The sequence below is a fragment of the Diachasmimorpha longicaudata genome, chromosome 7 (genome assembly GCF_034640455.1).
Source record: "Diachasmimorpha longicaudata isolate KC_UGA_2023 chromosome 7, iyDiaLong2, whole genome shotgun sequence".
In the NCBI taxonomy this organism is placed as follows: Eukaryota; Metazoa; Arthropoda; class Insecta; order Hymenoptera; family Braconidae; genus Diachasmimorpha; species Diachasmimorpha longicaudata.
The window spans coordinates 8,154,468-8,435,065 of NC_087231.1; the positions used below are offsets into that span (position 1 = coordinate 8,154,468).

Consider the following 280,598-nt stretch of genomic DNA (forward strand, 5'->3'; position numbering starts at 1 on the left):
GAATCGGGGTTTTTCCTTGATGGGGAAGAAAAATGTGATAACATTCGAATGTAGTCACATGAATTCCCGGGCAATGCTAGATCATCCATCGCAAGTCATCCACCTTTGGCCATGCCAAGGGTCCGATATCAATGTCAGTGCAAATGCAGGAGGTTGATGACGTAAATTAATCGGAGAGCCTGACCACTCACCATTCACGGAGCGACGGCTTGAGACATCTCCAACGAGGACTCTTTACATCGACCGATGCATCTTGCCTACAGAGGCCTTTGAATTCCAGGCTTGTATTATCAACCACCCTAGGCCCTATCACGGACTTTCGAAGACGGGTCAGCAGGTCAATTACAGGACCAGTTCAAATGCCATTATTTTTTTAGTGATTGTGAGTTGAAATATTTCTTTACGGTATAGTTCAAATATTCTTGACATTGAGGAAACCATCATATTCCCAGTTAGATGAATCTCTCATTTTATATTTATTTTGAAAACTCGAATCAATGGACCTGTTAACTTTATCAGGATCAAATTTATCAAAACATAACAAGCCAGATAACGCGAGGGCGAGGAAAATAGTAAAGAAGAGACCTTTTTCATTATTTAAAAATATTTTATATACACCTTGTTCTCTTTAGAAGTGATTTTTTTGTTTTTGTTTTCAGTTTCTTTTTTTTCGTTCGTTTCTCACACTCGAGTACACAGAAATCAGTGACACATACAATTTAATTGCTTTCAAATTGTGCAGTTTTCATTGTCCCCGTAACACAGTGCGTTTTCCACCACAATATTTCACTTGTCAACGTTTAATCTCATGTAAAAATTGCAGTTTATGGTTTTTTAGGTATACCGCTTTCCTAATGCATTGTACACTTTCAATAAATAAGTTCTTTTGGACAATTTTGTCTTAGCGGCATTAATTTCAATAGATTCGCGCATTTCCGTGCTCAGGCAATAACATTTCAATGAAACATTGTACAGTAAAAACTACATATTCATTTCTCAATTTTTTCTCCACAAATTTTTGTTCTATCCATTAACCACAACAAACAGAATTATTACGCTGTTTCTCACCGCACATTTCCACTAGACTCAAGGATTTGATGAATTTCATTGTTTCTGCATTAATTGAGGTTTTGTTTGAGAAACGCAATAACATTTGCACTAAATTCCAACTACAAATTGCACCCATTGCTCTTCTTTCACCTTCCAATAATTGGCATTCGATATAATTTTGCATTTCTCATGGTCAGTTTTTCGATCCAAATGAAAGCTTATCAATGAGGCTAATCAATGTTCAATATTCAGCATAAATAAAATTAACTAGATAACTATAAAACATGAGATCATGATGAATAAGGTGAAAAATTGTGGAGTTGCCAATTTCCATTAAAAATTGAGGTACAACAACTCTTAACAAACAAGAGTTGATTTATGCTCTCGAACATTGATCACACGACAAAGTACGTCCTAGGGCCGTCATAACACCGAGACAGCTAAAAATGTTGTTCTCGTTATATTTTTCATTTCCAATAATGAATTTATTTGCATCAACAATTATCCAACATAGTACGGCAGTATAGAATACCTCGGATGCAACAGCAATTGTCGTCTTTTGAAAAAATATATTGATTCATCAATTGTGTTTCCCTTCATTGCTTCGCAGAATTGATTGTAATTTTGCATGTTTTCCTGCAGTTACTTTACAAAAAAATACAATAATGAAAATTTAATCAAATTGATCCACAGCAATGACATATCCGCTACTCAGAGGTCAAATAGATATTGACTCTTGCATTGCTCAACCTAAAAATTTTCCCTTTCTCCCATCATCGACTTCAATAATCAAATCAAATAATCCTATTACTCATAATTATTCATTTACAATCGATAAAATAAGATGACAATAAATCATGCAGTAACCAATGATGAATGAGCAATTAATCAATATCCTGAAAGTCAATAGCCAAAGAACGTCCAATCTTCCTGTTCTGAAACTGGAATGTGTCAACACAAAACAAATATCAATTAACTAAATCCACCCAATAATAAAAAAAAGAAATTCTGCAAAACATTAATATCAAATTGAGGGCTTTGAAAAAATAAATAATGATTGAAAATTCCCCTGTCGTCCTCGACTTTCAGACGTTGAGTACAAAAAAAATGGCATCATGGGATATACAATATAAGTATCTCTATGTATATATGTACACAATATTAGCAATCTTAGTGATAAGCAGATAATGTATATGTTACAGTCTTTTCTTTGGTAACGAACCAAACGCCGATATGACAGTGGGTTTTTGTCCAGATGCTGATGACGTGAGTGTAGTTAAGGTCGGTTGTGACAACAACATTGTAGGTTTGACGGTTGTTGTTGTACCAGTGGCAACTTGATCCCACTTGCTTTTTCTCTTCTTGGCATCGTCTTCCGCGGTCGTTGTCGAACTATTGGGTCGTTTTGCTGTACCGGAGACTATTTCAATTTTCGTCTTCTCCTTTCTCGCCTTTTCGAGCTTGTCCATCTCCGTTTTCTGTACTTTGGCCAATTCCTCGTAGTAGGAGTCCTTACCCCACTTGAATGGATCAAATCTCTCAGGTGAATAGTTAGTACCTAATTCATTGATACTACAAAATTGTATAAGTTTTTCATAAATCGATGGATTTCTAAAATCCTTTCGGAGTTGTATTAATTTATTCATATCCAAACCACCGCTCTCCATTTTCCTAAAAAGTACAGTTATTTTATCCTGCAATTCAATTGGACACTGACCAGTTGGTTCCGGTGGTATTGTGATACCATCAATGTCACCATCATTATCACCAACCGCATCTGAAACTAATTCTCCCAGTATCGAGGGTGACGGCTCTAGTTTAATCGAGGTAAGGCCATTTTCCATGTGATGTACATTGACCACCTCGCTATTAACTGTCGCTGTACCCTCGTCATCGGAGACAAGACTGTCATCAAAATATGAAACTAAACGTTGGACCTTGGACGTTACATCGGTAACTAGGATGGGTGGATTTGACAACATTGATACTGTCTTGCTCCCAATACTGGTGTCAACGTTGGGGCTATTTGATGCTGATCTACCAGATTTGGGACTGCTGATACCCTGGGGCTGACCGACTTGGGAATTATGAGGACCAGCCCCGATGGGTGCCTTTGCATTCTCCTGCTGTTCTTCATCCACACCATCCTCACCCTCGGAGTCGGTGTAGGTGGCCGTTAGAGATGCCAGAGCAACACTTTGTACAGACATTGTTAGTTGGCTTTGAGTGTCCTTTGAGCTACCAATCAATATTTTGTGTTGGAACTCACCGGTGTACCGTTGTATCTTGATGATTTTTTTGGACTCTCAATTACGAACGAAACTAGTGGAAAGAATTGACTTGAGGAAGTAAAAAAAATTCATAAAAATCAAGGGGTCAGTGTTTTTTTTTGACATTAATTCTTTCCAGTTTGTGCTCGAATCGTAATTGAAGATGCCCCTCACTGGAATGTTTATCTATTGATCTGGAAGAAGGGGGTCCAAGTGTTAATGACAGCTTTTAGGTTAGGGGTGGAGGCGACCATAACACGTTGTCATTGCGGCAATTAACTTCTTACCTCTTATTCCAAGCACGTTAAATTGGTGCTGAGGCTTAATCCATAAGGTTCTTGAACATCACAGCTACTGGGCTAATCCATAGATTGTCTGGCACTAAATCGTCCGGATCGTTTGTTTTTACTCACTAGCACGGAATAACAATGATTTTTAGTCCACACTGTTTCGCTGGATTACGAAATCAAAACGTTACAGGAAAATGTCTAGGTATTTCATGTATTATTCACGAGTACTGAGGTTTCGGTTGGATATTAATGGTATGTTGGTTACTTGATGAAGCACTGAATTTATCCAGTGATGTTAATTTGTTACTTGACTCGTGGAAATAATTTTAGAAAATTAAAAACACACTAAGCGTACGATACTGATCAACGTTTCCGGACGCCATTTTGTGCTCCATAAAAATGTGACGAATTGGAGAAGTTCTGGCGCTGGTGAATCCTTAGCTTCTGTATGCAACGAACGAGCTAGTGTCATCATTCAAATTTTTCCGATTATCCATTACAAATTGAACAATTCAATATTATATGAAAAATATTATTATTTAAAAAATTCAACAAGCTTCCAGTAAATTTGGTTTTACACATTCTGTGAATTGAAAGAAAGTACTAATCAATGTCAATAAATGAAAAAAATCGTCAATTTTTAAACCAATTATTAATTTATTATAATCCTTCCTCCTTCCATTTCCTTTTCTACGCACTTCGCGTCATACAATTTAACAAAACTACGCACTAAATTCAATATTAAAATATATTTCCATATTTACAGAGGTATTGTCGTTGTACAAAAATTAAATTATTTGAAATATCCTACAGTATTTTACAATCGTCTTTTCTGCACCGAACCAAAAGCAACAATAACTTTACATTTTTTATCATTCGCAGCTGTACTTGATACTACAGTTGTCTTCGTCGAAGCGGTGGCCGTAGTCACTTGATCCCACTTTCCAACTTTCCTTCTACTCTCCTCAACAGCCGTAATAGCCACAGAAATGGGCCTTTTAACAGTGACAGGAGTCACCTCCGCCTTAGACTTTACTTTCTTCGCTAGTTTCTCCATGGCCGCATCTTGGACCTTTCCGAGCTCCTCGTAGTACGATTCCTGTTCCCACTTGAATGGATCAAAGTATTCCGGCGGATAATTTGTACCTAACTCATTAATCCTACAAAATGAAATAAGTTTTGAGTAAATTGACGGATTTTTAAAGTCTTTTCTCTGTTCGATGATGCGAGACAAGTCTAATCCCCCAGTCTCCATTTTTCTATGAAGTGTAGTGATTTTTTCCTGCAAATCTGCTGGGCACTCGCCCGGTGGCTCAGGCGGTATGAGATCATCTAGGTATATATCCTCCTGAAGCGATGCCGATGGTTTATCGGCAATTTCATCTGGAATTACACTCACTTCCTCTTGACGAACAACTGAATCGTCAACACCATACGAAACTAATTGGTGTAATTTTATCGGTGTAACATTTACATTTAAATTATTTGTCTGTGGAAATGTTGGGGAGTTTGTTGCGGACTTTGCAAATATGGGACTGACAATACCCTGGGGCTGACCAACCTGTTTATTATGGGGGGCAGCCGCCTGGGATGGTGCTGTATTAGCCTCATCATCGACATCAACATCATCCTCACCCTCCGAGTCGGAATAGGCGACTGCTAGAGATGCTAGAGCTATACTTTGTACAGACATTGATAGTTAGCTTTGAGATTCACCGTTTGCTACTGAACAATATGTTGGGATCGAACTCACCAGACTAACTTTTGATTTTTTATTTGATTACTTAATTAATGCGTGTTATTTATTTCGTGTAAGAGCTGTAGCCGTGCCTCTTGTGTTGACCAAAATTAGGAACTCCCTCTGCAACAAAAAAATTATACATACAGATGTACAAGGTGAAAAGAGGTTAGAAACTCGTTCAGATTTTACTAGTTTTGTACGTCACAAACACAATAACTCACCCTTTGATTCCGCTCCCAGGGTCACTTGTACGAGGTCGTTGATTTTTTTTAATGCGAATCAATAACGAAATTGTTATAAACAAATGAAACGGGGGAACTAAACGTTATGTTGTTTTCGAAGACACTCATTCGCAAATCGTACGAGCAATGTTCTTATTATTTTCCGGTGTCTTGGTAATTATTCTAACGGAAAAGTCGGTTTTTAATTATTGCGGAAAATATTTTAAAAAACAAGCTGAATAAACGTTCGAGAACGTTGAAGACACTGAAATTGAACTACACTGGGAGTGACTAACCATAGACTTTGATTAGTACGTAGACTGCGAGTTGGAGAGGTTAGGAGTGCCCACAAAAAGGAAAAGGTACCACCTTTTGTCGCTGCTGCTTGTCTTTGTCCAATAATTTATACACGAGGGTAAGAACTGTTCGTGGCGGTGCTGAACTACAGATTCAAATCACACGTACAAAAATCACTGTATATGTCCTAAGCCTTTAGGGTTATAGCGTCGCGGAGATGTTTGCACCTACGAAGTCGTAGCTGAAGTGCCTGACCGGTCTAATTGCTAAGTTCTCAGTACCTGCGAGAAATATTGGTCAGGTATCAACTATTGCTGGAGTGGAGGGGATTTAACTAATTAACTACGGGGCGGGGACGATCAGGGGTAGTAAAAGCAGTAGTGACTCGCCCATCAATGAGGATGGCTTAATTACATGTAATAAAATCCCGACATTTTGGCGCCTGGCGTCCACCAGTAAGTACTCAGGTAAATGGATTACACTAAGCGCGTTAGACACAAAAGGTGAACTTTGGTAATCTTCATAGGAAAGAACAGACAATTACCAAGCTTGGAAATTAAGGCAGGAAAGGAAAGGGAAAGCCCAGTGCTCCAAAAAAATATTTGAATATTTGTACATTTTATGATACTGGGGATTCCCCCAAAGGGCGTGGCCAAAACCCTCCTTTAAATAAATTTAAATTTACAAATTTAATTCTTATGAATCACCAGACGCCATCTCAAAAATGGCGGGCGTCTGGCCCTCTACTGAGAACTCGCTCAAGTCTGAGGCTTAAGGCTGCTCACCATTGAGCGACTTACGACTCACATCCGGGACGCATCCCATTGTTTCCTTCCACCCCATTCCTCCATTTCACGAAGTATCGTCGCCGGCACAGTACAACTCTGCTGACGATTTTTCAGTTTCACTCCTAAAAGTAATCTAGAAACATCGACGATTGTTTCTCTCCTGAGTTCATCCATGAGGTAAAATATTATCCATCGATATTATTTTTACATGCTCCAGTCAATATTACTACGAATAATTAATCCATAATTGAAAAAAAAATGATAATTCCGAGGAGAGTATTTCGCGACGATGCGTAGATAATTAATTGGGCGACTGTTCTTTTTCTTGAATTTTCGGAATAAACAGCTCTTTTATTTATCATTTATTTATTATTTTTTGATTGATTTACTTTTGTTTCTGTAGCATGAGGGACGCCATGCCAGTCTAGCGCACCCCAGCACGGGTGTGCGTGGCATTTGACCAATTTGATGAATTGAAGACGCCAATAGCCGTAGCTCAACATGTACCTGTACAATTTAACCCTCCAGCGTGCCACAGGCATAACCCATGCGGTCCACGGTAACTTCTCCGGCAGTAAAATGCAGGAGATTCTGGTCTCCAGGGGCAAATCCCTGGAGCTCCTGAGACCTGACCCTACGACTGGAAAAGTTCACACAGTCCTCACAGTCGAGGTCTTTGGAATAATCAGATCGTTGATGGCGTTCAGGTTGACTGGAGGCACCAAAGACTATATTGTAGTTGGCTCTGACTCCGGGAGGATCGTTATCCTGGAGTACATCCCTGCTAAGAATATCTTTGAGAAAGTGCACCAGGAGACATTCGGAAAGAGTGGATGCAGGAGGATTGTACCTGGACAATATCTCGCCATTGATCCTAAGGGACGAGCTGTTATGATTGGTACATATTTTTCTTTAATTTTTAATTTCAATTATTCCAGTAGAATAGCGGTAAAACGGTTCAAGTCAGCTCTGACTATAATTTTTTAATGAATATCTTGAGAATTAACATAAATGGCTAAATACTTGCTATTAAGTCAAGAGATTCAAGTCGACTTAAACCTTTTTTCCGCGTCAGCACCATTCCCCTGGTACATGGGATGTTCAGAAAGTTTTTCTCAAGACTTCGATACAACTTTTCTTGAAACTACTTCAGTCATTAAAAGTTGGAGTTGAAGGACCTTTGAACGAAGTGCCAGGCTAGGAATGAAAATTCTAATTGAGGTTTTGCGTGACACTGCGAGAAGTGAGAAAATTGAAAATATAATTTTTTTTTAATGTAATGAAGCTGCGATTTCTTAATTGATTCCACTATTTAGAAATAAAAATTATGCAATTGAGTCCATTTCACTATCCTCACTCATACTTGCCGCAACGAAATTTTATCCATAACCTCAATTAGTAAGAAAAATGACTTAATTATTTTATGATGATCTATTCTGTCCGTGTTTCACCTGAATTACATTGATTATACACATCAGATGCTGAAATCTTCCCTGAACAAGCCCAAAATTATCATTCAGTTCAGCAGTTAAACTAATCCATCGAAATTATTAAATTTCCTAGGTGCCATCGAGAAGCAGAAGCTCGTGTACATCCTTAACCGAGACCCAGAGGCTCGTCTAACCATCTCCTCACCCTTGGAAGCCCACAAAAGTAACACCCTAGTCTACCACACAGTTGGTGTGGACGTTGGATTCGAGAATCCAATGTTTGCCTGTCTAGAAATTGATTATGAGGAGGCAGACAGCGATCCCACTGGTGACGCTGCAGTCAAGACCCAACAGACATTGACTCTCTACGAGCTAGACCTTGGGCTGAACCACGTAGTCAGAAAATACAGTGAACCTCTGGAGGAACACGCTAACTTCTTGGTTTCAGTGCCTGGTGGCAATGATGGCCCCAGTGGTGTTCTCATTTGCTCCGAGAACTATCTGACCTATAAGAATCTTGGGGACCAGCACGACATTCGTTGTCCCATTCCAAGAAGACGGAACGATCTTGACGATCCAGAGAGGGGCATGATCTTCGTGTGTTCAGCCACTCACAAGACCAAGAGTATGTTCTTCTTCCTGGCTCAGACTGAACAAGGTGACATATTCAAGATCACTCTGGAGACTGACGAGGACATGGTCACTGAGATTAAACTCAAGTATTTCGATACTGTGCCAGTCGCCACCAGCATGTGCGTTCTGAAGACTGGATTTTTATTTGTGGCCTCAGAATTTGGCAATCATTATTTGTATCAGATAGCACATCTTGGAGATGACGATGACGAGCCAGAGTTCAGCTCTGCCATGCCTCTGGAGGAAGGTGACACGTTCTTTTTTGCTCCCAGACCGCTGAGAAATTTAGTTCTGGTGGATGAGATGGACAGTTTGTCTCCGATTCTAGCGTGTCAGGTAAAAAAAATATTTCATCTTTATTTTCATGGAAATGAGAGATAAACTAATGGATGTAGAGATAAATCAAAAGAGTTCTGTTGTCATTCGACGGAACTGTTTTTTTTTTTGAAAATGTTCTGGTGAAGAGGTTGCACCGACAAGTAGAGGCCCAATACTCTTAATTATTGTTCCTCTGTGAATTGGTGCAAGATAAAACAATTTTCGTCGCCTTTGATTTGTGTTCTCTCTTGCAAATCGAAGTGAACTCGAAAAATAACATGTCTCATCTTGCTCAATTTTATTTTTACACCCCTTTTGACCCATGGGAAATAGCAAAAGGAAATGGGAGATAAAAATGAATTTGCATATCTAGGTTGCAGATTTGGCAAACGAGGACACTCCACAGCTATATATTGCCTGTGGCAGAGGACCAAGATCAACGCTCCGAGTGTTGAGACACGGACTCGAAGTATCTGAAATGGCTGTGAGCGAACTTCCTGGTAATCCCAATGCTGTATGGACAGTGAAGAGGAGAGTTGATGGTTAGTTGTATTTTTTAAGACTCCACTTTTGTTTCATTCATTTTCTACTAGAATTCGTGTTTCTATGCGCCCCAATTCAAGATTAAATCGTGAGCCAAGAAACAAAGGACTGAATCCGCGCGTTGAAAGCTAAATACTACGAAATGCGAACTAAAAATTAACTATTCAGAGATAAAATTTAAGGAGTACTATGGACTCACAGAGGGTATAATGTTTTTATGACTTCCATTATTTGGGTGGCTATCCCTAGATTTTTAAGACCCGAAAACATCAAATGTCCAAATGAAAAGGTCGTTTAACTAGTACCTAAAATCTAAAAAAAAGGATAGTAACAAACCTGGTGGCTTGATACACTCTTATCAAACACCAGTTATCTCTTTCAGGCTGCCTGCGTGCTAAGGGTTGATGGCTCCAAGTCCAGACAGTCCAAGAGGTAAGAAACTCTCGAGGGACAGTCGACATGAAAAAAAATCTCTAAGACCCGAGAGAGAGAGAAAAGCAATTCTTTAAATCATGCTCATCAATCAACCGAGTGCGGATGAAACTTAAATACCAGGGCACTTAAGCCCGCAATGAACCACTCAAAATCCTTGTAATCTAGACAAATCGTGTGATTTCGGTTACAGAGGAGTATGATGCATACATCATAGTGTCTTTCGTCAATGCAACACTAGTGCTTAGCATTGGTGAGACTGTTGAGGAGGTGACGGACTCTGGATTTCTCGGCACAACGCCAACCCTCAGTTGTTCAGCACTCGGTGAAGATGCACTTGTACAGGTGAGTTAAACTTTAATGAATTTAATTAACTGTCGTTGCACTGCGGTATCTCCGGCACCTGGTATCATCCGCGTGTCGGTCGCTTTTATGTGCGAGATTAACTGGAGTTCACGCATCGTTGGAGCATTGTGGATATCATTGCAATACTCCTGGTAAAATGGCTCGTACACATCAATAATTCAGGATAATGAGATTTTCCATCCAGCAAATGGAGTGATATTATGGGATTATTATCTCTTACCCATTCAGAAAAATCCCTTTGTCAATACTACTGACAATTGTGAGAGGATTATAGCTATTTCGTTACGCAATCGTTCACGGTATAATGCGAGGAGTAATCGGCTGGATAAAAAAGATATTCGACAGCTTTTGGAAGTATTTTCTAAATTTTTTAAAATTTCTCTGGACAAGTATTTTTATTTTATATTGAGTAAGAAATAATGGCTTTTTAGTTGTACTATTCAATTATCACACAGAACATATTGAGTCATTTATTAAACAATTGTTAAAGCATTTTAAAAATTGATGAATAAAATATTCTTTGACAAACTGGCTTTTATAAGAGAAAATTCCAGCTTGGAAAAGCACGGTTTCGTTCATGTTTAAAACTTTCAAATTAAAATCAAATACTCATTTTATGCTTGCTATTCTTTTAGTTCAAACAAGACATGTTTGAGAAAGTTTTTTTTTACCTTTCAGTCTACATTACCAAAGGATATTTCATTTTCATATCTGCTGTACCGTTTTCGCGCAAAGGGTACTTCAATATGATATTAAGTAGAGATATTTGTCGAAAATGTATTAATTCCTCTTTGAAACCCCTTACTTGTTCATCAATAAACGAATAGATTGCCATATTTCTCAAATGATGAAAATTCTACATCTGAGTATTCGTAATTACTTTGGTTCCACCACAGAGACGTACCTAGTTTGACTTTCAAAAAGCCCCTATGTCTGTCGCAAACATTGACATTGATTTTTTTTGAGCTTGTCGTATGGTGATGCACCATATAGCGCTGATAGGATTGGATGTTCAACTATAGGAACGATCCTACCAGATCATTATCTCTTTTCCATTCAAAAGAATTCCTTTATGAATATTTCTGACAACTATGGGAGGAATATTATACTATTTGGTACTTTCGTTATGTACTCGTGTCGTTCCTATTGGGTATTTAGCCTTTGATTGTTCTGGATTTTCTGTTTTTATAATTCTCTGGGTTATGAATTTCCTTCGCCAAAAATCCCAATTTTTCCGTCAACGTTCATGTTTCTGCTATATTCCATATGAAAAAGTTTCCCTCCAACTTCAGACTAAATTCAGCCTCATGCTATCTGGAATAATGCCATTCACGGTATAAAAGGATTTCTCAATGTCGCACTGAAAAGCAAGCGTAACTAAATCGAAAAAAAACACTAGGCAACAATTCCTGTTCATGTCTCCAAAACTAACATGTATATTCAATTACCCTTTCAAGGTTTACCCTGACGGTATTCGTCACATTCGTGCCGACAAGCGTGTCAACGAGTGGAAAGCACCTGGCAAAAAGACGATTGTTAAATGCGCCGTGAATCAGCGACAAGTTGTAATCGCTCTGACAGGAGGAGAATTGGTCTACTTTGAAATGGATCCGGTAAGAAATTGTTCTCCATTGTATCTTTCGAATGAAACGTTTGTCAAAACAAAAATCTGAATAAGAAGAAAAAAAATACCGCATTTATTGTTCTCTCGGTGGCTTTCCCTCAGGGATGAATGGTCTACGAGACGTAAAGAATGCGAAGAGCCACTTTGGGCTCGATGAATTCAGTCAGCCACGAGAAAACCACTCGTGCTGTGATAATAGAGCTTACAATTACACCACTTTGATGCTCAAGAAGATGAGGTCATTACTCCCTCAAGTGAATAAGCCCCTTCTCTTTACATTACAGACGGGACAATTGAACGAGTATACGGAGCGCAAGAAGATGCCATCGGAGGTGATGTGCATGGCACTGGGGAATGTAGCAAGTGGTGAACAACGCTCGTGGTTTTTGGCGGTTGGTCTTCAGGACAACACGGTGAGAATAATCTCCCTCGATCCCTCGGACTGCCTAGCCCCAAGGAGTATGCAAGCACTTCCAGCAGCTGCTGAGAGCCTTTGCATCGTGGAAATGGGAGCGTCCAAGGACATGGGCAGCTCCGATGATGAATCCATCCAACAACAAACCAGTCTCTATCTTAATATCGGCCTTCAGAATGGTGTACTCTTGAGAACCATGCTCGATCCAATATCCGGTGACTTGGCTGACACGAGAACTAGATATCTCGGCTCAAGACCCGTTAAACTCTTTCGCATCCGTATGCAGGGTAATCAAGCGGTATTAGCTATGAGCAGCAGGTCATGGCTGAGTTATTATTATCAAAATCGTTTTCACTTGACTCCATTATCGTATGAGAGTCTTGAGTTTGCATCTGGCTTTAGTTCAGAGCAGTGTCCTGAGGGCATTGTTGCTATATCAACCAATACATTGAGAATTTTAGCACTAGAAAAGTTGGGGGCTGTGTTCAATCAAGTGAGCTTTCCACTTGAGTATACACCAAGAAAGTTTGCAATTCACAATGACTCTGCACATCTCATTGTCCTTGAGACTGAGCACAATGCTTATACTGAGGAGACCAAGCAGCAGAGACGTTTACAAATGGCTGAGGAGATGCAGGAAGCTGCTGGTACTGAGGAGGCAGCTGTTGCCAGAGAATTGGCTGAGGCATTTCTATCTGAAGAGCCCAATGAGGCAATTTTCGGTGCACCGAGAGCTGGCCCGGGACTCTGGGCTTCACTCATTAAAATTATGGCACCCACCACTGGGGACACATTCGAGGTGCATCGATTGGAGCAGAATTATGCAGCGCTGTGCTTAGCTATGGTTAAATTTGCCAATCAGGGAGATCAATTGTTCTTGATTGTTGGAGTTGCTAAGGAGTACCAGCTTAATCCGAGAATTAGTAATGGAGGATTTCTCTACACATACAAGTGAGTTTAATGAACTTTTGCTTTTTGTTTGAGCGCTTGGCTTCATAATAGTTTATAAGAGTTCTAGCGTTCAATGCCCGGCTTTTAATGAATACCTTTTTTTTGGGGCACAGTTTATTTTTAAAATTCCAATCAGGCTAGATGGAAAAGAGAAAGAGAGCGGTGAGGATTTGGAACAAAAATTTCTATAGATTGTTCAGCTTTGTTGTTGATAAATTTCGAATTCATTTCCAATAGTTGAATGTCTGGGCCAATTCTGATTAGTTTTGATTAACCAAAACTTCTATGATGACAATATCACACGAACTGTCGAAATTGATGATAAACCTGCAGTACTGAGTTCATTCCCCCTTTATTCGCACCGTTGAGTACAGTTTTTTTCAACAATTTCATTGAATGAAAAATCTATTGTTACAGAGTCAATCCTGAGGGCACAAGCATTGAACTGCTTCACAAAACCCCCGTGGACGAAGTTCCACTTGCAATATGCTCGTATCAGGGACGTGTGCTGGTGGGAGTTGGTAGAATGCTACGATTGTATGATATGGGAAAGAAGAAACTTTTACGTAAATGTGAAAATAAACACATACCAAATGCTGTAGTATCGATAAATGCCGTTGGACAGAGGATTTACGTCAGCGATGTACAGGAGTCCGTGTATGCAGTCAGGTACAAACGACAGGAGAATCAATTAATTGTATTTGCGGATGACACACATCCAAGATGGATAACTACCACTTGTGTATTGGATTACGATACAGTTGCAACAGCTGATAAATTTGGTAATATTGCTGTGGTCAGACTGGCCAGCGGTATAAATGATGATGTTGATGAGGATCCGACTGGTAACAAGGCACTATGGGATCGCGGTTTGCTCAATGGAGCCAGTCAAAAAGCCGATACTGTTGCTTGTTTTCACATCGGTGAGACTGTTATGTCATTGCAAAAAGCTACACTCATACCTGGGGGCTCAGAGAGTCTCGTATATACGACACTCAGTGGCACTGTTGGTGTACTAGTGCCATTCACTAGCCACGAGGATCACGATTTCTTTCAGCATCTCGAGATGCACATGAGATCTGAACATCCACCTTTATGTGGAAGGGATCATCTCTCTTTCCGTTCGTACTACTATCCAGTAAAGAATGTCATCGACGGTGATCTTTGCGAGCAATTCAATTCCATTGAGCCATCAAAGCAGAAGAGTATCGCTGGTGATCTTGAGAGAACGTCATCCGAAGTATCCAAGAAACTCGAAGATGTTAGAACACGATACGCATTCTAAGGGAGTGACACAAAATCCCTTTTATTATCAATTCATTTTTGGTTTTACTCATTCCTTTAGTTCGTGGATACATTATTTGAACGACAAGACTGAAGTTTTTATTTGCTATTTTATGGCTTCAGCTGACGCAAATTCAGTTGACGATGATACATTCTCTGCTTCTCATACCTTCTCTTTCATCCCATTCATTTTTTTCTGACCCACGGTGCATTGTAAATATTTGAACGAATGTGTTATCATCGGTGTTTGTATTCCCCCCTGGATTTCGAACCATTGTAGCGTGCTGCAACAGTATGCAGATGAAAAATTTGTATAAAATTAAAAACCTTCGCGTGTGCTGGAAGAAAAATATTTATTATGAATAGTATTGTAATGATTTAAGAATAAAGGAACCGTAACTACACATGAAAAACACATTTCTTGGCTTTTCTACACACCCTGCCGATTCTTCCATTTCTTTTTATTCTCATTTTTTTTTCGTCAACTCACCCTCGACCTGATTTCGTTGCGCAAACAAAACGCGCGGCTGTTGGAATGGTTTTCTTCAGCCCAAGCACAAGGGACACAAGTCGAAAAAAAAATACAAAACGAGGATAAGGTCGGAAAGGGAACTAAAAGAAGGGGGAGAACAGATTGAATCGTAGAAATCTTTTCCCATGGAGCATGAAGTGAGTCAGGCCTTTTGAGTGCTTGAAACGTCTGTGGAAGAGGGCAAAAGCTCGAGCACGACTGTGAAATTCCATCAAGTATCAGTACTTGGGGGGGAGGGGTTCAAATGGTTTTCAGATATATACAACGTGTTTTCGCATTATATACGCGATTGGTAAAAGCCCGAGAGCCCAAGAGAGAACGAGGAGAAGGACACACACGCCGGCGATCGATTCTATCGCGCCCAGAGGCAAGCTCGAGACACTCGGCCTAGCGCTCGACCACGAGGAACTCTGGCGCAACCATCTGCGTCTTCGTTGTATGGCAGCTACGGCAAAAAGATGCCTAAAAAAGGAACCCTGTAAAATAGAAGAAAAGCGAGAAAAATCAAGCGCGACAGCAATAAAAATTGACAGTACGTGGTGAGAATGCGGGGTAGTGAGTCGAGAGCAATGTTCCATTTCTACTGGACAGTGTCTGCAGTAGAAATGGACGAATGGTGGGACAAAGAAAAACCGGGAGAGATATCGAAATTGGCTGCACGCAGTAAACAAGTGTATATACACTGGAATTCCGCGCATGGGAACGGGTGCAAATACGCGCACACTGAGGGCGAGGGGGAGAATAGGTGGTGAATGTGGTGGGGGTTGAGGGTTGGAGAGACCAAGGATACATGGTGTGCTGTTCGAAAGGTGGTAGGAACGAATTTGTTCGAATCTGCATGATAGAGGGAGAGGGAGGTTTACTTGATGAGAATGTTGGCAAAGAAGGGGATAGATGGAAATTCGAAAGGAAGGGGGTGTACTTCTCTCATTCAGCCGGCGGTCAAGTTGGCTGAGGTCGTTCAGTGGTTCGGCGCAAAGGGAGTGCGAGAAAGAAGCGCCAAGAGGGATAGAGGCGGTTCGGGTTATCAGAGGGGTGGGAGAGTAGTGGGAATGGGATGGCTGAGGAAGAGGCATAAGGGAGGAAAACGCCAGAGAGTCAGCCGGGTAGTGACGAACTAGAGGTGGCTGGTGGTGGCTGCGTTAGTCTCTCACCCTTCTCACGATTTTAACGTATTTTTTTTCACCCTTCGTTTGGCTGTAGGTGTAGGTTTTTTTTTTTTAAACATTTTTCCTTTGCACTGCGTTTCCAGGGGGTGACAGACACAGTTGTACGGATGCTGCGCCCAGTGTGCACGAGCCGTGATAATTACTCGAGATACAGAAATAATGGGGATGATGATGATGACGATGGTAATGTTGAGAGTGAGACAAATGTGGTTGTGCATAAGTGACAGCGCCAGTGTCACCGTTTATAATCATATTACTACGGTGTGATGAGAATAACGCCCACCTCCAATCATGGTAAATCAAATGTGTTTAAATATCATACCCTTTTTATCATCCTTTTAACATTTCCAGCTGATCCCGAGAGGGTGGGAGGGGGTGAATGCGTTATTTCAGTGATGCCTTGTGAATCATTAGTCTCTTGGGGACCTGGTTCAATATTAAATGCACATATGTATGTGGGCTTTTGTCATCACAGATTTTGCTTACTATTGGCATTTCCATATTCTTTGGAGCAAAGTGCCGAGTGTCGAATCACGTCGCGTGTTAATTATTTATTCACGGGGATTTGCACCGTCGCGTGGCTTTACCCTTCGTTGCACGTGTATCGGTATTGGTGTATGTTTTGCTCCTTCGTGCACTTCACACGTGCATATGTACCAATCAATTCAATTACGAGTACCCCGCGTCCAATTCAATTTACTATTCGTCGATATGACGATAATCGAACGTTTTTTTTTAGTCTAAAGAATTGCACCGTTTTTTCGTGTCTGTGCAAAAATCAGAATGATTGTGTGACACAATTATTAATTATAACCAATGATCACTGGGTGTGATAATGCGACAGGATTAGCAACTGTTGACCTTCGAATAAATTCCTCTCCCTCCGTCATTTGCTAGAATGAGGATGAAAAAACTAGTCAAGGGCCGCTGTAATAACTCATGCATTTAATTTTGACAGGGGATGAAGAGGGACGATAGTCCGAGGCCAGAGTGGAGGCGTAGAAAACGCAGAAGGAGACGTCTCAATGATTTATTATTCGATCATTCTATATGGATAACAATCCTTGGAATTTGCTTACCAACTGTAATGAGCCACTGTGATCTGGCTGAATTAACGTGTCGCGATGGTAGATGCGTACCACAAGATGCATACTGCAATGGCTACGATGATTGCGGTGATGGGAGCGATGAGCCGGCACTCTGTACCCCATGTAATCGTACTTACCATGGCCGTGAGGGACGAACATACGAGTTAGAATTGCCACGTCCAACCGAGGGACGTTTACCATTTTTATGCCACTTGACATTCACCGCTGGTGGACAAAGTAGTGGTGAACTCGTACAACTCTTCTGGGATGCCTTCAGCATCGGTAGACTCGAAACAACAAACGGTGACGATGATGATGAGCCTGTGTACGCAAGTTGCCCGGAGGGTTCCCTCCAACTTTCCGATCTCGGTCGTCCTTTCACCGGTGGCTCATGGTGTGGTGCTAGTGAAGGACGTGCCACATACTACAGTGAGACAAGTACAGTAACAGCATCAATAAGACTCTTTCATGCGCCCTCATCAGTACCTTTTGAATTTCGCTTGAGGTATCGTTTTTTATCCCGTAATGAGGCTGTTGCAAGACTTGGACCACCTGGTTTAACAATTGAACGTGGCTCACCAGTACCCAGTACATACTGTTCACGTAATTTCTATGAATGCCATAAAAAACAGTGCCGCGTGCAGAGTCCAAATTATCCGGGTGAGTATCCGAGAAATGCCAGTTGCATCATTACAGTGAGGCAAAAATTTGTACCTACTTGCAAGCACGCGATGATATCGGTTAAGGCTGGCAGTGGTATAGGTAATATTGCCACTGGTGCACCAATACTAACTGGCCATGTCGGCTCATCCTCATTAGTCAATGGAACAGCTAATTCATCACTGCTAGTGGATAATAATGGGCACACCAATGGACAAAATCATACTAATAAATTGAGTGTCTGGCACGATTGTCCACCGGAAAAAGATCGTTTGGTTTTTCGAGATGGGCCACGATTGGAGGATTCCATACTATTGGTTTACTGTGGTGGACCCCTTCCCAGGATAACCGCACGTGGACCGGCCATGTTGATCGAATTTCGCTCATCACCCCTGCCAATTCCATTGGGCTCATCGCCGTTAAGACTGGAATTGGAGATACCAGTTGTTTACGTTGATTCAGATGGTTTGGATTATGCAAGGGGTGATCAGGGATGTAATTTTTATGTCAACGATACGAGTAAAAGAAGTGGTATACTTCGTGCACCACAGCACACATTACCACTGGGCTCGGTGTGCACTTGGAATCTCAGGGGTTCAGTAGGTGACCGTGTATGGCTCTATTTTTCATCCTACTCCCAGAAGGATTTAACGGGTGGTAGTATAGACAATGCATCTACATTACGGGAGAGTGAAATTGGTACGCCCCAGTGCTCCGTAAAAATGACACTGTGGGATGGTCCAGCAAATACTGGTACATTCATCACAACGCTGTGCGATGATACACCGAGATTGTGTGCACACGCTGCCTTGAGAAATTTGACAAGATCCACAAGACCCTGTACACCAGTGGAGAGTTATTTAACAGTGTCCCCTACGCTCACGATACGAGCTGAAATGCTACTGGGTACATCACTGCGAAATGTTAATTTTCAAGCGAGATATGAATTCATTTCAACCCTTCAAGGTGGTGAACAGTGGGGCGATGGTGTTTGCAATAGAATTTGGAGGAGAGTGAAGAGTGGTGAGATTACATCGCCCAGGGATGTTCGTTTATTTGGTCGTGGTGGGGTGAAAAATTTATCCTGTGCCTATAGAATTGAGGCCGGGCCTGGTGAACGTGTACGTTTAACAATTCACAATGTGTCAGTTGGTGATTCAACGAGCTGCATCAGCGAGCCTGATCCTCACTCTGGTCGACCCAGATGTCTCACCGAAACCAATTCTCGAGAAGGAAAATTGACCCTCTTCGAGGTGCCGTGGAGGGATGCTAAACTACAACGTGCATGCCTCTGTGATAATACATCACATCTACCTTTGACACATATATCTTCGGGCAAAGCACTTGAGATTACTTTTGTCGTTAATCAGCAAGCACCGCACGAGGACTTTGAGACACTATTCTTTTATGCGAGTTTTGAACTCATCCGTGTGCCTGAGTGCCCGAGGAAACAACGGCTGAGGGGTGAAGGTGAGAGTTTTCGTTGTTCAGTGTTTACCATCTTTGGGGTTTCTAAAAGATTGGGGAATTAGAGGAGAAACGTTTTCATTGTCTCTTACACGGACAAGAAAGTTGGAGAGAAATTGCCACGCAAGTTCACTAATCGTGAATTTTCAGTACCTTTTCACTTTGATGTACTTCCTCAAGGACTCGCACTCAGTGAATTTTTTTCGCACTACTCATGACGCGATGCATCCCATGAAAAACATTATCCCAAGCAATATTGAAAATTGATTTTTTTCGATTTTTTTTGTGAAAATCATTCTCTCAAAAATAACTGTATGAATTCTATTGACCATGAGCAACTGAAAGCCATCGGAATCTCATAAATTCCTACCTCCACCGGCAAATTTTCAGTGTCATTTTTGCTGTATTTCAGTTGAATGACGATCCGCAATCCAGCTCAATATATAAAACGATACGCTACTCGATACAAGGTGCTTATCAATAAGCCACTTTGGCAATGAACCAACGTACAATGCTCCCGCTGCCTATATATTCATTCGTACTCCCCGTAATCCGGGTTTCCTCCTCCCGAAGTACTTATAAATATGTATACAAATAATGCTTACTTAGAGTCTAGAGTGAATAGACGGCAGACGTTAGTTAAGAGAAATTCGATGGGAGCTAGTGCTAGAAGTGTGCCTTGAGTTTCTACGCCTGGTGGCATAATCAACTAACAAGTATAATTATGTAAATTTCATGGTTGGTAAAATTTATTCGTCACAGGTGGGGAATTGAGATTCGTGGTGCCTCCACTGTCTCGTCCAGATATTTATTGCGAGGGTATGCCGTGGCTTGTGGAAGCTAGAGACAATCGTTCACTTTTCGTGCTCACTTGGGGTTGGTTTTTACCCCTTGAGCCACCACCAACACCATCACCACCTGTGTCAACTACATCGTCATCATTTACGCAACATCAACAGCCATCAGACACCTCGGAGACAACACCAAAGTGTCCAACAGCAAATAGAATTCTCCTTTACTCTGGTTGGCCCGCAAAATTACTCAAGGTTGTTTGTCCAGCAGAGCCGGGTGCACGTGATTACACGGTGCACGTATTCTCTGAGGAGTGGCTGCTGACAGCTGGTAATTCTGATGAGAGATGGCTGTCACCGGCACGTCCGGCAGCACTTCTCATCGATTTTGTTGCCAGAGAGCCGGGACAAGCGGCAGCATCGTGGCTTGAGATATCAAAGACACGTTCAGCCCTTCGTAGACAGTTACGTCTTCCAGGACGTGTCAGTGAGAATGAAACTATTGGTACGGGTGATTGCCTGCATACGTGTCCTGAGATTGGAGCTTGTATTGCCCCGAGTCTCTGGTGTGATGGAAGAATTCACTGCCCCTCGGGATATGACGAGGCGAATTGTGGCAGTGGTGCAAGATTACTCGGTCTTCTACCCCCTGGCATGTGGCTCGTCGTAGCCGCTGGTGCCGGTATCCTCACCGCCTTCGCATGCCTTCTGAGTATCCTCATGTGCAAGTACGTATGAGAGCACTTATTTTTTTCCCCGAGGGCTTTATATGTACCGTATTGCATCTACATCGTCTGACTTTCCCTCAATCGTGTCATATTATTCTCCAGAAGACGTACGTGAAATAAGTACATGAAGAAAAATGACTCCGGAGCTCGACGAAAAGCTTTTTTGCGCCCAATTATGAAGTCTACTGAATATTACAATATACTATTTTGATTGAAGCGAGACATATTTCTGCAGTCGCCCTTTTTTCGTTGGCTAGAATGTGCGCATTAATATGCGAGGGACTTGGGCTTGATTCTCAATTTGGTCACTGAATTTTCTGATACTCGCAATTTTACGATTTCCCGGGCGTGAAGACATCTCGCATAAAATGGTTGAACATGTTGAGCAGGTGTCTCGTAAAAGAAACGGCTGTACCTGGGCAAGGTTTTTTCCGCAATTGAGGGTTTCCCTTGTTCTTCGGTGAATGCAGTACAAGAGGGCGAGGGTGGGATGGAAACAAGTCGTAAAAATTTGAAAGGGTAGAGTAATAAAGAAGAAATGTTTCAGAAACAAAGATGAATAAAATCATATATTCCGATGGGAGTGGAAAAAAAGCGTTGAAGGGTTAACTGACACCTTTCCCATGAGCATCTAGCGCTATTTATGGTGAATTGTTTCCTTCTTTTTTGCAATTTCTCTATATTTTGGAATACATTGATTGAGTCAAGTAACAAGCATCACCATAGTTAATGTAGCTTTCACGAGACAGGATTAAGGGCTACTGTTTCAAAACATTACATACATATGAAGAGAAGAAGCCAGTTTTCCAGAGACTTTACAGAGTGAAAAGCATGTTACCCCATAAAATTTGCACTACCCCCGAGTAGGTTGGGAGAGAGTATTCCCTTGAATTATTTAGACAGACTTCTTATAACTCAGCTGCCTCCCTATCTTTGCACAGTTGCGGAAGTGACGGAGTGTTTACACTTTCTGTTTGTTTTTCCATTCCGTAAAGTAATCAAATTGAAACTGGAAAACCATTTTCCATTATTGAAACAGACAAAAATTCTATTAACAACCACCATTCACTTTATCCCTTGGTAGACCTTAATGGAACATTTGAATAATGAAATGTTTACCTTTGATAAATTTTTAGATCAAAAGCGCGCGCTAAAAGGCTCTACAATGACGAGAGTCTCAGGAGATCAGGAGCTACACCGCGAAGAGCACCAACCGAGGAATCATTACTTGGCTCATCCTGACAAACGCCTCCCGGCTTCGTGGAGTACATTCACGTTGACCGGGAGACCACTGTTTAGCTTCCCACTTCACACATAACACACGTTCATTCTCGTGCTACTGCTGCTGGTTTCACCGTCCACTAATTTAAACTCCATCGTACTTTGTCGTAATTAATTCAAGGCAAATGAGGAAAGCGAAGGAGAAATGGAAGAGGGGGGGAACAACATTGGCATTCTTTAACGAGTGCCATTGACATACGTACACGAATTCTTAATGAAAGTTGCTGATTTTTTTTTTCATCCCCGAGAATTTTTTGCCTCCATTCATTGCCTCTTTTTTCGTTCTACGAACTTCGGACTAACACGAAGTGTCGATTCACTCTGCCTTGACCATTGAATTTTATTTTCTGCGGCTTCTCCCTCCCCCCCCCCGTCCTCCTCCTCTTCCTCCCCCTCTCTCTAACGTCATCGGGTTCGCTGTAATCGAATGAAGAGAGAAAAACAATTTCATTTCTCGTTTTTCGTTGAAAAAAATTCTTTTTCGCCAATGAAAAAAGCTTTAAAACAAACTGTTGTGGTACAAATGCCTCAACGTTACCCCTCAGGGGACGGCGTTTTACTGCTACGAGTAAAAAAAAAAAGAAGATGGAATAAAAGGGTGGTGCGACGGAGTTACACGTTAAAATAATTGTTCCTCTTTGATGACAGAGAGGGACGGGAAAGGGTTGAGATAGATAGGGAGGGAGTGGATGAGGAGACAGAGTAAAAACCAATTGGCAGGTGAAATTTACCCCTTGACTTCATACACACATACTAGGATATCGTAAAGTTAAACGAGAGCGAATGGAGACAAAGTCATAGAGCCACTGAGTCGTTATTCCATAACGTTGGAAAGTATAATGTAGATTTGTCATAGATGACATTTATGAAGTTATTATATAGTTCTTCTTTCTATCGTGCGATGATTATGGTACAACGTCGTCAAAACATAAGTAGATGATTAATCATGAGGGATTAACAATGCGTAACGTCGTAATGCCGACGTTGAGGGAATATTTAAAAATTTAGAAAAATTATGGAAGTGAAGCTTTTTGCAACTGTTAACTGGATTTGAGTGGGTAGATTATAATAAGTGATGGCAATATGTGATTGGGTCCAAAGCAGAGGTGAATAAACTTTGGAAATTTGTAATTAATTGAGTATTACTGCACACATATTCACCTTTGCCACAGGGAAATCCATCAACAACTTTGTGAAACTGGGGGAAATTTAATCGGTAATTCCATCAAATTACTTTCATCCTTTAATTACATCTATTGTTTGATACTGTATCTTACTCTGCACAACTTCAATCTCTATTCATCTCTGCATTCAACTCATTCACGGGAAATTGTAGACCACACGATTGTCAAGGAATTTTGGAGAAGAGTTCCTCTGTAAAACACTCTAGCCTCGCTACATGTACACTCATTAACACGTAATTTAGGAACAGAAGATGATAAATTCACAGTATAATCCTATAGAAATTTACTTAATACTCTGTAATCATGGAAGATGTTTAATGTGAAAGAAAAACCACGTTGTTGAAGTAATTAATGTGAGTTATAACCACCCGAGAATGTTTAATCGACCTTCGCCAACTATTCCCAACTTCATCGCTCATCAACAATGAAAATATAATGTCATTAATACACGGTTGGTAAATATGTATAAATGCATATTGTACGTGTGTGCCTACGCGTTACCATATGTACATAGATTTGGCTGTGATAAAAAAAATGAATAAAAAAATCTCTGAGCTACGAATGCAACTTTTAACGTGCGTCAGAAGCTAGAGAATCCATCATCGCTCTTCTCCTCACATTTCTCGTCGACCGAAAATTCATTAATTAGTGAATTAATAGATGATATTTTAGGGACTTACGAATACGATTGAGATTGGAAGAGGAAATATGCTGAGCAAGAGATCATTAGCAACGTAGGGCTCAATGCACTGTAAAAAAAATTACTGGAGATATCACAAAAGTAATTCCTTGAGCCAAATATATCAGCCCTGGTGCCAGTCTCTGCAAGTGTTTGTAATTTTAACATTAACATTTGGCGATGCAGCGAATTTTTTTTCACCGCACGACTGTTTATGTCAGGTAATAAAATGATGGAAAAGGCATTGAAAAAAGACATGAAAAATGTAGTAAAAATTACTCAACGGTTTACGATGAAAATTTACCGCGGATTTCATTAACAGCTCACAATTTTTTTTCACTCGTTTGTGAATACTTGCGATGTGAAAGGAAAAATAAATTCTTTATTTTACGGTCTTCCCTTGATTACAAATAAAAAATTCAGCCGTTAAACTTTACTTCGCAAATTACCTACATTGTGCAGTTATTTTTCGTTGATTTTTCATTCGTGTGAAAGCTTCACACTAGTGAATGAAGAATGAGAGTTTTGCATTGAATGAATACAAAATTCATGCAGAAGAGAACCTGCAGTCATTTCCAAGATAATCTCATTCCCTTCCTTCAGACTTTTCTCGCTCGTTCAACATTTCAAAAATACCATCGCATTAAAAAATCAAAGAACTCACCATCAGTTTCGATTCAGCTCAAGAAATTATTTTTGTAACAATATGTGCTTTTTCCATTCAAGGCATCAGATCATCGAATAAAATTGCAGTGACTAAAACCCTCAAAAAAAAAAACCAACGGTTGCGTTATTGCGAAATAGTCGCTAGTACTAAACCGCATGGGAAGAATTTGACACTGATTCGGCTCTAGTCACTAATGAATTAACATTACAGAGCTCATCTTTTACCATTTAACAATAAAATTTCCCAGAGATTATTAATAAAATGAAAAGCAAAGTACGAGGAAGAGAGTCGTAGTATATTAATAAATTAATAATGCAGATATATATAAAGATCATATTTAGTGATTAAGGGGCGATTTCGCAGTGGATGCAAGCTATGTAACCGAAGGGACAAATGGCGAGTTATAACGAGATCAAATGACAATGAAAAGTATTACAGGATCCATAAACGTGATGTTACGAAGTACTCATTAAACGAGGATGAATAAGAAACGACTATTAAACGAAAAGAGAAACATTAAAACTCAATTCAAGTGGAACAATAGTGACTTTTTCGAATGACCACTTCAGCATTTAATTTAAGCTATACCTCATCTTTTTGACATAATCAACAATATAAAAAATTTAAAATAAAGACACCACACTCTGAAAATTCATAACTGCCATAAAAACATCTAACGATAACTGCGCGTAAAATGAATCAATGGCAAAAAAAGCACCAGATTAATTGACTCAATAAACCAAACGCAGTGAATAAACGTTAAACCTCGAGATAAAAATAAAATTTATTTTAGTGAGAACGAACGAAAAACGAAAATGCAGAAAAAAATAGCGAAACAAATTTACTGGTATCCTAGAATTTTGTGAGCACTTTGTGTTACGTTTGTACCACATTTAAAGGACTAGGAAACAAAAAACTATTTTTATTTTAGTAGAAAATGTTGCACCTTACTGTAAGATAGAAGGACAAAACTCCGAAATCAACAATCGAAACTAAAATAACGTAATTGCATCTGTCATGTTATCTCCTGATGAAAGCAAACAAGATAATTAAAGAAACGAGAAATTATGATTAAAACCAACATCACCCTAACGTTTTTTTATTATTAATCCTGACTATTAACGTAATTAGCTTAATCGCTTTCAATATAACTTAATTGATTCATTCAAAAAAAGGATAAAAAAACATCAGCACAAGTCGGGAAGAAAATCCTACTATCAATTAATTTTCCTCGATCTTGCAAATTAGTTCCTGAATTCAATTAAAAAAAAAAAAAATATGCTCCAGGTGAGGCTCGAACTCACAACCCCGGCATTGCTCACGAACACTGTCATATAAGTACCGTGCGCTAACCAATTGCGCCACTGGAGCAGTTACGATGTGCATCTCAAGCACAGTTGATAACTGGAGCTTCCTATTTTTCTCAATCTGTTAATTGTCAACCATTTTAAAAAATCCTTCCAAAAATACCAAATCGATTTGCACTCATTAATCACTAAATTCTCAATATTTCGGACATTTTAGTGAATATATTCAAACTGATACCTAAGGTAACTACTGACGCAGTCGCAGGGAGGTGGTTCTCAGATCGCCCAATCGGTAACACAGGAATTTTGTGTACGTCAGTGAACCCATGTATTAAATCAACCTGGCCTTGTCAATTGCCACAGTTCCAATGTTTTTGTAGTAATAAGTGGAGTATTTAAGTGCCCTGAGGATGACCTCATCATGTCCCTTAACGAGGTGAGAAGATCTTCAATTCCATCAATTTTTTGTACCTCACATCACCTGACATTGAGTAATTGATTTACGTGTCATTTTCTGCCTTAAGTGATAACAACTGTACCATATTATCGTAACACAAAATACCCTAAATAACTAATTAACCTTAAGCAAATCCACAATTGAATCTTCGTAACCAGACAATTCCCTTCTGCCCCAGAGTATGTTGATGAGAAATTGATGGAACTAACCTCTTCGTGCAGTCCCTTACTCCTCCATAAATCATCCAATGCTTTAATCACTGCCGTCACGCACTCCAGGCAATGCTGACTCACCTGTTCTGCTCATCCCAGTGTTATCCTTTCGAGGAAATCATTCGCCAAGCGGCAAAATTAAGTAACGAAGTCTAGTATCGATTATTTCGTTTTGTTTACAGATGTAAAGAGCAATGAGTTGGTTCGACCCGTCAGGTTTTGCCAACCTGGCAAAATCAGCCCTGAAGGAGGCCCAAAAAACAATAGATAAGGCTCTGGACATTAAAGAAGAGGAACAAAGAGCTGCTGACGCAGCAGTGATAGACGAGTCGAATTTTTTCTCAGCATGGGGTATCAAAAGTGCAACAGAACTCCCTGCTAATGCAGAGATAGCCTCGACAAGCGCAAAAAACGATGGTAGCATCTGGGGGAGTTTCACAGGCTCTTTTTTCGAGACTCCTGGGAAAGATCGAGAAGGCAAAATTTCGAAACGTTCAGAGTCGTTTGACGATAAATCTGAATCCGTTTCTACGGCTATCACACCCTCAATATCACTGCCAGACAACCTAACTCGTATGCAGTCCAGATGTGCAAATAAAATTTCTGGCGAATCCGATACTCAGCAGTTAAATTCGGAAGTTCCTGTTGAGAATCATGAGAGGCTGGAGAAATCTTTCACAAGAGAAATCAACGAATTGGAATTGAAAACCTTATCTGACTCCTCCATGCTATCCGAAAAGAGGGACTCCCTGACTCAGAAGATAAATAGAATATCGATAATTTCATCAGGAAGTGACAAGAGAAGCTCAGACAGCGTTGAAATTCTGGGATCAAGATCAGAGACTAACACAGACTGCACAACAACTCCAGAATCCGATCTAATATCTCCCAGTGTATCACTGACTGCATCAGCAATAGAAACAAAAATAAACTCTGATTCTGTGGAGATTCTACCAGACAGCTCAGTAACATCCCCTAGCTCTGTTGAAATTCTGGAGGACAGATCAAAGTCGGAGAGTTGTTTTCTATCCATCAGTCATGATAAATCCCCAGATGGAGAAACTACGTCAATCGAGCCTGATTCTGATGTCACACAAGGATCGAACGTCTCCTCATCAGACATATCTCCATATGCATCACCCCTGGAGGAAACTAAAACTCCTAAAGTCGAGGACAACGAGATCCCTGGGTCTGTTCAACCTACGAGATTGATGTCCCTCAGTATTGAAAAAACATCTTCGCCTATAAATGTCGAAGTAACACAGAGTGTTGATGAGCTTGACGAAATCAGCCAGGCTGAAGATTCTTACACCTCTGCATCAGAGAGCACAACTGTGATGACGGTTCTGGAGACGATTCAACAGCAGATCGATCAGAATAAAGGAAAGATGTACGAGAACTTGGAGGGCAAGCCCATCTGCACGGCTCCAATTTCTTCTCAGTTGGAATCCAGTTTGGATTCGTTAAAGGATATCAAACAAAGTCTTCATCTGGCTCTAGAGCCCATCACAACTCAGCCAATCAGAAAATCTGAGTGTTTGGTGGAGAAGATGGAGTCTTATGATCCTGATATTGTTAAGAGCACTACTATTGAGCCTGCGGAGTTTGACGAGACTTGTTCGGAGTATGGGAGAGGCGGGTCTGAGACCGCTGGAACGCTGCTGACGGATTCCAGTTGCGAGGGTACGCTTATTGAAACCAGCTCCGAGGAAAATCCAACGCTCAGGAACACGCAGGAGGAGGAGGGTGAGGAGGCGCCTTTGACTTCAAGCTCTTATGTCAAGAATATGCTGGCTGACGCGATGGTGGAGAAAGGGGAGATCATTGGAGGGCTTGAGGATCGTAGGATAGAGGTGCCACCTAGGGAAAATTCTCCCATTTCGTCAGAGAGCCGATCGGATCTGGTGAAAATTGGCTCCGATCATGCCAGTGGACATACCAGTGGTGATGAGCTCGAAACTACGACTTCTAGTGATATTGAAATTATTTCAAGTCCAAATGGAGATTCAAGTTCAACACAATCCCGTCAGTCTCCGGCAAATCTCCACTGTAACAAAGCCAGTGATCTTCTCACGAAAACCCTAAAAATCCGAGGACACTCCCGCGAGTTAAGTGAAATAAGTATTGGCTCCGACGCAGCAAGTCTAGAGATCGAAAAACTCCTAAAAAGAATTCAAGAGATGAATGAAATTCTCGAAGTAAGAGAATCAAAATTGATCGACGTGAGCCGTATGAATATGGAGCTGCACGAACAGAACAATCATCTGAAAATTCAATTGGAATCCTGGGAGAAACGAGGCCAGCAGCACCAAGACTTGAACTTAATAACCGACGAATATACCCAACGAATGTCAGCACTAGAGAAGAAATTTCAGCAGACAATCAGGGAGCGTGATGTACTTAAGGACCAACTGGAAATCCTGAGGAAGGAGATGTCGAGTCAATCGTCGTCGGCAACTGCCGAGAAAGATGAGATAATAAACCAGTTGCGAGAAGAGGGTGAAAAACTGAGTAAACAGCAACTTCAGCACTCTAATATAATAAAGAAATTGCGAACAAAAGAAAAGGAGAACGAGGCAACACTGAAAACTCAGAAGGACCAGCTCGAGGAATTAACTTCTGAATTAGAACGACTTAAACGTTCTTTGCATGCTAAAGAGGAAGTTGAGCGTAGTCAAATTGAAGCTGTGCATACATTGACAGCGAGGGTCAAGAAGCAGGACAAGGACATAATGACGTTACAGGAGAAATTAGATACGACAGTGCATAAAATGAATGCGTACAAAACGAGTTTAGATGCTGCTAAGGCTGAATTGACAGAGACCAAAATCAATTTCACGACTGTTGAGGAGGAGTTGAAGCAAGCATTGGACAATGCTGGTGAATCCTGCCGACTGGGAGCACAGGTGGAGGATCTCAAGACAAAATTACGTCAGACTGAGGAGAATCATGTGAAGAAAATAGAATCGATTAAGTTGGAGAATAGTGAATTATTGAAGAGGCTGGAGTCTGCCGAAACACGGAGCGAAGAACTCTCTGAATCAGTGTCACTAGCTACTCAACCACTTCTCCGGCAACTTGAGCAACTTCAAACAAATCTCGCGCACAAGTCGTCGGCTTATTTGAAGCAGGAGAAGATAATGTCAGAGAAGATTGACGAGTTGCAGACCAAGTTAGACAGTATGGTTGCCACGGATCGTTCGCTCATGGAGGAGAATTTGAATTTGAAATGTAAAGTAACGAGTTTGGAGTCCCAGGGAAAGCGCAAGGATGTGGAAAACGCAAAATTAGAGGAGACGTATGAGGCATTGAAATTCGAGAGCGAAAACTTGACGGTTGAGATTGAAACCCTTCGTGGGCAGATTGGAAACATGGAAAAAACCCATCAGGAAGAGGTGAGGGAATTGAAGAGGGAGATTGAATCGTTGAGTGATAAATTGTCGGTGGAGAAGGCGGCGATTGACGCAGAAAAGAGGAAGAATATTGTATCGCTTGAGCAACAGCAGAGTGTGGGAGAGGAGGTGAGAATGAGCCCCACTTCTAGCCTCAGGAGGGATTCCATTAGTAGCACGAATAGCGTCTGGTTGGCGGTGAGTACTCCAATTAAATCAAGTATTTAATTACCGGGGGTAACAATATTTTCGAGAAAATTTGATTATTGCAAGGGGAGTAATTCCATAAAGCTTACTCGGTCACTTTGCTTTTACGAAAAATACATAGAAAGAACTTTAGGCAGAAACATTGGGGAAATCCAGTTGTAAATTTTTTTTTAATCTTCCAAATATAAACCCACCGAATTGCATAATTGAGATTCCTAATTTGTCGTTCAGTTCAATGATTCTGTGTTCGATTCGAGCTCCGGACGCTTTCCAAATGTTTACGAGGGTCTGAGAACAAATACAAACACAACATCGACTATTGAAACCTTGCAGGCACAGTTGAAAGCACGTGAAGGTATACATTGACAATTCAATCATGTTAATTATTAATCCAGTATTGAGCGCGTGACCTAGCCCACCCGGTTTGATTTTCAGGTGAAATACAAACGCTCCAGTGGGAGTTATCACGGAGAAACAAAGAGCGAGATGCATTGGAAATGGAGCTATCGAATTTATCGATGAAAGTCGACGACCTAACTGCCAAATTGACCGAAGTGGAGGCTTTGAATACCAATTTAAATGAAATTCAAACTAGGTATGACGCTCTATTGCAAATGTACGGGGAGAAAGTGGAGGAGACTGAGGAGTTACGATTGGACCTGGAGGACGTCAAGGACATGTATAAAAGCCAGATCGATCAGTTGCTAAAGAGAGATACGTCCACTTAGTCAACATCAATTGAAACAAAGTGTCGATAAATTTAACGATGGAATCGATTCATTAGAGATTTTCTCCTTCACCTTTTCGTGTGACTGAGTTATTGACATTTCGTATGAGTGCAATCGGTTAGAGGCGTTCATTCCTTTTTGTGAATATTTAATAAAATTGAATTTTTTCCAGTTTTTCATGTGAAATAGGCTTTTGCATCGAGATAGTGGACATAGAAAAAAGGCATTGTCTTTCTTCTTGAGACTGAAGTATATGAGGATATGATGGATATCCGGTGAAAAGGAGTCGCCGTGTGTGAACGTCTTTGTAAATATGTATGACATAATTGAAATATAAAATCCATCATGAGAGAAAAATCATTAATGGATAAATGCGACTCTTATATCAATGTGGGCAGATCAGTGCGTATTTTATTAGTTCAAATAAAAGAATTATGTAAAGTTTTGGGATAATTATACACAAAGATAATTATTCAAGTCATGTAAATTTTTTAGAATAATAATTTTATTGATAATTGCTCTTTCGGCGGCGCCCACACGACAATGGGGACGAAAGTTTTCGGGTGAAAAGTTAATTGAGCCTAGATTACTGTACTATTTTGTTCATTTTTTTCCAATCGGTTTATCAGAATTTTTATGGCATTAATAATCGTCGAGAGATAGTATTGAACTGTTTTTGTTTTTAGTTTTTGTTGATGAAAGATTATTATCAAAGATCAAGAGAAATGTTTTCTTGTACGAGAATAAATGATATTAAATAAAAGAGAAATTTGTTACATCATGATTTTGTTTTCCATCCGTTTTCACCTAAATAATTATTACAAAAATGAAAGACCTAGTTAGTGTCATCTCCAAGTTTGTTAGAAATTTGAATTTATAAAAAAAAAAAAATAACCAATTTTTCTTCTTTCCTCTTAGAGCTACCCTAAACGTGTCCATCTATTAAAAATTATGCTCATTTGTGATGAATATTAATAACAAGAAAGATTATAAACTTACACCTTTAAAGAATATTATCTCACGACTGATCAGTTTTTAACTTTAAAATTTCCGAAATGGATAAGATCAGAATGGCTTTTACATTTTTCATGAAATCAAAAAATGCAAGTGTTAATAAAATATTCATCACAAACTGAAAAGCATACGAAAAATTTATCATCTGTATTACTCTTAACTATTTCCAGCGCCGCCTGATGAAGTGACATAAAAACAGTTCTGTCTCATTGTTCTTTTTTTTTCATGTGAACCGAGAACTTGAACGGTTTTATCAATAGGTCCAAATGGAGAGAAAAAAAAGTTAATATTTCACTGCTATTGAGAGAAGTAGAAACATAGAAATCATTGAATCATGTTTTTCTTTTTTTTTTACTTCTTTGTTCATAAACAAACGCAGATTGTTGCGCGTTTGAAGATGTACAACGGAGGATACATGCTAGATTAACGGATGAGCATGAATGTAATCACTGCTCTTCAGCTGTGCAAAACGACTCATCGTAGCTCGCACAGGCATTGTACCCTCAGTACCTTGACGCATTTGACATTGTCAATTCTCCGTGATTCAATAAGTGCACATGTAGAATACACTGAATCCACGTGATCATGCGATAATTGCCCCAAAGCAACTGAAGCATTGGCTCATTATTGGTCAAGCCAATATCCCTTTTTCCTTTTGTATTGTTTTTTTTTTTTCATTTTTGTTTTACGTTGTTTGGTACAAAATTAGTTGGTACCAATGTGATTTTGAGTTGGATAAACGAGTCAAACCATACGACGCGGTAGCGCCGGCATCCGCGACGTTCACACCCACGGAGTCCAACCCTCGTACAGCAGTGCCAAGTTGTCAGAGCTCTGCGCCTCACGGATCACGTATTCCACTTGCTCAGCCGGTGTGTACTTCCGTGTTGCAATTGGATCGCGTCCCTCTAGCTTCATTCTCACTCGGTAGCAGACGTTTAGTCCGTATATATTTTTCTCTTGCACGGCTGTTCGAATAAAAGATAAATTATTAATTGTAGATTGCAATTAAAATAACTCCGCCTACGATAATTTTAATAATTTGGAAAAATTTGAAAAACCCATAGCCACTCTGTTGTCAGTGTATTATCTAAATTAAATCGCGGAAAATTTCTCTCTCCATTGAAATTCTTCCTTACCTTTGCCTGTGGTAGGATGTCTGGCCATTGGAATTCCCTTCCTCGGGCTGAGACACACGCTCGTATCTTGTCTCACAAGTTTGGCCCTCTTCTTCGCCGGAAGGCCCTCCTTCACCGGTCTAGCTCCAGCACTCGTTGATGGATTAGCAAACTCAAGGAGCTCATCATAAAGTCTCGACACCTTAGTCGTCAATGAATCAATCACCACCTTTGCCTCAATAATTCTCAACTGCTCCACATTGTGCGGTTCAAGTTCCTTCACAACAGCGGAAATGCTGTCCATGAAGGCCTTATACTCAGCGAGATACTCTTGAAGTCCCGGAATATTTTCCTGCTCCACTATAGTTTTCAGTAAGCCCCTGACATCCGTCATAAGGCGATGATGTTCTGTCAGCGTTTGCTGCAGTTTCTCCAGCTCCTCTTTCATGCGCATCCGCTCCATGTTATGAAACATTTGATTCTTCTGCCGAAAATTCTCATTCTCCACAATGGCATCTGATATTAATTTCTCTGCTCTCATTAACCCGTTAACATCAATATTATTCTCTAGCTGCAGCAATTCAACAAGACTTTCCTCAATTGTCGAAACACTAACCGACAAATTTGTCTCCAACAAACAACTCGCCTCCCACTGCTGAATGAGCTTCACAAAATGAGCATCAGTCGTTATGCTTTCAGAGGTTTTCGTTCTCAATGCCTCGTAATGAAGAATGGAATTGCAAGTATTAGCAACACTGATAGCGAGGCTCCTCTGATGACTTAATCTATCATTGGAAGACAGTACAGCATTCCCAAAGGCCGCCATCACCTCAGCCAAGGCTGGATTGGCACCAGCAGCCCATTTCAAACGTTGATCGACACAAGCCACTAGATTCTGCTGTTGCTCTCGTGCCTCACACAGTCTTGACTGCAAACTTGTTAGTGTAGTGGCAGTCTTCTGAAGTTCTAGCATGAAATTCGATCGATTGAGTGGATTCAATGTCGTTATATTAGGCCTGGTAAGGAAACAGTCCTCATGCAACCACTGATGAGCAGTAAATTCAATCTGAAGTCTTTGAAGAGAGGCTCTAGTGACCTCTACACTTTGTTGAGCAACTTTCGCTGATTGTTTGTGTCTCCAAACGCTCTTGAAGGTATTACAGAAGGCGCTCGCCTGTCCTAGGATAGAACTTGTAAAAATCCCGGACTTTAGGCAAATATCGATATTCTTCCTACAGAGTTCCTGCAAAGATACTTTACTCTCCGCTCCAATGTCTCTCTGCTCAATCTCCTCAGTAACATTTAAACCCGCTCGTTCTAGCAGGAAGCAGAGCAATATTGCCAATGTCTGGGATGTCACTCCCAGCAACTGCCGGGACACGTAGTCAGCAGTAAATGATTTAACTGGTTTATTGAGTCTCTCGTCGTCGTAGATGTTCATAGACCCATCATTTCCTTTGAAGGCGTTACCAATCTCCCTGCACATTGTGAAAAACTCTCGAATTGTTTGCAATCTTTTTATCAAGAAAATATCGTCTAGCACTCGTCTAGCCCCTTCGTGGAATATGGGAGCAGCTATTTCCTTGGCCTCTCTGATCTGATCAATCTTCTTCCAGCAGGTGGGGACATCCAGGGAGCCCAGGGTTGATATCAACGCGTTCGCTTCAATCTGAAGCTTCTCGAATAGCCCATTAAATCCCATCAATAACATTTGTCCAGGGGTCAGACTCTCAGTATCCTGATCCACCTCTCGCTGTTCTGGTTGTCTTGACAAAAGAGCCTCAAATCGAAGTCGAATATTTGCAACAAGGGTCTGAATCAACACATGAGGACTCTCCATATCCATTAATGTGAATCTCAAGTGCAGCTCCAGTTGAGTTAGTATCTCAGCCGGGGAAATACCACTTGACAGTACTATGTCATCCACTTCGTTTACCATTAGCATCACACTTGGCTCCTCAGTGATGATGGTCTTGAGTGCTTCTGGTAGAATGATCATTTGGAAATTGTAGTTGAGCTCCTGAAGTCCTTTATAAATTTCGTCTGCACTCTTGAGACACTCCAGAGATCTCGACATAGAGAAATCCTCTAGGGAACTTAATGGTAGAAGGCTGACAAGTTCAACAATCAGGGAAGACATCAGACGCATTTCATCCAGGAACCAGTCCCCCTCTCTCGAAGTTAAATCCGCTAAACATTCACCAGCACATTTAGCAGCACCCTCCATTATCAGGTAGCGTTTATTCAATGCACAGAGAGCTGTAATATTAACAGACTCTAGAGCTTTCTCAGCTCCATTCTCTCCTCGAAGAAAATTATTTATCTGGAGTTTAGAATCTGCATAAGTTTTCTCAATCCTCGTCTGTGCATCTGGAAGTCCTTCGTTCGTCACTATTCTCTCATAATATTTTTTGAATTTTTCATTCATTTCATTCATAATTCCTTGGATTTGAAATGAACAGCCGATGATTCTCTGCACCTTAGCTTCATTGGTGGATAAAGGATCAAAGGTCTTTTCGAATTGAGCCAAAACGTCCTGACAAATGTCAGTAGTTGCTCCTGCCAACATGTGGCTCAACCAGGCGTGATACATTACCCATCGATGCTGGCCCATTGTGCTCATTGGATAGAAACTACAAATAGTAGAGTATTGACTCAACAGATCCAGAGAAGAGCGAAGAAGTACAGCCTCCTGAGTAGCTAATTGAGTCAACTCATTCTCACACTGTTCACACTGAACAATCATTTGATTTTGTCCAGCATTCTGGAGAAACTCTTTCACAAGATCGAAGACCATGTGATCTTCAGAAGCTGTAGTTGAAGTTTCAAGTTCGGCCAACCATCTAGCAAGTTGTGGACCTCTAATGGCACTCAGAGCCATGGCATGCATGCTGATCTGTTTTTCACACTCCTCCATCTTTTCCTGCAGACATGCCTTTGCTTTCTCGTGAGCATCCTTTGTTCGTTTCACCGTATTGTATCTCTTTACCACTGAGTAAAGGTCATGACGTCTTCCAATAGCCTGAGCCTCCTTAATCAGTGCCATCTGCTGATGACGATCTTGTAATAAGTCTTGACTCTGTCGAATGGCTTCCTGGGTCTTCAGCCACTCGTCAAGTTGTTTAGACAGGGCTGAAAGATTTTTCAGCATGAATTCCTTGTTACTAAGCCACTCCCTCTTCATTTCAACAGTTCTCACCGCAAACATCGCCTTAGTGAGTTCCTTTTCAAGCTGTTTCCTCTCCACTCCCGTACACCTAGCCCTCGCCTGACAAGCCCCGTAAGTAGCTATCGGATTGTCAGCCCCATCTCGCCAACCCACGAGTGGATCGTAGACAAATGCCTCGAGCAATGTCAACAGTGGCTCTCTCCCTCTCTTCATAACTCTGAGAGTATGTTCACAAGCTGATCTGAAGATCCCCTCGACTCCGGTCACTCCCAGAGCTGTCCTGATATTGGGAGTCATTCTAAATGGAACCTTCTCAGGTACTCGCAGAATTTTTCCCTTCTCGAAGCACACGTTGTAATCAATGTGAACAATCTCTCCCGTATGTAGGTCAATGAGAACATTGTCAAGATGTCGATCTCCAAGTCCAATGATATATCCAATAATTGACATGACTGCTACTGAGTAGGTGTACCTCTTCGTTACTTGCCACCAGTTACCAGCATTAACACTGTTACACCATATCTCATTGGCTAGCAAGTCTTTGGGAGTCTCAGCCATAAGTTCAGATAGAACTTGTTTTAAAACAGGCAGTGGCCATTCTTTTCTGTTCTCCAGAGGAATTCCTCGTTCCTGCAGAAGGGGAGTTAGTTTATGGTAAAAAAGTTCTGAGGGCCTCATCACTGCTGAGGTTTTTGTTCGCCCTTTAGTCCCAGCTATTTCATTCGCTCGTTGCTGCCAACGTTTGTACAGTAGAAACAGAGGAGTCACACCGTCCACCCATTGAATCAATCCTGATCTTGGACCCAGTGGAATCACTGAGTAATGACGAGCTCTATATGTTTTACTTGTGTCGCTATTTTTTGACATCATCCTATTGCAAATATTCAAGAATTGCATAATTCTTTCATCCAAGTGGAGATCCTCCGTACCCTTGAAAAGATACGTATAGACGTTTCCATCAGAACCGTGGAATCTCAGTTTCTTGGGTTTAGTCTTCGTAGGGAGGATTTGAACATTGTTATCGACATATCTAATGGTCAAGATCTTATTTCGATCTACTGCAAACACCCCTGGCATTGCTATCTTTGTGTCCTTCATGCTGGCAAGTACAGGACTGATGTCTGCCATGGATAGGGAATAAGCATCTCGTCTGTTCACTCTCTGAGCAACCTTTTTCGCGAGTTGCTGGAGGGAATCTGCTGCTAACTGGAGTGTTTCAGGATTCTTCGGTTTCTTGAGTCTCCTAATGACTTCCTCAATAGCTGGACCAAATTTCTCCTGGAATTGTTTTTCGTGGGGAGTCTCCGCTGGCACTGATGTAATCGCTAATAAATTTTCAAGGATGAACACTATTGGCTCCAGAATTATCCTGTGCTTTTCTGCTGTAAGTTTGTCCTTCTCCTCGATTGTTAGCCAAAGGCTCTCCTGGACCTTTTGGATCTCGAGGTGCAGTTGGTCGAAGCGTTTTGTGATCTCCGAGCTGTGTCGAAAGAAAATAACTGCGCAGAGTTCGTCCCACAGTAATGTGATTCTCCTCAGTTCTTTCACGAGGATTTTTACATGTTTGACAGAGTCCTGGATGCTGTTGGAGAGACACTCTTGCAATTGAGCGAAACACGCGTCCATAAAAGTTTTCTGCTCCTCGTCGTTAGCATCGGCGTCTTCAGTATTTCCTGATTGACTTGCAAGGTCAACCTCCTCCACACCGAAATCAAAATCATTGGGAGAATCCGCAGGTTTTTCGTACCTCGTGGAAATATCTTCAAAGTCATTCTTGTGATCGGAAGATGCGCCAACCACAGCTGGGAAAGTAATCAAGTGGGGACTATTCTCAGCGATTCTGCATAAAAGTTCAGAGACTCTGGTTCTAACGTACGACTCGGGGTGGCTTAATCGCGAGAACAATTGTGGAATTATCTCCTTCCAGGGCTCAGTGGGAGTAGTTGACAATCCGGCTTCAAGGACATGCTGAAGCTCATGTCCGTGCTTGGCAAAAAGCCTTAAAAGCCTTAATGTTGCTGTTATCCTAGCACAATCATTCGACTCTCCATTCGCAAGCTCCAAATACTTGAAATATGCATTTGCAGAGAGTTCGTAGTACGCGTAAATCCTCTTCTGCGGCTGTTTCCAGATGTCCACCAATAATTTCAAGTCTTCATTGGTTGCGTGAGCTAATGTGGGAATCTGACGAAGCTCATTTTCAATCATATCAGAAGTTTTCACATCATTTGTTTCGATATTTCCCCCGTCCTCAGGATTACTATTATCTTGGCACACAATAGCGAAAATCGCGTCGTAATCAGCAGCGGGGGCGTCGAAAGGCAGTAAAAATAAAATTTTATGGACGTCAGTCTCAGTCAATTTTCCTGACCGAGAACCATCCATTATTCTCTTCCCCCACTTGTAGCACCACGCAGCAAACTCAGCCCACACCTCAGGCAACTCTGGACACTGGTTCACTCCAAGCTGCATCAACTTCCCAATTACCATGTCTGGATGGGGAATTAAGTCTGTTGTTGAACCGAACAATTTGTTTATCAATCCATCATTATGGAAAGCCTCAAATCTCAGTAATTCGTTCAGCTGAGGGTTCTCAGTCACGTTCTTCTCTTGATGTTGAATCCATTTGCCTAGAGTCAGCATTAGCTTTGTTCCAGTTTCCCTCAAATTGTCTGCTGTTTCATCACCACCGACAATAGCCCTTGAAATTCCTAGTGCTGTCACACTACAGACCTTTACAGCCTCTTCAACAGACTCCATACTGTACAATAACTTTGCCATTTCCTTGAACACTCTCATGTTGTTCTGCGTCCATTTGACTGAGATTTGACTATCCAAAATGCTAGCAGTCAGATCTGAGAACAGTGAATCTCCTGGAGATCCTGAAGTGTTCAATTCAAGATCTAATAAATGTTCCTTGGAGAAGTATTTCACTATTTCTCGTTTGGCAAGTTTGAAGTTGCCTTCTTTTCGGGCAGTTTTGATCAAATCCAGTCTCAGACTTGCAATGTTATTCGTGGAATCAGTTGAGCTTGTGGAAAAATAATCGGACCACCATAGAATCTGTCCCATCACATTGCAACCCAGATTTTTTACTCCCTGCGAATTTGAAAGGTCGAAGCCGTTGACACTCTTACCTTCCAGGAGATCAGCAAGACCTTGAGCTGAGTATTGTGCCAGTATCGAATCAGTCAAGTACTCCGAAGGCATATTCCTCAGTCCCTCTTCGATTGTTTTCATAGCAACTCGTTTGCAGAGTTCAACCTTTTCGGCACAGAACTCTTTGTTCTCATCCCCAGAACGAAGTCTCATAGCCACGTTGAACAGAGTGTTAGAGCATTCTTGCATCATTCTAGAGCAACTCCAATTGATACTGGCTTTCTCATCCAGTAGAGACCAATCAGATAATTCCTCAATTTTGCTAATTTTCCCAGAATTGAAATCGTTCAAGCATTTTGCCTGCTGAATAACAACATTCCCCAACATCTGCTTTTTGAGATTGTGATTGCTGTCCCTTTTGAGAATTTCAGACTCCCGCATCTTCCAGGCCTCCAGCTGTGTCCAATCTCCAACAGCAAAATAACAACGAGTCAAGCGCTGCATAGCAAAAGCAGCAATATGAATATCCCCATCGTTATTCGTCTCTTCAGAACTTTCCGCTTCTGAGTCTTGCACTTTGAAACAGGAATAGTCTTTTAAAATTGCTCTGTAACTCTCAGCTGCATTTTCGTAACGTCCAGCTGCTTCTTCCATAGCTGCCTTCAGCCATGGAAACTTCCTCTCCCTCTCCTTCGTGTAAAGATAAAGACCTTGAAGTGCTTCGGTTTCCCCTAACATAACTAGTGCTTGTGCAGTGCATAACGTAACTCTCTCAAATTCAGCCCTGTTGGTGACTTTAACATCAACCAAATCTTCCAACAATCTCTGGCCATTTCTCAGTGCGTTAGTGGCCAGACCCGCGTGAAGAGAAACAGCACAGAGTGCCAGGCGAATTCGAATGAGCCACTCTTTGCATGTGGATTTATTAGTATGGAAGAATGTTTTAATTGATTTTGAATATGGTACGAGAGCCAGAGCATATCCCTCTGCAGCATTGTGAATGAACCTCTCTAAATGTTCTAGGAATTCGATGAATAGTCTGACTCTAGTGTGCTCATGAAGAGAATGATCAAGACTTTTTCGATCTTTCCTCATGTTATCTGGTTTGCACGAGATCTCTCTAGCAAGAGCCTTCAAAGCTCCTTCAATACTCGTGAACGTCTCCTGAGGTTTTCCAAGCGGTGTTCTCAGTTTATTCAACACGCAGTGATTAGCAGCCTCAATTCCACCCCAGGAAAACAGAAACGAACTATTCGCCTGTCCAAATTCATACATTTTCGCCAGTGTTTCAGTTCCCGAAGCTATCGACCAGTCCAATGTAAAGATCTCCAATAATCCCATATCATTAAAATCATAATTCTGAAGTAGATACGCCAGGTAAGCCTTGAAATGTTGATCCTTCATTTTCGGAGAGGGACAGAAATCGTCGCCCACAGCGATTAAGCCTCCAAAATTTTCTCTCATGTGGAATTTTTGAGCAGCAGTGAGAGACTCCCTTGAGTAATTTTGAATAGTACGATGCTTCTTGGTTTCTGGCAGCAGATTCTGTCTTTTCATTCTTGGAATTACCACGTCGATAGGTACATTTATCAAGACAGCTCCATATTTCTTTCTTGTGGGGCCATCGAGTGACGTTAAATGGAGAATTGATAAATCAATCACTTTTAAATACATAGCCTCTGGCCAATTGACTTTTTTATCGTTCATCAAGATCTCGAGATTATTACCAATAGCCACAGCAACTTTGGAACTAGTCGTGGCTCCACGAGTCAGTAAACTCGAAACGATCATCTTGAAATCATCTTTGTCCTTGAGGATCCCCAAGTAAGTCTCGGCTTGTGTGAAAATTTCCTGGACCCAGTTGCACAGTAACAATATCGTTTGCTCGGGAATATTTTTCAATTCAAAGCATTTACAAATGAGATTGAGAATTGTGGAGAGGTGTCCACTGGTTGGTGAAGCTGTGGGGACCTCCACAGCTCCAGGAAAAATATCGATGGATCTGTTGGGACCAGTGATAAGACTGGAACTGGAGACAAAGTGATTATAGCGAGAACAATGAGCATACAGAAGGAACAGAATGCAATTCTGCAGGAGGGGGCTGTCTTTGGTGAGATTGGCGTCTTGAGGAGTCATCTTTACTGCGAGTAGCTCTAGAATACTCGGTTTTAGTGCCCACATGCCGATTATAGAGTTGCTGGCATTGGCGAGCTCAGAGAGGGCTCTCAAGAGGAAGAGAACTATAATTTCAGCGTCCTTCGAGTTGTATTGTACGTCTGTGAGTGGATTATTGGACACCAACCCTTCAAAGTGAGGCAGAATGAGTTTATAAGAAATTTCCAAGTCTCCCAGAATATATCTGTAAGCCTCCTGAAGTAGGGGAATGTTCTTCAACCCCAGAAAACTGTGATACACCACTAAACTTGCATTTTGAATTGATGTTGAATGACGAAATCGCAGCTTCAGGAGAACAGACTCACCCCCAAGAAGCTTGTGAACCAATTCCAATGGTAAATTCGCTGAAACTTCTTTTATTATCTTGGCGATGAGGTTCAGAATGGAGACAATCGTGTCATCCAAGAATATATCAATCTTTTCCAGCTGTATATCAAGAAATTTATACAATAATTCGTGATTTTTAGTCACACGGCTTTGAAGGAGACCGAGGAAGTGACAGATGCACTCGTTGGCTGCTACAATTAGATCTTCTTTCTCTTGGGAGAGGTCCAGAGGTACTTTGCCCCTCTCCTTGTTCTTCAGTTCAATAGATTTTAATAATTTCAGAAGAGTCCTCATCTTCTCCTCTTCTATCTCGTGGTCTCGATCTCCACTGACCTTCGAGTTTTTCTTATCATGTCGTCTTTTGCTGGAGTTCATTGATTTTATTATTCTGAAGAAGTGCTTTTGATCATTGATACCGTCTTCATTCACTTTTTTCACCAGAGTGTCGATGTTCTTTTGAGAGAGAGTTACACCTTTTATAGAGTCTGTTAAGTGCTTTATCGCATCAGGATTGTCGTTAGGATCCTGGCTGTTGTCTACTGTAACATTCTCGTGATCCTTCGCCTCCAATTTCTCCAAGGTTTCTTCGTCCAACTCAATTGCCTTGACAACAGTTTGAAGCATTTTAGAGAGACACTCAGTGAGGAAGGACCATTGTACAGTAGGTGTCACCGTTGGATTTAAACTGTCGGAGACACTTTTCGTGACTGTATTGAAGACTGATATCAGTGATGTGATTCGTAAGATGCATTCTCTGGGTCCAGGTGCAGGCTCCTCACCAGGTGAACTTCTTCCAGAATTCGGTATTGTTAATTCCTCATCGTAACTCTCCATATCCTCTAAAAATTGACTGAGCAGCATCAAGGTAAATTGAAGATCAGCAATCCAAAAGTTATGTAAACGTTGAAGGCTTCGACTCGCGTAGGTAACTACTGATTTGGGTTGAGTGAAATCGATATGCCAACCTACGAGAATGTCAACAGCATCTCGAAAGTGATCTGAGAAAGTCTCCGGATACAAATCAGTCACAATTAGAATTGCATCGACTGTCGCCATCAGCAGATCTGGTCGGTCTACGTTTTCCAGGGTTGATTGCAGACGTGACATTATGGCCATGGAATAATCCTTCAGTTTCTGAGTTTCAATATCCATTTTGAGCACGTCGCCAAGGGACTCCATAAGTAAATACTTAATATCATCTTTTCTTTCAGCAACGTACTTCCCAAACATCCAGTCTAAGAACCTCTTAAAATCTGGACAGATGGTGTATCCAACCAGCGTCAAACATTTAGAAATCTGCTCTTTAACTTCACTCCCCAATTCACGATGTACAATATTGTAGAGTGTCTCACAAATTACTTCCAAGTTACGTTTGATGATTCGATAGTTTTCAGGCGTTACAATAGCCTCCTGCACCTGCTTCGCAAGGGGCAAAAAATGGTCGTAGTCATCCTCTCGACACATTCGCCTCAAGAGTTTCGTAATTCTCGATTCCTCGTTTAGTCTCTTGTCATCGTAATATTTGTTGGAACAATTATCCTGATTCTTCAGCGATTCTTGAAATTTTTGTCGGGTCGTTGGGTGGTAGCTTTCTGTACTTCCATCCCGATCCTGTCCCTTCTTAAATGCTCTCCCACCCCGCCCTCGACCTCGTTCACTACTGTTAGTTCCACGAGCCATACGCACTTCATTACGGTTAGAGCCGCAACTGTTTCTTTGCTTTATACGGCTGAAACTGTGTTCGCTAATGCCCGCCGAGTTCTTCTGGCAAATCACCAGAGTTCCCTTTGGTACCCCAAAATCGTTGATTGACGATTCTGTCTCAGTTATTTCGTTTTTTACCTTTTTATCCGTTTTATCCGCTTCCTCAGTTTTATCAGTACTGCTTGATGATTCCTCTCGAAGCTCCGAGCTCTTGGATCCCCGTAGCTTCGTACCGGTATTACAGTTCGCACAGCTATTCATTACATTACTCTACAGGTGGTCCGCATGACCCAACACTATGAGAGTAATCACTCAGTATTTCAATATTTCACTGTGAATAAAAGAGAATAAAAAAATTTACATCTCATGAATTCATTAAAATTGACTAAAATTACAATTTAATGCTGAAGCAACGTAGGCGTTATTCCGAATGGTATTCACAAATGTTTATTGAGGTTTTTATGACCTCTTGACAATCGAAATATGAAATCAATCAAAAATGAATTAATTAAAATCGAATCGCAACTTTTTTTTCAACTTTCGTTGGACTACGCTTAATGGCAAACGAATTATGCTATTGATAATGGAGTGAAACTACAATGTATGATGTTCCAATTCGAAACAGTGACATGCATGGATGTTGAATAATTTAAGAGTAAGAATGGAGACAAGTACGAAATATTTTTAGAATCTAAAACAATGGAATTAAGATTGTTTCAGTGCAATCAGCTCTTTCGGGATAAGCCAATAACCTTGAATAATAAATGTTGCAGAAAATAGTACGGATGGTGAATAAATACTGACTTCCCGCTTATTTCAGTCTATGGAGGTTAGTAATGTGTTAGCCAACACCATGAGGAACACTTCCCTCAAATTCAACGCAAATTATTAGCAATTTTTTTTCACTTTACTCCATTGTATTCCATTTTGACAGATAGATTGAATTAATTCAGATGGCATATCCCGAAAAATAATGAAATGACGCAGATTGGAAAGATGCATGAACACAGACGCTGGAATGAGGACTGCAACGAATGTTTTGGCAGAGAGCACTGTAATGGGGTTAACGTTCTAGTATAATTGGAGTCAATTCAAAAATAATTTTATCTCGCTGGCTATTTATTTTTCGCGAGTTGTATTTTCATGTACTACAGCAACTTGATCAATTCCGCACAGTGACCTCGACCAACAAACGATACATTTATTATTCCCATTTTTTTCCAACAGATGTAAATAGACCCCCATATACACAAGAGCATGAACACGAGATGCTAGAGTTAATGGAACTGTACCAACGAGTGAGAAAATGCCCGAGTGAAGCGATAATTTAATTTAATATTAATCTCATCAAATAATGTTACCAAATTTATTTGACAAAGTTCTGCAATCGATGAATCAAAAATGAAAGTATACACGAGCTCATTCTCCTCTTTTCTCCCGGTTGAACATAAACCGTCGCACGTACGATATTTTTCTGACTGTTTGTCATTGCCCTCTATGGGCGGAACATGTGGCTGAAAACAAGATCGCCCCCACCCCCGCCACGTCCAGTGGACAAAGCAATAAACCACGAGTATAGAAATAAGAATAAGACTCACCTATGCGAGAAATAAACTTTATAGCATTGAAATTGTGACATTGGATGCCACTAGATGGTGCGATGATAGCGACAAAGGGGGGGCTCCGTTTGTACTTTTTCAACTGTACAAATGATGAACAGTAGAGAGAATTTTCAAACGTTGAGGGCACCGGTGTGCAGGGATCCAACTGTCGAGACAAAAATGTGGCTGTACATGTGGACCCAGCGCCATATGTACAGCTTAGCTTTTTGTCTCGACACACCTGCACACCGGTGCTCTCAACGTTTGAAAATTCTCTCTACTGTTCATCATTTGTACAGTTGAAAAAGTACAAACGGAGCCCCCCCTACGTAGTGATCTCCGTACGAAACAGGTCACACGCTCATTAAGTGCTCGCTAGATGGAGAAGTAATGAAGTTCCATGACATTTCGTTTGTTTGAAAATGGCTACGGAAAAAGACTTGGTGAACGGTGAGATATGAATTCAATAAGTACCAGTATTGTGGAGTAAACAGATTATTATTTTTTATGGTCTTTGCAGCGGTGAGGGACTCCTTGGAGGCGGGGGGTGAACTTGGGCGAATTAAAGCGGGGATGCGCAGTGAAGTAATGAAATTATTGGATGGGTCTTCAACATCAAATCGAGTGAAGACGCCCGAGTCCCCGCGGGATGTAGTTATTTTAAATGAGTTGATACGAGAGTATTTCGATTGGATTGGATACAAATACACGTTAAATGTTTTCATATCAGGTAAATATTCAATTGTTTAACGTTACATTTATTAGTGCTTAGTTTGCATAAAAAAAAAAACAAAAAAATCCTTTCAAACCGGATTAAAAAATTTCGTGCAGAATGTGAATTTGGAAAGCAACCGCTCGATCGCACATTTCTGGCCCAGGACTTGGGAGTAAAAGAGAGTGAGACTACGAAAAAACTACCTTTGCTCTTTAGCCTCGTGGAAACGTTCAGAAGTCTCAACACTTCTCAAGAATAATCCAATTATTCCAATGACATCTCCAAACGTGCCTCTGGTTCCACTCCAAATGTATTTTATAGTTGGTTAATTTTAAGGTACAACTCGATTAAAGATTCGACAATTCGTTATAAGAATGTTCGTACCCCGTATTTATTTTTTAAAGAACTACTCTGTTTATTTTCTCTTTATAATATCGGCAGAACATTATGAAAGTACAATATAATTATAATAATATCGACTCTATTGGATTTTTACTCACTTTATTTATTATAATTATGTTCAACTTATATGCAACAATCAAACCGATGTATTTGCACAGCATCCACTCACGACTCAATGTTCAGTTCACAAAAGAGTAAGAATAATTTAAATAAAGTCAAAAATGTTTCCTTGGAAAAAGTAAGTTATTAAATTACACATTAGACCACTAGCATTCAAACTCCCTCGAGTGGTCAGCCTGTCATCATTCATTGGAAACCGAGTCGAGTAAGATTCATTAAAAATTTATCAATCATACCGGACTTCAACGCACCAATGCGTTGATATTAATGACGTCATTTGTGTTTGGATTTCTTCTTCTTCTTGGATTGTTTGCTCTTGCTCTTCGATTTCTTGGATTTTTTCTTGTGCCTCTCCTCCTCCGAGCTCGACTCAGAAGAGTCTGAGTAACTGTCACTGTCACTGCTGCTCTCCTTCTTTATTTTTCTCTTCCTATGTTTTTTATGCTTCTTCTTGCGCTTCCTGTGAGAGTCCTCCGAACTGTCAGTCTCCGAGGAGGAGCTCTCCGTTGAGCTTGAGTCGTCGTCCGAACTAGATTTGACCCTTCGTTTAGCAATTTTACCGTCAGAATCTTTCTCACTTACCTCTGGGACTTCCTCAAGCTTCGGTTTCTTCAGAGTTTTGCTCTCTTCTCCATCGGACTCGGAGTCTGATGCTGAGTAATCTGGCTCGAAGCTCGCCTCGTCCAGAATGGAGCGCTTACGGTCAGAAACAAGTCTGGGATTTTTCCGCTGTTTCTTTACAAGAGAATCACCCTCAGGGTTACCCTCTGGGGCAGTCTTTTCGTCGCTAGTCTGTGCCTTCTCATCCCTGTGTTTCTGCTTCTTCTCCATCGATTTGTCCTTATCCTTTTTGTGCTTTTTATCCTTCTTTCGCTTACGTTCACGAGACTTGCTACGACTCCTGTGCTCCTTCTTACGTTTTTTCTCGTCCCGAAGTTTCTTCTCCCTTTTTTTCTCGGGTTCCAAATCCTCAGACTTTCGTTTCACGGGATTCGCCTTTGAGTCGTCTCTCCTGTGAGAAGGAGGCGTCCTAAGCCTCCGATCTTTATCACCCCGTGATTCTGACCGGTAGTCATTCCTTCCCTGTCTAAATTCAAGTTTTCCGTCGGATTTTGAATCTCTGAAATCGAATTTTTCAGATCTACATCCACTTCCATCCCGTGAATGTACAGACCTGTGCTTTCGTTCCTCTAAGAAGACTTTTCGATCACTGTTCAGAGAAATTGGTGGCTCCACTCGTCTCTCCAACAACGGTGATATTTTTCTCTCCCTGAGCTTTGGCGATTTCGATCTATTTGAATCCTCGGTCTTTATCAATTCTCTTTTGTCGATAAACTGCCTGACCGTCGGCTTCTTTTCCTTATCATCGTCAATTTTCTCCCCCAATCTCTCTTTCGCCGATAATCTCGTAGGTGAGTGTGACTCATTTTTGAACTTTGATCTGTCTAATTTTGCCTTTTTAATAGGCTCGGTAATCTCAACATTCCTCTCATTCCTCCCAACATTAATAGTAACATTAACGCTCTTTCTTTCGCGATTAACCTCTGGCTCTACGATCTTTGGCTCGGGATTCTGATAAAGTATTTTTCTACTTTCGCTTATCTTTTTTATTTCAATCGGCCTAATAGCATTAATGGCTTTCTGGAATATCGCATTCTCAGCGCGTTTGAGCACCTCCGATGTAACAACTTTCGTTGATTTTGATTCATCACTGGGAACTTCCGTTGGTTGAGGTGATACTAGAATAATTTCATCGGATTTTTCAATCGTATCGTCACGCTCCCATTTCGATAATTCCGGTAATGGTGCAAGAAATTCGTCTCGCTTGGGGGATTTTTCTTCTCGTGAAGGACTTGCTTTGGCTATCAAAGTTGAGCATGTGCTATCATCCGGATGCTGGGAGGATTCTGTTAAATCATCGATCTTATCTTCTTTCTCAGTTTCAGAAAGGAGAGTGTACTTCTCTGTTATCACAGCCTTGATCTCAGTGTCATCTAATCCACCGTAGAGACTCTCAATGGGTTTGAGGTCTGCCTTTAGCTCTGGAATTGGTTTGAAATTGGGATTGGGAGGATTTTGACTTAGTTCGGAGTCTATCTGGTGAAGGGAATTGTTTTCAGGAAACTCGGGAGGCTCTGGATTCATGGTCAAGGATTTATCGTCAAAGTCAGTTGTAAGTGAAGACTCCAGTGGTAGATTTGTTTCAACAGATTCCATGGGTTCTTCGCCGCTCTCAGTGGGTTTGAGATCTAACGGAGTATCTGCTTGTTTTGGCTCGACAGCGAAATTGTCAGAGTCCGCAGCAAGTTTGGCGTGTTCATTTTTTGCAAGTTCCCTGAGAGTTTTCTTCTCTTTTTTCTTCTTCTTTTTCTTCTCCTTCTCCTCGCTATCTTTCTTCTTTTTCTTATCTTTGATCTTCTTCTCCTTCTTCTTCTCATCTTGCCTCTCCTCCTGATCTTTTTCTTTCTTTTTGCTTCTCTCCGGAGAAGAGTCCTTGTTCTCGGATCGGGATTTTGGTGGGTGGGGACTAGAGCTCTTCTTAGATTTCTTGTGATCGGCTGAATGTCTCTCATACCGATCTCGATCCTTCTCAATCTCGTAGTCACGATCTTTTCGATCTTTCTCTCGACCTCGGAATTTCTCCTCTCCTCTGTGACGGTCTCGATCATCTCTGTAACGACTCGTGTCGTACTCCCTTCTATCCATCTGGCGGTCTTCTTCTCGGCGATCCCTGGAGTATCGGTCATCACGCTCTCTGTCCTTCTCCTTTCTGTCGTCTTTCTCACGCAAGGTACATTTATCTCGATCCTCTTTCTCCCGTTCACGTTCACGATCTCTGTCTCTTTCCAAGGGACGACGATCTCTGTCCTCTCTGTCTCGTTCCCGATCTCGAATTCTGGAAAATGAATGAGCATTATGGAATTTATGAAGCTATTCAAGAACATGTTTATGTGCTCATGAGAATTCAAAAACAAAGATCGTTCGTAGCGGATGCATAACCGAACTTGGATGAGAAACACCAGCTGTCTGTTATGCACCTAAAATAATTATTTACTTTCAATTATCCCCTAATTATAAAACAACATATACCTATCATCACGTAGTCTCTCCTCCCCATCTCCATCCTTCCCATGTTCCTCAACATCCTTGATTCCACGTGATCTATCACGATCATCCCTCGATGTCTCCGGATGATCAGCTCCTGGTGGTGGTAAATCATAATATCCCTCTGTCCCCGGTGGAGCAACATCATCAGAACGCTTGTGATCACGCGCAGGACTGTTGAATCTCTGAGTTTGTCCCCCATACCTGCTGAAACAGATCCATACACTGTTAATTAAAATTTCCCCTAATCCCCTGATTATTGAAGACTCTCACACCATTTTCTAAATTCAAACTATCCATTCATCTAGCCCATTTATTCATCATTCACTTAATGAATTAATACTTTATTCAACTCCCGGATTAAATTACTCCAGGAAAACTAACTTTCCATTACCTCCAGCCAAAGATTTGAAAATATATATTTTAATAATTTTTAAATGAATGTCTTTGCATGTAACGGCAAAACCTATGCTCTATTATCGTTTTGTCAAGCATTTGGCGTGTCTCTCGGTATAATTTTCATGAACCGCTGCCGCAGGAGGCACCTACTGCCCAGGCTGAAAATTCGAAAAACTGGAATTAACTATTGATAAATTTATTTTGCTGTAAATTTTCCTCCACCTGTGGACACTCACTGGAATATAATCTGTATAAATATAAATTAGTTTCTTAAATCAACATTTATAACCCATAGGAATAGACGTTAATAGCATATAATCAATATTGAACGTTCAATTGCCAAGGATAAGGATTATAAGTGAGTTATAAGTATTGATTTGGTCCTGAATTCACCTGAATCAAGAACCAAGTCGTTGTGTCGAGTTGGTTACGTGTCCTTAGCTTCATCTCTCGTCCATCGCCCAGAACTCCAGACTAATCTCGCAGTCCTCTTCATTCATCATGGGACTTTATATCTCTTTTGCTTTTCTTTATTTCATACAATTATCACAGTTTTTCGTACAGTATTTCAATTCAAAATTATCAATAATTCACTCGAGATTAGTGCTTTTACAAAATTTGTTGGTTTTCCGAATGACCAGACTCGTGAAAAATAATTAAATACCGCTAACTCTTTCGCTTCAAGCTATCATTAAAAATTAAATTTCAATCTATGACATTAGTTTTGAATTACTCATACCTCCAGGGAGTAATTTCAATTATCTGTTACGTAAGTACGATAGGATAATTCGTGTCACTCGTTTCTATGGCTTACAATTTACCTTAAACTAGTTTACAGGTACATTCGCAGTGTTCATGTTGATAAGTTAAGTTCAATAATATCCTTCATCCATTAATACTAGGGAACATCACTCTCACTCTCAGTCCAGTAATATCATGTCAATTGATTCATTTATACCCAACATTACATGTCAATATATGATGCAATAGTTCATTAAAAGACACTATCGTAGAGACTAGTTGGACATACATGCATTAATTAACAACTATATTAAAAATTGTTTCAATAAATATTCAGAATTATTTTTAAGCATTCAATGAACTAATTCCACAATCATTCATGTACGTAGTTCAAAATTTTTCTTAAAATTACTTTGTACTTCCAGATATTCAAGTGTTTCATTAATTTTTCTCAGTATTTCATATGTTTTCCGTTGCTGATGGATTCACTCATTGAAAAATGAGTTATTTCTATTATAACTGAATTCATCTAACAAACATTTTCAATTATTATCACAGTTTATCATTAGTGTCAATGATTTCTTGATATATATCAATTGAATAACGAGAATAATGAGAAATGAAACGAGTATTTGATACTCGTACGTTATATTCAGTGCGCACTTAATAAATACACGAAACAAAATACAATTGATGCGAAAATACCTGTTGTAGGAATCATAATAGTCTTTCCTTTCCGGTTGTTGTGGTGTACCCATTGACATTGGTGGTATTGCGTGCGATAGCAATGGTGGTATATTGTGGGGAGTCGTTTGATTCCGTGGTAGATAACGTGGTCCTCTTTCACGATTTGATATGTCACGTTCACGCTCACGAAAACCATACTCATTTGCTGGTGAATCGTTGTAATAACTGGTGTATTGCTCACGAGAGTCTCGGGGAGGCTCGCGAGATCTGCCGCGATCTCGGTCGCGTTCACGATCTCTTTGGAATCTGCACACAAATATATGTTGAAGCATTACTTTTTGGATTTATTAGATCAAAATAAATTGTTTACTAATTGTCTATCCTCATTGAGAGTTGATGATTTTGGCAAAAGATATTGACTAATATCCACTAATATTTGACAATGGGGACAAATTAGACATGACAGGATTTCAGTCATTTTCCCATTAGTTCGAAATATATAATCTTTATATTTTTTAAATAATATCTTTGATTGTCAAGTCAAATGAATCGTCACTGGATGCGAATTATGCTTAATAATGGTTTTTATGGAAATATAATCCTACGTAATGAGCAAAAGAATTACCTTGGAGGTGATCTGACGGGTGACCTGTAGCGTGCAGGTAAATCCCGGTCCCTTTCACGTTCTCTGTCCCTCTCCCTCTCTCGATCCCTAGGGATCGAACCTCTTGGGGACTGGCTGCGAGAGTATGATCTTGACCTGAAGCAAACAATCAATGGATTAAAGCCTCAATACGTGACTAACTCATAACATAACTGTGTACGAATTTTTTTGAGGAAAAAATAAATAAATATATAAATGAATCAATAATATTAATAAACGATGAGTTGAATGCTTACCGACTAATAGAGAAGCTTCCACTACGAGACCTCCTCTTCGGTGTCCTGCTCCGACGAGATGGTGGAGATCTCGATGATCTTCTCTTGAGCGGAGGACTTCTAGACCTACTAATGCGCGATGGAGGCGGTGAACGTCGGCTGAATGAACGAGAACGTGACCGCGTGTAGCTTCGTGATCGTGAACGACTTCTAGAGCGTCTGCGATGTTTACCCATCCTTCTATCTCGTTCGTCTTTTTCTCGCAGCATACGGTTAAATGCCTCCAGCGGATCATCTATAACTCTATAACAAATACTGAAACAAGAACTTCTTCCATTTATCTGAAAATCTCTCTTAATTTCGCGATATTAACTGAACAAAGGGTGATAAGTATTTGAAGAATAAACTCTCATTTTGTTTGATCATAAGTGCTTAATATGACTTGATATTGTTAGCCAAAAATATTCGAAGATTTGTAAAAAAGGTTTCGACAACATACCCAGGTTGATTTCCGTTATGCATTATGCGGCCAAGTCCAGGTGGTGGCGGTTGCATCCCTCGGTAACCCCCTGCAACAAAAAAAAAATATATTAACTATTTGTAGACTAAATAAGCATTTGCAAATCAGCAGAGGTGAAATTTATGTAGATAAATAGAACTTACGATGATGCATTCCTCTCATTGGCCTCGGGGGACCATTGTAATTCCTCGGCGGTTGAGAGGATCGGTAGCCAGACTGCTGACAAGGCGGTCTGCTGGCAAGGGACAACACCATGGCCCTCGGTGGGCCGTAGTGTGGCCCCTGCTGATGAGAATACATGGGCATTCTGTGGCCCATACATGGATGGGGTAATAATGGAGTATTGTGAGGCGCCATTCTTGGGGGTGGCTGATTGTAATTCTCCTGTGGTGGAGGTGGTATACATTCTTCACCAGGGGGATATGGCAGCAAGGGGGCTTGATTTACTGCCGATTGTGAATGCAAATGGGGTTCATCAACCTGAAATATCAAAATTAGTAATATGTGAATACGCTGAATTGATTAATTGATTGAAAGGACTGTTAATAACGATTAATTGTTTATATGTCATGATGTTAATTATTCATATGTTCAAACTTACAGTAGGTGTACCAGGCCGATCCTCAGTCGATCTCCTCAATTGAGAATCATAATGCATACTCGGATACCTCTGTTGATTACTAGGTGGAATATTCTGATACCCCTTCGACTGATTCATCATATGGGGGAGTGATGAGCCATGAGCCTGATAATCTTGTCTCTGTCTGGGGGACAAAGATCTTCTCCTATTCATCGATCTTATATTTTCAATTCGTCTACCTCCATCTCCAGTCCTGTAAAAAATAGTTTCAATCATTGCAACAAAATGAATAATCGGAAAAATAACCAAAATACTTGAATGTCTTTATATAAATTTAAATAAAAACCAACCTATCACGATGACCCTCTTTACTGTAACTCCTGTGACGCTCCCTGGATCTTCGATCTTTTTCATAATCATCGTAATCACCTCCATAATCACCTCCATAGCCATCATCGTGGTCCCTCCTGTCAGTAATGTGAGCCTCTGTGGAATCACTCTCTTTCGGAGGCGATTTATGCACTGATGGGATTGGTAGCAATGGCTCAGTGCCAGGTGGGGGTGGTGGAATTACTTCAGACTCTTCATCAGCAACTGGTGGCGCAAAATGCTCGGGTATTTCTGGCACAGGTGTTGATTCTTTCGTATCTAAAAATAATTAATTCGATCAATATTCTAATTATTCTGGGGAGTCTCCTCAATTCAGATTATTTGTTCAATTCACCGTGAATTAATGTGCGCATAAAGCATGAAGGACACTATCAAACAGCAAAGCTATCACTCCTCTTCAATTAAATTCCTTTTAATTTACGATTACGAAATTACGTTTAACTTTACTGAATGAAAAGATTGATATAAGGTTAAGCCCAGCAGTATATCAGTTGTGATGAAGGTAAACTTTGCACTGGCGCATGCGCTTGGATATTTGGAAGAATCGAGTGATTATTATTGCAATTTTTGCAATTCTTTACCTGAAGCTGTAATACCTGGTACTGATGTATCCTCAATGGGGGAGTTAACCTTCGATAATAGTTGAAACGATTCCCCCTGGTTCCCTTCAGTTTTCTCATTTTCGACCACTGGAGGTTGGGGCTTAACGGCTGGTCGATACGGTGCCTTTTTTGCATATCCAGTTTTGTTATTGAATTGCAAGACGTTGCCACGAAGATAACGATTTGGAATGAGAGTCTCGGGAGACACGTCTTTCTCATTGCAACCTGGACATTCGTGTTCTTCAGATTCTAGGAGGGATGATCGAATACCTAAAAACATAATTTATTAACGAGGAGAATCAAAACAGGAGGATTGATTCATCCCACCTAAATTCTAGATTTGAAAGATACGTACACTCATCACAGTAAGAATTGCCACAGCATGGAACCATGACAGCATCGGTCAACAAATCCTTGCAAATACTGCAGATCAAATCCTCTGGAATCTCAGGTTTTTCAGCGGCTGGCTCAGGATCTTGAAAAAACGGGGGTCTCTCCTTCTTTCCCTCTTTGTAAGCTTGATGATCAATAGCCGGAACCGCATAATGTCCAGTGGGGGTCATCATGGCACCAGGCACCAATGGCCCCTCCACAGGCACCATAAAACTCCTGGGTATTCCTGTGCTCTTCTTGATCTCGATAGGTTCTTGGGTCGCACCCAACGGACAATTCTTGATCCAATGCCCTGGTTGATGACACTTGTAGCATCTGTAGTTTGGCGGGACTTCACCAGTCTGATTGGCACCGCGAATTTTCATGTAATTCGAGGGATCATAGTCTTGAGTGGATTGGGTCATCATGGCACGGATCTTATCCTCCTCGGATCCATCCAATCTGGTGAGGTCCACTGTGTGCCCCATGCCAGATTCATCTTTGGGGTTTGAGAAGGACTGGGGCTCATTGCGATCCCACGACCTTTTTTGTTGAACTGTTAGGGGAATTCGAGCTATTATCAAGCTCGTGTTTTTCGCTATCAGGGCATTATCATCTGTGTAATCTGAATGAGAAGAATGAAGACAACGAATTAATATTATTTACGAATTGCAATTAATGAACAAGAACTTGAAAAATCATTATGCAATCGTGTGAAAAACCTATAACTCCTTCGCCCAAAAAGATCAATAATCAATAACCTACATTCGTACCTTCTTTAGTTTGTGCATTGGTTATTTGTAGATCGAAATCCGTGTTTTTACCAAGTCGTTTCTGATGAAATATTGCCTTCTTGAGATCAGCAACGGAAATGTGAAGTCCATCGAAGGACACCGTGTCGAAATCCTTGGTGGACTTGAATTTGTAGTGCACGGACATGATCAATAGATGGTGTTCTGGGAAAAGCACAATGAAATTTCACTAATGAACGAGAATACAACTTTTTGAAGATGAAGGGACCCGAAAAAAAAATGTTGTCAATGTGTGTACATTCTGGAAGCCGCTGGAAAGAATAGGTAAAAACGGTAGTTTAACCTTCAATATTGTTATCATGTCGGGTTAGTTGGCATAGTTTCGTAGCAATAGTGATGGTGATCAACTCATGACGCGTAATAAATTATAGTCTGAAGGTGGGATAATGCATTAAAATCGAATCAAAGTCTAAAATTGTTATACTTGATGAAGCCGGGATGGTGATCAATGACGGCATTTCAGCTTCATGCCTCTCTACTCCGCCATAACATCCCAATTACATGATTAGACGACTGAGAAATTTGAAATCAATGCTACTTACCAGTACGGTTCACATTACGGCAGTCCAATTTGCTTAATTGATAACAGCGACTAATTATGACTGGAACCACTTCCAAACGAACAATTTCGGTTTATGTACGGAACTAACAAAAAATTGTACAGCAATGGCTGCCAAGAAAAAAATTCTACCACGCGCACCCTCTAGTGGAAGACCGACATTAAGGCCGACTCGCACTTGACGCCGGATATCCGGCAATCTGCGCGGGCTTTTCAATTTTCATTATTATAGTCTATTGCTGTTGTGACAGGTCTCGAGCTTACCGACCGTCGAGATGCCACATCTTAAAAATCGCGCAAAAACTTGAATCGTTGTTTTTTCTGACCTCCAAAGACTAATCAATCATTTTTCATCTGTCGCATTTGATGGATAACGACGGTCCAATTATTACTCCCATCACGGTTAATCTAATTTCCCGGTATAATCAATATATCAGTATATCCGATCGAGGGAATCACTAATCAACAAAATAAGTGAATTACAAATGAAAAAATTATGAAGAAATTTCATTTCGACCCAGTCCTCCACCAATTTAATTTGCATTCTTCCCCTTTTAAGAGGTTATAGCCCCACATAACTTGGTTCGTACATACAGAATTTATAAAGAGTATATTGAAGCTAGAGGACAGTAGAATTGTCGCGGGCGCGTGCGCGAAAATTATTCTCAAGTGCTTTGAATTTTCCGAGAGCACCCTCAGTCGCTCTAAGATGGACGGCGGTGGAGCGTACGGCGGTGGTAAGGCTGGTGCCCCATTCGACCCAATTTCATTTGTACAAAGGCCTCAGGTTATTCTAAAAGCAGTATGTCTGGTGAGTAGAACAATGAATAATCAACTAACGCTATTACTCGTCCTTCCTCAATTCAGTAAAATGATGATACACGGGAGCATTGAATACATCGATTTCAACAGCCCTTGTCCCCACCCCTCGGACTACCCTTCGCGCTCGCTACGATGGGGATGTTCTATTGATTTTTATGAGAATTAACCCAATAGAATCACCATCACGGTGAGAGCATGAGATTCTCTCATGATTTGATGCTTTCAAATTTTTTCATTTCAATTTTTATCATTTATGGCCCAAGGGGGGTGGTTGGGGGTTGATCTACCGATCGATACTCGACGCTACAGGGGTTTCAAAGGCGGGGGTGAGGGACACAAGGGAGATTTTAATCTCCAATGTATGCACTAAAACTGTGGCAGCTCACGTACATTCTTAATGCACCTGAGGCTCTGCTACCTGAATTGAATAATATTTTCCTTGTCATCTCTTTTGTTAATTATGAATAATCTGAAGGGATGATTATTTCTTTTTCAAATCCCACCAGCTCTTCTCGATAATTATCTTCGGTTGTATAAGCAGCAAAGGATATAGGAGTGATGAGAATGGAAAAGAGTACTGCCTGTATAATGGAGACGCAAATGCATGTAACTATGGTGTTGGCATTGGAGTCCTGGCATTCCTCGCCTGCATCGGTTTTCTCGTTGGTGAATATCTGTTTGAACAAATGTCATCGGTGAAGACACGGAAACATTACGTTCTTGCTGATCTTGGGTATGAATTTTCAGTTATGAAACGAATTATGTAATGAATACGGAAAATAATAATTTGCGAACTGAGGATGGTAGGAGTATTTGTGTCAAGGATTTAGCTTCCGGCTCTTGTTGTCTCTGAGAATCGTTGAAGTGTTGGAATGTTGGAGGGTAGAAACTTTGGGGGTTGAAGGCATTTTTAGACCGCAAATGATCATTTTCTTGGGGGAGTGGGGAGTGAGGAAATATTAGTGGAGAGTTGGAGAGAAATTTTTGGTAAACATGAAATGTCGAATAGTGTAAATTTGGAGAGTTTTCAAGGGGGGGGGGTAAAGTGAAATGGATGAAGGGCAATTCCAGAGGGCTAGGTTTGTGAGGGAAATTGAAGCGCGGAGGGGTGAAATTTTGAATAGAGCTTTACGGTGGTTTCGGAGATATCGATGATCAGCGATGCTCCATTTTTTACCGCTTTTATGTGTCCTAAGATTTCGTATTCGATAAGTCCAAGTTGCTATTAATATCTGGTTGAATGTGGATAAGAAATTTCAGTAAATAAACGCCTCAGTATTCGGAATTTTTATTACACTGAGTAACTTGAAGATTGAGGAAATTTTTGAACCGTAAAGTTGGCGAAAGTTATGGTGTTGAAAGAAAAAATAGAGCATCGAGTGGGGAAAAATTGCATCGATCTGTGCCGTTGCATTCGGAGATATCACCGATAGATACGCTGTTTTGCTTCGCTCAGATCCATGTTAGTCAATGGTATGAAATTTCAGTTGATATTAAAGTAAATGTAGATGAAAAATTTCAATCACACCATTTAACGTTTTTGTATGAATTTTCCTTTGCTAATTGAGAAAATTTTTATCGCACTACGATTTCTCTGGAAATTCAAGGAGTCTTGGCCTTGAAAATTTAGATTTCTCTGAATAAACGAAATGAAATTATCAATGACCATACACATTTCCCTTGAGAATTGAATACAATAGCCTCAACGTGTTCAGTGGAAAAATGAAATTTAATTTTTTCACTGACAGTGCAATATCCGAATCAATGATTCGAAAGATATTGAATTTTCAGCATAAATTTATCATGAGGGTTCCAGGGAACGTGACTTTCCACCGATTCTTGGTATTGATATTTCATTACGCTTATTTCGAGAGGCTAATCGACAATTCAAACGAAAATGGGGAACTTTAAACATAAGAGTTCGTACTCATCAGGATATGGAAATGCTATTGACGCTTTTCATTTAATTTTAATTACAGATTCTCCGGTCTTTGGGCATTTTTGTGTTTCATTGGATTTTGTTATTTAACTAATGCATGGAATAAATCAGTGGCACCGATTGACAGATATGGCGTTAATAATGTTCAAGGAGCAATTGCATTCTTGTTTTTCTCTATATTTTCGTGGGTAAGTAATCAAACAATTGCATTCGTTGATTTTTTTTATTATTCAAGTACATAATTAATCACAGAACACAATGGTGTTTATATCCATTTGATATTCCAGGCGGGGAGTGCTTGGTTTGCATTCCAAAGATTCAAACAAGGTACAGATGCTGCATTTGCCCCGAGTTACGAGGCTGATCCTGTCGGTGGGGCTGGCTACACAAGTTATCCAGACGCATCGGATGCTGCATACCAGGAGCAGCCCTTCCCTCAGCAGCAGCAGCAGCAGCAACGAGGTATGACTGATTTCCAGGCACCAGCGTATTGAGACGATTGGTGTGATTTGAAAAAAAAAACAGAGAGAAGAGAAAAAAATATTCATTGATAGGGAATAAAACAAAAAAATTCAATGTTTACGATAATTCAAACGTTATTGCACAGCGGCAAAGCCACTTAACTTAAAAACAACAAGTAAAGTAATGGCATGAGATTATTAATTATAATAACAATAGGAGGGGACAACAGAAATTGAATATGCTGGGCGAGGCCCTGACTCTCCATGATAATTTTCTGAACTTTCCTTACATCATTTATTGATGATAGCTCTTTTTTCGAGCATTGCCATGTTATTGCTAACGTTATTGAGTAACAATCCATCTCGATAGAATTTCATTCCTGCTTTTTGTATGATATAAAAAAAATTTCAATGAATATAAGCATTTCGTTTTTCGGTGTACCTATATTTCAACAAAACCATGGGGATGATTAAATGGAGAACGTATACATGAACAGTGAATTGAAACGGGCCTCAAATGACCGTACAATATCGTCGAGTTCGTTGAATAATTTACCTAGAATTGTAATGACAAGGAATCACCGATTTACCAGTTATTATATCAATGTGACGAGGAATCGAACAACCAAACGTTGTATAGTTTGTTGAGGTGCAATTGTACCGAATGCTTGATTCATTTGAATTATAAAAATACTCATACAGTAGAGTTAATAAAAACAAGAGGTAAAATTTCAACATCGTGATTGTGCAGTTTGTAGGTTGAATAGTATATGATTATCAGATTATTTATTGAGTAAGTAAATGCTGAAAAATGTCTAGTGGAAGGTTTCACGCCGTAAGGAATGAGAGAAGAAAAATCTATATTTATTGAATATGAGTACTTGGGAGAAAGAACCAAATGAGGAGGTGATTGCTTTTGAAATATCTTTCTGCCGAATTTCTTTGCTTTGATTATCTGTTTTTATCTAGAGCCTTCCGATCGATTTCTCACGGCTCCCGTAGGCAAAACAAGGGTTTCAATTTCACACACCGACGGTGCACATTTTTCAGATATTTAATAACGTCTGAATGACATGAAAATTTGTCTGGATTCCAGACAGATGCCTAATCATATTAATTCATATTTTAATTTGGTTGAGAGGTGTTGCAGTCTGAAAAATGACTACGTAAGGAGTGTAAAGTTCAGACCTTCGTTTTTGTTGTATCCGGATGGTGTTCTCGATTCAGTTTTATCTAACATGGAGAACAGTCTTGACATTGTGTGAAAAATTGTTCAGCTGTACGGCGAGCGAAGAAGTTTATTTATTTTCATGTTTGAAGATAACTGATGTATTATTTTTGATTCGAGAATCATTTCTTTTTCTGCGTATGGAGCATGTGTACTAATTAGTACATTTGGCAATGCAGTAGGAAGGTAGCTGACGATATCCACATGAGAGACTTTAAGTGTTCCAGAGGAAAACCGAAAGAAAAGCGTCTAATGTAGTGGAACATTAATTGCAATCTTGGTAGCAATACGAGACGAATTTGTATAATTTTTTAATTTACGCGTGATGAATGGTCAATTGACGTCTGACCATCCGCCAAAAACTCTTCATTTCGCGTTGATCATTAGCCATTAATCAATTGCTGAACTATCACTACCACTGATTACTGAATGACTGATAATTATTTAAACGTCGAATTTTGTGGTTTTGACTCCCTCAATTGTCGTTGGATGAATTTAAACTGCAAAAGTTTGAGTTCAATTCATTGATATGATAATATTCGATCGAACCACATGTACCTGGTTTTTATTTATTTAATTTTTACAACCTCAAGTTATTAAATTGGTATAGTCGGGTAATTATTGCGAGTCTTGGACTGTTCCATGTATTGATTGAGCAGAATCTAATTAGCATTAATTCGATGTGTATAATCCCAGTGTGAGTGAAGACTTGGTAGACAGTTCCAAACTTCAATGCGACTGTATGAATGTTATTCATGTGTAATCCGATAGTATTATTGAACTTGCAAATTATCTGTAGACTGGGAAAACAATGAAAATCCAAAAAAATGATAAAATAAATTAAAGTAACGAATGTAATGAACAAAATAAATATATTAAACAATATAGCTGTATTATAAAACAAACGTGAAAAAATGAGAGGTGATGTGATTATTGACACCTGGGCATAAATGCACGTAGAATGTTAACATCCATTGTGCGCTCCTATTAATTTTCTTCCTTAAAACAGAGAAAAATATGACAACTTACTCTGGATTTCATTGTGAAAAAAACTGGTATCTTGTTTTTGTTGTGTTTTGACCAATATGTTTCATAATATAAAATAAATAGAGTTATAATTAAAGCGTATTAAGTAATGGTCATTTTTTTATCAGCCTTTTAAAGATTTCCTGTTCCATCGCAGAACCATTAATTTCCAAGATAATTGCTAGCTTGAGGAGATGACTATTTATCACGCTTGACCACTCCAATTTTGAATTCATCAATCAATCAGGTGATTGGTTCATTCATTTGTCTATTCATTTACGAACATCAAAAGTAGGAATGTGGTGGATTTCACTGAATCGTTGAATCCAAAATTTACTTTTTTGTTATATTATTTTTAAACTTTGCCAAAATGCACTTACCTCGTTTTATCACTTCATTCCTGATGCTAATGATTTATTAATCTTAAAATTTAAAAAACGACGGAAGACGCTCTAATGGTAACGGAAATTGTCACGAGCTCCAACCGATATAGCAGATAATTTCTTTAACAACTATCCAACGAAGTCGCCCGCCTTGAGAAAATCCCAGAATCAGTGGCCAGTGTTTTGAGAGCGCATTGGAGCGCATTGCCAGATTTTCTCCTAAAAATTTTTCCTCTTATCTCGATAACCTTGTTTTCACCTAAAAGGGATACCTATTCCGATTATACCATCTGTTAACTAATTTCACCTAATATAATACACCATTGCTGTTGATTTGACGATCACCACGTGAAAATTATGTTCCCCCAACGTTTCATTGGCGCATAATCCAGGTGAGTTTACCAAAAGTAGATCAATTGGCAAGTTACATTTGTCCAAGTTTTTTTATAGCAACAAATGTGATTAAATAACCGACATTTTCACTTTTGTCATTGACATATAGACGCAACCGTTGGCATTTAAAATCCCTTGTTACCTGACTCACGCATTTGAAAATTGTTTAAATAATTTATTATTCATGTTTCAGGCTGATTTATTGTCATTTTAGGAATCGGAATAACGAGAAACTACTCTAGGCTAAACAGGTTACAAAGAAAAATCCAGATCTCCAATTTTTTATTGCAAAATAATTCTCAATACTAAAACCAACTGAGTTTTCAAGGAACAATATTGTTCTTAAAAAGATCTCAGACAGAAGTGCAATAATGAACACTTCGGCAAATACCAACAATGGTGCCTGTGTTGTTTGCTACAAGAATGTGGACATCTACAGCATTGGAATGTGCGAGCATCCAGTGTGCTACGAGTGCAGCACCCGAATGCGGGTCTTGTGCAAACAAAACGAGTGCCCCATATGTCGTCAAGATCTACCCAAAGTTGTCTTCACGAGGGAGATCCAACCATTCCGTCATATCCGCAGGAGTAGTCTCTTAGATAGTCGTTATAACATCTATTTCGAGAATCTCGAGGTCCAGGAGAAATTTACAAAGCTGTTGGCTCATTCTTGCCCTATCTGTGAGGACAGGCAGGTTTTTAGCAGTTTTTCCAGTCTCAAAGAGCACATGAGGAGGAAACACGAGCTGCATTACTGTGATCTCTGTGTGGAAAATTTGAAGGTAATTCGAGTACCATTTAATTATTACATGAATGGGACTTTCAGATATTTTCTTAAAGGAAGGATGAATTTTCATAGTGGTTTTTACATGTAATAATTTCAGTCGTTTTATAATTTTCATTCATAGGATATTTATTAATATTTCATTGAGAGCATAGAATATGTTGTAAAAAATCCCTACAACCTAATTCTAGATATTCTCTTGCGAACGTCGTTGTTACACTCGTGCTGATCTCGCTCACCACCGTCGAAAGGGTGACACAGATGACAAGAGCCACAAGGGCCATCCACTCTGCGAATTCTGTGATCGTAGATACATGGACAATGACGAGTTATTCCGTCATTTACGACGCGACCACTTATACTGCCATTTCTGTGACGCCGATGGTCTTCATCAGTACTACAGCTCCTACGACTATCTTCGTGATCACTTCCGCCAAGAACACTACCTCTGCGAGGAAGGAGCCTGTACCGACGAGAAATTCACTCCAGTCTTTCGAACAGACATAGATTTAAAAGCCCATAAGGCCTCTGTCCACGGTAAGCACTTGGGTAAGGCAGCAGCGAAGCAAGCAAGAACTCTCGAGTTAGAATTCACATTGGCACCACGTGGAGACCCCAGGAACTCTCGACGGGGCCCGCCGATGGGTCCTAGTACGTCTCACAGAGACTACCCCCCAAGAAATCGAGACTACGTGGACCAGAGAGACTTCCACGACCCTGAGCCACCCTTTCTCGATCCCGAGGCATCCTTCATTCGTCAGCCAGATGTCCAGAGTACCGAAGAGTTCCCCTCCCTAGGGAACACTCCTCTCCCTCCAAACCATTTGCAAACGAAATCAAAAGGCCGGGGAAACCTCACAATCAGGAACTCCTTCGGCTCTCGGCCTCTTGCGGTGACTGATGAGAACTTCCCAGCTCTGGGGCCAGAGTCCACCTCCAACAATGTCTCCAAAACTGTCAACCTGAGTGTCTACTCCTCCAACCGAGCCCAGCCCTCCAGCTCCGCTGGTCCCAAGCGCCCCCAAAGTTCAGCTCCAAACGTGTCCATCCAGGTGAATCACAAAACCGATGGAAGTATAACCACCCGAGTGTCTGGACCCACCGTGAGAATCAGGCCATCCACCTTCAGCAGAGACTCTGACTTCCCAGCTCTAGGGCGTAACGAACCCACCAGCAGTTCTAATTCCTCTCAGTGGACAAAGGTCACCTGTGTGAAGCCCTCGTCCTCAAGTTCCAAGAAAAAAGTCGCTCCAGCGCCCCTTCTAGATCCACCACCAGCCTCACCCTCCCCAGTCTCCTGCGTCGAGGCCTTCCCTAGCCTTCCCAAGTCTTCGAAAGCGAAGAAGTCGTCAATATCAGTAGTAACGAACGACTCGTCCTCGTACGCCTCTACTTGGAACCGATCCTCCGGTGTCAACGATAGCGAGTCCAACTTGTCAGACGCCAACAAAGTTAATACGAAAAAGAAAAAAAAGAAGAAAGTTAAACAGACATCAAGTGGCAACAACTCCAGTGGTAACGAATCAACAGCGTCAAAGTCCAATGCTCAAAGTTCCCAATCAGTACGGGATAAACCGTCCGAAGCTGTCAATAATCGTTCATCAGCGTTAATCAGTGCTAGAAATCCCCAAGATCAGGAGAACGAAAAATTAACGAAAAAGAGTGATTCCTCTCCCGAGCCCTCATCCAATCCTAATTCTCCCGAAAATAAAGCAAAAACGTCGGCGAATGGGATAAGAAAGAGATCGGAATTGAAGATAGACAATTTAAACAATACGAACAATGTACGGAGGACAGTGGAGGATTTCCCAGCGCTGGGTAAAACATCAAAGACGAGAGCTGGAAACCCTCCCCCTGGATTTAACAGAACTACTCCACCACCACCGGGCTTTGCGGTTAAACTCAACAGCACTGAACGACCGTGCACAGACAATAGTTTAACATTCACCAACAGCTCTGGAGAGAGTTTCTCCATTCTACCCGATAATGTTCATAAATCTTATAGCTATGTCGCTCCCTTGGACTTTCCCAGGAGGAATAAAAACTTAGTCGCGAAAATTGGGGAGGTTCTCGACAGGAAAAAGGAATCCATGGAGGAATTTCGATATTTCAGTGGACTCTTTAGACAGGGAATACTCAGTGCTGATCATTATTACAAGAGATGCAACAGTGCAATGGGTGCTAATGCATTTCGCGATGTTTTTCCGGAAATGCTTGTTCTACTGCCAGACATTGGTAAACAAAGGGAACTCTTTGATTTGCATAAAAAGGAAGTGGCTAATGTTAAGACACTAGATGTATGCAGCACTTGTGGGCAGGTTGTTAAAACTGGAAGTGATTTCAAGGCACACGCGTCGAGTCATACTTTGGACAGCCACTTCCCGAGTCTCGGGGAGGCCACCAGTGTCGTGGGTGGTAACACATGGGTTAGGAGAGGTGCATGATGCATTATTGTTGATTGTTGAAGCATGATTGACCACTGAAGCGATATGGCGTTAAAATTGAACAATTCTCTGGGCCTTGGGACAAATGGCACAATTTGCGGTATATAAGAATATGGGATTATTTCGAGTAAATAGCGTGTCGGATGGTTTTCCCCGTATAAGTAGGATATTATTTTTTTTATAGTTTCTCCACTCAAACAAATAAAGTTACCTATCCGTCTCACTTTATTATTTAATTTTTTATTTCATAATTTTGTCACGGCTCTAAATTCATTACCATTGCGTTCAAACTGCCATTTTTTAAACATGAAAACGGTGTTGCGTATGATGACAATTCGAGTTATAAAAACAATGAATTTTTCGTTGTAGTCGAGAGATATGAATAAATAATTGCTTAATGAAGATGAAGGTCCTGTGATGGTTTTCAATTCTTCTGCCGTACCGCTTTCGTGGGGATAGACCATAATTTTTAGATGGGGAGGATCGATGAGATGAGCCAATTTATAAAGATTGAGATTTTAGGACATCGAGGGGAGTTGAAGATGAAAATATCCCTTTTCACAGTTTATCTCCTCAGATTCGAAAATATTTTTTGAAGACTCACCTAACAACATTGTTGTTTTAGCTAGTTGTCTGACTTTATCGTAGCAGTGAGCAGACAATTTTGTTATTTCGATCTGAAAACGAATCTTTTCCTTCAAAACACGACGACGTTGTCACTTCATGTACAAGCTGCCTCTCTCATTTACAGGGAAATCATAACTGAGAATGTAGTCTATTTTTTTCTCCACCGGGTTGTATGTAAATATTTACGTTTAAGAACTAACGATTGATTATATTTTTGTTGTAATATTGCAGAGAAAAGTTTTCAATATTATAGTCGCGTTATCTATGAGTTGATACGTAGGAGAAAAGTTTAGATGAATGTAATCAATCGCCGATGTACCATTTTATACAATAATAAAGTTAACACAAGGATTTATATCAAAATTGTCATTGAAATTATTACAGAAAGAAATTTTTTTTCACGTGATTTATTTGCAAGATATCGGATACTTTCTTTACAAATGATATGTACATGTTGGATATCTGATGAAGGACACACTTTGAAATTCTGATCATTTGTAAAAAAAACCGAAATAGTATAGAATCAAACAGAGGTTTTCAATTGAAATCGATATTAATATTGAATTTTTTCACCTGTTATAATACTCGTATATGTACTTTACGTTAGAAACAACAAGTCGATTTTTGGATGTCTATTTTCCCTGAATATTCGACCTGATGCTTAATTAAAATATTCCTTGTTTTATTATTTATACTTTAAAGTATTTTTTTCTATCATTTCAAATTCTTTTGAATTTTTGAAGGCTTTACATCCCATCCAAAAAATTCGACTCTTCCCTAACCGTCCAGAAATCGGCCTGTTCACTCTACATCGAATTCAGAGAATCCTTTCTCTCTTTTCAACGCATAAAATATAAATCCATGATTAATAATTCAAAAGTTTAAGCAATGGTGAGAGCAGAATAAATGATAAACGTAATTGATAAACGGAACAAGTGTCTCTTAAACATTATATTTAAAAAAAAACTACAGTATTCAGTACCAAAACGCCATTGGATTGGTTTCTACCACCATCACAAAATTAAACTCATGAAGAAAAAAATATTTAGTCGACAGTAATAAACCAATGAAATAATAGTATTGGATTTTTCATTCAGAAGATATCCACGGTACATGAATATTGGGCGATAATGACACCTCGTTCATTGGTACAATGGAAATAAAAACTCTTAGTCGATGGTACTTAATCACTTTTTAGCGAGTTCGTTACTCAACCAATCGAGTCCCTCGTAGAGTCCCTCTCCTTGAGTTGCACAGGTGCTCTGAATGTACCAATGACGTCCACGTAGTGCGTTAAGGCCCAGTTTGTCGGTTAATTCAGCTGCAGTCATAGCATTTGGAAGATCTTGCTTATTGGCAAAAACAAGTAGTACAGCATCTCTCAATTCATCCTCCTTCAGCATGTTGGCAAGCTCCCTCTCAGCTTCAGCAATTCTCTCTCTGTCATTGCTATCAACAACGTAGATCAATCCCTGTGTATTTTGGAAATAGTGCCTCCATAATGGACGTATTTTGTCCTGGCCACCAACGTCCCAAACCGTGAAACATATGTTCTTGTATTCAACAGTTTCAACGTTAAATCCAATGGTCGGTATTGTTGTTACAATTTCTCCCAATTTTAATTTGTACAAAATTGTCGTTTTACCGGCTGCATCCAGACCAACCATCAATATTCTCATCTGCTTCTTTCCAAATAGACGTGTTAACAAACTACTCACAGTCAGCCCCATCTTGTTGTGCTTCAACTACAGCCTGAGAATTCAATGGTATTTATTTGGTGTGTCTTGAACTTGGAGGCCTTAATTTTTCGACGAGATACTGCACTCCCTAACCCACGTAGCCTTTGTATGGCGTTTATCCTCTTTCTTTTGTGGACAATGGACACACGTACAGTCTTTCTGTCACTGGCTTCAACACCCCTCTTACGGTATTTACTTACTGCGCCGCTGATTGACGAGATTATTTTTGTTCACAATTTTTTCTCGATATATTTATTCAGTATAAAATGACGATTATTGCTCGGGGACTGAATAACTGCTCAATCGGTGCGGCGTAAACGTCACGTCTTTGGTCGTCACTCATCCATTCGTCACCAACATCACCACGTATTGCACAAGGGGGGAATAATGCCCATACAATCGTCGATATGTGGGTGCTGGTTCATGAGGGCTGTGCTTTGGAGATAGCTTCAAGTTACTTGTATGAATGGACATTGGTGACGTGCGGAAGTGAATCACGTAGTTTGAGTATTGGCGGGCGCTTTGAATGGAGGAGCTGATTTCAACTTCCAATTTGGAAACTCATCGCGGTTAAAAATTTTAATTGACGGTATTTTTTTACTTGGATCGATTGAAATATTCCTGCTATGGCTAGCAAGTCAGTTTACCCAATTGTTTATATTTTTATTCTCCTTTGCATTTATACTGCAAACTATTCTATCTAGAAAAAATTTGTTTCAATTCCATTTCGCCAGGACTTTCTATTAATTAGTGATATTCTAATAACTATTGTGCTGTGCGCACTGCTGGTGTGTGGCTATCGTTCGATAACGTAGACCCCCATCAAACCATTTACCAGCGCAGTTAAACGCCTCGTTTCCGCGGGAATGCGCCACTGATTCGAACTCCGTCAATGAACCTCTAACTTGTTGCGTGCGCACGCAAAATGAGTTGGTTCAATCCACCTTTACTCTTTCTTACTCGGGATAACGATTATGTCGATAGCATCTGTGACACACTGGTATGGGGTAAAATGAGGTTTATAGCGGATGATGAATAGATTAACCACAGCCGGTGGGTGACAAAAGGACAAGAAATTCTTAATCAATCACGAGAGATTTCTCATAAATTTTCAGAGAGATAGGAATCAGCTTGATCTAATTATAGTCACGAATAAAGGCTAATCAGTCCACTCGTTTTGATGAGATTTTTTTTTTCGGACGTTAAGAAATGATTCTTGTGCATGGGGCTGAGGTGTGGATGATCGCGTGTTTGTGATGTGGCCTGAGATAACGAAATACCAAAAACTTATCCAAAATCCATTTCACTTCAGCGATAGATGTCTAAATATTTATAGCAACGTCTGCACAGTGTTTCATCGCGCTTGGGACGAATACTTGAGTATCTTTTTTTGTGGATTACATAGCGTGACTGGTAGTGAGATAGACCATTTAAAATAGTCCATGGATAGTTGAATTGTACGACTAAATCCACTCCACAAATTAATACTTCAAATGTTCCTTTTTTTTTCGCTAATCCGGGGATAATACGAAGGCAGTGAGGTGAATGGATAATTTTGAGCTCCATTTAGCACGCAATAATGCCTCACCAGAGGGGAACAGAATAAAATAAACAGCATGAGTAGATTGCTGCTGAGATTTTTTTTTTACCACCCCTCTTCCCTCCCTCCCATTGCTAATAGAAAAATAATTGGAGTAACACGGCCAATGGACATTAATAATTAAGATCAATGCATTATGATTAATGCAGTGTATACGGAAACTACAGTGCATGGGATTGGCCACAGCAAACTGGAAATAGACGCATTGACTTCGATACACCCCACGCACAATGAATATCTCAGGAGCCGATTGCGCTGTATCTGCCTACCCTCGATGTATCGAGTGCACGAGCCACGAGACTCTGCATGGGATATTACCGGGAGGCTCGGGGAGAGCACGCGCCCTCCAAAATCACACAAATCCTCCTATCCACCTCCTCACCCCTTTTCAGCCACCCTCTCTCTCCCCCCTCGACGAGTGGTGCTCTTCGCCATTTGGCTTTTATTTTTTTCTCCCTCATGTTTTTCATCCGTCGTAAAGGCATGAAACGCGATAAGAGCCCAGGGTGCGAGCTGAGCCACTCGTGTGCCGCAAACATTTCTCTCGTGAAATTGCGATACCTAGTGATTTTACATTCAACGCTCCTCCGTCGACGGAGGGAAAGAGAGAGGGAAAAAACAAAGAAGAAGAAGAGGAGGCAACAGTTTTTCCTTTTGTTTTTTATTCTGCAGGAATGAAGTGAACACACGGGGCTGGCCTCGACGCTTGGTACTCCGGAGATGGAAGTCGCCTCGGGACGCCTGGAGTTTCGGAGTAGTCGGTTACTAGCGGGGGTGGATGATAAAAGGGGGATAGTTGATAGTGGGGGTAGCGCATGCGTTTCAACGTCTGTCACGGAGTTCGACGTTTTTTTCCAGTCGCCGGTAGACGCTTTACCGAGCACCGTCGACGCTCGTCCCCGGGGCTAGTGCGGCCGGAGTTAACGGAGGATTGTTGGGTTGCGGGTCATCCACGGGATACAAGAATAAAGGGAAAAATAAAGGGGGGGGGGACGACTGAAGAAGTGAGGGAGGCAAGAGGTGACAGTGGATTGCGAGCTGAGAGAATAACGGCGAAGGAAGGGGGGGGATTTAACTAGAAGGGGAGAAACACGGGATTTAACGTTATAAAGTTCATCGCGATGTGGTGGGGTGGGGGGATCTGGGGGATGAATTAAAAAAAATATATTAGATTGAAATAATTAACAACGACAATTGAGTCGAGGTGTCGGCTGAGGTGGACTACCGCTTCGAAAGGAGCAGTGGTACACGTTAAATTGAAAATATGTACATCAAAATTTGTCGACCTTACGGATAGCAATGGGTGGCTGAATAAATTCATCCCATTAGCATGTCACCCTTTGATTTATCCACGTTGTGACGTTTCATCGTACTCGGGTGGTTGGATAATATCAGGGCCACCGTGATAATTAAGAAGTTTAATACGCCCAATGTCCGACAAGTCACTCGAGCGTCGGATTACTCGTGACCCAAACTTGATGTAATTATTTTGGCATAAAAAATTCCTAAACACATAAAGTTGAAACAAAACAATACCATTAAACTGAAATAACATGACGTGAATAAAATCCTAAATTTGAATAAAGAAGAATCCAAAATTACAGCGGGGAAATGTATAAGTAAATGATTCTCAAAAACGTAAAAACAGGAAATAATAAAATATAAAATATAATTTGAAAAAATTAAAAGAATGTCGATGCACTACTACAGACCAGGCTATCGTTATCGCTCGGCAAGCGCCAGGACGAGTGCCAATGGCGAGACACAGGGCTCGGACAGCGATGTTGCTGAACTCAGTGACCTCGAGGACGATGAGGATGAGGATGACGGGCGTGATGCCATGAATGACTTGCCATTCGACGGTATTAACGAGATGGATGAGAATAATAGCGACGAGACAAATGACCAGACGAATGATGATGATACTGACGACGAGGATGACGATGATGATGACGACGAGGACGACGATGATGATGGTGAAGATGCCGAAGAGTTGCCCTATCCAGGCTTCGCCCCAGTGGCACTGCGCTATCTCGATCAGACCACACGACCGCGCAACTGGTGTCTTTGCCTCATCACTAATCCATATCCTTTTACGTACATAAAGTCCGGCTGATAAGTCTCTTGATTTTAATTTATTCTGATCAATGAAACAGTGGGTGGGGTGGGGGTACATCAGGATAAGTTTGATGATGAGAAAAACAACGACGATGGATGATAATTCATTCTGCGTTACGCCCTAGTGAATCAATGACCATATCGTGTCAAGCGGATATTTCATGATTTTTATTACCCGATGTCATTCCTAGAATATTCTCCTCCCCCCATCAATCTCGTAACAGGTGGGGAATGATAGAGATATAGCGGTAAGAGAAAGAATGAATTCACTTGCTCGGGGATTAGTTGAACATTCTCTTATCACTTGTTGTTATCGTCCCAAAGATATCCCCTCAATTTCACCTGATTTCATAGGGATGTCGATAAACGGTGGCATATGGGTCTGAGTGAATTTCCTTGTCGATTACGTTCGCATATCTCGGATATATAACGCTTTCCCCGTACCTATTCTCCAGTCAATCTATTGAGTCTCAAGATCGGCGTGCCGACGACACTGTGAATAGTGATAATAGAGAATGAGAAAATGCAGTTGGTGGTGTGGGGGGGTACAGTGGGTGGTTTTGTAGATGCGCCGTTGATTCCGGGATTTCGTTTGGCATAGGCACCTCCCGTCCCCTCCCCTTCCGCCACCGGCCCCCTTTTTCAACCCCACGGGAGGAAAGGGTAAATGGGTCATCGATCGACCTGTCCTTGGAGCTATTTCGTAGGGGGGCCCGTAGGAAGCGCGGGAATTGCATGCAACCAGGCATTCACTGACTTCGTTTCCGCGAGAGATTTGGAAACGAGGAACGATAGAGACAAGAGATAGCTAAACAACTGGCCGTGAAGGAGAAAAAAAAATGCGAAGAAATGAAGAATAGAAACCTGGGGGAAGAGCAGTCGGATACAAAGTGGAGGATAATGGGGTATAGGAGGCAAAACAAAGGAGGGAAATAGCGGGGGGAAATGGCTAGAGTGAGTACAGAGGATGTATTTGAGTACCGCCAAATGAGGGACACACGTGTGCACTCACTTCTCAATTCTCGTGTTTTTTTTTTACCTCACAATTGTACCTAACTAGCACTAACCTATCCACCCCCTGCCATATGTGTCCCGTTCACCCATCTCTGTCTTTCTCGTGACAATGTGTATCCCGATAAAATCGATTTTCACCGTTTAACTACTAATAAACGAGAAAAATAATTGGTACAAACTGAAAGAAGAGAGATGAATGTACGAGGTATGGCAGTGGTATGGGGAGGGGCGGTTAACGTGTCACGTCGGTTGCTCGTTAACTCAGCGGGGATAAGTTAATCTCGTTGGGTTGGATTGGCGGAAGTACGAGTAGATCGAACAATTTGCTCGAGCGTCGATTGTCAATTACCCTCAACGTTTTACCAACCATAAATGAGCCCCATCAGGGTGTTGTGCAGGTATTAGGGATATTTCGTTGGCTGAGGGACAAAAATTATGACGGCTCAGTAAATATTTATTCGAGAGGGGCAAATGATTTTTTTTAAGGGGAACTCTTCGGCTTTGGTGTGACCAACTGAATTGAGTCAACTTATCTTCAGTACCGATTTTTAGGAAATATGTAAACCCTAGAAGAAATTGAGGAATTTTCATGGGAACTTGCGGATTTGATTGTTCCCTAGAGATATGGTATTATGGAAAGTCAGCCATTCCCCGTAATTCTTCAGATATTCATTAGAGGATAAGGTTGAAGATAAGTTGACTTACCTCGTTTCACCACTTCATTACAGACTTGACAATTTTTCGAGTTGATTATATACAGACTACAAAAGTTTTTATGGATAAGTCAATTTCGTCTTATGGTGCAATTCTCTTGGCTAACATTTGGATGGGAAAATTATCTCCAGAATAGCACTTGAGCGCCAAAATTAATGGGGTATTTCCCTCAAGGTAGCCCGCATATAAACGAACTTGTCAAGTTTTCCCGTAAAACCGATAAAGCTTCACTCGTTCGTTTGTTTACAACGAACCTATAGAGAAATACTCGTTAATTTTGGTGCACTTGTGATATTGCTCCGGAAAATTAATAATATTTTCAATGTTTAAACATAAAGCTAAATTAGCTAAATTTCTGAACAAAATATGAAGAATATATTCAACACTCAAATCTCACTAAATAATATCGGAATAAAAAATTCCTAAATATATTCACCCAAAAATATTTATCGATTTTCCCCTCAAATCGTGACTTTTCAGTCACGTCATTTCTTGGATTTGCACTGGATCTATCATCTGATAAAAATTTCAAAGAAGTGCGCCGCAAATTTCCGCCGCAAGCTAACATAATCGATCAAACAACAGGGTATTCAATATTCACGTTACAAAAGTCTATGAATAAACTTCTTATCAACTATTATCATGAGAAACTATTGCAAATGATCTCACAGTAGGAAATCACCCAATGGGATTATCCACGAGGAAATTTATTTAACCTTATACGCACTTAATTTGCCACATCTGGAAATAACTGAATTGCATCGAGGAAAAATAGCATATCCCTGAAACAAACATTCATTTATCACAAATAATTATGTTCCCCAGTGTCCTGTGGTCCGACGTTACCAATAGCATTTGAAAATGGAGCTCTATTATTCCCTGCCTTCAATTCCACTCTCTTTCATTCTTTATTTTTCGATTTTCTGACGAGATGAAAGATATTTCATCCGCCTCACCCCTACCGCCCCCCACCCCCACCACATCTTCGGCGCCAGTTTTATGGCCACCAAACGGTCCTGTTACAAGGTTTCTCGAGACGCAAATAAAAAAAAAGCCCTCGAAGGAGATATAATCGACTAGTCAAGAGATCTCTAACTCCAACAGTAGTGCAACTTCCGTTTTAGTCAGCCATCCTCATTCTCATGGGCGACTAAAAATCCGAGTCTTTTTTTATGATTCTGAGAATCAATTCGACTGTTACTTTCAAGTATTTCAATAATAATGAGAATAAAAAACATGCATGCCGGTTTGAAACACATTAGCAACCTTCTCGTTTCGTTATATATCGACATGCCTAAACGCCCACATCGTGATTTCTATTTTTGAATGGATAACCCCTCTTCCTCTCACTATTTCTACTCTCGATGCATTACAGCGGTTAGACTCCATATGCGTATCTGTGAACATTTTTCACTATGCAAAAGTGAGAGATGATGATTTTTGTAGATGTGGCAATGGTGCATGGAATAATGCACGAATTAACTGGGCCAAAGTTGTGAGCTGGAGTTTTCTAAACTCAAACAGAATATGAGATTGGTATTTTCAGGGCTTGTTGGAAAGAAGAGAATGGGATTGAAGGGGCGGCGGGGGGAGGGAGGTGGTGGAGGAGGAAAGGGGGAGGGAGAGGGTTGGGTTTGTTTGTACGCTGGGTCGAGACCTGAATGTTTGGGTGGGACATTAGCCATTTGCGAGGTGGGATGGAGTGGGTTAGAGAGCAATAGAGAGAGTAAAAAAGCCTCAGAGGCCATCAACTTAGCACTTTCCCCAACTAGCTGGGTTAGACTTTTGGCTTTTGAAGGCCTGCTTTAACCCAACGTCCCTGATGGCGGCCGACCGGTCTGTATCGATCACCCTCTCCCGATATCGTGATATCTGCACGGCTCCATGGATATGCCGAGCTAGACCTTCCTCTGTGCGTGTTTCTAGTGCTTTGCAAGGCGATATTTTGGCAATAATTAATTTTGGAAAAATAAAATAGGGGAGTGGAGGACGAGGACGTAAGTGAGTGCGGTGGGTGATGTTCGATTATATGGAGAGAGAAAATTATTTCCGCGGAATGAATCGGTGTTTGGGAGGAGATAATTATTTTGGTGAAATTTATGAATATATTAAACTTTTGATATACTTTGCCTGATAGTACACTCGAAACGAGCAATTTCCAGGTGATCCAAATTTAGTTAGGGGCGTTAAAGTTATGAGTCATCAATGAATAAACCCCTCACTAATTATAAAGTCTTGAAATTATGGTACACAGTTATAGTGAACATCGAAATGTGATGCTCTTTGAAATTATTTTATTTACTCCAAGCATACTTATACGGAAATAATTAAACTCATATTTTGATTTAAATGAGAATATTTTAATGAAAAGAAAAAAATACCGTATCATTAATGAGCCATAGAGAACAATGTAATGAAGTTATTTATTTTTAGTCTCATTCTATTAATAATACAGTTGGAATAAAAGTTTGGGTACTGTACGCTGTTTGAATAGACCTATTCATGCACGGAAAAAAAAGTTGTGGCAAAGTACCACGGAAATCTCGTAAAAACGACGTTATAAGAAGTAATTGTGATGAATAAATAATTCTCCGCAGAAATCACTGCTCCCTGTGTGAGTTCTTATGGAGTGTCACGTAAAAATTATGGTTCGATCCATAAAGTATCCAGAGCACAAGCGGAAAAATTAATTTTTCGCTTCACCGCGTAATTTTTCCTGACGTTTTTCCCTCCCTGGGAGATTGAAACGATCAATTTCTCTGGGTGCACTCTCCATAAAGAGATATTTAATATTTTTCCTGAGAACTAATTTTTCACTTGGCAATATAAACTGAAAGAGAAAATGAATAAAGTCTCAAACAGATCGTGGTCGGAAAAAAGTACTGGGTTACGTCTTAAGAGTTAAAAATCATAAATATGTCCCGACGTATGAAAATCCCGAAAAAATACGTGATACCTTTCATTATGAACCACAAACATATCCGAACTCTCATGAGCTTTTTGTTTCCATGCCTTACATTCGCGGAAACTGCAAACATTTTGCAACAATAAGTGCGCGATTTTTTAATGGCAGCTATTTAAATAGTGAATGACGGAATTCCTTGCGAATTCCATCGAACTATAATCAGCCAAATATTTCCAAGAAATGTACCGGAAAGTTTATCCACAAATTTGTCAATAGTGTAGTTGGCCACGTGATTACACGGAAAGAAATAACAATCAACGACTGTTTAGGTCCAGTTTTGTTGGAAAGAAACTTCGTCCCTCGTTTAGTTCCCTGGACTTCTAATTTTTCCCAAAAATTTTTTCCCCTGTAGCTGTCAAAAACCTGATTTTCTCCTCTCGAAGGAATCTTCACTCGGCGGAGATAATTTCGTCTCTCATTCGTAATAACGCTTCTCCCTAAATTAAAGCACGATAGATTTGGGGCTTAATATGTGTCACTGGTGGGTGACGAGGAGCCGGATGTGGAAGGAGATTTCAACTTGTTACTTACCAGGAGGTGTCGTCAAGTGTTATCGATCGCAAGAGGGCTCATAGCATCTGTATAATACTGCCCGAGAAGCAGAACGAGGGCAACTCCAATCCCTTCTTTCTTGGTTTCTCTCTTTCATACATCGAGACATTTTTTTCTCTCTTTCTTTCTCTCTGGTTTACACCGGACTGTTCTCAGTCATCTGAATTTTTCCACGATCTTCGATGGTTGTCCTTCGACTTGGACCAATGTATTCCCCTTGGAAAATGACGGGGGAGGGATGAGGGATGTGAAGGGAGGCTGAGAGGCGCCTCGGGGTGTTTCGGAAGCGTTGGTAAATAGACCGGAAAGTAACTCCTCGAGGAGCTCTGGGTCTCTCTTACAATCGTCCGGGGGTATGTACAACGAGAAGGACATTGCTGCTTGTTGTTACGCCGTTCTAAACCGGAATACCATTGTTTTTACTCCACTACCTCAAGGACAGATGACAGTGTGACAGTATTACTCACACATAACTGTGGTTTGTGAGGTTTTGCGCTGTCATTGTCGTGGTGTATTCACTTGTGGCCCATTCTTCGTCAGATAAATTCACTTTCTGGGTGAGATACAGAGAGAAAATTGATTTTTTTATGGAACGATCTTTATTGAGCAGAAATCATGTTTTCAATCAGTGAGGAACAATTTTTTTTTGTCACGAGACCGTAGAGTTTCACGGAGCCACGATGGTCGAGGGAATTTATGGGGTCGATTTGCAATTGACCGTAGGACGCGGTTAGAAAAAATATCTGTATTTTAAACGATCTGAAGTAAACGGAGGAAAATTGTATTTATTCCGGATAAAATGGTACTTATTATTCTAGTAAAAATGGAAACTTGAGTTTTTTGATGAATGAAAAGTTTCTCATTAACAGATCCGAAACTACAGAACAAAAAAGTTTTCGTTGAAAGCTCGGCCAACACTTCTCAAGCTTTGAAGTGAGAATCCTTCAAATATTCAGTAACTGCTCATCTGTAGGAAACACAGATAAATTGTATTCTTGAAAAAAAACTTTGTGAGTCTGGATGAAAGTACTGAGAAAACGTGGAAATTCGAGTGTTGAATTCATTAGAAAATCCATTGAATCCTCTTGTTAATCTTTACAATGAGTTTGGACAATTTACGTAATTATTGAAATTTCCAGAAACTCACAAACAGCAAGGTATCAATTAAATTTTCATACATTTTCCCTGATGCCCTTAAAACTTCCAATCTCATCAACTTCCGACGCGCAACAAATTGTTCTTACCGGGATAATCTTAATTCTAGAATTTTCTTTTCTCTAATAAGGGGCAGGAGAATCGAAATTTTTTTTGATTAAAAGAAATGAAATTGGTTTGCTTCTATCTCTATGGAGAATAGTTTTGAAAGTTTTATAATAGAGTCAGCAACTCTGTGCTATGAATGAGAAAAATTACCAAGTAAACAAACCCGAGTTTTAGACTTGGAAATTGGTGTAATTTTTTTTCAGTTCTTGAGTTGTGTTTTATTCGCTGGTTTTTACGTTGAGAAAGTGGAAGATTGTTCTGGGGCGTTGCAGATAGAAAAATGAATGTAGCGTGAAATAAAAAGGGACATTTGGTGGAAGGCAGGTTATTGGGGTAGTAGACAGTAGACGTCATACTGCGTTGTGTACCCTCAGGGGAGGTGTTGCTCTGGCTTGAAGAAAAATACCGCGACCTCCCGTGACGGATCAACGATTTTTCCCTTAACTCAGTACATAAAATGTCTTTTTATCACAACACGTGGTTCGAAAGGATAAGCATGATGGTCATCCTACTCAACTGCATCACCCTCGGAATGTATCAGCCCTGCGTAGACGACAAGTGCGTCACTAACCGCTGCAAGATTTTACAGGTGACCTAAAACGTAAAATGTAGCATGCTGCAGGAGAATATAAAAATACAACGATGAAAATGAATTGTGATGTGATAAAATGTAACAAGCCGATTTTTCATATTTTGTTGCTTCATTCTACTCAGAACAACCTGAACATTCATTACGTTTAACAAGTCTTTTTTACCCTCTGAAGCCGGTTTTACGCATGAAGTTAAAGCCCAAATTAGTCGTAAAATCGCCAGCAATTACGATTGCGTGAACGTCATTTACGGTTTCTCATTCATAAATTATGATGATTTTTGGCGTATTTTACGGCTATACTGTCGTAATTAATGGGGAAGAAATAAAATATTTTAAACGTAAAATACAATGTTTTCTTTCGTAATTTACGATTTCCTAAGCGTGCAATACGCTTAATGAAATGTGAAACCATCTGTTGGGCGTAATTTCCGTTTTTATACGGGGGTAAAATGCGCCTTTCCGAAACGTAAATTCGAATTTTTATGACAAAAAAAATCTGCCCGACATCCTATTGGCATTACACGCGAAATAAAATTTAACAAAGCGTAAATTATGGTGGGGAGACTGTCATTTGAGTTGGTGATTTTCTATGTATATTTTTTCCTGTGTGCTGCTTTCCGGGGCTAATTTAGAAATGCAGAGGCTCTAGAATAATTGTCGCAGACATTTTTTATCTCTCTGGGATTGCGAAATATTTTTTACTAATTTATTTAGCATGTTTCTTTGTAAATAATACGATAGACGATAGATTTTACTAAAAATTCTCTCACCACTGACAGACCGTCAGGACACGTCTTTTTTCCGATGTGTCACTGTCCCAGTAAATCAACAATAATACGAAAATTGACTGATTACGTTGAAACGACTCCGCATGAAGTTGTAGTAGAAGAAAAGCAGTCCTTAATTCTATAACAAAATCTATTAACGAATTCTTTTCTGTTCACGTGTTTGTTATCATGATTGAATTATTTCTCAATGGTTATAAAAATAGGAAATCATTATAAAGCTATCAGATCATGTCTCTGATAACCATTTGAGATATTGTGAAAAATTATCGTTCAAGCCTGATAAAATGGGTTTATTTTGCTGGACTGGGAGCACTTCGCGTGTCAGTACCAGAATTTTTTCTGACGGTTGCGGAACTACTCCTTGAATTTACTAGGACGCATTCTTATTTTAGCACCACCTTTTTCGGTGTGGGCCTGTGAATTTTTTAAGATCCGTTAAAATCAAGCCATTTCAGATCACGACGCAGATCAAATGAACAATTTTTTTTTGGCACAACCAATGTGACCTCTGCCTTCTCTAGGTTTCCACTCAGTTAGCCCTTTCCCTGTGTAATTTTCAGAAAAAATAGTGAACTTAGGGCCTCGAATTGACTGCTAGCCTTGACGACTGACCTGTTTTCGGTTGTATCACTGTATATCTTTGTGGAACCACAATGTCTGCCAGCTCCTCCCCTCTCCTCTTCACGCAATCATCACCCGTTTGCTTCTTTTATTCATTTTCCATCGTAATTGTCTGAACTGCCCCTGCAAAGTGAATGTCACCATACGCCTGACAAATCAATACAACATTACCGAAAATACGAATGAAAATAATTCTCAATTTCATGATAAATGTCTCAACGATCCTCATTGAGCCAATAATTTTTCTCAAATGACAAAATCATGTCAATGAAATATAAAATGACTCTGAAATGATCGTATAATTTGCCGCAAATATCCGGCTTTAACCGTCAATCCGACAAAACTAATACGTCTACTTACCTATCTATAAAGTGTAATTCCAATATCATTAGTGATTCCATCACGCAGCGGTGCAATTCCATATCCACTATTGCCTATCATATCAACATTATTAACTGCATCACTCCGAAATAGGTCGACGAGAGACCCAGTAATTCCTGTAAAATGTTCTCCCATGTCTTTAGAACTCGAAATTTCACTGCAGTAGATTTTTTCCTCGTAGCTTTTAGACTTCTTTCATCTCTCGAAAGCTCTTTTATCTGACGCAAGAAAAATACAGGGACACGTGGCAATTATTTCTTACGCAAAAGTGTCGTTTCTGGCTATGAGAGTTATTATTTTTGTGAATCACATTCATTCATGAAACGTTCAACACCAGCATGGGGCAGTTCATGTACAATATTTGTTCAATTTGCTCAAGACCATTCTGTCGGCCTTGAGATTTTTCCTGCCAACCAAATGTAATTGTAATTTTTCATTGCAGATGTTCGACGACATAATCTTCATGTTTTTCTCCCTCGAGATGACGATAAAAATGGTGGCAATGGGGGTTTACGGGAAGGGAACATATCTCGCTGATTCGTGGAACAGATTAGACTTCTTTATAGTCGTTGCTGGGTAAGTTTCAATAGGACAATTTTAACGGATCCCTAATACGTATATCTTACCCTCGCTTCTCTACCATTGTTACCTGCGATGAGCTATATAGATTTACCCGAAACTTTCCCAACCTTTCTGGGCTGACCTTATTGATTTCCCCTCAGTGTTTGGAACAATTCGGAATTGCTCGGAATGAGATCTAAACTTTTTCGTACAATTGCGAAACTCGAGGATTGAATCGCAATTCTCGGGAACTCACAGGTGGTCCTGTAATTAATTTGACACGGATTCATCAGGAGAACTTAATTTATTAACTCATTAATCTATTGAGGGTTCTGTATTTATCATGAACATTTGTTGATTATTCAATTATCGATGGAATGAACGATTTTAGAACGTAATTTCGTGAGAGATCTTTCTGTTGCTGAAGGAATGCAGTTGTTTAATTTTGTTGTATATCCACACTCCTAAAATGTAATCTCATCATTGATGAAAATGTAACAGTCGATTTATTCATGGCCGCGTGTAGAGAAAAATGTAGTTGAGATTACAATGACGTGAAGGATAAACGTGTACTGAAATACGTGTGCTAGCATTTTTTAATCGGGGATGGAGGAAAAATGTTTTCCAGAAGATGGATTTTTCTCTCATTCCGTTTTTTTTTCAAACAATGAAGATAATCCTCACTGAAATAGGAATAACGATATATGAAAATTCAATATGGGATTTTATTACCAGTGGGTGAGATTTTCTGCAAGCTCTCCGGAAAAGTGCCCCTCCCACACTTGAGTGGAAAATAATTATTGACTGGTGGGAATTCAACACTGGTCTTTGGCACGTGTTATAATTTCCTGAGGTGTCAAAAAACACTTTTCTGCACTCGTTACGAAAGATACTATTAGATTATATTTTTTGCAGTGAAAATTATTCAAATTATTTCAATGTGGACTGTACACATTGAAACATGTCGGCGCTAACGAATGCAATTAGCGAAATCTGATTCGCCTTTGACGCGACCTGCAAACCTCACATTCCTCCAAATTACGCTTTCCCACCTGCAACCTTCGTCTTAGCGATAGAGTTGTAGCGAAATCGTTGAAAATTTCGAGTTAAACGTTCTTAACGTACAACTTCAACTCTAGAAGTTCGAAAGTTGAATGAAATCCTCAAAACATACTTTCCCCAAAAAATAAAATATAAATTGTTTCGATTCCACCAGCAATTCCAGTATGTAATTAAATATTGGGCATCTTATTTCGAAATATTCAAATGAATTCTAGATTTTCGAGTAATTAAAAGGCGAAACCCTCCAAGTTTCATTCATTCAATGTGTGCAGCACATTTAAAAAAATTAACAAGAGCAGAAGCTCGCAATGCCATGACATAAATTGAAAAAAAAAATGTTTAAAATATTTTTCAGAGCCTTGGAATACTGTCTAAACGTAGAGAACATGAACTTGTCAGCAATAAGAACAATAAGAGTCCTACGACCGCTGCGTGCAATCAACAGGATACCGAGTGAGCCATCGTAAAACACAAACTTGCCCTCACAACTGAATTTTTCAAATCCAAATATTTGCACATTTCTCATTCACTCGAGTTGCAACATTTGAGTCATCCAAATATTTGATTCTCATAACATCCATAGTATATATATATCATAAAAGTCGAAGGCAACGGTTGTATCTAATGGTGATGTATTCAGGTATGAGGATACTCGTGATGCTGCTCCTTGATACACTACCGATGCTCGGCAACGTTCTCCTCCTCTGCTTCTTCGTTTTCTTTATATTCGGAATCGTGGGTGTACAACTCTGGGAGGGAATTTTACGACAACGATGCTTTCTCAAGGCACTTCCAAACGTCAAATATCCAGAGTGAGTAAACACAACAGCAGAAAATAACATTAAATATATAAATAACTCTGTCGCTATTCCTCAATTTATGAAGCTTTTAAAACTTTGTGATAAATAACGATTAAAATATTGAACAGATAATAAATAATAATGATAAATAACGAATAAAAGAGGGGAGACAACGGCGGCGGCGACGGTCGAGAGATGATGGAGAATCGATTTTTTTTCTCTCAATCACTGAAAAACAAATAAATCACATTTTATCTACCTCATGCTACTTAATTTACACTTTCGTATTGTATTTTATTGAACACCCAGTATCATAAGTAAAATTTGAGGTATCTACTATAGTTAATTGCACATGCTGTTGGTCATTGAATAATCATTGTTACTGTTATAGTAATACACATTAGTTTTTTTTATCAATCAATTGCAGAAGAAATCAAGTACCGTTGTGCTGCTATTTGCAAATTATTCTTTGTGCCTTGTAGGCATATTAATTAATTGATGCTTATGGAGCAATTGACCCACTCTATTTATTTTGTTACATCGTGATACGTTTTCATTATTTCATATCGCTGTTGCTGCTGCTGCGTTTGTCACATTGGTCACGAGCACCCCCAAACAATAGATTTTCGCTACGTTAAATTCTATTTTGCATTCAAGTATTTGTAGTTATCGCACGTCCCTGACATCGACCAGTGCGATTTTCTATTTCATCTCGAGACAGTAAAAAATTTTATTCTCCATTTTATTTTATTGAGTAGGGAAAGTAGATAATTATGAATATTTTATGATTTTAGAGGAGAGAAAAAAATAAATAAAACAATGCAATCACATAAGTACTAGCCCTGGGGGGGCAGTGACAGGCTATTGTTTCGCTGTTGCAGGTTACTCTCGGACGAGTACTCGATTCGATCACGCATTTAGTAAGCCTTCTCATAGAAGACAATGTGCTATTGCATATATGTATTACAGTACATGTTATAAACAATTTAAATACCATAATCAATAAATATACACTAAAATGATGGTTACATTTACCAACAACACAGGACACAACAAGTCTCAGACTCGACGTTTTAGTGTGTGTGTGTGTGTTGCGTGTGCCGTTATAGAGCATGTGCCCTGACCTGACCTGGACGTCTATCTGTACCCGCGGAAATGTCTTTATTCCCCTTCCACTGCTATCAACTCTCTCTCTCTCTCTCTCCCTCTCATTCGTTCGGTCGTGTTCGCCTCCCTCTCACTGGCACTCTCATCCACTTTTCATTACTCTGTCTGCGTGTGCGAACATGTCTATTTGTCCTACCGACGTCTGACTTTTCTACTTGCTATTGGAGTCAATCATTTCGACACTGATCCGCTCGGTGATTTAATTCGAATTCGGCAAATGGGAATTCAGAATTATTCTCTTTCATCAATGACGGGGGATAAAATGTGTTCGTGGTTGCGAAAGCTTGGAACATTCATTTTATCGATTACCGAGAACAGTCGAAATTTTTTTTCATTTTTATGGAAATCTGGGGTGAGTTGGTAAACTGGAATGAGTTTATTATTTGCAAATTACGATTTTTTGGTTAAATCATTTGTCCACTTTCATTTCCACGGATATTGATTCGTCTAACCAGTTCCTGATTTTTCTACTTAGATTGGACTCTTCTCCTGTTCTTTAAATCCAGTTGTTTATTTCCAGAGGGATTGACATATTCACTGGCCTCTCACTGGAATTTATATTGAGAGTGAAATCGATCATAAATAGTTAAGGGCATTATTAGTACCGAAGAGAATGAACTGGCGGGAAATCTGAATTGTCAATCGCATTCAACGGATACTATTTTTTATGAGCTGCTTTAGGAAAACGTTTGGTCTCCTGATTTATCTTTTACTCTGGGCATATGAAATGACTAGGAGGTTTTTACTTCTTCAACGAATCCCGGATGCACAAGCATTTTTCCATCAATTCTGACTTCCGTTTTTATTAGAGTCATTCAGACATTGACGTTGTCGGCGAATTGATTGAAGTTTTTTCAATAAAAATTTTCAAAATGTGTTTTTTATGCTCGCGGGAAACAATGTCGGCATAAAGTTTATGACGGAAGTTAAACCTGGAGTGGATAGTTACGGAAATGACGGGGAATTTGAATGGTCAATCGTGCCTCCATGATTGAATACTTTTTATGAACTTCTCATGGGAGTGACTGATGTTTCTACTTTTATGCTTTCATTTATTCATAAAGTGCGTAAAGAGTGAATAGTGAATGAAGAAAGAGAAAGAAGGAGGGAGACAAGGAGTGAATAAATAACCGGAGTTTTTTGTTCGATTATCCGATTATCGATCTGTTCATAAAATTCAACAGACCTTTTCGATGGAAATTTGCGATTGTTCATTTTTACGATCGCCGTTACAACTGGCGTCATGCTAAAATTTGGGATGAGTGTAGCCCATATTACTTCACGTGACTGACAATAACCGGCACATGACCGCAATATGACGAGTCATGTGACGCATTGGGATCTCCAATCAAGACTGTCAATAACATCATAATTCATCTACTTTATTTCTGAATCAACGTGGGTTCAGTTTTTTATTAACATAACCGACAACTCCATCCAGTGTTTGTTGAATAAAAATAAAAATACTTTTGAGTGCTTTCGGTTTTGGGTAAACACCCCCAAGAAAATGATTAATCTTTTCATTCTTCCGTTCGCTCATACAATACCCAGAAACTTTTCATATTCATGAGAACTTCCGCATGCATCGATGTGCGAGCAGTTCAGTGGTCTCATTCCTCTCCCTCCACCCAGTTTTTCGTCGCTTTTCAAACGTTCTTCCACATCCGCGCGCTCAATTTATCACCAAGAGGATGTTATCATCACTGAAGAAGACTCTCACTCCCTTTGAAACTCACTTTCATTCTCCTTCCACTGGTCGTACTCTTTTTTTTTTTTTTATTTCCTACCTCTTTGTATTGCTCTCTTTCATTCCGTCACCGATGTGATAGCGTGATTGTCCTCTAACGCACAGAACAGGTGTCTTTCTTCTTCTTTTTGACTCTTTTCTGTATTGAAACTGAAGTTTTGTTTTCGCCTGTGGAATGGAGCAACAATTGCTCGAGGCAAAAGAAAGAAAAGAGACAGCTGACTTGTTGTTTCATTGGCTGTGATGAGGGGGAAAAAAACATGCCGACGGATATCGAGTTGAACCTCCCCTAATTGAGATTATTCAACTGACAATGTGGAGTGACGTAGGACGGTTGTACACGATGCTGAGTGTAAACTTGATTACACGGAATTGATCAGAAATCGATTACGCCTACACACATTATGTATACGCATGTCAGACTTGTTTCTGTAAATATACCAAATACAACGAAAACACTGGATTACTTCTAGGGAACACATTAGCCATATACGAGATAAAAATACAACTTAAATAAATAAAACCATCAAGGAATGTCACTTGCACAATTTAGCACCCTACATTTCTCCCATCCACCCATAACTCTATAACTACCTCATAACTTTCATAAAATATTTATGTAAAAATTTATCAAAACTCTTTAAGCACTCGTCACAAATACCTCTACCATACAGTTGTTGTTACTAGCGTGGGGAAAAATTTTCTGCATTCATCTTTGTGAGGGAAATTGTTCTCGACCTAGTGATGAAGCACAGTATTTGCCGCGACGGTCGTGAACGGCTTCATAATACGCGCGCACAGTAAAAACTAATAAACGTCTCAATCAAATGAAAATTTATCTAAATTTCAAAATGGACTTGAGTAGCGACGCTATTAACTGCGTTAAAATAATTTTCCATAGCAACCGCGATGTCAAATATTTTAATTCATTATATCCATTAATTATTGCTGTACTGCGCGCGTGAAACGAAGCTTCACGGACGAATCGGCAAAGAAAATCTTTTTTATCGCATCGATGCACTCGTTAGTGTCTTAACTGAATGTTTATGAAATCTTAGACGAAAAATCTCATTAAATAATGTTATGGATTGCTGATATGTCAATGTCAGGAATTATATTTTATTTGTTTACAAATTAAATAGACCGTCAATATCGCGCACTGCCTCTCTCTCTATCTCTCTATCTCTCTCTCTACTTCACTCATCAGCGGAACGTTGATGCCCGTGATATATTAACGCACTGAAAGAAAACGACGCATGGAACGAGTGCATCAAAACCGTCTATATATAAATTAAATAAAAATCATATCTATGGAATTATCGAGATTTATGAACGATGGAGTAGTGTTAGTGTGCTTGAGCCAATTGAATACTCGAGGTTTTTTCCCCCCCTTGTTATTACAGTGACCTCGAGAAATATTTTGAGTACCAGGGCCAGGATTACATATGCTCCAAGCCTGATGATAATGGTATGCACACGTGTGACAACCTACCGCCTCTGAAATTTGGTGAGTGCAGTTTCCTCGGATATTTTTTTTTAGCATCAAAGGAGAATCAAAGGTAATGAGAGTGGACAGAATATATTAATGCCTGTGCCTTCTTTTTCTTTGCTCCATAGGAGACATAGTGTGCAATAGCACAGCTGTACCGAATAGCAATGTTACATTCATCACAAATACAACTTGTGTCAATTGGAATTACTATTATACCGAGTGCAAAGGTCAGGGTAATAATCCATTTCAAGGTACAATATCGTTTGACAATATTGGTCTTGCCTGGGTTGCAATATTTCTCGTTATAAGTCTCGAGGGCTGGACAGACATAATGTACTACGTACAGGACGCCCATTCCTTCTGGGACTGGATATACTTTGTTCTATTGATCGTTGTAAGTATTTCGTTGGCGGTTGTCAGGGTACGAGTGAGGGAGAAATTGAGGAAATATTGAACTGAAAATCACTTTTTATTGCGCTATGTGCAATGAAAAATATTTCGCGTGAAGCCCTTTTTACGAGCTCGGGTGGGGAGCAATGAACTTCGGGGGAGGAAACATCGGGCTGTTTTCCATGATTAGAGGGCTCATTTTTTCTTCAGAATTTGTGTCGGAGAATTTTTAGTTTTATCAGAATGGGTCTGAAGTAACCTTTTACAAACACACACACGAAGCGTGTGCGAAAGTATTTGGATACGCATTGTGATGGAAAATAAGGCCTGACATTCGGGGGCATAGAGCTTTTGTTCGGCATTTATATTGACATGTACTACTTCAATTTGGGTTCCTCCATGTCCATCACGAAGTGAAATTTGGACGTTCAGAGGGTGTTATGACTGAAAAACAAATGAACATCTGTTGTTTGGTAATTACCCGCACGTGAAGTACTACATACACAGCAATTTTTTCTACATCACAGACCCTCGGGGGGTTTGGGTGAAAATTTTGGATTGTAGTTTATGCAAAAGTTCTATCACGTAATAGTTCTACTGACATTTCAAGGAATTTTGTAATTGAAAATTCATAATTTCAAGGAGAAGTTTATGCAGCAGATCAGCAGATAAATCCAGTTGGATTACGCCCCTTCTCAATTTCGGGGAAAGAAGTGTTGTAGTATTTTACATTTTGGTGGATTAAGGTCATCCAGATACTACAGCTGCATTTATTTTCGCAAAATAATCCACCAAATTGCCATAAAACCAAATTGCATGACCACAATATTATACAGAGAATTTGATTCTTTATTGAATGAGTGTGAACCCAAAACGGGCTCAGTCTCATTCACATCCAAAATCACTCTCCAGAGACCGACAACGAAAATCTACCGTACATTGTCGAGAAAAAAATCAATGCCCTGTTTACATAAAAAATTCTAAAAATAGGTTCAAATATTTAATTACAAAATTCCGTACAGAGTTCATAATATTCGGACGAATTACCTGACGATCAGTAAAAATTCTGGAGCAGTCCAGAGAATTTAGTATTCGTTTCGCGTATATGTCCCCTGTTACAGCGAAACTGTTGAAACTGGAATTGAAATATCCGATAAATTGAATTTTTCAGGAATTTTTCCTCAATTTTTTTCTTCGTGTACAATTTGCACGGATTTAAACAATGCTAGTGGACAGTTAACCATCCAATGCCTTGGAAATGCTAACAATATATTTTCAGATTGGTTCGTTCTTCATGATAAACCTATGCCTGGTTGTGATAGCCACCCAATTTTCTGAGACAAAGAAGCGCGAGATGGAGAGAATGAGATTGGAACGAGCGAGATTTCATTCCACGAGTACACTGGCGTCCTCAACAAATAACTCAGAACCAACAACGTGTTACGCTGAAATTGTGAAGTAAGTGTATTTCTGGATGTTACCAGTCTGACACAAATTGATATACGATTGGGGGGGTAGCAGTTTCAGGATTTTTTTCTCCTCTCTCTGAATTATTTCCAACGGGATATCTTATATTTAGGTACATTGGACATTTGTGGAGAAAGGGCAAACGTAGTCTGGCGAAGAAATATCGATTGTGGAAATATAGGAGACAGCAGAAACAGGAGAATCATTTACTCAGGGAACAACAGGGTCATCTTTGTCCGAACGTCGTTAATCTCAGGACAAATCGTTTATCGAGCAGTGGTGAGTTTTTGAATATTCATCAGTGGTTTTGCGAGGTGAGGGATTCACTGTCACCACCAATGCCACCTGTAGCCTGCTGTCTATCGATTTATGGATGAGGAATATTCATGACTAAAAGAACGGAATACATCTGCAGTACATCATTCCAATCACTCAGAATTTACAAGATTAAAAAAAGAGCAGGTCGATGCGAGGACCTGATATTTTTTTAATTGAACCGCTAAAAAAATGATGGAAATAATTTTTCGACATTTGAAATCCTCCCTGATCATTCAAAATTCAAATAATAAAATAATGGTAACACGTCTGGTAGTGTAGGATAAAAAGGGCTCAAATAAAATATCTGATGGACTAAGGAAAGGAAAAGGAAAAAAAACATTTCACTGGGGAAAAAGATGGCCAGAGTACTTGGATATTCTCAGGGACAGCCGTTGTACAGTCCCAGTTGCCATGAATCAAAGAATTTGAAATGAATACTGGAATAACTAAACCGGAGAACAGCCTCCCGAGACGATAAATTATTCCCTTTCCAACAGATCGTCGCGTCCACCACGTGAGATGTCCCCGTCACGTACTCTCAATGGAGGTTGGTGATCGTATCATCTCCAGTGAACTCTGCGAGAGTATCCTGGCACGAGGAAGTTTAGCCCCACGTGCGAGCCCAGAAGTATCGGAGACAGATGTGTCCTATCATCAATGTTGCAGCCATCGTGCCAGTGTCCACCGTTCCCCAACTGCCTCCAACAATGGCACCGGTGACAACAACATCGTCACATCACCCGAGGTTTGGCCATCACTACTTTATGCATTTTTTTTATCTCCTCCGAAAAGAGGAGATGATAAGTTCTCGAGCACAGCTATTAATCAAGAACCCAAGGAGAAGATACTCTTTCTCTAGTCTTTCTATTCTTATCCAGTCCAACAACGCACTGCTGAGTCCACCCTGTACCCACTATCGTCGTCGAAGCAGTGTCATGTTTAATGACGTAGTAATGCTTCATGGTGGTAGTGTAAACACATTACCAGGATCCATAGGTCAGCCAGCCAATGGTGAGCGTAACATTTGCTCGAGTGAGAAGATGACGCAGACGGGTGATGGAAACGTTTGGTCCACAACCCCAGTTAATCACATCAGTCAAGTATGTTTACATCATATTCGAGTTAATATTGTACTGATCCACATGCCATTGACTGTCTCAAAGAGAGAGGACTGACATTTCTTGTATGTCGATATGTTGAGTGATAATTTTCGCTCAAAAGTACCGGCTAATGATTTCCGTAACATTTAACTAGTGAAATTTGGACGGAAATATCAGGAACTCTCGACATTAAAAAGTGGCGAGTGAGTGGGAAAATTGGTGGAAATTCCCAGTGTCAGGTCAATTATCGAGTGAAATGGGGTGGAAATTCGGAAGCCTGTAGAAAAAAGGTTTATTTTCAATCTTAGAAGAAATTTGTAGAGAAGTATCGTAAAAAGAACGTAAAGATAAAGTGAGAATGAGGGAGGTGATGTCGATGTCGTAAAAAATCATCCTCTCCCCCGTCCAGTTTCAGGAAGTATTAACGAAAATTCACGTCTTCGCACAGGGAAATTGTCAGTTGAAATGTAGCTTTTGTTCGTCTCGCGCGCACATCCTCTCTATTTTGCATGGGGCCAAGGTCGGTGGAAAAATTACGGGCCAACGTAAAAATTTACTGTGAATATCATAACTCCAGAAGTTTATTCTTCTCGACATAGTTTCTCAGCCAAAACTTACAAATATCACTCCTTCAGTGTAAAGTTGCCTTCAACCACAATAAAAATTCACAGAATTTATCTTTTGTCTCGCATTTGCCATGAAAGCGTAAGAAATTTCAGAAAAATGGGATTTTACTTTTTTTTATATGATGGAGACATCGTCATGTAATTTAATTTTCATGTGGTACTGAGCAAAATTATTTTAATAGCACTCAAATGTTTTACAACTTGTGGGTTGGAGTTTTTTTCCAGTATTCGTGCTAAAATTTTTCCAGCGAATTTCCCGCTGTGGAAGACGAGGCTTTTTGGCCAAATGGTTTCCACAAACTGTGGAGAATCGATTTACCTAGAAAAACCATTTCCAAATGAAATATATTGATTCTAGTCCACTAATTCAGCACACAATTGTTGACCCATTCAATTTTTCTGAAAAGCGCACTTCTTCCGCTTTGTAGTCGGTCTAGACAGGGTTCAATCGATGAATTCGCTACCAGCCTCTGAATATCCGAAAAAAAAAATCGTCAAAAGTGTTCATTTAACCCGATTCTCTTCTTTCTCTCAGTTCCAGGCGGAGCTGGGAACGAGTGAAGCGATGACATGCCAGGAATTGCTGGCACTCAGCGGTGCCCTAGGCGCAGCACTGCCAACCGGCCAATTGGGACGTGATACTTTTCTCAATTCACTTGCCAAAGGTCTATTGCCGATTGATGAAAAAAATTATTCAATTCTCACGTACAGCAAATTGCCAAATCCTTGATACACAGTTTCCAAATGTATAATTCTCTGTTATCTCAATCTAGGGATTACAGAGCGAAGTAATTTCCGTGACGATAGAGGCCAGAGTCTCGATGATCCGGAAATTTGTCCATGCTCGTGTGACACACCCGAGGCATTACAGTACCCGGAGAATGGAGAGACTGAGGAACAAGAGATGTCAAATGTGAAAAGATTCTTCATCACAATTGGCAATTGTTGTCTATCTGGGCTCACCTGTGCGCGCAGTTGGATACAAAAATTAGTGGAGCACAAGTACTTTCAGCAGGGTATCCTCCTGGCAATTCTCATCAACACCCTCAGCATGGGAATTGAATATCATAATCAGGTAAATGAAAAATTTTCATGTACACATGTAGTCAAGTATTCATTGCTTTCATGATCTTGTAATGCACTTGCAATGTTTCGATACGTAATATATTCATGATGTCACGTGGCACGATAGCGATAAATGAGGGTTTATTCGAGTTCCGTGAAGCGCACATACTCTGACATTTAAGGTATATCCCAAGACAATAGCACTCTAAAGTTGAATAAAGTAAGTGAAGTATAGTAAGTCCCTACGGATTTTCGGAAAAAATTCTAAATTACTTAATTTATTCCTTTACGAAAAATTCAGACAGAATATTTTTCCGACTATACTTCAAAAGAAAACAAAAGGGACGAATACGAGATACTTAACAAATATTGTTTTCCTTTTCATCGGATAAAATTTCGTTCACAGCCGGAGCAATTGACACTGATCGTGGAGATAAGCAACACCGTATTCTCCGCTGTATTTGCTGTTGAAATGTTGCTTAAAGTCATAGCCGAGGGGCCCTTTGGATACATCTCGAATGGCTTTAACGTCTTTGATGGTATCGTCGTTATACTTAGGTAATTCGATCATGCCTCCCCGTGATTAGACCGCAAATGTCTCCCGTCTAATGATTCAGCATACCCACGAATAATCCGATGGTAATGCCTTAAATTCGCAGTGTTGTCGAGCTTTGTCAGTCACTCACTGCTGAACGTGGTGGAAGTTCAGGCTTGAGTGTACTACGTACATTTCGTCTTCTGAGAATCCTCAAACTCGTACGGTTTATGCCAAATTTACGACGTCAATTATTCGTTATGCTACGTACAATGGACAATGTTGCTGTCTTCTTCTCCCTCCTTGTTCTCTTCATATTTATATTCAGGTAAGTCATCAAGGAGTAATTATTGAATTATCATTTACATCAAGTGTATCGTCATATATTTATATAAATATTGATTCGAATGATCTGTTTTACGCTGAAAGCCGAAGAGATGTATTTTTTTTTTCATTCGCCGGCAATTTAGTTTTTCAATTTCTCTCAATTACTCCGAGGAAACAATAAAAATTCATGAAAATTCCCGGGAATTTTTATTCCATATGCAGTTTTTTGTTTTATTTTCTTTCTGAAAAATCGAACGCTAGTTTTAGTTTGGTCGAAACATCGGTCTAGTGGGAATGCGCCCTCTCTCCAATAAAATAAAAAAAGTGGAAGTAAAGGGTAACTATGATAAAACTATAAAAGAGAAAGTGGGAATCAGTAAGGGGGCATTTTTGCTGCTGGTAATAACTCGTGATGAATGATTGGAGTTTCAGCCAATGGCTTGAGCTTTTTAAAGTCATTTATTTTTTATGGAAGTACACGACGCTGACGGTGTAATATGGGTGATGATGGTGTTGTTGGCACGTTAACAAAATATTATACAACAAAAAGAGATTAAATGGACGTGACAATTCTGTTCATTGTCACCTTTTGGTCTGAAATTGCTTGAGGCATCGAACTATATATTCACTAGAATTGAACTATTACGTGTTATGCATGGTGCTTTTTATATTGTTGATTACCAATCGTGATGTGTCTAGAAAAATTGTGCCGGCTCCACACATTTTTTTTTTCTCCATTTATTTATTTATTGATCTAATTTGCTCATTTTTTCGGGACAAATGCTTGTGTGTAAAACTTGAAAAACGTCACAACTTCTCAATATCGCTCCATATTTTTGATTTATCAGTTATTTGAGTGCTCTCATGTCACTTCCATTTCTCAAGTTTATGAAATCATTAAGACTCATCAATGTGAGCACAGACAAGATGTATTAGTAACGTGCGTTTTTATGTACTTTGATCCTAATCCTAGTGCTCTATTTACATCGAAATCATTTTTTAAAATTCAAAGTGTTTCTCTCCATTGTTGACGAGCGACTCTGATGCGCCCAATCCTCGATGTTTTTTGTCGTCGATATTTTAGTAAAGCTTGGCAGATGTGTACCTCCCCCCACGTGGAAAATCCTCAAATCGTCTATCCAATGAGGTCGCTTACGAGTCGCTTTATTACATTTTTTTTAGTTATCCCACCGCTCCCCTCATTTCCCCTATTTTCTGTCTCTTTCGGGCCACTCAAAGACCGAGTACGACGCTTCAGGCATCCATTAATGAAATACTGTGCATTCAGCATTTGTGCCAGAGGATTATTATCTTCCCTTTCTGTTTTTCTGTTTTTTAATTTCTCGTGTTTACTTCACAGACCGATTTTTCAACCGCTGATTTTCTTGTAAAATAAAATACACTGGACTGCTTGAGAGTAAAGGGATTTTTTTAATAAGCGTTTTGAGAATACGTTAAGTTTAAGCATACAAAGTTAAGAAAGATGATGCAAAATCAGGATATAAGGAGAACAGACAAAAAAAATTGTATATCGCACGTTTCGTTGTGTTGTAGTATTCTCGGGATGAACCTGTTCGGTTGCAAATTCCGTGAAACGATGAAAGGCAGCTCTGACGTCGAGTGCGATAGAAAAAACTTTGACTCGTTACTGTGGGCAATAGTGACAGTGTTTCAGGTATCCACATAAAGTTAACCAGGATAACAAGAAAAAAAAAGAATTTAACAAATTACTAAAAAGAGATTGAAATTAATGAGTTCGTCGAGGGCTGTAGTATAACCATATTTATCTTTTTTTTCCCTTCAAATCTGTTGAATCTCCATTCGTCTAATTCTCCATGATCTCTCTTAAATCTATAAACTGTCTCACTTCTCCACTCACATTTCAACTCTCCACTGTAATCTACCACTCTCTCTCTCTCCCTTTCTCTCCATTTCTCTTGTTCACCATTGTCTATCAATATGTTACTCTTTTAAAGCTAAACTCTCGTGTGTGACCGCATATCTACATTTATGATTTATGAACAAAGGTAACGTATAAGTTTTTTGGAATGACGGAATTTTATCTCTTGACTAAGTTTTTTATCTGATAATCAATCTACATCCCCTCGAAATCCTCTTGTAATGCATCAATCAATCATCTTCCATCTTTGTGATGAGACACATGAAAAATTCCAGGAATATTATCTCACAGTACTGGTCAATCCTTCGTTACTCGTTGATTGCTCAACACAACATCAGGCCCTATTCCCTTGATAGTAACAACGTGATAAATAAACACGATAAAAGTGAAGCATTGATTCGTGCATCTGCAGCACCTCAAAAAATCCAAATAAAGCCTGGGGTGTGTAACACACCCCGTCACAAAGGACTAATAAATGAGTAACGAGGGATTAGTAATCTTGAGCATGATGCTTGTGCCTATCCCCTGTCCATCACCATGCTTCTCTTGCTTTTACATAAACTATGAATGTCTTCTATTACTCTGAAAAAAAAACTCACACTATATACTCTTGGGATGATTGGGATTTGAGGGTAGAAATTGAGTACATGAATACATAATGACGAATGTAAATTATTGAAAGTTTCAACTTCTGGGCGAAATGAGATTATCGGTTTATACCAAGAAGTTTGGGAGTTCAATTCGTAGTATCGTAACTCTCGCGTGACTATCGTAATCACGCTGAAGGGAAATGCCACGGGGAAAGGGTTGAGAAACCAAAGGAATTTGAAGGAACGATATTACATTCCACGAGCTGCCTCCTTCGGTGAACATTTTGAGTATAAGGGTCGGGTATATTCCAATGGAAATTACGTTGGGCTGCAGTCGATTTGCTTTTGCATGCCCGTTCGACGACTTCTTTATGTGTGCAAAGAAGGTCGATCGTTTATTCTCGCCGCTATCAGTGTTAGCTTTTGCATGATTATCATTTATCAGTGTTGAATTATAATTATTATAATATCGTACAGAGCATATTTACCGCCTGACGTCGTTCAAACACTCTGGAATTACTGTACACTTTTCGAAATTATAATTGAGGAAATGAGGAGTCTTTTTTTTCTTATCGCGGTGCGAAAGAGGGCGGATACACAATCAATAGTGATCATTTAAATTAACGCATTACTACGGTTAGAGTATCATTAAGAGTTTATAGAGTTCAAATAATGAGACTAGCATCATCACAATAATCACAAACTCACATGTAATACCATTTTTTCATATACACATATGCAGTATAATATATAGTTGTATTTTATCCAGTGTACTTATAATGGTTTTGAGCGGGCTTCGAAGAGCATCGTATAAAATACTGCTAATTAGTTGAGTCCTCCCCTTCCTGCGCCCCCCACCCCCCAAGCCCACCAACAAACCCCTATTCTCACTTACCTCATGCTTAAGTGCCACTTGGGATGGAGACCGTGAGTTGATTGCCTCAGATCTGCCTCGATGAGGCTCATCCCTCTGTTTTTTTTTTCTTCCCCAATTTTTTTTCAGTCCAACCCCTGCGGAATGTTGGCCCCTTCTTTTGGTTCTGATTAAACTGCCCTAACTGCTTAAATATACAATACGCAAACGTATTTTACGTGTACGAGCGCACTCAAAACCAACCCTTAGTTTGTATTTTTTTTTAATGTAAAAAACCAAGAGAATGGTTGAGGCTCTTTGTTGTGGTGTCACGGCGAGAAAACCGGATTTTTGATGGGAATAGACATTTGCATGATTTGGGGGTGAAATGAAAATTCACGCGCAGTTCGAAAAATCAGACTGGCCGACTACTCGAGGACCTCTCTCCTCGGGCCACACGTCGTTCGTTAATTTTTTTCTCGACGATTACGAAATTCCAAGGGAGGGAATGAGGGGGTGAATTGTAGTGTCAGAGAAATTCCTGAACGTTCAAGAATTTTCTCGTGCCAAGCCCGTCCTTCTTCCACACATTATGATAGAAAAATCGTTCGATACTTGTAAAAAAAAAACTAGTAGTTGGTATCCGTCTTATGTCCGCCCGTCATCCTCACATGCCAATTTGATAGAAAAATTGCAAGATGGAGGAATACAGACATTTATTGAGAATAGCTTGGAGTATTCTCGTTACTTGGATAGCAGCCAATTAGAGAGAGAAAGATTTTGTGAAAAATGGACTTTTACACGAAAAGATTTTTCGCCGCTACACAATTATTTTGGGATGCTACTGAATAATGTCAGTAAAGCTGTCAAACCATTCAACCAGATTTGCATTATTGAATCTCGAAATCTAAAGCGATATAAAAATTTTTATCATGACTTTTGTAGCCCTCAATTGGCCCTGCAAGAACGCTATTATAAAAATGTTATCTCTCTTAGATCCGGAGATATTTCTCGAAAACTCAGCTAAGGGCTGCAACAGCATAAAAAGTTTTACCGCTTCGCTACTAAATTGCGCCACGTTTATGGTTCCAGCACGCGAAGTTTTATGAAAAATTTCCCCCCCGTGCAGAGCACAGTATTCGGGTTTACCCAGCAGTTTTATTTCCAAAATTTCCGTCTAGCTCTGCTTTTGTTTCTTCGCGAAATACTACCGTCCAATCAGCCAACACCCAAGGGAACAATAACACCTCAAAATACATATATCATTCTCAACGTATTCCGCCCGTGTAAATTTGCGAATCGCCCTTCACGGTGAAAGCGATTTTTTATCAAATAATCAGTAAAATTTCCAGATTCTCTACCTGTGTCTGTATGAACATTGGATGCTCTTAATCCAAATGAATATTCCCGTCAAAATTCGTAATATCTCTCACAATCAGTGACACCCCCTCGCAAAATCCCGCAAATCCTCCCACATAGAGAAACGGTGTCTCGGAGCTGATGATAATAGAACCATCCGCCATAAAATAATAATCGTATCCCTCCCCAAATCCCGGAGAATGTGGATAAGACAAATGACTCTAAGGCGATACCGGATTGTCTTCGGTTGCAGCATACTAGGAATGTACCTGTTCGGGGGTAAGTTTTGCATGTGGGCGGACCGGAGTCGGCCATGTACCTGTGCCGAAGTGGTATCACACCACCCAATGTGTCGCTGTGATCGAAAGCATTTCAACGACATCGTCTGGGCACTTGTCACGGTTTTTCAGGTACCAATGTTTCGATAAAAGCTACCCTCTCACTGAGTATTTAACAAGCACCTGAATAAACCACAACTTTTAATCAACATCTTCTTGTCTGTTATATGTATCTTCTCTGTCTGTCATTGTTATATATTATTTACTGTTTACATTCATAAATGTCGTTGTACTTACAGCGCTCGTTAAGCAAACAAACAGTCGTACACTCGGGGAATGTTGTATTTATTATTTAAAATTATTTACTCACATGCCAACATCGAGAATAACGATGGAAGCATGTCTAGTAATTTACTTTTGGCGTTATTTCCCATTCTCCTCATTGATCTAAAAGCCCTATGATGTTTTATTGAGATGAATAAAATATGTGGATGTAGTCGAATTTTCTTCTCTCTGCTTCGATCGTTACCTCATTTTTTTTTTCCTACAATTTTTATTTTTCTCTCGTTTGATTTCTTGATTTGACGTTCTAGTGGATTAAAAAAAAACTCGTCTTTCACTAGTATACTTTATTTATCTTTGAAACAGATACTCACGCAGGAGGACTGGAATGTTGTGCTATTCAATGGAATGCAGAAGACATCTCACTGGGCTGCACTCTACTTTGTCGCACTAATGACATTTGGCAATTATGTTCTGTTCAATTTGCTCGTTGCCATTCTGGTCGAGGGTTTTTCTTCCGAGGTAAGTGAATCCACTCTGAGATAGACGGGGATTTCATGTCAGAAAGCCCCGGCAATTAATTCTCCGTTTTTATTCCCTCCCCACCTCAACATTTTTTTTCTCTCCGGTCTGTTTACTTTCGCTCTGTAGAGAAATGAACGACGTGAAAGGGAACAAAGGGAAATGGCAAAGCTCGCTGCGAAGGAGTCTGGTATTGGCAGTGACGAGGGATCCAGCTCGAGACTGTCAGGATCACATTCGATAACCGACAGTGACACCTACACCCCTCAAGTTTGTATAATCCTCCGTACATTCGAATCTCCCCCCCTTCATGAACTTGAATGGTTTTCTTAAGCGGAAATTGTAACTCTAAATTGACAATTGCCCTCGCAAATTGCAATTGGGCCATCACTAGTCACACGCATGGCTTTACTATATCAGTTTTAAAGTGCAAAAATCAATACAAAGTAAGTTTTCATTTACATTTTCATTACATTACCGAATTTCAGGAGCGGAAGAATTCATGGCAAAGCGTTGACGATCTTCGAAAATTTAAGGACAATTACAGACGGGACAAGCACAATCGCATGTGGCGAAAAGCAGCTATCGAGGAGCTCAAGTGTAACATTCAGAAAGAGAATAAAATGATGGGGGTCGCGGGTCAACCACCCATGATAACACATACAGCGGCAACGCCCCAGGATTCTCCGAATACCACACTGGACACTGGTTACAGAGACATTAATTACCGTGCCATTTATCCGATTAATTTGTCAATCGAATCCATTGATCGATCTAGTGTGAGTTGAAATTGCCTTGAGCATTTGTACTGTTGTGATCCTCTAATTATTTTCCGGAGATCTCGGGATTGGAGGGGTCCAGCCGGATTCATTAAGAGATGTATTTCGTGTGCGTGTTCTTTTTTTCCATAGCTTTTTATCGCCACCCTCAAATGGCTCTTCCGGATGAAATTTATTGCGAAGAGTAAGGAACATTATCGTTCTTTCAGGGCTTTTCTCTTCAAATGGAATTAATTCCTTATTATTTATCCCAGTAAACTGAAGGGAAACCCAACCTTTTTAAATGGAATATAGAAAATTAAATACGGTAACGCTTAAATATTTTTTCATACAGATGACAATTTTTCAACTACTTTTTGCTAAGACCTAGGGTACCAAAAAAATTACGACAGTTTCAATAACTCTCCCGGTACTATATAATACTTTTTTTCAAACGTGCAAATGATCTGAAAATTTTTCTCAGTGTGGCAATCTATAATTCTTTACGAGAAGAATTCTCCCATTTTTTTCCCACGTAGCCCTTGAAAATTTACGTAGAAAGGTCCCTTGACACATCTCCCTGAGCCCCTCCGGTCCGGAGGTATTTGCTGATTAATAACTGAGTGAGTTACAGACTTGCTCAGTTTTTCCATTTGATCACTTGAGAGTCTCACGGCTTTATGAATATATAAAGAAGAATGACCCATCGATTTCGCCCTCCACAGAGTCAGTGCAGCATAACATCAGGATTCCTCAAGCCCCCGGACAACAACAACCACAAATATGCAACAAACAATCTGGTGGGAAGCCAGACATTGAGACGAATGAGCCCCGGTATATCGACATTCTCGAATTCCTCACCATCCCGTGAATTATCAAACACAAGTCCACCCAGGATACGCAGAGGATACTCCTGGCGTTTGTCTAGGCCATCAATCTGTCGTAAACGGTGGTCACAGAGTGATGAAGAACCACCAGCCCAAGCCACTATTTTGAACAATGGTCGTAGCACCAGTGGATCAAATTCTGGGTAAAGTCATCATTGAAAGGGCTTTACTGTTCATTTAGCTTTGAATACATTTTGAGAGAAGGGAATGTTTATCAGAATATTTCATGATTCGTCACATAATGTCGTCGATACTTTCGAATGAGGATGTCTGCATCATTTCAATTTACCAGACAATTTCTTGTATTTATATTTTTCTCTCATCACGTAGATTGTGCACCGGTGAATACATGGGCTACAACGGTGGATACCTCCACGGTTCAATACGCAATGACACGCAGAGAGATGCACCCAACAACCGTGCTACTATGATTGCGACCCACAATCGTAGCCTCAGTCCTAACAATTCTATCAGGAGTCATAGCTCGTCAATAGGGCATTGTTATACGACTTCTCATCAGGTAGGTGGATACAAAAAGGAGTTCCTCTTTTCATTGAAAAAATTTCTATTTTAATGAAAGTACACTCTTCATCGAATGTTCAGCCTCCCTCACCTCCCCCTCTACCGTCCCTTCCAGGGTTTTCCATTATTTTTCCATTTTCCAGTCCCCTCATTTCAATTCCATTCGATTGCATCTGCAACTGAATAGGCCCCTCACCTTGAATTCTTTTATTGAATTTATAGATGAGATGGATTGACGATTTATCTCGAAGAAATTCACTTCGTAGCTATGACATTGTACAGGCTCACAAGGTTTTACCCTACGAGGATATTCCATCCAGTACAACACCACGAACAATCAATAATTTGACAATTGATACGGGTGCATTACCGCGCATAAAGAGAGTACAAGATGATACCGAGAACGACAGATACTCATCGCACAGTGAACATACACCCCCATCAAATGGTGGTGGTAGTGCAAGCAGTGTTGAGAGAATTAAAAAAATATTCATGTTTTTCGAGCCAAAGGGTTGTATGAAAGAACGAGACGAATACTCATTGTACATATTTTCACCAAACAATAGATTTCGTATGTGGTGTACATGGTTTGTCGATAGAAAATGGTTTGACAATGTTGTACTTGCATTTATTGGATTAAATTGCATAACACTTGCTATGGAACGCCCTACAATAACATCAGACAGTCGAGAGAGGGCATTTCTTGCCACTGCCAATTATGTATTCACCGTTGTATTTGCAATCGAGATGTTTGTTAAGGTGAGTAGTGGCAATAATTCAGTTTTCCCATGTTTTTACAAAAAGCAATTCCCTAATTGTAGTAGCTGTTTCCCAAAATACAGGGCTCTTAATTACTGTCAACTTGAAACTCCTCGTCAAGTATTTTGCCACTGTGTAACACGCTAGCAAACAAAGGCAAGCCAATTTGCCTAATTGTTCAGTGATGTTGAAAAATTAAACCACAAAATGCATTTAACGATATTTCACCTTTTACCTTCCATTAAGCAGAATCGTGCATGAGCCACTGTTTTATTCAGCCTGTAAAAATGGATGCAAGTGTGTTCTGTTATGTTGAAGTACCATACATCGTGTAGAACAACCTGAATCCGGTATTAAAGGGAAACATCTGTTACTTGGGAAAAGTAGCATGAGAATTATGAAATATGACAATGAAAAATCATGTTCAATATATCGTAGTATCTCTATTGAAGATATTGCGAGTAATTTCCTTTGGTAATATAATTGCAGGTGGTTGCCTCGGGGATGCTGTACGGTCCAGATGCCTATTTTACCTCTGGCTGGAATATAATGGACGGTTCCCTCGTTATAATATCAATCGTTGACTTGTTGATGTCCTTAATATCGTCCAGCAGTCCACGTATATTTGGAATACTACGTGTTTTTCGTTTACTGAGATCACTGAGGCCTCTACGAGTTATAAATCGTGCACCCGGTTTGAAACTAGTGGTGCAAACGTTGTTATCATCCCTGAGGCCAATTGGTAATATCGTTCTAATATGCTGCACATTCTTCATAATATTTGGTATACTTGGTGTGCAGCTATTCAAAGGGGCCTTTTTTTACTGCGACGGTCCTGATATTAAAGATGTACACAATAAAACAGACTGCTTGAAGGATAAGAGAAACGTATGGGTAAATAGAAAGTACAATTTTGATGATCTCGGTAAAGCTCTTATGTCACTCTTCGTATTATCATCGAGAGACGGTTGGGTTAATATTATGTACACGGGATTGGATGCTGTTGGTGTTGATCAACAACCCGAGGAGAACTACTCAGAGTGGCGTTTGTTGTATTTCATAGCATTTATTTTGCTCGTTGGTTTCTTCGTATTGAACATGTTTGTTGGTGTTGTTGTTGAAAATTTTCATCGTTGCCGTGAGGAGCAGGAGAAAGAGGAGCGAGTACGGAGAGCTGCCAAGAGAGCACTGCAGATGGAAAAGAAGAGACGCAAAATGCATCAACCACCTTATTATCAAAACTACTCAAAGCCAAGATTACTGGTGCACAATGTTGTAACATCAAAGTATTTTGATCTTGCAATAGCCGCTGTTATTGGATTAAATGTTGTAACAATGGCAATGGAATTTTATATGATGCCAAAAGCCCTGACATATGCGTTGAAAATATTTAATTACTTCTTCACTGCTGTATTCATTCTTGAATCTATGATGAAAGTACTCGCATTGGGCATTAAATTGTACATGAAGGACAGATGGAATCAGCTTGACATTGGTATTGTTATACTGTCCGTTGTTGGAATTGTACTTGAGGAGCTTGAATCCAAGATAATACCGATAAATCCAACAATTATTCGTGTTATGCGGGTCTTGCGTATTGCAAGGGGTCAGTATTGATTTTGTAACTGTTGGATTATTTTTATTTCAATAAGTTTTTATTGGCCCTCATAAATTTAATGACTTTTATTATGTCGTATACTTGCAGTTCTGAAACTACTAAAGATGGCAAAGGGAATAAGAGCTCTGTTAGACACGGTGATGCAGGCATTGCCGCAGGTGGGAAATTTGGGTCTCTTATTCTTCCTCTTGTTCTTCATATTTGCAGCGCTCGGGGTGGAGCTATTTGGTCGGCTTGGTGAGTCATTAATTTTAATCGTATACGGAGGATGAAGTAGTTTCAACTATTGATTTCACGATACTTTAATTACAATCTCGTTCTCCCTTTTTTTTTTCTTCTCATTTTATCTGTGCAGAATGCAGCGATGAACTACCGTGTCAGGGTCTCGGTGAGCATGCGCACTTCAGTAATTTTGGCATGGCCTTTTTGACCCTCTTCAGGGTAGCAACCGGTGACAATTGGAATGGCATTATGAAGGACACACTACGTGATGATTGTGACGATTCCACAGACTGTGTCAAGAACTGCTGTGTCAGTACAATAATAGCACCGATTTTCTTCGTTATTTTTGTTCTCATGGCACAATTTGTTCTTGTTAATGTTGTGGTTGCGGTGTTGATGAAACACCTGGAAGAGAGTCACAAGCATCTCGAGGATGAGCTCGACATGGAGATGCAGTTGGAGCGTGAATTGGCAGCCGAACAGCAGGAGTTGCTTGAGAGGGCTGAAGCCGAGGAGGAGGAGAACGAGAGACAAGAGTTGGCTGCTGAATTGGGATTGGACGTTGGAGATGAGGATCTCCTCGAGAAACTACGACTGAATGGCCTCGACAGATTGCGAAAGTACGACGACTTGGCTGATAAACGTATTCGTGAATTTCATGGTGAATACCTCAAGGAGAGATTACGGCCAGGCCTCTCAAAAGTTCGATCGTTACCATCCAACTTCATTTACAATCCACCAACAGAGAGACAACTCCACACCGATGATTCGTCGAGCTCAACAACACGTAGAAGCAATCGCCGAAGACGTAGCTCATCGTATCGTGGTGTGAAACAGTCGAGGATGAATCTCAAACGTCGTCAAACATTCCACTCGCAGCAGCGTGGACCACTGCTGCCCAACGTGACGCACTTTGAAATAGCCGAGATACCGAGACCCGTGAATAATCTCTCGATACCACGAATTATACCCCAGAGAAGTCAATCACCCCATGAAAGCAAATATATTCGTCCCGAGATGGAGCACGATGTCGAGAGAGTGTCCCTGGGTCTCGAAGTGAAGACGATAGGGAGAAGGCCATTCGATGAGACATCACAGACTGCTGACACAAGTCTTAGTGTACCATCGAAAGCCACAAATTACTTATTAACCGTTGTTGACAGCCCCGACAGTCTGCGTTACGGGGCGAAAAGCCGCAGGCCGGATGTAACTAAGGATGAACCACTTGGGAGACTCGAGCCACCCGAAGATCTCGACGTTCACTCTGTAATTAATGAGAGGAGACCGTCCAAATTCAAGATCACGAGTGATTACACAAAGACATACACTGATAATGATAATGAACAGTTCTCGTCGTCTCAGGGTACTAATATCGATGAGTTATACGTAGCAACGAGTGTTAGGGATGATGGGGTGAATGATAATTCTGCTGGTACAAGTGATCTAGATATAACTGAAGTTAATAAAGTTATTTGCACACCCGTTAGAGATCTAGAGGCTGAAGTTAATATTTATGTTGATGAGGATGTTGATGATAGTTCATCGGGTAGTTCTGGTGAGCATGGTAAAAGTATAAGTATCATTGTCGATCCAAGTGCTTATTTAGAAACAAGCACTGGTGTTGTTGATGAATCATCGCAGATTGATGATGTTATTAATGAAATAAGAGAGAAATTTGACGCGTGAAACATAATTGAATATCGGTGTGTACGAGTATGACTCGTTAGTCGGTGATAAATCTTCCATAGTCTGTTTATAAAAAAAAAAAAAAACAAAATGAATATGAAAAATTAATTTGTATTAGAGTTTAATGATGAGTCATATATAGGTGATTACATAGGTAATAGGTAGGTAATTGTAAATGTTACGTGGGAGTTATTGAATGTGTGCTGCCTCAAGTAAACATTTGATTGATGAAATTTATTGAACGATTTGGAGAAATATAAAACAATGGCACGAGAGATGCGTAGTGCATGACAATATAGACGTCGTTCGTGAAATGAGAAAAACAAAAACCTCTTCGTTTGTGTAGAATTCCTCGATTTTTCTCGTCTCGAGTGGTGATGGAATTGGGAGGATATTCCGGGGGTGGACTAAAATCGCGATGTTCTGACCAATGGTTGAGGGTGTCTTTTTTTTTCTTATAGAAAACAAACAAATGTAGCGGAAACTTAGTCTCAAGTGAACAACAATACGTAGAGGACAATCAGAAATGGTGAGCTTGACAAATGACGTTGATTCCTCGTTAATCAAGGGATAAAGAATTGTGAGAAGGGGAAGAAACGTTGAAACGTAAACGTTACCACACTTCTTGTACTGCGTATTTCGAATGCGCCCTGTGACTTGTATGTAATGATCAATATGTTACATTGGAAAAACTAACGTAAACTCAAAATCAATGGAGAATTGTATTATTCTAATACTTCCACAGTGCTCTGCCATTAAACAAAAACCATTGACAATCTTCTCTCATTATTCACGAGCTAAATGTCATGTTCCTCTTTTACACATGATACTCGTTGAATTTACGTAGGAATTGCTAGATTAAATAACTATTGACTTTTGTTTTTAACGGAATAACCAAATTTCGGGGATGAACTTTAGGCTATTGTCCTTTATCGTCCAGCGAAATGAGAAAACCAATTGTTCCATTGTAACCAAATTAAGAAAAAACTATTTTCTGCTTCTTTCGGAACATTTAGAAACATTTCTCATTAAGATCTGTGATATATATTTCAATCATAGAATATTTCCTGAAAAAAAAAAATACCAAAACAAATGTGGACAAAAAAATATGTCAAAGCGCAGCCGAAATAACTGAAAACTGTTGGAGGAGTCATTCATAGTAAACTTTACAAATAAAACTAAGAAGTTGGTGAATTGATGACACAAAAAAAAATATGAAAATCAACGCGAGAATAAATATGTTGAAAACCAAAAAAGCAATATAGACAACTCTACAATTGTACATAGAATATTCTATCTACACTCGATGTGCAGGTTTATTTTGATACTACAAAAGTATAGATAATTAATATATTGTATTGGAGTATGAAACTGTATGCCTTCGCGTTCGTTGGCGAGCGTTCGCACGGTGACGGTGTCGCAGTTCTAAAGGTAAACAAATTGCCTGGACAATCGGGATTAAATTGTACTGGGGATTGACGTTATCTTTTTACGCCATTCCCTGCACTTTTGCCTCTTCTATATGAGACTCTCAGCGCACCGTGGCCGCTTCTTCAATGCTCTTTGCGCTTACAAGTCACAATTCGGTGGTGGAGTGGTACAAAATTATATTTTTAGACTTACTTTATATTTTGGGGATTAAGGGCTGAACCCAAGATTGGAGAAAAATTTTACGTCTCCAGGCGTAAAAGATAAGCCGCTGGTCGGCATTTGTCAGACAAAACGAGCCATTTATTTAGGTTCTCCGGTGGTATGTTTTGAAAAATTCGGAATAATTTTACCATTACTCAGACCTTGCGGAGAAAATCATATTCGCATTTTAACGTTGAAATAGAAAAGAATAGGACGGAATTGCGCTCTACGATTATTAGAATTTTTCAATAATTTTCCCTCAGTATTTATCTCTCTATGAGGCGAAGGAAGGGAAAACCTCAATGCCTTTGACATTCTATTTAAAAATAAATTTATTATTGAAATAATCTTTGTAACACCATTGAGTTTTACCACTCTACCATGAAATTAATTGATTCAATGAACACTCAATAATAACTTGTGATTTTTGGGCGTGACGACATCGCCGCGTCGATTTAGTGTAAGTCCCTCTCCCCTTCCCCTATTAGTCGTAACTTTCTACTTCTTCTAGAAACAAAAAAACCTGCACCCTTCGTAAACTCTGAAGAAAAAGGAAAAGATGAAGATCTACATTTTCCAAATCCCCATTTTCCTCACGAAAAGCTAAATAAAGTGGAATTAGAGAGAAACCGATAAATGAATAGCCTTCTCCACGACCCGAATTCGTATATGAGAAGAAACGATATGTGTGGTACTCGTAAAAATCAGTTTAATTTAATTTAAAGAAAGAATATGTGACGAGAGAAAACCACTGTAGATAATGTGCCACACCCATGTTTTATTTATTACAATGAAAACATATGAAATGAGATGCACCGGAATGCGTATTTGCGGGTGCATAAAAAAAAGTCTAATGAATAAGTAAATATATTGATGCAATCGAATGTACGATATTGCCGGGTGAATGTGAGAGAGAGATCGAGATTAATAAATTATCGGGAACAGCGCCCTAGTGTATAGCGTATACAATAAAAAATATTTAAAAATTCTAGACGAAATATTGGATCTTAAAGGGGCAAACAATGTACGTGAGTAATAAATTGAGTGATGAAATTACCCGTTAAATATGATTAATTATTCACTTTTTTCCGCTAATTTAACCTCTCATTTCTTCAATCTACTTAAAGTACCGTGCACTCGGATGCGATAAATGCAGGTGTACTCAGTACTGCCGCTGTTCGAGTGAATTTTTACTTCGACAAGTTCGTAAGGATCCTTCGCCGTGTTCTGGACTTTGAAGTATTGCACTGGTGAGTCAAAATTTTCATAGGTGAATCGACCGAACAGGAAACCCTCGGTGTCTTCTTTATATTTCAATCCCTAAATAAAATGGGAGATTCGTTAAATTTAAATGCGACAATTTTGGACATGATTTTATTCCAATCAATTATTTTTCGCAAAAAGTATTATCCACGTCGTGTTGCGAAAATCTATTGCATACTAAATTCCCGTAAAAAAGTCTGATAGGGATAGCACAATATCCTGGAGAGAATTCCCCGCACTTTCTGGGATATTCGTGGAAAATTTGATCTTGAATCGAGTTTGCCAACTTTACTACTGGAATGTGTTAACTTGGTGTTATTAAATTTAACCCCTTGATTGTTTCGATTCTACCCCCAAGCTTGAGTAAATTGCTCATCAGTCAGAACTAGTAAAGTTACCCATAGAGAGAAGTCTCGAGGTGCCGTAGAAGTCTCGCCAGTGGGAGAAATTAACGGTGAGATGTGTTCGAGTGTGACACCGGATACGTAAACGCTCCCCAGAAGTTCGATAACCACAGATCCACTGTTCCCTTTGAATGCCCAACATTCACCGGGGAGAACTCCTGTCTATCAACTCAATCACGGTTAATGTCAATTACTAAACAAATTCTTCTTTTTTTACCTGTATCACGGTCCTCGGGGTATTTCGCCTCTGGCACAGGGGCATCCCGAAGAGGGAGAGGACCGAGGCACCGGTTGCATATGTCTCGGTATCTCGTGTAGAGACAATTGATCCTCCTTTTAATTTCGGTCATAATGAACTTCAATAATTCAATAGTTTAAGAAAAATTACGTTAAAGTTTCTCAATTTCCTAGTGAGAGTAAATATCCCTAACGTGTCCGATTGAGCGGTATTTTACGGCGGAAAAATAAAATCTGAGACGTCAATGGAACGTGAATATTGAAAATGTAAATGACCTCACTGTTCATTTTGTTTCTCAATGTCCTCAAGATTGTTTAACTAAAATACAATAATTTAACGAAATGGCTAACCGGCTGATTCGAGGGCATAATCAGTGCGACCAGTTTTATCGGCATCGTAGGTCTGTATTTCCATCCTGACAACGTCCTTGAACTTCTCGCTCGTCTCAGCGCCCAGGTCTTCCGGAAAAATCCCAACAATTTCAGGGAGAAAGTAAAAATAAAGATCAATGAACATTCCGAATAATTCATGATCGATTACCTTCCGAGACTTCATTACGCAGTTTCGAAATGGCTTCCGACATTTTCGGCATAACACTGCTAATTTCCCTCAGTCGATTTTTAAGCTCATCCCTCAGCTCAATGACATTTTGTACTTCCACCTGAGGAATAATTCAACGCCTATTATTTTATGAGATTGATTCCCCATGTTAATTCGATTTACCGTGAGTGTATCCAAGTGGCCCCGGAGAATTTTTAAGTCAGATTTGATTGTGCGAAACGAACCGCTGACGGAGTATTTATCGCAGATATGAGATACAGTCATCGCTGAGGGGTAATTAACCAATTTCTGTCAATGACGTTATTGTTGATAATTTTAATCGTACGACGACTTACCGAGAAGACTTGTTACTATAAAAAATACTAGAGTACGTGTGAACGACTGACACAAAATTCTACGATTATCACTTCTGACTAGGCAACTTCCGGAATTTATACAGCAACATCCACTTCGGGAATTCATCTGGTCTTCATCGTGTTCAATATTTTTTGACAGTTGATCGTTTTTTTTTTCGTTTATAGACGTGAAAATTCAGTCAGAGTTATTGGGAATAAGGACGACGAATGATTGGTATTAAATTTGCAAATAACGACACAAGTGATTATCAATAAGGAATTCCTTTTATTATTTGGACGGGGGTTGCTTTCCACATGGAAAAAGACACATATTACACTAATCTCATGTAATACTGATTCATTGGGTTACATTCAACGTGGTACAGACAAAATATAATTTACATCGAGACGGGTGGAGCAAAACAGACACTTTTGTATTTTTTTAAACAATATTCATTACTTGGAAAATCATCAATTGAGCACAATTGGGGCGGATCACAATGGGAAGAACAATCCCATCTAATAAAACATTCGAAGAGAATTCAAATCGGTCTATTTTGCTCGACTCGTTTCTGTATGGAGTGAATATTGGAGGAAAATTGCCTCGAAAATGTCAACAACTCTAACTACATACGAAGGTTACTCGTCGAGGGATATCTCATTTATTACGAAACATATTTATCATCGGGCTATGTGTAAAATCTCATGATTCCCATACAGAGATGAAATAATATTGTATGTTGGAAGTGCATAAAGACCGAATTTTTTAAGACACATTACCGTAGCGTTCAAGTATTTTTTCCCAACCAACGCAAAATAATTCAAGAGAAGAAGATTCCCCCAGACGATTCCTTACGTTCTTCGGCAATTTTCCTCCAATATTTTTCCCATGTTCTCCTTTCAATGTCACAGACGGTGTAGATCTTAGGATCGAAGGCAAATGCGTACATCGGTAAAAGGACATCAGTATCCCCTATACATTATTATGAGTGGGCTTTGAGGGCTGAATGTATTCGCACAGTCAGCCGACTTTCAAAATCGTAATCACTGTACTGTGATTGTGCTTTCAGCAGTGCACTTACTCCTTCCTGAATTGCCTACAATCATTCAAATAATAATAAGTAATTAAAATAATTGAATAATAAAAATACTTACGTTTGATTTACACAGCGTGCTTCCAAGCTCGTAAAGTGCAAAAGCACTGATGTGCTGATTGTCATTATCAGTGTTGGGCGCACGTAATTTCAAACAATTCTTGAAGCATTTGATGGCAGTCACTTGCTCATCCAGGTAAGAGTGAGCGGCGCCTGCTATGAGGTAGGCCAAACCCGTCATGGGTTCGTCATTCTGACTATTTTTGCACTCTATACGAGCAGAAGAATCATTAAAAATGAGAATGGGTGTGGGTGTGTTTCAGCGAGGGGTAAAATTTGGGATCGACAATTCAAGTAAAAAATTACCACCATAATTTTTGCAATATCCAATAATCATTGAGTGTATCGCAAAATTAAAGATTTCTAAAGAATAGTTAAACTACACTGAACTTTCCCCCCTCCGTAATATTCCCCGACTTTAATCCCATTACATACCCGCTATCACGTTCCTCAATGAATCCATAGAACACGAGGGCATAGCATTCCACAAATAAAGTAGTTCATAAACCAAGAGTTTATAATAGGCAGGTGTATAAACACCCTCATTCTGGTCCACTAACTTCGCTGCTCGTCTCGCAACAAATGTATCCAACTGCGTCGTTTTACCCCCACCCAAAATCATAACATTAATTTCCCTGAAAGTCCTGAGCACTTCATGCGATTCACCACTCGCTCCAGAGCACACTGTAATGAAATTATTCATCATACACCTGTCAGATAGCTAAACTTAATTTCAAGGAAACGTGAGACCATTACCAGCTGCGAGATATGCGTAAATGCTCTCGCACCATCTGGAATCGTGCTGGAGTCTGGTGAAGGATTCGAAGGCTTTTGCATAATTCAAACGAATGACATAACACCAGGCCACCTCGTGAAGACAGAGCAGTTGAATTTCTCTTTGAGAGGAGGAGGACATCGCTCTGTTGTACGCGACAAGAGCTGCATCAATATTTGACTGAAATTTTGAAGGTTTGTATGAGGTTTTATGATGGGACAATTAAAATGTCTCGGCTAACGAGACGGTAAATGACCGGTAGTGCATATTTATAAACAATCTGAAGCACTTGTAGCACCATAAAACAATATTATTGGCGATTTATTTATTTAAAATTTACTGTCGCTTTTATGCGATAAATGAAGTTTTAAGTGAATGTTTGAGCACCTGGAGACGTTCAGTACGACCCGAGAAGAATAGAAAGAGAGCTCCGTTCTGATAATCCTGCTGACACTCGCTGATTAACTGCTTCGCAGCCTCGACTCCGGATTTTATATTCCAATCGTGGAGGGAACAGAATGGCCTCACTATTGTGTGATAACACAAGAGGGATAGTCTGGAATCAATTGACATCTTTATTGAATTTTCCAGTCTACTGGGTTCCCGTATGAATAGATTGATAAAATAACAAAAGGAGATGACGAATATTGGAGACTACCAGGAGCAGGGTAATCTTTTAAAAATATTTTTTACTCTTAATATTAATTAATGTACAAGAAAAAAATGAAATGTCGTCACATGTTTTAAAGTCACTCTGAGCATGAATGGCGATGTCTGATTTTGTAATTCTGTTACTACTGTAATCACTTACGTAGCAAGTGGTGCACGCATGTCTTCACTGAGCCTTGCATACATTAGAGCTGTCAACCCTGCACGTCTATCCCCCTCAAATCCCAAAAAATGGATTAACTTGAGAAGTGACGGGGGTACAAGGCTGACGCATAATTGAAAAATTCCGTAACCGAAACTGACGGCTGACATTAGACGAATCACTTCCGCCGGTTCTACAAAACTACAAAGATTCATTCATGTGAGGATATTATTCAAAGTGCACTTCGCGTATATATTTATCACCCTTAGAAATGGTTTATTTGAATGGAGCAAAGTTGGTTGAATCACATCAAAGGATTTATCCAATTTCAATGTTTATTCACATAGAATATAATCGGTTTTTTGTGCGAAAAGTTTCCCCCTTCCAAATAAATGTAAATGAATATTCTATTAGTTAGAAATTCAATCATTTTTACATTACAAATCAAATTCAAAAATCCCGATAACTAGGTCTATGTGATTCAAGTGCGTCATTTCTTCGGGAGCATTAGTATAGGTCAGGGAATATAAAATGAGTGCACAGCCATAATTAATTGCCAATTAGCGCCGTCTCATTATTTAAACTACCTCAGACTCCTCAGGGGCAATAATTCCTCGAGAGCCTGAGGATGCTTAAATACGAGACTTCGGGTTTAAACGGACTTCATCCGCTATCCTCTGACCTGCATCCACTTTTTCTCATCCTCATCTCATCTATTTCAACACAACGTACTTGTTCTCGGGCTCCTTCGTCACTCCCGTGAGCGAAAATATCATCGACAATGAATTTTTAATGGAAGACGGCGATAGTATTGGAGTGGATGTGGAGATCGTGCTGTGGTAGGAGCCAAGGGACCACTCCGAACTGTTATACCGGGAGCCCAGAAGTCCATTCTCATTATTCGTGTAATTCCCGTTGAAACCTGTGAATCACATTTGGGGGGATTGAAGATCCATAACAAACTCTTTTAGCATTGGAAAATCGGCAGGAGGCGGAGTGTATTACCCGATGGATTGATGCCGAAGGTACGTCGGTAGAGCTGGAGAATTTGACAATACGTGTGCTGATAAATTCTCCATGCCTTCCGCATCATCCATCCACCTCGGACGTAACTGCTGACTTCCTGTTGAAGAAGCACCAGCATTGCGGTACATACTTGGCTGTCAGCCAGAACAATTTGTTTCTCTAGTTTTCTTGCGTAGTCGTCCTAAATCGGAGTGTAGGAGTGAAAGATAATCTTTGGAGTTGTTGGGGATTTATTCAAAAGCGCTGGGTCACGATAATGAAGGGGATGCACACACTAGATGAACGAGTAAGAGAAATTTAACACTAGCTAGATCATCCCACGAGAAAAATGTAGCTGCGTGTGGTTCTTCATGAATGACTATGGATCGATTAATCGGAAAAAAAATAAATAAAAGTGCAGTAGCTTCGGAACAAAATAATTTGCAAAATAAGTAGAGAAAAAAAATGATTTGCCAGCGGAGAGTTTTATTTTTTCATCTTATAAAACTAATCTGTCTTTCCTAAATGGACAAGTGTCCACCAACAACAGATTCGAGAAATGGATGGCCATCACAATAACCGCTTATACCACTTCACCTTAACATCATTACTCAAACTATTTTTAAAACAAAGACCCTGAGTGTAAAGTTGAACTCACATCAGTCGGAGTAGATCCGAAAACTTTATTAGTAACGCTCTTCAACCACCCAACATCTCCAACACATTCTCTCTCTGTTTCTTTTAATAACTTCATGGCCAGCTGGAAATTCTCATCCTCATATGTCATTAGTGCGTTCTAAAATAAATCCCAGAGTCATTAAAAAGCTTCCTCACCGCTAAACTCCTGATTCAATAGACTCTACATCAATTTATAATACTCACCATGAAAAGCATGTAACAACGTGCGGTTTTCACATGGAAGCTACCATTCCTATCAGCAAACAGTACTTCTGCTTCGTCAGGCTTGTTGTTTAGGAAAAGGGCAAGACCCCTTCTAGCAACACTCCAATCCGGCTCCGAAGTTACTGCCATTATCACTTCGGATGATTGATTGTCATCAACTCAACAAACATTTTATTATGAAATCACTTTAATTGTAAGAGACCATTTATGAACATGGTTGTATCACTGGAGTTATTGTGATGCTACCGTAGGGTCAAGTAACCCATCGGGTTGTGTGCAGTAGTGCTGCCCTTCCGTTGTAACATATCGCATGAAAGGTGCATTGTATTGATTTTGGCACGAGTCGCAGAATTATACCACTATGTGGGTCATTTGTGTCCATTATTTAATCATACGTTGCTCAAGGGATACTATTCGACATGACTATTTTGTATTTGTTTAGTTTTTGTGAAATATATAAATATTACTCTCAATTGGTCACACTTCGCAAGCGCAAGTAGCAGTAAGCGCTTGCGTCCTGAGTAGTTTCGAATTTCATTAACGTCAGAGCTGGAAATTCATTAATTGGTTGAGACTTTTCCTGTAAAGGAGGACAAGTATTTGAAAAAAAGGATTCTTTTAGGGATAAAGGCTCATTTGTTCAAGAAAGTGCATTGTTGGTGTGGGCTTACAGTCTAAAATAATAATAATTAAATTTAGCATATATTAACTTTATTCCTGAATCTCAAATAATTTCCAATAGGTCTAATTCACAATGGTCCTACATCATTCATTATAAAAAATCATACTCAATGATCATCTCATGTATAATATCGTAGAAGCGATAAAAAATTCAGTCATTCAAACGGATGATTGAACTCCAGTAGAATTGACACAAATAATTCGCATAATTGTTCTATTAAAGACGTTGAGACCAGTATAGTCCCCCTCTCCTATATTTTTGTATATATTTACAATCCTCTGCCACCGAGGTGTTTATGTACATTTATAGAAGTAAATTTAAATTTTTTTAAAGTTTATGAGATATGTCATACAAATTCTAAACCTTCGTACTTTAAATCAGCTATTTTCATGTCTGGCATTAGTATCTCTCCATCGATCGTGAATGCGGTGATGTAAGTTGCTGTTCGGCCTTGAAACTCTTCGGATTTTAGCGCAATTATGACGGTATCGTCTGTACCAGGCAGAAATTTGAAACTTGAGAAGCCACGAATGGGTAGTCTCCCCTCAATTTTCGTTGTCTAAAAAAAAGGATTTATGTCATGAATGCAAAGTCATTTTTCAAGAATAAACATTAGATAATATTTCAAGAATTCATTGACTATTGACAATGGAACTATTGAGAAATATTTAATGTTATTAATCTTATCTCTGGGAAGATTAATAAAATTGTTAAATATGGCCCTAGCAGTAACGAAGACTTCCAAATTCAGCCACGAAGTCTCCTTCAAAATAAGCATAATGATGTGGTTCTATGAATAACCCTGCATTTTCTTCAAAATAAAAATTACCTTTATACTGGAAAAATCTTCATTAGCAGTCAGCAAATAACTACAACTCATGACTTCATCCTTGGTTTCATTATATCTCTCCTGAGAGCACCTCCTGGGAAGAAAGAACCAGCTATTCCACCTCTCACTCCACATCCCGGACTCATGGAGCATATACCCAGGGAATTCAATATGAATAGCCCTCCTCAGTTTCTTGTAATTATCAACCCAATCGAGCGAGCGCACATCGCCCTTGGGTGAAATCACCTTCACCCACATAGGGTTATTATTAGTGAATTCTCCAGCGGGGGTGGTCCACTCCTTTCCCATGCTCCCGACGTACAGTAAATTATCCTTGACAGTAGCCCATTCAGATTTGAAACCTGAAAAAAATTTAGACATTCATTTAACCGACGCTATCACATTTTTACAACTTTTCCAAGAGTGCATTTTAATATCTGTTATCTACGATTCGATGAACGCTGCGTAACGATGACACAGCATGAGTAATAATCATTCTGTTGCATAAGATCAGAACAATGATTCAACATTTCAATTTCATTCATGATATAACTACGAAGTACATCAGTTAATATGTAGATGAGCTGATAAGTCACATATCATAATAATTTAATCTAATTTGAGCTATGAAATTTTATAATTGAGGGAGAAAATAACCGAAGTCTTGATCATCTTGAGTTCTATTTTTGTAAAAAAATTCTGCATTCAATGACGAACAGTTTTAAACGACTGATTCAGATCCACCAGAACTTTGAAGTCCATCTCAAACGGAAATATTCTTGGTGATTACCAATAAGTCATGAATTCCTCTGATAAAATCTACCTTTTGTACTTTTTCCATCTCCATCCATGAGAATAACCCAAGGATAAATCTTGTCCCCTTCAAAGTAAAAAACAAGGCCAGTCCTATCATCAAAGCTCAAGATTCTCCCATCAAAAGTCACCAATTCCGATAGCTCCATAGTCCTTCCCTTCATAGCTATATTCGATGACAGTGTGATTGGATTGTCATCGAAATACACCGAGACCTTTCGATCCTTGACATTCCACGTCAATGTTCCTCTCTTCAAATAACTAACCCAGATCCCTTTATCAGGCACTTTCGAGTCAGTATCCAAATCACTAATTATAGAAATTTTAAACGTCACTCCAGATGCTGATTGAGTCGGCGTTGACAGTGGATACGTGGAATTGTAAACAGAGTAGTCAAAACATTCTCTGCATTCTTTCGTATGACACAAATTGTTAAGTATTCTGGGATAGGCATATAACACCACCGGTATAAAAAATATAACTAATGCAATTAAACATTGATTCTGCAGTCTCACTGAGCTACTCCCAACCCGATAGACATGTGGAGTTTGGAGGGCTCCTCTCCAGTCCCTCAACAGTGACATGTCGTCGCTTTTCTTCCTCTTCAAAAAATTAAACATTTGTATTATTAACAATAATGTTCACCAAGATACCTGGAGATTAATACACCACTAATCACGAGCATGGATCTTCTACGTGCCGGATAAAATATAAAAATCAAAAAAGCCACTCATGGGTTAGAAGTTACCAATAGAATTGAATCTTCAACACGGTAAAAGCTACACGTATCATCTCCCTCTATATTACCGACGGAGCGTAAATAACTCAGAGTAAACACTTGACTATTCTCTTACATTTGATAAAACTTAATTGTTGATAGTGATAACAAGTTCAATTGGTGTGCTTCACCTGTCACGTTTGTTTTCACTTTCACCTTTTCTCCCATGTTTGTTTTCAAGTTTTTTTCTTACCCTATGTTTCACGGCCTGCGCACTCATGATGGAGACAAAACTTCAGTCCAACGTGCTGCCAGTGGTAAAATGGACGGTGGATGAAAAACGTCAATACATTATTTGTGCGGAACTATGAATTATTGAGTTTTAAATAATGATTAATGGTCATTACACATGGTGATTTTACGGGTTAGTGATGAGGATATCGGCAATCATTTGAAATGGTTATTTTTAGAGGTTATTATTAGTGATCTGTTTGTTTAAATATTCGGGGGGATTACCGATTAAAATGGCTGAATTTGTACGCGGCGGACCCAGCGTGTCAAACAGTGCGAAGGTATTTATTTTGAGAATTTAATAACCATTAAGTACGTAAGGAGAATAATTATCGTTGTTCTGGGTACTCATTGGCATTCGTGGGCATTGATTTTTAACTTGGTAATTTATTGATCAGTATTCTGAAATTATGTATTTAGTTTCTTTGTCTCGACGATGCAGCACTTCTGACTTCATATTTTCTGATACATTTTTGAGATAAATCGGGGTTATTTACACTGGAAATGTAGCTCGCATCAATGATGACCAAGTTTGCCTGTTCCTGTCTAAGTTTTGGTGGAGATAGATACAAAATTAATCGAACTCGGCTTTTCCAAGAAGAGTTTGACAGAAGTGCACATAATTTTAATTGAATTTTGAACGACTGAAAATTCCACTGTAAAGTTCTCCAATAGTGGGAATAGAAGGGGAGATGGGCTTTTGGGGAGTTCTTTTGTGAGGTGACAAGGAAATTCCTTTCAGATTGATCATCCGAGCAAAGGTGGCTCACCGAGTACAGGGAGTGAGGATGGAGGTCCAAATGAGTCACTCAATGCCGAGAGTGAGTTTGATCCATTCCTTGAAAATATCCCAGATGATCCGCAGGATATCGAGGAGCCTGACAGTGCCAATGCGACTTTACTCACTGCACCGGCTGAGAATCAGTAATTATTTTTCTGATTTATTTTTGGGGGGGAGGAGGCCATGAGAACGATCGGGGAGAGCTAGGAATAACAGGAAGAGGGAATGTTTTGGTAATCTGGGAGACCGGATGTGGGGGACGGTCTTAAGAATACGGTGGAGGAAGTTGTTGGTGATAAGGAAAATGGTGTGGCATTTGGCGGACAAAAGCTGTAATTGTTTGAAGCGTTATCGAACGATTTTCCATTGTGAATCGTTTTTTTTCGCGAGGTCAATGATATTCAGGATTTTTATTTAACAACCTAAGCTTTATAGAATCTTTTGATTTTCTTTTTCAAATGATGTATGGATTTATCTTCCTCACGTTGGTGAGAAGTTTCATCCCTTGTTCGCCTGTTCTCCCTGGTTGAATTCGAATATCGACAATAAAAACCGTTCAATAATCAGTCTCTCAAAACACTGAAAATCCACAGTTTTCCGCAAATGCGTCAGCGCCTGAGGCAATCGCATTCATTTCCATAGATACCATTCCAGTGGTTTTCATTTTCACTCTAAAAAACCCTCGCGTTCCATCAATACTATATTATATTCGAAAACGGACTCACGTGGAAATCCCCTTATTGCCTTTCCCACTTTAACGACAGGTCAGTCTTTCCTACAGCAGTAACGTCACATTCCAGGTGGTACCATGGACGACTGGACAGGTTTACCGCTGAAGAACGTCTGTGGGACGCGAGTAAAATGGGTAGTTACCTGGTACGCGAGAGCGACAGAAAGCCAGGGAGTTACGTGCTCTCGTACTTGGGTCGAACTGGCATCAATCATTTTCGCATAACAGCTGTCTGCGGTGACTACTACATTGGTGGCCGCCAGTTCAACAGTCTCTCAGACTTGGTGGCCTACTACACACACTGCTCAGACCTCTTGAAACGTGAACGTCTGATTCATCCAACGCCACCACCGGAGCCAGTAAACGATAAGAAGAGAATCGTTGCCATATTGCCATATACAAAGATGCCAGATACCGATGAATTGAGTTTCCAAAAAGGCGATATATTCTTCGTTCACAACGATATGGGTGACGGCTGGCTGTGGGTTACTGCCCACAGAACCGGAGAACAGGGTCTTATATTTCGTGAGTTAGTTGAGGATTTGGATGATTCGATTGATCCGAATACAGTCTTCTCGTGGTTTCATCCCAATGTTACGAAGAGTGAGGCTGTTGATATGCTGGTAAAGGCCGGTCCTGGAAGCTTCCTGGTGAGGCCATCTGACAACAGCCCGGGGGATTACTCACTCTTCTTTCATATTAATAATCAAATACAGAGATTTAGGATTGAAAAGAAAGGGGTGAGGTATCTAATGGGGGGAAGAACGTTCGAGTGTCTCGATGCTGTTATCAATCGATACAGAAAGGAGCAGATTGTGGAGGGCCATACGCTGGTACAGGCGATGGTTACTGAGCCCGATGGCAGTGTCAGGGTTAATCGAGAAGTACAGCACGCTGAGAAGATTTATGCTACACTCAGAGAGTGTCGTGAACAGTCGGGCGCCAAGAAGAATAAGGGCATCAAAATGCAGGGCTATTTGGAGAAAAAATCGGAGAAGAATAAGAAGTGGAAAGCATTGTATTTTGTTTTGCTCGTCGATGCCACTGACACACATCTTTACCTCTATGATAATCCCAAGAGGACGAAACCCAAGGGACTCATTGACCTCAGCTGCGCCTATCTTTATCAGGTAGATAAGATTAATTGAGGGGGAGATTGTAGGGGTAGAGAATTGCAAACATTTCGATAACATTTTTGAAGGGGTTTGACAGGAGTTATTCGATTAAAATACACTGATCATTATTCTTTTATTGTGCTAGTTTGTGAGAATTGTTAGTAATTATTACAATTTGATTTTTATTTCAGGTACACGAAAGTGTTTTCGACCGACCCCACTGTTTCCAACTCGTTGAGCGTGCATTGCCCTGTTTAGCAACGATAACTTACCTCGCTGCACCAAATTCTGAAAATGCTCAAGACTGGATAAATGCACTCAAACCACTATGTGTATCACAGTTAACACGTGCTCCAAAGGTAGCACGTTTACGTGAACTACGATCATTGCATTTACATATACTCGATGCACACAGATTGCCATACAAATTGGTACCAAATCCATTCATCATAGTTGCATTAAATAATGTTAAAGTTGCTCGCACAAAAGTTAAGACTGGAATGCATCTACTCTGGGACGAGGAGTTTGTCCTGGAGGATGTGCCTCCTGACGTCATGTCATTCTCATTAACTCTTTATAACAAGGGTAAACGAAGTAAAGATACTGAAGTTGCTGAGGTGTCAGTGGAACTCGCTAATTTACCAAATGGAGAGGAGATTGATGAGTGGTATCCACTGGTTGGGGTCACCCCCATTGGTGAATGGGGAGCTTTGCGTTTACGTATTCGATATCGCCACGATCTTGCAATGCCCCCAGAGGAATACAGCCCACTTCAACAGCTACTCCTCGATCCAGACCTTCACGTTGTTCGGGCTCTAGCTGACGTTTGTCACTTGGATCGAGTCCCATTGGCGAACAGTCTTCTGAGAATATTCAGACACGAGAGGAAGGAGGCTGACCTTTTACGCTCACTCAATCAGGCTGAGGTGGACAAGGAGGATGAAACACCTACGTTGTTTCGAGCTGCCAGTCTCACAACTACACTTATGGATCTTTACATGAAATCAGTTTGTACATCATTTCTCAAAGCTGCCCTACGCGATACCATTGTTAAACTCATCGAGAGTAAACAGAGCTGTGAACTCAATCCAACGAAAATGGACTCGCCGGAGGACGCGTGTAGCAATGCTGAATTTTTATTACAAGTAATTATATAAATGTTCTTAATTAACCCAAGGGTCTCAAGACTAGGATTTTCTCCTCTTCCTTGTATGTAATTGTTTTTTAATTTTACAAAAAACATAGGTGATATTAAATTTATGTATGGTTTTTTTACGCAGCAGAATTTATTTATCATTTTGCTTTCTATTAGGTTTTGGACGAAGTCACTCTCAGCATTTTCACGAGCCCCGACGCATGCCCAAAGACCCTGCGATACATATGTGGATGTCTGCAAAGAGCCGTTGTGTCGAAATGGCCACACGAGCGTCTTGTAAGAACTCGTGTTGTCAGTGGCTTCATTTTTCTACGTTTATTATGTCCAGCTATATTGAACCCCAGGTCCTTCAACTTGATTGCTGAACCACCACCGCCAGCTGCTGCTAGGTACCCCAAAGATCTTGTAATTTTTCTGATATTTTTTTGAAAATTTCATTGTGATATTTATTCCTATCAACAGATCTCTTGTCATGGTAGCAAAGTGTTTGCAGAATTTGGCTAATCTAGTTGAGTTCGGTGGTAAAGAGCCATACATGGAGGTTGTCAATCCATTCATACTGAAGAACAAGGAACGGATGGTCGTTTTTCTCGATCAGTTATCGGTAAATAATTTTTTTCCCATTGTACTTCATAGGATATTGGGAATTCAACATACTGAGTCCAAAAAATCAGTAGCTTTTAATGTTTTTTATTCAGAAAATACTTCAATACCAAATATTTGCATTTATATGTGTAGAATGTAATTGAAAAACCTGAGTCTGACGGCGCTGATCTTCGTAACAAGATCCAGAGTATGTCAGATACAGCTCGTGATTTGGCTACACTTCATCACATCTGTGTATCTCATTTGCGTGAGCTCCAAGTACTCTCCAAGACACAAGTACGTCATCCAATTAGAAGCTGAAACTTTTACCCCTCCGGGATTTTATGTTCCTGTTTAACCACGTTTTCTTTTTTATAGCCGACAATAAAACAGCTGGTCACGGTTACTGAAATGTTGAGTAAACACAAGCAGAAGTACATGGAGATGATACGGTAGTGCTGGGACAATTGAAAAGGCCAGGAGGACATCATGCCAAAACGGGGAAGAATTTTTTTATCATAAAAAACTTTTTCAAAACAATAAAAAAATGATAGAGACAACATTTTAATATGTATCGCGCAGTAGTATTTAAACAATACATACGAATTCAATTAATTCAACGTAACAGACTGACGTGCCATATATTATTACTGTATACACACAAGCCTACTATTTCGTATGTGATTAGAGAATAGTTTATACATATTAAAATCTATACATAAATATATATTATATATATATTTAGCAAACAATAACATGACAGTGATATAGCAACGTGCTGAATGGAATATTAGCTGTACGAGGATTTTATATTTACTTAGGTGCTCAGAAATAAAATAATAATCAAAAATTCATTACGATGTCAATTGAATCCTTTTACAAGTGAATAGTATGGAATAAAAACTCATTCTCATGGGCATATGAAGTTGATTGTACATCAACATAAATAGCTGATACATTTTTTTACACAATTTATTTTTATTCTAAGGACTCATGATGATTAAAAAATTGTGTGGGGGTAGATACAGTATGTCTGGTTAATTTGCGATAACCTCGAGTCGTAAGTCAGTTGACTGCAGATAAGTGGAATGCTAACAGGAAAAGATTTTGATAAATTATTTGCAAGACGGTTTTTTAAGGAAGGATTCGTATGTAGATATCCGACCAGTAATTACTTTTTGCAAAATGAAATAATCCTATCAGTGGCACGAGCTTTGTAATGAACAAATAGTTCAGGAAATAATATAAATAGCGCAATAAATCTAACGGCATTCAATTCGTGAGACGATTTCCGATTTTTCTAGGGCTCGAGAAATACTCTAAAATCGATTTTTTCGTTTTTCGCGGTTTTCTCGGCTCCTTGGCCTCCTACCGCCAAACCCTCCCAGCCCAGCAATCAAGTTCTCTGTGGTAATGCCTTACCGACGGGCACATTCGCCAACGTAGTTCATACGCCACTGCTACGAACGTTTGCTGGTCGACGCCGCTCCATAAGCGTCAGCCACCTTTGCTATTGTCACCAGATGGTGCCACGCCAATCTTTCAAATTTTATTCCGGTAGGGTTTTGTGATTTGTCAACTCGCCCATGCGCATGCGCTATGACTGAACAAGACCGCATTTCTCGAGGGCAGCGAAGTAGTCGGGCAAGCGTGGGTTTAATGGTGCACGGTTAGGAAATTTGTCACAGCCGGATCGTGAAAACTAAGCTAACATGGCGAAAAAAACTGTGCTGGATAAGAGTAATCAAAATGAAGATTCTGCGAAAAATAATGATGGCAGTTTGAACGACGACGAGGAGCCAAATTTCAGCGATCTTGAGGACTTCGTCGATGATGTTTCAGACACGGGTAAGTAGAATGTTCGATTGGATCACCAGCATGGTAGGATGGGCCGGGCATGGCCGACCATACTTAGCAATGCGCATAACCTCCCGACAAACATGTTGTTCATATTTTGCTTACTTTTGTTGACTTTTTGAATGTTTTGTGTACTCTAGAACTCCTGGGCGATTTACTGACCCAAAAACCGTCGGAGACGGATGGGATCGACTCTCTCATCATCGTCGATGGCGCCCCTCAGGTTGAGCCTGAGAGGCTGGAGCGATTCAACCTGGTCGTTCACAAAGTCTTTGGAAAATTTGGAACCATTGTCAATAGATATTATCCGAAGAACGAGAATGGAAATACCAAAAGGTTTGTGTTATTTATAATAAATCATGGGAACACACTACTGTATCTCAAGATTTTCTTTTCTCGCCGATAAATTTGTATTGAGAATCCTTACCCTCATCAACAGCTACTTCTTCTTGGAATACAATGACCCAGTGAACGCTGCAACTGCTGTGAAATCTACCAACAACTACAAAATTGACAAGCAACACACCTTCAAAGTGAATTTGTTCACCGACTTCAAGAAATACGAGGATATTCCTGACGATTGGGAACCACCAAAACCACAACCTTACAAAGCTGCGAAGGATTTGCATTTTTATCTGTTGGACCCCGATGCATACGATCAGTACTGTGTTTTACACGGAAATGGTAGCGCTGTCTCTGTACAAATTTGGAAGAATTCAGCGCCTGAACCAGAACTCATGGCAGAACGCAATCGATGGACTGAGACCTACGTTAAATGGTCTCCATCAGGAACCTACTTAGCTACCTTCCACAAACTCGGTGTAGCTCTCTGGGGAGGTCCTGACTACACCCAACAGGCTCGTTTCAGTCAAAGAGGAGTTGAATGCATCGATTTCTCTCCCTGCGAAAAATACCTCGTCTCCTTCACCCCCAGGCTAGACGGTTCGCCGGACGCAAAACGTCTCGTCATCTGGGACATCCTCACTGGTCATGAAAAACGATCGTTCTACCCTGATGTCTCCTCAGTCTGGCCGATATTCAGATGGTCGCACGACGACAAATACCTGGCTTGTATGGGTGAAGATGTGTTGAGTGTCTACGAAACTCCGTCCTTCGGTCTTCTTGACAAAAAGAGCATAAAAACCCCGGGGATCAGAGATTTCAGTTGGTCCCCAACTGACAATGTTCTGGCCTATTGGGTCCCTGAGGACAAGAATGTCCCGGCTCGTGTGACTCTCCTGGAGATCCCCAATAGAAACGAAATTCGTAACAAGAATCTGTTCAACGTTGCTGACTGCAAAATCTTCTGGCAGAAATCTGGTGATTATCTCTGTGTGAAGGTCGATCGCTTCGCCAAGAAGAAGGAGAAGACAGAGCAGAAGTACACTGGAATGTCCTACAACTTCGAGATCTTCCACATGAGAGAAAAGCAGATTCCGGTGGACAGTGTGGAAATGAAGGAACCTATTCATGCTTTTGCCTGGGAGCCCGTTGGCTGCAAATTCGCCATCATTCACGGGGAAATTCCAAGTGTGAACGTCAGTTTCTACGAAGTCAGGTTCGGTCATCAACCAGCATTGCTGAAGAAACTGGAGAAAAAGGCCTGTAATCATCTGTTCTGGTCCCCTGCTGGACAATTCATCGTGCTTGCTGGACTGACGACCATGGCTGGGGCCCTTGAGTTCATTGACACAAATGATTTCACCATCATGAACTCCACCGATCATTATCAGACGTCTGATGTCGAGTGGGATCCTACTGGTAGATACGTTGTAACTGCTGTCTCCAGTTGGAAGACTAATGTCGACAATGGATACTGGATCTGGACGTTCCAGGGGAGAATCCTGAAGAGAGTCAATCTTAATGCCTTCAATCAGCTCCTGTGGAGACCAAGACCACCTACTCTTTTAACTCCTGAACAAATCAAGGAGATCAAGAAGAACTTGAAGAAATATTCGGCACAGTTCGAGAGCAAGGATCGCATGAGGTTGACTAGAGCTTCTAAGGAATTAATCGAAAAGCGATGCCAATTGATGAAGGATTTCAATGAATTCCGTGACAAGCGTGTCAACGAATGGAATGCACAGAAGAAACGTCGCCTTGAACTACGCAGCAATATCGACACAGACACCCTAGACTCTGATACGAAGAACGTCGAGGAGGAGGAAGTAGAATTTTTCGTGAAAGAAGAGTCATTTATCGTTGATGACAAATAAATTCAAAGTGTGAAGAGCGAAATAAACCCACTCTTGCCCACGATTAATCGTGAATTCTTATCCAATTAACTGATCGTGGGACATTAGAGGACATTTTAATAAATAAAAAAAACATCAAGGACAACCATGATAAAACATACACTAAGTTTGGATAGAAAATTACTTCATTTCCAATGTATTACTTTAATAGTTTGGCACATACGCGTTCAGTCACGTGTAATGGGCGCTAACTATAGTATCTTTAAATTTTATCATGTTCCATACAGGATAGTTGAATATATTCATTAAATATACCCAATTGTCTTGTATAATTTTTCATGTCTCAATTAATTATTCTGTATTGCACATTCTGTTCTAATTAATTAACTATTTATACTCAATGGAACGGACGAAGGGGAAATGAATAAAAAATGGGGAGCTTCAAATTGTGAGGGATTAACATCTTTCGTCTTTTCTATCTTCTTAGTATTAGAATAAAAACAATGAGTGATTCTTTCTATAAATCAAATTTAATTTTGCTCCTAGAAATTATTCTCTAAATTTTTCAAATGTTCCTGGCAAATTCGTTCAGCTACATTAGTTGAACCCATGACAGCTGCCACTGGACTATTCCACAAAACGTCTTTCCCTTCGATTTCTGTTAAAACAACATTCTACCTGCTAGCCCAATTACGACATTCATTTAATCACTCAAAACCTCTAGTGGATGGATGAAATGATGGAAATCTTGATTCACAAGTCAAGGCCATTTATTTTCAAGATCCTCGCGCACAATTTGATGAATCGAAAATATGACCCTCATGGCGATCAGTTGCTCCATTACTCTTTGCGCCCGTCTTGTTAACACATTTTTTAGCCCGATGTCTCATAGAATGGCCAACGGACAACAGATTGAATAATCATTCAATTGTATCACCTCCTGCTGTCTGCAAAAATTAATCTCCATCGCGTTCTTAATTTAACTACGTTACTACAGACATGAACAGCGTACGAACGACATATAAAGTAACACAATGAATCTAATAGTGGCCCAGATGCCTAACTTAATTGACAACTTATGAGTTGACATTGGACGAACGGAATTTTCCAGCAACTGCAGCAGGAGAAAATCTAACGTTATTTTTGCTCCAACAAATTTAATGAGTTTATTGAATATTAAGCGAAAGTCCCACCCCAGTGAACTGATCTTCATGAGTGACCTCTTCCTGTGGTTTCCCTCCTCTCTGTCTACTCGTGGGTCTATTGCACCCGCCCCCTCTATTCGGGCTTCCTGGATGGGGCACATCAGCAGCCTGATTGTGAATCCCAATTGTTTGACACTCAAACAAGAATTGAACTGCCTCGTGCGTGGGCCTCTCCGGTCAATCTAAATCTTCTTGAGTTTTTTTCAGTTCATTAATTCCTCCACTTCATTATAACATCCTCAGGACTCAGCGTTTTTTGCTCGTGCAACCACTTATTCATTGGACAATTTACACATTTGTGTGAAGCAGTGATTTAATATGTCATCCAGATCGTGATTGCTGCGAAATAATTCTGGAAATTACAGTTCCTGATTAGTGATGATACAGAATACCGTTGGATTTGTCTTCTTCCTCTGAAGAAATGTCCGTGTCTTTCGGGCGGAGGATCTCCGGCACTGTTGCAGTACTTCGAGGCCGACCTTACGAAATCAACCAGGATGACTCGTAATTGAAGTCATAGATAAACCTAATTGCTTTTAATACTTGAACTAGCTGATCACTTAGTTGGCAGTGAAGAAGGGGAAATATATGGCAGACGTAAAATTCTTGGGTTTTCAATAACTAACCAATTGTAAACTGTCCAGTAAAAAAAATTGGGGTAGACTTCCTTTTTTTCTTCATAGAATTATTGGCCAGACGAATAAAATTATCAAAAATTTTGCGCTCAGATCTCGTACGATATTGAAGGAAATGGTCCGTGACTTGTACGATAATTGTATTTCTAGGATTAGTATCGGTGCCCTCGGGAAAATAATAGTGGATAATGAGGCCGATGTGGTGACTGCCCAGCGCAAAACAGCCCTGGCAATGATTGAAGAGTGGATGACGGATAATTTACTACTAGTTCTGACGGTTGCTGGAGTTTTCACTGGATTTGGTTTTGGATTCCTGGGTCGACTATGGAATTTCTCAACCGAAAGTATTATGTTAATAAGCTTTCCTGGAGAAATTCTCATGCGACTTTTGAAGATGTTCATTTTGCCTCTGATTATTTCTTCGTTAATCACCGGTAATGTCTCACTCAACCAACCTCACGTCTACCAATTAAGTTAAATAAAATAGGCATTCACGGAAGTATTTTTCTCTACTCTGAAAAGGCATGGCAAAATTGGACGCCAAGAGCTCAGGAAGAATGGGCTGCCGAGCATTGTGTTACTATTTAGCCACAACCGTTTTAGCTGCGATTTTAGGGATCGCTGTTGTCCTGACGATTCACCCCGGCGATCCTAGGATTAAGAATGTAACTCCAGTAATTTCACATCAGGACAACTCTTTCAATCAACGGATGACAACAGTAGATGCAATGCTCGACATCATAAGGTATTTCAACCATTCTATAGATTGATAGACTAACTGGATTATTGATCAGTCATTTGCAATATCATCGCGATGGTTATTACCATTATTCTTCGATTTTAAATATGTAGGAATTTGATGCCCGAAAATTTGGTGCAAGCTTGCTTGCAGCAAGTCCAATCTTCCTACGTGAAGACGCCAGTCGTGACATCCTTGGGAAAGGAAAACAAGACGGAATACATAATGCAACATCAACTGATTTACAAAGATGGCACGAATGTCATGGGGATGATAATGTTTTGCATTACATTTGGATTAGTGTTGGGTCAAATGGGACAAAAAGGACAAGTCATGGTGGATTTCTTCGAGGCTCTCAATGAAATCGTCATGAAAATTGTCAGCCTCATCATTTTGTGGTAAATTTTATCTTCAATAATCCATCATCCTTTGTACGTCATTACAACTCCCCTTTGATCATTTTGTCACATCACCAGGTATTCGCCGATCGGAATAATGAGTTTAATTGCCGGAAAAATAATGTCCATATCAAACTTGTTAATAACCGCCAGAATGTTGGGTCTCTACATGGTGACAGTGACCGTGGGCCTTTTGATTCACGGCATGGGGACCCTTCCCCTGATATACTGGCTCGTCACTCGTCGAAATCCCCTAACTTATTTCCGAGGGATGATTCCAGCTTGGCTTGCTGCGGCTGTCACCGCCTCCAGGTAATTCATATCGGGGTAAGTCAATTACGAAAATTTCACGGATTCAATTTGAGTTGGATTACAGCGCTGCAATTATGCCGATTACATTTCGATGCCTTGAAGAGAACAATAAAATTGATAGTCGAGTTACGCGATTTGCTGTCGCTGTTGGTGCGACAGTTAATATGGATGGAACAGCTCTGTATGAAGCCGTTGCTTCGATTTTCATCGCTCAGATGAATGGAATTCATCTGGGAATAGGGGATGTAATTACCGTCAGGTAAACGTAACTAAATATATTTGCAAAATTATTTTTCATCACTTGTGTGTAAAGTGAAATTTTCTGCACGCTTCGCCGAAAATTATATATTATGTTACGAGTGCGTAAAGAACTAGTTTATTGGATGCACTCCTAGCACTTTCAATTTTTGTGATTTTCTGTCTGGACTGGTGGTGGATATAAATAGTTATTATTTCCAGTGTTACTGCCACTTTGGCAAGTATTGGCGCAGCGAGTATTCCCAGTGCAGCACTAGTGACTATGCTGTTGGTATTAACTGCCCTTGGTCTCCCAACGAATGATATTTCATTACTGTTCGCCGTTGATTGGTTATTGTAAGTCGGCTTATTTCAAAGAAAAAAAAACTTAAGCAATATTTAATATTGTTCTGTTGTTCGCTTAGGGATCGATTAAGGACGTCTATCAACGTTCTTGGGGATGGATTTGGGGCGGGTATAGTCTACCACCTCAGTAAACACGAGCTCGAAAAAATGGACGAAGAAAGAAAATTAGAGTGCGTCGAGTCGGTTATCCACGTTGACGAATCCCCACAGAGTCATAATGAAAATGGAGATACGTGTGATGTTAAAACGTCAGAGAGCAACGTTTAGCTATTCTAGACTAGTTCTGCCTCATGTTTCATTATATATTTTTCATGCATTTCAAGGATAATGTTCAGAAACTGCCAGAGGTCAATACTATCTGTAAAATGAACATACCCCCCCCCACAACTGGCGCCCTAATTTCTAACTATCACTAGAAGGATTGATTAATAGGAGCATTTCGAGTACAAATCACTGCAATAAAAATGTACAGTTTCATTGAATTAATATACTCAACTTAATTGTTTGACGAGTTATAAATAGATTTGATTTATTAAATATTCATTCATGCTTAATTGAGTACCAATTATTGGAGCTAAGAATGTGAAGAAAATAATAAAAATGACTCACAAGGGATTGGTAGAAAAAAAACAGTTGGGTATCAACAAGTATGAATCCTTATTTTAATTCTTAAAAATGCACTTTGGAATAGCCAATGATGATTCTTCCTCTGATGTTGGATTCTCAGTAAACATGTACCATACCATACAAAAATGTCCAGAAGAGTACATACGTCTACGAGGCGAAAGTAATATCATTATATCAAGGAAAATATTACGAGGAAAATTGATTAGTGACAATCAATATTTGTTTAACTAAAGGATACGAAAAGGCCTCCAAAAAATCCATTCGTCAATAGGCTGTGTCTGCTAATGAAATATTTCTTCCATTGTCCTCCAGCTTTGAATAATAATAAAGCCTGCAAGAAAAAATCAAGATAAAATTGAAAATTACTGCCAGATTCCTTAATACCATCGATTCCCCCCTGTATCCGATATTCACCCATAAACCGAAGACTGCAAAGATGTAGAATCCGAATCCATAGAGTCCGGTAAGTCCCAGTAAACCAGCAGTGCCCCCAGACATCGCTGCCATGGATATCCTGCAGTACTGAACTACGGCTGCATTATTCCTAACAGCACCCTCACTGTATGCAATTATTTCTGACCCAAAAACAGGATAAAACCATCATTAATTACTGAGACACCATAACCTGCAGTCATTCATGACTCAGTGTGGTCAAAACAGAGAGAAATGTCCTGAAACGTACCACCACTCTTGTCCTGCTTCGTTCGTGATTTCGTAGACATTTTGTCTCACTTAACTTCGTCTATAGTAATTATGATATAAAACAATTGCACTTGGAGCAACAAACAATTCTACAGAGGCCTGTAAATATGACGACTAGACAGCGCCTGCCACCTTTGGCCGACAGCGCCAGCTGATCTTCAATTTCCAGCTGAGAGAGACAGCAATAGGAGACGATTTTTTGTCTCCTTCCAGTGACATCGTGGGGGGGCCATACGCTTCTGTGATTGGCGGAAGGGGGTAAACGCAGTTTGTCATGGATGGAGGGGATGAAAGGCTGACGTATTGTTTTGGTTTAGGATGCATGACAGCGAAGAAACGATTAATATTCCCAATGTCATTAATTAACCTACAAAGTTTCAAATTCTGCGAGTGATTCAAGAGAAAGTAGGAAGCTGCATATACAACTGGAGGCAGCGACGACTTGAAAGACATACGGAAATAGTCCTCACTGGACTCATTGACATCATAACTCACTCCTGAACATTGTGGATAGTGTGAGTAAAAGCTTTGATAACAGCGTATTATGTTTATGTGATAAGGGGAATTCAACTAATGCCTCGTTTCCATCGTAAAATCATAACCCGAGGGGATCGTTTTCATCGAACCAGCCAAACTAGCCTGACCCATTAGCACTTTGACTCAAATCCCGGGTTGAGTGGGATCAATGTAATTAACCTGTGACGTGTTTACGTTCTACAAGTGACAGGAACAGAAGGTTGAGAACTTGAGAATCACAAGGTCGATCAATTCCGTCATTTCATAAACAAAATGGGGAATCTTTGCGCGTCATGCTGCCAGGAACAATCGACTTACGAGGACCTTACACCTGATCCGGTAAGAACTAATAATTCATGGATTATACTGCGTAATGAACGCGTTCGCATTGCATTTCTATTGAGTCTAGATAAGATCTCCAGTCCAACCCATTTTCAGCAATAGAAAATGAAGTTTGAAGTTCAATTTCTACTGACCGTGCAATTATCGATTTTTGGTTAATCAATATTTCACTTCGAGGGATTAATTTCCCCGGTCGTGCTTTACTCTTCTTTTTAGAGGATTCCATGATTTTTCGGCGATACGCATTTTACTCGGGAAACCTGATAAGGAAAATAAAATGGTCGCGGAATATACTAGTGATGGGGATTCAATGTTATTTTTAGGAAACGAGAAGACAGCAACAAGTTGCAGCCGCTGAGAAACGAGCTCAGGAGCAGGAAAGACGGGGAATCGGTGATGTAAATGCTGTTAAACGTCAACAACAGCAAACTGAAAGACGAGAGAAACTGGAAACGGAGATATCGAATATGGATACCGAAACTGGATTGAAGGTGCTTTCAATTTTCCATGATCATAATTACCATATTGGCAACGTCATTGCGATATAATTTCTTGTTTTGTTTCAGTGGCAAGTCAATTGAAGTACTCAACCTCAAGTATATAGCTGCACGCAATGGGGATAGGTAATGGTGTATTGTGAGTCCATAAGATTGAAAATTCAGCGTTATATGCAATGAGTCAAAACCATCATAATTGCAGTTGCTACAAAATACTGCAGCGGCGTGTGAAATTGAGGATACGTAAATGTTTCATCAGTAAATTGTTGATTCTCATAATTCTATAAATAATTTTGTTAATCTGCATAATCTGTCCGTTAGTGTTAGATGGATTCGTTACTGTGAGAGGTCGTGATTGAACAAAGCATCTTGAACAAGTTTTTCTCAAATACTTTTTAAGAATTATTCACGATTTACTGATCGTTGTGTAGCATTTTTATGAGATAATTTACGAAGCTTTCTACATGGAGAAAACATTTCTGAAAAAGTTGCGTGACAAATTGTAGGAGTTGAGAGGAGGGGATTGCTTTTTCAGGAATTTTCGCGCGAAACAGGGAAAAATGGTAAATGAACAAATGCTTATTTTTTCAATTTCGAAATATTTTATGTATTAATTCGTATTGTTCACGTGATATTCACAGTATTTTTTCCAAAACTTTTTTCTCCGTGGTATTAATCACATGAAAATTATCATCGAAGTACGAGAATAGTTACGAACTGTTCACCAAGGCATTTTTACCACCGCAAAAATGATAGATGATAAAATTAAGAATGCTTTTGTGCCTACATCACTTGTTTCATTATAGATTGTACCAAGAATAATTGTATTGGCTAGATTAAGAGATCGTTCTATTTGATTTATCCCAGGTGAAGTGTTATTTTACCAGTTTTGTTCTCAAACGAGTGGGTGGATAATATATTATATTAGTGTATTGTTCAATGCGTTTTAATTATTTATTTGATCATTGTAATGCAGACACTACGAGCCTTTCCGGCGCATATAAATCTATCGATGATGATTACGAAATATTAGTATATTCCAATTGTAATTTGTAATTTTTATTTGATACTGTTAAGGCAGTAGATCAAATACAGTTTACACGAATGATAAAGAGAAATATATACAATTAATGACAAATAGTTGATGAATCAGGTGTGAACGAATGTTTAATCGTCTCTTTTACGCTACTAATTTAAAATCAGCCATCGCATAGCGATGATACGAATGAACACAGCTATAGAAATTAATTAAACGACTCCCCACAACCAAACTAAAATCCCGAATGTCACGTACGATTTTTTTTTCCGAAAAAATAAAACTCGAGTTAATTGCAGACTCCAGTAAAATCGTACGGAGATTCAAATTATCAACTTAAACTAATGCAGACAATAAAAATAAATGACAAGTGAAGCTGGTTGCGCAGTGGCTCATTAAATCTTGAGACTTCTCGCTGATAAGTTGAATTCCTCAATTGGCAAATTCGACCTGCTTTCCCAGGCATCTCTTCTCTCATTATTTTCGTCCGTAAGTTGGGAACACATTGGTAGTCGACTTGCCCTCTCACATCGTCTGGATACTGACCAGTAGACAAAGTCTTTTGGACATTTGTACAGGTATCCGTCGAGAGAATTCCTGGAATTTCTCTTACACTTGTAGAATGCATTGCTACAGCCCTCCTGGTATGGATAATGGCCTTCGTCGGGACAGAGGGTACTTCTCGTTACTCGTACCTAAAAACATGAACAAAAGTGTTTGTCAACAACACGGGGACTTCAAATAGAATGTTGAGTTCGATTTATGGAGATTTAAGCATCAATGATTTATCCTTTTTTGAGATTGATTTTTTCTTTTTCACATGAATGTAGACCTGTAGAGTTCAGATGATAAAATCACCATAATAAAGTATACACTTAGGATCAAATGCGTCGCACGTGAAAGCTGTGATAGTCGACTACAAAAATTGAAAACATTTCACTGATGAAAAATTATTCAAAGTATATGCATGCTACTGTGAGTATGTAATACCAATCCCCAGATGAAGTATTGCAAAAAGCAGTCCGGAATAACTAGTTCTCAGGGTGTGCAGTGAACGACGATATTTTTCCTCATTTTTACCGCCTACCTAAGCTGACCAGATGAAAAATGAATACAATAATTTAAGTGTTCATGAACTCACTGGTGAGATGAGACTATCGTCCAATTGTCTGTAAAATCTAGAAGAACTTGCGGTAGTCATACATTTCTGAATGGTTTCAGCTTCGACAAGGCATTGCACTCTTTCATCATCGAAGATAGTGCCCTCCGGGCAGACCATCACTAATATCTTGATTTCCATATTCTCTTGAGTTGTACACTGGTAGAACATGTTACAGAACTTGGGATGCCTCCTGAACCCAGTAGGACAGACTAGAACAATCTGCTGGTCAGTTAGATTACCAATGGCACAGGGTTCGGCCATTGACCCCGGAGGGACAGCTGGAGTGCTGTCAGTGGTCGCTGGTACCTCGGTTCCTCCAGTTTCCTCAGTAGCTCCTGTTCCCTCAGTAGTCGCTGTCTGGTCAGTGCTCTCAGTCGTCGTTTCTTCCCCTCCAGAGGGGGTCGTTTCACCCTCTCCACTACTCACAGTTGTTGATTCCGCTCCAGTCGATCCATCAGTGGTACCTTCAGTGCTTTCAGGACTGGTCGATTGATCTCCGGACGTTGTTGATGATTCTGTGACCCCCGATTCAGTTGTTCCTGGACTCGAATCAGTTGGGGGAGCACCACCTCCTGAAGATCCACCGGCTTCACAAGACTCCACTTGTGCCTCATAATTACAAGTCAGGAGGTTCTGATCCCAGGCAGTTCCTGGACCACAATCGAACTCATATTTTATAAATCCGTTATTAACTTTTACACATCGAATGAACTTGTGACAGTCTGAGGGATTGGGGAAGAATCCTTCGTCGGTGCATTTAAATTTACTTGAAGACGGTTGAGAACTTGATGTCGCACCACCAGGAGACGAGGAAGAAGACCCTGAGGTTGGGGTAGTGGTATCAGTAGGCTCGTCCGTAGACGAATCCGTTGCTCCTGACGAAGTTGTCGCTTCAGAACTCATGTCCGGCGTGCTCTCTGTCGCGTCCAGTGGTGTAGTTCCTTCAGTTTCAGAGGAGGTTGTTGTGGACTCCGAAGATTCTGTAGTCGCCGCTGACGTCGGAGTCTCGTCGGTCTCAGAAGACGAGGGTGTTGTCGCTTCTGAAGTCTCAGTGGTTGCTACCGGTGTGATAGTTTCCTCTGTTTCTGCAGACGATGGACTGGTACTTTCGGAAGAATCAGTTGTTGTTGCTGGGGTAGGAGGCTCTTCAGTCCCGGCAGATGAGGGTGAGCTTCCTTCTGACGATCCTGCTGGTCTCGTGGACGGTGGGATTTCACTCGTCGATTTATCGGGGCCCTCACTACTTGGTTTACTCCCGCCCGATCCCTCACAGCTTTCGACTTGGTCCTCATAATTACATGTTTGGAGATTCTGATCCCAAGCGGTACCGGGGCCGCAGTTGAACTTGAATTTAGTGAATGATTTGGAAGAATGATCGAAGGAAACGCACTGGTAGAACTTGTGGCAGTCACTGGGATCTGCGAAGAATCCCTCAGCCTCGCACGATCCTGAAGATGGTTTTACAGGGGGCGAGACCGTGGACCCGTCACCGGGTTTCGTAGTCGTAGATGAACCGTCTGGAGATGACGGAGTTGCTGGGGATGGCGAGGTAGTTGAGGAGGACGTACTGGTCTGGGATGGAGTAGCTTCCGAAGGCGATGGACTTTCCGAAACTGTAGCCTCGGATGTAGGTCCTTCAGAAGTGGCTTTCTCAGTCGTACCCTCCGCAGATGTTTCTGTACTGGGATTTGAACTTGACTGACTAGCAACAGTCGTGCCACTTGGCTCTTCTGTTGTACCCACTGAGGAAGTCACGTCAACAGCCATGGAGGTGGTCTGCTGATTACTATCAGGTTCAGAAGTCACCTCGTTCGATGAACTCGACGGTGTACTATCGGAACCAGTGCCGCCGGGCCTATCACTTCCGCCACTTGAGCCACAGCCAGATACTGCGTAGTCGTGATTGCAAGTCAAGAGGGCTTGATCCCAAGCGGTGCCCTCGCCACAAGTGAATTCGTATTTTTGATATGAGCCCTCCCCCTTCACACATCTGTAGAACTTTCTGCAGTCACTGGAATCAGGCATGAATCCCTCCTGTTTACACGATCCCGAAGCGTCCGGTTTTGGTTTGCCTGTTCCGGATGCTCCCGTCACTTCTTCAGGATTTTGCGAGGGCGGAGGGGAGAGCCCACCAGGAGGTCTTGAAGAACCCTCGTCAGGCGATTCTGTTGTACCCGGCGATTCCGAAGGTTCAGAAGTCGAGGGACGTTCAGGGGGAGTGGTGGGAGGTTGGGATGATCCGGGAGAACTATCTCCTGGTTGACTAGGTTTTTCATCCGGGCGAGACGATGGGTATCCAGCTGATGGAGGAGTAGGATAGAGTCCACTTGGTTCCTCGGGACTCTGGGCACCAGAGTCAGCCGGCTGAGTTGATCCCGATGCATCAGGTGGATTCTGCGGATACCCCGAAACCGTTCCCTCAGGCACAGTGGGCCCTTCAGTCCCCTGTGGATAGGCCCCCGGTTCAGAAGTCACCTCGTTCAATGAACTCGACGGTATAGTCTCGGATTCAGGGCCACCCGGTCTATGACTTCCGCCACCCGAGCCGCATCCCGGTACTGCATAGTCGTGATTGCAAGTCGACAGAGCTTGATCCCAAGCGGTGCCCTCTCCACAAGTGAATTCGTATTTCTGATATGAACCCTCGGCCTTAACACACCTGTAGAACTTCCTACAGTCACTGGGATCGGGGAAGAATCCCTCTTCTTTGCAAGATCCTGAAGCGTCTGGTTTCGGTTGACCTGTTCCTATCGTTCCAGTCTCTTCTCCAGGAGTTGGAGCGGGTGGAGGGTACAGTCCCCCTGGGGGCCTCGAGGGACCCTTTTCAGGGGATTCCGTTGGACCCGACGAATCGGGAGATTCAGAAGTAGAAGGATTGTTTGGCTGAGTGGCAGGAACTCCTGGATATGAAGGAGGATATGGCGATCCTGGAGAGTTGTCTCCTGGTTGACTAGGTTTCTCATCTGGTCGCGGAGGAGGAGGATAGAGTGTGGTAGGTCCCTGGGGCCTTTGCGGTGGATAAGAAGAGGCAGTCGTATGAGGATGTTGCGGATATCCCTGATTAGGATAGTGTGGATAATCCGAGACCTCTCCTCCAGGCTCCGTCGACCCGTCATTCCCCTGTGGATAGCCGCCCTGTGGACGCGGCACTTCATTAGACTCCGGCTCTTCCGTATATCCATGCTCACCCGACGACCCGGGATATCCACTCTGCTCATTAGAGCCCTCACTTCCACCTCCCACGTTAGAAACTCCGTTAGACATTTCACCGCAATTATTATTAGACACCGCCCACGCGTGATTACACGCCTCTATCGATGGATCCCACACTGTACCCTCGCCACACGTAAATTCGTATTTATGGTAACCACCAGATCCATTACTAACACATCTAATGAATTTACGACAATTTTTTTCATCTGGTTTAAAGCCCTCCTGTTGACACAAAGTTCCTCCTTTATTCTCGCCGTCAGCACTTCCTGGATAATTAGTGGACGTTGGCCATGGATTCATGGTGCTTGTTGATTCAAACGCTCCGCTTGTCGTCGATTGTAATCCACTTGATGGAGTACCTGGTAATGGTGATCCATAGCTCGGATAATCTGGATACGCCGCAGGTGGCCCTGTTTCTCCATTCAACGAGGGATTGTCACTCACGGAGGCGAGATCATTTGCCAATTCGCTGCACTCACTTCTTTCACTCTCACGGGGATGAACACATATGTCGCCCTTAGCGTGGGAGAAGACAGTGCCAGGTCCACATTCGAATTTAAATTTAGTCAGGGGGCTTCCGTTACCCCAATTGACACATCTGTAGTAAATACTGCAACTTCTTGGATCGGGTTGGTAATCCTCCTCGATACACTCAAACCCACTATCGTCATTGTCCTGGGCTGATGCTCTGTTACCTGAGAACAAAGATGATAATCCATGGTGAGGATTTGTAAATCAATTTGTACTTCTGAACGGAAGTATCGTAATTCTGTGAGATGTGCTCTTCAATCGTGAATTCATGAATTTAATTGGATGAATTTTATATGAATAATTTTCAAAAAATCAACTCTATCAATCATTAGCATTTTTTGTCTACAGTTGCCATTAAAAAAAAACAAAATAACACGAAGAGTGCCACCATAGACTTTTTTGCTCTGGTTATTTCGCGCGAATCTACTTGTACCGCATAATCGATTTCATGCTATATTAAAAGGGGGTATTAAATCCTGATTAATGGAGCAATTTCCCTCAAAGACATCATTAAGACATGAACTTAATTGGAGTGGAAACAAGTTATCTACAATCTAATCCCACCCTGATAGAATATCGTAAACAAATGTGTACCAGAAATAAACCGTGGCAGATAAGAAATTACGAGAAATTATGATACCAGGAGGCGTTACACGAAGTGCAAGTCTCGGGGGTGAAGAGGGGGGAAGAGGAATTGCATAGGGTTTCCCCTTCTTCTATCGAAGGTTACCATGGATGTGTCCTCGTGGAACCAGTTTGACGACAACAACATCCGTACTAAGATTCCACTTGCACTTCTAGTTGCTTTGTTTAAAAATAGTTGGATGTACTCTTGATATTCGTCTTTCGAGCATCATTGAAGATCACACCCATGTCTTACAGGCATGCGACTGAGATATGTATCTACGTTACCAGCCCAGGGGCTATGGAAGATCCCCCAGGGGTAATGGTACGACAGTTAAAGGATAAGCGAGTACCTTTTATAGTTTAGTACGGACCACACTGGAGGCCCAATCATTATCAATCATTTAATTCGTCAATTGAATCATTTAAATAAGATTATCCACAGAATTATTATTTCAAAATATTTATCTGTTGTAAACAAACGATTAAAATTGTCTAATTTGTCGAGATGATTTTTTTACGGCTGCAATTTTACGATAGAAAAAATGGTGCGGAAGAAGAACTTGAAAATCTTTAACAGCAACGACTCACCCTGGGTTATCGCACCTATCAGCAACAGTATCCTCGGTCCACTCCAGGTAATCCTGAAAAAATCGAAAGATGTCGAAGAATTTTTATTAGGTATGAAATATATGATAATAGACAACTATTATTTTCCACACGAATTGACCTTGCATCAACACTTCCTTAATCTTAAATTCCTGCATAATTCTGTGTATTTGATCGGATCATGGCTGACAAAAAAAAAACGGTAATTCCATTCGTCCCAGTTGGCTATGATCCAGATGTTTGAATGGAGCGAGAAAAAAAATCGGAGAGAAAAAAAAAATAAGCGAGGGAATTCATGATATCGCGAGTCACGATCGATTCATTCGATGAAGTCGCTTCACAACTTATTGTAGAACGGAGTGCATTGGCTCTCAGGGTAGTCTACGTCATTGAGGAAAGCCCCCCAACAGCGCTACAAGGATATTCGAGCGAGTAGATGTGGAGATAAAGAGAGATATAAAAGAGAGATGAAAGTTGCATTATCTCTTCTATGTTATGACACTGAATTGCATTCCCCCTTGAATCAACCGTTCTCCGTGACCATAGATGACATAATACTGGGATTATATAAGGTAAATACTGGTAAGTCAGTGACACTGGCCTCTCTAGCATTCATTGCAATGTCACCCACACGTGGTTTGGGAATAAAAATCCTGCGATTTTTATTTTTTTCCTCATTGAATTAAATCTGCGGAGGAGGACGAGGGGAATGGTCTAATCCTTGGAGATTGGTCGGCTGTACAGTTACATGTCCTGGTGCGCGATTCTATTTCGAATGCTGTAAAGACAAGTTCATTATTTTATCAATGCCAGGAGATCTGGATTCTATTCAGCTGGAAAGCCTTTGCCTGAACTCACCAAGCTCATAATAGGGAATGTTCTCATGGAATTTTCAAGCATTAGCACAATTTTTTTCTAGTGCGAAGGAGGAAGTTAAAATTTATATTTGTTTGCTAATTGACAGGGCCCTATATTATTTAGGTACAAAGCTAGAAAGGTATGAACTCATTTAAAAGAAGAGAAAAAAATTACGGTGAACTTCACTTTGCTAAACTGATGGCTATGTGAACTCCCAAATGAAGATACGTCAATTAAAATATTAATTACTGCTTCATACGGACGCAAATTGCCTTGACTTTCCGAACTGCACAACTGTATTGGTCTAATTGATGAATAAATTGATTGATTGTCAGTCATATAGGGCATCTGATGTGCGTGAGCTGCCGTTGGCGTGATCAATCGAATAACATTAAGTAACAACAGATTTTTGGCTTTGATGAATATTTCATGAATAACGGAATGCACCGGAGTACACGCGGTGCATCCGCGAATTATTCAGATATTCAAATTATTGAATAAATACTCTCCCGAATTTCGCGACGAATATGGGTGATTCGGAATGTGCAATTGGCAAGCAAACTGAAGACAGATAGCCGCTGGCAGTGAACTTGACCCTCGCTATGGGATCCAATCGTGAAATCCAATCTCACCGAGTAATCAGTACACATCAACGTCTTAAAAAAATGATGATTCATATTTGATGGGAATGGGATGGGATTTTTGCGATGGCAATAGCCCAGTGCTATTCAATAATTAATAAGAGTCCACTGAACCTTCAATATTGGTCATCGCTCCGATATCTAAAAAAATCCATCAGCATAATCTTATAGCCGCGCAACGTCCGGCGCCAAAAATGGTCCATTAATGTGTTTCGGGTTGTGATCTCGAGGAGGGGCGGACCGGAAGCCGAATCCCATTGTTATTGTCTTCTGATTCAGCCCCTGAGCAGGAATTTTTCCAATTCTCAAGTAACTACTTGAGTCTGGTCCTTTGGCCATCATTTTAAATATTCATATTATTTATTATTTATTGGCTTTCTCTCATCCCTCGCGGGTGTAAAATAATTTGCATTGGATGACTGCTTAAATAGCGAGATATTATTAAGATGCGTTTTGAGTTGGTAAACCAGTCGAGCCCTTTCTCTCTCTTGTTCCATGATTCAAACCATTCCGTTTCCATTATTCCCACTGTCATTCGAATCACGCGCTCGCGCGTGAAGGCGTAATTGCTCCGAAACGCATAATTTTCCGAATCATTTGCTGAACTATTCTGTGCTCAACAAAAATTGAGTTATCACTCAATACTTTTTTTAACAGTTAATTCCGTTTATGTCATCGTACAAACTTCCAACTTTTTTTTTAAACGAATTAGGGAAAAAATCTTAATGAGAAAAAGTCGTCATGATGCGGTCTAGTCAGACATCTCTCTCCCAAATTTTCCCATTGGATTTTCTATCCATTGAGAGTACTTCCACTATCCACACTCGAGTCCATAATCCAATACTATCTTTGACTTCTCCCACGAAAGCCTAATGAACGAACAATTTTCAATTCACTCATTTTCTCCATGAATCAGCGCTTGAAAATGGCAAGCCAGGGACGATTGAACGGATAAATGATAAATTACGCAGGTGTAAAAAACCAGAAGAAAAAAAAAACAATGAAATTACAAGTGAGAAAAATCTTTCTCTCCCGTCCTTTAAATTGTCAACAATCATCCAGGTATAATGGGCTCGTGGAGATACACGAGGGAATGTCAATGGAATTCAATGGATAAACATTAAGTATTTGCCTGACTAGTAGGCGCATTGCAAGATTGGCATCAGTAGGAGACACCCGCGATCACGTAGTTACGCACAGTAACTCTTCGGTTTTAGTTGTTGTGGGGTTTTAAGAACCCAGAAGGGAGCATCATCAAATCAAAAGCAGCAATTTACGGGTATATATAGTCCTTTGTGTAATAGCAAAGGGAGAGAACCTACGATGAGATGTAGTTGAACTCAACAGGCTGAAGTACATAAACCTAACGCTGGCCAAGTCTCTTGGGATGCTGTACGTACTGTGCAGCCTTGACGCGGTTATTCTGCAAGGTCGCGTTACTGCGGTACTCCCTTACTCTCTCGGCCCGACGTGATGCGCCATTTGGTCTCGTTACTCCTTTTTCTTGTCTCGACGATAACGATAATAACGATACCTCGGGTACTACACTCTGGCAACAGCCTTCGTGTATCATTCTACGAAGATTTTCTTTTGCTTGTTAGGTATTCTGCAATTAAAGGGATATAGAGGCGAAGGAAATTACTTGTACGTGCCTTTCCACCATGTTCTGTCACCTTTTTTCCACGGGATTTCTACGGGCAGATATAAAAGTTTTTTGAGTGAAAAAAAAAATATGAAAAAATTCGTAAGCAGCACAACCTTGGCGTGACGAAGGGAATAAAAACATTAGTTGTTCGGCTCCGGAGAGTCAAGTCGACAATACTTGGTGAGACGAGTCTGTGGCGATGGATGAATGGAGTGGTATTAAGACGAATGTTTCGCAGCGATTTGATGGAACTGATTTGTGTCTTAGAGATTCCATTCAGAGGCAATGCCGAGGAGCTGGATAACTCAGTTAAATGGACACCGTACGGTTGGTATTGTGGAAAATGAGGGCTTTTTTGTGACTGCGAAGGAGAGATCTCCCTGAAGGTTGACCCTGAGGGAGAGTAATGGACCTATCGAGCTACCACGATGTAGGGTGGAACGCTTAGAAAATGTGAAAGAAAATTCGATAACGAAATGACGAAGTAATAAGCGATAACAAAATTTTTGAAGTAACCCTGTTGCAGAGGTAATCAGTTAGTACAGAAATAATTCTGTAAACATTTGATGTTCCCTTCATTTGCAAGATATTAATTGAACACTGGGAAATAGCCGGAGTCCATTCCAGACGTTTTATCGCTTGACAATTCAAATGCGGTTTGATTATCTGTAAACTAACCGTTTGTTTCAAATTGCAAACTCATATTCGGCAGGATAATTTTTTACCGCCTGATAATGAAATATACTATTCCTTCACCGCGTTTATTAATTGCTTTTGATGGACGCGAATGGTTGGCAAAACGACGATGTACGGAGAGTGTGATTAAAATACTCGCCGGGCATGAATCGAACAATTTTTGTTGTCAGTAATACTACGCATAACAAATGGCGAGCCGCCTTCTTCGTTTACTAGTAATCGAGAAGATTTATTTACAAAATAAAAGAATTACCCCTGGGGTATGATGGCGTCTTCACCTTCAGAAAGGTTTTAATCAGTAGAACGAAAAATCTTTCGATTCAAGACAACAAAGTTGAGAATAATTAGATTAATAAATAATCTTATACAGTAAAAATTCTGAATGTCAGGATTTATATCGAATTGTACTATCGTTTTAGTCATTACGATACGGCCCTTCAAAGCTTCCCTTGAAGGCGATTTCTTTTGATTGCATTAGCAAAACCATCCACTCCTCGATTTTCTTGTCATGCTGAGTTTTTGTTCATTATTGTTTATAATACTAACGCGGAGGGATCGTAACACCGAAGTCAATAGATTCTAATTTTAAGGGCCTGAGTAGAATCGTTAAAATCCACTAAAGTACCGAACAAAAACATTAATTCTGACGTGTTTGCAAAGTCATATATTTTGATTTAATGTTTATTGTATGTAAGTGCATAGAGATGAGGTATCCAGTGGGCAAAAGGGTTGGATGTACAAGCACACCAACATTCCGGTGGCACTGGAGCCTTCACCATTTATGGGTGGCCGTTGCGCCACGGTGCAATGTCGAGGATATGTCCAGTGGGTACCACGAGAGAGTTCAATGTCAATTTACAATCGATGCTATCGGTCGATTCTCTTTAACTTTTTACTCCTTTCCAAAGCCCCACCCCCATGCATTATTCAATGCAATTGTTTACCATTGCCCGGAATGTATTCTACGATATTGTACAACGAGTCGAGTGAATTGAATTTCTTAATTGTTGAGCCATTGATGAGATTGTGGATCACTATCTCATGATGTCACTTTTCAATAAAATAATCTAGGAGTGACATCAATCGCTGGTTACATACATTAAACATAATTCCAAGATCTACTGGACGTCACGTGTGTCATTGCCACTCAAAATTGGTTTGCTGAAAACGTGCAAATAATTTTGAAATAATGCGCTGATCAATATAAGGATTATGGCCTCGATGATGTCTGAAGGACAATAACAAATAGGCATTCGGTGTTAGGGGGAGTGGAAAATTGATGTTGGGGGGCAAGGGTGTTTCGTAATATCAGCATTCCTCATTGTAACTTCCTTTTTCAACGATCTAAATCCTGGCGGTGCATCTTTGTCACAACTTTTTTGCTATTTCAAATTGTAGTGAGTGGTGTCGTTAGGAATCGATACGGAAGCGGAAAGTTATCAATCTCGGATAATCATACGCTTGGAAAATTTATAATTGTTACGAAGAAATATCGCTGTGATGCTATTGTGCTGTGATCATCGGTTTAAGAGCGATGAGTAAGTTCGGTGATTAATGATTATTCACTAATGAGTCTTGGATTTGTTATTTAACTGAATGAATGTGGACTCACCCTTTAATGAACATCATTTTCAGCGGTGATGGTCCTCGCACTTGACACCATGGACACCCTCAGCCCCCTCGGCCCTCGACAATCCGCCTCGATGTTGAAATTGTCGCAATTTCAGTCGCTTTATCAATGAAATAAAAGTGCAAATATTCAAGTGAATGACTATTGAAATAGCGAGTCAATCATTGTGAGTGAAAAATCAACTGAACGGATGGAACATACAAGACTAGTTCTCGGTGGAGCAGTTCTTCTTGTGCCGCGGAAAGTGATCTCTCTACCGCAATTTTTGTAACGCAAATGTATTTTCTGTAAATCGTCCGATCGTGGCGCGTCTCAAGAGGGAGTAAGTCCCGGGGACTCGGATGGCTTCTACTTATAAAGACTTGCTTCCCTGAACGTGTATGTGATCGTTTCCATGTGTATTCTTGAGACCGCGAGAAAGAATCGCACGTCCAGGTGGGAGGGGGGACAACCGTGTCGCAAATCATTATATCAAAATCCAAGAATCTACCCTTCCATTCCGAGTGGAGGATTTAACGGAGTGGTGTAATGTTACATTGACATTCGGCTGATGAAAAATAAATCTGGGAGATGATAATCATGTTATTGACGAAATATTTCAGCGGAGGCCGGCGGAGCGATAAAACAATTTTTTTTTATCTGAACACATTTTCTAACAAATTGGCCGGATCCCTGTCTAGTTTTTCTACACGCGCACCTCAAAATGTCCGAGACGGGAGAGTTATTTCAAGAGTTCAAATGTAAAAAGAAAAGTATTAAAAAATGGAAGAAAAAACGAAGCGTTGATAAGAGTGAAAATTACCAAGTAAAATGTAATTGTGCGTTAGACTGGAAGCGTTATGAGCATGGTTCTAGGTCATTATGAATTTTGAAGAACGTTAAGGGAAATTTGAGTTCTCCATTTACGGAAGAATTACAACTCTTTGTATCGTAATTTTGATTATGACTCAGGTCTATCTTTCCATCGCAATCCACTTCCACCGAGTAATTACGAATTTCGCTGAAATAATTTTCACTACGCATGGTCTTGTATAATTCTTTCAATAGCAATCGGTTTGATGAACTAAGAATACCGCGATATTTTATGTTGTTAAGTAAAAAAAAGGCCACACTCCTTATAAAAAATAAATAAATTTCTGTTAGGTATAATATGTGGGTAATATTATATCATTCATGAAATTCAATGTTTTTTGTCGGCTCGTTATCGCATCCCGATAAAATTCAATTGATGAATTCGTTTCTGAGTTGTAAAAGATTTTAGAAAAATCTAAATCGAATCGTGTCTGTAATGGAGAACCTTGTAATCCTATGACTTGTGAGAATCTTAGTGAATTCCTAGTTGTACGAGCTAATGGAGCGCCTTTGTAAGGCTGTCATCCCGACTCTGGATTGTACCGGACCATATATGTCGAAGCACTGAAATAAATTGATTGATAAAACCTACTGACAATATTTTAAGAATTTTTCAACTCCACAATGACAATTGAATGATACTAAGTGATGATAAGTGTAATCAAATTGCATTAACTACTTGACACATTGACGGTCCGAATGTCAACGAAATTTTGTTCCGCAAAGCAAAAACGAATGTCGAAATTTCGCATTCGTTTTGTAGACATTGTGCAGGCGATCAAGTGTCCAAATCCCATCCACAAATTTTACAACAAAAGATACCTGAAATCCAGACATTTGTTTTTCCTGTGCGTCCTCGTATTGTCAGTGTATTCGTGTGTATGAAACATTTCTATAAATTGTCCCATAAAAAAATCTTATAAAACGATGAAACAAGCGGATAATTGCATTTTTTATTACTCAGTATTACTATTGTTGCGAACAAATCAGCCATTTGATTCTGATTGGATTGTCGCTCATTGGAATTTGATTTCTACTCTTTTTTTTCCTCCTCCCGTGGTGCGATATTATTATTATAAATTATTGCTCCCTTAACATTGCCATACGTTTCTTTTATGGAAAATTCACGTTTTGAGAATTTTCTGAAGCTTTTCCCAATCTCATATGCATCTCATCTATTCTAATGCTGTGAATATTTAACACTCCACCGGCCGCGTAAAAGTTACAAACACCGGTAGTCGCGCAGTACGTACAGGGCCGCGTGGCAAATCACAGGGGAATTTATTCGATCGATTAGGACAAATTGTTTAACGAATGAATTACCCCACAGTTATTTAAAAAAAAAAGCCATGAGTCCTGTAATTTAGAAGCTAAATATGTTTTTCTGCATATGATTCTGACAAAAGTTGTCAAGAATTCCTACTGCGATAAATATTGCTCATTTTTTCATCTAATTTCAATTTTTTCTCAATTTTCTGCGATAGTTTACGGTCCCGTAATAGGGAACGACCAACGGAATTGCAAAATAAAAATAATCTCAGTGTTAATGCATAAAAAAATTAATTAGCAATGTAAATTTCATAAATATATAGTTAATTAATAGGATATATATCTATAAAATACGATAGACAAGAATATATATTTTTAACGTTTTGGTTGTGAGCGTGTGAAGGAGCCCATGTGAAACGGAATTTTCGCGATGACACATTGTGCACTAAATAACCGCTTTGTCAACGTGTTTATTGTTGTTTTTTGTTTTTTGTTTATCAGGAAAAATCCAGAATGCTTCTATTAATTACACTCGCGTCGATAGAATGCAATTCTATTCGATTTTTATTGTAAACAACATTTCTACATTTTATTAAATTTCAGCCATTCCCATCTCACTTTTTCTTCGATAACCAATTCCGGAATTCCTTAAAGGACTACAACAACGCCACCGGAATGGTGTTCTATTCGATGTTCTACTGAGGAAAAAAAGTGATTGTAGCATCAACATGGTACCAGAAGGAAAAACATATTAGTGTGTAAAAAATGGATCGACAACTAAATGCTCTCGATCCTCATGAGTCCGTCGTTTTATTACACAAGTCGAAGATTGAAAAAAAAACAAACTACTGTTAATATTCATTCATAACTACCGCAAAAAAATAATTATAATAAACTACAATTATTTTTCCCCACATATTGGTTAATTAATATTGCGGATATTGAACGCATAACGACACAGAGAAAGACGAAGAGCTTCTGGAATTCGTCTAATTTTAAAAGCATTGGAATTTTAGCCCCTAATAAACAGTCCCCTTTCATTTACCCTCTTTTATACATGAAAATCCCTAGTACAGCATAAAAATTAATTGGATATTTCCAACAAGTTGAGTTATCACCTCCGGACATTGCGCTTCCGTACAATCACCCTAATCCACCGGATCACTCATCAGTGCCATCATCCTCCGCGTTAGTTTGAAAATCCTAATAACTTGCCGATGAACAGGGGTTTTGAAAAACTTGCTAATGGGATTTAAATTATAGGAAAGTTCTCCAACAGCGGACCTTTGTGGTGGAACAATCCATCTCTGATGTCGCACTGGTTAATCCCCACATTAACTTCAACACAAAAAATGGATAGTAATTAAAAATAAATTTTCTAACCCGGACAGTTTTCCGGGGTCACTTGTCCAATTGGGGAAATATTCCTGACTTGAGGTGTTTTTAATTACGTAACAATTCGCTCTGTAATTATTTTTCGGACGGACTGTTTAACATGTTCGAAAATTTGCTAAATAAATTGAAAAGACTTCCCCCCTGTGCCTGAATAAATCAAAGGAAAGCCCGGTATTTTTTATATTATTGAAAAAACATTGTTTTATCTTCAGAACAATGGGATGTCTGATTTAACGCAGCTCCTTGTTCTCCCACACTAAAAATAAAATCCCCAATAAAAAAAAACATATTCACCCTCTCGCGAAGTGCGACTATTATGGCAACTGGCTACTCACATATCCATGTACCGGTATTTCCCGATGACAAGAAAAAAATAATCACCGAGGACGTTAGTCGAAGGGTCTCCTCTCGATCAGAGGGTATAATAAATTAACGATCATGTGGGTTGGAGGAAGTAGCGGAAAAATCATGGGGAAATAAAAATTTTTAACAAAAATCTCTAGCAATTCAAATGTCCCTCACCAAGATTTATCGCGTGATACTTGAAGATTCGTATTCATAGAATGATATTTAACTTCTCGGAAGGAGAGGGCCATTGACTTCCACTAGCTCACAGGTACCCCGGGAATTCCATCAACCCGTTCGATCCCTTATCATTTCTCATATCAAATATCTATTGAACTTCACAATCGTCATTGCACATGGCTCACCGAGAGTACTCGTCAACTCACTAAAATCCCAATGAGAATATATTCCCTACACCGCGGTACCGCGACTGCAAATAACTTTGTTTTTCCTCAAAATCACAAATTCAGTCGAGATTCAACACGACAATGTGATTGAATAAATGGCAATAATTGATTTACAGGGAGGAACTACAGTCAATTTCAATTAAATTTCAACATTGAATTCACTCGTGTGCACAGACACCCGGTGATTATCTCGGACTTGTAGTTTACTAAATCATCCCGACATTTTGAAGACATGTATTTATCCTGTATCCCGCACGTCACCCGGGACAAGACATTTTCATTATAAGAAAAATCAAGATCCTTAACTACCGAACTGTTTAGCGTAACTCACAAGTGGGGGAAAAGAGTTGGCGGTGCAATTCAAGCGGTGCCACCCCTAAATCCTATCTTCAAATTACAATTTTTATTCTCAAATGAAAAATACCATTAACACCTCACCAGAGACATTCGCATGTGTTTCTCTTGAAGGTACGAATTAAACTCGGATTTAATTGTTTAGTGAATCAGTTTGCGAGTGAGTAACTCATGAAAATCAATAAATAACTGTAACACGCATAGATTGCCCTTTGTTTGTATTTGGCGGGTGTTAACCTACTCATTTCCGCCACCCCCTAACTTCCGCTAAAGCCGTCAGAGGGCCCCTTGCTTCGTAAATTTTTCCCTGCGTGCTTTAAGTTACGCAGAAAGACTTATTTAATATATAAGTCACGCAAATCACTTAAAAGGGAAGCAGCAGTCAACAGACGTAATTGCGAATGAATTACTACGTATTTTAGTGTTTTGGAAACAAGGAACATTCACTCGATTGTCCTGAGAGAACAACGTGGTGACAATTGCTGGCCAAAATACACAACAGTGGGTGCAGTGGTTTTTGTTTGAACAACGAATTCTCAGAGTGATATTGGAGTATTGAAGTTCCTTCTATTGTTTTTTTTATTGATAGAAAGATTTTTATGGTTCGGGAGCTTTTGAATAAATTTTATTGGATTTAATTGTGTTGAGAGATCGACCAGGTTGGACAAGCACATTAAAATGGCATACGAACAGGGCCAGATTTTACTCATCGAGCTGCCTGAGGTAGTTCTCAAGACTATTTTATCAAATCTTTCATACGACGAGATGGCTCGCAATCGGATCGTGAGTATTTCCACCATTTAGGGTTATTTTGTTCTGTCTTTTTATTGATGAATACAAATACAACTACAAATGCGTATGTCCTGCACAGGTTTGTAAACATTTTGATCGTACATGCCAGCAACTGCTCAATCGTGGATTCAGTCTCATGGAGAAGTATCACGGACAATGCCTGAGAACTGTGAAGAGTCAGCTGCCCAGGAGAGAGTCAGAGCGCAGGAATCATCCCCTGGCTAGACACTGTGATGTCCTCACTGCCATAGAAACACGCATATCGATGCTGTCCATGACTTTTATGAAATATGTTAATTTACATCTGTGCTGTTTTATCCCTGGAAAGGTGAGTAAATACTTTCGTGTAGACTTTCAATTGGAATACTAGAGAAGTTGGACAATATCCAAGTACTGGATGAAGAGGCTCTGATTGGATAGGATCTGACAATTATTGACACAATAGAAGAAAGGTCCTCTAATGGCATGATTATTAATTTGGTTTCCCCACTAGGTCATTGATGAAATTCTCCGAGTACTTCGATTAATAAAAGACACGAAATATCCACCACGAGCCCACGAGATTCTCCAGGAACTCAGGGACATCAGCAGCATGGCAATGGAGCACTTCGACGAAAAAATCCTCCCTGCTCTGAAACAGAGTGTCTGCACGTCAATGGTCAGTGGTGTAAGGTCTTATGAACTGCCCAGGGGCAGTCTCATGATATCTCATCACAATACGTCGCCCACATCGAGCCTCTATGGCCATCACTCAGTGACCCGTGACAATTGGGATCGCACAATTAAGAAGCTATTCCTGAGGACAAGGAAAAACAAACAATCGTGTTTAAGTGTTTTAGGTAGAATAGGCAAAATAAGACTGAGGATGAAGAGGCAGGCCTGTCAGATACGTTTGCAGAGTAAAAAATTGCAAGAGCAGTCTAAAAAAATTCACGACCAGGAGCAACAGATAGCGGAAATGAGGCGCCATTTCGAGGAGTGGGAACAGACAATTGGGGATTTGACTGCTGAACTAAGTCGCTCCAGGGAGGAACCACTGAAGGGAGAGAGCATTGAAGGCTGTAAACGCAAACGTATTGATATGATGAAACGTGGTGGTGATAATAAGGATCTTGAGGCGAAGAAACGCAAACTCATTGTCGAGCGTAAACCGTCGATGGATGCTCAAGATGCCAAATTCAAAGAATATATTAAGTCACAACTTCTTGACAAGTAAAAATCATGGAGCCGATGATTTTTTTTGTTATTATTTAATTGCATCCTATCTCGATCATAATCATCTAATCGTGTAAAAATATACATTAGGTTAATGACATTTAAATAAATCGTTGTAAATTAATATGATGTATATTGGAAATTAAGTTCTTGGCGTCCGTAACAGTGGAACAGATTTTTTAGTGCCGAGGAACGTATTATAAACGAATAAATATTTGTATCCTAATATTATTAACTTATCATTTTGTTTCATTTGTAGAGGAATGCGGCATCAATCTAGCATGCTAACTTATTTCGTTGATGTATGATTTGGTTTGAATCTGCCATTGAGTCGAATATTCTTGAGGTCTTCATGAAGCTTTTTGAGCTCATCATCTGTCCACCTCGTCTGTTTGATGCATAGCTCATCAGGCTTACGAGATGGTACCTTTTTTTCTTTCAGGGGATTGTTCCATAAATATGTGGAGAGTAGATTGGACTTCTGCTCATCTGTGATAGGGGAAATATAGTCATTCACTTGGTGCCATAGCGATTGAAATTTCAGATCAAATTGGACTAGAGTGGATTACCTTCAGGGGATCCATTCATCGTTATCTCTTCGGAATCTTCTCCGGATTTCAATAGCTCGTCCTCGAATCCATATCTCACGTAGGATTCTACTTTCGTTGCGGAAAAATATTCTTGAGGATCCGAACGACTTGTGGACATTTTTTCGCGATACTTTCCCGTGAGTTTTCGCATGTTTCGGTGGAATTCATTTTTTATATCTTCGATTCTCTTCTCACGGACTTCTCTCAGATATTTTCCACAATTATCGAAACGCTCAGCGAGTCGTAATTCTCGGGCCTGATTCACCGATTCCAGGAGGTCCTTCGTAGCAGCTAGCTTCCAATCTGCAATTCTTTGCAGTTCCTTTAATAAAACGAATTCATATGATTTCCCATTCACAAATAATGGCCTGGCAAAAATAAATTCTTACTTTATCCCTAAAAGCCCACTCCTCTTGATCAATCATGCTGATAATAAACTCTTGAGTTTTCTGATTCATACAATCTACGGGTGACAATAACGTCTGCCAAGCTCGTTTCCTCCTCATTCTTTTAATCTTCTCAACTTCATATTTTCCAACGGGTAGGCCATCGTTCCATCGTAGATCAGTGAAAGTCAGGATCTCAGGATTCACACCTGATGAAAATAAACATCTTCAGAAACCCTCAATATTCTATCATAATTAAATGGAACCAAAAATTTCATCCTAATGATCTCGTAATAATCATCTGGAACTCTCAGTGTACCTGGAGGTATGCGCAAAGGCGGTTCCCACGGATCAGTCTGTGCCTCGCTCTCCCTATAATCCGTTTGAGTTCCTTTAGTTTTACTCTTTGGTTTCTTCTTAATGGGCTTATCATCAGGCTCTGTCTTACTGAAGCTACTAGCGATTTTATCAAAATTATGCAATTGCATTTTTTTGTACATAAGTTAAACTGAAATTCTCTGTCGTCTTCAGGAATGTGGCAAGCATTCAACAACTCGTGGAATGTAACTATTATTGATCAAACTGATACTCTCCGTAAGAATGTAAAGAAAGAGACTTCATATATACACCAATTATATATTTATTAATCACCCATTATTACAAGCACATAAAATAATAATCACAGAATTTTATATACATTCCAATGGAACCATCAGTACGTCATTATATCAGTTAAGTTAATACGATTTAATATATTCGTATAAATAGAACTCACACTACATCAGTTATGGGTAGTATCATAAAATATTGAAGTGCTTTGAACGTTCATTCTGAGGTGCAAGATACTTATGATTATGTTTACGTTTCACCAGCATCTGGAGTACAGATCCACACATTTATGGGCATTAACATGTCAATTTATTTATCTCGAGGGATGACATGATGTTGTTTCACGTATGAAAGACCTGGGAGCTACTGACAATTAGTAGAAAAAAATTAAATTTAACAATTGTTCTGCCAATTGATAATTTAATCTCTCCAGTGATCACCCTGCCATCAAATGAGAATGATAAATGACAAATGAACGACTAAAATGGATTAGTTATAAATCGATTGATAAACGTAATGAAGATTGGTTCAATTGGCAAATGAACCATCTCAATTTATTCATAAAAATACTAACCAGAATAGGGCAGCTACAGCTTATCGATCCCTCCAATTGGAACGAATTGAATCATAATGAGGTCTTCAATCCTTAATGAATAAAAAATTGATGAACAGTTTAACTAAAGTATCCATTCCCAGAAACACCCAAGTGTTCTGGCCAGCTCTGATGCATGGAAATATTTTTGCAGGATTGTCCCTCCAACATATCATCAGGGCACATGCATTGTAGCTTCATCCTATAAATCGTCATCTGCCCCAGGGCGAGTCTTGAGTTCTCTCTGTCCAAACCTTCTCTGTATAATTTGTAGTTGACCCCTCGCTCAGCCAGACAGCCAGCAATGATATTCTCCCTCTCGTCCAGCTCCACCTTCTCCATGATCTTCTCTTCCCTCAATCTTATGCACTCAAGATCCTGTTGAAGTAAAACGAGGGAGACTTCAGAGGGAGGAAGCCAGTAAGTCGAGAAGATCAGATCAACTGAAGTCGTCTTATCGTCTTTCGCGAACGAAGGCAACAAAATTCCGGTTGGTGGCTGCCTCTGCACATTCTTCTCTCCATTCTCCTCCGCCGATTTACTTCGCTTTGGCCGTCTGTTCGAACGCCTCCGTTCAATTCTTCTATTTATGTCCATTAAATGAATCTTCGGTTTAATCGGAATTAACCATCTCTTCGATCTCTGTCCCAAGTAACTGAACTCTTTATTTTCATCGCTAGATCTCATCTCATCTGCGGGAGAATCTGGATCCATGGCAACATTCCAAAAGTTGGAATTCCACTCCTGATTGGCGAAATTGGTTAACTCTTTCTTATACCCTGGAAGTTCGTTGAACAGAAGGGAATTTTCAGAATCCTTTCCCTCATCTGGCTTTAGCACGTACTCACTCTGATCGTCTTGTCCCTGATTCCCTTGGTTCTTGAAAATGTCAGTTTTCACTTCCCCAATTTTTACTCTCGGAGATCTCTGAGATAGTAAAGGGGCTTCGTCTTGTCCTGGGATATTCTTATCTCTGGAGAAAAGATATTTCTCGGTTTCCTTCCTGGGATCAATGGAGTTATTCAATTCCACTGCTTTCCAATCGTCGGAGAAGTAAATGCTCTGGCCAGGTGGACCTACGTGCTGACTCATCGCTGATAGTCTCATACTCAAACTCGTATTAAATCTTAATTTACACAGATCAGCTCTGCTTTGAGACAGAAGTGTTTGTCCATTCAAAAATCTGTACTTCTCGTTTATGTTCTCGTTAACATTCTGGTCCATACAGTTGGCCGACCAGTGTAGGAACCAGTCGTTTCCAAGGCCATCGACTGAAATTGATAAACCTGACATCTGACCGTTGGCGTTGTCCTTGATGGGAGTCTCCAAGAAAGGCTGACCCGTTTTTCCACTTAGAATCGTCGTTAGGGAATAATAGTAGACGGGAAATCCGGGGCCTATCTGGTGCTTCACCATTATGTCAGGAATATTGTCATCGTCGTAATAACCAGGTATTGGGATACTTATCACTTCAGACTGGTCGACTGTGTAGTTCCAAATAGGTTGAAAGTTCAGACCGTTGTAGGCTGTTATGGTTGAGTCTAGAGCTACTGTGATGATGTCTTCAGTTCCATCGAGGGTTAAGTCCACTAGGATTGGAGGAAGGAGGACTCCTTTGCCTTGACCCTGCTGTAATTGTCTTTTTCGTTTCTGCAAAATAAATTTGAACCCTCAAATTTCGACTATGAAAATAATCTATCCAGGGCTTAGTCAATCAATAAAATAATATTCAATAGTAGAAACATATTTCCTAAATCATTTCATTTACCAAATTTCCATGCAACAAATCATGTTGTGTGATGATATAAACCCCTCCCGATTGATCTGGTGTGCATGAAGACAAGATATAAATAATCTCGCCATCTGGATGGACCAGGACCTGGGGAGCAATGAACAATTGTTCCCTCTTCGAGAAATCGATACTCTTTATGACCGTTCCATTTTTGCCAGAGAGCAGAATCACTCTGCTTGATCGTAATCTACCAGCTTGTGTTGTGTGCGACACAATGACATCGCTGATTCCATCTGCATTGACATCAGTCATACTTCTCGCATCGTAGACATTGAGAATAATTTTCTCGTCTGCGATGGAGTACTGCTGAGCTGGCAACTGCCAGAGAGTCTTTCCATTGTTACCATCGATTGCCTGGAGGATTCCTCCTCGTCCTGTGATAATGCAGTCTTTCATTTCATCCTTTGTGAAGTCAGAGGTGCAGTCAATGGACAAAATTGCGTGATTTGCCCAGTGAGTCCAGAGAGTTTCTCCGGATTTTCCATCCAGAGCCATGACTCCACCTAGGCATGGAATTTGACCCTCAAAGTATAGGTTACAAAGGAATTCTGGGGCATCTAATGCATCCAGCCCTGAAAATATTTCAAAAGCGTATTCATTTCTCCAAAAAATTGGCAAAAAGTCAAATGGCAAAGATCAGAAATTCCGATCAAAGCAAACTAAAATTGAAGAGACAGAATGACCTGCGGTATTTCATGTCAAATAAGCCAATGACTGAGTCAAAGCGATACTTAAAAAAAATAATAATCACCTTGATGAGCGACAGAACGGAAATAAATGTAAACAAACTTCTTTCAACATCTGCAACCAATAAAAACGAAAATAATAAATCATATAGTCATAAAAAATAATGAATAACTTTAATAATGAAGTTTCTCGAGATGCACCTGTGCTGAACCCCAGAATTATGTCTTCAATGCCATCGCCATTTACATCCAGGCTCCTCAGTGGGGCCTCTGATGTTAATTTTGGCATCGTCCTCATCCAAACAACACTAGTGGCCAGGGATGTGCACGGGAGAGGTTCATTCTCTCTGCTGACTTTAGTTATGGTGACCTCCAGGGTTACTCCTCCAGAGAAAAGATTCTTCAGCATGCCGAATGGTACCGGAAAGATATTGATGGTCAGGACACAGAGCAACATCAGTCCGAGTAGAACCACCAGTGCCATCAGTCCGTAGCACAGCGGGATGAGCAAGGTTTTGAATGTTAAAGGGGGAGTCTGGAGATGGCCCAATTTTTGCTTCCTTCGCGGGGCCATCAGGGGCCTTTTCACTCCACTTTCGTCATTGATCTTGAGAATTCCATCTCTTTTCCCATCCCTGATGAAAACCTCGTCATCGATATCTGTCAGTTCTTCGTCGTCATAACTGTCTCGCACAGACAGACGTGGAGCACTTGGATATCCATTCGCCATGACAATCTACATGTAGTTGACTACGGTTAATTCTACTTAAGGACTATATTTCGGAAAAATATTCGAAATTTTATAAGCTAAGCCTTATAGAGCAGCGTCGCAGGCTCAGACAATGGACGTCAGAATCAACTGTTCCAGAGCCCAAAAACGAGTATTTACCTTAGTTCAATTAGCCATTAATCGTTGAAAATCAAGCTCATCCAGTGTGAGTAGTTTTCCTTTTCTGTCAATGATAGAAACAATGTTGATCCGGCAAATGAAGCAACAAGAATGTCGCACGCCCAAGAAACAATGGATGTCGAATTTTCAGGTTAGAACTTTCGCAAATCTAATGTCAATTCGAAGGTAGATAGCCGACAAGTGATTGTTGTTTGCAAAACGAATTAATTCTATCGTTTGTACCGCGCCTTTACACGTTTGTACTGAGCTTGAACTTTTTCGTTAGTATCTCATTTATTTTTATAAAAATAGTTGAGAATACAACAGGAGGTTGGCTGACAGATACAAAATAATATTTTTCAATAGTTTGACCAGAGATTATAGGGAAAAGTGTTGACGCTTATGAAGCGGCTTCAACCGCCGAATTTCGTAGCGGTGGTGCATGAACTACGATAGTGAATGTAGTTGTCGGTAAAACATTACCACGGGAGAACGTGGCTAACTGGGCTGGGGAGCTTTTTGCTCCAGGAGTTCCAGTACAGTTACTGAGTAAACATGAGAGTTCCGCCTGTAGTACAGATAGGTCACTACTTACAATACCTCGGAGTTACCGACGATGAAGCCGCCACGATTTTCAAAAAGGAGAATAAACTATACAACGATTTAATATTCACATTATCACAATCAGATCACACAATTACAATTACATAATTTACCACTTGCTTAAGTCACCATTCAAATGACATATGCTGTCTTACACTTCAATGTCTGGCTCTGCAAGTGGCAGCAAAAGACTGGCACTGGCAATTGGCTTAGTTTTTCCTTTCCTACATAGCAGTATCTGAACCTTTTCAGCTACCGCGGACGTAGGTGTAGCTTTTACCACAACAGGAATTGGAATACCACTAGGTAGCAACGGTAATTCAACAACTCTCGGTTTTATAATAGTCTCTGGTCCCCTAAAGACAAGGAAAAGTGACGGTTCCGAAGGTTCTTCAGACAAATTTGTCACGATAGTGCGCAAGACATAAGTTGGACCCAAACCCAGAACACTGGCTTCAATGGTAATGGGATTGGCGCTGGGTTCCTTCCCCAAATTCAATTCCTGTTGAGCTTTCCTTGCCACCGTCAGTCTCAACCGCAGAAATCCTTGCTGGAATGTATTATGTATTTTCTTCGCCTCGGCTCTTTCTCTGATTGTCTGCTCGACGAATAAACGAGTTTTCTTCGGTATTACAAATGTACCTTGTCCCCGTTCGGTGATAGAATTAGATGTACCAGGTCTAGCCGAAAAATTTGCTGTTCTCTTTAATATTTTGACGGCCAAACCACCAGGTATTGTTACCATAGCCATTGCACGTTCTTCCTGTCCCATGCGACCATACTAAAACAAGGCAAACACGCAGCACAATTTTTAAATACAATTTTTGGGATTATTATTTTTTTGTAATTTTCACCTTCATTGCTGACACTGATTCCATCATGTTGATCGTATCCACATGATGTTGTCCATCATAAATGAGAACACCAGAGCGCGGTACACTGACGGCTAGTAAAGAAAGTCCCGTCTGCGGAACTGGAAGACTCGTAAGATCCAGTACAAAGCTCGGCAGATGAATTCTCCACAATTTAACTCCACTCCCGGAGAATCCGCACAATGTACCATCCATCAAAGCCACTGCAGCACCATCGCAAGTCAGAGTGGAGATGGCAACAGCAGGGGCTGGTAACTTCTCCCACAGATTTATTGTATCCCATCCTTTTCGCACCACTCCTATTCTTCTATCTCTGGAAACCACAAATATCCGACCATCGCCGGACCAGAGGCCAGTGCTGCTCACCGCAACTGGTGCCCAGCCAAGGTGGTGCTTGTCCACCAGCGAAAATGACCTGGGATGCAATATCAGCATTTCTCCAGACTCAGTACCCACTATTATGCAACTACTGGCGGGGTCATTCCACGAATCCTTTCGGATCAAACCGATGGTGGAAACAGCATTCATGCGGATGAGGGGGAGACGACGGTATTGCTCGGCAAATTCGACTCGGAGATTCTCGTCCATTGACAGAAATTTTATGGTTCTAGGCGAGATAAATGCAGCTCCTAATTCCTTGAAGAGGAGTTCGAGGTCATCACGGAGGGAGAGTACATTTAAATCCAAATCCAAACCAGCTCTATGCCATATCTAGTAGAGCGAAACAGTACTGTATGTTGAATTCAGTTACCAGGCAAAAATATTGAGACTTATGAGCATCCATTCAATTATTTAAAGAAACACTTAATTAGGGAACGTCCATAGATATTGCCCCTTCCAACTGAATTTTACCCTCATCGCGGATCCCGAAATATAATTTTTACATTATTTACCTCTCTTTCCTTCGGATGGGCATCTAAATAGGGCAGGCAATATTTGAAGTGCGGTCTCATATTTTTATAAATATATACACTGGACCCAGCACCGACAGCAACCGCTGCTGATCTCGTCTCTCCGTTTTCGGAATAAAATCCAACCACTCCACAGGGTGGCTCTATCATGTTATGTTCAGTGACTTGATCGGCTCCCTTGTATACTCTAATCTGAAAAAAAATTATCCAAGAATGCAGAAGGGACAAACATAATGAAGTAGTGAAAATGGAGAAGGCCCATACTTTTGCAGAATCCGTGGTTTCTGATCCCAGATCAGTGACTATTAATCTAGCTTCGTTATCACCAGACACATCCAGCATGTCGAGACCACCAGGAAGAACATGCATGTTTGTACTCGGCTCCCAGACGGCGTCCAGCCATCGGCTGGTGCTCAGCCGAGAGCCCACAGGTCGTTCCATCCTGATTGAATACAAAACGGAAAATTTTATTCCACTCGTCTTCGAAGAATCACACATAACGATTGATAGTGTACAGGTATTACCTTATTGTCGGTTTTGTTTTGGTGACTTCACGGATTCATCGTCATCGACTTATTTGTTTATCACAGTATTAATTAGGATTATGATAAGAGTCTCATCGAATTTTCCCTCCGATTCGTTCTATCATTTTCATGTTTCACCGAGTGACATTGATAATAACCCCGTGTCCACTCCATATCGAATGTACACATGTAAATGTTGTGATTGTTGTAACTATGGTGATTCGGTTGCAACGCGCTCTGCGGTGAAAATTATATTTTTATAAATCATTACCAGAAATTATTCGGGATTGGAAAAATTGAAATTTTTAATTTTTCTGTGAATCTTCCTCTAAAAATAAACTTTCTATTTTTCAATAAAAAAATATTTTCTAACGGTTCAGTATGGAGATTCAATTGCAGATTTGATAATCTTAAATAATAAAGTCCCTCGGTTTTTCCGATGACTATGTATTATGATTTTCTACAGCCCAATAAATTCAGTCAAATTCTCTCTTCAAATATTTCTTTATTATTAACTTCCGACCTGCCCCTCCAACAATTCCAGGAACATTCCGTTCTGGAAAACTTCGATTTTACTCATTTATTGGTGCCGTAATTTCATAATTTGAACTTTAAACTGAAAACCCCCGATAATCCCTCATTTGTCAGGGTCTTTCGGGCAATGCATAGGTCATTCATTCACCCGGTCTCAACATCATACCTGTATCGTTGACCTGGTCAGTCGTCGACCCACCCCATTATCGTACCCACATTTCGAGTATTTAAGAAAGGTTTATCTCGCCTGAAAGGTTCCTCATCCCCTCTCCCTCTCTAAACCCAATGGTCACTGACAGCAATTAAAATCGGTTGAAGGTCGCACGTAGTTCATGTCATTGTACACGAATAATTATCTAGGAGTAACGAGCGGGAGAATTCGTCAGTCTCGTTACTCCTCTCAAGAAAGTAACATCGAGTGCAGTGCATATTCTTCCCTGGCAGTGGAATAATCATCAGTTGTCATCAATGGCTCCGAACGCGGGCAATCAATCACCAGACAGCACAACGGAAAATATTTTCGAACCCAACGCATCATTAATTTTCAATGAGCTAGAAAAATCGCCGAGATTTTGGGATGTCAATCAAGATAATTGTCGAGATTCTTGGTGTCGATATCGCAGTTCCGCGCCGGAATACACGAAGAGCATCAAACACTTTATTAATAATGAAAAATTTTGCGAACGTGGTAAAGATGAGGGCATGCAAATTTCGGTTGATGTTTCTCTGGATATCACTGTGTAAGTCATTGTGCGAGAAATCTGTGGTATTTATTTCTGTTTTAAACTGTGTGTTATTCAGTGATTTTATGATTTTTGTTTTTCTACAGATCACTAAATGCCTGTTCTCTTGAGGTTCGCGATGCCAGTTCACAGGAGAATGATTCTACCCTTAAGCCTCCGCCAGTAAAGGTAAATTAATTCATATTTGCAATCTCTAATATTTGGACCAATTCCTTTTTCCTCGATCATGCAATAATTTCCCAATTTAATTAATTTTAGAGAGCAAGAATCGTCAAACCACCTGAGGGTTCCATATCTGACGAGAAACCCACGCCGAAAATCCATCCTTTCAGTTTCCTAGCTCGTGAAGAAGATAATCGTCAAAGAAAAGAGGCTCGTCGAAGCTATTATGAGGTATTTATATTTGCTATTTATAAATGCACGAGAAGAAAATTTTCTCTGCAGAAAAAATATGTATTTCGTTTTCCAGGAAAAATGAATGCTTCGAAATTTAATCTGTCATATTTTTTCAGTTACTGGCGAAGAGAGCAGGCCCACAGCCCTTCAAAGCCAGGCCGATGCCCAACTTTAAGCCTGTCTCCCTAACACCCCCCAAATTTATTGCGAAAAACTCATCACCTCAAGTAAAAGTGGCACAAACTACGACAAAAACAAGTGTAAAAACACCCAGTCTCACACAAAAAACAAGTAAACCTACAGGAGCTTTCACACCACGATCACAATCCATTCCAAACGCAAAATCCAATGTCTTCCGGCCCATTAGTCCACCGAGGTCGAGCCAACCTGCGGGGGGTCTTTCACAAATTTCACGAGAATCTCGGCTTCTCAGGATTCCGGCGAAAAGTGCACGTGCATTACCATCACAAGGATTAAATAAAACTACGGGGAACTCTCCGCAGGTCAAATCCTCGCTCAAACGAAAATTCGGCACACTTACCACTTCTGGTATCATAAAAAGTCCTCCTATCGTGCAGGGTTTAAAGTCCGTGGAAGGGACTCCACGAAGGCATACAATTACAGTCCCCAGATGTCCGCAACTATCCACTGCCATTCGAGCCCAGGAACGTCGTCAATTCGAAGAGATGAGGCAAGAAAAAGAACGTCGCCGAGAAACTGTTCGGAAAATGGAAATCGCAACTAATCGTTATTACGAACAAGAAGCAGTGCGTGAACTACGGAAATCGTTGGTACATAAGCCAGTGCCACTGCCTAACTCGCCCAATGGCTCAGTAATGAAGCGACCAGCTAATCATCCGATGTTGCCTGACTTTATCAAACGTCCTCGATGGTCCTGATTTCTCATGTGATATATGTACATGTGTAGTTGAATTGATAACTACGACAAGCGCACTTTTATCGAAAAAAAAAATTTCGCGTGACCGCGTTTATACATTGACTTTTCAAATGTTAAAATTAATGGATATTCCAATTCAATTTATGGAATTTTGGAAAAGAATATACTATTATCGTACAATGAACTAACACGAAAAAAAGTCTGTATTTTATTTGAATGCGCTCACAATTGTGATGGAAATTTTAAGGGAAATTTTTATATCTGAAATGAATGTAATATTCATGTAGGCTGTATATAAGAGTAAAAAATAAATTTATACTGTACATAAAGTGACTACTCTTTTTCTATTCCTCACTAACTCAAGTACAAAGTCATTATCCTTATTGATTAATCGAGTATCATGAATATATTAATACGTATTGCCCGGTAAAATTGAACGTTCGGACGCATCTCTGTGTCCATAACAAAAGCCACCTTCAGTGATTGTTTACATATTCACTGTCTCTGGCGTAAATTAGTTCGTAGCACGACGTTATCCAATTAAGATGGTATGGCTCAACAATCAGTGAGGTCTCAACGTTTCCGCATTGAACACACCCTAAAACCCGAATTATCACTCGGTTTTTCAATCCACTGCATCGCTGGTTCAGTCAGGCGGAGCGATGAATCAGATTCAAACAAGTACACCAATCAATTTTTCCAAATCAGGGAATAATTCTGAGAGAAGATCATGGCTGAATCACGATGTAACTCAGCAGCTTTATCGTAATACTGTAAATCAATCCAATCGCTATGAGAAAGCGACGTCGCCTTGGGATTCAATTGAGGGACCGAAATTCGTGGATTTCGAAAGGACGCCCGGTGGACCTCGCGATTCATATTTTGGTAAGTCAGATTGGAGTTTGATGATCGATAAGAAAATACATTTTTGGGAATAAAAATTTCGGTTCTGGTGCGTGAATAGACAGGAGGCAATCTGACTGCCAATCGCCCCAGAGGAAGGAGGAGATGGTGTTGCCAATGGATGATGGAACCATGGACGTTCTAAGGTAAATAGTTGAAAAAAAAATTGTTTAATAACTTTAGCGATCATGTCTCTCTGTTCGAAATTATGATACAATCGGTTGAGCTCAATTGATATCTCCATTTTTGAGTTGTGGATTTTTCTGACCAAGTTGAATACACATATTTTATCCCGCTATTCCCAGCTTCAATTAGACCGCTGTTTATTAAATATTCCTTGACTTTACTCAGCTCCTTTAAGTCTTGTTCCATATCGGCCATTGTGGAGACAAATAGTGATGCTGAAGAGGAGACTTTGGTCGCCGATCCACATGCCAATGAGAACGAGGCCTTCCAGGTAAATTAATAATCATTAAAAGCTGCATGTCAGCCTGTGCGGTAGGTAGAGATTATCACTTATTTAGCAAATGAGTCGAGTGTATGCAAAAATATTTTCTGTTTAAATATGCAGTCTTTTGAACCAATGCAAGAGAGTCTCGATGCTTATGAATCCAAAAATGATCGTCGGACGTCCATCGTGAAGCCCTTTAGTTTCGAGCAGCGTGAGAAGGAGAATCAAGAGAGAAGAGAATCTCGTCGAGCATATTACAAGGTTCAATATTATTCTAATGGCATTACTCTAGTGAACATTTGAAAACATTTGAAAGAATGAGTCTTCCAGAATACTTCCAAAAATCTATAAAAAATTTTATCTCCCACCTTTAATATAATGTTTCTCATTCTTGTTGCAGATGTTAAGTGACAGGATGTCTGATCATTCCTTCAAAGCCAGACCAGCACCGAAAATTCATCAGCGGTCGACAGCAGTCATCAATAACTCTGCAAATGAACCAAAACTCCAGGCGACACCGAAAAAAATAATCCGAGTTCCAAGAAAGACAGACGTCAATGGCAATCAAGCAGAAGAGGCTGAACAATCTGAAATGGCAGTCCAGCCTCCAAAGCTGGAGAAACCCAGTGGAAATCCATCTATGCAGAAGGCCAAGAGTGCCACGGCTTTGGTTCAATCTCAGCAGAAAGCGAGAACTGCTAACAATCCATTTGCGGTCCCGTTGAAAACAAAAAGTGCAACTCATTTGCCCCAGCCTCGAGCACTTCCAACTGCAGCCAATCCATCCGTGGGCCAGTCAAAAACTAAATCTGCGACATCTCAGGCCTCTCCGCAGAAAGTTAAACAGACATCCAAATTGTTACCCTTGTATTTAAAAAAAAATACCACTGTTCAGTCTCAACAGGCAGCCAAAGCTTTGATAAACCCATTCTCATCACAAATAAAAATCAAGAATGTATCAAATCCATTTCAGTGGAAGAAATCGACGGATACACTTTCCAATGTTCAGGGAGTGAAAATTGAGAAGGGCGCTGGACATTCCAGCAATGTCCAGGACGGGGAAAAATCAGCACTTCATTCAGTCCAGGTGAACAGCTGCATTTTCCTATAATCCTAGACTATATCAAAGGGAAACCTGGAATTCATCGGTCCATAAGACTAAAAAAGATGGAATCCCTTCGTAGAATTTGTAGAATTTTCAGTTTTCTTAAGCAAAATAATAAATGACTTTCAAAAACTTCAGGAGAAGAAGCAGAAGCCATTCCAAATAACTCTTCCACACCGAAAAATTGGTATTCCAAAAGGGCCCGACTTGATGACTGCCAAACGGGCTCGTGAGCGACAGCAATTCGAGGAGAAAATCAAGGAGAGAGAACGTCAGAGACAGGAGATTAAAAAAATGGTACATCCATCACTTTTACGGGTTGCATACTAATTTGTCATTCAACTCAACTCATTAAATGACGCATTCACAGGAGGCGGCAGCCAGGCAAGCTCGAGAGGAGGAGGAATATGCTCGATTACGGAAGCAGACCCTATTCAAAGCACGACCCGTGCCACAGTTCAAAAATATTCTACCTCCAGCGCAGAAACGTCCGCTCACTGAGCCAATGATGCCTATCTTCGTCAAACGCCGCCGTTGCGCTTGATTCAGATAGCAACAGGAAGATCAGCGAAGAATATTGGTGACAAACAGTTCAGGCAAAGGTAAAATATTCTAGTGTACGTCTTGCGCGTCTGTCTGAGACTAACTACACGAGAGAATCATTTTATCACAACTTTCATTAGCCCATAATATTCTTGAAGTTTTAATTTTCATATTAGTCTTCCGGACGAGACAGTTGTTTACTGTCATGAAATTTTTTTTTCAGTTTATGTCCAATGTTTACATTATCTTTCTAATATAATCGTTTTGCCATAACGTTTTCGAGAATCTAATACCTATTTTCTATCTAAGTCAACTGGTCTTTTATTGCAATTTTCTATTGTAATGAAAACACGTCTCACGTACAAACAATTCCCTCCAGAAGCAAGAAATTTTAAAAGGAGTAAGTACAGCTACCCTTGGGGAGTAAAAAAAAGCGTAAGTATACTAAAAAATTTCAATATTTATTAAGTACAATATTGAAGACAATACAGTCATGGCCATTGGCAATTCCTTAATTTAAGACTATAGACTTGATTCATCGAACATTATGTATTATCAAATTACTTCATGGACATTATTCTTAAAACTATAATTTGTCATTGGGGTGCCTTTAATATTTTTACAAAATTGCAATCACATTCGACAAAAAAATATACATCAGATATAACTAACTGGAATGGATTAATATATTTATCTAGAGGAATCAGGAATCACAAAAATACCACATGGGAGAAAATTAGGGAATCTGAAACTTCTTATTGTCACCATTCGAAGTAGATAAGATCAAATAATTAAGGACAGTTCCTCAACATAATAATACTTCAGTCTGAATAATAATACCGCTATCTCATTAGGCTCTCTGTTGAGTCTAGAAACATTAATTCATCCATTTCATGACATTACAGCCATTTTATCGATATAACATTGCTTATAAATTCACTGAGTATTGTGCGAATATCCCCAGGTCATTATTCTTAACAATTATTTTACGGATCACAGCAGTTAGAGCCTTACGCTAACCATCAACAATTAATATAGCTGTTTACCATCGATAAAATTCCATTATTATACCCCAATCGATAACGATTGACATGCAAGCGCATTGACACAACATAATCCATCCCTATCACAATTACACTTAGTCGACGATTAGCCCTAAAAAAATATTAATTATACAAATTAAGATGATAGGATGATTTCCATTGTCAGAATCATTTCACGAGAGACTGGAAGAAGCTCGCGAAAATTGTCTCAGAGATTTTTTTGTTAAGTTCTCGAGAAGTAGTTGTTTAAAACGAGATTGGGGACAAGAGGAGGCAAATAAGAAGGTGGGACATTAACATGAATAAAACGTCGAATAAATTTCATTTCCTCCTTGCACTCATATTCTCGATCAGGCTGGGTTCCAAACAGAGCAACGGAGAGGAGGGAGATGGTGGCATTGACTCTACCGCATTGATCCTCGTTCCCAGCACTTCCATATCAGTGTAATGCAATTGACAGACTGTACTGGAATTACTCAACGTAGGCTCTGAGAGCATTCCCCGTCCCTTGCCTCTCCGCCAATTCACCTTACACTTCCTATCGATCGCCCTAGTATCATCCTTAGGATTTCCCCTAAAGCATGACAGGATTCTCTGAATGCTGGGGTATCGGAATTGGGCAAAATGTGGCGATGGTCCGATGACAGAGAGCAAAGGACACAGGAAGAATGTTGCATAGACCCAGCTAATTCCCATGACGATAAGCAAAAAAATTCCAATCTGAATATACGCCAGCACTTGAGATGGAAGCATGAGAGCACCAGATGCACCACTGGTAATAGCTGCCATCAGAGTTGGGCCGCTCATTTGTTCAATAGCTCTCTTAACTCGATCGACTCTCTTCTCTGATTCACAAGCTCGATAAGAAACGCTGTAATGCAGAGAGAAATCCACGGCCAATCCAATAGCAGTGGAGACAGCGACACTCTCAAGGACATTCAGCCTCCACCCGAGTAAAACAAGTGCAGCTACGGAGACTAGAATAGCTGCACCAATGGCTATGATGGCATAAAGACTCACGAGAGGATTTAATGTGACTAAGGCCAGCACAACCAGAGCTAAAATCATGGAAACACCCATGGCCCAAAGGGTGCCTTCGTAGAGCGTCCTCTGGAGTTCGTAAAACTCCAACCGGCTCACGAACCAACCGTTCTTCATTCCTGGTGGTGCGGACTCCAGCTGTTTCTGCATCCAGCCCTCGACTTGACTGAAGAACCTGTCCATCTCAGCAAATGACAAACTGTAAGAGTAATTGCTGTCGTATTCCACTATGAGGGCCATTATTTTCGGCAGAGGCATGGGGAGAGTGCTGTTGTCTGCCAGATGCTGAGGGGTGGGTTTCATCGAGTTTTTGTCGTACTTTATCCCTCCTGCCACGGTGCCCCCTCGTTGCCAGAGATAACTCGGGGTTCTGTAGAGATCGGCACTCGCTTCTGCAACGCACTTTCTCAGGACCGATGGAGTATACGGGTACTTGCTCGCCTCGCAACAAGGGGCTTTGGAAATTCCTGTATCTATCACGTCCTCACATCGTCTCGTCATCCAGTTCTTGAAGGATTCAATGAAGCAGTTGGGGAGGAGAGGGCCAAGAGTTTCGTGGTAGAAGGGTTGGGCGCGAAGATTCTGACAAAATTTTTCCAACCAGACTTGGGATTGCTGGTTCGAGATGTCAAACGTATCATCCCAGACGAGTCCTCCTCGGGATGAGGGGTCCAGGTAGTCACCGTCATCCACTGGTTTTATTCCCCAGATGAAGCGCAGGGGAAGCAATCCTGCGCTTTCTCCCATTTCCGATTTTTCGAACAGAAATTTGTGGGCGTATTGCAAGTCGTATTGTTCAAAGGGGTGGGATGCGTCGAAAAGTTGAAAGTTGGGGGTGTCTGGGAGACGAAGCCCCGGGAAATTGAACACCACCATACCTGCAGCCACGGCGATAGCACCGAGGGATGACAGCCAGAGCCAACGTAGTCCTATCACCATGCGGGAGGTGATCGAGCTGAAAGCCACTGAGACTTTCTCCATGGAGATGCGCAAGGGGCGTATTATCTTACGCACTAGGAAGTTCGCAGGAGAGAGGATTACAAACCGACAGTGCTCGGAGATTACCACACTGGCTGGGAGCCAGGTTACCATGAGAAAGAAATTGGCGATTACTGTCATTCCTGAGAACAAACTGAAACAGTTTATGGCCGTTACATTGCTTACAATGGAGGCGAAAAAGGCGACTGCTGTCGTCAGTGACGTGACTAACATCGAGGGAACTGCATGCTTCAGTGTCTCTTGGACTAAACTCGTAAGACCACCGTTTGCCACCTTCTGTTGCTTGTCCTCAGTCCACACTTTACAGTATATGAAAGCATCGTCAGCTCCAATTCCAACTGCGACGACGATAGCCAACAAATTCATGAATGGGAAGAACGTAATCTTCAAAACCAGTGTATATACAGCGTACGATATTCCAAGACTGAATATCACCGCCAATATCGTCGAGACGGTGAGGACCATAGACGCAGTGTATGCCCAAATGCATATCGTGACGAAGGAGAATCCAAAGAGTAGTAAAAATGAATCTGAGACCAATAGTCTATCGAACAGTGTGCTCTTCAGTCCCAAGTCCATGCCGAGGACCTTGAAATTCCCGTACGACAATTCCACAGTGCTAATGTCTTTGTAGAAACCAAGAGTTGCAGAGCTAGCAGCAATAGGCATGAAAATCATCGCCAAATTGAGGCTTGAGTTGGTGTTATTCACTGATACGTGTGGCGGAATGAAGTCAGCATCGAGGAGGTAGTGCAGCAGATGATATGGAGCATTGTGGGCGTAGCACTCGGGTGGCACTTGCTTCTGGCAATTAAAATCCTCAGCGCAATCTGGAGCCAATCGACGATTTCTGTAATAGTAAGCGCATCTCTTGAGGAGCTCCTCAACGTTCGCCAGATCCTTCTCGGTCACTTGCAGACATGTTGTTCGATTCGAGAGGAATGCCACGTAATTGGCTGGTGACCAGCTGCGACAGCACTCTTTGCTATTAGGGCCATTCATAGACCTTCTCTCGCAGAGAGACAAAAATTCGGGATTCGCCCTCAAGGTTGCATCTATGTGACACTGCGCCAGGACGCCTTTGCGAGACCATAAATTAGCTCCTCCGATATCTGAACCAACGATCACTCGGGAATACGCAGAACTGGGAAGATTGCAGAAGAAGGCATCATCGAGATGACGATGTTTTTCGTGTTCAGTGAGTGATTTGTTCTGCTTGAGTTTTATCAATTCGTTCCACTGGTCTTTGTCTTCGTTGTCATCGATGTCTGCGATGGCTGTGGAATTGTTGCCCTTTTTCTTTCCCTTCTTTTTGTTCTTTTTCTTGGGCTTTTTGCGGAGAATGCCGGGGATCGTACGGGTCCGGTTGAAGGATTCGGTTGAATTCTGTTTCAATGCTTGAAAGAGGTAATTATAGTACTCGATGGGATTGTCCGTGAGCTCCCCTCGGGCACCGGTGGCTTTCATCAAATTGTACCAAGCGGTCAGGCGTTGGGCTAGAGGTGTACCTCTCGCTTCGAAACCCTGGATGAATTGACATTTTTTATAATAAACGATGAAAAAATTTACTGAACTTTTTGGTAAGTCGAGGCAGAGTTTAGTGACTGGTTTACTGAAAATGTATTCTATTCAAATATTCTTAGGACAACAGAAGTCTAATAAAATTGTCTATTGAATCCTTTAGATGTTTCTGTAACATATGTTCGTGGATATAGTTGATCCAGCAATTATTGTACTCACCAACTGGGGATCGGAGAAGTCTGGGAATTTATTAGTTGCCAATGGGACGATTAAACATGTTGATGATAGCACAAACACCGCCGCCAGGATGGCATAGGGATGGTGAGCAACAACCCTCGAGAACCACCAAATCTCCATGATTCAATGACCCGTCTTACACGATTATTGAACACCTATGTTTCTATTCATAGCAACAAAGTGCACCCTTGAGGACTAATTATAGAAGCTAACAATGATGATCCACTGATTGCAAAAGAAAACTGACAAATTTGGGTAAACATGGTGACGATGATTTTCATACTGTCAACTGCGCGAAATTGTTGTTTGTTGATTGACAGTCAATAATTTTAGCGGAAATTTGGAGGATGATAAATCACTTTGAGGAAGCTCACATACGAAAAAAACACTGCCGTCCGAATCTTTGATGATTCAGAAGTGTAGGCTAGTTTGTAACATCTAATTTGTAGCGTCAATTTGCAGATATGTCTAGTCGAACTATTATTTATCTAGGGGTAGTCGGAATGGATAAATAAACAAGCAGAACTGCACTAAAACTCCGGGGCTCACATGCCAATGAATCCCTCTACTGGACAAAGCGAAGTTCACCACGATGTACTTAGTCGATGGGGGGTTGCAAATAAATGTTAGTAATGACTCCAGTGGCGAGAGGCGCAACGGTCAATTTTGGCGGCTGGCGGCGACAAAAAGACTCAAACATTGCTTTTCACAAAATGAACTAATTCTCATGTTTGTACTGAGCTCAAACTCTATCGTTAGCTTCTCATTTATTTTTCAATAAATAATGTACGCAGTGGCCTTTGTGGAACCCACACAGGACACTGGCGGCTGCGTGATTATTTGAAATGCGTTTGTTAGGGATAATTTTTTTAAGGAAATAAGGAATGCAGGAATATGATTACCAATAATAAGGCATGTGAAATATTCTGCAGAATTTTCATCTTTTAATACTCCTCAATTCTTAAGAATTAATGAACCTGATACAAATATATTGTGGGCCATAATTCGTTTTGTATTCGAAAAATATCGACGATTTTTGCATTAGTTCCCATGTTTTTGTTTGTTTATCTAGAAATACATTTTTATATCACTTTCCTTGATGCCATGATGCGCCCGATTTACAATGATCAGATACAGTAGTTAAATAACTCTTCATTACTGAAATTTTTATGAATTGTATGGTTTATCATTTTCCTCCCATTTCACAGTTATCACACGTAAAACGAAGTCAAGAGTTCTTCTAGAAGACAAAGATATTGTATAATTATAAGTGAACAATTCTTTTTCTCTTGTAAAATTGACCCTAAGTTGTATTGTTTATTCGATTACTTCAACTATTGTATTAATTTACGAATTCTAGAGATCATTAATTAAAGAAATGCTTATAGAAGATGATTGAAAACTCTTTACAATGAATCCTCTCTTTTGTGTTTTGACGTTCTTTGTTTCCACGTATGTACATATAAAATTACCTTTGAAAAATAAAAAAATAGTTGTTAAATTTGTCTACTAATTATGAACTACCTGATGAGTTAAAATTCACATTGGAAAAATGGTTTTTAATGCGACAATTTTTTTAGTTTATGAATTAAAATTGAGTAAGAATACGCCCTATACAATTTGGCACAAAAGTAGCATTTTCATCTTTGGTATGTTTCCTATTTCCTCACGCCTCTCTCTTTCTACAATGACGACTCTACGCGACTCTAGTACTAAAAATTACAACTATTATCCAACAATTAAGAGACAAATCTATACAGTTTTAGTCGATTGAACTTTGTGTTACGGAAATATATATATGTACAGTAATAATAAACGATTATTGAGTCGTTCATTCTGTAACTCCAGAGAAAAAAATTCCTCCCGATTTATATTTAAACTGCGTTTTACTCTCGAATGTAAAATGACTAGAAATATCATTAACGTTGTTTGCTTATTTCATTTATCACTTATTAGGCATCCTGAAAAAAATTCAATGAGTATTCAATACCTGTCTGAACTTGTTATAGAAGAATATGAGCTAAGCTATAAGTAACAATTTTTTAATAAACTATGATTCTATATATTCTCTAATCGAAGTCATAAAGATGCAGCAGAGAAAACGAATGTATAAAACAAGCGAAAATTAACAGAAATACTATAATTTATATAAAAGAGTATCACACTTGAGTTTGTGCTTCGCAGTTACAGAAATCTAAAAAAAAATTCAATAGTGACACGATAAAATAATTAAAGTCAACGCAAAGCTAAGAATTCGACGAATTTCGTCGATTCTAGAGCAAATTAAAAATATAAATAAATTAAAATTAAAATTTTTTATCTATCATAGATACGGAGATATTCATTGATAATTGACTACTAGTCAAAATAGACTTAAATAATTTTAACATTTCACTACTGAATTAGAAAACGTGAGCGATAAGTTGTCGGCTTTTCACAATTAAAATAATGCGTGTAAAAGGAACATTTTACGAAAAAAAAAATCCTTCTCCAATTTTCTGTACATGAAATGAAGCAAAAAAAAATCTCTGAAATATTCCTCCACCAGTCAATTTTCATGATTCAACAATCCCCATTCAATAGTATCCAGAATGATGATAATACCCAGGCCTTGGTGGATGATAAGGTGCAGGACTAACCGGATAAGCTGGATTGTAGGCAGGTAGGGGAGGAGGTGGTGGAGACATCATTCGTCCCTCAATGGCATCAGGAACAACATGCGGTGTCGTTGAACTTGGCTGTGGACTAGTAAGCACTCTCGAATTAGTACCATGAATATGATGACTTCTCGAGAGGCTCAGATCAACAGAGTGCCTCCCTCCTGGAGTCAAATCAAGACTAACAGCCCTCAGGACATCACTGTGAGGATATGGAGGTGGTGGTGGGGATATCGAATAGCTCCCAGTCCTACTTAAATCGACACTCTGGCGTTCTCCAATGTCATACAGATGATGATGATGATGATGGTACCTACTACTTTGCATCTGAGACCCAAATGTATGGAATCCCCTGGCACTCATGTCGAGTCCCTGGAGCTCTCCATTATTGAGAACTAGTGGCTCGAAGTTTCTCTCTCTATTACCAAATTCGAAATCGAGTGAGTCGTATTTATACGAAGTAGATAAGTCCAACTGAAGAGATTTCTCTTTAACTGATATACTGAGATTCTGGGCAACAGAGTCACCCTCGTCACTCGAGAGGTTCTCTGTGGGGACTTGATGATGATGATGGACCTCTTGATAACGATTTGGAGTTGCTGATGGAGACACCAGATCATTCTGCGTCATGTGAATGTAATTATTCGGTGATGAGCCTCGGGGGAGATCCTCGTGATGGAGATACTGTTCGATATTATGAGTCCTAGTAACACTTATGTAGTCCACTGCTCTGTGGAGGTGATAGTCGGAGTGTGCATGATTGGGGGGAGTATTCCGGCTGTCGGGGGTCGGTGCTGGGGACATCAGATCCTCCTGCTGCTGCATATATGACTCTAGATGACTCTCTGGAGATCGTGGGGGAAGGGGGGAGTGCAGTTGGTTGGACATTGAGTAAAGATTTCCATCTCTATCATTGTCCTCTAGAATGGGACTGGAGACAGCACCGATGTCTCTCTCTGCTGCATCGAGAGCTGCCTCGACTAGTAGACTCGCATTTGTACTCTCGGTTCTTCGATAGACACTCAGACCCAATTCACTGTCGTCCCTGAGAGCTGAAGTCATTGGGAGAGGTGTTGAACGCTCTTCGTCCTTCTTGGGAGGCTCTTCGAACTCGTAAGGATCTGTTGGGGTCACTGACACGGGATGGGGGTGCTCTGGGAGCTTGGCAGTTGGCTGTGGATTGAATTCACCCAGCCATTTTTTACTTCCCTTGCTTTGGAGCCGGGAAGTGCCGTACATGTCAAGATCCTGACGAACTGAGGGTAAAATTACTTCTTGTCTCGGTGATATGGGTATGTCCTGACGGATCGGATGATTCATTGAGCCTTCTGGGTCGATTTCTGAGTGACTTGGAGGACACGATGGCACTGGGGTTTCGGTTTTCACACTGTTCTCGGAACTGACGTCCTCCATTGATAACAAACTACCACTATTCTCCTGGAATTTAAGGAAAAAATTATACGTCATTGGAATATTTCAGAGATGAATGTGTGGATAGTGGTTTCCAGTGGAATTATTTTGTATTGCGCCTTGGGTAATACCTGGGAGTTTCTACGAGTGGATTTCGTACTGTTCTCTTGGGAGGACTCCTCTAAGGGACCGCCGCTATAAGCGTCGAACGTGTATGCTACTGATCTTTCGATTTTCGGCATCATCTCCTCACTCAATCCATGAACTTTCTTGTAGTGGAACTGGAGACATTGTTTGGTAGTGAATGCAGCTTTACAACTATTTTCTTTGCACCTGTCAAGGAGAGAATATTTAACACTCCCTGTTTCCACTATACTAGAAGTAATAAAATGTATTACATGTGCGTGCAAAAAAGAGAGCTTTACGCGACAGTAATACATGTACAATTTTTTTTAACTCATCGTCTACAGAAATTTATGTTCGATTGCATCCTTAAATTCAAGAGGAATAAGAAGTTAGTATCCCAAATACAGGAATAATGCTTACTTGAAAGGTTTAACACCACTGTGCGTCAACATATGAATTTTAAGATTACTCTTGTTCTGAAACATTTTTCCGCATCGATCACAGGTAGCTGCCCCAACGACGTCCTTGTGATGCACCTCCTTCATGTGCCTCTGCAAGGCAGCCCTCGATCCCAATAACTTCAAACACAATTTACATTGAAACTCCCTCAACACCTCTGACATGTCACTGTGCATTCTCTTAATGTGCACTTTTAATTTCTGCGGCTGGCAAAATTTACGGCCACAAAAGTCACACAGTGGCCTAGATCTCTGTGGATTTTGCGAACAGCCGTAGGTCCTATGCATCTCAAGATAATTCAATCGTAGGAAGAACTTCCTACAGTACTGGCATTGATAAGCCCCACGACCAGCGTGAAGTTCAGCCGCATGTTTCATGATATTATCTTTTCCCAATACAGCAGCACCACAGACTTTACAGTGATATTTACGTATAGTTAGACTGTAATTAGTGTCGTGGAATATGCAGCAGTGCAAACGATAGTAAATTGGATGAGTAAAATTGAGATTACAACCGCCGCAGTTTGTTTTATCAGTTTTGTTCTTTCGTGTCCATGCAGATGACTGAGAGTCTGCCCAGTAAGTTAATTCATTTCCTGGTGCAATATTTTGTGTTGTAACGAAGTAGAGTTTGCCGTTTTGATTTATTACAGCGACAGTTCTCTCTTCTTTGGTCTCAGCAGGTCGCATGTAGCGTATCCAGTTGCTCTTCAGAGGATTTGTTGTACTTATATAGGAAGTTTTTCCAGCGTTCTCCACCTCCCAGATGTGACGCATGGAAAAGTCATCAGGAATGTCCATTTCCTTGACTGGTTCACCAATCAATGGCCCCAGTTTTGCGTACATTGGGACTGGATTCTTGGAGAAAATTCCCAGTCCATGCTCGTTACTTGATATTTTCAGCTCCAGGAAATCAGGCAGAGAATCTCTCGAGTAGAGGGGTCGCTCGTCGTCCACGTGGAGACGTTTCTCTTCACTGTGGATTTTTGATTTTGATTTGTACTGATCTGAGTCCTCGTCTGACTCGAATCCATCGTCCGCTAGTTTTCCATAGCCCTCAGACATTGGATTCCCGGAGGCCAGGGCCTTTGACACTTCGGAATTGTGCTTCTGCTTGTTGAACCAGTCACTGGATGATATGGAGTCTGGGATTTCATACACTGTTGAGAACAAAGGACAGGCATCTTGTATATGGCGACTGTTGCAATCCTGGCAGAGTTTTATTTTAATCGCCAGTCTCTGATGATCTGGGCTCCCTTCGATATCCAAGTCTCCTTGAGGGAGAATCCCAATCGAGGGGGATGAGTCATCTGCCTCCTGTTCTCGAGACTCCAAGGGAATCATTCCATCCTGTGGAGCTTTTCTCACGTCATGATTCTTTTTAACTTTGTGCTCTGTATGTTTGTGCTTCCTTTTACGATGCTTGTGGCCAAACTCATCTACATTTGTTTCATTGTTTGAGTCATCTTGGAGTGAATCTGCGTCATGCCTGGGATGCTTCCGTTTTTTCCTCTTCTTGTCGTCAATTTCGACCTCCGACTGCGGCTCCAGTAATTTATTTTGTGATTCTATTCGCTTCTGAGTCGGGGGGAGTGTCTCTTGCTTTGTTATTTCTAATCTTTCGATTTTTAATTCAAACTCCTGGGGAATGTTGGGCTCTGTTGAGTGTCTAACCACTGAACACTTTGCTGAGATACTTCTTAAAGTTCTATCTTCCTGAACACTTGTATTTATATCGATTGAATCGTCGTTACTCTGTGAATTTTGACTAATATTCTCTTTACTATTTACATTGTTGGTTAATACTACGTTATCTATAGTCTCAGTCTTTTGGATGACAGATTCGTCCCTAGTTTCAGGCATCTCCACAGATTTGTTTAGTTTAGGTTCATCGTCAGGTTGTATTGTACTCTCTTTAGATTCATCACCCTCTATCGTATTATCGTTTTGAATTACCAAAGGGTTTTCAGGCTCTAAGCTCTTTGTGTGCTTACGCTTCTTGCGCTTCTCTTTATGGTGCTTTGTTTTACTCCTGTGATGCTTTGTTTTTGTTTTGTGCTGTGCATGCTGCTCATTTGTGCTCTCTGTTGATTCTGCTCGAGGCTTCTCTATTTTTTTGTTCAGGGATTTTTCGTCTTTTTGAGATTCTTGGGTCTGCTTTCTAGAGCTTCTACGAAGTGGCTCTTGAGGCTCTACTTCTATCACATTGCCAGTTTTTTCTTTCTCCTGGACATTGCCATTCGTCTCCCAGTTTTTTTCTGGAGATTTTTCATCTTTTCTGAAATTGGAGCGTAAGTATATGGAACCGGAAAGTTACGAAAAATCTGAGTACCTCAGGATATACGGAAAAAACTTAAATGATTAATGAAACATCACATCATTGGCAATTTAATGAATGTTCACATTCTCTCCCCAATATCCTATGGTCCCAGATCGTTCCTCGTTAGCATAATTAAAATCGTTTTTAAATTCTTTTCTTGAAATTCTTGACAACCACCACTAGCTCAGGGTTGGTATTTTAAGCAAGTATGGCCGACAAATGACAGTACAAAGGAACCTCCAATGACAGTAACCCCCGGGGGGTGGAAGGACTCAATCCCATTAAACTAAATTCAAGGAAAGAACTCGACAATAAACAGACAGTAAAAAATTTATAAATTACCTGATTGTTTCGGCAAGATCGAGGAGATGGACCACCAAATCATCATCACTAACAAATCCCATTCGTTTTTTCAACGATAACCATCTTTTAGCATTTTTAACGCCAATACGTACACTCTGTGTATGCTTGACGCCACTGTGATTGCAATCTTTGTCATCAATATGCTGTCTCCTCGTTGTCCCTGAATCCTTCACATGCCTGTTACTTTTTTTCGGCATAACTTTACATTTTAATATTCTCCCCACAGATCCAGTTTCTTTTGTCGTTACGTTATATCGTTAATATATTAAACATTAGACGTGAAAAATTATTAATAGTATTCATGAAGCAATTTACCCACAGGATATAATCCTATCCTCTTTATGCGCTCGTGTGCGCGTGCACCCCATACCACAAATAGATACAAACACTAACACCCACTTCGCCCTCGTTCAACTACCCCTTCCAGGTGTTGTATGTTATCGATCGAATCTGATGACATTGTTCCCCGTAATTCCCACCCCCAATTGATCCCAAACATTGTCACTACACCGTCGTCCGATTATTACATTTCTTTTGTAAACTACATATAAATTATCACTAGGATTTGTCACAAATTGAATTTGTTATCCTTTACCCCTTTGCGAAGCAAATAAAAGCGTTTTCGATTCAATCTGTTCACAAACTTCGACTATTTTTTATGTCAGTTCATGAGAACTACAGGTAAACACCTGTTTGCATGAAAAATTTTTATTTCGCCATTTTGCGGCAGCACCATCGGCGTCACGGATGGGAGGAAGTGGCGGGCAGTACGAAAAGCGAGGGAATAAGTGGGTTCGAAAATTTGTGGAGCTAGTCGCGGATGAATAGATTCGGATGAGGTGGTTCAACAGGGCTCGGTATTATGAGTAGATTATTGATTATTGAACAACAGAATCAAATCATTAGTATAAAGACTTTCACAACCAATGGGCGTATGTCTAAACAATTATTCGCAAAACTTATTTTTATTATTGTTTAGAAAAAATGATATATTCTTCATTATTCAAAGGTCATTGGATTTATCTTGTCAGGTCCGCCAGAATCTGGCGACCCCGTTATCAGTGATTGTGGTTAATCTCCGAGGAAGGGATGGATTCCGTAACAATCGTTATGATTGCTTGAAGCACGCTCAGCCTTTCTATTCTTTCTACTCTCCTGCTATGTTCCAATATCTAAAATCGGGTGATACGCCATGGAAGGCCCATGCACACAAATTCCTCTGTCAGTGAAATTGAAAAGTGAGAATGTTATCAGGGGGGAGCAGCACGCAAGTGACAGGCTATCGTGCACTAACGTCTTGGAGATTACGACACGAGGAAGAAGGGAGACTCAAATGCTCTGGTTATTTATTATTTCTGCCTCGTGATCAGTGAAATCAGTGTAAGCGCTGAGCTGTTGAGAAGCAGTCACTCGACTTTCTTAAAGAAATTATCTTTTTAACTATGCGGGTGGTGGTGATTGGTGCTGGGAGCTCTGGGCTCGCTGCTCTGAGGCATTGTGCTGAGGATCTGAAGAGATCGAGGGAGAATGGAAAACTTGGAGATGACAGGGTCACTGATGTTGTTTGCTATGAGAGATGCGACAAAATTGGAGGCACATGGGTTTATACGGAGGAGACAGGTGTTGATAAGTATGGGCTGCCCATTCATTCCAGCATGTATAACAGTCTGAGGTAATTATGGCTGCTTCCAATTTTTTAATGTTTTAGAGGTATTACTTATTTTCTTTATTCCCTTTGATACTTTTTGCGTAGAACTAATTTGCCTAAAGAAGTTATGGGGTATCCTGACTTCCAATATGACTTAGAAAACAGTAAAAGTTATCTGACGCGTACAGAGATCCTGGAATTCTTGGAGCGATACTGCGATCACTTCAAAGTCCGTCAATACATACAGGCAAGTATTTTTCATTAAAAAATATGGATAACTATTAATTGAGGTAAGTATCGAATTAATAACTGGGGCATTTCCGCAGTTTCTCCATAATGTGGAGTTAGTGGAGCCCACTGTCGATGAGAAGGAAAATAAATGGAAGGTGACAGTCAAGAGTCTCAAAGATGGATCGACGAGGACAGAATATTTTGATACAGTTATGGTCTGCAATGGCCATTATTTCCAACCGCATTTACCAGTGATTGAAGGCCGCGAACAATTCAAGGGCAAACAGTTGCACAGCCATGATTATCGAATTCCGGAGATTTTTGCAGATAAAACTGTCGTGGTTGTAGGTGCAGGACCTTCAGGTGCGAAAAAATTGCAACAACCATATTTTTCACAATATAATGGTTCGATCAATGATTAAAAAAGATTTTTTCACTCCCAAACGCCCAACACATGCCTTCTCCCTATTTTGCCTCAGGTTGTTATTTTATTTGCATAAAAATATTGAAAACAAAAACGAGTGTGCTAAAACTAACTAGATTTTCTGATTGTTGCAATCAATTTTGTGATATCAGGAATGGACCTAGCCCTGGAGATATCAAAGAAGGCACGAAAAGTTATTCTGAGTCACCATAATCCCACCCCCATTGCCACCGTCTTTCCAGGAAACGTATATCAGCTTCCTGATATTAAACAACTCTTCGAAAAAGAAGTTGAATTCACGAACAATACTCGAGAAGAAGTTGATGTTATTTTTTACTGCACTGGTGAGTGGAAAATATGATTTTTGACTGCATTCAGGGAGTTTGATGCATTATCTATTGCATCTGGCTATTTCTATGATGCTTACAGGGTACAAGTACAGTTTTCCATTCCTGTCGCCGCGATGTGGTGTCAGGGTCGATGATAATATGGTGACACCGCTTTGGAAGCACTTGATATCGACAGAGCACCCGACATTGGCTCTCATTGGCCTACCGTTTTATGTCTGTGCATTTAGTATGTTCGACTTACAAGTAAGTGGTTTAATTAATAAACGCAGTGGGGAAAGGTTTTGATTTCCGGCAACTTGTACTTGAATTTGTTTTATACTTCGATGGCATAATTTCCACCGAACCATTTCTCACAAAGATCTCTTTCAAGGTGAGATTTGTACTGAAGTATTGGACGGGAGAAAAAGCCTTTCCAAGCAAAGAAGTAATGGTTGCTGAGGAGACTCAAGAACTCGAAAAAAAGAAAAAACAGGGCCTGCGGAAACGTCATTTCCATATGATGGGGCCTGAGCAAGGGCCTTATTACGACGATCTAGCTAACACTGCTGGACTCATTCCCCTGCCCCCTGTTCTCACGAAACTCCACAACGAGAGTAGTATGCGGTTCATGGATGATCTAGTGCACTATCGAGAGGATCGATATAAAATATTAGATGACTTCAACTTTGTCCAATTGTAATTGCCATGTGAATCGGAAGATTAATCCAGTTGATCAATAAACCGCAATTATATCTACATATATGTATGACTCTGATTTCACGTTTGTTTGTATACGGCGTATTATAAAGGATTATACTATTGTCCCATCCAATGATTTGTCACCCAAATTTACTTTTAGTTTGCGCCGCGCTGTTGAGGAATGTACATGAGAGCGATGAGCTCTCGAAAAATAATAGTGAGCGTAATTTTTCTTGTGAAAGTTAAGGACTAAAATTCATATTCTAATTTTCTCCACATTTTTTTGCAGATTTTCTTCTTCGTAATAATAAATTCAGTAGTGTTGGGCTCCAGTGAAGTCCTACCGTGCCAACAAATTGTGCAATATATCGATGGAAAATTACGTAACAGTAAATTAGAGATTGCGAAAGCGTTTTTGCACGATCCAGACTCAGGTGAGAATGCCTGTTACCATTATGAGGCCACGAAATTTCAAGTTATGTTTAAAGTGCCCTGACCGGCTGCACAATTCGGGATTCGTCCGCGATTTTTTAATTTAGTCTTTCCGAAGGTCCTCGAATTTGTGGCAGTACCTTTCCCTTTTTCCGTTTCAGTTACAACTGTTAAATATCACATAGAATGGAAGAGTTTAGGGACTCGAGACATAGACTCCCATGCCCTGACTACCAGTCTCTCAGGCCAAATGTTTGTCCTGACGGACAGTGATCAACTTATATCAATGGGTGTCAACTTGAATCACCCTAAAGTACCCAATACCAGTGACCTTCACGAGGTATCCAGCCTCCGCTCTGGAGCCCAAATGAAATTCATAAAAAGCATCGTCTGGAAGGAAACAACTTATCTCTTAATCTGTTACGATGCAGACTTCTGTAACATATACACTAATACAGAAGCCCTAGAATTCCAACCGCAGCAGAGGACACGACACGAAATGAGTACCCCCGTCGACGCTAATTTCTTTATCGAAAACGACCAATTATATCTGGTGATTGCTACCAATCTCAAGGCCTACCCATCCTCCTCAGTAGTGTACCGCTGGACAGGGACATACATGGACGTAATCGCCAAGGTCTCCCTGAAGTCTGTTATATCTGTCGTCACCTTCGGTCACAAAAATTCAAGGGTTATTGTCTTCAGCCAAAGGGACGAACAGTCATCAATGGGCTCTCAAATTTACAAATTAATCATCGATGAATCGAATGGCCAGGGGGTCCTAGAGGTCACTCAGTTTCTCCCCACAAAGCAACCTGTCGCACTGCGTCTCTACCGCAACAACGGTTGCACCTTTCTTCTCGTGGTGAACGAAGCCGAACCGAGTCAGGTCTTCTGGTGGGCTAGTACAGAGTTTCTCCCTTGGATGCAAGTGGAAGACATCCAGGGAAACAGTCTCCTCAATTCGGTTCAAATGGGGAACAATACCTTTTTCTTTGTAGCTCAGGGGAACTTCTTGAGTTTATACAAAGCCAAAAGTATGCAATATGAACGGTTGGACGTGCGGCAGTTTCCGGATGTCATTAGGATCATTGACATAGGCGTGAGGAGCGATGAAAATGTTATTTACGTCACGCTAATATCTGAAATAGGCCTGGGTCGCTACAGAGTTGAGCCTCTGCAGTATTTGATGAATGAAATGAAGAAAGGAGATCCTCGGAAGATTCCCGTTGAAGATAACTCGGATGCTACTGAGACTTGCCTAAATAAACTGGGGAAAAAATTGGCTGAGAGGATGGAAGATGTGGAGGAGAGCAGAGCCACGTGGAAGTCCCTTTATTCAGCTTCTGAAAATGTTGTAATTGCCACGCTTGAAGCCGATGTTATCCTGAGATCATTGGAAGGATCTACAACCATAGACAATTTGGAAATTCTCAGCAACACGAGCGAGGAAATTATTTCCCCCAAAGAGTTACCGATTTTGTTCGAAAATTTAGAATCTGAATTATTACAAACGTTGAATAAGTCTCAAAACTTGATCACGATCGACGAAAGTACGAAGACATTAGTTCTTCCGTCCTTAACTATCACAAATGAGGCAGTTTTTGGGGACCTAGACACACCTGTGCTACAGACGAATCGGATTAATGGTGAAGGACCTAATGAACACTTTCACAATGACAGCGATCAACAGTTCAAGGAAACCTTGAGAGGGAATAATCTGACTATCCACAACCTGGAAGTGGATTCCTTGTGTGGAATTCCTAAGAAATTCTGGCTCTTGAAGAACGACTCCAAGATGATACCCCTGAGACCCCTCGTCGCCCCAGCCGACCTGCAGATTCAAGTGGCTATAAAAAACGATACGGTTTTCATAAGTTCTGATATTTTTCTGCCAAATGTTCACACTGTTTTCTTGAACTCAGTGAATGTAACGCACTATCTGAACAATTTGTTCAGACCGGAGGAAAATCAGGTAATCAGGACTAATGTAATTTTCGAGAATTTAATTGTTGACAAATTGAACCTTCGGACGTTCAAGGGAATGCCAATGAAACAATTATTGACAATTATCACAGATCAAGAACTGGATGACCCTGTGTACATTGAAATGCTGGACGTTCAACACATTTACGTGAATAAAATCAATGGGATTAAGCCGACGGAGGCGGCCAAACTCCTCGAGGAAAATGTTATCAGGGGTAAAGTCACAGTGAATAACTTGAAGATCACGGACGAGTTGATTGTCGACGAAAAAAGCGATTTATTCAAGAAACCCGAGCAGGTGCAGGTGTATAAGGACGTAACAATTATTGGAAGTGTCTCGGTGGGACGACTGCAATTGGACAATCGAGCGAATATTCAGCTTAGGGATTTAAAGTTTCGGGGTAGTGATGTGGACACCCTGATGGACACATATTGGACGAAATCTACTAATCAAACGATCAATGCTCCAATGACAACTTTTGAGAACGGCTTAACACTTGATGAGTTGAATGCAGAGTACTTGAATGGCATCCGAAAGAGTGAATATCTCTACACAACAGATAAAAATATACCACGAGAGTTCGGTGCCCTTCATTTCAATGATTTTGTTGTGAATGGCCGGATTGTCAGGGAGAATGAGACTAGAGATTTCGTGGAAATCACTGACGATACTTTGGTGTTCAATGAGAGAGTGGTCTTTAAGGAGTTAGTTACTTCGAACATCATCACTACGCGGTACAACGGAATTCCCATTCATGAAGTGATGAACGACAGTAGAAATCCCAACGACGCTATTCATGCTTCCCTACCAGATAACTTCGGACTGTATAAAGTAATTATAAATGATCATCTCAAGGTTACTGATCTTCACTTTAAAATGCTGAATGACCGAAATGTTTCGACCTTGCTCTTCCTTGATCAAAATAATAAAGTGGAAACTGTAAAAACAAGCAAGCTGAGAGTGACCGAATTTCGCACAGCTTCTCCTGGAGCTAAGGTCACACGAGCTGCGGGTGAATTACTTCCTTCGACTAGAATGAATGTAATGGTCCAAGGACACCTGATTGTCGAGGAGAATTTACAAATTGAGTCATCGATAAATGACCAGAATGTAGAGGATTATTTAGACCACTTATCTAAATCAGATATTGAAGTTCATGATCCATATCTCGTTTTGGAAGAAGTCAATGTTTATGAAGACGTCACAATCCGGTCCCTCCACAACATCGACTTTGATAAATTCGTGGAGAATATTTTTTCGAGGAGTAGGGATCAAACTCTCGTAGGATCTAAGACGTTTCAGCGAGTGATTGTCAACAAGATTGATGCAGATGTAATTAACGATAATAAAATCGAGGGAATGTATTTTGTCAATGATTCTTTGCATTTCGAAGGCGACGTCACCTTTACAACTCTTATTGCGAAGGTAGATGCACCGAAACTTAATACAATCGATATAAAATGGATTCAAAAAGATCTGTCCTACATATTGTCCAAGAATATCACTCGCATGACTTTGACTGGAGCTGTCTCTTGGGGAAAGTCTACATCCCAAAGGGTCCTTTCACATATAATTGACAATGCTGTCAAGCCTAATAATTACGAAATCATCGAAAGTCCCGTCGACTTATCAGCGGTTGAATCCGTAGAAATTTTATCGCTCTACACGGATCAACCTTTTTTCTCGAAGATTCAGGAAATCATAAACGACGCTGTAATCGCAAACAATAATTCAATCATTGAATTCAGTGGAGTAAAAACCTTCTTGAATAACGTAGAAGTTACAGAGCTTATCGTTGACATCCTGGAGATAGATCGACTGGAGACGACGACAGTTAGAGATCTGAATGCCTCAATATTCAGAAGGTTCGATGACACCAAAATGATCGATGGAACTTGTACCTTCAGCGATGAAATACGTATAGTCCACTTAGAGACTTCACAGCTGGGCCCCGGGATGCCCAATATTTCATCTCTCTTCGTCACATCCGAAGACAAAGATATCTATTTACCCAGTGGAAGTCACTTCAAGAACTTGGTAATCAAAGGCGCTGCAGAAGTCGTCTCTCTGGATGGCGTGGACTTTGATGTATTTATGAAGGAACGAGTAACGATAACTGGAAATCACGTTATTTCATCGAATGTCCGGTTTAACGGGCACATTCAGGTCCTGGAAAACGTCGAAGTTGAGACGGAAGTCAATGGAGTTAATGTCCGTGACATTGTCCTGAGAGATTCAACAGAGCCGCCGATCATCGGAGGTACAAAGACTTTTGAGAAGGATTTAGTCGTCGAGATGGACGTTATAGCTCCATTCTTCAATGGAGTGAACATCACCGAGGCTTATGAGAACGGCCTCTTAAACGACGAGTCTGCAGTCATCAGGGGAAACATCATCTTCGAAGGGACCACCGACTTATCGCAAAACATAATGATTTCGGGTGGAATTAACGGAATGCAGTTGAGCTCAGTTGCACAGAATTTTGACAACGATGCAAATCAGTTCTTAAGGACGACGGAGAGTAAGATCAGGGCAATAGATGATTTGATCACAAACTCGACCAAAATTGTCACCGCAGGACACCTTTCACATTTGTTTTATTACTTGGAACTTCAACAGCAGTTTGAAACACCTCACATTCACAGTGTCAACAGAGTTATTCCCACTGTAATTGACAATATAACGCGACTTAATGTTTATGCGCTGCAATCTGGAGATCATTGTCCAAGATTGCCCGAGGGTTGTCCCTGCAGAACTCAATACCTCATCGAACTATCGGAAAACCAATTTGTAATGAGGAAAGAGGAAGGCTCGTGGACCGTCTTCAACTTCCCGGAGACTAATAATCTGTTCACTATTAGTGTCATCACAAGTACAATCTCCAGTTCTTCTGAATGTCGAAGGATTGAGAGGAGTGACGAGTTCACGGCAATTAATTGGATGGCACGAAATAATTCCAGTGTCTTAGGGAATTTCTCTCATTATCCTGATAAAATTCCAGGATACCTCAGCGATACGCAGGTCTTTGTTCACGGGGAGGCTGCATACATAGTCCTGGCTATGTCTTATGATGTAGAAAAAAATACACACGAGGTTAATTCGTTGATTTATCGCCTGGACTTGAGGAAAAATCATTTGAGTCTGGTGTTGAAGGTTCCTATGGTGGGTGCAACTGCTATTGAGGTGTTGAATATCGCTGGAAAGGGCTCTCATATATTAATCGCTGCTGGACAGCCGAAAAATCCCCAGGAAACGACAAAATCGTTTCTCTATAGGATCAAACCGAGGGAGTATGAGTTTGAGTTGCTCAGAAGTTTTTACACTGGTGGAACGAGAAGAGTTGAGAGTCTAACCCATCGACACGACGATTTTCTGATCATGGATGATGTTCGGACAAACGCTATTAATATCTACAAGTATAGAGAGAGCTTCGATAATTTCTATCTTTATCAGAGTCTCCATTTCGACTGTGCGATTAGGGATATTGAGATTTATTATCCTGGAACATTCAGGTGGGGTGATGCTTATGTATTAATTACTACTGAGGACGACAGGTTCTTCTTGTATCAGTATATGATGGTTGGGAAATTCGAGAGGAGGATGAGTAAATGGGTACATGGGATCCTGTCTGTGACTCCTTTTCATTTACCCGAGGCGCAGTATCTCCTGGTGACTACGCGTGATAACAGTACTGTTTACAGGTGTATTACACAGGAATCTCATTGAAATTCAATCGACTACGTTGGAAAGCGCAGAAGACTTTCCATTAAATTATGTCATACGTCAAAATTAAGGCTTTAATTTTTTCAAGAATAATGTTGTATATTTACGTGTGTTGTACGTTATTTCGAAGAAACTATTTGTGTTAAAATGAACTATAGGTATCACTAACGAGAAAGGAAAGGAGAATGCCAATCCTTTTCAATTCGATGTATTGTAAACCCCATTGAGGTTGCTTAGGAAGCAACATTATTGAAATGTTTATGTTTTTGAATTTTGTCATCTATTTTTGTTATATGTTTTCGTGAAATGAAATGCAATAATATTCATGTTACTCACTTGATGTTCCACCGGTTCTTCTTTGTCAAATTACTTCTTCAATCTTTGATGGTCCAGACCTCCCAATCCTCTTTGAACCTCACCACGAAGAACTGTCGATACATTGTCCTGAAAGTTTCCTTTCTTGCCCTCTAATAAATGTTATCCAGATACCGGTAGAATAATAAGGGGACGCCTTGTACATTTCAATGTAGCAGCTCCACCGTCGGTAAGTCCGGCTCCTCCGACAAATGTGGCACCCAACCACTAGGGTTTTGGATAATCTCTATCCATGTTGTACCTGCTCGCCGATCAATAATGAGGTTATGGGTCACAAAATATCCATTTTTTTCTGATAACGTCCAAGATTAACAAAATTTCATAGTCCGGGATATTTAGTCCTTAAATGCAGTGGTTTTTGACATCCTTATTTTATTACTCAGTCATTAGAACTGGAATTTGATGTCAAGTTCTGTCACGTGGGTATGTGCATAAAATGCCGCAAAATCCTGGTGGTGTTGTGTTTACTAAAAGTAAACGTGAGCAGAAACGTTTTTAGGAAGTGTGTCAACAAGAACTCACCAACCGGGATTTCATGACATATTGTGTTGAACCAGTTAATGCCACTGATTATATGATTAAATCATGTCACAACCGAAAAATTGTGGTGCGAAGGAACGTTTAAAAACTCAGGATCGTGCCTTAATTTATCTCCAAGGAGAAAATTGGCTCTACGATGAACGTCACTCAGTTTTTGCTTATGACACACCCGGGTTGAATTTAAATAAGAATCCATGGATCGAGGAATGGAATGTGGAAACTGCCAGGAACCTTTGCCAGCCATTCCCATGGCACTGTGATTATCCGAAGCCTCTGTTGCCTCCTGCCAGATTGTCCAGGGGTGGTCAGTATCTCATTGCCGTTCATGTTCTCTCTTGTATATTTTTAGTCATATTGTTGAGGAAACAGTCCTTCGTTGCATTAATTTTTGGAGCCAAATTACAATAGAGGTGATTAATAGCATCATTTTCTCTCGTTTAGTTCTCTGTCAAGGTGATCCTGGACTAGATTTCCTTTGGAGAAAAACTTATATCGCAGAAGATGTAGAACACATGAGTAGATACTTCAAGCGGAAATTGATAAGTAAGACGTTTCGTTTTACGAATCAACTGTTGCGTGGCGCATAAAGTATTAGTCATGATCGTATTAATTGAATTTTAGACTTGGATTTGGGTGTAAAAGATATAAAATTCAAGAGCACAGGATTGACATCTACGACAGTCCTCCCTAGATTCGTAGCAGATCTATCCGAACTCATGGAGATGGATCCCGACCCTGAGTTCAACGGGAAATATAACTACTATTTCAATGGTGGGTCTCTAGCCAACATCAAGATAAATGACGAGAATATTCTGGTATTTCCATATATGCAGGAGTTGATTAGTGCACCTCTTGTCTATCGCGGAAGCTCCATCTGGAGACCGAATTTAAAAAGGGCAGCCAAATGTGAGCTTGAGAGTCAGGTGTTCGAGTTGAAACAGGCTGCTTATGACAGGGGCTATCAGATGATGGCAAGAGCTAAACATTCGTGTGAATTCTTCTCTGTCACTCAGAAAGGGGACAAGTTGAAATTGATGAGCAAGCACAGGCATACATCCTCGACTCCACTGATATCTGCCGATATCAATCCATTCGATCCGACTGAATTCTGTATTGTGAATATTAAGGAGACGATAGCACTACGTAATTTGGAAACGGGGTAGGAATAACTCTATGCATACGTAGAACACTTTTCTATTGAATTTCAATAATTTTTCTCGTTTTCCTTCAACCTCATATTATCTCATTACATATTAGACATATCTTATTTTCCATTAACAGGAAGAAATTGAAGGCTGAATTGATGAAAACAACGGTCGAGGATAAATGGAGGAGTGTTAAATTCCAGAAGTGGAAGCCTCATATTGTGACCCTGGCTGACAGATCATCTATCCATTACTTGGATACAAGGGTACAATTTCATTTAATTTCTCTATTTTTCTTCCAGCTTGAAATTTATTCACTATTACTCACTGTCATTTATTGATAAAATTAACTGGAAATGTTATTCTCTACTGTTTTACAGTGCTCCATAAACAAGCCTGTACTTACCATGCACCCAAAGCCCTACATGAATGATCACGAGTGGATATCCCTCGAAATACCCAGTAATAACGAGGCATGTCACTACGTTGGTACTTACCAGAGCCTATTAATGCTTGACAGCAGACATCCAGAGGACCCCGTTCGACAGAAATGGACCCATCAGCTCCAAAGTGCCCCAATAACGGGCAATATTCTCTTCAACAATGGCAGGGAGGTCGTTACATTAGCAACACAACTGCCAGGTGATGTAAAAATAATATTAAATACTTGGGAAGACTCTGACGAACCTCACAGCTTTCACCTACCCTATGCACCTCCAAGTGTGCTCGATACACTGCGAGAAAGCCAACTGCTAGGGAAATGCTTAGATCCATTGATGAGGATAAGACTGAAATTATCCACGGCTGGGTCTCAATTGATTCAAGACGAGTCCCAGAATATTTACTTCTTCACCCAAAATTCTATTGGTGATATTTTCTATCAAGGTCTCAATTACGAAGAGGTGTTGGATAAAAATTCTTACGTGAATACAAATGCTTATTATGCGTTGGAAGTCTGGGAGAAAAGAATGCTGGCGCAGAATTATGTTGCACCTCTGGTTCTTTCTGACCAATCGAACATGGAAGCAGTATTCAATGCATTCACGAATAAAGACCTGAAGTATCAGGCGCCGGTGAGGAAGATTTGGAAGGATAGAGAGAGATCACCTCGAAGAAAAAAATGCAACGAAGGGAAGAAGAGGAAAACGTTGGAAGAGGAAGAATCCGCACCCAGTTGGAAGCATTCGATAAAACGATTGAGTCAGTACACTGACCGACTCGCACCAGCACTCCTAGAAGTTTGGGAGGTCACTGGGCAGAAGGATCAAGGGCCTCAAACTGGGCCCACCGAGAAAGTGCTGAATTGGCTGCAATACTCAGGGGACGGAACTCAAGAGCCTTTATTGAGCCAAGGGGCGTTAGAAGACGAGGGAGATGACTGTGTGTTGACTCCAGTGGTTAGTCAAGAGCTGATCAGTGTGTCACAGCAACAGGAGCCTCGAAATTACGTTCAAGATGTTGATGGGAATATTCAGCATGGAGAGTTCATCGAGGATTCATTCGCACATGAAGATTATGTACCTCTTCAAAGACCCGCTCGAATGGAGAGGCTTGATAAACGAAAGGAGGCGAAGAGAAGGAACAATTTCACTGTCGGATTTTAGTTGATAAGTGTTGGCTTAAAAATTGTCGGTGGTCCGTTTCAGTACGACACACGATGAATCTCGAAGGACATAAAAGTATTATTTTTTTTATTGATTTTGATGAAATGATTGGAGGGCGAGTGTTCGAAAATATTAGATTGGAGATGAAGAAGAGGAACAATTTCAGTTTATTTTGTAAATTATTTTGTGTTGCTGTACTTCGTGAAATTATGGATGTCTCCATAAATATTTTCATTGTAGGTGATAAATTGAAGCATTTGTATGTTTCAACTAATTTTGAATAAAGTCTTTCATACGATTTCGTAAACGTAAATGCAATTTTATTGACATGAAAATAGCATATGTACGAATCGTTTCAATGAAACCTTGAAAATAAAAAAAAAAGAAAACGCATTCCACATATTTCAACGGCTTTTTAATAAAATGGGTCGAATACGATCGTAATAAAGACATAATTAAATTTACCACAATGCGATTCTGGTATTAAATATATAATTCATCGAAGGTAATACCTAATGAGAACGCAAGAATGAGGGTGACCAACGTGACGTGAGAGCCTTACTGCTCTCCAATTGGGCTTTGTGACTTTCATCCTCCTGCATCTGCTGCAATAACTTGCGCTGGTTTTCCCTGAATGCAGCGAGAGGATCATCAAATTGTCTGTAGTAATTCAGCACCTCTCTAACGTCTTCAACATTAGAACCAACTATTGTCTTTAAGAATGCTGCTAAATCGTAGAGTGTCGTATCGTCGTCGTTGCCACTCCATCGAGGGATTTTCAAAGCATTCTCTGGATGGAGTTTAATGTTGTTGGAATTCCAGTCTATGACGATAACTTTACTGAGATCACGGTTGAGGGCATCTAGATCCTTCACGTGATGACCATCAATAAATCTTGTGGCGTCACGAAATAGCCTGTACATTATACAGCCTTGGGGGTCCAGGGAATCCAAAATTGGATAGACAGTCTGAAATTGTAAAAATAAGTGAATGAATGAATTCGCTCGATTTTCAATTAACTTGGTAAGACAAATTAGAGTAGAGAACAGGGAAATTCAAGACATTGTCCATCCAAGACTTGTTGTATTTACCATTCCTTGTTCTGCTGTGTAGACTACAATTTCAAAATTAGGTGGAGCTAGAGCTTCGAGAAAATGATCTACACCTGGCCGTTTCTTGAATCTCCATCCAGTTTGATACTAAAAAAAGTACATAAAATGAAAATTATGTAATCACGCTGGTCCTCATCATCATGACGATTCAATTATCATTGACAAGACTTACTGTCCAATCAGGATGAACCAATACATCCGTCATTTCTAAAACAAGTGTATAAGGGGGCTGCATGTAAGGATACTTCAGTGGATCTGGGAGTAATTTTTCCCTACTAGGTTCTTGAACGAGCTGAAATAATTCAACCAATTAGCATTGCAACTACAGAGATGCTCTGGAAACTGCAAGCAATTTAGCAAATTACCTTTGTGTAATAATTAACTTCTCTGCACAGTCTCTTCCAGACCCTCTGGGGGAATGGTAGGCTTGAGAATTCATCCTCAACGATGTTTCCGTTCTCATCATAAATCGGTCTAGCCAACTCGTAAATGATAACACCACCAGCCATGGACATTGATGCCCCAAACAGTATGAAACTCCACTTCATCATCCTCCACGATTGTTCTCGTTGTTTTTGTGCCTCCTCATCTTCCTTACTCGTGTTGTCGTCTTTCTGGTCATTTTTGTCTGAGAAGCCCTGAGATAAGGGTGATCTGGGCGAACTCGAGGACTGAATATTCGTCAAACTCCCAGTAATTTTTGGTGCATCAGCTAGTGAATACAAAATAACATAAATCGGAGGATTAGGGGCATTACTTACGTATTGCGCACGTGGTTGAGGTTATGAATTTATTGTCTCACTAACTTTGTGTTGAAAATTTGAATTTTTGTACCGCACGAACAAAATTCACTTGTGTAAGTGGCGTACGAAGCGTCGAGTAAGTGGCTGTACAACTGCCACTGTATAATTTACAAAAAATTCGTAAACTTCGTGTTGCAAATGCCATTATTTTGATCGAGTTCTGAAACGCTCTGCGACACCGGCACAGCCGCACTCCGGTCGCGTTCGCAGCACTGTGGATTGCTGGTAAGGAAGGTATCTCTATTCATTTAAAGGGGAAGCTCAGAGATGACGTCAAAGAATTTGAAAACGAAATTCAATTATTTATTAATAGGGCATAGATGCAAACAATTTTTTCATTTTTTATTGCAAGTTCTAGGAAATTTTCGCAAATTTTTATCGAGAAATTATATTATCTGAGCGTTTTTTCTTCAATAAACATAGTCAGTTCGAAAAATCACTAGAATTAAATTGTTTTATACAGCTTATTGTATTGAAATATAAAATAATTTTTTATAAAAACTCCTCGGTTCAAATTTCCCAAATATTCTCCCGCCCGTCAATAGAATTGCCCATCGAATTTTTTCTCAGATTCTTCTCTGATAATTTTTTTGTAAAACATCCGGAGATTATCTCGATGAGAAATTAATTGAAAAATTATGAGATTTAATTGAATAGCGGTTTTTATCAATTAATGAAGGGCCGAGTGTTGTAATTACTCGTTATTTACGCTTATTACATAGTAGGAGGTGCAGCGGAAAGTGCGAACACTGAGATTATATGAATTCGCCCTCTGATGTGTGTAACTTTATGATTGATCTCTCAGTAATTGAAAAAATGTGAAGATAATATTTCCGGATTTTTCAGTGTTCGTTTGAACATTTGATATTTGCATTTCGTAACTTCACCGTGACAAGCGCGAATTAATTAGTCGAATGGACGTAAATGTTTTCGACGGCCCCCCATGTACAATCGAAATTACCCACCAGGCGATTTCTGCACTGCCAAAGGCACCCTCAACGTCCAGGGATTTTTTAACTCAACCCCTTCATGTTATATATTCATGAAATGAAATTTTACCTGACAAGCCCACATATATAGGTGCTTCCGTGCCAGAGTTCTCTATTCAATTAATTTCCTATTCTCTGCTGAATGAATTCCCTAGCACCGGATATTTTGATAAGCTATCGCATTTCTATTTCGTTTAACAAGATGTGAAATGTTTAATTTCAACTTGATTGATTGAAATCGTGGAAATGACGGAATTGATACGAATTCTAAATTTTTTTAATTAAACATTTTTTGATGTATTGATTAAAGCCGGGGGATTTAATCGAACACCCGGAGATAAATTTTTTACAAAAATTAATCTACCGTTCTCACATTTTCCTGGTAATCAGCATGAGAACTATTGGACCGAATGGGTAAATTGTTATTATAATTCAGTATATAACATATATTGTTTTAAAACCCACTTCTCACAACAGGTACTTTGAAATCTGTCGGCAGATACAGACAATTTTATTGTTGGAAGTTTTTTTGGTACCGAAAACTTTCGATAGCACTTAATTATCGTGTCATTCTACCTCGATATTCCCACTGGCGACTTGTTACGATTCCATGAAATTCTCTCGAAATGCTGCCAGTAAAAATTCATGCTATACAGAATGGCATTTTTTTTTCAAATGCAATATCAACTTTTTAGATACGGCTATTCGGGTCTTATGGGCCAAGATAAATGACACATAACATACATCGACATGTAGCCCGTCATACTCTACATGTAAACTCACTGTGAGTGGACGCTCGTTGCAGAGGGTCGTATAATCGAAATATCGCGTGTAAAACGCGCTGCCCGAGCGCTAATTCCATTACGGTAGGGAATAAATTTACGAACTATAGGTTTTTTTTGTTATCCGCGAGATGATCTAATATTTCGCTTGTCACGTGTCGCTGGCACGCAGTAAAAAAAACATTCACACACATATATACAAATGGAAAAATGCAAGAGCAATGGGTGGAAATGTAATTTGTGCTCCGTCGTTCTATTGATTTTTTTTTTCATTATTGGCAGAGTATTCACTTTGCGCATCAGCTCAGGTATTTGTTGAAAAATCAGGTACACTGGGAGATTTAATTGCTGCAAAAGAATTTCATTATGCATTTCAAGCAGAATCTAAAGTTCATGATTTTCTCCTGAATTAAATACAGTATAAATTAATTTTCATTAAATTCTCCTGTTCAATTATTTGGAGAATCGAGTCATAACCAATCACGGACCTAGCCCAAGTAAATATGGTCCACCTGCTAAAAAAATTATCTCCCCCATCAGTGTATTCATCTGAAAATGATTAATCAACTGTCCCTGAAATTTCATTTTTTCCGACAGTATGAAAAAGAAGTGCTGTTCACTTATTCATTAAAAACTTTGTGGTTCCATCAAATTTGTAACACTGTAAATATCCCACCAACGTGGATAACCGCAATGATGAATTATTCCGGCAAACGACGTGACGAATAGAAGAGTGCTTGCGCTTGAAATATAATCTGCAAAGCAATTTTGGTGCTCGCATGAGTTTAACGATATTTCTGAGTGTTGCGGTTATCTCACGGGGGCACCACTCGCTTGGCTATTTTGCGGTCTCACTGCTGAATAACAGGGAAAAAAAAAGAGCAAAACTACGGATAAAAATAAAAAGAAATGCATATACCTGTGGACGCTGTTCACCTTTACGAGCATTCACAGAGTAAAAGAAAGATGGAGTTTTCTTCCCTGGTCTTTCGGAGGGGGTGTACAACTGAGAATGGTCTCTCTTTCTCACCACGGGGAAACCACTTGGTCGTAACGCGCAAATTAAATGTCCCGCGTGTTTACGAGCGAGCGCGAGCGCGAGGACTCCAATGTTAAAGAAATATAAAACGACATATAGTGGGAAGAAAAAGAGAGTCGTGACGGGTGGTGCTTCGTCCCCAGTTGAATGCTAGCGACAGTGAACGGTCTTTTGCCCGTTGAGAGGGATAGAATTAGAGTATATAACCAGTGCATGTACTAGCCCAGTTGGATATTCCTCCATTTAGCCTCTTTCACTCTACCTCAACCCTCCACACTCGCGAATAATGAATGACACACAAGAGTGAAACCGCACCGACGTTGTACAACTCGATGAAGGAGAAAAAAATATGGCAAATCAGACCAGACAAGGGGGGCTGGTTTTACGTTACCTTTATTGCTGAGTTTAGAGTTCATTACGGAAAGCCAGTAATAATAAAAGAGAAGCCGAAAAGCACGGAAAGAGGCAGAGACAGGAATTTTAGTGGAAAAATTTCGGAAACACATTCCAGTGTTCCACTATAATTAAGGGACAAACAGTGGCGACAGGCTGTATTATCAGCGGGCAAAGTATCGATTCCGCGGCGAAATATTCGTGACGAAATATCCGAAAACAATAAAATCCGAGGACATACCATCAATCGAGTAAATTACTATTATTAAAATTCCCGGGGGTCAAATTATCTTACATCTGTAGATTAAAAAATAGATTTTGTACTCTGGTGACTCGCTGATTACGAAATCAACGCAGAAAATTTAATAGCGTCATTTTTGACAGGTGATTCATGGAAAAATTACAGAATGCGAAAAAATCCACCAGAAAGGGAGGAGATCGCCTCGGATTCCCTGGAACGTTTGTACATTTTCTGTAAAATTTAATTCAGTTCACAAGACACGGATTCGTCGACATCCGCGCATGAATAACAACCCAGACGTGTCCACGTTAAGTCGAACTTCTGTATCCAGGATACAGCCGCTTATGATTTTTTTATGAGTCTTTTTGCCGTGCAAAGTCGCCCCTGAATTATGTGACAGTTCTACTATCTCGAAAACTGTTGAACTTATGATAATTTCCGCGGGCGCCAGAATTTTTTACTTTTTTTTTCATTTAATAAACCGAGATGAGATATTTTCATTCCCATGTCAAGTCTGAGAGTTATGACAGGAATTTCTTGTCCCCGGACATTGCTCTTCTGGCAATTAGTTCAATTTATTGATTGCCTCGAATAAAATAATTCGATAAATATTTCTCCCCGGGTTTTCAGCATCTGCATGTGAAAGCCAACTGTTAATCATTAATGCGACCATCGGAAAAGGCTTCCCCACATGGTGACAGAGTACATACACCTGTTTATGTGTATATATGTACTCGGATTTTGCAGTGTCGGATGTACATGGACAAGAGGCACTTGAAGGTAAGAAGCCACTCCGCTTCCTTCACCTCCGTGGCAGAACGTTTTCAGCCTTAATTTTGGGTAATTACCGTTTTGGCGTGAGATAAAAGAGAGTGAGGTGAGAGTGGAAAAAAAGAGGGAAAACGTAACGTTGAATATATATGAAAGAGGAGTAACGAGGGAGTGCTTGCCCATCGCACACACGTTCTTGGAATTCAGGGCGACCTTTCTTTTTTTCTTTCTCCAAACGAATGATAACTCAATTCATCTAGACTGGTTCGATTTCATCAATTTATAATGAGACATTAAGAGCTTTATTCGTGAAAAAAAAGACGTGGAATAATAGAAGGGAGAGCCGGCTGAAGTGGCATGAATAATGTACGTTCAAACCCATCGATATCATGTATGATTCATTTGCGTAACGCTCTACATACTCCTCCATTTATCAAGTTAGATGAACCGTACTGGGATGGAGAAGGAGTCTTTGGTTATATAGATCAAATATTTTTGATATTTTATCGGCCCTGGGTGGGTAGTTGGAGATTGATGGATGAAAATTTTTGGAGGTTGCTTGGTGGGTACGTGGGCACGCATTAATTTAGAACAATGCGTCGATAATGTGCAGTTGGAAAGAATAATTTTGATGAGGACAAGGCATTCTACACCTGGGAATTTTTTTATAAAAATTATCGCACCGTTCTATAAATATGCATCAAGAGTCATCGCCTTGGCATTTTTATTTCGAAATTTTATGAAAATGAATGTATGATGGATGATTTATTTTCTATTTGGGTCAGAGACATTTTATTCTGATGCATAATAAATTTTATAATTCCAGTTTGATAATTTTGTATTTTACATTTGACCGGAATTATTATTTTTGGCGGGATAAAATTGCTCTAACCTGGAATGAAAATTAATCATCACATGTTAATTGTAAAGTTCAGCAGGGAAATGGAGCGACGATAATTCCTGATAGAATTTCATAGAACGGTAGGATGATTTTTATTGAAAATTGGTTTTTGGGTAATTCTACCACATTTTCTGAAGTTATTCTGGTGGGAGGTAGGGGGTGAACTAAAATAGGCCAATGGTGGGTAGCACCAGAGTATTCTGGGTACAATACGGGTCTTTTTGCAGCTGCACCAGGGGATACGTTAAATAGATTTAAATTTAATGGTTCTAGAATTCACTCTTCAATAACCTAGACTACGCTGAAGAATGATAATTTATTCGTTTGACTTCCTGCAATGATAAAAATTTAATTAATAAAAAAATGAGGAATTTAATTCTTCCTTTCAAAAACTATAGTCTCCGCTGACAGCATTCTCCCTCGAGTCTATCCTGTCTATAACCTTGTAGGGGGATGGTTTCGGGTGGAATAGAAAAGGCTCATTGCCCCATGAATACGTTCAAAGTTACGGACTGCCATTATCGGACACGTTGTGGATGTGTGTAATACTTGATCCAGTTTATCCCTCTAGGCTATTCCGCAATAGTGGCTAGTGTGACTTCAACTCCCTTGACACATTAATTTCAGATGGCTAACACCGCCTTTGCGCCGTCCGAGGCATGAATTAATTTTGATTAGTATTAAGATTTAATAGATGTTAGCACCTTCGTGTAGGAAAAAAGGAGCCGTGAACATGACAGTCTGCTTTTTCGGTATTAATTAATTCACTCAATTCTATTTGACAAGAAAATCCCACGCCTACGAGGCGGTCTGGGGAAGCAACTGCGAGGGCCAAGATTAGACAGAATGAAAATAAAACCTGAAATTAATCATCTAGTGCTCAATTAATTGAGGATTTTTTTTTCTGTTGGTTTTTATTACAGTTTTTTTCTCCGTGTATGGTCGTTGGTCAGACCTTATCGAACAATTGCCGTTTCATATCACTTATTATCTTATAGTGTAGTTACAGTTCATGTTCGTGTCTCCCTCAGATGTTTCCTCATTAACTTCAATTTATCGTCAACTACGGAAAATATTTATTCCACGATACTTAAGGTAATAACATTCACTGCCTACTTCGATTAAAACTATAAACATTACCAATGGTTAAATTTTAATAAATAAAATATTAAGTCAAGTAAAATTTATACACGAGACAATCGTCAAATCGTCTCTTGCACTGCAAATATTTATCAAATTCCACTTTGTTGCCGCACTTTTCTTCCTCGTCAGCTGATATTTCTCATTTATCGCACATGTACAGAATGGTGGGTGCAGTATTAATGACGGAGGCAGATGGTGACATTGCCTTCTGGATGAATTCAACTTTAGCATCCAGTGTGACAGAGGGAAAATCGTTGGTAGGTGCCATCGGCCCAGAAGCAAAATCGTTTTCGTATCTTCCCAACCGTACTTCACGGTGTCTTGAGTCCTTTGGTGATGCGCACGAAGCCCTGTCTAACCGTTCCCCTTCAGTCTGACGTGTCACAGGGAAAGTGAGCTTGATGCTTTTTAGTTAAAAGATCCGTTGAACCCGCTCACGGTGCTTCATTCAAGCACGTTCATAACGTCGCAGCCTTTACACTTGGTACACCAATTTACGCTTAACGGTGTTCATACAGTATAGAGTATGGGAAGACGTAGAGACAGATATTTTTGGTGTAATTAAGACATTCGAAGGGGGGAAAAAAATACACGGGCATTTATCATTATTTTTTGCATTTCTCGGGAGTCTGCATGATTGAATGATTTCACTGATTTTAAGGGGGAGATAGAATTTTTTTTTCCCCGTCGCTCATTCTTACGAACACCACCATTTTATTTTCAAACATACGGTAGAATGAAGAATTATAATGAATTCAATTTAGTGGGGTCACGATCATGCTCAAACTCCTCCTCTCTCACACACGAATACAGCAATCTTTTACATCAATGTTTCGGAAGGTAAATAAAATTTCGTGGAAATACTTTCGCTCCTGTTGTATGCACTGGATGAGGGGGTGGAAGGCAAGGGCACACGATTGAATCGAAATAGCACTTCAGTAATGAAGGCAAAAGCTACGTACAAGTACGTACAATTAGATGCACTATCTTTTTCGCTAATTAAGTGAGTTTTAAGTTGACTAATTAGACCATCGAGAAACGACTCGACTCATTCGCGCAATCCGGTATCAAACTGAAGTCTGTTGAAATGCCAGGATACCTGACATTTCCTTTTTTTTTTCTTCTGTTTACTTTTTATTTCATGTTTCTTTTATTTTTCCCTGCTTTCCCCTCCTCACCGCAATTTCACTGGGTACAATCGCGATAACGTCGTTTGCCTGGCCGCTAAGAACAACCCCCAACAACGTACAGAAGCACTTGGGAGAGATTAACCCTATGTCTCGAGCATGACGACGATTGTCGTGTTCAAGATAATCTCTGATTCTTTTTAAGTGAATTAAATTGTAAAAAAATAACCACTTGAGTGGTTTGCCGAGGATGCTAATTTCAGGTTAAATAAAAATTCACACTGTGAGAATGCTCTCTTCAAAACTGAGTAAATGCTTTCCGCCGTTAAAATTACGCTCATCTGCAGTTATTAAGAGAAATGTGGTAAAAAAACATAACAATTGATTAGCAATAATTCACGAATAATTATCTTCGCAGACACAACAACTCTTCTGGCCGCCCTCTCATTTTTCCACAAAAATGCAAATATTTATGACAATTATTAGCCCATAACTCAAAGCATCCTCCCTGCATTTAAAATTTAAAATTCCCCAGCAGTCTCTAGTCCCAGATTCTTCATGTAGTATCAGCACGATAGGCCAATAGCCACTTGGCAATGCCGAAGACGTTAAAAATGCAAATTACAAGAGTGTTCTAGTCATACAACGTTCGGGTAGAGTCTCTCCCTTTACCGAACACAGGGAGATTAAGCGGTAGTCAGCTAAATGGTAAGGAGTCCAGACGGGAAGCGCCGTGTGGTACACGCTGGGTGCACTTGTGTCATGCCAAGACGTTGCCTCGTTAGCAACACTTCTAATCCAAGAACGACATTCATACTGACCTGAATACCATTAGCTGATGAAGCGCCATTTCCGCGTTCCACTGTGTTGCGCGCGGCATCTCCCCTTTAGTGTTGTTCACTCCCTCGTCCTCTCTCTACAACTCTCTTTGTGAATCCCATACATATGCAAGACAGTGGCAGTTACTGCCGCTGAGATTAGTTAATCGCTCCTCTCTGACTCGTAATTTCTCTAATTGTTCAACAATTTTCCCGGTTACTGTCATTGCGAACAGAATACTCCATTTCACCGAGGGAGAAAAACATCAATAAATATTACATGGACGTTCCATAATTTGGAAGCGAGAATAAAGATCTGAAAACCCTTCGTAAATAATCTGCAGTGAGTTACGTAATTTTTACAGAGCATTCCATACTTTTTGCAGTTTCCCCCGTAATTTTTATCGCACCTTTGTTCTCACCTGGAAATTACGAACCTTTCACGTAATTTTATTGAATATTTCTCTTCGGCTACTGAATGACACGATATCTCGCTCAGACTCAAAGCCCCAACTATTCAGCTCCCCTTGGAAATAACAAGTAGTAGAAGTCAATGGTCCGTTTACTTTCATTGATTTCTCTGATTAATTCCTCTCAGTTGCAGAAAATCACTGAAACCAAGCACCAGCTATTCCGAGTAAAATATCGAACTCATCGAAAACCGGACGAAACTCAGACTCGATAGATCCCCACAAATGTTCCCTCTTCCTCCCGCCACCCCAGTGACTGATAAACCCACTCGGTTTCTCCCACCAGCGCCAATTGTTCTATTCACAATAACAATTGACTCACTCACATCGTCTCATGCCAATTTTTTTTTCCCCTCATTACTTTATTCTGGCTCACATTTCTTATAAGTATCCACATATATAATACGATGTGTGTTTCCACTGAGTTTGAGGGCATTGGAGGGGCCCACACGACATCTGTACGTGAGAGTCGTTCTTCTTCCAGCCAGCTTTAGTAGGGGTACTTCATCGTGGTCTGGTCGTTACCCAGCTTTTTGCGGCGACTGAAATGAGCCGTCAAATGACTAGGGCCGCGAAGAGAAGAGAACAAGCGCGCACACAGAAATATATATAGTGTGTAAAGACAGGGGGGTGTAAGACTGTCTTGCGGCGTCCGGGCCAGACTTTGGCCATTTGTTGCTCCCTGGGCTTTTCGCGCATTTTCTTTTTTTCCCACTGAAAACTCCACCACCGCGTTCAATCGTCTTACCCGTATTTTCTGTCACTAGTGCTGCGCACTTCTCTCCAGTTCACCCCCATGTTTTTGTCCTTCCATCTATCCTCCTCCCTTTTTTATTTATTATCCGGGTGTGCGGGAGAAAATGGTCTCGTCAGATTACTGATTTCCTTTTCAATTATTTATGTCTGAGAATAACAACCTCGGATGTTTTATTTAGGGACATTTCCAGGAACAATTATTTTTTATTTATCCAACAGTGGAAAATTTTGCACGCTCGTTTCATCCAGAGGACAGGGTGTGGAAGGAGGATCCACTGGAGTCACAATCCTCAATCACTTTTCCTGAGATATATTTATCAGTTAACACCGGATCTCGTTATGTCTCGTCAGTGGAGTTATTGCCTCGATAAACACCGTCACCCCGGAACAAATTGCAACGACGGAAAAGCCGTTTCGCACTTTACAACTACCAGCCATCCCCAATTCCCGAGATATCTCTCTCTTGCTCACTATGAAGGACAAATTGCAACTCACTCGGTTGTTGACGACAATCGAAATTGTAGAGTGGGGTATTTTGTCAGTGTTAAGTACAATTGGAGATTCCCGGGGGGTGTTTTTGTTCACGGGGAGAGGACAGAGTGAGAGCAATCGAAGGATGATTATCCGGGAAGAAAGCTCAGGTTAAATTCTGGACGTATACTTTTCCAGCACGAATTTAATTCTTTGTCGGAGTGTTGTTTTTTTTTTATTATCCTCTCAACCCTCTGACTCGATGTCGGAATCTTTCTTCTTGCGCCTCTGCCACTACGTCTATTTCCGTTTTATTCCCTCTCATTTCTCTTCTCTTTTTTCGTTGTTTCTTTGATTCAATTCTTTATAGACACATAAAAAAAAGTCATTTCCGCTTGATGCAACGAGTAAAATCCTAGTGTGGTATGGATGTATAGTTTGTACATGGGTTATTTCTTTTAGACTTTCAGTGAGTTGAGGGAATGAGTTTGGAATAAAAGAGAGAAAGAAAAAATTAAGAAAAAGTGGGAGATGGTGGTGGTGGAAAATGAAATAAAAGTTTTAACCTTCTTCTCCTCAAGCGCTCAGACAACTTGTGCTGCGAACTTTAACCGTCCAAATTAATGAATGAGTTGCACTTTGTACGGTTTTTGAAGGGAAGGAGTGACGTGCCTTGCGGGCCCAGTTGTCGGTGGTGGGTACAGTTTTAAAATAAATTCCACTGTCAAACTCGTTTCGTTCCGCTCCTTCATGAACCGTTGGCTTGTTACAGCCCCTCTGGGCCGTTTGGCTTTTATGATATGAGCCAGAGAGGGCATCTCAGGAGTTATATGCGGAACTATTAGCCCGATGATGATGAAAAAGGACACCAATCATCGGACGGCGTAGTGCGAGGGAGATGAGAAAAAAATGCATGACGATCGGACTGAAACAATTGATTCGCTCGTTCACGTCGTAACCTCGCTAAAAAAAATTCTCAGATTTTCTCACTCACCACCACGTGTCTGTGGCTCTCCAAAAGAATTTCAAAGGTTATCCAGTCATGGGTCGTGACATTAATTGGTACCTAACATTCTTCCGAAGTGACCCTATCCGTTACAATCTCTTCCTCTGGTTATATACGTTCTTATTGACATTCTGCACACTGAGGGTCATTATCTTCGTTGTTCTCATCATCTACTATCATGCATCGTTGCTCATCGTCGTCTCATCCTCGTGAAGTCATTCGGCAATAAGGATAAAGGTGGGTTGTGCTTACGTGGCGGGAAATTTTTATCAAAATTTACTCTGAATTGCGATGATGCCACAAGTTTTCTATTCTGTACAAATTTTCACAATTTTTTCTCATTCTCTTGTTCCAGACATTGTACATCCGGCCGAGCCAAGATTTACCCTTCAGTCACGTTGTCCCTGTGTTAAATACACCCCTACAGTATATCAAAGTCTGCACTAACGACGACATAACCCTTTTTTTTCAATCCTGCTTCGAAAAATGTTAAATAAACTCTCCCACCGAAAAGGGTGCAAACGAACTGCTGTGTAAATTTTGAGACAGTAATGTTTTCATAGGTTGAAGGGTTTTATACGTCTGCAATCATCAAATGGATAGTAATGTTATACCATCGAGCGTTTAACGCTGAGGGGAGAACGGGGTGGAGGGGTAATAATCCTGTGAGTGAAGGTTAACGTTAGTGGCAAAAAGTGACGACGGTGAAATTAGAATTGTCGAGACTAATCTTTTTAATTCCCACCGTCCGCTTTGTGGCTTATCACTGTGCTTTTCATCCCTCCATAGCGCCCACCAACGTACTGCCATTCGTTGAGAGTTATATTTTCACTGCAGACGAAAAAAAAGGGAGAGCGGAAAAAAATGACATGAAAACGGTACTTTCTACCTCTGGCGCTTTTACTCTCTCGCACTATCCCACCCGGTTTGAAGTGAAGGGGTTAGGATGAGACGATTTAGAAAGGGAAACGCAGGTGCTGTACGGTTTGTGGCAAAATACACGGGTGTACACACAAGTGCAAGGTATGAGTACTTGGAATTTTCGTGTGCAAAGAGAGTCATAAAGAGAAAAGATGAAGGAAGGAAGTGGAGTTGAGGGAGTGTGTGGGAAGGGAGAAAATGGTTTTGAGGTGGAGATGTGTGTAGTGTACGTTAGCCCCCCATCGGTGCCACCGTGTAGAGGAGGCAATGAGTGGAGGCCACCGAATATAGGGTAACTCGGGATAATTATTTCCTTGGTCCGCTTGGGCGTCCTATTTAGCCCATAAAATTTGCATACCAGTCTCTCCTCCTCATCGCGAGCTGCCTTACCACCCCGTGTGGAGACTCACTGCACTGAAACAGGACTGTTCAACAACTATAATCCTCCTTCTCCTTCACCCACTCCCCAACGTATACTCTACCCTTCGCTGCGTGCTATCCTCTCGGTTTAGCGTGTTTAAAAAGACATTACCCCCCTTGGCCTCGGTGCTTTCCTTTCTCAACTCTTGTGCAACATCCTGCAACCAAATATCATCCACTGGGCTTCTTCACTTCCTCCACCCCCTGCCCTCACCCTACGAGGAAAGTTTGTACAACGAATAAAAACAAGAAGATTTTACATATTTCATGCAGGCAATTGGTGGATTTTGCTTGGGTTTTCCAAGGGATAATTGTATTTTGTTTATTCATTTGATTAGTGGAGGATTTAGGTTGCTGTTTAATGAAAAAAGAAAACATCGCGAGGTCGATGATAATAAATAAACTAAAATAATGTGTTTCTGGTCGATTCCAACCCTCCGGACGCTTCGTCCCCTCTCCACTACTCCTCCATCATCCCATAACCATCAACTGCCCTAGGAACCGCATAAATCGTCCTAGGACTGAAAATTCCAAATGTCCTCCGAACATGTAAAATTCTACCCCATTAGCATTCGCCATTTTCCCTTCAATTAATACATACACAGCCCACTGCAGATTGGATACATTAAAACGTTTGACACTGACATGCACTCGGTTGGTTTGCCCAGTGCACCTCCGGTCACTGCTCGGTCGACATTGGACCCTACCTTCCACGCACATAGGGGTGCTCTCATGCATATGCTAATCGCATCTCCACGGAGTAGGTGGCCCTGCTCCCCTCCAGCATAGCCCCTGTCCCTCCCCGTATGCACAACCCCGCACATAGACATGCAGCCGTTTCCTCAGCCCGCAGATGCCCCGATAATTTTGCGTGCAAACTCTCCTCCCAACGCATCCCACACCTCTTGGTCGCCATTCCACGCGTATTTCACGCTGTCTCGTCCACCACTTTCCCTGCCCTTATCCCTACAAATGCAGTTTTTCGAGGTTGCTTCAATTTTTCACGCAAATTCACCTGCCCCAGCTCTCGCACGCAAGCGATTTCACGTTTCAAAGAGTCAAGTGAACGGCTTGTAAATTTTTTTTTTCTGCTTCCCTCCGCCTTTTTTTTTCCCTCCATCAAGGCCCTCGAGCCTCAAGTCCTATCGGTTCTGTTGTGTCGTCAACTTTTGTCACAGCGCCGCGATCCGGAGATGGCTCGTTTGAATGCCCCTGCACTATTTCTCTCCCGAATACATCTCACAAAACGTCAACGATTCTTTTGTTTCCGACGTACAGCCGAATGGAGAGAATGAGAGGGACGGAGAGGAGCGATGAAACGTACGTACGCCGATTCAGCATTTTGCAGTGCGCAGTATATGCGCACAGGGACAGAGACAACGAGGAGAGTCAGTCAAGTTAGAAGGGCGGTAAACTGGGGAGGCGGAGGGGAGGAAGGAGATTGAGAGAGATGGAGGGAAAAAAGGGAGAAGAGAATAGGGCATGGGTGTATCGGAGTCACAGCACCGAGAGGGAGATAGATATATATACACAGTGGGACTTGATTTAAGGCTCGTACGATATCTTCGTTGAATCGCACAACTGCAGTGGTTAACGAGCGCTCTCTGTGCTGCACCTATACAGAAAGCCCTTCTTTCCCTTCTACCAACGGTGCACGCATGTCGTTCGTTACGGGTTTCACTTTATTTCCCTCACTCAAAATGTTTCATGCATAGTGGTATTGAGAGTGGGTACACAGTGGGATTCATTCTCATTGGATCAAAAATATCGGTCATCCGATCGATCGTTTCCCAGTTTATTTCGTCGAGTGGGATATGGACACTATTTTTCCAGGTTCTTCAGGTTCTGGTTTGGATTATTTCGTTGTGTTTATGCTCCAATAGGGACACCTTTGACGAACACCCACAGGGAATGCAGCAGTTCAAGTATCCGAGGTTGATTCTGATAATTAAATCAGTGGGAAAATGTCAGCTTGTGGAGACATGCAGCTGGAGGTTGAGTGATTTCTTTTAATTGACCTTTTTGCATTAATTATGTTGCCCTTAACATCTTCGAAGGTAATTTGCGGACAGGACTGAGATCCCAGAACAAAAAAAAACGCGTCATTGGGATGGGAGGACTTGTAACACGGAATTCATCCCACCCTCGCGGCTATTCGCACATTCCGACTGGTTATGTAAAATGTCAGAAGTGGTTTCAAAGGTCATAAAATGCGGAGAAAACATGGAATTCAATTTTCGGGGTCACGCCAATAACTTTTCCCAATTCGGGTCGGGGAAGTTGATAAATTTGTTTGTCCCGGGAGAGATGTAATGCAAAGTGCTCAAAAATTACTGACGAAGAACTTCACTGTTAGTTATTTTATGTTCTCTTCTAGGATATGGGTATGTATGATTGTGTAGTGGCATGCAAGAATCGGGATGCACACGCCGCATTCCACTACTTCGTTCCAAAGTGCCGTCGATGTTACGTGATGGGGAGGGAAGTTCTCCGCATTCATGCGAGGACCTCCCTTGCAAATTAATGAAATATTTATGCTCTTCCTGTTAAATGAAAATTAATCCACTGGACCTTGCAACGAGTCGTAAAATGTTCTCTCATCTCATCTTGATGAAAATATCTGCTATTTCTAGAGTTTGCCAGTGGAAAAATCAATAAATAAAAATATTTTGGAGCATTTTGGCAATTCGTTGGGGGAATTTTCCTGATTATTCCGAAAATTCTTGTAATGATTTCTGGAAGGTATTATAGATATAGAGATATTTTTCTACGCGGCATATTCTGACTGATGATATTACGTCTTTATGATACTTTGTCGTTGCCAGCGAAGGTTGACGGCGTAACGCGTCTCTTGGACGTTTGGATATGGGGTGTGAGAAACCGCGAGGGAATTGACGATAATCCAGTTGACCCGGGACGACAGTATATCCAACGTCGTCGTGTTCATCCAACTTCCCACCATCGTTACATTCCCAGTGGAGTATATCGCCCAGGTTGACTCTTCACCATCTTTCTCTCTTGTACAGGCGCGCTGAAACCCCCTCATTTGGCCTTTTCTCGACGAATCCGGTGCGCAGGTGACGGACACGTTTGGTGGCTGTTAAACGACGGAGTAGAGAGACGAGATGCAAACCTGTGTACATAAAATGAAATGTATACATAAAAGGGGGATGTGGAATGGGGGGAGAGGAGGAAAATGTACTGAGGAGAAATGATGGAAAATTGAGAGACTCCCGGGGGGTGGTTGGACAAAAAGATGAGCAACTTTTTAAAAGGCAACCGAGAGGAGTAAAAGAGTGCGCTTGTCTCGGTGGTCTTTAGAGAGCAGGATGGCCGGGTGGGAGGAAAAGCTTAAACATATTTTCGCGGTTCGTTTATTATTCGGTCTGCGATAATCCGGATGACGCGCCCAACGAATCCCGGTGGGAAACGACGCTGTTCTCCCACTCCTAAATTCTATCCACTGGAAGATGTGATTAAACTTTTTTTTTTCCCTCACGGTTAGGGCACAATTTTTGCATCTACTTTTTGTTTACGTACCGTGGGGTGAAAACAATATAGAACTTTCATTCAGTTTGTATTGACTTGCAAGTTTACCAGTGAACTTGCCTTTATGATTTATTCCTCGGAGAATTCAAACAAAGCGGTGGGACATTCGATTCGATTTGAGGGATGATATATCAAGGTGAAAAGAAGTAGAAAACTTTTGTCTCGGGTGAAAGTTCAGTCACGTGGAATTATATCGTTATTTCGTGATGGAGATGGTACCAGATCATAAATATTATTGAAATTATTCATTGATGGAAGAAAAATAACTGGGTGTAATGATTTTCTTGGGAAAATCATTCATTTATTGACGGTATACTACTCTAGGCCGATTGTTCTCAAAGCCAGTGAAAAGTCAGTGAAAAATCACCGATCAGTGTGAATTTACCTGCCCTTGAAGTGCTTTTTCATCATGAGATCGTAAATTTTCCTGTCATTGAGACGCCTAGTCAGGTAACTTGATCAGATTCAAGACTGCTCAGTGGCACGAAGGTATGAATATGAAATATGACAGATTTGCAAGTCGCGATGTCACTCAATGTTGCTGACGAGAAATCTCGCATTCTCGTGAAACCCACCGGAAAGAAACAGCCGGGAAATTCCATAAAATCGTCAGTCCACCTTTACAGTTATCCATATTTTTTTCATTTAAAAATAAATTTCCAAGCGAATGCGAACGAATAGCGGAATACCACCGTCTCATTTTGGAAAATCCTTTTAATGCAATCTCTAACCTCGGATCAGAGGGAATAACAGAGCTGAGAGAGTATACGAATGGTCGGTATACCGCATTGGTGGGTAAGGTTTGAAGAGGCATACAGTTGTTATTTCTCCTCGTTTTCTCTCTTCTAAAATCCAGTTGCACACACGCGATGCCCAGGGTATACTCAGGGCGCGCGCATCGCTCGTCTTGTTTCCCCCCTCGTTTGACGGAAGCCGATGCATTCCGCGAGACATCGCGACTGTCTCACCGATCTACCTCTCCGCAGTCCCTCTCTTCTCCACCTTATTTATTGCCACGAGGAAACCAACAGTGGAATCGCAGTGTGTCCCAAGCTCACCAACTAGAGAGAAACAGAGAGAATTGGGAAGAGCGTCTCCCTGGTGAGTCGCTGATCGAGAGGAACGAACCGGATCGATGGCCCGTGAATCGGTTACGTTGGCGAACAGGGGGGAAGGTGCACTGAGGGACTCGCATTTGGCATGTTCGTATTCAAATCTGTCTCCAGGTTCGTCTCAGCGATACCCGCTCTCTCTCTCTCTCTCTCTCTGTCTTCGCCTGCATATGCTCAGGCGAAGCCTCGAGCCTGAGACCATTTAAACGGAGAGGTCCATGTCGAATTAAAAAATTTCCATTGGAATAATTAAGAGCCCTCACTGCATGAGAATACTCTTTGGGAGAATTTCAAATGTTGGAGCCCCGGCTGACGGCCAAGTCAAATTGAGAATATGCACGTTTGTAGAGGTGGAAAAAGAAGCGGGGAATATAGATAGGAGAGAAAAATTAAATGAATATCTTTAGGCGTTGCTGAGCCATGGAAATCTCTGCCAGTACATTTGCCTCTTCTTCTTTCTGTAAATTTTTTTTTATCTCATCTTTCTATTATATCAAAGGGAGAGAACAGTGGGAAAAGAGTAACTGGCGGGCCTTGGGTAGGCGGAGAGAAGGGATTTTTATGTATAGCATTGCACACAGACGGGAAACGATGTCGGCCAATAGTTCATATGCCGAGTGTCGCCTCTAGTACGTGACCGTCCTCGACAATGAGACCCTCGCGTGCTCGAAAATTCGAAGGCGTGTGCATTTATTTCGAGGGTGGTCCATACACCACACCTTATGTGAAATTGCACCTTCTTTCCCACTTTACTCGGAAATTCCTCCTTCTCCCTCTCATTTTCCTCCGGCGGCGGGTGTCTGGTCGTGAGTTCATTCCGAGGAAAAATTGATGAAAAAAGAAAAAGCGGGATGAAAATGTTGTACGAATATGTAACTCGGGGTGGGGGAAAAATACACGAGAGTGGAGAGGAGATTCGATTAAACAGGATTACGTACTGTTCACACGCGATAGGTATACAGAAGCATGAGGTCCTCTACAACGTCATCTCTTGGAAGATGAAGGGGGGACGGGAGATATTCAGCTCTCTCTCCCCTTACACTACACCGAGAAAATCCGATTAGAACTTAATTTGAGAATAGTACTTGCCAGCGGAAATTACAAGAAGCTCAGACGCACAAGCCGCAGAGCAAAGGGAGAATTGTGATATGCGTTGTACCGAGGGCTTTCTACGTAGTGAAAAGGGTCCCATGTTTGATAACCCAATAATGAATGGCAAGGGGATGCCCTTTGATTTACTGGTATTCCACTGCAGCCAAACTCCTCCGGGGTTCCGAGCGCGTGTGTCACCCGTGGCACGAGGCACTAACAGGATAGAACTTTAGGTGCGTGAGGAGGAGGAGGAGTAGGAGAAGGGTGAAGGGAGACGGTGGAAGGATGGAAGAGAAATCGAGACATAGGAGCCCCCATTAATTTACCCAGAGTCATTACTGTACAACGCTCGAATATCCACCAAAATTCACTGTTGGCCATTTTTCGGTTTTTCTTATTTCTCTGAAAAGGCATCCAGCTGCGATGGCTGATTCATACTGGCTTGTTGCTTGATTAAAGATCGCATAAAAAATGTATTTTCAGTATTAAATGCACCACCAGAAGGCAATCAAAATCACACAGCGGAAAAACATGACTATAAAAATTGCAAAAAAATTTTGCTCATGAATCACACTGAAAAATAAAACTAAAAAAAAACTGGTAAAACTGGGAGGAAAAAAAATTTACCAACATCATATTGGTTTTCCATCCAATTCACGTATTCAATAGTAAATACAATGCAAACAGAACATAGCAGAGCTTGTTAAATATTGAATTTCATTTAGCCATACCCTCTCCTCCATACTTCATCCACAATATCCAGCCCAGCACAACATAGCAGGTCTTCAGGTATTATATTCCATCAAAGGTACAATTTCTCTAATAATTCCAATGGTTCGTTATTTCGATCACGGATCTCTCAGCTCTCTGGCTCCGCTGGGGAGGCTCGATTGATAATTCAGTTAGTCGGTTTCACACAGTTGATTTAACAGTCTCTCCTCCTCTCTTTCACTCTACCGCCCTCTCTTTTCCAATGGTTATTCCACATCTTAACTAACGCGGTATATACGTATAGATGCCGGTGGGTGCGACCCATGACCATTGGAATTGACGATTCAATTACAAGTTAAACGCTGTAAATTTTCACTGGAGGTCCCCGGCATCGCGAATTATCCCTCGCAGCTATCCATTGCGTCTAGCTCCTCCATTCTCAACTGACGTTCAACCCCTTTGGCCCTCATTCTGCGTTGTTACTGTGCGAGAGAGAATCAAGTCGATCTCATAATCTTCTCTCCGCGCACACCCCGCACCACCCCCAGTCTCTAATAAACTATGCAGCCTGAATAACAATGAGCCTGCGGGTGTCACCCACCCGCGTCCTAAGTCGAAAACCTCACCCTCGGTCCTTTAATAACGTCGCCTCATTCCGATCTTCTCAACCCTCCCCCCGTGTCCCAGTGGATAGCCACTTTTGTCTCGTCTCTCCACCTCGCGCACTCGATATCTTGTCTCTTTATAACACCGGGATATGTACTAAATCCACTGTTTTTCTCTCTTCATGCCAATCCGCACGGATCTATGTACCTCACGAGACTCTAACTCTCCCTCGACGTATTTTCTTCGGCGATATGCCCCTCGCGATTTCCACTCGATTGGAAAAAAAAAAAATTTTTTTTTCCTCGAGATAGGGAGGGTGAGTAGACGAAGAAGAGAGACGTTCCGAGTGGATATATGACAATTTTATTTCCAGGCCGTGCCACTTGTGAGCTTTTATTGCTGTTTTACTACTGTCTGAAAGAGTGGTTTAAATTTATTTTTTAGATTTTTCGGGGATTCGATGTTGGGATTTGAATTGTGGAGTATTAACAGTAAAAAATCATCTTCTGAGGAGGAGTTTATGGTTTGTGACGGAGGGGATCTTTGACGATTTGGTTCATTTAATTCGCGCTAGGATTTTACTGGATTTTTCATTGAATTATTATCGGGGATTCTCTTTATGATTTTTGATTTCGTAAAATGGAAATTGAGAATTTTTGGTGTGCGAGAATTTTCAACGCGTTCACGTTATTTCGGAGGCAATGAAAACAGTTATATTGCGCTGACCCATATATTTATATACTGCATTTTACGAAGCCATTGTCACGTTCTTCAGGAGCAATTTTTCTTTACGAGAATTTGAATGTTAAATTTAATAGTCGTTTTCTTCGAATTCCATCATCCATCTAGTCACTAAGAATAGACTGTGAATCGTTGCGATGAATATAATGTGGCTGGTACCTTCAATATTTTTCAGCGCTGACGAGAGTTGAATGGACGGATCAATGTTATTTATTCTCCACTATCGATTTTTTTTCGCGTGAGCCTTCGTTAATGATCGATTATTGTCAGTTGTTAATATTCAAGAGTGGAGATTAGAGCTCTTGTGAAAAAGTATAATCCGCCATGAATGATTCGTATCAAATGCATCCCTACATATTACCGAGCTTTTATATCTGATAATTCAGTTTTATCGTGTTCTTCATTTATGAAATTGCATTGCATTTTATTACGGTGTGTGTGTCAATGAGAGCATCATTACGGATATCCCGAGGGATTGCGAAAATCTGAAAAGTCTCATTGAAAATGCATCTCGTACTACATTCATCCCCTGGACAAAAAAAATATTTCAGCAAACTTGTTAACCATGTGCTTTTTAAAAGCCTGCAATGATTGAAAATTTGATACTGAAATCGGATTAAAAATGGTAGGAAAAAAAAATAATAATCCTGGAGAATCCCGCACTAGAGTACATGCCGCATTCGCGTTACTACAATGCCCAAACAATGCTAATCCGATAGAAATTGGGAATGGTATCGTAGTGCATTCAACGGTGCGTTTGATTGTTAAGTCGGCTCTCGTACGTTGTAAAAAAAATTACCTCCAGTGAGCGGGTAAAAGTTTTGAAATCTATCGACATTTCAAGTGGCAAGAGGCAAAGGGAGAAATGCCGTGATCACGTTATTTTTTTTTTTCTCTCCTCTTTCCGTCATCCCTCCTGGTGTCTGATACACAGGGACTTATAAAAAGTGATTTCACGAGGCAATCGGAAGGGAGTCGTTCGCTCCCCAGTGCGAGGATACGAGGGATTGAAAATCGTATTTTATCGTGAAATCGATGCACCTCCTTCCCCTAAACTCGACAAAAAAAAAATTGCCAAAGGAGACTCTAACATCCGTGAATTTGAAAAAATTGATGAAAAAACATTTCTGATAAAAATCACGAAGCTATTTATAACACCAGAGTTATGGTCGTAAATCCCATCTCTTCTTGTGTATAGCCGCGTAAATCAGGGGTCATGCAAGCGCCTGTGTTCCGTTGTACCCCAACCCCACCTCCCAGGAGAAGTGGCGGAAAAAAAAAACTGTTCGCAAAACTAATCCGCTTTGGGTGCGCGCGTCCATCAACGGCTCTGGAGAGGAGGGTGGGGTGGTTATGTGAAAGCTGGTGCCAAAGCGACACTGAAAAGAACGAGCCAGGTCATCGGGCGTATCACCAAGTGACGAAGGGAGGAAGGGGCTGAAACTGGCAATACAGTAACAAACCAGAAAGCGTCGTTGAAATGGTGTAGGGGGATAAAAATTGTGTAAAAACTGTGAAAAGCTTTCGATTTTTCCTGCGGTCGTTGAAACGATATCGTACCAAGCTTTCGTATTGTCCACCTCGAATGTTTGCAACATCCCAATGGCAATGGCTCACTGTACGTTAAAAAACAACGACGGTGTATAGCAAAAAAAAAAGGCGAAATATTTCGATAACGAAGGTATAACGCCCTGTGATCCGTATGCTGCGGGGAGGATTTCATTGTTGGAAGGCAGAAGGGTGTACGAAAAGCACCCGTGACAAAGTGTGACAAGTCAAAACCGTGCTACTGCTACGATAACCATGTCGGTGGGCTTGTGAAAAAAGGTGTGCAATAAAAAAACATTGAAATACAGAAAAAAAAAATGTACATGATGCTTCCATTGGAGCAACCGGATATTGTTATGACGTGGCATTGTTCATTGGATTTCCAATGGTATATGATGTACCGCTCTACTCGCGATTATTTTTTTTCCACCCCGCAATACAGAATGAGCACTCAACTGTCTCGCTCTTCCTAATGATATTCACACTCCATTTTGACGATGTTTTTGTAATGCTCATGGATTTTATTTCACCAAGTAAAAAAAATGGTTATGCCGTTGTTAACGAGGAATTCTGAATAAAAGATCAGCGAGAGGATACATTCAAGCAGGAAACATTTCATTGAATGAGGAATGATCGAATGGAGCTGAGTACCATGAGCAGGTACGAATGCCCACAAATCTCTTCACGTATGGGCTCGACACGTATAATCACCGCCGTGTATATTTCCACTGTTGGGGATGCGTTTGATACTCACCGGTGCATTCTTTTGTCGCACCTCAACCCGGCGATTTTGCACAACTGATCATTACACCCAGAGCCCGATCAAAAAGCCCCGCTGCCGGACCATCAACTCGAAAATTCAAATGAAGCTTTGGGTTACATTTGAACATGCAAATGTAAATGAAAAGGATGATTGGCCCTATGATATTGGTCTCCCTTATATTTCATCGTAACGGCATTAATCATTAATCATCACACACGAGAGATTTCGATTTGTTGTTGTACTCATTGTCGAATTTTCCGAAAATTCCTCCCTATAGGACAGAACGAAAAACCGAAGAGACAAAACACGGCAGGAACACATTGTATGTGACCGGTCTTTCCATGCCCTCTTCAATGTTTAAGCCTCTCACATTTCTCAACTCCCCTTTATTCACTCTCCCCCTCCCCCAAAACCGCAAACATTAACCGTGGATATTTGTTGCGAGAAGCGTCTCGTAAATTGCGGTGCAAATTTTTGAACCTCCGTTTCGCTGTAGACGTTCGCGACAACGTCATGGGATATATGGACTTGATGTTTTTGGTCAACAAACAACTGCGTTAGGACAGTAAAGTTTTTGAGGAAAAGATTGATGGAATGTTCAGCAGAAAAACCGAAAAAAAAATAATTAAAATGACGGCCCGAATAGTCCCCTCTACCTCACCACCGAGTGGATATAAAAACGTCTTGGAATGCGGTGATTATGACTGACGAGAAAGGACGATGAATAAACTGAAGTGCTCTACATTTGCTCCTCCAGCGAATGTGTCGCGTTTCTTCAAGACATTCATCCCCAAAAGGTATGTACAACAACCCCACCCATGTACTCCAGAAGGGGCTTCAAACTCCAGTTGAGTTGTTCTTCGGATTCCGTAATGAAGCTATAAAATGAGAGAGATGCCTTGCCATGCCAGGCGGATGTGTTGACAGTTTTCGTTGAAATCATCCATAAAAAGTAGTGGCAAAAAGCAAATCGAGCAGAGCAAATTGCCGCGAAGAATCTGAAAAAAAAAGTACTAAAAACTATGAGAAATCAAAGCTGCACTAGAAGCCAGTAAAGAAGCAAAATTGAAAAATAAGAGAAAACAGAGGGAGATGCGGAAATACGGAGAACAGGGAGTGAGGAATAGCTGTAATAGTGATAAGAAGAGTCATAAGCGTAAAAAAGTGAGAGAAAGATGAAGCGGAGAATGAAGGAGCGGTAGATTGAAAAGATGAAGGTGGACGCATTCATAGAAGACGATTTCCAGACTGGCCTCACTGAATCTTTGGGACCTTTTTGCCCTCTCTCGTTGTCCGTCGGCAAAATGCTGCAATGGGGCAGGGAGGGGCCTCAACGATGAGGAAAAGAGGATGAGGGAATTGGCGTGGTGAAGGGGGAAGGGAGGGTTATTAGCGAGTCGGGCCTGGCGGCTGCCACGGCCAAGACCACACACATCGTTGCACCATGGCGAACCTACCCATGAACCAATGCACTCCCCACTTCTCATTCCTCGTCTTTTTCTACTTACAAACCTCCTCTCTTTACTGTTTTTCGTTTCCCCATTTTCCCCCCCTTCTCTTTCTTCCTTTTCCACTGCTGCGTTTTGCTGTGACGGCAAACGCGGTATATAGTCGGCCACAGCGATGTCTATACCACTGGCGTTCAGGCTCTCCCCAATTTCCGAACACGCCCGTTACATTTTATGTCTTTATCCGCGCGTCCAACCATCGATGAAATACCTCGTCTCCATGGATGCGGATCTAATGAAGCGACTGAAGCCCGATCAATCGATCGCAGGAGCTCCTCAAGTTCTTGAGGTGCACTCTGTCTATTTCTAGGCATTAGGGCCTTTATTTTCATAGAGTTATCCTGAGATCCGAGACTCGTGGTGGTTTATGTCTTCAACTTGGTCATGATTTTCGAGATGATGGGGTTTTTGTCAAACGTGTGACGTGTGTATGTTCATTACCACCCAAGCGATTGCCCCAAAATCCCGGGGGGCGCCCGTTTAATTGCCGAGGGGATCATATCAATTAAGTCAAATGATGCTCAACCTTGATGCAATATCGTGACAGCAAACTGCCTCATTGAAAGAATTATAAACGTCTGACAAACCCATTTTCACCAGCTTACATATTCCTCGGTGCAATTGAAATTGAGAGGAAGTTGGAAAAAAAAATTAATGACGAGGAGTAAAACTGCCGAGCAGGGAAAAAACCGGCACAACTGTGGATTTCGGTTTCGGAAGTCAAAAGTTCACACGATCCTCGAGAACGACTGGGGGTTTCGCGGAAGCGGGCGCACATAATCAGAGAAGAAGGATTCGAACGAAAAACACGCTCTTGCATTCCACCAGTGAAGAATGATCGAGGTGGGGTAATAAATGTCGCAAGAATATTGAGGTTTGTACATCGCAGGTAGTACGCGAATCCCTTGGTTAGTTCACCCATATCTTTGTGAGAGAGGAAATTTAAAAATGTTAGTGTCATGCCATTTGAATTTCGTTCGCATACACAACACGAGAAACCACAAAAACATATTTAGCCGAAAGATGGCATGTGAAATGAGCATAAGAATGGACGTACAGAGTGAGAGAATTAAACGAGGTGAACGGCAATGAGAGAGACAGAGTGACAGTCTGTATCGAATTCATTCTGCGAATTGTACTTGTCACCCTATTTGAAGAGAAAATGAGAAGGTGAGAGAGAGAGAGAGAGAAAAAGGGAGAATGACGAGCGACGTGGCGGCGGTTTCGTCTTTAGGGGCCGCGAAGAACGCCAGTTCAAATATTTACGCGACACGATTCTTGGGAAGTGGAGGAGAGCCCAAGGAAAGCGGCGAATGAGAGAAAGATGGAGTGGTGTGTCGACGATTTGGTAAGGACATGTGCCTAGTGGGTCTAGAGGTCACTTCTGCGAAATGTTGGAGGTGATATTTTATAATTAGCTGAATGTATATTTTTTCCGCGTTACCTCGCCGGCTGACGCACTCCTTGCATATATCCCTCGATTAAATACCACACAATTCTCGCTTAAAGCGGTACGTTAATATTTCAGATTGGATGTAATTGTATGTATTAATCGCATAGCAGACTACTTGGGAGTGAATCTCCCGGGGGGAGAGGTGGGAGGAGGGGCGAAAAAGAGGGGTTGAGAATACTGTGAAAAAAAAAATTGGGAGAATCGAAATTGAAAGAGGTGGGGAGGAGGAGAATGGAACGAGGGAGAGAAGAATACTTTTGGGCATCGTGGAGTGATTTACGCGTGCACCAGTGTGGCGTATAGGTACGGCAATTAAGCTGGAAGAAGAGAGGCCAGTTCGTGGCAGGCTCTTTTCTCAATTTTTATTTTCTCCTGCTTTGTTCATTTAGTCCCTTACCCAAATTTCTCCCGTACTCCCGCCGTTGTGGGCGGTCTGACGTCAAATTTGATCTGCAACCCATGTACGTGGGGACTGGTTACACCTATGCATATTATGAATGTGAATTTTATTATTAATAATTGATGGAAGTTTATAAATTATGAAAATGTGAAAATTGAAAACCTGATGCTGCATGGGTTTACGTATTAATGAGTATGATGGACCATTTTTGGCTGATTTGTGCTCCGATAGCACATCACTCCAGGGCCTTCGAATTGAATTACATATTAATTGTTATTGAGTGAATAATGTATTTCAATATAATTCCAATTATTGAATTTCGAAAACCCTTTGTTGTGTATCAGAAGGGATTATATTTTAGTCCCTGTGTTGATAAATCATAATGGAAATTGAAAATTCATCCATGGATGTAATTACTCAAAATAACTTCATCAATGACAAAGTTCATAATAATTCTCTTTTCCATTAATCCACTGAAAAAATGGTAAAACAATTTAGCGACTGGAAGAAAGCGAAAATTAATCATTTCCTGGAATATGAGAATCACCTCGTATGACTCCCCTGAAAAAATTTTCTCCCCTTTTATTTTTAATCATTCAGCTTACTTCAGGTTAAATCTAGCCTCAATGCTTCTGCCCAGTTTATCCGCATTTTATCAACAAAATTCGGGGTGGTCCATCCACAGCGGTCTCGCTCTCCTTCCCTCATACTTTTTATCCATCCACATGAGCGAATCGAGACAAGCCGAGGTGGACGCAAACCGCCGATACACGGGCTAGGAATTCGCGAAATTCGAATGCAACTGGCAAATTGCCGGACGGGAATCCGAGGACGTGAATTCCACGCGTTGAGCACCGACGGTGGATGCCACTGGTCTGTTCTTACTTGTCGCGAGGAATGAGCCACGAAAAGGGAGACAAATCCAAAAGTCACAAACCTCTCTCCAATCCATTCGTGCACACAAACAGCTTCACTCCTTTTCGTCGATTTATCTTTTGTTGCAAAAGTGTCTCCTTCGGTATCCAGTGTATAAACCAGTGTTCTACGTACACGAATACCCTGGGTATACATCGTTATAGACGTGATGTCCATGGAGATTTCGAGTTCAGTTGCGCACATGTCCTTCCACCACCTGCTCCATGGCTTACACACTCGGTCAGATGGGATGAAGGGAGAGAGAAGTACTCGGGGCTGTCAAGTAAGTCCCAGTGAATTCCTCAGCATTTGAAAATTTCTTCAACTTTCGGAGAATTATCTCGGATTTTCTATACGAAGAGCAATATTCCATAGACATTATCCGCCAACCGAGTTTTATAACTCGTGATATCTCATTATACTTTTTGTTATCATCAGCAGAACAAATGCTAGATGAGGATATTGTACGGGAGAAAATATTCTGAGTGAAAATATTTATTTTCATCGATACTTTGTTGTTGGAACCGAAGATTGACATCATAAGGAAGAGCGAGGAAGTCGAGGGTAATGAAGTTGACCTGGGACGACAGAATATGCAACGTCGTCGTGTTCATCCAACTTCCGACCGTCCCAGGGGATTATATCGCCCCGGTTGACGCTCCACCATCTTTACATCCGGGATGAAGCCCCATTATTTGGCCTTTTCTTAACGAGTTCGGTGCACAGGTGATACACACGGAGAGAACTAGTTCAATAAAAATTACATAAAGTTCCGTAATTTACAAGTGGAAACAAAGGTCCGATAAAAATTACGGAGAAGGCAATTTTCATTGGACCTTTATTCTCGCTTGCGAATTGCGAAACTTCAACGTAATTTTTATTGAACCTCTCCGCTCCGTCCGTGTTTGGTGGTTGTTAAACGGTGGAATAGAAAGCCGAGATGCAAAGCTGCACGTAAAATTTTATGTGAACATCTCGGGGTAATTTGAAAAGGCAAGAGGAAAATTGATTGAACAGGAATGGAAAATTAAAATTAGGATACGTTGACGGGATGGATATCAGATATAATTAATTTACCTAATTAAATATATTAAATTAATTTTGGTAGGATATTAATGTTGTATTGATAAAATATACGATGTCCTCCCAGCGATGTTCAACGTTTCCAAGGGTTACAAAAAGGGGTGAAGAAGCACGCTCAAGTTATTTGAAATTGTTTTCTCAGCTGAGCGTCCCCTTGAGACCGGCCAGTAGAAAAAGCCCTCAATGCCCTGTTCATTTTCACTGATTTTCCCGATTAGTTTCTCTCAGTTCCAGAAAAACACTGCAACCAATCTATAGCTGTTCGAGTAAGATATCGGGGTCATTGAAAACTGAGAGAAAATTGACCCAATCCATCCCCCCAAATGGACCCCTTCTCTCACTTTCTTTTTCCTACAAACAACAATTGATCGTTTTACAACAACGATTTACTCATTAACTTCTTTCTCGCAATTTTTTTTCTAGTCTTACACTATAATAGGAAAATCAAAATGATAGACAGAGAGAAGACCGCGCTAATTTTTTTCATTCCAGGAAAATTCCTTCACATAAATTTTTCAACTTCAGGACAAATTACCGTGACGTTTAGTAAATTTTTCAAAGCGAGCAGAGAAAGATTTATCATTCGTCTCGCATTATTTCCCCGATATAGTCATAAAAACCTAGAACTGAATTTCGCTCTACGCTCACTTGATTTGCTTCGTAATTTTTTCCAACTTGGTTTTCCGCGTAAATGCCACTCTCGCGGTTGCGGTAGGCAAAAAATTGACGATCAAAGATTCGGATGAATGATCATCATCGATTATTCGTTGGTTAACAATTTCTTATTTTGATTCTCAATAATTAAGGAATGGGATGGCACATAGAACAATGGAAGGTTTGAGATCGTCCAGAGTAAACGCCCCCACAAGAGTATTCTCACACGAGCATCAGCCCTTGGTACGATCCAGCCTCACCTCCATCATCACCACTCACCGAAATTTCTCACTCTCTGTCCCTCGTTGACTTCTCGAAATGCCCGAGCGAAAGTGCTCGAAACATCTGACGAGCTTTCCTGGAAATTCCGTTTCACCACTCGACGAATTGAACGAGAACACGACCTTCCATGAGAAAATAGTTGAGCCTCAACGAGCGTTCCTCATCGCAGGGTACCCTCTGGTCAAATTGGAGTGGTGATTAAACAAATTCATTAATCGTTTCACGAATACTAAAATGGACCGGGTCTCGCTTTCTGGTCCTTAAATTCACGAGTTTTCTCCACTCACCATTGATTCATTTAAGACTTCCTTCGTCGCTGGTTCACACTTTAATGAAACGAGATGGGGATAAAAGAAGGTTATGGTGAAGAAGTACGGGGACTTTTCTAACAATGGCCATTGCAGACTCAAGCACGTTCTTCATTCCTTCATAACGTGGGGGTATTTCATGTGCGTGAGCCCCTTCGCTAGTCCTCTCTTTTTTTACGTTGAAAAGGCCTTACCGGATGCAAGTAATATCCGAATGCGTGAGGGCAATGGCAGAGAGTCTCAGAAAGTGTTGAGAGGAATTTTCCAAGAAGCTTTTGTCGACGGCCCTCCCTATTCGTTATCCGTCCAGAACCGATCAAAGAACTCAAACCCCCTTGATTTTAATATTCCCCTCTCACAATACATCATTGATAAAATATTGCCATTCCATGTTCATTCTAACTATCGGGCGGACAAGAAATTTTCATCCCTTTCAGTTGTCTCCTCATCCCTCGACACATGAAAAAAATTATATGGAGAGGACCCATAGTTTTCCTCTCTCCCGCTGTCACTATGCGCAAATAATCCCATGGGAATTCTGGAAAAAAAATCAACATTGACGGGCAAAGTTTTATCGACATTTTTTTTTATCCTTTGTTTGCAACAATGAACAGCGTGGTTTACGCATACCCTGTCCACTTGTGTATATTCTTTTGTCCAAATGTTTGGTATGTACACATCACTTAGACGGATTTTCAACTCAATCCTACTCATTAATGCATCGTTGGTACTTTAAACACAAATGCAAACGTGATATTGCATGTTCCATCATTGTTCATTATTTACATATTTGTTTGAGTACGAGCAGGGTAAATTGATAATAACAATAACGCACTGCATCCCGCTCATGTTCCATTAGATCTCGAATTTAGACTGTTCAATTATCACCGGGTGTGTTAGCGATGATTATATAAATAGTTCCAAAATTTCGATTCATCACTGACTCAAAGAGGCTGAAAATTCATGATTTTCTATTCTTATTCCGGGAAAAATGAACTGGAAATTTCCGTCAAATATTGCTTTTGCAGGAGAATAAAATTTTGCGGTATCTGTCAGTTGAAAATTCAGACAAAAATTGTTAACAGTGTAATGTAAAAATGATATATTCCATGTAATCCATACGAGACTGCTCCTACTCAATGAATCAAAAGGCTCAAGCGACAAGTCACTGGTGAGCAAAGTAGAATTTCGCACCATTGTCTCAACAATCTAGGTATCGTAGACGATGTTTACGTCTTGGTCATAAATCAGCGTTGTCCCCATGGGTTTCCCGTGCAGAAGACAATTCGCGTGGCTCTCGATTCCCTCTCCCTCGTACTCTATCTCACTTCATCAGGTTTGATTTTATTGTTCCTCTCTTGCAGTACTATGCACCTGTTACCTTTTTTTCCCCCGCATAAAAGACTGGGTAGAATGGGAGCAGTTGGAGATGGTGAGAAGGGCCCTGAAGAACACACGTAGGGTGGAGAAGGTGTGCGTTTAACACGAGAAGTGAGGAGGGCACCGAGAGAGGAGGCTTGGTGTGCGAGGAGGAGAGGGCACGAGCTCACCATACACCATGAGAGGAATCAGTTCAAGAGCCAAGAGTACACCGGGAGTTGTGACTTAATCCGGTAGCTGAGAAACGTGAGTAAAGCCAGTGTCCTGGCCATACAATGGCCAGCGGCCACCCGGCTTCCGCTCTAGTTAGTGCGTAGAAACCGTGAACAGCAATGACAGGGTTTCACTGCCTTGGCAATTCTCTCCCTCGGCATCTCTCCGCGATCACCAACATTCGTTAGTATATTATCTCCAGGTGCTTGTCCACTTCTTCATCTTATTTGACCAGTTTCCCTCCGCAAATGATCGGAACGAGGGGAATATTTTCGCAAGAATATATTCGCATGAGGCATTGATTTGTGGATGAAATTAACAGTTGTCTTCGGCTATGTGCCGTCTGTTCATTTTTCTCTTCAAGGCCACGAGTGGTAAATTGAAATAACTCTTTTCGTATTTTTTTTTTTTTCAATTTTTTCTCAATTTACTTTTATACGACTCTTGTTCCCAATCCCCATGATTTCAGATACTTTGACGTCAACTCAGGAGCCGCCGATTTCCGGCAATTGGCCTGCTGCCGCCGCTGCCAAGCTGCAGTTTTACTCATCTCCTATACCTTAACCCCTTTATTTCGTATATTCTCTTTTGGTCTGGGGTTTTTCGGTTTTGTTGGTCGTTTCATTTTGTTACATTCTTTTTGTAACGCGCATCCTCTTATTCCCCTTTATTTCCTAGAGCCCTAGCTGTTCTCCACTTCTCACGTGTCTCTCAGCGTCAGCCCCGGGAAGCCAAATGGTATTATCCACTTCGTGTGGTACATTCAGGGAGAGATGTTACTGTTGACATTCGCGGGATAGTGCAGCATCCTCATTTCCAAGGAGTGATATCGATACAACTTGAATTCTCCTTATTTTCACTGACATTTTATTTTTGAACAAAATTTTCTGCCGTCTGGATTACAGTGCTTTTTCCCTCACGCGTGCACTTTTGCTTTATACCTAGGCCCGGTTTACACACATTCTGCATCAGTTCCCGTTGGAGTGAAAAAAGAAGTCTATGGAGTCACGTAGTCCAACCTAATGGCCAGTGCAAAACGCGTCCAGCATCGTGTTTTTCTCAGGAGATGGTGCAAGAATGGTCAGGGGAGGGAGAGGAGGAGGGGGGGATAGAAGAAAATCCACCGTGAAGCAAAAGGAATTTGCAAACAAAAAGAATATGTGTATACACCGAGAATTGCTGGTGAAAAAGAAGAAAGCAACCCTATACTTCGACCTGTACGATTCATAAATACATTTGGAGCCGACGTGGCGGTATCATTAACCGACTGATCGCCGTGCAATTTGGAATCAATAAATCTGGCGAGAATGACCGCCCACCAGGAAATGCGTGCCTGAGTACCATGACGCCCCCAGTGTAAAAATACCACTTGAAAATTAAAACTCAAAGACAAATTGTAGGTACATTTGATAATTCACCAATAATTTTCAATGAGCTCTCGTGTCAAATTGATGAGTATGATTTTTTTTATTCCAGGGAGTGAATAAACAATGAGCAACTAGGTACACTGCGATACGGATATTATAAAATACCGCCTGGTGAATTTATAGGACTTGATTAAGAATGATTGGCGATCGTCCGAAGTGGCTGAGTCACGTGAGGGTGCATTGGAATAAAGTTGGACCCCCTTGGTTCCCCTCGGCACTTGGTTTTGCTTCGAGGTCGATACTCACGACGGAGGCACGTGTATATGTGATATATATGTGCACATACGTGGCACACGACTGAGGGAAGGCCACCGGTATCGTATCGAAGTCGTGAGGCGGCCTAGAGGCTACGACACGATGCTGGAATTTCTCGACAAATAGGCGAATATGCACATAAATACATAACAAAAGGGGCAATTGGTGAAGTCCATGCTTCCTAAACGTTATGTACCGATATTGCCGGTTGCAAGCCTCCTTCTCACCCTGGGGATGGGCAAAAAATACTGGACACTTTGAGCCCGTCACTTGATGGGCACATTAACTTATGAAGGATTATCATGTACAAGGAGGGAAAGTTCACCAAAGATTACCGTAGGAGTCAAGTAATCGCGGAGGGACATTAACAGTATTTTTTACCTCAGACATTTTTCGATTACTAAAAAACATTATAATGATCAGATGAAATTTTTTTATTTACAATTGAAATTATGACTTTTTCTAGGGACTGAAAAAATTTCGATGACATAGATTTTATTCAATATGGATATTTCATCTAAATAGCAACGACGATGTCCCACTCTTCCAGTTATGACCAACGCATATAACGTCACATGTCCGTCATAACTCAGTCATATGACGTAAAAAAATGATGGCGATTCTAACATGTCTACTCCTCTCCGTTCTCCCCCATTTGAAACTTTTTCCGGAATGATCTCCTCTCCTCCCCTGCGGGATTCATTTCATTATCCGACGCGTCGTTCCGACGAATTATCACGAGTGGAAGAGTGCGAGAGCCCTGAGCCACCGGGGGAGATGAACAAAGAGAGATGATCCAGTCAACCATTACCCTGGGTCATTAAACCTGACTGTGCAGGGTGCACTTACGATCGATCGATGATTCATATCAAATGCATTCGTTTTGTTTGGCATTATTATTGTTTTTATTTTCAGTATTTGTATCGTGTTGTTCAATTTTATATACTTCGCCTCGATATTGGTTTACCATTGGTGCGTGCATTTGTGGATTTTTGTTTCCACGTTTTATTCGGCTTTATGATTGCGCTTTTTTCCCCCAGAATTCTCTGGTTTTTTTCGGTTTACGAGGGAGAAAGAACGGTAATGGATTACGTAAATAACAATAGGGTGTAAATAAGGATCGAGAAACTCAGCGTAAATTTACAAATTGTTGGAATGCCAACGGGGGATGAACCGTTGGCTGCTGTGATCGACAAGAATGGCGGATGATGGTGTTGTATGACAGTCACGTATCTGTGCGTCATCAGTGGTAGTCTATTCCCACTATGCGGAATTTCGGGGATATATATAGATATATTTTTTTTTTTCATCGTGGGCTGTTGCACATTTGTATGACATCTAGTTGCGATCTAGCGAAAAATTCGCTTCTGACGAATTATTTGCATATGCGGATTCAAATTGAATGATGTATGTTGAAAGCGTATTACGCGATAAAATATGGAACGAAGTGGATTTTTTTTTATTAAAAATTTAAAAGCCATATAGAGATTGTAATTGGAGGGAAATTTAATTATTCAATTACTGCAAATTTTCTGAACTTGGGTGGTTCAGAGTACACAGGTGCGTGAATGCGAGCGTCAGTTCAGTAGTTGCAGACCAACCGGTGACGATCAAATTGACTGAGTCAGGTGCCTGAGTGGAAATCACACCGGAAATAATTCTAAAAAAATTTCATTCCCTCAGTTTTTTTTAGTTAAATAATATTAATTTTCAGAAACTGAATTTTCGATTAGCCAAACAGGTGTCAACTTTCCCACTGAAACTATGTGTTCATGAATTAATTACCAAGTTGAATGTCAAGATTGATGGCCCCTACAATATTTAGATTTAAGACTTGAGCTTGTTAATAACTGAAAATTATTTCTGATTACCTAGCATGGCTGCTTTTCTTCTATTATTACGTTGAATTTCGTGTCTTCAATCAATTACGAGTGTATATCCCCTAGAAAACACGAAATTCAAATTCCGAAATTCAAATCCCGTTTCATCGTTACAAGATTTACGAAAAAAAAATGGGGGGAAATTTGTGAGACGAATGGTATGGGCTCGTGCGACTGAAACGTATTACGATGGCGATTATTATTCTCTTTCGAGGTACACATGGCCAGCGGTGGTCAAGCCGAGTTATTAATATCGAAGAAAGCATGGACACCCCGCTGCGGTCCTCACGATGCCAACGAACACGGAGCCGACCCCGGGGCTTCCTCTCCCTGGCGTGTGCACACACGTTATACCCAAAGAGGGCAGCCCTTGTGAGAGACCACGGATCGATCAAACAAATTTATATTCTCGCTGACATTCTTCATATTCATTCTATTAATACTCGATATATATATTTTTCATGTGTTCAGTGACGCAAATTAATCAACAGGGGAGAAAATATGGCTTACGGGTGAATCGATCGCAGGGGTTGATAGGGGAATATATTGAATTACGACATATTGGAGTAGGGGTGCCTTTTTTCTGTTTTCGTATGTAGAATATTATAATTTTCATTATCATTTGTTTTACAGTAGATTTGGGAGGAGAATACTCGTATGTTTTACCCCACCTTCCACTGAATTTATCGAATATGAAAGGAGAGCAATTTTTTATAACAATTATCCTGTCTGGCCCATGAGTATTTATATAGACATATAAATGTATTTTCATGCAGAAAAAAAACAAATGATAAGTGTTTCCTCTTTACTAAACTCGAAGGAATTGGAGATTGTCAGGAGACAGTTGGTGGATTGAAATAAACAGAAATTGTAGACTATCTTGAATGTTATACGAAAGCTCAACAAGCTCTTCAGTTGTTCGTCGCAGACCGAAAACTTTCGCTTCAGTAACCATTGAAACGCTATTTGTAAACACAGTAGTAATTAATTTACTCCGGCAAACGAACGAATCGACCGGGGTGCATCCATTGTTGATGGTGCAGACGGAAGTTTGCACTGAGCGTTTGTTGTCCGTGTTGCTTTTCATTTATTGACAATATACGAGACAGTATAACCAAGACCTCATCTTTGTTAGTTCACTGATATTTCCATGTTTTGTTATTTTCATTACATCGTATTGACAACAACAAATGCCTGTTTCTAGTTCATCTGTTGGACATAGGAAATACTTGGAGCAGAAAATAGTACGGAATTGAAACACAACAATTATGGCTGTGGACTGCTAATGTTTTCATGTACAACCAGCCTTGTTGATCATGTAGACTGTCTATTTAATTAATTGAGAAATGTCTGGTAATAGTTTAATTTGCATTCGATTTGTGGGCCTCCCCTAATTTGAGAAACTGCAAATAAAAGAGATGGGGAGAAAAAATTATAAATAATCTCTAGGAGAGAAACGTACGAATTAACGTTCAATAAAAAATGCTACTCAGAACTAAAATTATAGGAAGCGGTACATAAAGTCTCCGATTTGTTCCGTAAACATTAACCATCCGTTTGGTGGTGACTCACCGCTCTGAGGACACAGCATGGTGTTCTGTAATTTTTCCTTAACGATTGAGAAATTTAACGGAACGGAATGTACAAATAACTCACCAACTCCATAAAAAGTGGTTAACGTTTAAGAATTTTTTTTTCTTGGGGGCATAATAAATTGGGAATTCTTTGTGCAATTTTACTTTTTCTGGCAGAATGTTTCTCACCGTCGACTTCAACTATTTTCCATTAATTAGAACATTTTTATTCTTAGCCGTCGCTCATGCTGGTGTCACTTATTTAAATCCCCGATCAATTACATACTTGTCGAGACTGGGCTTCAAGAAATTAAGAATTTAATTTTCCTGAATTTAAATTATTAATACCCGCTGAGAAGTGGAAACTTCTCAGAATTGGAATGTCGCTGAAAGAATAAAATACTCTCAATTTGATGGAGTCATTATATTGTATATATTCACCGACGTTAACGAAATTTGTATTTATTTTGTCTGCACTCACACTATTTCATGAATTCTGTGTCTGCACGGAGACTGGAATAACCACTTTAATTTGACCGAGCCGAGAATTCCCTCATTTTATACATATTCACGGAGTAGCCCAACACGATGAAAGTATAATTTCAAGCCCATTTTCAGAGCAGTATACCTCCTACTAAACAGTTGAAAAGACATTATTTAAAAAACATATATATTTGAAGAGTGACATTGCAATTGGTGTAGGCAGCATCATGAATTTCCAAATTTCACCGATAATTCCCTCACTCTCATCATGATCACATACAGTCGACAAACACAATTGACGTTTTGTGATATTATAGAGCTGAAATTATTCCGATAATTGTTCAGTTATTGCCACATACCTGCAGAGCAGCTTTACATGAAAATTCAATATTGAAATAACTGATGTTTTGACATGCATATGGCATTGACATGTTATGTTCAATACATATCTATGAATTAATATGAAATTTGACTTCAATCAAAGAAAATCCTGAAGCGCCAGAGCTGTTATTCCCCCGTCCCGATTTTACCCATGAGAATTACCTTCTTTTTATTTATTTTTATTCATAACTAATATGGAAAGCTATCCGGAAAATTATAAAAATTAGAGGCAAGTTACCCAGCGTTAAAATCCACCGGAGGCCCCCCCAGAACAAGGATCCCACCTTCACCACGAAAAGAGAAATACGAATAATTAATAATTACGGAACAAAATGTCCCGCCAGAGTGATCCCGCCGAGGTTATAAGACGCTAATTGAGATAATATACAACCGAGGCCAATGCGGATGTATCATGAATTTTATCTACCCATATAACATTTATTGCTGGCCATTTGGCTGGCTGTATAATACACCCGTGAATACACATACCTGTTATGAAAATCAACTAAACGACGGAAAAAAACTTCATCGTATAGCCTGAAAAACCGGCAAAATTCATTGTAATGAAAGAAGGAAGATTTATTGAACGTTAACCAAGGTACAAACGATCGAAGCGAACGTTTCAGTCTCACAATCCTGGCCAACACTTAATGGCTAACTCGTGCAAAAGGCTTTTTCAACTGGTTACCGAATCTCCCCGCATCTCTCTTTTTCCAGGGTTTTCAAGCCGGGATAAACTGTACGTCTCGTCAATCCTTCTCTTTTTTGTTTCACCCTTTCCCCTCATTCTCACTATTTCTTCTATTTTTCGTTCATCACCATGTTAAATGCCCGGGATTTAGCCATTGGTCACGGAGATTTTAGTGGAAGAGTTTTTTTTCGGTGGAGGGCTTTTTACCCAAGTATATTGACGCGACAAACGGCCGAGTCTGAGAGTTGTGGTCAATATCGTAAAATGTGCGGACAGTGTGTCTATCTCAATGTGTCCATTTACCAAAAACGGAAGTATGCATTCCGAGCGATATTGACGATGGAAGGGGTGAGGTGAGCAGCCAGGGGAAAGGCAATTGGTACGCTGGCGAGCTCGGAAAAACCGGCGATAAAACGTTTATATACGAAACTGTGTCTGGCCGTTACACTCACGCGATTGAAATCGAAATTTCACGTCTGTGTTGATGAAATTTAGCAGACGCTTCAATTCTTTGATGTTTTTCAGTTATGTGTTTATGCTATTGGGGCATTAAGCCAACAGGCCGATCAAGGGAATTGTGAGTAAATTATTATTTCACAGTTAATACTGTTTTTTTTTGTGGGCGTCATTTCTCCTCAAGAGACTGATTGTTTATAAAAATAGTCCCGACCTTCTCAAAAATTGACGTCAATTCCACTTTCATGGGAAGTGAAACTCTATTTTCAAGTCAACAAACAAATGACAGTCAACTTAGTTAATTTCAGTCCGAAAATCTCGAACCGCAGAAAGAAATTGTCATAATTTACCTCCCCTCCCCTCTCCGCTATTCATCCCCTTCTTTATTGTAAACGTGCTTGCATACTGGTCCAAAGAGGCAGTACGTCATGCGTGTGAGAAAGAGGGGACTGTATATAAGAAAAAAAAGCAGTACAGTGAGAAGTGTAGGGGTTGGTATGGGAAAAAGAAGCCAAGCATTGTTTATCACGAGGAAGGTAGCGTGGCAACGGTAGCGGTTTATACGAGAAACCCTGTGCCATTTCGTGGGCAATTTTTCAAACTCACCAGGAGCGCAGTAGCTTGTCATAAAGCCGGGGGTCTCAAGTTTTCTCGCTTGCTTATTCTACGAGCAAATAGCATACGCGCACATGGGTGATATTTTACACGGATCGTTGAATTGTCTCGATAAACTGTATTACCACCTCGTGTGCTTTCATCAAGCTCATGAGAAATAATAATTGAAGAAAAACAGAAATACGTTAATTCTTATTCTCCTCGCTGTTATTTCAGCAGTTTTAATTGCAGAATTTTAATTAGAATTTACTGGTTTTAATAAGTTGACAGGGAAAAAGCAACCGTGAACACTCATCCTGGAATTTCAACTTTAATTTTTTTAATTCACACTCACAAATATTTGCGTTTACAATGTTAATTATACTTTCATTACATTAATGGATCCTCATTAAATGATTTAATTGGAGACGCAGTACCTCACCCTTTGCAATTCATCTAGTTGTACAAACTGCAATGCGCCTTGTTCCCATTGGCTTGACGGGGTTGGGCCGACATGCCAGAGTAAAAAGTACGACATTGTGAGGGGAGAAACGAAACGTAACAAAACCATTTTATTCCTCCAAGGGTTAAGGAGGGAACGAGTGGGAGTTGCAGGGTAGGAGGGTGAATGTAACGAACGAGATCGTTGGCATGGTGGTGCACCCTGTTGCAATTTATAAACCCAAGCATTATTTTCCCCGCGTCCTTACACTCACTTTTCTCATTTTCATTTTCTTTTTTCATCCCCCCTCCCGCTTATTCACTATTTTTCCCACTTTTTCGCCGCATGGACGCCATGAGGAGTAGGCAAATAACTCGCGCAACAGACGAAAAATAGTATCATATTTTCTGGAGAGCAAAGAGGCCAGCTGTTTCACAAACACCTACCACTTTTCTTCTACTGAGATTGTAATAAGAACTCGGTAAAGCGCAGGAATTAATGTCCTTTTCTTTCTCCAACCGCTCGCGGACCCTTAGGAATGCCCCTGGCTTTTTGCTCCAATGTTTGCGATTGTCCTTGGGTGTCACAGTGTAGGTGAATTTTTGTGTATGCTCAACATATTTCAGGTCCCTTAGGGGTGATTTGTCCTCGTCTTTGGGAGGTGGAAGAATCACGTTGAATCCTTCATTCATCCACTTGTTTATTTCATGAAATATTAGTCGGAGAATGGAGAGAGAAAATGGCAGCTTTCTGCTGACAACATGACTTTAATCTTAAACTGAATGAGAGATGTCAAATCTCTGACTGTAGAAAGTTATAAAAAAATATAATTCAACTGCTGTTTGTCGAATAAGACATTTCTCTCCATAATTCAAAGGTCGAAGCTTCATGTATTACTACGGACTCCGATTAACTGTTAACTAATGCATGCAATCCATAATTTCTTCTCTCTAAACCAATTTACACGACTCCCATCGGCTCTCATTAATCATTTCTCCAGTAACAACAACAGCATCATATGGCCACTCAAATCCCCAGTATTCCAGCATCTAAATCAATGACAGGGAGTCTGGTGAGCCAGTAATAATCTGAAAGCTGGTAGTCACAGATTTCTAAAACTGTCATTCAACATCGGATTACACGTCGTTCACGTGAATTATACGAATTTAGCTCCCAAAAGTCTTCAACTCGGGGCCACTAAACGTCTCCAAGGCGGTACGGGAACATATATCAGTGTTTTATCGCTCTCCAGCAGTTCTTCTTCATCTCCTTCACCTCTTTTTTCACTCCTAATGCCATAGGCAATGTCACAGGTATCTTCCCAGAGGTCATGCGATAAAATATACGACGACATTGATTGAAATTGTATCGTGAATATCCGACTTTTTTTGTCCCGATAGGCTTTTATTGATGACATGTGCATGCCAACACGAAAAGCTTGCAATTCAAGGCTCTGAAGCCGAGATTCAGAGGGAGCGATACGATTGCGATGACAGCGCACGGCTCAACATGAACTTAAACCATGTACTTTCAATTTTATGGAAGCCAGCGACGTGGCTGCATAACACCTTTACTTGCCTTCAGCGTCCGCCTTACATTACTACGCGGTTGTACAGAAAAAAAAAGAAAAGAGAAATGTGAAATCCATAAAGTGTGCCACTGGCTCGGGGATCGCATGAATTTTTAAAACTTTCAACCCCCGTCAACGCTTCTTGCCGTAACTTACATTTTCCTTTGGTTTTTATAGCTCTTTTCTGTTTCATATTATGCAGTATCGCATAAGCTTCCTGGTATGGATGAAACTGTCATGAATATTGGTTCGTGAGTTTCAATTTTATCGGTAATCTTAGCAGTTTTTTTTGCCATTAAAAAATATTGGAAACTAGTAAATGTTTCTACAGATTATCATTCTTGTTGCGACTGATGGTATCATGATTACTGTTATTGTATAATAGTTAATATCAGGGATGGGTGGGTAGTCGTTTCAATTATTTAATTGACAATCAACTGAGTAATGGTAAATGATTCATATTTATGCAAGTGGTCGTGGACTGATATTTTTCTGGCGATGTGATTACTGATGATTAGTTCTGTCAATTTGAATGCCTCCGATTAAAGTCTTTCTGTCAGTTGCGTGAGTGACAGTTTTAATATTGAGATTAGCGAAGTTTGTTATAATCTTGTCTTAACACTGTCAACATTTCACAAAACTGAAGATCAAAGACTGTTGTCGCTTTCTCATTACTGAAGCATTGGTAAATCGAACGGAAATTGAGCTATCGCGGATACGTGGAATGACAGGAGCAGGAGGTTTGTTGTTGACAGTTCATTTATCATCCAATGTTGAATTTGTTACTTACAAAGGAACCGTCGAATTCAAACTTGGGTATCCCGTGGATATTATTCATAACGGATGGCCGAGAGACAATAACCCAACTTCAAGGATGACATGGGGGACTTTAAAGTGATTAGTATTGAGCATAATACCAATTCGATTTCACTACCCTCATGTACTTGTTCAATTGTGGTTTGCACACTAGGCAACATGCCAGACTTTCGATTAATACACTTCTGCGGTGGTTATGTTTTATGAAAATGATAATTATCGGAACACTAGTTCGTGGGAAAATGCAACAGCCGGTAAGACTTCCTTCTTTGGCAGCCCTAGATTTGAAATTTTCATTCATCGATATTTGGACTGAATGTTTGGAGTGTGAAACATGGGGTATTTAAAGTAGATGACTTGAAAGCACATCATTTTTTTCTGAAATTCCGGGTTGACTGATCGTTTCCGGTTGCACGCATCGCAAATGACTAAATCCTTGAACACGGACACAAGTGAAGGCTAGTAGTGATGAAGGAACACTTTGCAAGAAAGCGAGAGATGACATTTTCACGATTTCAACCAATTTTATTGCACCCAAGGACCACTGATCAAATGCATTTTATCTACGCCAAACAATCGTCTGAAAAATTCTACACCTCTGACACTTTTACTACAACATCTCGTGCATCGTAAAAAATGCACCAAAATGCTTTTAGGTTGGCTATTGCAATTAAGATGTTTATTACATCGTATTTTTTCACTGACCGGAATTCACTGAGTGTCTCTGCTGCACTCCGAACAGGCTTTGGTGCTTGATAGTTATTCCATCAGTGCCAGAATAGCTGCGTCACTACAATGAGAGAAAAACCATGTCAATTGAGTCAGTCTGAGTGAATTCAAACAAAAAATTTCTCGCCCCCTATTTTCTTTTCAATCGTATTTTCAATGTAAAATGGAATTGTCCGTCGGATCAGCGGATTTGACATTTGAAATGAGATTTCCCAATAATCTGTCAAGGGTCATCATGCCACGCACGCTTACCACCCCTTGACCGGTCTCCCCTTAGAATGGCGCATTTGAAGATCCTCTTAATTTTTTTTACACTCCTCAAGAACCCTCGAGAGCAGCGATGCTCTCCCCCTGCTCTCCGTAAAAACTTCCTCCCACCCATGTTTTTTCCTCGCAACCCCTATTTCTTGTTTCCACTTGTCAGTATAACCAATACAATTTCACCAACATTTATCCCCCTTCACTACGTCAGTCGCCAGTTGTCCCGTCTGTGTCTCTCTCCAACCCAACTTAATTGCCTCAATTAAATCTTTGGTACGAACAATTTGGGACGAAAATGTCGAGGACGGAATTCTGGGTTTGGGTCTTTCCTCGATTCTATCATTTACCATCCCGCCTACTCCCCCACTACATTTTTTTGTCACCATTTTTTTTTCTACTCTTGTTGTCAACGACTCTCAGCTGGGTCACTGACTGCAGACCGCACAATTAGCGCTCCTTTTTTTTCATTATTTAAACTTTTCTCCCTCACGTACAGGAAATGTAAATTCTGGTGAAAATAAAAGGGACAAAACCCGGGGGGAGGGGTGAAGTGGTGGGGAGGAGAGAGGATTTTAAAACACCGGAGGACATTTTAGAATCAATTAATCATCGGTGGAAAATCCGTGTTACTCAGCCTCAAGTACTGCGTATATGCTTGGCAGTTGACTCTACTGTGATTAACGTACTCAGGGAGGGGGGAGGGGGTGAGCCGAATTACGTCGCTTAATCGTGTGCACATTAAAACGTGATTGTGCAACACGCGAAATGTTTCGAGCGCCAACGAGCAGGTGATCCCACTGCGGCTAATTACAATCCTCCGAGTGAACTTGCCACTGGTTAGTGCATGTAATGACGAAATAATTATTATCGATGTACAGCCCAGTGCGTTTTAAGGATTATGTCAAGCTCTGGGCATCTTTGCATTAGCCACTATTTGCCTAAATGGCCTCGTTCGCGCGATTATCCACTTTTGTTTTATGTTATTTTTTTATTTTTTTCCGGAACCACTAACGCTCACCAATCAAATATGATTAATCGCGCATCCGGCTGCACTTTCGAGTGGGCTCTCGGTCTGCTACAGTTTAACTACGATGTTGTGCGTATAGCGTTTGTAATTAATCGTGGAATATTAACGCAAAGGTGAATAATTCAACGAGTTGTCGAATATGAAAATGCTCTCTAGGCCATTGAATGATTTTGCAGCCGGAAAACCCTTGAGCCCCACTCGTAATGTTACCATCTCCACTTGTACATATTTACCCATCACTGGGAAATGCATAAATTCGTGTAATACCGCGCTTTGAATATAATTTTTTATATTCACGGAAATATTCATACATTCAGGTGAAATAACAACTTTCATTCACGTGAATTTTCCCAACTGACATCGAGGATGCTAATGAAATGTTACGTCATTTTCGATGTGTTCATGAGAGCTGTTAAGCCGGATCAATGTCGAATAAATTATCGATATTACCGATATTTATAACGAGATAACTTGATTGACCTGTTTCAATATTAACGCAAGGTGCAATGATCTCCGGTAAATTATCGTTTGACCTGGCTGGGTTATGCATGAGGCCGATATATTCTGGAAAATTCAATAGCTCATCGGCAATATCAAGTCCATGTATTCGTGGGATGTGGGCACAGTTGTGTAAGTTAATTTCTACTGGTGGCAATCTAAATCCTTCCTCTTTATCGCGTTCTACGGCTTGAAACACTCGGACCGGAGTGGGCGGAAAATTTACTCTCTCTCGTTGGAGGGAGTAAATTTTCGTGTTTTGAAGAGACGCTTGCCGGTAAATTGGAAATACGTTTGATTATTCGCTTGAGTGGTATTAATGTCAGTGAATCAATTGCGGAATTCATGTGTTTCAACTGACTAAGCTGTTCTCGTTGATTCGACTCATTCGGCAGTTGTTGGCTGTTTGAATTTTTAGGTTTAAAACTTTTGGCTCGTTGGAGGGAATTAGGTGGAGTGTAATGAGCGTAGCAAAGTGGATAACCTGGTGAATACCAGGAATGAAATCCCTCCCTTGGCAATAGATCCAATGCCGCTTTCAACGAAATTTTCACAGAACTTCACAAAAAAATCAATTTTTGTTCTGAACCAGTGCGTGAATTTTTTTTAGAAATTTCTCTCCATCAGTTCACTCCGAATCCTCTTCGTGTGTCATCCATCAATAATTAAAAATTCTCACCAACAATAAATGAATCCTGTCGTTGTATGTATTCATTAATCATCATAACCATTTTTCTTCTTTATTAAAATAGCTGGGGCCGAGCGAGGACAGCGGAGCGTTGGCCATTCATGCATTTTAATTAGCAATTTTCGGAAAACGTTGGAGACCCATTTTATTCAATAAAAATCGCTGTTGTTTAAAATTCAAATGACCTTTATCTCGCTTTTTCTATTACGAGAGTTCATGCAGCGCCAATGAAAAGGTTTTTTGCTGACTGGTAAGTGGAAAAAAAAAATAATTGGAAATTTTTGCCGGACCCACTACGGATTTTGTCAGACCGATAATCACGAAATTTTATGAACGTAGCACTGCAACGTGGTAAAAGTACGCAGTGGGTCGAAGGTACAGTTCAAATTAACTGGTAGTTGGTGGCTATCGAATGTTGTGTTCAGTAAAATATAGAGATTTGTTGGTGAATTAGAAAGTATCGCAGTAGGTGGTGGTAGTATGGGTCCTTGAAGTATCCAGAGGGACGACTCCAGGGATATGTGACATATCACATATTCATCCCACAGACTGTCGACAATGTGCCTGTTCAGAAATAAAATGAAAAATCTTGATAAAATTTTTTTTAATCCGCTCGTTTAACTGAAGTGAATTCATTTAATTTTCATCCAGGTCGAATATTTCTAAAAATATTTCTTTGGTTCGTACTCTTTCAATTTATTCACGTAATCCAGTGGCCAATATTGCGGCGTGTGGGTTATTCGCTGCTAGGTCTACCATCTTTTTATACAATTTTATTTGATGCATAAGTGGAGCGAGTGTGAGAAGGGCGGAGCATGAACGGGTTGAGGGACAAGTGGTAGTGGGGAGTGGGAGGGTTGAGGGGTGAGCGAATGAGAGAGGCGGGAAAGAGGCGTCAGAAGCGAGAGGGATCAGAGGGATCCATGAAATAATAATGGTATATATAAAATGTAATTTAGCTAAACGTATGCAGCGTGGTATTGAAGCCTTCGCCTCTCCAACCCAGCAGGTATGTATCAAGTTCCTCAAGATCCCTGATTATATTCCTTCCCACACTCAGTTTTCTCCCCATTTTTTTCCATTTTCATGAGTAACCTCTAAATTACTCAATTACGCGCTACAGCGGTTCAAGAAAACTATCTACTCTGTCAAAATAAAAAAAAACCATCGACATATGAATGTGCTACGCAGCTCCCAAAAATATTCAACGCATTCTCCTCCATTTTTATAAACTTCCCACTGCAATTATCGGTGGAAAGTATTAAGAAAAAAGGCCTCCAAAAAACCTTGCAAAATTCATGACAAAAATTATGAAAATTCTCCAAGAGAATCATAATAACACTAGTGACAATATTTTACAACGTAAACCGATGGACACATCACTGAGTTATGCCACGGGATGGATAGCCCGCGGCTCGCGGTGAGTAAATTACAAGGTAAGACGTGCGGTGAACGCCGACTCCCTCTCCCCATCGGCTTCAGCCCCCCTCCCCCTCCTCTATCGCCACTCTCACCCCATGGACCACCACTCGTCATTCTCTCTTCCTCTTCACCCCTCAATTCACCAATAATCTCCTCCTCCTTTGACTCACACGTATGCACAGTATCGCGATGCTATTCCTTTATCCACCTCCAGTACTTTGACGGCCCATCGGATCCTTTTCGTCCATGGATATGCGACTACCGCCGTGTGGCAAACGGGGTACATCATCGTTGCCAGGAGCTCCATCACCAATCCAAAATCAGTGAGCCTGTGTGCAGCTATCCCAACACTTTCGACTCCCCTCCATCACCCTCTCCTGCTCTCATCTTTTCCACCTGTATCCAGCTACCGTAAGTCGAGTGAACGTGCACACCCGTCGACCTCGGCCATCCTTTGGCTCTTCTCTTTTTTTCCCCCTGTGTGGAGCTCTTGCAATGAGACGATTCGCATGATGCACGAAAGACCTTGTCATTTATCGACTGATGGAAGATTTCATTCACAGATGACGACCGAATTAAAGGAGAAAATGAAAGGAATATTTGTTTCAATGTCAATGATTTCATTCAAACACAATTAAATTAAATACAATTCGCTTCAAAGTATTTCCACCGCAGTATCTCACCTCCACAAAGTGGAGCCCCCTTTCGACTCGCTTGCACCCGATAATTGCAGTTGAAAAAAAAGCAAACGCCATCACCACAATGTTTCCACCAACCGACTGTTTCACTCCACAGCGTAGTAAATTTACCCCACACCCTCGTGTTATACATCTTCGATTATCGTTGGCTATCATGCGCGTATAATCGTACCGAGGGTCGGATATTACCTACAGACCAAGAAAATATGCTATAAATGATTGAAATACTGAGAGCAGCGACTGTGTGATACGACATGTGGTGCCGAGTCATCGTCACCCACGCGATCCCTTGACGCATATGCGTGGAGAATTGCATCTCAATGTCGCTGCACCGGTGGGTCCTGTACCGAGGAAAAACAACATCTGTCAATTTTATACCACGAACCCCCGATTAAGATATTCTGACAGGCTAAAACATGTCTCTATCCTCTCCCGCTCATACTTTACAATTTTTTGTCCACTCGTTTTTTCGTCATCACACGTGCATTCGTCGCGCTAGATTTCTCGGCCCCTCGAGTATTACTCGTCTGTTGATTTTTTTCTCTCCTCCCTTATATCCGTGTAAATAGACGGCATTGGTCGATACAGGGGGGAGTCAAAACAGAGATAAAGGGAGGTAAAGAAGATACCAAGAGCAAAACTCAAGTAAAAAAAAAACGGAAAAAGCCAACCAGAAATCACGGAAAAAGGAGAAGCTACGCTGGCAGGAAAGAAAATACCGATAAGCGGTAACTGTTTCCGTCACGATCACCTCCGCAGGAAATCGTCCGGAGATGTATAAAAGGAACAGTTTGAATGGGTCGCCTCTCGCATTCCCTTACTGTCGTACCTCTACTTACTTTACCGGGAAATTGTCCGCAGTTTTGATAAGAAGTGGCAATAACCGGCGGTAAATTCCTCCATTTCTTCCCTCTTCCACCCATCCACCCACCACTTGCACTTCTCCTGGTCTCCTTGTGAATACTCGTTTGTTGTCCATTCGATGTATACCGTACGATAAGATCGTGGTAATATGTGGGGGCCCCTTGAGGCTCGGTCTGTAGCGAATCGCGTGATAACACACGGAAAATTTGAAATTGTAAGGATAGAATGGCTGAGCATTGCCCCGGCCACTTACACAAGCCTCGTCATTCCGCTCTTTGACAGGATATCCAATGCAACGGCGCCCAGTATGGCCTTCATCCACACCTCACAACGATATCATGAACTCCGTTTCAAACCGCTAAATCGGAATGACACGGCTGATAGACAATGAGTCGCGCAAACAATGAGCCAAATAAGAAGAAAATGACACGAGAATGCGAATGAAATAAAGCAACATCATTGGGCAATTATTATTATTATTATTGCAACAAACTTTTATGCCTTTGGAAGTCTCTCCCCCTCGAGTACTCACGCGAGAAGGAAAAAAAAAAATAACCTGGCGTTAAGTCGAATGACGTGCATTGGGTGGTTGGGGAGGGGCGAGAAATGAGGGGGTTCAGGGCCAAGGAGTCATGGTTGTATCGTAAATTCATCAGTATTACGTCCGATTAGCATACCAACTGGACACCACTAGTGTACATTGTTACATTTGGTCTGTGTCACCTATCATCCCCACCTATCGACTTTAAAACGTTTGGGATTTACTGATCTTTGTTACTTGTTGTTCACAAACCCAACTGTCACCGTTTGCTGCACCAACTATATATGTTTATGTCCATGCAAATACGTGTTCTGGAGAAATGCGTCATAAACTTAGTCGTTCACAAGTTTAAGTATGATAAATTACGTTATTTAATAAATTGAGCGTGACCATATTGCGTATGTTCTATTACCTGTGCATTAGTATGACACTCATTCGTTGAATTTATTTCTCTATATTACGTTTGTTTTAATCAAGAGTCGTGTTACAACGAAATTGTCATGGCAATTCGATAAGATCTAATGGGCGGAATCATGTGGGTTTGCTACACAGTCGATGATTAACGCCATTGGGGTTATTGCGGCAGACCCAATAAAGTAGTTTCGATAATATAGATGGTCAGCCAACGTATAAAGTTGAATGGTCGAGTGTGGATGTTCACGGGTTGGGAGTTGTGAGTAGAGAGACGAAAGCCACGTGAGACAGGAGGATACTGGAGAACTATCCGCTAACAATTTGAAAGCCATGGTGGTGGAGTTGTGGGGGGAGGGGGAGGGGAGCAAATGGATTCGTGTCATGTGTAGGGTATATATCGAGTGAATTTCACGATTTGCTGGTGCTTGTGTACAGCCTCAGTTGCAGTGGCAGAAATAAATTGACATTTCATGGAGAGGTTGGTAATAATTTCAAGAGTGACGGTAAATTCGATTTGTGTATTGAGAGAGCATGTGCCAGTATTTTGGTGTGATGATGGAGATAAAGGAGACATTAAATTTTAACAAAAAAATCCTCTCCGTGTGTCGGTGGAAATAATTATTTACAGGAGGTAATAATTTTCCTGAGTAACAATAGAAACAATGGTTATCAGTGAATGAAACAGAAATTTCGGGGTAAAATCGGGATAAATGGAACTGAGGGAGATGGAAACAAAGGATGTTGGTGAAGGGGGCGAGGGGGGGTGGTGGTGTCGCAGTCAAGAGGACGCACCCGCCGAGGGCTCCCCCATTATCGGGAAATTAAAGGCAGTAACTCATCTCGACTCGACTTCTATTAGACTCTCCCCTTGGTTTGTTGGCGCGTTCTCTTCTTCGCGTTATACCTAGTTGCTCGATATTACTTTCGATGTGAAGGAGGCCACTAAATTAATATCCACAATGCACTGGCAATTATGGACGGTGGGTCCTTTATTCGGGGGGCAGAAAGTCGTTGAACGTAGCCTTTGAATAGCCCTCGCATCTGGGGATATTAACCGTCGCGCCTCTCATTCTCTCCAACCTCCCCTTTTTGTCCCACCCTCTCCTACTGCTGGCGCCCCTTTGCCTCGACGATGCTCATATGCAAGAGACCCAAGGTGAGCGCCGTATGGGTCTTCCGGAGTACTTTCTGTATAAACCCCAACGAGGTTCTAGCGTGAGCGTCGTCATAATCGTCGACTAGCTGCACCGTGCGTGACTTCCCATTTTGTTGGCAAACCCCACACTCTCCACCACCATTTCGACCCCCTTTCAAATGACTTGGGCATATATGGTGGAAACGGAACAATGCGAAACCTGAGCGAGATGAGCGCCCGGCGAATCACACACCCTGTGCAAGAGGGACTTTAATATTCGTAGTTTCGAGAATATCCGAGAGAGTTAGAGAACAATGTATTGTCAATGCTTGGATAAACAGAGGAATTACCAAATTTAGGGAATTATTTATTTTAGTGGGCTCAACGAAAAATTCTTCGTAATCATTTTTGCAAGATATTTCCTATGCAACATTTAAGAAATTCATTGGTCCACGAATAGAATATCTGCCCTCCCACTAAAGCTTCGATTCCCTTCATATATATATATATCGTATATGATGAATCAATAAAATCTAGAATATATTGCCATGTGGAACAAGCGATATCTCGTGGAGCTTGCAAAACTTTTACCCCAGAAAAATGAGATTGTGATTTCTTTTTCCTAGTTTTATAAATTTTTTCATTCACTTCCTCCTCCATCCATGGCTGGATATCCTCAGGAGTACCATTACGCATCCGCACCACCGAATCTGTATGCAAATCGTGGGGGAGTCGTAAACCCCATATATTTTCAATTTCACGTGGCCGCACCGCGAAGATCGGAGAGATAGATTTTGCTCTCGAGTATCCACAAAGTTAATTCATTTCCACTGTACCAAGTGAACCAATAATCGTTGGAGATGAATTCATATGCAGAATATTGGAAATATTGTCCCTCCATGTTGAGTTATTGCCATGAATTTCATTTTTACAATTTGAATGAATATTGCATTCGGATTTGTGTCGGTGAAAACAGAGTTTTTCGCCCACTCATGGCTCCCCCAAATTCCTCTCATCCTCTGATAACCTTAGACCATGGGCTAATGGTCAACTTCAGGGGCTAAATCAAATTGTCGAAAATATATTTTCCAATGGTACGACGAGCCAATTATGCGTAATTCGATTTAATAGGGTTTCCGAGTGTGTTTGTTTGCGCAAGTTAGAATAGACGAGCTTTACTCTCGTAGTTGTTCCACTCTCTTAATCGTTTTACCTCATTTCGACTCATTCCCTTTTTTTTTCTCTCTCTCTGTTGCTCCTTCAATCTCTCTATACACGACATTCACAGACAGAAGCCGCTCGCGCGTTTCTGCACACTCTGGGGTCCTAACGCCTCGGACTGGAATCCATTAAACCGAGTGTCAAGTCGTTAATTTTCGTTGTCCCGAACCTCTTAACTTCATGGAAGTTCGTTTTCATTGCACGTAAACCCCATCCTGTAGACGACGAGATACTCCACTCACCCAAAACAAAACAGGATGAAAAAAAATACGAGAGCGAGAGAGAATGGCGAATGAAACAGATAAAACCTCAGACAAATGAAACAAAAAAAAAGATAAAGCTGAATATCGTTACGAATTCTGCTCGGCTCCTGAAAGAACTAAACTCTCTTGGGAATTAATTAAAATGAGAAATTCTAATGAGTCTGCAATCATTAAGCATCAGATAAACTTTATAATTATTGATTGATTATTTTACTCATCATCAGGCAGAGCTGGGCAAACTGAATAGAAGAAAATTGAAAAAAAATCACCGAACTTATCCAATCGCGCTTTATTATGAAATGACCATCTTATTTTAAAATTACTTCTTGGATAAAAAATAATTATTTTTATCTCCATCGGTGACAGTGTAAATGTTATTGGCTTAAAAGTGAATTTTTATTCAATTTTCCCTTGTACCTACAATTTTTAATGAAACCTCTCGAGATATTTAATTGAATTCCCATGAAGAATCGATGACCTTTTCCATCGCCCGACAAGAGCCCTTTGTACTCCGCTGAGAAAGTCCAAATGCCAAAGACACAAATTGATGAACGATATCACCCATAAATCGGTAATTTGATTGAGAAAACAAAAGGGACCGGTGGGGAATTGTTGATGGCGCCACACTTATACATTTAATAATCCCCAAAAAGCATAAGTAACATTTTCCACAAGGGGAAAAATGATATGTCTGCGTTCGCACGGTTGCATATGCCAGCTCTCAGTGATTCGTCATGGTCATACTAGAACTACAGAGGGGTGAATATCCACATTCCCCACACCATCGAAAAATTGATACACAAGACGAGAGAGAAAGTATAGGTGGGCGTTAACCAATCCATTGTCGTCGAAACGCTGGAAGGATGAAATCTATTTTGGGTAATGGACGATGCATGAGTGATATAGCTATTACCCTTATCCCCTGGGAACCCATCCTTCTGTACGACATGTGCGATCTCATTATAATTTTTTCATCCAACTGAGAGTATAATAATCCAGAAATTGTGATAAAAAAAAAATTTGAAAAATACGGGGGTCTAATGCACATTGGGGTATCTCAATCCATTCGCCTCTGGGGTTAATGTGATACAGATGGACGGCAATTGGCCCCCAACTCGGGTTATAAACCAAAGTCTGCTTTGGCTGCCTCATTTTTACCGCGGTAATCCTCGGGGCAGTGGCCGCTTTTGTGCTCATTCCTCGAGATTGCTCGTAAAGCATCAAATTAGAAGCCGAACAGAATAAATGAAGGGCTGAAGAGTACTGGTACCATTGCTAAAAGCGCTGAGGCTCATGAAGAAGCGATAAAAATGAGTGGCTGCTTTCATTCAAATATTTAAGTGTTATGGAGGCTGAATGTATAGATGAGGGGATAAGGATGACTACGTTTTTCAATCAGGTGAGTAGTGAAGAGGTATCGTTATAAACGAACCAAGTGATCCACAGCAGAAATTACCACCGGGGGTAATACTGAATTCACGAGCCCTATTAAGCTTGGCAATTCAGTGACAGCATTTATAGCTGTGATATTCCTACTGGTGGAGTGAATGAGTAACTCACCATTGAGCATGTCGGATGTGGTTTCTACCTGGAATTGCAGTACGAGCATTTCTGACTACAACACTGTTGGGTCAAAGGAATCAAGGGAGTGAATTGTCCGAACTATCGCTCTGGGGCATACAACCGAGATACTCGAACGATACAATCATGATGGCATACGCATCCAACATTGCCAAGCACAATGCATTAGCACGAGGCCCTGTGATACGTGACGTTTGAGTTAATAACGTTGAGGGTTAGAAATACATAATAATAGCCTGTGATATATACACCTGAAGGAGGGCTCAATGTATCCCATTGTGTGATGTTTCTTCGGCAATCGTGAGTCGAGAAAAAGAAGGAAAAATCGAGGTGTGAGCTAGCAATGAAAAGAAATTGTGCAATCTCACTGGTGCAATGTCACGATAGTGTTTTCACAATCAGAGATGGATCGACCCTTCGGCGGTATGTACGTGCACTCTTTTTTCCCCCTTTATCTTTTCCCATCTCACCATTATATGATTACCGAGAGGGCGGAGGGAAAACAGATAATGTTGGAGAGTGAAATGCGAAATGCATGAACCGAGGGGGGTGGATTGTACGAAATCACTGAGTAGACACCTGCGGCGCCCTCGAAAATTTTATAACACTCGGATTAATTGCAATGCGACTGGAAAATTGAGGGAGGATAATAGATATTGGCTTGATTGACGGTAGAAAAACAAATGGAATTTAATCAGCAATCCCAGCAATGTGGAGTTAACGATGATTTGCTACTGAACACACAGGCACATGCCAAACAAACGTAACGTCTGTGGCTTAACTATTGTCGAATGTCTGGAGGGTGAAGTCTCTGGCTCCCTCAGCTCTCAATCCAGCGTAACCTCTACCGACGTCTGCCCCAGGGATGAAGTCAGATGCTCGGATTCCCTGGGTTAGACTCCGAGTGCTACGCACGCAATTACCATCGTTGATTGAATTAGACAGTGCCTTGATTTGAGCGTTAGTTCACATTCGATAACAACGAATATCGAAATTCTCGACGATTTGAAGGCTCGTACTGTCAGTGGTGTACGCGCAGCGTATGCTTCATTGCACTCGTTGAACCAATCGGTTTCGATATCATCGTTGTGTATCAGTTAATTAATGGCTGAGGATAGTTTCGCCGGTAATCCGTCTCGCCGATTAATTATCAATATTTCTGATGTATGGGATGTAGAGGCAGTTGGTGAATAATTGAGTTTAGTGCAACTCGTGAGTGGTGGGAACGGAAGGGAAAAATATGCAGACGAGCTGGGGAGATTTCGTGGAGCTTCCGTGTATCGATTAAGTGTTATTCGATTGTTCGTTGCGATGAATTAAGCATACGGTGATATCCGGGAATAGGTTTTCTGGAGTTTCATGGGAAATGACGATCAGCCATCGTGGGATTCTCCGTATCACTTGATGTGTGGAAGGGGTTGGGGGGGAGGGCAATTGGCGGTGGGTGAAAATCAATAGCACTGCACGTCCAGTGGATGTACCTTGCATGAACATCTGATTCAATAATAGGTGGGTATTACTCGGCTTGCGTGGTTTGGTTCATTATGGCCATGTATTTCTGGTGATCATCAACGCGAAATAATCAAGGATCGATGTCTTGCATGGTGTGATATCGCTTACAGTTTGGCACAGGTCATCCTATAAAATCGATTACTTTCGGCGATAGACTTTGCCAATTAAATATCAGAATAATTTGTGAAACATTCGAATGTGTGTTGAGTTGCGGAAAACATTGTTTTGAGATATAAGGTTGATTCCTAGCAGAATTGACATTTTAAACTTCAATTCAGAATTTGGAATGTTAATAGCTTCAATGCTTGATCACAGCCAATGCGATCAATGAAGAAAGTCTGAAATATCGAATATTCTCCAGTCGAGAAGTGATAAGAACATCAAATGATAAACAATGGACTACTTGACTCGAATGAGTAATCATGTCGTGATTATCTGAACCGGTTTAAACAATAATATTTCGTTCTGAAGTTCTTTAATCGACTCGAATATCAGTATCTTGTGGAATATTATTTGGCTGTCTGAGAGCTCTCGAATTGGACTGGTGCTTCATTACTAATTTTAGAGAATGGTCTAGGGGAGAGGAGGTGATAATGCCATTTAAAATTACCTGTAATGAATGTTTAAGCCATTAAAACATATACATTCCACAAATATATAGGACTTTTTGTTAGCAAGTGGAAATTTCGATAATTCTAGCATCAGCAATAATCCTTTCACCTCCGAGTAGTTATAAAAAAAATATGATCTTTGCTAAGCCAACTCACCGGCAATATTTCCAACTAACTCTGATGGAAAACGAGAAATCCAGTGAAACTGAGATTTACCCGGCGAAATCCGGGCGGCGTTTGTGTTATTAACATAAAATAATGAAAGAGGATCTGCATTGAGATCAAAAGTCCATTATGTCGGGGCTTTCCTGTAGCCCCTGTTGCAGGTCGTCGACTGCTTTTCCACTGGACATAACAGACGAATGGTTTAACGATGACAAGGCGCAATTCCTGTCCCCCCCCCACCCACCCCTCGCTATCACAAGGGTGTTCAGGGTGCTTGTACGTATTCTCTGTTGTAATTCCCCAGATCCCATGGGGAGAAAGTGCGTCTGAACATTATGAGGATCGTACTTTGGCCCATATGTGGCCCCAAAATCGACTTCAAACTTGCCGACCAACGAGGGGGACGATCGAGATGATTGGATAGCTGGAGTGCTACAGTGGCAGACGTCTGTTTAATCTGACCAATGTCAAATGTACCCATTGCAGTTGAATTAACATCAGCTGACGTGGAAAAGCACATCACCAAGATCCCATTAAGTGCCACGTGTTCATGAAAAAATTCTCAACCCCGATACTTCAGATTTTACTGAGAGAATTTTCATCGTCTGACTCAACAGCAAACTTTTCCACTTCTATATTTCACCTTTAACCCGCGTGTAGGAGGTCTCCTCAGGTCGATAATTCACCGTCAACAATCCGCCCATCCCTGAGAAAAGAAATAACTATTAGTGGAAAGTTGTGCTAGTAGCAGTAAGTACCCAATGTCCAGGGAACTTGAGAGGGGTCGGTACATTCTACTAGAGTTTTTACCATGTCCGAGGGTAGTTATTCCACCAGTTATCCGAGCCTCAGCACAATGGACTACACTTTCTTTTCAATATATAGTTGGTTACTGAAAGGAAAATGGATAGAAGTTTACTGAATGAGTGTATGCGTGTCTTTTTAGTCACGCAAGGTCTTTTGGCTGAGGGATTATAGATACTTAAATATAAAACATTTTTTTTCCTTCCCAAAGTAGCATTGAACGTTGATCATGGGAACATCCAGTGTGTAAGGTTCAAGGTTTGTCCTTCTCTCTCTCTCACTTTGCTTCCAACTTTTGTCAAGAAAAATAAAAACTTGGGTATGAAACAAAGAGAAAAAAAATATCATGTTGAAACTCATTGAGGCGCGGGGAACACAGCATGAAGGACGCCCAGCGGAAAGAGGTAAGGGACCAAACTTCTCATCACCGGGGATTAAAGTGTTATTGCGAAGCCCCGCTCTCGCGCGATCTGGGTGGCGTGTTCACTCTGGGCGTCGTGGGGATATTGAACGAGCTCTGGAATTAAAATACAGGAGTCGACGTTTGCACGTGGGATAACGCCGCACTCTACTACTACACTCCAGTATGCTGGTGGCGCTTTAGTTGGGATATCCCAGCGCGTCGATATTGAAATCTGAAAAAAACCACCGACAAAAGAGAGACGGCGAATTGAGTACTACCCTCTTAACTTTCTCTCATTTTTCATTGATATCTCTTCAAATTTGTACATCCAACAATGTTTCAAAGTAGTCGCGGGTAATCAGAGGTAGAATTCAAGTCTGGTGATTATTCGGTAGTCGATATAAAGTCTAATAACGTGTCTGTGATCTCCAGAACGATTGAAAAGGGTGGGTGGGGTATGAAGTTGAGTTTGGAGAATGAGAAGAAAAGAAGAAGAAACGAACGAGTAGAAAGTCTCAAGGTGGTGAATAGATCTCTCTGCACGGTGAAGGTATGGGGCTTGGGTGGAATAAAAGAATCTCCGAGTAACTCGACTCTCCTACAGGAGCAGTTAGGTGAGTAGAGGAGCAGAAGAAAAGGGATGATGGCGGGGAGGTGAGGGAGACGAATAAGAGGCAAAAACTTCTCGCTCCTTTTCCAGAGCACGCTCCACTGGATTCGGCTAATGGAAGGTGCCGAAGGGGTCGAAAGGTCGAAACGGAAGTTTGCGCACCAGGGTGCGGCATTTGCCGATCTATTTACCAAAAAACCGCGCTGCCACCATCACCTCAGTCCCCATTCTTTGTTCTCCACGGTGGAAAAGCACTATTCTAAACCATCACTATCGCTCCACCTCCCAAACTCTCATCCACTTGAGCCGTAGGTTTTCCACCACGTATGAGGAGCCCGGGTGGTCTACCTCGCACTCTAAAGGTACATATTTATGTATGAGGTAGCAAGTACGGCCGTTGGAAAATGGTATTCACCCGCAAATCTCAGTTGAAGAGGAAATCCAAGAATTGAACCCCGTTCGAGTGCCCTTCAGTAACACTGCAAGCTCCCTGCTTCTGTTTACGCATGCAAATTTTTCCAGGTAGTTCAATTCCGTTAATTAAGATTCGCTTTCGCTGATGTGAATGAGATCCATCCTCATCTCCAACATCACTATCACCAGCCCCATCATCCCCCAGCACAAACAAAAATCTCCCTGTATTCTCAAGCCCTTGATTACACGAAACTTTGACCCAACCCCTGTCCCTCTTTCTCCCTCCATTGCGGTCGCCATTGCCAACCATGAGAGTGACTATAAACATCACAGCACTCAGCCGGTATGTAGGATATACCTCAGCATCTTCGAACTGCCACGGTCAGCTCGCCATAATCATACACGATGGTGTATAATCATATGTGTGGTGTCCAGAGCCAAGCCCATCTCCCTTAGTTACACAAGTACACCTCATACACCATCCCACTGGGTACCCAACGTTGTCGTCCCCTTGGCGGCAGCCCGGGCTGCCCACTGGCCTCCAAACAAAGACATTACGTGCCCTCGCGCCTTCCACGATTACCGTCATTAAGCTTTTCCCTCTCTCCAGTCCACCTCATTCTCATCCCAAGTCCCTCCGCTGGCCAACAATATCAAATTTTACCTCATCCGTGACATACACACTTTCCACCAACACAACCCCTTTGAAACTCATCCTTCCTCTTCTGCTGGCACCATCCAAACTTCATCATCCTGAATTCTTTCATCTCTTGATACCTTTTCCCGGAATTCACTGAGTATACATTTCGCCCAGTTTGTATAACATTTGGATACTCATGCATTTGCATTACCCAAGATGATTCCTGGCGCTGGATATTGAAGTTCTGACAATCGTCTTTACTTTGATCTCTGTCTTTCTCCCATACTATCGACTACCCTTTCTCCCACATATCCCAGCAGTTTCCCTCTCGCTTTCTCACTTTCACGTTCTGTGTGTACACAGTGGTGTGGGATTAGGTTATCGCGGTCAAGACTTTGATATGCTAAGTGTGCGAATGATTCGTCTGGTTCGCCTGAGAGGGCTCTGCGGTGAAAGGCACCCACGAGAAAGCCAATTTCCAATCTGCATGGCAAATCTCTGGTCCGCTTGCTTCCCCGTTGATCAATGAAATAGGAATAAAAAGTAATAAAGTGAAATAGCGGTTGAAAAAAGAAGGAGTTGTGCACATGCCTGGTACATATTAATCTATGACTGGCCTCTTTTTTTCCACTTGATAAAGGGAGAAAAATCCTTTTTCTCGTCATCTTCACTGTTGTCATATTTTTTCATTAATGTTCACACCGTATTTTCACCGTCTCCCTTGTCATTCCGATCGCCACGGTGCCTCCATTAAGGGCTGGATCCCTCAAAGCTCAGTGAGCGTCAAAGACGAGTAGAACGAGGTCAGATTGACAAAGATTCCGAGATTTCTCTTCTCTCTGTCATTTTTTTGTCTCATATTTTTTCCACCCTTTTTTTTATATCTCTTCGAGGTTTTCTAGTTTGTAAATTAGACGCGTCTTCCATTGTTCCTCAGATATTTACGCTCTAAGACAAAAGGTTTCGTGACGTGCATCCCGGAGATTGGTGGAGGGAAACCTCTGACGGATAGCAGGCCGCTGTAAAATGCGTCCAAGGGATTAAAAACGAGGAGTTGCGGTGCAAGAGAGATACCACAGTGAAAAAAAAAAGTACAGAGAGAATCTCGGTGGAAAAAAATATGGTGGATGAAGACAAAACAACTGCCGCCGACAGGGGGTAACGCGATACGACATATTCATCATAAAGCATAACGCGGAACACCTCCAACATTCATAGACATGTCAAAATTGCTCAAAGGAGGGTTTCCCACGAGGCCCTCGAGTATACCTTGGCATACACACACCACGCGGAAGTATATGCCTCGACAAAAAGCCCCCGAATTCAGGAGGGGTTTCTACTCTTCATTCAGAGTCTCATTATTTGACGTTTTGCGGGAGCCACAGCACACGACGATTATTATGGAGGGGATTTGGTAGTGATGAAAGATGAATGCTGAAAAATTATGAGTATGCGACCGGACATAATTTTACAGGGAAATTCGATCCTATGGTGGTTAGATACCGTTAATGGTTGGGGAGACGGGTATTTTGGCATTCACAAGAACAAATGGAAATCATTCTTTCACGTCGTTTTTATTGGGAGGTTCTTTTTCAATGCTTCCCGTCACGGATAACATACAGGTATCGGAATTTTTTTTTAATGAATATTCGGTGGATAGTTGATTCAGACATATGCTTCATGGCAATAGTGAAAAGCCTTCACATATATGGGTATTGGCATAATATGAACATTGACGTGGAATGGACAGACCGAAATTTGAGATCATAAATAGTCAGGCCAAACGAGATTTGTGGAGCTGAATGAATCTTGAAGAATGAAACTCCAATCAAGTCAGGTGTCCACAATATGTATGTCGCAATCAATATTTAATGAACAAATGCTCGAAATTTTGGAGGCCAATTTTTTTGTTGTATGAAAATGTACAATCTCCATGCGATGATGGGAATCTTCTGATTTCCACTCCCTGACTGGAAGGGATGAAACACTGATTGTCCTTTGTGGACGTACGTCTGGAGGAGCTCGAGGGTGACAGTCACATGTACACATGCTTCCGTGACTGAAGTACATGAGAGGAACCGGTGGGGGAGACTTGTAATTCGTTGGATTTAATTAACCAATTTGTATCCGTCAGGAGTCTCCGCGAAATACCCAGAAATACCGAGAGTCACGTAAATAAACGACGTGAGACTCGAGAGGCGATTGGAGAGGGATGGAGTGTATGGGGGAGGTTTGAGAGCAAGTGTGGTGGGTCCTCACGGATTTCTCGGATGGCCGATTAGACCGTCTGAGGTGTACATACATACACACGCTATATCGCTCCACCGGGAGAATCTGAAATTGCGTTAACCTCTCACCCGACTACTCGAGATCCGTTTTGGCGAGAAATTGCCACGCTCGAGACTGTGCCCCTGGCACTCGGGCCTTTGTACAGCTACATACCAGTGCACCAATGGATATTGGGAATATATCCATCAGTCCAGTGTGAAGTACTTTCCATTCCCTTTGTGCAGAGCCGCACTTTAATTGTTGACAATTAAATACAAAATGAAAATTGGGTTTAATCGTTGTGTGAAGAAAAGGGAAGAGGCAATATCACTCTACTGGAACGATATTTCATGCATTTCCAGGAAAATAAAAACACCCCCCCTGCGTAATTTTATTATCTACCGGGGAAATCTGAAGATGTGTGGTACGATGTGTCTAAAAAATTCCTAATAATTTGATATGCAAAATTATTTATACATCCGTGGATGCAAGGTGTACGACTCCATGCACACGTTCGACATAATAAATCAAACAATATTCTTTTCTCTTTATGCCGCGTAGTGAGTTCTCCGGGAGGGGGAGGGGGAGAGAAAAAAAAATTAAACTGGGCTGCTGGTATGCATCCATCCGGGGTTCAAACCGAAAATTATGCCATGTGAATGAGAATTTATCGTCTTTAAATGTGCAAATGCCAGAGGCGGGATACGTTTTCCAGGCGGCGGCAATGCAATTAGATGCAGGAAGGAATCGCCTTGGAGGCGAATAAATGCCACATTGACTTTATGCACGTGTATGTATACTATACGTATATATTCATGGAGTAAAACTTCGCGAGAAGGTATAGCCAAAGGGCGAACGGTTTCGCGTTATAGAGGGGAGGAGGGAGGGAGGGAGAGCGTGGATGGTTTGGTTTTCACAGTGTTAGCGAGGAGATCTGGATTTGCAGTGGTTGTGGTGAGAGGAGATCGCGCTCAAGAGAGTCGCTGATTCGAGAGATAGATAAGGCGGTCGCGCCGGATAAGTCGCATTACCGTAACCATCGGTTTTGTATGAAAGGTGGGAGGGAAGGATGGTTAGGGTTGGAGTGGCGAGAAAGGAGGGGGAAATAGGGAGGGGTTGGAGGGCACCCCGGGGCAGAATTTGAACGATACCCATGGCCCCTCTCCCCCTTTTGTCGACCGACTTTTTGCCGGTTGGATCAATCTAGAAAATGGAATTTCCATTTCATTTCATTATTCTCGTCTCTGATGCGAGTAGTTTTTTTTCCCGCTGTGATGAGAACATTTCCGTTTGTTGGGTAGGTGATTGAGGGGACTGAATGTTGGGTAGGGAGAGCGAGGGCATCAAAGTTCGGAGATCGTAGAATTTTCGTCTGAGATTCATGGGGCCAGAGAAATTCGTCGTTTTCTTCCTGCTATGGTGGTGGTAATGGTGGCATTTCCTGGACATGTGACCAGTAATTTTCGGGAGAGTGATACTAAAGTTGGTTGAGGGAGAGCAGTAATGTGGAATTCTCGATTGAATTCTGGAACGATCACCAGCGTGGAGAATATTTTTCTCATCTTCGTGGAGAAAAACAGGGAGAATTGATCGTCAAAGGGCTCTCAACGTAGAATCTCTCCTTTCTTTCCGTGGATCAGGTGTTGGTACTTGAGATGAAATCTGAGTAATGAATAGTGGCGTCAGTATTGAGATGAGAAAAAAATTCAATGAATTCTTGTAAAACATGATTTCACGTAATCCAGGACAGGATGAGGACAGAGTTCATTAGTTGCTCAACAAGAAAATGTTGGAGAGCGTATTCTTCGCTTTATACCCGGGTAGAAAATATTCTCCAAGAACTTTGCAGTTTTTTTTTCTCTCCCATCGTAATTCCCCTAAATCAATTTAAAAGAAGTTGAAATCCATTTAGGTCGAACTTCCACTCATTGAGAAAAGAGTAAATCAACCTATCGTAAAGTTTTAAACGAAGAAATTGAAGGGAGCCCTCATTAACATACGTGATGAACACAAATACTTTTAATGAGGTCAATCACTTATTCTCCAATTTTTCCATCTGGGTTTATTGAGTTTAAGTTTATAGAGGCTCTCTTTTTACGGCACATTTGTTTCATTATTAGGAGCAAAGTTGAACTTTAGTCACGTCGTGGTATAACCACACCAGCACCTTCTATTTTCCCATTTTTTATTTTAGGTATTATGAATTATTCGCTTGACCGCTTGATGTGTATACGTACGATACAAACTGAAAATCGTGCATTTATGACCGAAGCAAGCCATCGGCCCCCGGTAGAGCCGCGTGGTTTAACGGTTTAACGAGCGCATGGGGCGCATGATACGTCTGCTGGACTGGCCAATGGGACACCAATCCAAGTGAGGGCAAAAGAGGATGAAAGAGGTTAAAGGGAAATGATGGTAGAGCTGGTGATTAAACAAAGAGACACTGAAAGCTAGTTCGATTCATTTCTCATTACCGGCTTCAATTATTCCCACCTGACGCATATTCAACTCGAATTAGCTTGATTATAATCGAATGACCAGGGAGTTTCACTCGTGTCGAGTGATGTCATCCATTTGGAAAATCATCACGATCTGATAACACGTATTATTGAACTCATTTTCACTTCAGCATTAATTCTTATTCATTCAAATTGGCTTTGTGTCAAGCGTGAAATGTCCATTCTATTGGTTTTCCTCAACAGACGGATTAATAAAATAAACCTTTTCTCTCCCTGAAATGTTGTTAATTTGTATAGAGCGTATATAGATCGATTTTAGCCTGTTAGCACTGTGTGTGCACCAAACCGAACAAATCGAATTAATCCGCAGCGTGTCGAGTGACTCGCTTGCCAAGCCACTCCGACGTTATTATTGGAAATACGTTAAAACTGGAGTGTGCGATTTCCCGTGTCTTCCACTACTCTACCGTACGTAATACAGGAGTTGAGTGCAGTTGCTGAAATGAAAAAAACAGTGGGAAAAAGTGAAAAACGAAAAACAAAAATCGCGCATGAAAGAGTTTGGAAAAGAGTTAAAGAGTACCGATGGAGGGGGAGAGATATTTAATGGAGAAAAAAAAATATCCACTGATTCCTGTGACCCATGATCGACCGCAGTGATTAGATAATCGATAATTTCATGGAGAAACTTTCTCAACCGAGTGTGCTCCCGCATTCACACAGGTCAACTCGTGGTTTTGCATGCGCGTACGTATGAGTTGGATTTTCTTAGCTTTCACTTTTTCTCCTATCGCCTGTCCTCCACTATCTCATTTCTACGTTTGTTTTTTTGGCTCTTCTTTTGGGCCATATGCACATGCCGATCGATCGGCGGATCGGGAGAGGGGCCTCAAGGCACCGTTTGAGATTCACATCGATTATCTATCGCGCCATTGAACTTCCGGGAATGGAGGCGAAATGGATGAGGAATAGAGTTACAAAGTATGTACGCCATAATGCATTATGAATAGGCGTGTATTGAGAATTGCGTGCCTACCAATCTGCTAGTGCATGAGGGCCGAGTGGTATGGAGTTATAAAGGCGAGAATGAGACGACGTGTGTGGTCAAAATGTTGGTGATTTTTTATAAATTCATGCGGCCTCCGCTGTAAACTCCTACGGTGTGTGAGAACATTCTGTGGGATCAATTTACGGATATGATTCAGAACCACAACGTGAGGTAAGAAATGTCATCATGTGAGATTTTAAAAGATTCATTAAAGTGAGTGGAATTAATAGAATTTTCTCCTCTTGGTTTTCCATTCTCCGGTGTATTATTAGCAATTGTGGTGGAGAACTAACTGAAAGTGGTGTTCCAATCTGCATTTTTTATGCCAGAATATGGTAATTTGGGAAATTCTGATCGGATATCCATGGAAAATTGGTCCTGCTGGGATTTAAGAAATTCTCGTCCTCTTTTTGGGATTTACCATTGTGGTAATTCAATTAAAGTAATTATAGTATGCTGGCTAAATTGAGGGACTAGAGTTTAGAGGGATTTTTTTCATCGTCGAAATTTATTTCGATCAATAATCGTATGATTTTTATTTTTGAATCCATCAATGGAACACGTCCTCGAGATGCTCAATTCACCACAGAAAAGAAAAAAGGAACACCATGAGCTGTAATTCAGCCTTTGTGTCAGTCGCTCTCTTGCGAAACTCCGTGACGAATTGTATTCCGCTGTTTCGTTAATTTTTTTTTTCCACCTTGCAAATATAAGTCTGTTGGGAATGCGTGTGTATTTGTTCCGGTCAAGAATGTGAAGCCAAGTATTTGCCTTCAGCGCGAGTTTATATTTATCCTGTGAAGAAAAATGTTTATTCTCAATGATATGTACTCCCATTCTCCTCGGCAATCTCACGTCACAACCTCTCGACGTATTATTATAATGTTATTTGAAATAACCTCTGACATAATCTGATACAACACAAATATTTTTGCTATACTTAGGAGTGAACTGCTCTGAGACTGACAATGAGGTGATCACGATTAGCATGAATAGAATAAAATTTATGTGAGTAATTCTGTGCAAATATTTTGGTAATTTCTGTGTTGATCTTTGAGAACTTGCTAAATTTGTGATGAAGAGCGAGCTCCTAGGTAGTCTAGCTAGATCCAATTTTCTCAATTACTCGGTTTTCTTTTGGTCAATAATATCAGTTATCTCCACATTTATTTTGCGTTATTTCACGGTGAAATTTATCGACCATATCCTCAGCCAACTAAACTTATCGCAGTAGTGAAACAAACTGAAGAGATAGCATGTTTACATAGACTTTTTTGTCCCCGTTCCCTCACTGATAGTAGCTCTTTGTTGTACATCAGAGTAGAAGAACATTGCCCGATAGGAATCAACCCAAGGTGTTACCCACCACATACTCAGTGTATAAACTGTGATTATTGGTTCAGATGAATCGTAAACAAAAAAGAAAGAAAAAAGGAAATATTCAATAATGAAAAAAAATGCGGAACAATCGTTGAAGCGCTGAAAGGCTATGGCTCTATAAATATGACAATGAAAAACAACGTCCTACGGGTTCAGTTCATTGAAAAAATTTTCACCCCGGTGTTACAAAGCCCTTGTAATACACCATGTTATGCTTCAGAAAATTTCCCTCGTGATATGCCAACTAGAATTTTTCTATCTGTAATTCCCTGCCCAGCAACTCCATCATAATCCAGAAATAAAAGTAAACAACGGAAAAACATGGAAAAAAAATACCGACCAAACATAATATAAAATGCCAAATACTCAATTTAAATTTACCACGAGAGATAATGCAAAACCAATTCCCAACGTTCTGCCTCATTCAATTGTCGTTATGGACTTGCATCACGATTTCCATATACCCACGCAAGCAATTTGCAAATATTTTATTACCCAGAACTAGCGTCAAGCATGCGTAGTTCTGTACTATTATATCTACAATAGTTCCAATTTATTTTTCCCCCTTTCTCCCTATTCTCGGTATTTTTTTCCCCCCTAGGAGGATCACCTTTCCTCCATTATCCACGCACCTTTCCACCATTGAGCCACTTTTGGTATCTCAAGAACGAGTCCATATCAATGCCGCAACTCTCCCATGAGGCCTTTTTACTCGGTAATAAAAAAAATTACACCGACGAGAGATCACAAAACTACGCAATGCATTCCACACCGTTGCTCTCTCACTCTTCCGCCCTATGTAAACTACATTTATCCCTCTTCCTTTTTCGTTTATCTCCTCAAGAAGAAGGTGAATTTTGATATAACCAGACCACTCGACGTATATACCCAGAAAACGTGCCCGAAGTAGAATCCCCAGTGGCCATAAACTCGCTCGATATACATCTTGATATGCCAGCACTTTGCGTAACATTTTCTCCACCCAGAGCTCATTTTCCAATTCTCATATAATTTGTCAGTTTAAATTTACTGATGAGATATCAATGTCCACCAGTGTATAATCCACCCGATGTTTGACGGACTTTTATAATTGTCCTTATGATGTACAAACTGGAATTGCATCATCCTCAACTTTACTCATTAAATATCTGGCTAAAGAGATTACTCAACAAGATATGACCCCACTGAATTCCCATCAAATCACGAATAAACCTCAAATCGTCTCAAACCCACACGTACCACCTCAGTATGCGTGGCATCATGCAGTTTCACTGCACAAAGTGGAACATAAATACCGTCCTCCCTCCCAACCCCCCCTATACCAAAGGAAAATACTCCCAACGTTTATGACTCTCGATAAACTCAATTGTCCCAGCGTCTTCTCTTAACTTTGATGGGTGCCCAACGGGAGTTTTTCGAAACTATCGGTCGTTTAAGTTTCACAGAGAATGGCGAAACGAGAGAAAAGGAATGGTGCAGGCGTAAGAGGGTGGATGAGTAAAAAACGGCCGGACGTATCGCTGGAGTTTCCATTTGAACTTGGCTCCGTTATCGTCAATTTCGACTCTTATCCCCTGTGTGCGCGTGTAAAAACGGCCACTTCGTGCCTCCAGTCACGGCAGAGAGAGAGAGAGAGAGACCCTTGCACAAGAATAAAAAGCCCCTTTCATCCGTCCACCCCCAGTGGCTGTGTACCTTTCCTGCTGGTGCCTCCCTCCTTCACTCCTCCGCCCCCTTCGTCACTATCGTTTTATTCTGTCCGTCTATGGCAGCAGTCGCCAACGAGTTGCCCCTGGTGCCACTGGCCACTTCAATGTGCAACTATTTTCACCAGCCTCTGGAACAATCGGACAAAAGTTGAACTAGTCCTCTCACTCGCAGGCCCTTCTTGGAGGTCAGACGGGAGGCTACTTTGCCACGTGGAGGCCCGAAGAAGGTCTATTGATAGCTAGTCGGGCATTTGGTTTCCTTTATCGGTGTTCTTTGTACCTTTTGTGCGCCTGACGCGCACGGACAGTATTACAGTGGATTTAGTCCATTGTATTCAGCCGGAGAAGGGCGACGAGACTGAATGTTTCGAAAGAAATTTGGACCGTATAGGTTCACATCGTCATTTCACTAATGGATGGTTAAGTAGTCGTCGGGTAGGTCGGGAGACTTGGTATTTTCAATCCTAATTGATGGACGTCGATAGCTTGCCGATATTGAGTCTATAACTGGGAGTGAGCTTCCGGAGTGGAAAATTCGATGAGAGTAGCCTGGGGACGTTGATACATACGTAATATGAGGTGGATTCTTCTACACTTGGGGGTCTGATAGACTCTTCGGTGATGGTTTTATTTCAGGTACTGTAGGTGGATTATGACGTGTGGGTTGGTGTCACTGAGAAGATATCGGGGAAAATGAGGGGATTTAGAGACAGGTGAAAATGTAGTAGACGAACTACGGTGTATTCATAATGAATGAGTGGGATACCTCGAGCTTTTTCAATAAATCTGGGATTAAACCAAGTTAGTAACCACAATACTTCGAACAAGTGATTCGATTACGCTCGAATTCATGATAAATAAACAATCATCTCATATTAGATTTCATTGAGTGGGTTTAATTGGTAGCTAAGGAGTATCGCCTGCTCGATGCAGTGTCGTAGGACGTCACGGGCAGCCTCCATCCCCGTTAATGAGACATGAAATCAGTTAACGTGGGGGTACATAAGGGATAGTATCAGCGAATAAAAAAAGAATGTTTCCCAAAGTTCATAAAAACAGGCGTAGGTGAAGAAGTTGAGCTTCATCACTGCCGAAGATTATCCGGAACATTCATCTCCCCATCATTACCCACAATCATAAAAAAAAAACCTATCGATGTACCAATTTTAATGCACCGATATCTGAACTCCTGACACAGCCATAAACCCGATGATTCTGAGGATTTCACATTTACCCTCTCAACTCAATGCATGTATTAAACTTCCTGGTCCGCCCGTTTCAAGTTTTCATACGCTAGTAAATACAGGCAGGCATATCTCAACCTATAAAACAAGGAGGAGACCTCTGAGGATTTCGCCATAAATCATAAAAGCCCAGAGAAAAATGAAAAATAACCCGTGAAAGCGGATTAAATACTTCGCCGATGTAAAGTAAATATCTAATCAAGTTACCGTTAAGAAGCCTGATTGGATAGTAGATATATAGATTAAAGTGAATTCTCTAAATCGATACAGCGCTGTGAATGGAAATGAGTGTAGATCGTACCCTTTCGAAAATTGCGTAGGTGATGGTATTTTTCTCCTCTCATTCTCCCCACGGTGCTCTCTCACTCGGTGACGATGTGCTGTGACGAATGGGAAGAATAAGGAGGGATGTAGAACGAGGGACACCATGACAGACCAGTGGAAAAACCACTGGTGGATGGCGTGAGGGTGGGGTACGGCAAATCCACGAGGAGAGTGAGCGTGGCAAAAGAAGGCGAATGGCGAGTGAATGAGGCGGATGAAGAAAGACGGTGATACACTGTGAGGTAAGGGGAGGTAGAGGAAAATCGAGGCGTTGGTATATATACGAATGAAAGACAAAGATAGAATGGACGGATACGATGGGCATGCACGATGCACGTACCGAGATAACTGGTTTCGCGGAGCCTGCTATCATGGCACTCTAATTACCAGCCATTACACTCCAACGAACGAACGAACCCTCGCTGAATTGTTGCCCTCTCTGCGAGCCTATGCAGAAAGGGATATATACTGCCTCCCAATGCTGTAGCTGAAGAGAGATGAGAGAGAGGTGGATGAGGGAGAGAGAGTGACTCGTGGTTGCAAGCGCGCGAGTACGGCCACTGCGACCGCAACTCTAAATGCAAAATTAATATACCCTCCCCTCTTCAATGCCCCCGCCACCAAGTCTCTGGTATCCTCACGCTGCCTTCACCCATCCACTGTATTTTTTTTTCTTTTTATCCAACACTCAACTCTCTCCTGGGCGCGTTTACAGCTGTCTCTCATTTTCTCACTTCTCCCGGGGAAATAAGGAAAAAGCAAATGAAACAGCCATTTGAAATCTCTCATCTGTGATATTTACAGGATACACCGGGGTCATCTGCAATGTAACACATGGAATACCATCAATCTGCTGTGGTTAATAGAGAAATATTTTTCAGGCAAATCTTGTTTGCATGACAGCGATATAAAATTAATGTTTAATGCAACTGTTATTACGTAATGCCCCATCGGTGAGCGTAATTAGTGTTGCAGGATTGGCTATCGTGATTTGAGTACACGCATGATACATATGTTGACGGATTCAGCGATATCATTGGACGGTGGTGAGGGTATTTCAACCGGCCGCAAGCTACCACATCATTTTCCCTCTCTCTGTTTCACCCTACCACCAGCATCGGTGGAGAGCCAGTGATTTGCGCATAAGAATGAAGATTTAATCCCAACTTCAACTCACCTAAATGAGATTATATAATTAATGCGACATTCAGTTGAGATTCCGATGAATGAAAGTACGAGCAGTCACAACGTTTCTCTCTCAGCTGAATTGATTACATACGTTGATAAAACACACGCTATTATGGCTGTACGACTTCTCCGTACAATCGCAGTAAGCGCATTGATCATCAAGATCACCATTGGGATATCTGAATGCCATTGGCGTATTTCCACTCGTTGAATTTACCTTTACCGATTGAGAACTTCAATCACTGATCCGCAACGACTGGTGTGTAAAAATCATGAGGATTGCTACTGTATTACCCAGCTATCAGTAGTCAGTACGGCAATGGGGTGGTTGAGGTACGATGAGAAGCGGTTTAAATCGCAATTTCAGTTGAAAGCACATTCACAAATAATTAGGCGTAGAGTTTGAAATCCACTAATGTGTGGCTTCCCTGTGACTCTATCTCTCTTGTCAATACCTCAAAACCGCTTCCAGGTTGGCTTCACATTTTGCACTGTGATTTCAGATGAGCTATTCGTCAATGAAAGAGGCAGAGAGCATTACCACAAGGATTAACACTCGATCCTGATGCGTTGCTTGTGAAACAATCGCTGGTGATGGTACGACTGACAGTTTAGAGAAAGGTCGTTATTAACACGCCTAGTCACTGGATAGGATGTATCATAGCAATGCTCTATGATAGAAGAGAAATCCTTACTTTGATGTCACGACAATTAAACTCATAAGGACACAGTGCACACACGTGAGGGGGAATATATCGGTAAAAGGTGAAATATAAATGGCGTGGCTCAGACAAACGCTCGGTAATTGGCTCTTGAGGCATATATGCAACGTCCTACGTCACCAGCTTTTTTTTTTAAATAGAACTCAGCGGCAACACACTCCACGAGATGTTGCATTTAAATTGAATATATTTTGCCTCACATGTAAATGCATATTTCCACTACCATAAATGTTTAATGATACGGGAGAGATAAAGTTGGTATTCTAATTAATTTTATCCATTCAAGTGATATTTCAATCGTTTGACTAGTGGTTGTCAAACTGTAAATAGAGAATTCAAATAATTCCGGACAATGAATGATAAAACATTAACAAATGAGCATTGAACCGATCATATATTTAACGCGTCAGTATTAGTCAATGATCAAATCAAGTATGAGCATTGAATCATCGGCTTAATAATGTCCATTCAAAAGCAATCTAACGGTGAATTACAGAGAGAAAATTTTTCAATTGTATTGTTACTGTGGAGGGGCGAGGAGGAGGGGGCCAAAGGCAATGAGCTGAGTGGGTTTTATCCATGGTCATAACGAAGACGTGAGAACAATATTTGCATGATGTAATAATACTTCATGAGTTTCTAGCTACTAGCGATGATTTACGACAGGCTTACATGGTTATGCACTTCAGATTTTACACCCAAGAGGTGATGATGGGCTCAACGCCCCCTACACCACCCCCCTTTCCATCATTATCATCGGGACTATGTGTAAAATACAACAATGGATCATTATGATCTTATCACGTGATTTTCAACATGAAAGACATTAACACCAACGCTCAAACTACAATTAGGTACCAATTAATCGATTTGTCCGGCAATGCTGGTATATACTGAATAGCGAGTGGGGTGAAGGGGTGAGGGGGGAGGGGGCGTGTTGAGGATGGAGAGAAGGTTCGGCGAATGGTCATTGGTATTAATATCAATATCAATATTGGACATACCAAATCGATTTTCCATAGCCAATGTGTGTCGCGGTGTACCTCGTGTGGCACGCGGCCTCCACTGCGCTCTGTATCCCCCCCCAACCGCACACGATTCCAACAAATACATCGACACTGGATATTCAACCATACACATGCCGTACAAATGCAAGCGATATTTTTCATTCAAAGCGCGTATCGTCGACGATTGGCATGCGCCTACACACTTTATAATAGCCAACAATTTAACGACCGTAGAAAAGTTACCGCCGACTGTTGTTAGCCGCCATCTGATTCGTTGGTAAACTTCAAGGAGTGCCTGTATATAGCTCGAAACTTCCAACTTCAACGGATTTCTATGGGAAAATAAAGCAGCCACAGTACTTTACCTATTCTCGTATTTTTAACATTAAACTTATTTGTACTGACACGTGAATAATGAGTAATATGAATAGTTTGTCTAATAATAGACTGGTCGTAGATTAATAGCCCGAGTTAACCTGGTGGGTATTGAATAATACAATAGACATTTGCGCTTGGGTTCAACGCTATGAACAAACAGCTGTCATTAATTCAGGGCTCAATGTAATCCTGAAAATTCCAAACGCACCAAATCCACCGGCAATTTGACGGTTTTTTTTAATTAATCGATGTATTGACGCTGTCTTAACGAGTTATAAATTGTGATTAGTCAATGTACAGAGAATCGGAATTGCGTATGCGTGTAGAATGAGCGAGAGATAAAACATGGAGCGGGTGAAAGTCGACGAGATGCATATACACACAAGCCTCGCGCCTTTTGCGTTTGGCATGTGCCTAGGGAGAAATAAAAAGATTTGAAATAAAAAAATCTCATTGTTTGTGAATGACAATGAGAAATATCTCTGGTCCCTGGTTAATAAATGGCTGTAGCATTCTCTTCATTAGCACATTTTTTATACACCCTGCGTTTTCATTCAATGAGACTTTTCGAAAAAAAAAAAAATGCTAAAAGTAGGATGGAAAAAATATCCAATAGCTTTCACCATTTTTCCAGTTCTGTTGCATTATGGGCCTCTTTGTCTCTTACTCTTTTTGTCATGAAAATGCCAGTGTTATTCATCAACGAACCTGGTGTGGACGGGGTGTGTGCATTGGAGGATAGAGATTTTTAATCGGAAAAGGACTTCCACTTAATTTTCAATTCTTTTTTGCCAGTTTACTGAATTTATGACCTGAGTGAGGAATTCCGTGAGCAATATCATCTTAAACTTTATCTTTATATTTTTAAAAAATATTGGCATTGATTCGTCTTGAAAATTAATCATTTAAATACGCTGAGGAAGAACTCAACGTTAGAGAGAGGGAACATTCACTCGACTGTGAGAATTTTGTATAACTAAACCCTTTCTTAACTGAATCGAGGACATTGCCACACTATGTGATTCAACTCCTCATTTGATCTTAAACTGATTTAACATTTCCAGCACTGAAATGCAACTATTGCTTAGTTTTCAAAAGGAAAAAAATCTGAGCGTACGTTGTCACGACTCCTTGAATTTTGCCACTCTGTATTCCCTTCGTTTGTTGCGTGTGCATCCAGCTATCTTGTGTGTGCCAGGTTACACCTCAGCGAGAAGTGTCACGGTGGTTGAGGCAGCACCAGGAGGCAGGAGGGATGGAGGGGGAGTGCAAGCGTGTGGTGTAGTGTACTCATTAACGGCGCGCCACAGAGGTGTCGGTGAATCTGTTTGAGATACTCACCTGTCCATCCTCCTTTGATCTCCCTTTTCTCTCCCTCTCCCAGCAACATCCCTTCTCACGATATGCATCAAAGTCGGCTCGATGACTGACATACCCAAGTCAGATGTGCCCTGAAAAAGAGAAAATGCCATTGAAACAAAAGGAGAGAACTACGTGATTCCCCCTCAAGAAAGGATTGAAGTTTCAGAATCCCTCAATCCTTTCCCATCATCATTTTAATTAAATTCTCAGTCAAAAAAAATCCAATGATTACCTACTGATTCAACTAAAATTTGAAATTGCTAAAAATTTTCTTTCATTAAAAGATCCACCACAAACCCCACCAGAAAAGAAAATAAATAAAACACGAGAACTAATGAAAAATTGAAATTATACCCAAATGTGCAGTGCAATGTTAGCGGCATTTCAGTGTGCGGCACGATTGTACAGCGCGGTTTGAGGCCTCATTTCTCATCCCAAAGGTGAGCTCATTAAATGAATTCAGTAGATACACTCCATTACTCCGCCAGCTCCCTCTCATCCAGTGTGTACACATTTACCCGAGTTGAGCATACAAACTGCACTATTCGATAGTACATAACCTGGCATATAACCATTTATGGTTTCTTAAACGCGATATGTACGAGAAAAGGTTTGATATATAGCAGTACTGACCCAGAAGCGTTACAAGAGCGTCAGTTACTCCAGAACCGGTGAGGCCAAACCCAACCAGCCCTCCTAAATGGCTAACTTTGACTCTTGTCGTTTTCAATGGGGAGAAAATTTCGCGGTCGTGATGTGAACGTGTCGCGCGGCAACGATCACACGACAAGGGGTTGCCCATTGATGTGGAACGTGCTACATGCTAAGGAAGCCGTACCCTCCTGCGCTTGAATTACTGATTGTTGATATATATTATCAATCCCGTGTTCATGTACCCTCCTATTCATTTTCAATCTATCGAAATTCCTCGGCTTCACTGGCTACTCATATACATATATACATATAAGTTGGCAGTGCCACTTGTCCTGTCGACCTCTTATTATTAAACCAAAGCCAATGGGTGCTTTCACCTTTTATATTCATACACCGATTGACGGGATTTATGCACAAACGAGATTAGAAATCGCCGGGTGAATAGCGCGGGTGGGCGAGAGTGCTTTGTATGCATTTTATTATGCATGTTTGAAGTGCGGCCAATCAGTGGTTCAATAGTTGGAGAATGGAAAATAGTGCGTTAGAAATCAGGAATCACTGAGAATGGCGATATATAAGATCCGGCGACTGGTGAAAGGGAAGCGCGAGGGGAGGGTGAAGATGGTATTGAGAATTCGAGACGATTGTAACGGGCCAAAGTTTTTCGAATCAGATGCATCCCCTTTCTTTCGTGAAGGGGACTACGTCGTTCAGGACTTTTACTTTTAAATCATTCAGCCTCTGATGCCTTGTTACATTATTCATCCACTAAGACCACGGGTAGCGTTTGGAGGCCCTCCACTCGCGCAAAAGTCCCTGAGTGTATCCCGACTGGGTACCTCTCTTTGCACTTGTATGACTCCCTCCTCTTTTGAATCATTGACTTGTGCAGACTCCAAGAGATATTGTAATATCATGTAAAGGCCTTTGTAATGTGTGTTATTTAAGGCGATTTTAGGGAATTTCGGAGGGAGTGAAGAGTAAGGTGTGGGAGGGGAGGAGTTCTCGCGTGGAAATGAAAAAGTGAGGCATTTGCAGTGGGAAAATCTGGATGGTTTTTGGTGGGATTCGGCTGGAGATGGCGGGCTAAAAATGTGGAAATAGCGTACGGTGGGTGAAGCCGAGCTTCTTGTGTGCTTTAATTACACAGTTTTCCGAATAATTTGACCTCCCGAGTAGGTAAGATCGGGTGATAACTGCATCCCTTGAAAATAATCGTCTAATTTTTTTGGGAATCCCGAATATTTCACCGGTGTTCCGCAATGAAGATTTGTTGGTCCACTGATTAAAGCTAAAATTGTCTTCTCGTAATTCCCGTAATTTTTCAAAAATATCCCGTTGTAACTTGATCATATATTGATCAACTAAAAGACGCCCACTATGTTGAATTGTCAATATTAATAATTCACCCGCAATCGTTATTTAATTATCAGAAAAACCATCAGCACAGCAACAACTCAACTTACTCAATTACGTTAAGACCAATTTTTTTTTGCCTCTCCTAGTCAAACCCCGAGATATGCAATGAAGGGGTACATTACGTTGCCTCAAGTACCACTAGATTACGCTTATTCAATCCTTAGTATACCAGTAAGTTGCATACATTAACGATCCACTCGTGCCCAAGGTGAAGGCAGAGCGAGCAAAATTGCATATAACAATGTACCTCCTCTTTTTGTGCATTCGGGGCTGAGTTTATACAGCGAGCGCGCGCGGTTGGGAGGGTTGGGGGTGAAAACACTAAGTTCACTTTACGACTACACGACGATTACTGAGTACTTTACCATAAGGTATATAAGAACGCTCCTTTCTTCCGCTCTCTGCCTTGTTGAAAACAAACGTTTGTTGTGCGATAAATTATAATGCCCAACTCTTTGGAGTACTTCCAATTTTGTACAACTTAATTCTGTAGTTTACGTAATGTAAGCCTTTCTCTCGTTTGCCCTCCTCTCCTTCCACCTCCCTTGGTTTCAACTATTATAGCCTTGTTAGCTCTGATGCATAGTAAAATATCTGTGGGTAAAGGGAATGGGAGAGGGGTTAGGCACTCGCGTTGTACATATCGGAAAGAGCAAGTGAGCATACACCCAGTGAACTTTGTGAGTTCCACAAATAATTGTCGGTTAAATTCGATTCACGTTCTGTGGAATAATCTCTCTTTATCTCTCCCCCACGTTTGCCCCCGTTCCTCTCGCCGCCCTTTCCTCCCCTCCCCATCACTTCACCGACATCGCAAAATACTTGCATACTCGAGGCGAAAATTGACGCTGAGAAACCCCTTTGGGTGGAGCTTAACCATTTCGGGTTTTGAGAGATTTGCGGTTTCGTGTATTTCGCTGCTGCACTATTTGCTCTTCTCCCGTGTTATTGCAGCCATTTGTCCTCCACCCACTTGCATACTACGTGAAACAAGTGCATGGCAATACGGAGAACTAATGTCACACTGTGCAATTGTAACGCAAACAAATCAACAATTCGATTATCCATTTTACATTGAATTTTTTAAAAAATGTGATAATCATCAGAGCGAGTTGGCTTCGCCTTCTCGGAGCCACTGAGCATCTTACACCGTGGGGGAGGTGGTTCGGGATCGATGTTAGCAGCGAAGCAATAAAACTAGGTTAATATATTGCACGAGCCCACTGAATTTACGTATTTACAACGATCGCCTGGCTCCGACAAGGGTGATAAATTTAACGTTTAACGGTCACCTCGTAACTTGAAAATACAGTATCCACGCTTGTATTTTGGCCATCCTCCACACTGATACCTTCGTGTCAAATATTGTCACTCGACGTACAGGGCTTGACATTTTTTTTTTCATCCCCCATTCACCGGAAGCAACGCGAAGGAACCAGGAATACTTTTTTTTTCTATATACGCCCCGTCATTTAAAAGCAATCGGTTTGTCTCGCGTGTGCTCGTCTATTTCAAGGCAATGTAGGTCAACATTTATATTAGCTCAAGCCAATCTTTCATCCGCCAGCCCAGCAGTTATTTATCGCTACTGTTGTATACCTGCGGCCAATCGAATGTACCCTCTCACTTCTTTACCCCATCGCTCGTTCTTCTTCCGTGGAATATACTATTTGTACACACGTGCTCACTCTAGTTTTCCATCCAACGTTTATTTGAATCTGCCGGTAATATCAATAGTGTAACCAGTGATTTGTCGATTATTACTCTCACTCGTTCATGTTGAAACATCACTCGCGTACTGTAAAGTAAAAGCGAAAGGGATTTTTAACAACAACAGGAGTCTATTGGTGATTCTCGAAGGATCTTGAAAGAGATTTGAGGCTGAGAGAGTCGTCTGAAGAAGCATAACCATCACTGATAACGGAGTTCATCGTAATCATCATAAATTTATGAATATTTTATTTGATTCGTTATGCATGCACCGGGAGAGGAATCACAGGAGTAGAAAAAGAGACTGGAGGACTCGGCATTATGTCTGTACACACAATATTTTTTTCCCTTTATTATCCTGCACACTAAATTACGACTTGCAGACGCGTCGTGACGACATATACGACTTTCTCCCGTGAGTCTTTCTATTCATCGGCTAAAGCCTACGCAGAAAATTCTTCAGACTCTCGTTTGGTTCAACTGCTGCATGAGTTAGTGAGAGTCTTTTATTGTTCCTTGTGGGGAATATTCAACGGTTGGAGAAGTGAAAAATGCACATAATGCAAGTACGTGAATGGTGAAGGAGGATTGGGACAGTGGAATGGGGTAAAAAAATTAAAACCGAGTGCAGGGGCATTGGTGCTGCAACTGTTTCCAGGAGATGAATGTAATAACATTGGCTTGCTCGTCCGAGCAGGGAAAACTGAACCTGTCCTGCACTATGGCTGACGACAGGGGAAGAAAATTTGGGTGAAAAATACCCCTGGCTCCAAAAAAATTTGCTAACCAAACCAAACAGGTTTTTCCACCCAGCGAACAGGGTACGAGTGTGTCTAACAGGCAATTCTAGGTATAATACTGAAAGACAATGCAGATAAATAGGATCAAAGGCTACCCTGACAATCGCTAATGAGTCGAGTAATGATAAATTCCCCGTCAAATAATTGGAGACGTGGAATACCAAGGAATAGTCAGGTTTAAGCCGTCAGATTCCCTTTGGTACGGATCATATTCATTGCAGCGGTTCATGGTTCAATGGGATTATTTCTCCATTTAAATGGAAACACGTAGTTGTACATGATTATATTAATCACTGCCGAAGAATTAATATCATGCTTCAGTGCGGTGGGGATAATACCATGGAGAATTCAGTTCAGTAATGTTTGGGAAAGGTCCAAAAATTGAGGGGGAGAAGGTCAATATTACTAATGCAGGGGAGGAACTGATCGAGAAAAGAGATAGAGCAGACGTGTGAGTCGACAGTATAAGGGAAAATCAACATGTGTTCCATGATTTTCGGTATTAATTAAATTTATATTGAACTGTATTAGGATAGACATAATAATAGAGTCATTATGAGCGTTAAAAAATAAGCATTCGAAACATGAAATAAAATTGAACAGGACGTTAATAAATTGTGAAGTTGGTCGACAGATTTCTCCTGATTTAAATGGAAATTTTGAACACCACTGTCTGGAGATCCCTTAATGGAAATATCAAGCGCATATCCCACGACAAAGAGGTAACCCACCGTCCATTGTTGATTACATTGAATTTACAGAGAATAATGAGAATAACGGTAGAATGAAAAGCACCCTCAGTGGCAAATCACTGCAGTAAAGAAGTAAGTCACGACATACTCGTATTAAGGAAGAACCATGGGCAAACGTTATCCGGAGCACTCGTTAACATTATCTGGGCACGGTACAGTGCGTGCAAGAGACCATCTCGAAAGCTTCCCTTCTTGCTGTACTAAAACACCACACCAACCAGGGGTATACCCTAACGAATTTCCTGTCCCGGGAAGCTCGACCGTAAATCACTCGGAAGTAGGTGCACCGTAAGTCCGCGCCACATCCTACATCCAGATTCGGATTTTTTTTTTCTCTAACAGCCACCTTAAACCGCACCTAGACCACGATATTTTTCTTTCACCAGCAAATCAGAAGGGTCTTTAGTCAAATCGAATTTTGAGGTAAGGGCGAGAAAAGAGAGATTTTGTTTGGGTAGAAAATCCGGACAAAATACAAATTTAACCTTTCGATTTTTCCATATTTGGCCGTCACGCCATTGAAATATCGTCGATGATGAGGATACTTACTTAATTTAGGAATTATAATGTCTCTCTTCTCTAGTGCATTATCTTCATTTCCAACTCATTAAAATTACACTTCAGTTCTCCCCATGCTCTCCAAATATCTCATCATCGTGAGGCATTCACAGGAAATTCAATTAACGTTTTGATGAGATTAGGTACTGATCTGATTTCAATATGACATAATGTAATTTGTACGTCGCCGCATGCATTTCAAGAGTAGAAGTGAAATTCACCTCTAGTGCAATTTTCATAGCTCCTCTGGAGCACTCATGCATGGCTGTGACGCTCTCATTAGAACTAAAACAGAATAATCAAAAAAATTGAAGTTTCTTGAGACAGTAATTCTTTAGGAGCCGTAAATTTACGTCCTGAGGCCGAAATGTCAAAATGGGAGTAAAGTGCATCCTGCGCAGCAAAAAAAAAATCAATTTTATGGCAAGGGAGTGAGTCATTTTCAGAAGTCTCATTGAAATCCATTGGGACAAGAAAAAATAATTAAATTTTCAATTTCGGTGAAAATTCAATCAAATGGGTAATTTTTGAAAAGTAGGGCAATGAGATTTAACAAATTTATTGAAATTTACCATATGAACATGAATACCGAAAATGGAGCTGTGCTGAATATTCAATGAATGACATTTTCAGTTTCCATTAATTTGAAAAATATTTTTTTTTACGCGAAAACTGTCAACGTTGTATGCGCTTCCTCGTAGCTCAAGAGTAATCTACTCAATACATAGCTTGCGTAAAGGAAAATGGAGGTGAACGAAGAGCCCTTTGAATTTCTGGATAAAAATCCAGCCGCTACTTCGCTCTAAACCAACGTCAAAGATGGTGCTGGAGGAAGCCGATTAACAATACCAACTCTGGGTTTTGAGTGTCACTTGAAGATTTTACGAGTTTTAGACGTAAATCAACGTGACATTATTGCACGCGCAATGAATAAATCATGACAACAATGTCGCAAAATATTCTGAAGGGAAAACTTTTTGAATCCAATGTATTTTCTCCAGCCGAGTGATTTGTGTTGATGAATTCCAACGCCAAGTGAAGGAACATAATTTCAACCATTGTAATGCATTTTAACTATTCAACGTCGATTCTATTGCATTACCTGTGGGAGTATATTTCTACATATGAAAATATGTTGATCCTGAATTGCAAAATTTCGCAGTGAACATGGTAGGAGTATTTTAATCTCAATTCGAGGGAAAATTGCACAGGAAGAGCTAAATTATGCTTTCACTCATTTTTCTAAATATCTGGGATTATGAATTAACAAAACTACCGACCGTTTCTCGAAACTGTAAAAAACCTATGATGTCAAAAAGTAGATAAATATATTCACAAGAAAAATTTGTTAACCGCAGGATTTACGACCTCTCCAGTTCCAGCTTGTGCCTGTGAAAACTATGAACAAACCGCAGTAGTGTATCCGTCATTAGTGCTCGTTTGGTATTCAAGATCGCGGCCACTTTGGGTGAGCCGCACTATGCAGAAATTTGAAATTCGCAACCTCCTCAACATACCCAAAATCCCCCATAAGCCTCTGCGTTTGTGGATGCTTTTTTACGACTCGAAACTATTCATTCTCTTCTCTCAAAGCAATTCCCATTATTTCACTCAGCATATACTCCAGCGTTTAAACATTTCCGTCAATATTATCTCAAAATCACAACAATGAAGTTCATAAATCCACTGTTAAGTGAATGGCTTTTTTTTCCAATAAGAGGACAAGCCATTGCAAGCATCAAGGGATTCCACTGGAGCTTGGAGTGGAAAACCAGCATGAAAAATCATTCACGGAGAAAATGGTACCTCCAACTGAGATAGAAAAAGTATACCAGTGAAACACTTGAAAATCTTCCCAGGGCTTTTAGAAATATCGCGTGCATTGTAGTATCGCGTGCCGCACTGTGCCCCAAGGCTCGCGAAATTTTTCATTTTCTCGAGTAAGTTACAGAGCTTTCCAAGATATGTCCGGTCGTCGGTGCCCTGCCTCGTTCCCGTAAATAATGGGAAGTAGAGCAAGCACAGCAGTGGTTAGCTGTCGCCCGAGTCATTAAGGGTAGTGCTCTCCAAGAACTCAGCGCCACACTACTTCCCCTCCCTCTTCACCCTCCATCGCACATTTTTTTTTTTCGGCCCATGTAGGCGCACCTCTTACGCATTTGCGACAGCGACACTCGACACTCCATAATCCGAAACACCAGGGAATGCTTCCATTCTCTTCCAACGCTCTCCCCCTCCCCCTCGTCATTCAGGCAGCAGTAGAACAATTCAATAACGAGAATTCCACGATTATCCGAGTTGCGCAAATATCGTTTCGACCGATCACGGAACTTGACTGCCTGATAAATTGCTCGTATCGAATGGTACGTGTATAGCCGTCAAGCAGGCAATTCAAGTCCACCATCTATTTTCTAACAAAAGCCCCCCTGAAACTAGTCTGCATATATACCAATGTCGTACAGCGGGATAAATAAATAAATAGTTGGAGTGAGACTGAAATTGATGGAATAGTAACTTTCTATCAAACGTCGATTTCATGATGTTACCAGATTCATCCTGTTCCTTGGAATTCCACGTGAAGCAATACCGCCCACGTTATTAGAATAGTTTTGGACAATGAATGGAGATCATGGCGAGTGAAAAATCACCGGATCGAGTCGCTTCACTTTACTGATGATACGACTGGTTGGTATTTATACACAAGCTGGGTCGTCTTATTATGACGAATAATATCCATCATGCCCACCTTGATGGGGATACTTTGATGGATTTCAATAGCCAGGTTACCATAGTAATGGGCGACCCCGTAGTCAGAACATTCACCTCTGAGATATCTCGGTCTATTTTTCTCGTCTTTGGCTCGATTCACTTCTCCCCAGCAGGTCTGTGCACGGAGGATTAAGCACGATAATTTTTCTATCTAGTCGCACAGTAAAGTGGATCCCGTCTCCTGGTAAAGGAAAAAAGATTATGTTTGTTCGATAAAAATTTCATTCGTCGGTTTCACCGAATTCGGTTTATGATTCTTCGAAATTCTTTCTCCCATCACTAAATATTCCATTCAATCTGTTTTGTTTAAAATTACTGCTGAACTGTCTGCCAAAATACATTTGTTTAAACAATAGCGGATAAATAAACGGACAATTTCAATTCGTCTGATGTAATCGCATCACTCGTCACTCGAGTGGTTTATTTCCCCACTTTGGTGGTCGCTATTGAGGTGAATTGCAGGGATATGGGGAACTGGGCGAATAGCAGCAAAAAGGTCGGGTGATTTCACCCTTGGGTCAATTTGCCAAAACCTTCATTGTGAGTAAGAGAAGAGCACAGATACACAGGCAGCTGAATAGAGGGCGATGTCTCGACAATTCAGACGCATTGCACTGGTCGAGTTAATATTTAAAATACACACTTGGCCTCCGTTAGGATAATTAATTCAGAGAATGAAGGAGAAGAAGGGAGGGCGCACAGACGTTCCGCAGTTACAATAATGGAGAGTCATGAGCCGCCGAGGACCACTCGAAGAGAATAGTACGCTTGGTAATGGTGAGAAAAAGAGACAAGTTGGGGTTGCCTTAGTGGGAGGTAATCTTGGAAGCCCCTGGAATTTTCGTTTCTCTCTTTTCACGGATATACCTTATTCATTTCCATTGAATGTTCTTCTCCGTATGATCGAAAATATTTTCTACTCAGTTGTGAGGGCGTTGGCCCTGGAAAATTTTCAAAATTTTACGTGTGGAGTGAAGCACAGAAATTTCTGCTGAAATCAGTGAAAATCTCCTCGTCATTCTCGGATAATAAAAATAGAAATTTTTATTATCCATTTAAGTATCTTAATTATAAATCTCAAACCCTTTTGTTTGTCGGTATTTCCGGAAAATCAGGAGAATCGTCCAAGACTCTAACGATGAAATTCTGCTGATGCTGCAATTCAACACACGTTCGTGGTCTTCCGCAAGACGTAGACCGAGTGTCTTGTCTCCCTGGTGACGCTTCCTAATTCCCGGACAGCAGCTGAGTTCAGAAGATCTAATTTCCCGGGCTGCCATTCTAGGTATGAGGGACGGAATCGGTGCGCCCTTCTCAACTCATCCGTGGACAGACGTAGGAAGGTTACGGATCGCTTCAACTTGTGAAACATCGAACAGTCAAGCACTTGTGCCTCACTGCGAGCTGCTAGGCAACCATTGGGCTCCCGTAGTCTCCAGCTAACTGTTTGCGTTTGACCGGATTACAGAAATACATGTGTATGGGTGAGTGTACCTGTTCCTGATACTTCTCTGCATGAATATAAACCATAGGGTTCCAATTATGAATCGATCCCCATTAATTCTACTACCGCTTTTTGTAATTCTCTCGTATTTCTGGCCGTTGAAAAAAATGCCAGATTTTTTCGAGGGAAATTCAGGTAGAAATGGTCCAGTCGTTTGGTAAAGGGGTTGAATTTTCTAGTACCAGAAAAATTCGCGTACTCGTGTGTATTAAATTTCCGGTGCTATACAAAAAATGTGATAACGGTGATTCATGATACACTTGTACAGAGAGGTAGGAAAATTTTTTCGCATTCGTATTCATTGTAAGTCAATATAGGATCGTATTTATTTTGATGCTCTTCAGTATCTGAAAATGGATATTATTCACTCCAGAGTTTTGGATGTATTTCTGAGCAGTTGATCGAGCATATCAGCGTGACGTACAGTCAAAACGATGCTACATATTTTGAAATATCACTTGTCAGATATTGGATATTTGATTGTTCTTTGTGAATGAATGACGTTATTCACTGAATTGGGTTGATTGCCCACTCACCTTCATTAAAATTGTGGGTTCCACTCAAAACAGTGTTTGCAAAATTTCTGCTGAAAATGGGATGTTTAAGGACCACTGTTGGGATTGTGAATGTAATATTTCATTTATCATCTGGCGGTTCGTGTAATCCGGTGCTTTCATGTACGTTATTTCCATTTCAATATTTATTCAAAAATGCCAATTATTTTGATATTCGAATTGAGTGAACGTAAAATGAGAATATTTTCCCTCTCTGACGATAGCAAAAAAATCCTGGTATTTATTCCGCCGGGGTTTGTCGATGAACCGTGTATTCAATAAAGTTTACATCGGGGTTTTAGTGTTTTTGAACTGAAATGAATGTGATTGGCGTTAAAAATGAAGGAGATTAAGTAGCATTCAAAAATGGTCGATACATGACGAATAACTGGACAAAGAGTCGCGCTGGAAAAATTCAGAATTCGATGAATTGTTTATTGACGGTGATCGAGCTATGAATTTTTCACAACAGTCGATTTTAGTTCATTTCCACGGAAAATATAGGGTTTGATGATCGACCTCGTTAATTGTGGAATCGATATACTCCGCCACGGCCGTCGGCACAAGTAATTCCTAATTTCATTCAATTTAATTGGGTAGCGGATGTCAATTGAATCCAGATAGTTAAGTCAGTGATTTTTCATCCAACGAAGTAACGGAATCCCCTCATCCATTTAACGAGAGCTGCATCGTTGTTTCCCTAGGATTTCCTACCAGGTGGGTAACCTCAGTGTCTTCCCAGTATTTACGACTAAGGTACAATTTATTCGGGCCAAGATGAAGTGTCAAAATGTTTCCAATTTAATGTTTTCATTGCCAGGTTGGGCCAAGTAAAGGGCAGAGAGTGAAGAGGTTAGAAGGCGTGTGACAGAACTCCCGATGCACTAGGTACCTCGGATTTGCTGAGTTTTATCGAGGTACTGGTTGAGCGGTAGCACAACTCTGGATTACCACTAGGATTTACGGTAGACAATTTTGTAACGGCATGAGTTTACGTGGGGGTGTACCTAGAAAATGCAAGCCACGTAATGCCACGGCCACGGCGACTAACCGCTCCGGTATTACCGTGTATGCAGAGAGAGAGAGAGAGAGAGGCTCACCTGGATATATCAACGGCCATGTTAGTCAGCCGACACAGATGGCAAGTCCTCCTGAATCCGCTGTGATCGAGAATAGAGGGATAAAAATGCTTCGATAATAATTACGCGACAGCTACGTAATTCGTAAATGAGAATAACCGTTCAATAAATTTTAAGGGAAGGTCCAGTGATGAATGTGAGCGACCAAGTAAGGTGCCTTAGAAAATTAATTTTTTAACATCATAAACCAGACAAAAGATTGCAGCGCTGCCCGCTCTCAGCCAAGTGAACAGCACGGACTCCAGTTGAACCAATGAATTACCAGGAGACGTGATAAAACTCGCTGTGAAGTAGAAAAATATGAAAAATTTTATCAACTGCATCGTAAACCTTGGCCGGCTCCCCTTATCACTCTCTCCTCGCCAGTGGAGACCATAAAATGATAATATTCTCCCCTGGAAATGTCCAGATTTCCATCAATTACTCGAAAGTCTCCGATAATATTGCAAAATCTTCCCCGTGAAAGATGAAAATGTCGCACTTGCGGATGGGAAAAAAAATAACTGAGAACATCTCGAACGAAGAGAAATGTTGATTCCTGTATATTTACACCATGGGATGATACATGCGATCCAATGTAAATGCATGTACCACGTTGACTCCATGAGAGAAGCTGAATAAATGTCACGAAATACCGTATAGTTTCTCGGACGCTATGGTGTATATTCGCAGTATGTATCACCGTAACCGGTCACCCCCATACATTCGGTGGAACGTCAGGTGGACACGTTACACCGCGCGGTGCGAGTGTACCAACATAACTCTGGCTTGTCCCGTGAGAGAAGCATATACACCGTACATACATAACGCAAATACCGCTTGATATTCAAGTTTAAAATCCCTTTTCGCGCCTCAACAAAGAGCCACACTGACTACCCCGACTATTACACGATAGTAGACTAGACGAAGAAGTGGCAGACGAGTGCGGCCAGACTATCATACACACACGTTAACCATGAGTTTTCGGTGTTAAAACAAGTTGATGGACACTGGACATTGGGTTATATCTGTATGATGAAAGCCAACGGTCTGGAGGGGGGGTGGGAAGGTTGAAAGGGGGCCCACAGCTTTGCGTCATTTCGATATCACGCCTATTCGACCGGAAGATCAAAGGCCTTGGGTAGGCGATGCTGGGTAAATATGGACACCAACATTTAGTCACTGTGACCGGCACTTGCCGTACGAAATTGATTTACCCGTTCACCCTAAAAGATAAATAGAATACAGTGAAAAAAAAAATTTTGAGTGTTCACTACACCGGACATTTTGACATTTTAATTCAATTTTTAATATGTTCTCCTCCTTCATTGGACTTTTACAGCCCATCCCTCTGTTCCATCACGCATGATAGGGTACCCCCTGAGAGATGATACCAACTAGGGAGACCTGCGGGGATGGGAGGGGGGGGGGAGGGCGCCCTGGCGTTCGCCCGGACGATGATATTTGATTTATGTACGGCGTGGGCCGCGGGCTGCAAAAGAAACGATTGTAACTAAGATTTATTTCGCGCTCTTTACCGTCACAATATCGGGCCCTGGTAGAGTTACGTCTTGGGGGTACTGTGCGCTCGCACAGAGTTGAAATATGTTTATGTATGTGTATGGCAATGGGTGGGTATTAAAAAGTCCAGAGATATTGAACGGACAGTGGGCTATCGTGTGTGCAAGCGGGTTAGTATCCAAAGGTAAAAACGATCATTTAATGCCATGTAGGCACATGGTAAATTAGAATACATTGCGTTTGGCTTGTTGAGGCGAGAGATAATATGAACTCAAAGGGATGAGCATAAGCCACACACGTATATCTCCTTCGGCTGTGTGGTGTAAAGGTAAAAGACGATGAAAAGAAATTTAATCATATATACAATTTCTTTTGTTGCTCATTGACAATGAAATAACCGCGTGTGAATGCCAGGGTCCTTTGAATCTGTACAAAAATCAATGGCCTTTTATTTTGTCGTATTTTCAAACGAACAGAAACGAAATTAAACATCATTCAGACTTGTCAATATATTTTACGATGAATGACGTGACTTCTACACAGTAACATTCTCCTGTCTCTCCGCAATGCCTAGCGAAAATAATACGTATTATCGTCCTCAGGAGTACATGCCCGGCACAGCCATCAGCACCGTTAATTGTCAATCTCCCGTTCTAGCAAACAATGTATCGAAAGTGCACGAGCGCAGCTTTCTACAGCGCACTAAACGTTGTGTATCAGCGACATCACACAGACTATATTTCCCTCAATTTGCCGGGTAAAATTGAGGCACTACACGGGCTACAATTAAATCTTGCCAGCATTTTCCAGAGCAATCGAAATTTTCCACTCATCAAATTACTCTTCCCTCCATTTCCATCCGCCGAAAATTTGTTTTTTTTTCCTTCCACAATTTTCGCCCGTTCTGTTGACTCCTGCCCCCTCATTTCCGGGGGCCA

At 40.7% G+C, this 280,598-nt stretch overlaps 32 protein-coding genes, 2 long non-coding RNA genes and 1 other non-coding gene across 53 annotated transcripts; 19 read left to right on the top strand and 16 right to left on the bottom strand.

The window, feature by feature from the left end:
- Nucleotides 1-586: 586 nt before the first annotated feature.
- Nucleotides 587-4,015, bottom strand: LOC135164514 (SAP30-binding protein-like). The gene is made up of 2 exons (XM_064124936.1): nt 3,608-4,015; nt 587-3,514 (listed from the first exon to the last, which is right to left on the bottom strand). Exon 2 carries the CDS (start codon nt 3,258-3,260, stop codon nt 2,247-2,249), a length of 1,014 nt encoding a protein of 337 aa, XP_063981006.1. The 5' UTR covers nt 3,261-3,514; nt 3,608-4,015; the 3' UTR covers nt 587-2,246.
- Nucleotides 4,016-4,247: 232 nt separating this feature from the next.
- On the bottom strand, nt 4,248-6,831 carry LOC135164786 (SAP30-binding protein-like). The gene is made up of 9 exons (XM_064125456.1): nt 6,677-6,831; nt 6,486-6,532; nt 6,259-6,387; nt 6,097-6,150; nt 5,869-5,892; nt 5,573-5,596; nt 5,441-5,471; nt 5,364-5,393; nt 4,248-5,289 (listed from the first exon to the last, which is right to left on the bottom strand). Exons 1-9 carry the CDS (start codon nt 6,829-6,831, stop codon nt 4,428-4,430), a joined length of 1,356 nt encoding a protein of 451 aa, XP_063981526.1. The 3' UTR covers nt 4,248-4,427.
- On the top strand, nt 6,674-15,066 carry LOC135164512 (splicing factor 3B subunit 3). Its single transcript, XM_064124934.1, has 8 exons — nt 6,674-6,834; nt 7,061-7,555; nt 8,221-9,056; nt 9,412-9,580; nt 10,207-10,358; nt 11,837-11,992; nt 12,288-13,369; nt 13,787-15,066. Exons 2-8 carry the CDS (start codon nt 7,159-7,161, stop codon nt 14,652-14,654), a joined length of 3,660 nt encoding a protein of 1,219 aa, XP_063981004.1. The 5' UTR covers nt 6,674-6,834; nt 7,061-7,158; the 3' UTR covers nt 14,655-15,066.
- Nucleotides 15,067-16,277: 1,211 nt separating this feature from the next.
- On the top strand, nt 16,278-25,029 carry LOC135164513 (uncharacterized). Its single transcript, XM_064124935.1, has 4 exons — nt 16,278-16,648; nt 17,313-19,572; nt 20,332-21,088; nt 22,225-25,029. Exons 1-4 carry the CDS (start codon nt 16,646-16,648, stop codon nt 22,328-22,330), a joined length of 3,126 nt encoding a protein of 1,041 aa, XP_063981005.1. The 5' UTR covers nt 16,278-16,645; the 3' UTR covers nt 22,331-25,029.
- A 1,149-nt stretch (nt 25,030-26,178) lies between these two features.
- On the bottom strand, nt 26,179-26,270 carry Trnai-uau (transfer RNA isoleucine (anticodon UAU)). Its single transcript is given in 2 exon segments — nt 26,179-26,214; nt 26,233-26,270. It is a non-coding gene; the product is annotated as a tRNA-Ile (tRNA).
- A 215-nt stretch (nt 26,271-26,485) lies between these two features.
- On the top strand, nt 26,486-31,983 carry LOC135164511 (TATA element modulatory factor). Its single transcript, XM_064124933.1, has 4 exons — nt 26,486-26,642; nt 27,058-30,465; nt 30,706-30,829; nt 30,910-31,983. The coding sequence occupies exons 2-4, from the start codon at nt 27,070-27,072 to the stop codon at nt 31,200-31,202; spliced, it is 3,813 nt and encodes a 1,270-aa protein (XP_063981003.1). The 5' UTR covers nt 26,486-26,642; nt 27,058-27,069; the 3' UTR covers nt 31,203-31,983.
- Nucleotides 31,984-32,876: 893 nt separating this feature from the next.
- Nucleotides 32,877-45,294, bottom strand: Nonc (no-on-and-no-off transient C). The gene is made up of 3 exons (XM_064124923.1): nt 45,170-45,294; nt 33,356-44,139; nt 32,877-33,184 (listed from the first exon to the last, which is right to left on the bottom strand). Exons 2-3 carry the CDS (start codon nt 44,067-44,069, stop codon nt 33,000-33,002), a joined length of 10,899 nt encoding a protein of 3,632 aa, XP_063980993.1. The 5' UTR covers nt 44,070-44,139; nt 45,170-45,294; the 3' UTR covers nt 32,877-32,999.
- LOC135164517 (uncharacterized) lies at nt 44,530-45,602 on the top strand. 2 transcript variants are annotated; one of them, XR_010299314.1, is made up of 3 exons: nt 44,530-44,637; nt 44,747-44,953; nt 45,036-45,602. It is a non-coding gene; the product is annotated as an uncharacterized LOC135164517 (long non-coding RNA). The 2 variants fall into 2 exon arrangements; XR_010299315.1 differs by having other exon boundaries at nt 44,747-44,862.
- A 29-nt stretch (nt 45,603-45,631) lies between these two features.
- On the top strand, nt 45,632-46,385 carry LOC135164516 (centrosomal protein 20). The gene is made up of 3 exons (XM_064124939.1): nt 45,632-45,859; nt 45,930-46,139; nt 46,241-46,385. Exons 1-3 carry the CDS (start codon nt 45,832-45,834, stop codon nt 46,381-46,383), a joined length of 381 nt encoding a protein of 126 aa, XP_063981009.1. The 5' UTR covers nt 45,632-45,831; the 3' UTR covers nt 46,384-46,385.
- Nucleotides 46,386-46,514: 129 nt separating this feature from the next.
- LOC135164509 (E3 ubiquitin-protein ligase RBBP6-like) lies at nt 46,515-56,433 on the bottom strand. 8 transcript variants are annotated; one of them, XM_064124931.1, is made up of 14 exons: nt 56,276-56,433; nt 55,695-55,877; nt 54,905-55,546; nt 54,529-54,819; nt 53,908-54,205; nt 53,579-53,810; nt 53,121-53,457; nt 52,957-53,026; nt 52,479-52,772; nt 52,204-52,338; nt 51,597-51,884; nt 49,737-49,958; nt 47,229-49,542; nt 46,991-47,175 (listed from the first exon to the last, which is right to left on the bottom strand). In XM_064124931.1, exons 2-14 carry the CDS (start codon nt 55,858-55,860, stop codon nt 47,128-47,130), a joined length of 5,337 nt encoding a protein of 1,778 aa, XP_063981001.1. In that variant the 5' UTR covers nt 55,861-55,877; nt 56,276-56,433; the 3' UTR covers nt 46,991-47,127. The 8 variants fall into 8 exon arrangements, with proteins under 8 accessions (XP_063980998.1, XP_063980999.1, XP_063980997.1 ...); XM_064124928.1 differs by having other exon boundaries at nt 46,515-49,542; nt 54,544-54,819; XM_064124929.1 differs by having other exon boundaries at nt 46,515-49,542; nt 49,737-49,955; nt 52,479-52,760.
- A 534-nt stretch (nt 56,434-56,967) lies between these two features.
- On the top strand, nt 56,968-61,870 carry LOC135164515 (synaptogyrin). The gene is made up of 4 exons (XM_064124937.1): nt 56,968-57,103; nt 57,621-57,847; nt 59,094-59,241; nt 59,341-61,870. The coding sequence occupies exons 1-4, from the start codon at nt 57,002-57,004 to the stop codon at nt 59,545-59,547; spliced, it is 684 nt and encodes a 227-aa protein (XP_063981007.1). The 5' UTR covers nt 56,968-57,001; the 3' UTR covers nt 59,548-61,870.
- Nucleotides 61,871-62,309: 439 nt separating this feature from the next.
- On the top strand, nt 62,310-66,180 carry LOC135164844 (E3 ubiquitin-protein ligase ZNF598). Its single transcript, XM_064125553.1, has 3 exons — nt 62,310-62,543; nt 62,738-63,326; nt 63,520-66,180. The coding sequence occupies exons 2-3, from the start codon at nt 62,916-62,918 to the stop codon at nt 65,770-65,772; spliced, it is 2,664 nt and encodes an 887-aa protein (XP_063981623.1). The 5' UTR covers nt 62,310-62,543; nt 62,738-62,915; the 3' UTR covers nt 65,773-66,180.
- Nucleotides 66,181-67,335: 1,155 nt separating this feature from the next.
- LOC135164845 (ADP-ribosylation factor 2) lies at nt 67,336-68,558 on the bottom strand. Its single transcript, XM_064125554.1, has one exon. It carries the CDS (start codon nt 68,127-68,129, stop codon nt 67,587-67,589), a length of 543 nt encoding a protein of 180 aa, XP_063981624.1. The 5' UTR covers nt 68,130-68,558; the 3' UTR covers nt 67,336-67,586.
- Nucleotides 68,559-70,887: 2,329 nt separating this feature from the next.
- Ca-alpha1t (Ca[2+]-channel protein alpha[[1]] subunit T) lies at nt 70,888-108,336 on the top strand. 4 transcript variants are annotated; one of them, XM_064125012.1, is made up of 27 exons: nt 70,888-71,218; nt 71,343-71,822; nt 78,841-78,953; nt 81,189-81,322; nt 82,725-82,822; nt 83,010-83,181; nt 84,051-84,089; nt 87,487-87,590; nt 87,701-87,969; nt 89,245-89,423; nt 89,545-89,711; nt 90,248-90,495; nt 90,629-90,850; nt 92,012-92,141; nt 92,250-92,551; nt 92,948-93,099; nt 93,201-93,404; nt 98,359-98,515; nt 99,032-99,187; nt 99,317-99,457; nt 99,676-99,966; nt 100,671-100,975; nt 101,163-101,352; nt 101,577-102,113; nt 102,603-103,719; nt 103,819-103,968; nt 104,087-108,336. In XM_064125012.1, the coding sequence occupies exons 2-27, from the start codon at nt 71,429-71,431 to the stop codon at nt 105,637-105,639; spliced, it is 7,524 nt and encodes a 2,507-aa protein (XP_063981082.1). In that variant the 5' UTR covers nt 70,888-71,218; nt 71,343-71,428; the 3' UTR covers nt 105,640-108,336. The 4 variants fall into 4 exon arrangements, with proteins under 4 accessions (XP_063981082.1, XP_063981083.1, XP_063981085.1 ...); XM_064125013.1 differs by lacking the exon at nt 98,359-98,515 and adding an exon at nt 94,958-95,078 and having other exon boundaries at nt 71,449-71,822; XM_064125015.1 differs by lacking the exons at nt 84,051-84,089; nt 98,359-98,515 and adding an exon at nt 94,958-95,078 and having other exon boundaries at nt 71,449-71,822.
- Nucleotides 108,325-115,168, bottom strand: LOC135164558 (tetratricopeptide repeat protein 39C-like). 2 transcript variants are annotated; one of them, XM_064125022.1, is made up of 15 exons: nt 114,700-115,168; nt 114,476-114,613; nt 113,818-114,019; nt 113,545-113,734; nt 112,813-113,013; nt 112,389-112,557; nt 111,983-112,181; nt 111,660-111,910; nt 110,073-110,250; nt 109,900-110,003; nt 109,717-109,837; nt 109,527-109,634; nt 109,156-109,271; nt 108,933-109,100; nt 108,325-108,591 (listed from the first exon to the last, which is right to left on the bottom strand). In XM_064125022.1, the coding sequence occupies exons 1-15, from the start codon at nt 114,847-114,849 to the stop codon at nt 108,376-108,378; spliced, it is 2,511 nt and encodes an 836-aa protein (XP_063981092.1). In that variant the 5' UTR covers nt 114,850-115,168; the 3' UTR covers nt 108,325-108,375. The 2 variants fall into 2 exon arrangements, with proteins under 2 accessions (XP_063981092.1, XP_063981091.1); XM_064125021.1 differs by lacking the exons at nt 108,325-108,591; nt 108,933-109,100; nt 109,156-109,271; ... (2 more) ...; nt 109,900-110,003; nt 110,073-110,250 and adding exons at nt 110,351-111,169; nt 111,228-111,436 and having other exon boundaries at nt 111,662-111,910; nt 114,700-115,153.
- A 246-nt stretch (nt 115,169-115,414) lies between these two features.
- On the bottom strand, nt 115,415-118,965 carry LOC135164560 (soluble calcium-activated nucleotidase 1). 3 transcript variants are annotated; one of them, XM_064125026.1, is made up of 5 exons: nt 118,824-118,965; nt 118,016-118,070; nt 117,055-117,646; nt 116,232-116,593; nt 115,415-115,961 (listed from the first exon to the last, which is right to left on the bottom strand). In XM_064125026.1, the coding sequence occupies exons 2-5, from the start codon at nt 118,040-118,042 to the stop codon at nt 115,749-115,751; spliced, it is 1,194 nt and encodes a 397-aa protein (XP_063981096.1). In that variant the 5' UTR covers nt 118,043-118,070; nt 118,824-118,965; the 3' UTR covers nt 115,415-115,748. The 3 variants fall into 3 exon arrangements, with proteins under 3 accessions (XP_063981096.1, XP_063981097.1, XP_063981098.1); XM_064125027.1 differs by lacking the exon at nt 118,824-118,965 and having other exon boundaries at nt 117,899-118,035; XM_064125028.1 differs by lacking the exons at nt 118,016-118,070; nt 118,824-118,965 and adding an exon at nt 117,793-117,816.
- LOC135164556 (ras GTPase-activating protein 1) lies at nt 117,927-123,270 on the top strand. Its single transcript, XM_064125019.1, has 8 exons — nt 117,927-118,334; nt 118,796-118,977; nt 119,635-120,694; nt 120,871-121,824; nt 121,992-122,224; nt 122,298-122,439; nt 122,574-122,717; nt 122,799-123,270. The coding sequence occupies exons 1-8, from the start codon at nt 118,287-118,289 to the stop codon at nt 122,874-122,876; spliced, it is 2,841 nt and encodes a 946-aa protein (XP_063981089.1). The 5' UTR covers nt 117,927-118,286; the 3' UTR covers nt 122,877-123,270.
- A 771-nt stretch (nt 123,271-124,041) lies between these two features.
- LOC135164557 (eukaryotic translation initiation factor 3 subunit B) lies at nt 124,042-126,924 on the top strand. The gene is made up of 3 exons (XM_064125020.1): nt 124,042-124,268; nt 124,418-124,613; nt 124,717-126,924. Exons 1-3 carry the CDS (start codon nt 124,133-124,135, stop codon nt 126,491-126,493), a joined length of 2,109 nt encoding a protein of 702 aa, XP_063981090.1. The 5' UTR covers nt 124,042-124,132; the 3' UTR covers nt 126,494-126,924.
- A 794-nt stretch (nt 126,925-127,718) lies between these two features.
- LOC135164559 (excitatory amino acid transporter 2-like) lies at nt 127,719-130,872 on the top strand. 2 transcript variants are annotated; one of them, XM_064125023.1, is made up of 8 exons: nt 127,719-128,181; nt 128,463-128,746; nt 128,835-129,057; nt 129,165-129,449; nt 129,528-129,761; nt 129,826-130,020; nt 130,221-130,355; nt 130,424-130,872. In XM_064125023.1, the coding sequence occupies exons 1-8, from the start codon at nt 128,099-128,101 to the stop codon at nt 130,629-130,631; spliced, it is 1,647 nt and encodes a 548-aa protein (XP_063981093.1). In that variant the 5' UTR covers nt 127,719-128,098; the 3' UTR covers nt 130,632-130,872. The 2 variants fall into 2 exon arrangements, with proteins under 2 accessions (XP_063981093.1, XP_063981094.1); XM_064125024.1 differs by having other exon boundaries at nt 128,177-128,274.
- Nucleotides 130,873-131,002: 130 nt separating this feature from the next.
- On the bottom strand, nt 131,003-131,851 carry LOC135164562 (ER membrane protein complex subunit 6). Its single transcript, XM_064125029.1, has 4 exons — nt 131,674-131,851; nt 131,406-131,566; nt 131,230-131,322; nt 131,003-131,138 (listed from the first exon to the last, which is right to left on the bottom strand). Exons 1-4 carry the CDS (start codon nt 131,711-131,713, stop codon nt 131,088-131,090), a joined length of 345 nt encoding a protein of 114 aa, XP_063981099.1. The 5' UTR covers nt 131,714-131,851; the 3' UTR covers nt 131,003-131,087.
- A 131-nt stretch (nt 131,852-131,982) lies between these two features.
- On the top strand, nt 131,983-134,188 carry LOC135164563 (uncharacterized). Its single transcript, XM_064125030.1, has 4 exons — nt 131,983-132,208; nt 132,415-132,548; nt 132,875-133,042; nt 133,118-134,188. The coding sequence occupies exons 2-4, from the start codon at nt 132,483-132,485 to the stop codon at nt 133,130-133,132; spliced, it is 249 nt and encodes an 82-aa protein (XP_063981100.1). The 5' UTR covers nt 131,983-132,208; nt 132,415-132,482; the 3' UTR covers nt 133,133-134,188.
- An 18-nt stretch (nt 134,189-134,206) lies between these two features.
- Nucleotides 134,207-150,203, bottom strand: LOC135164555 (uncharacterized). Of its 2 annotated transcripts, none has more exons than XM_064125018.1 (5): nt 149,732-150,203; nt 145,676-145,793; nt 140,206-140,258; nt 135,226-139,154; nt 134,207-134,779 (listed from the first exon to the last, which is right to left on the bottom strand). In XM_064125018.1, exons 2-5 carry the CDS (start codon nt 145,690-145,692, stop codon nt 134,480-134,482), a joined length of 4,299 nt encoding a protein of 1,432 aa, XP_063981088.1. In that variant the 5' UTR covers nt 145,693-145,793; nt 149,732-150,203; the 3' UTR covers nt 134,207-134,479. The 2 variants fall into 2 exon arrangements, with proteins under 2 accessions (XP_063981088.1, XP_063981086.1); XM_064125016.1 differs by lacking the exon at nt 149,732-150,203 and adding an exon at nt 145,895-146,024.
- A 391-nt stretch (nt 150,204-150,594) lies between these two features.
- LOC135164849 (F-box only protein 28) lies at nt 150,595-152,548 on the top strand. Its single transcript, XM_064125560.1, has 3 exons — nt 150,595-151,098; nt 151,187-151,435; nt 151,601-152,548. The coding sequence occupies exons 1-3, from the start codon at nt 150,994-150,996 to the stop codon at nt 152,321-152,323; spliced, it is 1,077 nt and encodes a 358-aa protein (XP_063981630.1). The 5' UTR covers nt 150,595-150,993; the 3' UTR covers nt 152,324-152,548.
- LOC135164850 (uncharacterized) lies at nt 152,544-154,590 on the bottom strand. Its single transcript, XM_064125561.1, has 5 exons — nt 154,482-154,590; nt 153,618-153,670; nt 153,302-153,507; nt 152,892-153,234; nt 152,544-152,811 (listed from the first exon to the last, which is right to left on the bottom strand). The coding sequence occupies exons 3-5, from the start codon at nt 153,416-153,418 to the stop codon at nt 152,612-152,614; spliced, it is 660 nt and encodes a 219-aa protein (XP_063981631.1). The 5' UTR covers nt 153,419-153,507; nt 153,618-153,670; nt 154,482-154,590; the 3' UTR covers nt 152,544-152,611.
- On the bottom strand, nt 154,571-158,375 carry LOC135164846 (uncharacterized). Of its 2 annotated transcripts, none has more exons than XM_064125556.1 (4): nt 157,867-158,375; nt 157,179-157,713; nt 156,268-156,794; nt 154,571-156,149 (listed from the first exon to the last, which is right to left on the bottom strand). In XM_064125556.1, exons 2-4 carry the CDS (start codon nt 157,705-157,707, stop codon nt 154,581-154,583), a joined length of 2,625 nt encoding a protein of 874 aa, XP_063981626.1. In that variant the 5' UTR covers nt 157,708-157,713; nt 157,867-158,375; the 3' UTR covers nt 154,571-154,580. The 2 variants fall into 2 exon arrangements, with proteins under 2 accessions (XP_063981626.1, XP_063981625.1); XM_064125555.1 differs by having other exon boundaries at nt 156,268-156,863.
- Nucleotides 158,376-158,513: 138 nt separating this feature from the next.
- Nucleotides 158,514-161,213, bottom strand: LOC135164847 (Bardet-Biedl syndrome 1 protein homolog). The gene is made up of 5 exons (XM_064125557.1): nt 160,777-161,213; nt 160,517-160,694; nt 160,235-160,444; nt 159,324-160,052; nt 158,514-159,250 (listed from the first exon to the last, which is right to left on the bottom strand). Exons 2-5 carry the CDS (start codon nt 160,691-160,693, stop codon nt 158,621-158,623), a joined length of 1,746 nt encoding a protein of 581 aa, XP_063981627.1. The 5' UTR covers nt 160,694; nt 160,777-161,213; the 3' UTR covers nt 158,514-158,620.
- Nucleotides 161,214-161,600: 387 nt separating this feature from the next.
- LOC135164848 (uncharacterized) lies at nt 161,601-163,532 on the top strand. Its single transcript, XM_064125559.1, has 4 exons — nt 161,601-162,050; nt 162,140-162,221; nt 162,312-162,446; nt 162,566-163,532. Exons 1-4 carry the CDS (start codon nt 161,779-161,781, stop codon nt 163,346-163,348), a joined length of 1,272 nt encoding a protein of 423 aa, XP_063981629.1. The 5' UTR covers nt 161,601-161,778; the 3' UTR covers nt 163,349-163,532.
- Nucleotides 163,533-163,866: 334 nt separating this feature from the next.
- On the top strand, nt 163,867-166,634 carry LOC135164568 (targeting protein for Xklp2-like). The gene is made up of 7 exons (XM_064125036.1): nt 163,867-164,232; nt 164,312-164,396; nt 164,602-164,707; nt 164,822-164,962; nt 165,102-165,788; nt 165,945-166,103; nt 166,177-166,634. Exons 1-7 carry the CDS (start codon nt 164,010-164,012, stop codon nt 166,348-166,350), a joined length of 1,575 nt encoding a protein of 524 aa, XP_063981106.1. The 5' UTR covers nt 163,867-164,009; the 3' UTR covers nt 166,351-166,634.
- Nucleotides 166,635-166,789: 155 nt separating this feature from the next.
- On the bottom strand, nt 166,790-171,766 carry LOC135164566 (protein dispatched). The gene is made up of 2 exons (XM_064125033.1): nt 171,173-171,766; nt 166,790-170,956 (listed from the first exon to the last, which is right to left on the bottom strand). The coding sequence occupies exons 1-2, from the start codon at nt 171,308-171,310 to the stop codon at nt 167,714-167,716; spliced, it is 3,381 nt and encodes a 1,126-aa protein (XP_063981103.1). The 5' UTR covers nt 171,311-171,766; the 3' UTR covers nt 166,790-167,713.
- Nucleotides 171,767-172,112: 346 nt separating this feature from the next.
- On the bottom strand, nt 172,113-179,402 carry LOC135164565 (uncharacterized). The gene is made up of 4 exons (XM_064125032.1): nt 178,504-179,402; nt 175,804-178,119; nt 175,389-175,590; nt 172,113-175,284 (listed from the first exon to the last, which is right to left on the bottom strand). The coding sequence occupies exons 1-4, from the start codon at nt 178,719-178,721 to the stop codon at nt 173,767-173,769; spliced, it is 4,254 nt and encodes a 1,417-aa protein (XP_063981102.1). The 5' UTR covers nt 178,722-179,402; the 3' UTR covers nt 172,113-173,766.
- A 199-nt stretch (nt 179,403-179,601) lies between these two features.
- On the top strand, nt 179,602-181,912 carry LOC135164569 (uncharacterized). Its single transcript, XM_064125037.1, has 6 exons — nt 179,602-180,196; nt 180,278-180,419; nt 180,499-180,766; nt 180,980-181,171; nt 181,257-181,420; nt 181,548-181,912. Exons 1-6 carry the CDS (start codon nt 179,967-179,969, stop codon nt 181,854-181,856), a joined length of 1,305 nt encoding a protein of 434 aa, XP_063981107.1. The 5' UTR covers nt 179,602-179,966; the 3' UTR covers nt 181,857-181,912.
- Nucleotides 181,866-188,337, top strand: LOC135164564 (uncharacterized). Its single transcript, XM_064125031.1, has 4 exons — nt 181,866-181,919; nt 182,016-182,072; nt 182,145-182,289; nt 182,449-188,337. Exons 2-4 carry the CDS (start codon nt 182,037-182,039, stop codon nt 187,998-188,000), a joined length of 5,733 nt encoding a protein of 1,910 aa, XP_063981101.1. The 5' UTR covers nt 181,866-181,919; nt 182,016-182,036; the 3' UTR covers nt 188,001-188,337.
- A 230-nt stretch (nt 188,338-188,567) lies between these two features.
- LOC135164567 (uncharacterized) lies at nt 188,568-191,968 on the top strand. The gene is made up of 5 exons (XM_064125035.1): nt 188,568-189,216; nt 189,354-189,455; nt 189,534-190,071; nt 190,194-190,323; nt 190,438-191,968. Exons 1-5 carry the CDS (start codon nt 188,958-188,960, stop codon nt 191,659-191,661), a joined length of 2,253 nt encoding a protein of 750 aa, XP_063981105.1. The 5' UTR covers nt 188,568-188,957; the 3' UTR covers nt 191,662-191,968.
- Nucleotides 191,969-192,059: 91 nt separating this feature from the next.
- Nucleotides 192,060-202,098, bottom strand: Ttm50 (tiny tim 50). Of its 2 annotated transcripts, none has more exons than XM_064125039.1 (5): nt 201,784-202,098; nt 193,139-193,485; nt 192,946-193,065; nt 192,753-192,860; nt 192,060-192,629 (listed from the first exon to the last, which is right to left on the bottom strand). In XM_064125039.1, the coding sequence occupies exons 2-5, from the start codon at nt 193,322-193,324 to the stop codon at nt 192,174-192,176; spliced, it is 870 nt and encodes a 289-aa protein (XP_063981109.1). In that variant the 5' UTR covers nt 193,325-193,485; nt 201,784-202,098; the 3' UTR covers nt 192,060-192,173. The 2 variants fall into 2 exon arrangements, with proteins under 2 accessions (XP_063981109.1, XP_063981108.1); XM_064125038.1 differs by lacking the exon at nt 201,784-202,098 and adding an exon at nt 193,580-193,784.
- Nucleotides 202,099-256,867: 54,769 nt separating this feature from the next.
- LOC135164532 (uncharacterized) lies at nt 256,868-279,483 on the top strand. The gene is made up of 3 exons (XR_010299317.1): nt 256,868-257,158; nt 276,079-276,447; nt 277,842-279,483. It is a non-coding gene; the product is annotated as an uncharacterized LOC135164532 (long non-coding RNA).
- Nucleotides 279,484-280,598: the final 1,115 nt, after the last annotated feature.

Coding starts and splice junctions, on each gene's coding strand:
- LOC135164514 (XM_064124936.1), bottom strand. CDS start 3,260: ATGTCTGTACAAAGTGTTGCTCTGGCATCTCTAACGGCCACCTACACC.
- LOC135164786 (XM_064125456.1), bottom strand. CDS start 6,831: ATGGATGAACTCAGGAGAGAAACAATCGTCGATGTTTCTAGATTACTT. Junction 6,533..6,676: donor CAATGGGATGCGTCCCGGAT/GTGAGTCGTAAG, acceptor ATTTATTTAAAG/GAGGGTTTTGGCCACGCCCT. Junction 5,597..5,868: donor CGTACTAATCAAAGTCTATG/GTTAGTCACTCC, acceptor ACCTCGTACAAG/TGACCCTGGGAGCGGAATCA.
- LOC135164512 (XM_064124934.1), top strand. CDS start 7,159: ATGTACCTGTACAATTTAACCCTCCAGCGTGCCACAGGCATAACCCAT. Junction 7,556..8,220: donor GGGACGAGCTGTTATGATTG/GTACATATTTTT, acceptor TAAATTTCCTAG/GTGCCATCGAGAAGCAGAAG. Junction 9,057..9,411: donor CTCCGATTCTAGCGTGTCAG/GTAAAAAAAATA, acceptor TTGCATATCTAG/GTTGCAGATTTGGCAAACGA.
- LOC135164513 (XM_064124935.1), top strand. Junction 19,573..20,331: donor ACAACGGCTGAGGGGTGAAG/GTGAGAGTTTTC, acceptor TATTCGTCACAG/GTGGGGAATTGAGATTCGTG. Junction 21,089..22,224: donor CTGAGTATCCTCATGTGCAA/GTACGTATGAGA, acceptor ATAAATTTTTAG/ATCAAAAGCGCGCGCTAAAA.
- LOC135164511 (XM_064124933.1), top strand. CDS start 27,070: ATGAGTTGGTTCGACCCGTCAGGTTTTGCCAACCTGGCAAAATCAGCC. Junction 30,466..30,705: donor CGAATAGCGTCTGGTTGGCG/GTGAGTACTCCA, acceptor TTTGTCGTTCAG/TTCAATGATTCTGTGTTCGA. Junction 30,830..30,909: donor ACAGTTGAAAGCACGTGAAG/GTATACATTGAC, acceptor TTTGATTTTCAG/GTGAAATACAAACGCTCCAG.
- Nonc (XM_064124923.1), bottom strand. CDS start 44,069: ATGAATAGCTGTGCGAACTGTAATACCGGTACGAAGCTACGGGGATCC. Junction 33,185..33,355: donor ACATCCTACCACAGGCAAAG/GTAAGGAAGAAT, acceptor TTATTCGAACAG/CCGTGCAAGAGAAAAATATA.
- LOC135164516 (XM_064124939.1), top strand. CDS start 45,832: ATGGCTACGGAAAAAGACTTGGTGAACG. Junction 45,860..45,929: donor GGAAAAAGACTTGGTGAACG/GTGAGATATGAA, acceptor TGGTCTTTGCAG/CGGTGAGGGACTCCTTGGAG. Junction 46,140..46,240: donor GTTAAATGTTTTCATATCAG/GTAAATATTCAA, acceptor AATTTCGTGCAG/AATGTGAATTTGGAAAGCAA.
- LOC135164509 (XM_064124924.1), bottom strand. CDS start 55,860: ATGTCCGTGCACTACAAATTCAAGTCCACCAAGGATTTCGACACGGTG. Junction 51,885..52,203: donor CCCGTCAGATCACCTCCAAG/GTAATTCTTTTG, acceptor ATTTGTGTGCAG/ATTCCAAAGAGATCGTGAAC. Junction 49,959..51,596: donor TATTATGATTCCTACAACAG/GTATTTTCGCAT, acceptor GATCTGTTTCAG/CAGGTATGGGGGACAAACTC.
- LOC135164515 (XM_064124937.1), top strand. CDS start 57,002: ATGGACGGCGGTGGAGCGTACGGCGGTGGTAAGGCTGGTGCCCCATTC. Junction 57,848..59,093: donor TACGTTCTTGCTGATCTTGG/GTATGAATTTTC, acceptor TTTTAATTACAG/ATTCTCCGGTCTTTGGGCAT. Junction 59,242..59,340: donor TTTTCTCTATATTTTCGTGG/GTAAGTAATCAA, acceptor TTGATATTCCAG/GCGGGGAGTGCTTGGTTTGC.
- LOC135164844 (XM_064125553.1), top strand. CDS start 62,916: ATGAACACTTCGGCAAATACCAACAATGGTGCCTGTGTTGTTTGCTAC. Junction 63,327..63,519: donor TCTGTGTGGAAAATTTGAAG/GTAATTCGAGTA, acceptor ACCTAATTCTAG/ATATTCTCTTGCGAACGTCG.
- LOC135164845 (XM_064125554.1), bottom strand. CDS start 68,129: ATGGGGCTGACTGTGAGTAGTTTGTTAACACGTCTATTTGGAAAGAAG.
- Ca-alpha1t (XM_064125012.1), top strand. CDS start 71,429: ATGTCGATGCACTACTACAGACCAGGCTATCGTTATCGCTCGGCAAGC. Junction 84,090..87,486: donor TCGATTCGATCACGCATTTA/GTAAGCCTTCTC, acceptor TTGTTATTACAG/TGACCTCGAGAAATATTTTG. Junction 98,516..99,031: donor CACTTGTCACGGTTTTTCAG/GTACCAATGTTT, acceptor TCTTTGAAACAG/ATACTCACGCAGGAGGACTG.
- LOC135164558 (XM_064125022.1), bottom strand. CDS start 114,849: ATGGCAGTAACTTCGGAGCCGGATTGGAGTGTTGCTAGAAGGGGTCTT. Junction 113,014..113,544: donor ACGAAGGAGCCCGAGAACAA/GTACGTTGTGTT, acceptor GAATCTTTGTAG/TTTTGTAGAACCGGCGGAAG. Junction 109,101..109,155: donor CCCCGAGGACCGTGATACAG/GTAAAAAAAGAA, acceptor TTGAGTTGATAG/ACAGGAGTTCTCCCCGGTGA.
- LOC135164560 (XM_064125026.1), bottom strand. CDS start 118,042: ATGAGTGCGCAGGCCGTGAAACATAGG. Junction 116,594..117,054: donor AGATGGAAAAAGTACAAAAG/GTAGATTTTATC, acceptor AATTTTTTTCAG/GTTTCAAATCTGAATGGGCT. Junction 115,962..116,231: donor AAGATTTTTCCAGTATAAAG/GTAATTTTTATT, acceptor CCTTTTTTTTAG/ACAACGAAAATTGAGGGGAG.
- LOC135164556 (XM_064125019.1), top strand. CDS start 118,287: ATGGCTGAATTTGTACGCGGCGGACCCAGCGTGTCAAACAGTGCGAAG. Junction 120,695..120,870: donor GCTGCGCCTATCTTTATCAG/GTAGATAAGATT, acceptor TTTTTATTTCAG/GTACACGAAAGTGTTTTCGA. Junction 121,825..121,991: donor ATGCTGAATTTTTATTACAA/GTAATTATATAA, acceptor GCTTTCTATTAG/GTTTTGGACGAAGTCACTCT.
- LOC135164557 (XM_064125020.1), top strand. CDS start 124,133: ATGGCGAAAAAAACTGTGCTGGATAAGAGTAATCAAAATGAAGATTCT. Junction 124,269..124,417: donor CGATGATGTTTCAGACACGG/GTAAGTAGAATG, acceptor TGTGTACTCTAG/AACTCCTGGGCGATTTACTG. Junction 124,614..124,716: donor GAGAATGGAAATACCAAAAG/GTTTGTGTTATT, acceptor CCTCATCAACAG/CTACTTCTTCTTGGAATACA.
- LOC135164559 (XM_064125023.1), top strand. CDS start 128,099: ATGTCCGTGTCTTTCGGGCGGAGGATCTCCGGCACTGTTGCAGTACTT. Junction 128,747..128,834: donor TATTTCTTCGTTAATCACCG/GTAATGTCTCAC, acceptor TACTCTGAAAAG/GCATGGCAAAATTGGACGCC. Junction 129,058..129,164: donor GCAATGCTCGACATCATAAG/GTATTTCAACCA, acceptor TTAAATATGTAG/GAATTTGATGCCCGAAAATT.
- LOC135164562 (XM_064125029.1), bottom strand. CDS start 131,713: ATGTCTACGAAATCACGAACGAAGCAGGACAAGAGTGGTG. Junction 131,323..131,405: donor TTGCAGTCTTCGGTTTATGG/GTGAATATCGGA, acceptor TTTTTCTTGCAG/GCTTTATTATTATTCAAAGC. Junction 131,139..131,229: donor GATTTTTTGGAGGCCTTTTC/GTATCCTTTAGT, acceptor TTCGCCTCGTAG/ACGTATGTACTCTTCTGGAC.
- LOC135164563 (XM_064125030.1), top strand. CDS start 132,483: ATGGGGAATCTTTGCGCGTCATGCTGCCAGGAACAATCGACTTACGAG. Junction 132,549..132,874: donor AGGACCTTACACCTGATCCG/GTAAGAACTAAT, acceptor TGTTATTTTTAG/GAAACGAGAAGACAGCAACA.
- LOC135164555 (XM_064125018.1), bottom strand. Junction 139,155..140,205: donor GATAGGTGCGATAACCCAGG/GTGAGTCGTTGC, acceptor CTTTGTTCTCAG/GTAACAGAGCATCAGCCCAG. Junction 134,780..135,225: donor ACGATAGTCTCATCTCACCA/GTGAGTTCATGA, acceptor TCATGTTTTTAG/GTACGAGTAACGAGAAGTAC.
- LOC135164849 (XM_064125560.1), top strand. CDS start 150,994: ATGGCATACGAACAGGGCCAGATTTTACTCATCGAGCTGCCTGAGGTA. Junction 151,099..151,186: donor AGATGGCTCGCAATCGGATC/GTGAGTATTTCC, acceptor TGTCCTGCACAG/GTTTGTAAACATTTTGATCG. Junction 151,436..151,600: donor GCTGTTTTATCCCTGGAAAG/GTGAGTAAATAC, acceptor TTTCCCCACTAG/GTCATTGATGAAATTCTCCG.
- LOC135164850 (XM_064125561.1), bottom strand. CDS start 153,418: ATGAGGAGGAAACGAGCTTGGCAGACGTTATTGTCACCCGTAGATTGT. Junction 153,235..153,301: donor AGTGGGCTTTTAGGGATAAA/GTAAGAATTTAT, acceptor GTTTTATTAAAG/GAACTGCAAAGAATTGCAGA. Junction 152,812..152,891: donor GATGAATGGATCCCCTGAAG/GTAATCCACTCT, acceptor CCCCTATCACAG/ATGAGCAGAAGTCCAATCTA.
- LOC135164846 (XM_064125555.1), bottom strand. CDS start 157,707: ATGGCGAATGGATATCCAAGTGCTCCACGTCTGTCTGTGCGAGACAGT. Junction 156,864..157,178: donor AATTCTGGGGTTCAGCACAG/GTGCATCTCGAG, acceptor AAATATTTTCAG/GGCTGGATGCATTAGATGCC. Junction 156,150..156,267: donor ATTTGTTGCATGGAAATTTG/GTAAATGAAATG, acceptor TTTATTTTGCAG/AAACGAAAAAGACAATTACA.
- LOC135164847 (XM_064125557.1), bottom strand. CDS start 160,693: ATGGAACGACCTGTGGGCTCTCGGCTGAGCACCAGCCGATGGCTGGAC. Junction 160,053..160,234: donor CCCATCCGAAGGAAAGAGAG/GTAAATAATGTA, acceptor TCGCTCTACTAG/ATATGGCATAGAGCTGGTTT. Junction 159,251..159,323: donor AATCAGTGTCAGCAATGAAG/GTGAAAATTACA, acceptor GCCTTGTTTTAG/TATGGTCGCATGGGACAGGA.
- LOC135164848 (XM_064125559.1), top strand. CDS start 161,779: ATGGCTCCGAACGCGGGCAATCAATCACCAGACAGCACAACGGAAAAT. Junction 162,051..162,139: donor GTTTCTCTGGATATCACTGT/GTAAGTCATTGT, acceptor GTTTTTCTACAG/ATCACTAAATGCCTGTTCTC. Junction 162,447..162,565: donor CTCGTCGAAGCTATTATGAG/GTATTTATATTT, acceptor ATATTTTTTCAG/TTACTGGCGAAGAGAGCAGG.
- LOC135164568 (XM_064125036.1), top strand. CDS start 164,010: ATGAATCAGATTCAAACAAGTACACCAATCAATTTTTCCAAATCAGGG. Junction 164,397..164,601: donor GGAACCATGGACGTTCTAAG/GTAAATAGTTGA, acceptor GACTTTACTCAG/CTCCTTTAAGTCTTGTTCCA. Junction 165,789..165,944: donor CAGCACTTCATTCAGTCCAG/GTGAACAGCTGC, acceptor CAAAAACTTCAG/GAGAAGAAGCAGAAGCCATT.
- LOC135164566 (XM_064125033.1), bottom strand. CDS start 171,310: ATGGAGATTTGGTGGTTCTCGAGGGTTGTTGCTCACCATCCCTATGCC. Junction 170,957..171,172: donor ACTTCTCCGATCCCCAGTTG/GTGAGTACAATA, acceptor CAATTCATCCAG/GGTTTCGAAGCGAGAGGTAC.
- LOC135164565 (XM_064125032.1), bottom strand. CDS start 178,721: ATGCCGAAAAAAAGTAACAGGCATGTGAAGGATTCAGGGACAACGAGG. Junction 178,120..178,503: donor GATCTTGCCGAAACAATCAG/GTAATTTATAAA, acceptor CTCCAATTTCAG/AAAAGATGAAAAATCTCCAG. Junction 175,591..175,803: donor AGTGGTGTTAAACCTTTCAA/GTAAGCATTATT, acceptor TCTCCTTGACAG/GTGCAAAGAAAATAGTTGTA.
- LOC135164569 (XM_064125037.1), top strand. CDS start 179,967: ATGCGGGTGGTGGTGATTGGTGCTGGGAGCTCTGGGCTCGCTGCTCTG. Junction 181,172..181,256: donor TGTTATTTTTTACTGCACTG/GTGAGTGGAAAA, acceptor TGATGCTTACAG/GGTACAAGTACAGTTTTCCA. Junction 181,421..181,547: donor TTAGTATGTTCGACTTACAA/GTAAGTGGTTTA, acceptor ATCTCTTTCAAG/GTGAGATTTGTACTGAAGTA.
- LOC135164564 (XM_064125031.1), top strand. CDS start 182,037: ATGTACATGAGAGCGATGAGCTCTCGAAAAATAATA. Junction 182,073..182,144: donor TGAGCTCTCGAAAAATAATA/GTGAGCGTAATT, acceptor ATTTTTTTGCAG/ATTTTCTTCTTCGTAATAAT. Junction 182,290..182,448: donor TTTGCACGATCCAGACTCAG/GTGAGAATGCCT, acceptor TTTCCGTTTCAG/TTACAACTGTTAAATATCAC.
- LOC135164567 (XM_064125035.1), top strand. CDS start 188,958: ATGTCACAACCGAAAAATTGTGGTGCGAAGGAACGTTTAAAAACTCAG. Junction 190,072..190,193: donor CTACGTAATTTGGAAACGGG/GTAGGAATAACT, acceptor TTCCATTAACAG/GAAGAAATTGAAGGCTGAAT. Junction 190,324..190,437: donor TCCATTACTTGGATACAAGG/GTACAATTTCAT, acceptor ACTGTTTTACAG/TGCTCCATAAACAAGCCTGT.
- Ttm50 (XM_064125038.1), bottom strand. CDS start 193,721: ATGGCATTTGCAACACGAAGTTTACGAATTTTTTGTAAATTATACAGT. Junction 192,861..192,945: donor TGGTTCATCCTGATTGGACA/GTAAGTCTTGTC, acceptor TACTTTTTTTAG/TATCAAACTGGATGGAGATT. Junction 192,630..192,752: donor ACACAGCAGAACAAGGAATG/GTAAATACAACA, acceptor TTACAATTTCAG/ACTGTCTATCCAATTTTGGA.